Genomic DNA, 288,358 nt, shown 5'->3' on the forward strand with positions numbered 1-288,358 from the left:
TAAACCAATAATCCATCAACTTACTCTATAATCTTATTCTTCCTCTAACCCCCCATCCTTTCCTCCCACCCCTCTTTTTTCTTTTTCTTTTTATATTCGTCGCCCCTATTTATTTCATTGTTCTTACTTTTAATCATGATTTATTTATTTATTTTTATTTTCCCCCCACCTTTTTTTCCCTTAATTTTTTTTCACATACTATTAATTCATTTAATATAAAATATAACATATCACAATATACAATCTTATATAACATACCAAATATATATGTAATAAATAATACAATATACCAAATATATGCATTATATCCATGTATAATTTAAGTTTCTTTATTTATCTAACAAAGGAAAACCCTTCTCCCCTTCCACCCCAAAACCTTTCTTCTCTTATTAATTTCCCGCCTCCTTTTTTTTATCATTATTATTATATTTTTTGATAGTCTAATTCAATTAGTAATTTAATAATCCTTTTGACCGCCTACTAATTCAACTAATAATTTAATAACCTTTTGAATTTCACCATTTATTTTATTTTAAGAATTTTATTTTTTGAATGTTACTCTAATGCCATGACCAACCTCTCTATTTAAGTCCTGGTCAACACTCACTCTTATTATTTGTTTGTTTTCTAGTCCCTGATGATATGTAAAGCATCAACCTCAAACGTCGGACAAGATAAACATCTACACAATTTTCTCCAAAATTTTTTGACAACTTTAAAGTTCATTTTCAAAAAATTAATAACTAATTGAATTCAACTTAGTTTGACTTGCAATCAATTGCAATATAACTTGCCTTCAACAGGTATAATAAAAATTTACATTACTTTAATATTACTTATTAAACACATTAACTTAACTTATTGACATATTGATATTAATAATTGCAATCCATAATAACAATAATTATGTTATATAACCCCCCTTATTGGATATAATTTATTATTAGTTATTATTATTGTAAAACTAACAAATCAAACTTATAATTTTCAAATAGGTTGACTTGTTTATCTTGATAAATTCCAAAAATCCCTCTTTGAATTTATTATTTTTCCGTTAAATCATTATTTAAAAATATTTTAACCCTGATCTATTTACCCTTTGGTTAAATTTTACTTTTCTCTTGAATCTTTTAGATCTAATTGTTCCCCCTCTCACGAGACTTCTATTTAACCTGGTCAGGCTCTCTTTACTCTATTGTATAAGCTTCATTTTGACCCTGGTGATAAGTGGAGTGTCCACTTGAAACGTTGGATGATTCACCCGCATTCCATAGTTTTTTTAGAAGCAACAACACAAGAGAAATTGCGGTTTATGAGTTGAGTTGGGCTCTTCATCAAACCCTCATTTCTAAGTATCGATCTAGCTAACATGTGTATTACTACCACCCTAAAAAAAGTACAGATGATATAAATTAACTAGAAATTTTATGGAAAAACTTTTCAAGGCTAACTTCAACTACATCCATGGTTTACATGAAACACTGGATCTATATCATTGTGTCATAAGGTATGCATATCCTTATATTTAATATAATATTCATTGCCCTTGGTGTGCTCATGTATCATAGGAGCACCAAAGCTCCCAAAAAGAGGGTGCATTGTTGAGGGAGGGTTATTTTCAAATATTGTATCATTTTGTATTATAATGTGCGTGATGTTTCAATTCATTCATTGTAATTGATACTCTACATATCTTGATAAGCATTAGTTCTAACTTAAGGATTTGAAATTAATATTGGAACATACATTGATGTGTCTTATTTTGTACTTATCATTATGTGGCACACTTTGTACTTAAAAAAAATTTGTTGACCCATCTAGGGATCCCATGCATGGTGCTTGATGTTTCAAATGATGCACCATTAAACATCACACACCATACATGATGTTCCACATTTATTAACGTGTAATGGTTCAAGAATCCACAATGATGTGGAATTGATTGTAACAGTCCAAAATAAATATAAAATTAATTTCCTAATTAAAATCAGAATCAACAAATAAGTACATACCTATATTATCTGTGATCAATGTCTGCCAGATGACAACAAGGTTTTGGGGACGACCCTCCACCCAACCGTAGGCTCAATTGTGCAAGGATTTGCTACAACTGGCCACCCCCGAGCTCTCAATCAACGTGCTACTGCTAGTGACTCCTAAGTCTTAGAACTCCATTCTCCCAAGAGAATGCAAGATAGAATCTCGGAATGATGGAATGCAGGAATGCCTCTCATCTTCCTCACCATCTATTAAATAGAACAACATTGGAAGGGGAACCACATGCACACACTCCATGTGTCTACATGCTACTTTCTTTTGATTTTTAGCTTTCTTGTTTTATTTCTTTACTTTTCTTTTGATTTTTAGCTTTTCTTGTTTTATTTCCTTCTTTTGATAGTTTTCTTGTTTTATTTCTATTTATTCTTATTTAGAGTTTTAGTATGGTTATTACTATTTTTATTTTTATTATTTTTATTTATTTTCTTTGTATATATTTTTAATATAATTTATTATTTAACATTTATGATTTATTATTTTTATTATTTATTATTAAGTGATTTATTTATTATTATTTATTATTTCTATTATTAATTATTAATTATTAATTATTATTATATTATTATTTATTATTTATTATTAAGGGGAGGGATATTACATACTCTCCCCCTTTAAGGAACTTCGTCCCGAAGTTATGTTGAATTATGTATTATGCATTATTTTTATTATTTATTATTTATTATTTTATTTACTTCCTGTTGCCAACACCCTCTGCTGAACTAGTATAACCAGTAGGCATCGAAAGTCCCCAACACCCCGGGAAATCTCAAGGAATCTCTGTCATTTTTCCCACTTTCGGCACCAGGCTAAGCCTGACCCGGTCTGTATCCTAGTCCAAGGTTGGCCCCAAGGCTCGCGCCTGACTCAAACCTCATCTGCCCCAAGGCAGGCATCCGGTCCGGTACTCAATGACCCCGGGCATCTCGCAAGGCTGGCCCACTCCCTCCACAACTACTAAGGCGCACAGCCCCAGGCATCGAAGTCCTTTACATCCCTTCCAGACTTCGGCATCCCAATCCAATAACAGGCACCTAGCCTAGAACATCAGGCACTTGGCCTCCTCAAGATGGTCCCATAGCTCTTCTAGAGCTATCCATCAAGAGCTATACACAAGACAAAGGAACCACTGGCATATGTAGTGTTGATTGAGTTTTGTCCCCAGCCCATATGGTGTTACTTATTCTCCCTCGTGCGTATGGGCTCGCACGAGATCATCAAATAAACTGGCCCTCTCGGCCCATTTGTGGAGTCCTGTGAATCATATGCATCTAATGCATTAACCATACCATCATAGTATCATAGGAAATAATCCACATGCCAACTCTTGCATGTCATCATAAGAACGCTCATCTTTGTTAATTGCAACATTATGAATAATAAGGAATTGCATGCTCATGCATGTCATAGATTTGTACGGAACTATCGCATGCTTCAGTTATACCATCAACATAATTATATTAAAGACATATCATGACTTCTCATAAATGAACCACATGTCAATAATCCTCATATTATAGCATCATAATTCCTATGCCACGTTATGCATATCATATCCATCATGAGTATTGAACATTAAATACCTATCATCACTTAGTAAATGAATATGTCAATATATCTTGACATAACATCATAATACCTCTGCATATCGCTACTATCGTATGGATACCTTATCACTATAAGAACCATATGTACATCATTATCTTCCTACCATGATAGTATGAAACATCATCAATATGTTTTCATCAAGTTGTCAATTACTTTTCAATAATCAATTCGACTTCTTTCTACTAGGTAGTTGATTATTTACACCAATGGTATAATCATCTAAGTACATCGTTAAATTTCACATGAGCCTCATCATCTTGAGTCTTAATCTCTCGTCATATATTCTTCCTAGTGATAGCATCATTATTTAAATCATCTATCTCAAAATTAAAATCCTTTGATTTTACATCCATTTACCCTTTGGCTTACTGATTCTAATACTGTTATATGCAATTGCATATAAACATTTTTTCATCATGATTTAATTTTATATCGTGGTTAATTTACTTGCAAGGATTTGTTAATCCATGTTGACTTATTTAACAATCAGCACTTCATCCACAGAAATATTTTCTGATCTCGTCAAGTTCATAAAGTTCGTATCTCAATACCACTTGATTGCTTTCTCATAAATTCAGTTTCATCAAGTTGGGCAAAAGACTCTTTCTTATTAAATAGTATCATTATTTTAGATTTTGAAACAGTTGGAAACACTACTACCATCATTGTCCATGAGAAACTTAAATGTGGAAACGACCTCTTTTAACGTTATGGAAAGTCCTACTCATGAAACAATGAGTCAAGTACAATCTCTATTAATTGACTTTCACTTCTTTTGTCACTATGTACACAATCCTTCTCAAGGTATCCGTCTAAAATTTCTAGCAACATTCCTTCCTATATCTTCCTCGTTTATTATCATTTGGTCATCATGCAACTTCACACCTTCACATTTTTAAAATATGTAGATCATCATTATGACCATTACCTATGGTGTTTCTAGCTCTACTCATTAATACCTTTAAAAGAACTTTCTTCTTGATAGAACATCCCTTCATTTTCTCCTATCCGATATTCATAGATATATTTTTCTTTTTCTCCTTGTCTTGATTTCCTACTATTCCATGTCTATTGGCTTCAAAAATGGAAGTTTCTTCACTTCATTCTATTTTATTAAATTGACTTGAATTTCTCACCTCTAATCATTGTGGTTTTTCCTCCTCTCCTATAGCACTGATATACCTTGGAAATGTTGTTGCTATTTCCAACTTGGGTAAGACCTGATAAATAAATTCATTAAGATAGCTACCAAGTGTAATCCACTTATCTTTTCCTGTTTTAAGACATCAACATAATAAAATCTCCTTATCATACGTCTTGTTATCCATAATTCATTCATATAGTTAGTCACCTATGAAAAACTTTACAATGTGGCTCTCCCATTGTTATATATGTTGTTATGCACACAACTTATCTTCTCCAATCATTCTATTTATCATACCTTACAGGTTCCTTAAAATAACCTTCATTATTACCCTGATTTTTCAAGTTCATTAGTTGATTGCCAATATTTTCTTCTTTATGTGCATCATCCTTAGATAGACCTTATAGTGATACCTTTAGAGTACCAAGTCATGATTATACCAACTCTTCCATTATGTTCTAAAATCGGTTGTTTCTTCTTATTGATTTCTTACCCCTGTTGTGATACTTCTTCTCTACGATCCAAGTTGGCCATAATCACATGAACTATCATTAGCAAGTTTCTCCTTTCCATTTCTCTTTCGACATCTTTATCCACTATATGTAATTAAACTTGAATCACGAAACCTCATGTAACATTATACTCAACATCTAAACTGAAATCCAAGTCTGTACGATTTGCCATTGAGAATATAGTAGTAAATGAGCAGATACATGTAATCTGAATGGCAATGGCAGTGTAAAATTAAATTTATTAGAAGATCATATTGAGAGAGTTGTGTTCTTGCAATAATAGACCAGAGAAATGCCAAGCAACTGCTATTGCTAAAGGACAATGAGAAAAACAATCCAACCCAAATAATTAGTGAATAGTATGATCAACATTCAAGGAATGTTATCTCTGTGTTTTTAGATCAGATTGAACAATGAAATAATGAACAGATGCTAGTGAACAATGATCATCTAAAGGTAATAAGATATCAGAGTTTATCCATTGTCAATTGGAACAGATTTCACTATTTTAGAGCACTTTAATTGGTGACAAATTTTAACTTCAATTATCCAAATACTTCAAAAACTATGTTGTAAAATGAACTAGTGGTGAGTGGTTACACCAGCATTAGAGATTTGTTACAAAAAACATGCTAGCAATTAGACATCGTTAATTATGGGTAGATTATCACCATCCAAGATTACAAGATTTTTTTCCAATGAATCAATGAGTCATAACCAAACTATATACCTTTAATTAGGTGACTCATTTAGAATTTCACTTTTTTATGTGGTTGTAATGGAGAGAATCATTGTAGCACTTTTCTTTTTATGAAATAGTGTTTAGAAAATGATAAGAGAATGCAAGCACAAACAACTCAAGAAAATGAGATAGTGGTTTTACCATGTAATGAGATTCTAATGAGAGCAGAGAACCAAAGAATCTGCTGTCTATAATGATGCATGGGAAAACCAATGAGGAACTAATGAGTGCACCAAACTTATACCAGTCAAACATTTTTAGTTGATCTTCCAAAATAAATGGTGGTACCCCTAGAATTTTAGGTCTCACTTACATAATTTAATATCCTACTTTTGTAATGATTTTAGAGAAATAAGTTGGTTGTAGCTAAAGTTATTATCAGAGTTTATGAATTTAATAAGATATATTTTATCATAAATTATCAATAATCACAATACTTAAACCATAAATTATCAACAATCACAAATTTGTAGTATAAAACCATGGAAAACATGAGTTATAAGGTCATAATGATTTCAGAATAAATCTTAGAGAATTGTCTCAATGTATAATCCAAATTCGAATGACTAAAGCTTAAGAATATTGGTGGCATTATTGTGCTAAGAAGGTACTTTGATCTTCGAAAGAAATTTATTCATCATTATATATCACACCAATATTAATTCCACAGATTCATGATTTTTAAGGATCGAAATTTTGTGCTGTAGAGTGAAAAATTTAAGTATCTGTTTAAGCAATCATAACTTATGTTAGAAGAACTAAATGGACTGCTTTTAACAAAATAAAATTTTAAATAAATTTATTGAATGTATCTTGATATTTTTATGGCTATTAAATAATTACTCCCAGGAAATTTAAGAAATCAAACCATCAAAGAAATATTCCACACCATAATAAGAAGAGACACTGTCACCCGACCCAGAACCAGATCGGATGACTGGGAAGGTTATTCCTCCCCAACACGAAAATAAAATCATTATATTAATTATATGGCCTTCTTGCAAGCGCACCCGCGAAGGCAACACCATATCGAATACCTAAATTACAATACATTTAGCCATATTAATTGCCCGGATAAGACATAAATTGCCTGCATAAGACATAAGATTGTAAGCTTGCGGCCATGGATATGCGTGTTCCTGCAAATTCCATTGTTCCTTTCGACAACAATGTCGAGAAATATGCACACACAATAAGATCAACAATACGATTTCCTCATCATAGCCCGATCACATAATCTCCACCCACTCAAATAGCCAACTGCATACTTGGTGGCTCTCCAGCTCACAAATGCAAAAGTTGTTGGCGCTTGGACCACGGTGTTTAACAACTAGCAGCAATCATTGTAGAAGGGCAAGCAATTGTTTTCGTTCATATCAGAAGGAATGCAAATAGATTAGCGGACCTCCTTGCCAATAAAGGGGTGGAAGATAATCTGGCTTTGTGTTAGCTCACACAGAGTTCTCTCTCAATTGTCACCAGGTTCTCTCAATGTCAAACCCTCATCTCTCAAAACAAGATGCTTCAAAAAAAGAAATACCAATTCACTTGTAATCAAGATTTATGACAAGATTATTAGCTTACAACAATGATTCAATGAAGCATGTAAGGATTAATCAATAAAGCAAGTAAAGGAAATGACAATTAGATGAAAATGTTAGAACAATAACTCAAATGCCTTAATAGAAAGTGCTCTTAAAAATATTCACTTATAATATGTTATGACAAATGGAGCAAGTGAGAATTATGCAAATGAAAGCACAAGTAAATGATCGTAGATGAGATTACTAATTAGGAAATTAAAGATATACTACTTCAATCTAAAACACAAGTGAGATAAAGACGAATTACTCAATGTAATTTAGACCAAATAGCCAATGAGATCAAACAATTAGCAATGAAGTCTAGATTTATTAATGACCAAGTGAAGCAATCCAATAAATTAGATATAAATACAATGAAATGAGAATTAAATTAAAGAGTTAGTCACTTCCGCAAGAAATCCTCCCTTTTAAATAAGGAGATGGGATACAATAGAAATAAATCTGAAACTCACTCAAGAAAATGTATTTTTATTATGAGATTATGAAGGAATAATCCCTTAAATAGTAAAAGAGAATTTTCAAATGAACGTTTAAATACCCCTCCTGAAAATATTAATGAGAGAAAATACAAGGACTAATATAAACTTTAAGAAAATGAATTTCCAGCATATATTCCACTGGCAAGGAATGAAAAGAGGAATAACGCACGTCGCATTCCCGCATCGTGATTAGTAAAACTAATAATCCCACTTTGAAGATTAAAAAAAATGGGGTATAATAATTGAAAGCGTTGAGTAACTCCAAAATTTAATACCAAAATAGCTTCAGCAAAATAATAGTCAAAATTCACTTGTATTTGGGTTCGGTAAAGTCAAAATAATCTGACTCGACGACAGCTGGACAATCGAGTTAACTCAGCGACAACTCGAGTTATTAAATAATAAAGAAAAATAGACTTCGTCGTTTATGACAAAGCTTGATAACCAAAACTGCTAAGTAGACTGATTGTATTAATTTTAACCATGAGTGAACTAGGCCATGGTGGGCACAGGAAACTATATTCGAAGTAACAATTTAAAACAACATGAGCTTTCTCGAAATTTAACTTCCTTCGCAATTGCATCAATTGAGGGGTGGATCACATAAGGATAGAAAACTTGAAAATTAAATTATTTGAATATCTTTTGAAGGACCCATAATTTAATAATCCATAACTCCGTTCCCTCTGTGTGGAGGCACCCAAAAAAATTTATTGACAGTACCGAAACTTACCATTAAATAAATCTTATTGCATTTCATTCTTTCACGGAAGAGAATCGAGTATTGTAAATTCGTTTTCATTAAAATTCACATAATATATTAGGAGGAAACTCCCTAAGGTAAATGGAATAATTTATGGGTTATCACGCAAGGGTTTTAATAATCAAGGAAAGGGGGGCTTTACAAGAATAGAGAAAATCTGGGGTTATGGACAACTACTACTTGCATGCATTCCTTTTTTTTTCTATTTAAATTAAATTATTTCACTTCATAAAAAAAATATGGATTAATTTAATTAAGGTAAAATAAAAAATTTCTCTTTTAAAACCCCACGTTGTGTACAATTACAAAGCTTTCCATGCCTCCATGGGATCTACTTGAGAATCCCCAACAATTCCCAAGAAATTTGATTATAAATAATTGAGTGGTCTCTGGATTAAGAAAATTGGAATAAACAACCAGTAAAGATGCAGGGGACAACAAGAAGGAGCCCGGATATGAAAATATGTACATGATAAGATTAGCTGTGGAGATTACTCATAGGAATGACTTTAAAAATGAACACCATCAAAATATAACTATGCAGTAAGTATGCACTGAATAAAAAATTTACGTGTATAGCGAGGGTTTGTAGAAAAATATGCGGCCTCCTGGAAGTAACCATCCTGTAACTTCAAAACAAGTCAAGTTAAAAATTCCAACAAAATAATTTTTTTTCTAAGATGCCCATAGGCCCTAAGGGTTGAGCCAAAGCTCTGATACCATATGTAACAGTCCAAAATAAATATAAAATTAATTTCCTAATTAAAATCAGAATCAACAAATAAGTACATACCTATATTATCTGTGATCAATGTCTGCCGGATGACAACAAGGTTTTGGGGACGACCCTCCACCCAACCGTAGGCTCAATTGTGCAAGGATTTGCTACAACTGGCCACCCCCGAGCTCTCAATCAACATGCTACTGCCAGTGACTCCTAAGTCTTAGAACTCCATTCTCCCAAGAGAATGCAAGATAGAATCTTGGAATGATGGAATGCAGGAATGCCTCTCATCTTCCTCACCATCTATTAAATAGAACAACATTGGAAGGGGAACCACATGCACACACTCCATGTGTCTACATGCAACTTTCTTTTGATTTTTAGCTTTCTTGTTTTATTTCTTTACTTTTCTTTTGATTTTTAGCTTTTCTTGTTTTATTTCCTTCTTTTGATAGTTTTCTTGTTTTATTTCTATTTATTCTTATTTAGAGTTTTAGTATGGTTATTACTATTTTTATTTTTATTATTTTTATTTATTTTCTTTGTATATATTTTTAATATCATTTATTATTTAACATTTATGATTTATTATTTTTATTATTTATTATTAAGTGATTTATTTATTATTATTTATTATTTCTATTATTAATTATTAATTATTATTATATTATTATTTATTATTCTTATTATTTATTATTTATTATTAAGGGGAGGGATATTACATAGATCATTATATTATTTTTCATCCTTTTTGATACTTCAAGAGTGGAAAAATATGAAGAATTAGCTCACAAGACCATTTTTACCAATGGGTCCCTGTTTGGCGAATTGGGGTTTGAAACCTTTTGAAAGCATTTTGAGGAATTAAATAATGATATTTCACTCAATTAACTCACTCCCTAGATATATTCTACACTTATATACCTTTCCAATGTCACAAGAAACACCTTAAACATGGTCTATATATAAAATTCATGTCACTTGGAAGTTGACCTTCCTATTTTGACCACCATGATTTAAGAGGATGCCACTTTAGGCCTCGTTATTCATGGAAAAGGGGCTAGCCATGTGATCATGATGAATAAGACTCTATAAGAGTCAATATCGTAACTCTAGTTAAGAGTTGAAGGAGTCAAACTTAACCATTAGTAGGATATCGGGTTAAGTGATAATAGGGCCACTAGGAGCAAGAGGGGTTCCATTCTATTCAAGTGCATTTTGTTCCATATATGTGCAAAGTAGCCAAGAGTGGATAGAAATAGAAAATAGAGAGGGTTTGTATTATGTAGTGGCCCTGGGCCATAGGTCTCACTCCTTTGCACTTGCATCCATTTCCATTCAAAGAAAGGGAGAGCAGAGCAACCTCACCTTCTAGTTGGGTTTTCTCCTATGAGAGTTTCCCAGATCATATATTCTATTATTATGGTTCTGAGTGATTATATATTTGTTTGTTCTCTATTTTCTGCATTTTGTATATTACATGCATGGAAATAGTAACTTAATTAATCCACAAGTCTAAGGAAAATAACCCTCATAACTTAGATTTTGGATTTTAAGTATAATTTTATCATATATGTTGTGATGAATTTCCCACTGGAATATCCACAATATTTTATGGACCATATTGGTATTAGAGAATGTGTCTATTTTTTGTGACTTTGCAAGTGATCAAATTTAGTTTAAGCAAAAATTTGTAAAACCCCAACCATGGCTGATTAATTTATTGATAGCCCTCAAGACATGACAAAGGAGACATTTTCAAGGCTGGGAGAACATTTTAGAAATATTAGCTGCAACATGAATCTCCTTATAGAAACTCTAGTAAACTTGTTGGGAATCAAAGAAAATTGAGTTTCCAACTCATAAGTTAGACTAGAGGGGAAATCGCTCAGGAAGAACCATAGCAGGAATCTAAGAAATAACCTGAAAAGGAACAACCCAGTCTAAGCATCATGAACCATTCACATTCCTTGTTCAAGATGGAAGCGAAGTTCAATATTAAACCATATCAAGGTGAGATTGATGCTTTGAAGTTAAATCATTGGTTGCAATAGTTAGAGGTTTATTTTAATGTTCATGACATAGAGGAAGAATATAAAATTTAATTTACACATCTAAAATTAGAGTGCCATGCCCTTACTTGGTGTGAAAGGCACATAGAAAACCTCAAGCTGGAGCGAAATCCTCCAATGACTAAGTGGGAGGACTTAAAAACTCTCATAAATTCAAAATTCTACCTTATTGGGTATGTAGAGGACCAGTGGATCCACATTGCTTTAGGTAGAGATAGGGGCATGGTGTACATGAGGACACCACAAATTTCGGAAGATGGCAACAATGTTGGGTATCTTCCCAAAGAACCCATGCATACTCCTTAGTATTTTGGGGAGTCTACAAAACCACATGCAGAAGAAAGTGATGATTTCCAAACCCAAAATGGTGGATGGTGCTTGTGTACAAACATAATACCTAGAGAACATAGGCCAGAAGAAAGGGCAATTAAGCGGTTCAAAGAAAAAGGAGCACTAGGAAGCTTACAAGGAGGGGAAGAAGAAGTGGAAAAGGGGAAAAGACAAAAGGACAATAGCCACAACACACCAATGCAAAGATCCCAACAACCATTGTAACATTAATGGTCATACAAAGGGGAAGTTTCAAAAGTTGCATCCAGAGCTCAACCTAAAGAATTAAAAGAAAGATGCCAAGAACAAAAATCTCATGGCCACAAACTCAAGTAATTAGGTGGAAAGAAACTCTATGGATGAGAACATTGTCTGTTCATCAATGAAAATGGGAGTGAAATTGAGTAGCCTTCAGCAACACAAAGAATAGGAAATTACCAAACTCTGCCATATGAACATATAGGTCAAGAAGATAAAAATCAATGCTCTATTCGACTCAAGATAACAAGTGAATCTCATAGCAATAGATTTGGTCAAGGAATTGGGATTTGTTCACCTATCATCATTGTTCCAAGGAAGGATGGGATTTGACAGATGTGTATTGAATAGAGGGTGTTAAATAATAGTATGCTCAAGAACAAGTAACCCTTGCCCAGATAAATGATCTGTTGGATCAATTGTAGCAAAACAAATACTTCGCCATGCTGGAATTAAAGTCAAGGTATCACCAATTTCAAGTAAGAGAAGAGGATATTTGGAAGGTCACCTTCAAAACCAAATAAGCTTTGCATGAGTGGTTAGTTAGGTCGTTTGGCCAATACAATGCATTGGCTATGTTCACGAGGTTAATGAATGATATACTGCACCATTTTATAGATTCATTTATTATTATTTATTTGGATGATATAATGGTATACAATGCTACCTAGGAGGAGCACATCTCACATTTGATGTAGGTGCTAGAGATATTGAAGAAGCACCAACTACTGGAAAATCTCAAGATGTAATATTCACAATTTTGTGAGTGCAAAAATTGCTAAGGCGTTTTCCCAATTTTGGTTAAAAGTGGGGGAGGGGGGCAAATATTATTTCTATTACGAAGTGTGGAAAAATAGTATTTTATTGGAGAATGGTGGAAAAATAATATTTTATTGGCAAAGGGAGGCAAATTATTATTTTATGAAAATGGCAGCAAAATTCACTAAGTGGAAAATGAACCTCACCAATAAAGTAAAATTAAAATAGGGTCTAGAAGGATGGAGAGAAAATATAAAAGGAGAATGGACTCTTTTTGTGGATCATCTTTGACTATTAAACTTCACATTTCATCTGATCTTGGAGTTGTTTAGCACAAGGGCCAAAGTGTTGTTTAACACCAGGAATTCCAAGTATAATTCCACCCTCATTTTGGAGAACTTTGAGTGTCTCCTTAGTGAGGAATTTGGGGAGCCCAGTTCAAGATTTCCACAAAGCTTATTGCAGGTGTTCACCTAGTTCTGCGCACTCCTTAGGCACAAAGGCGGTTAGATTTTACTTTTTTAAACATTGGATGATCAACTATTGTGGGTTGGAGCTTTGACTATTTTGTAACTGGTTTTCTCTTTGATGCAAGTGACTTTTTAGTGGATTAGTAGGGTTGGAGATTAGCATTATTTTTGTGGCTAAATTCATTATTTCTGGCAATGTGTAGAGCTCACTAGTGAAAGATTACACAGGGACAAAGGGAGGCTAGTTTTCAGAGGAGATTGGATTGGAGAAAAATGTAATTTCCAGAGGAGATTTTGTGTGGGATTTCCATGGCACTTCAATAGAGGATTTGGGTACAACCTAGAAGAGATTTTCATATACAGCACATAACAAGCCTGGGCAGATAATTCACACTATTTGGGGCTCCTGGGTCAGCTGCAATCAACCCAATATTTTTTTGGGTTTTGGTGGGTATTTGGAGGGGAGGCCATAACTGAAACGTCATAATTTTTTGAGCAATATACAAGGTATAATTCTAGTAGGGTGTATAGCTAGCTCGAGAGGCAATGCACCCTTTTGGAGGGCTTCTTCATCATTTGGATTCAACCCAAACCATATATGGGTTTTTGTGGGTTTGGTGAGACTCAGAGTTTGTGGCTAAAATTTCAAAGCATTCCGAGGAGTATTCAACTTTGAGATAAGATTTCCAGCCAACAACCAACAATAGATTATTTTTGGGTGGTGAACGTATCACTCAGGGGACATTTCCACACTTGGGTTCAAACTATCTTTTCTGGGTTTTGTTCAGCTTTCCTAACAAGCCCAAGTTTTATCATTTTATCTCATTACATGTACTCTTTCATGTAAATTTAATAAAATGGCTCAATTTAGTATGATGGTTTCATTGTGTGTTTAATTTGTGTTCGTGACTTGGATTCATTTTGTTGTTCCTAGTTCATTGCTTGGTATTTGCTATTAATTTCCATTAGGAATATTACAATGATATTAGAGCATGATCTTGGCCAACTATGGGGGAGCTAGAAAGGTCACGGAGGTGTAGACATGCATGTAGAGTGATTAGTGAAACTATGGACATTCCAATGATGCAAGAAAGATGGAGTACACAGAGGATCTGGGAGGAAATCAACTCAAACAATGAGAAACTAAAAGAATTATGCGCCCAATTGAGTAGCATTAAGGGGATAAACCAGAGCCATCTTCAATTCTATGATAGAGACCCTAGAGATATGCATGTCATGGGGGGTGAAACCATTCACATCATTCATGGGAGATTGAAAAAATCAGGGCATACTAAAAATGATGGCAATGTGTAAATATAGAACCAGCAAGGTCAAATCAACAATGGAGAAGGTGGTTCCTAGACAAGAGAAGGGAGCCATGTACATGCTCACACATTTCAGCCAAAAAACACCCACACGTGTAACCAGACTAGCCATCCTACCATGCCTCATTTTCTGGATGAACCGAAGAGGGAGAGAGAGTTGGACACTTTTGTAGATTTGATGAGGTGTTTCATAGATGGGATTAATGAGTAGGATGTGTTGGATCCCAAGATTAGGAGGGTTTTATCATTTGGATATTTTTTCATTGAAGGAGAAGCACAGATCAGGATGGGGACAGTTAGATGATGAGACCAGGAGGAACTTTTGTTTCATAGGTAAGGAGTCATGGACCTTAGGGCACAGGTGCACTAAGGGCAAGGCCCACTACATGGAAGTGCTTTATTAGAGCGAGTCTGAGGAGGAGGTTGCACAAGAGGCATATGAAACTGGTGGTTATGAGTAGGAAATAGATCAGCTGAGTGTGACTCCACAGTTACCTCTATTAGAGAGAAAATTGATGGCACGAGTTTAGACAATGGATGAGAGAGTGGAGCACACTCCCATTAGATCATCCACTAACGAGATGCTAGAAGGCACAAAGGCATCGAGATCCATGACAAAGCTTCTAGATGAAAACCACCTATAGTTGAATGGTGAGGATTTTTTGCATGATGGGTTTTCTATGAAGGAGCAGTTGAAGGCTTAAGTTGAGCCCTTGCTGGAGGAGGATGAGCAACCATCTTTTGGGCCAACCATTGTTAAGGGCCAGTGAAGAGAGAACATGTTGGGATTTCAACACAGTTCATTTTAGAGGCACACTGACGGGCCTACAAAATTATTAGTCCACTTCTATGCATTGGACAAAAAGAGGCAGAGTTATCTAGATGGACCATAGGGGATGACTAGGTCAACAAGATTGAGCGAAATGAGTTGAGTATAGCACATCATTGGCATGGAGGGCTTGTTCCATACACATGGTATTTAACATCCAATCCCTCCTTTGGGATTGGACGGCGAAAGGTATTGAGTTAGTACCCAATGGAGTGGCTAGGTAGTTGGATACATCCATGGTCGCAGTTTAGCAAAGGCCATGGGTTATTAGAGAGGCTCTAGGGTCATACTATTGTCGGGATACATGTGGGATTCCCCATCACATCATGAAGTTGGTCAGTGATAGTGTTAACGGTGTGATGGATCCGATGACTAATCACACGCACACTTTCAGGTCTTCATCAAATGGTTGGACAATACTGGTGATAGGTTGGATTGACAGGGGGCAGGTAGACCTTGTGAGATGTCTTGGCATGTTGACTGTGCATGGGGTTGCAGGATGGTTAGAATAATTTCGCAAGAGCTAGTAGGAGGAGGTGGCATTGGCTGGCCATTAGATACGACATTTTATGGAGATGGTGCTCTCCCATGGGTGTATTGGAAACAAGAGTTATTAAGGATTGACACAATAGTGTTATTCCAATTAACATGCGTGAAGTTAGGTTGCTAAGGTATAACAATGCAGAAGAGGAGGTGTATCTCACATCATGGTGGATTCGCTAGCAGAGTGGTGGATGCATTTGCACATGTGGGATACTAGATGATACTGGGTGGTACAATAATGGGCGTTGGTGTCCAACAGTGCACGAAGTTGTGCCACAAAGTTTAGTGTTATGTAGGGGTGTGTGAGGGTACATGTTTGTGTAAAACAAATTATGATGATGCACAACAGGTTGTTGGAGTGTTTCCTTCAAAGAGATCTCTTGTTGAGGACTACCGACATACCATTGGGTTTGGCTTACCCAGGATCAATGAGGGCACTAATGAGCATATTTTGGTAATATTCCATGAGACTCACATGCCCATTCCTACCTCATGTTGCGCACAGTCTCTAAGGATTTAATTGTTGTCCTTTAACACTCTTAGCGCAACCAACAACATGTAGATAAATCACTTGAGATAATTGGATGTGACTTAGTGCGCAAAGGGAGAGACTTCCAAGTAGTGGCATATGGTGAGGGCACAAGTTGGTAGATGCAGGCTTGGGTTTGACCCGACCTGCCACAGAGGTAGCACGTGCTCCACCCTTGAGCTCACACTTAGGGAGATGCATGACACATTTTGGGCGAGGCGATCCGAGGTGTCATAGGAGCATGTACAATGGGTGGTGGACCTTTCTTATAGGCAGATGTTTAGACTTCAGGTAATATTAGGGTGTGCCTTCAGGAGATAGGAAAACACATCTCACTATGTAGTATGCCAGGTGTAGGGTGGTTTTGCATTCACCAGATTGATTCATGACATATGGAGTCTATATATTGATTGCATGCAAGGAGAAAAGATGTGGAATATGTGGATTCTAGTAGTCATCAGAACTATGTTGCAACATATCTGGTTATGGGATCCATGGATTCATTTGGTTGACAGGTCACTCCATTTCGTGATGAGTAGGAGCATGTAAAAGGTTGATCTAGCTCACTTTGGGGTTGACACATGGGGGATCGTTGAGACCTCCATTGTATGGCAAGGCATATTTTCCCTATTGCTGCTTAGGATCAAGATTAGCAACGGATGGGCAGATGTTGACATCATGGAGATGCCTAGGCAGGATGAGCTTAGCCTTCACCGATATTTCCCCATTAGTTTCCATGAGAGGAGGATACAAGATGCGCAAGATGGGCAGTCTCTCATAGTTAGAGTGGCACAACGACAACATGGTGGCACCATTTTCAGACTAGTATGGTATCATGACATCACAAGACTTGGAAATTCAACTACCCTTAGGGATGAGTTGGTTTCTACAGGGGGAGATCATTCAGATCTTCCATTGGGTTTTAGTGATTCGCTGATGACATGGGGGACTTCACTAGTATGGCAGGGAGAGATCAGGGGGAGCACATGCGGGTGAGGATTCATCTCCACAGGGGTTGGACTATATATTCGAGAGTCTACTCTTGAAGTGTATGAGACTAGTTACTCATTAAGGCAAGTTCTCAAGGAATTAATTAGGATTTTACTTTACCAAGGTGCTCTACTTACTGGCGATATGCAGAGGGGTTTTAGTGACTCTATCTTGTTGGATGGCGAGTGGAGCAAAGGGGGATTCACATGGACTAGGATGGTTTGGGATCCTGGTGTCATAGGATTTGATCATGTGATGGTGGTGCAACAACAAGGAGTGGTTTAGTGGCACATTTGGGACCTTGGCATTAGTTAGGCTAGCTTTTGGAGCAACAACATGTGGTGATATTGCCTGAGGACAAGCAGATTTTGGGGGGAAGGACTATAATATTCCCAATTTTGTGAGTGCAAAATTTGTTAAGGGGTTTACCTAATTTTGGTAAAAGGGGGAGGGGGAATATTATTTTTATTAGAAAGTGTGGTGAAATAGTATTTAATGGAGAGTGACAACAAAATAATATTTTATTGGAAAAGGGAGGCAAATTATTATTTTATTAAAATGGCGATAAAAGTCACTAAGTGGAAAATTACTCCGACCAATAAAATAATATTAAAAAAGAGTATAGAAGGATGGAGAGAAAATATAAAAGGAGAATGGACTCATTTTGTGGATCATATTTGACTATTACACTTCACCTTTCACCTTCTCTTGGAGCTATTTAGAATAAGGGCTAGAGTGTTGTTTAGCACTAGGAATTCCTAGCGGAATTCCACCCTCATTGAACATCAAGTGTCTTCCTAGTGAGGAATTTAGGGATTCCAATCCAGGATTTCCACAAATCTTATTGTAGGTGTTCACCTAGTTCTGAGCACTCTTTGGGCATAAAGGCAGTTTGATTTTACACATTGGAGGATTAACTTTTGTGGGTTGGAGCTTCGACTATCTTGTAGGTGGTTGGCTCTTTTGATGCGGGTGACTTTGTAGTGGATTAGCAGGGCTAGAGATTAGCATTATTTTTGTGGCCGAATTCCTATTTTTGGAAGTGTGCAAAGATCACTAATGAAAGCTCGCGTAGGGACAAAGGGAGGCTAGTTTCTGGAGGAGATTGGACTGGAGAACAAGGTAGTTTCCAGAGGGGATTTTGTGTGGGATTTTTGTGGTGCTTTAGCAAAGGATTTGGGTATAACATAACAAATATTTTCCTGTAGAGTGCACAACCAACCTGGGTAGATAATTCGGACTATTTGGGGCTTCTAGGTCAGTTGAAATCAACCCAATATTTTTTTGGATTTTTGTGGGTATTTGGAGGAGATACTAGAGCTAAAGTTTTAGAATTTTTTGAGCAATATACAACGTAGAGTTCTAGTAGGGCGTACATCCAGCCTGAGAGCCACTTGCACCCTTTTGGATGGATTCTTCATCATATGTATTTAGCCCAAACAATTTGTGTGTTTTTATGGGTTTGGTGAGAGGATTCCATGGCTAAAATTTTAGAGCATTTCGAGGAGTATTCGACTCCGATATAAGCTTTCCAACCAGTAACCAACATGAGATTATTTTTGGGTAATGTGTAGATCACTCAGGGGTACTTCCACACTTGGGTTTGAGTTATATTTTATGGGTTTTGCTCAGCTTGCCTAGCAAGCCCAAGTTCTATCATTTTAGCTCATTATATGTACTCTTTCTCGACAATTTAATAAAATGTCTTAGTTTAGTCTCATGGTTTCATTGTATGTTTAATTTGTGTTTGTGGCTTGGATTCATTTTGCTATTCCTAGTTCATTGCTTGGTATTTGCTATTCATTTCCATTAGGAATATTACAGAAGAAGTGTGAGTTTGCACGACAATCTTTGGTGTATCTAAGATATGTAATAGGTGGAGGAGAGCTGAAGATAAATCTTGCCAAGATGAAGGCCATCATGAAATTGTCAATGCCTGCTGATAACATGATAACCTATTGATGGTGTTGATAGGTTTAACAAGATGTGTTCTCTAATGCCCTATAAAAATACCATCAATGAGTAAGAAGCAATGAACTTGTTCTTTGCACATATATGGGTGCACTTTGGAATACCAAGGAGAATTGTTTCAGATAGGGACACAAGATTTCTTAGTGTCTTTTGGACTACATTGTGGGATAAGATGGAAATGAAGTTGAAGAGGTCCACAAAATTCCATCCACAAATAGATGAGAAAACGAAAGTAGTCAACAATACCTTGGTGTAGCTTTAGAGGGGTTATAATCAAAAGCATCTAAATACATGGGATGGAAATATGGCGTGTATGTGTGTGTGCATGTGCGTCACTCTTATAACAGAGCAATTTACACTTCTATTGTTATGTCCCCATTTGAAACTTGTTTTGGATTTTTGCCACCTTCACTTTTCGATATTTCACATGGAAAACAAGGAAGAGTGAGAGAGTATCTTATAGGGGATGCCCTAAGGGTAGAGATTTTTTTTGAGAATATTAGGCAAATCCATGTGTAAGTACAAGAGATGCTACATAAGTCGTAGGAAAGAATACTATTATGTAAAAAAAATTAGAAAATTAAAAAAAAATAGTGATTTTTTAACACATTTTTATGGGTAGATTACTATGTTGAGTAGCAAAATTACTTTTCTACATGTTATGTTAAATAGAATGAGAAGCAAATCAACTTTTATATTCATCTTATGTATAAAACATTTGTTATAAAGGTAGATGAAGTTGTTTGTAAATAAAAAGTTGAAATCTATAGGTTATAAATAAATTAAATTGAAGTAGTAAAACATTTTAAAATTAATTTTGTCACTATGGATATTATTATAAAGTTTATTTAAAGTATATTATAATTAATATTTTTTAAATATTTCGAATATAATTTTTATACTTAACATAAAGTAAAAGTTGACAATTCTAACTTACGAATTATTTTATTATGAAATTAAAATTTCAAGATACACAATTCATTTGAAGTATTAGAGTTTAAAATTTACAAAATGGAAAATAATGGTCATTATGATTTTTGTAAATGTAAAGATGTATATTAAAATACATAATTGAAATTTATTAATGAATTAATAATAAGTGGATGGAGGAATCAAAGTATGAGATTCTAAATTGGAACTTGATTAGACATCATTTTTCAAAATATATCAACCAATATCTATTGTTTAATAATTTTTTTTAAGGGATTATATTTTTAAGATGTAAATTTATTTTTTATATAAAAATTGAAGAAATATTTGCACCATGAGAGATTTGATCCCTCTCAACCCTTAATACATATGAAGTTAAAATAAATCTATGCTCATTCTGAATAATATTATTTATATAAATTTCATATGTTTATATTAAAATATATTATGTTTTTTAGTTTATTAAAAAGTTGAGAATACATATATGCTATTTTTATTTTTGGAAATGTTTTATATATAATTTTTATTTTAATTTTTAACGCATAACATGGATTATAATTAATTAATTATATAGAGTTTGTGGTATGTTTTTATTAGTTATATATTATGAAATATCATGGTTATTAATAACCCCTATGAGCATCACCCCATGCAATGAGTGTTAAGTGGACTATTCAAAAATCATGAGAAATTAGTGAGTTACAACTACCTCTCATGGAAATGGTCATAGATGAATGACTTACTTAACGCAGTTGAATCCCAAAAAACGATATCTTATATAATGCACTGTGGAAACCCCCAATACTTAAATGAATTATCATTTTTTAAATTTATTTTAATGTGACATGTATATCATTAATTTTCTATAAAAAATATTGTTTAAAATTTTATTAGTAAAAAACATTACAATATCACAAATTCAATTTATAAATTTAAATTGATCCAATATTATGTTTTATTATTTATTATTTATTTAACACGTAATTGTAATATTTATTCCATATTATCTTAATATTTCTTGAATTTAAATAAACAAATAAATAAATACATATTACCTTACAATTTTTTACTTTTACTTAAATAAAACAAATTGAAAAATACATTTTATAATTAGAATTTTATATCAAAATAAATAAAACAAACTTTAAAGAGTTTAAAAATTAGTAATAATGTATTTTTAATTAAAAAATATTTGAAAAAGATACGATTTAAACAAAAGTTATAAAAAATATTATATATTAATTAAAATAGAAATCAACAGAGCCTTGAGCCATATGCTAAGTTTTTTGGAAAGAACGTAACGCTCAGATTTAAAAAAAAATGCAGGTCATAAAGGCAATTCTCATTACTGGGGTGAAGATGATTATTCAAGGCTTTGTCTCGGTTACAAAGCTCTAGACTTGGACATGAGAATCCTTCATCTCCTATAGCTCGAGCAGAGCCCAAACTTTGCCCCGCAAACCCCTTTGACCACCCCCAACATTCTAGAGAAGTGGTCACCCCTGCCATAAATGTTTAAAAGCTCAACTTTGACGGAGCCTTGAGGGGTAATAATGGGCAAGCAGGGTTAGGAGGTGTTTTGAGAAGTCAATGCGAGGACATCCAATGGATCTATTTTGGCAAAATGGGGCACAACACGAACAATACTGCGAAACTGCAAACGTTGGAGCAGGGACTTGAAATAACTAGATCCCACAACCTTCTGCCATTGATCATGGAAGGGGACTTGACCGTGGCAATACACACTACCTAGAAACTCCAGGATGACACCTAGGTTAGCAAAGTCACCACGAACTTGAGACTCTCTAAGCTCCTCTAGTGCATCAAAGGCCACGTCAGAAGCCTTGTCGGGGTCCACTTTCAAGCAGTTAAGAGGATATCCAACTCACTAGTTGTCAGGTTGGAAAACACAAGAAAAAATGGACAAGAGGTCATGTATTCTAGTGCGTGGCATAAGAAACCAGCCAACACGTTATGTAATGATTGCAAGGACATATCAAATATTGCCCACTAGAAGCGGATCCAACAATGCTCCCTCCAACAAATTTTCTCATGATTTTTTAGGACAATGAAAACAAGGGAGGTGTTTTCAAATCTCTCACATGCTCCCTCCCATTCAAGAACCTTGATGTGATCTCGGACAAAGGAAGATGGGTTGTTCAAGAAGAGTTCAACACAATTGCCATTCCTCTCTAGACGAACGTAGCATGAAATGCTCTGATGCCTAGGAAAACTTCACCGTATGAGTGATGGGGATGCATCATTATGTTTCCATAAGAGATCGTGGCTTATTAAAGGAAAGGGAGCCCAACACAAGTTACAATATCATCTTGCATGGCCAACATATCCCTTCTCTACTCCTGCTCTTAGGAGTTTCTCTTTCATTCCGTCTTACCACCTGTTGTTCTCATTCACCCTATGTCTGTAAGATGACTCACATCGTTCATACCATTAGAGATTCCACATTTGGCCAAAGGGGAAGGGGTCGTCGCAGAGATATATGGAGGCAGGGCCACGTGCAACCTACAAACAAACCAGAAAGAGAAGATCGACAAACCGCTCTCAACTACCATCGCACAATTATGTCTAATACTAGGGAAGAAATTGAGAAGCTTGAGGAAAAGTCAGGGAAGTCAAGTGAAGCACCATCAACGAAGAGGTGGACACTCAAATTTGATCGATGACCTCGAGCTTACTAGAGCATGGGGAACTGTAACACCCTCCTCCCACACTTACCCAAGCTTACAGGTCCACTAGGGTAAATATGTGATGAAGAGTTACTATGATAGGACTCAACTCCCTAAGTACAGTTAAGGAAGTGGAATCGAAAAACCAAAACTTTACTGACCTCCCTCAAGTGCCCAACCCCTGAGTTAACTTAGTTTTCACTGACTTGGGCTCTTAGTTGCTCCCATGACAAGGCAAGCTAGCGGTTGAGACCCTCTAGTCACTCCCACAAGCATGCTTCCCAGTGACTGTAGAATAATTTACTCATTTCTGTGCCAGTGACCCTGCGATCTAAGCCACCTTTTTAGGGCTAGGATCTAGAACTTTGCCCAAAAATTAATGAAACTCTCAAAAAATGATAAATAACAGAGAGACAAGGTCTCTAATTCAAAACTTGAACAAGGACTTAACATGACCCATCCCAACCATGACAAACATTTTGTCAAACACATCATGAACATGTAACCTATTGGTCATAATTACATATTTGAACATAGGGGTCTCATACTTATCTGAGAATCGCCAAGAAGGTTTGATGCCCTCTCAAAATAGTTGCATTATCATCTATTAGGTCATACATTCATTAGCCATTCATTTACTAATCAAAACATGTTGAGAGCCATAACTAAAGTCTGTCATAAAACCATGCTTATAACCAACATATAACTAGAATATTAATAATGATAGAACAACCATCAAAGCCACATAATAACAAGTACATTTACTCATGAAATACAAGGGAAAAGAGCTCTTATTAACATATGCAAATCCAACCAAGTCAGGGACTTCCACGTACCACCTGACCATAGATTGGGTTGAACCAAATATTTCTTTCAACCAATCACCCCTGTGCCATATTCCAAGCATGAATGTGGGACTCACAACAAAATCAACCAGGGCTTCCTCAAGCTTTACAGTGTATCCCCATTACTGGTAAAGGGATTTCTAGGCTCTAAACCCTCATCTATACAACCAAGATTTACGTGTATCCCACCATTACCGCTCAAGGGATTCCTAGGCTCCAACAAGAAACATATACTACAAGGATTTATCGTAATCCCGCCAAAACCAGTCAAGGGATCACTAGGCCCTAAACAAAAATGGATGCTTATGGATTTCTTCACCAATACCTTGAGGAATTTTCCCATCTCCACCCTCAGGCTTTACTCTGTATCCCACTATTACCGGTCAAGGGATTCCAAGGCCCTTGGGAATCTTCATGAGACCACCTCACCCGGTTCCGAAACCATTTAGAAATCCATCTCAACCAAACAAAATAATCCCATCACACCATGGCTATCCGGAAATGGAAAGGCAAGGCTAAAACCACTGTCACACCTAGAAAAACCCATGCCAATGACAACAAGAGAACCAAATACACACATGCATGTACCATGCATGCCAAACTAGCAAGGAAATCATACATGCAACTCGATACCTGCAAGTAATTTCGTTGTAACCGCTTGATCCAACTCTTCCTTGCTTGATCTTTGCTTCCCTTTGCTTCCTTGTCCTTCCTTTTCCTTCCTTTCTCCAATTTTATAGTGCTCCAAGAATGCTCTAAATGTGGAAGAATATGAGAGAGAGAGAGAGAGAGCTCCCAAACTAAACTGGGAAAAGGTTATGAACTGATCCTTAGAAGCCTTTTTAATCACTGAGGCCTCTAGTTTCTTCAATTTTCATTATTTTCCTTCAATTTCCTCCTCACATGCAACCTGTGACTTTTCGCCTTCATTTTCTCCTATTTTCCTTTATTTTCGTTTTCAATGCCTTTGTCAATTTCCCTTTAGCCATAATAAACCAAATGAACATCCACTAGGATGTTTTGCCCAACATTCAACTTGGATACGTGTCCCATGACCTTGGTCTTATTTTTCCTTTATTAACTTTATTACATGAACTTTTAAGCCCATGGTTGTTACAAAAACCTTGTATAATCAAACTATAGACCATGCATGTCACATGAAAACCTTATTGGGGATAGCCATGTAGGAGAGCAAAAATGCTAAGAATGGTCCGGAGGAAAAAATAGATCTGTTGGATGCAAAATTCATAGCATACGTAGAGACGGTGCACCACCAAAGGTTTGTCACTTATGCCAAGGGGGAAGGGCCTTTTGAAACTTGGGTCTCTCCTTAGGTTGATTGGTCCAAATTGACAAAATTTCTTACTCAACAGACACTAGACTTCATGCCAATATCAGGGGAGAGAGGATCCCATAGCACACTCTAACCCATTTGCAGGAGGAAGGAGGTGAAGCAAGCGGGTCTTCGGCCGCCCCAATTCCTATCTTGGGAGATTAATAGAGAAGTGTCATGTCCATCTTTTTTTATCTCACTTTTGTAGGCTCTGCCCTATTGCTGCTCAAGCTTTTGGGTTTTTTGGTAAAGGGTTTAGTAGCAGCCAACTCAGGTCTTATATCTGGTAGAAGTAACAGGAGAAACTATGTTAATATCTGGTAGAAGTAACAGGAGAAACTATGTTAAAGAGTGTTTTTCCCATCACAATGTAAATATGTCAATAAATAGATTTAGTAGGATCATGGGGATATTTCCTTACAAACTTTCAAAGGTTGAACATTACTGCAAGTGGTTAGGATTTCAAACTAACCGACTTGTAGTAAATCTCATGTACCCTCATTTTGATATCAAGAAGTAATATATCTTGCTACTTAGAAAATAAATAAATAAAACTTATAAAACAATATGTTTAAAAAATAAAAATAAAGAAATAATAATAAAGCTGGTATCATGTTGTCATAAATAAAGATTTGATGGTACACATAATTAATGATTAGGACACTTGGCCTTAATTGAAATTATATTAGTATGTCCTATATAAAGATTTGATGGTACACATAATTAATAGTTAGGACACTTAATGATAATAGTTTTTCTTTTCTTTGACAATCCTATATAAAACCACATAAAAATAATCATTCTTGTACATCCCCCAATCAAAAAAATAAAAATATTTATTTTCTTCTCTTATTAATTTCCTCCCAAAATTGCTTTTGCTTGGCTAAGAGCTCATCTTTCTCGTATGTAAGGAAACAGGTTAACGACCCAAGACCCAGAGGCATCTAGCAAGAGTGAAAGCCTGCCCCTTTATGGACCATCGACGGGTTCTTCTAGGTGGCATTATTTTCTTTGAATAACGCTGATGAGTCATCCTACGTTCACGGATAGCAGCCAAAGATCGCTATCCTCACTGCTGGTTTGACAATTGAGTTATGATTGGTTTTCTCATCGTGTGAATTTTTTATCCTCTCTCATTTTTTTGATAATTTATTATTATCTTTTTTGACCGTTCTAATTCAATTAATAATTTAATAATCCTTTTGAATGCCTAATAATTTGTAATGAGATGTCTTTTGGATTAATCACATCATTAAGATTTGGTCAATCTTTCGAACCATCTAACGTGGTTCATCCTCAGGACAAAGGTGAAAAAATCAATCCATCCAAATGCTTAAATAACAGAGATGCATCTGGTTCCAGAGTTAGCCGTTGGGAATTAACCATTAAGAATTATGTGTTAGGAATTAACCATTAGGAAATTAGTTGTTAATTTTATTTATTTGTTTATTTATTTAATTATTATATAATTATAGAACAAGAAATTTTTATAAATGTATAGTGAACAATTAGATTTGAAAACATGATTAAAATTATTCAACAATTATATTAAAATATCGTAAAAGATTTTAATGGGAAAGTCAAAGAGAAAATAAAAAAGGAAAATAGTTAATAATGATAATATTTAGTAATGTTATTGAATAAATAAATAAATTTAGTTATTGAATTTATATATTTGTTTTTTTATTTTATAATATTAAATTGAATTGAATTAAATTAAAAAATATTTATACATGTATATGGAACAAATATGGAACAATTAGATTTGAAAACAAGATTAAAATTATTCAATAATTATATTAAAATATCGAAAAATATTTTAATAATAAAGTCAAAGAGAAAAGAGGAAAGAGGAAAGAGAAAAGAGAAATAAATTATATATATATATATGTATGTATGGATTTTTTTTTTTAATCAAGAAGAGAGGGCAGAGATCCAACTCTTACTTAATTTCTAACCATCGTCCCTGTTAAGATTAATTGCTATAGCAGACAACAAGGCCTCAGAGCCTTTCAAAGAGTTAGTAGAGATTCTAAGTTTAAACCTGCTTGTGATGATCAAATCTCCAATGTTCAACTTCCGTTTATCTAGGGGACCATTGATAAGATTGCTCATATTCTTAAAAATAATAAAATTTCCACTACCTTCAAGTCCCTTAATATCATTAGAAATTCTCTTAAATCTGTTAAAGTCCTTGTAAACCCTAAAGACACGAAAAGGGTCTATTCAATCCCTTGCTCTCGTGGGGTTCCCTACATTCGGAAACCAGTTGCTCCATTAACCAAAGAATCCAAGAGCATGTAGTAGACATTAAGCACAATCGTTCACGTTCCTCAGCTTTAGTTAAACATGCGGTGAAATCCAAACACCATGTCTGCATTGAGAATTCTCGAGTCATCACAAGGGTTGATCACTTCCATCATAAGAAGCTAAGAGAGACTATTGAGATTGAGAACATGCAATTAATCTTAACAAAGAGGATGGTTGGAAATCAAGTAGGAGTTAGATCCCTGGGCTTTCTTCTTGATTAATTTTTTTTTCCTTTTGATTATATATATATATATATATATATATATAGTTATGATTATTATTATTCCCTGTCACATCAGGGTAATAACGTATTCAAAAGTATTGATGTTGACATTAATTTTAAATTTATAAAAAATTAAATGATCTTATCTAATGTTTACCTTTGAAAATTTCTTTAATTTATTTTTTTAAATATATTTATTTCAATTTTGATTGGTTCACCTCTTATTTTACAATGATTACATTGTACCACAAAATCTGTAATTTGTTGTACCATAAAATCTTTTGTTGTATCAATGTAATTAATAAAAAACAATAATTACAGTACAGGCCACAATAAAAGTCCTGGTGTCAATTCATTCTATATACCAACTAAACAAATAATTTAATAAAAATGTCACATCATTTTATATACAACTAATCAACACAAACTCAAGCAATACTGAAAATTGACGAATCAACTCATACACGGAATATCAGGAAGTGCGTGATCTGTTTATTGATATTAATTGGAGCACCTGCACTACCAGGGACACTTGTTAAGGAAACCATATGTAGATGACAGATGTCGTTAGCAGAATATGAAAATGTATCGATTAAATAACATGTGCAACATTACATTGATGATCAATCAGGTGCGTTGAATAAGCCAGAGGACAGAGGTATGCCAAGATGCATTAATGATAACATTGATTTGTCAATATCACATTGTTTTCATGTATTGGAGTAGTGCTTGACTTGGGTGATATGCCATTACACATTGAGTTTCTATTGTATTTCCAACGATTGATTAATAAAACACTGAAGTATTACAGTGGTTACATGAATGTAGAATGTTAATGTCATATTATACAATGGACCAATGTTACATACGGGAGAAAAAATATGTTATAGTGTAATTAAAGATGCTAGATTGGATAAAGGCATATGACTATGTGGTTCGAAGGCTTGGTGGAGGAATTGAAGTGTAGAAATTTGGCTATAGGTGGATAGACACATCAGAAGCTAGTTGTTGGGTGATAGCTAATGCATGACAATTTCCAGAGGACAGATGGAGGGAGGGCTAGAGATATGCCAATGGTCCTGAATCTTCAACGATGACAATGGTGTGTTATCAAGCCAGGAACGAATTATTGTTATGCTTTATCAATCCTGAAACAAATTATTGAGTGTGTGTTAACACAATGTATATAGGTTTGGTTAATACAATGCATATATACGACGTTGATATATGGTGGCATGACGATGGTACAACGTTATTGCATTGAATTATGTCATTGTCGTATTAATGATCGTTGGAGTTTACAATGAGATATGTTATATTATGGTGCCTTGTTGCATTATATCATGGTGAATGAATTCATTATGGTGCATTAAATTATATATCATTAAAGAAGCATTATGTGCAACATTATTATTATTGTGTTATATTGAAATAAGCAAAAACATTATTAACAATTTTATATTGACAGAAGCAAAAACATTATTAACAATTTTATATTGACAGAAGAAAAAACATTATTTTGGAAGCGTTATTATTCCCTATCACAGCACGGTAATAACGTATTAAAAAAATATTGATGTTGACATTAATTTTAAATTCACCAAAAATTAAATGACCGTATCTAATGTTTACCTTTGATTTTTTTTTTTTAAATATATTTATTTCAATTTTGATTGGTTCACCTCTTATTTTACAATGATTACATTGTACCACAAAATCTGTAATTTGTTGTACCAATGTAATTAATAAAAAACAATAATTACAGTACAACCCACAATAAAAGTACTGGTGTCACTTCATTCTATATACCAACTCTACAATTAATTTAATAAAAATGTCACGTCATTCTATATACCAGCTAATCAACACAAACTCAAGCAATAATGAAAATTGACGAATCAACTCATATGGGGAATATCGGGAAGTGCGTGATCTGTTTATTGATATTAATTGGAGCACGTGTTGTATAATTGGTAAAAGAAAAAAAAATGAATGTATTTGTAACTATTCCTTTCCATCATTTTGCATAAAGTCAAAGATAATTTTTGAGTGTTGCAATTTTTTTCAAGCCTAAACTTTGAAAGTGACTGCGACCACAAAGAATACCGATTGTGCAAGTGTGAAGAGAGGCATCTAAATGGATGATGAAGATCACAACCATGTAGGAGAGCATTAAGTTTAAAAGTTTTGAAATTTATTTAACAAATAAAAAAGGGGCACAATGAATTTTATTTTTAGCAGACAACCCTATTCGTGGGAGCCACGAATTTGTGAATTTGTTTTCAAAATACTAAAAAGGTATTTACAAATTTGTCTGAATAACTTGCATTGACCAATTTATTAAAAAAAATGACATTTTAAATTAATATGTGCTAAAATTTAGAAGTATTTGTTAATACATTTATTTTTGTATCTATGATAAAGTATATAAAATATTTATTTGAGAAATGATTTACGTTACCTAACAGTTCAATATCATATGGTGCTTTTCTTAGTTTGGTATCTTGGTTTCATAAAGATAGATATTTCATATCTTTATAACATGAAATAGCTTAAATTTAAATATGACATTTCTAATTAATTTGCAATGTGAATTTCTAATTAATATGTAAATTTAAATATGACATTTCTAATTAATTTGCAAAGTGAATTTCTAATTAATATGTAAATTGAAGAGCCTTTGAATTTTTAGATAGTATAAAGATTATTAAAATAAGTTATTTATCATGTTACCTAATTAATATATTTATTATAATTTTTAATCTAAAATAATAAAATAAATTAAATTAAAGTATTAAGTGTATTATATTTTTCAATCTACATTATTACTGTTTTGATTTTTTAAAGTGAAAAAAATTAGAAGTATTTAAATAACTCACAAAAGTTTTTGTTTTTGTTTTTTTGTTTTTTAAATTTCCATCTATTATTCCCCTTTTAAGCTTTATCCACGATATTAAATTTGTGTCATTATGATTTTTTAAACAATTTTAATAACAAAATTATCAATATTTTAATTATATTTATTCTTATTTAAACTAAGCAATAGTACTCACTACTAATGATACAAATTTAATTATCCACGATATTAAATTTGTGTCATTATGATTTTTTAAACAATTTTAATAACAAAATTATTAATATTTTAATTATATTTATTCTTATTTAAACTAAGCAATAGTACTCACTACTAATGATACAAATTTAATATCCTATATAAAGCTTACAAAAATAATAATAGATGAAAATTTAAAACATTAAATTTTTTTATAATGATACAAATTTAATATCGTAGATAAAGCTTTAAAAAAAATAATAGATGAAAATTTAAAACATCAAAAAATAATTAGAATAACTTTGGTGAATTATTTAAATAATTTTAATTACTCTTACTTTAAATTGTACTGCAAGGCCAATTTTCCAAATAATATAGATTGGTGCCTTCAACTTTCTGACTCATTTATGAAAGCCTATCCAAATAGTTTACAATGCACCACGAATACCAAAGTGAAACGTTCTATGCCAATTTAATATTTCAATATCAAGCCTAAGAAATAGTCAATATAAATGTCTTGTAGATACAAGTTTGACATCAAATGAAACTAGCACAGGAATAGATTTTTACCTCTATCAATCAATCAATCAATCAAGATTGCCCTCATTTTCTCATTGATTTCAACCTGCCTTGTAATATGTAGGTATGCAACTAATGGTCTGGACATATGGACATATGGTGCTGCAAACTTTTATTGAAAAGAAAATAAAAAATTACCTTAGCATTCCCAAAAAGCTGCAATAATTGACAAGGAGACACACCTCAATCTTTTAGTAGAAGGTTATATATATCTTCAACATATTCAATAACTTCCAATTGTTTTTCAAGGTCTCCATCATCTATGATAGGAAGAGCATTGTCACAGTCCCTGCATGCATCCTGAAATTATGCTTATCGAGATTATTGAACTTTTTTTTATCCTACTTACATCATAAATATACACAAAGATATCCGAAGTCTATAACACCTGCTAGTAATTTGGTGTGGACGAGGGTACTTAAAATAAGCAAGAATATCTACAAAGTAGCCCTTGTTCAAATACAATAGTTAGTTCATACATTTCAAAATTCAATAATTGGACTAAGTGGGAGGGAAACGCTAGCTATGTGGCCATGTTTATTTTTCTTTTTTCTTTGACTTTACTATTAATATATTTTTCGACATTTTAATATAATTGTTGAATAATTTTATTCTGGTTTTCAAATCTAATTATTCATACACATGTATAAACATTTCTTATTCTATAATTATATAATAATTTAATTTAATTTAATATTATAAAATAAATAAACAAATATATAAATTCAATAACTAAATTTTATTTATTTATTTATTAACATTACTAGATATTATTATTATTAATATTTTTTATAGAAACGGTTAATGGATATTATTAGATACTTGGCCTTAATGCCAAAATTCAGATTACAAAAGGTGAGCCTAATTCCACGGGTGCCGCACAACCCTGAAAGGCCATGGCATTTATGCTTAGATCACATCTCTTTTTAGTTGCTACTATGTGGTCAATTTCAGTGATTTTCCCAAGCTTGTGGGTACATACATAATAATTTAACAATAGGCAGTAAAACATGACAACTCACTAAATTAAGGAATTGGATCCCATGTTTCATCTCCGCCTCTGAGCAAAGCTCCAGCCGTAAGAAGGGCTGCTTTGTTGGCTTCTATGTCCGCCTCCTTGTTATTAGCTCTCAACACGTGGTAGAAATTCAATTTCTGAAATGAGTCTCCAAGATCTGTTATTCTGAAGATCAGCCTTGCAAGCCTTAGGTCCGAAGGCTTAGAATGAGTCACTATAGTGTTAATGATAACTTGAGAATCCCTAAATACATTAGCCTCCTTGATGTTCAGCCCTTTCAAAAGCTTGAGACCTTGGAAAAGAGCCAAAGCCTCAACGTGAATGCTGGAAGCGATGCCCGAACCCTAGGCGAAATTGTGGGTCCTTATACCATCTGGGTTCAATATGGCACCTCCAGTGCCAACTCTTCTAGGGTTTCCCTTTGCAGCCCCATAAAAAAATAGAGAATGTCTCGGATGATTTGTAATCCATCCCTGGAACTCTTTTGCTGTAGCCCTTATTTGCCAATCTTTGGGGAGGGAGATACTATTTGCAACTTTTTGGAACTGAAGATCGAGAGAAGAGCCCCAATTTATATCTTGCTGGCTTAAACTTGAATCGTCTTTATGCTCTCTCAGACACTCTTTTAACTGGAATTTTATCTTAACTACCACAAGCTTGGCATCCTGTTCATAGTTTCTGAAGATCCTTTTATTTCGCTCAAGCTAAACCTGCCAACAGATTATTTTATGGAGAGTAGACTAAGCAACTTTGATAATCTTTTTTTTTGGTGGGGGACCGGGGTACCTTTGTAGCCAATTAGCGAATAGATCAGGAATGGAGGATGGCAGTGCGAAGTTGGAGCTCAAAGTTCCCAACAGCTTGGACCAAATTTGCATTGTGAAAGTGCATTCAAGCATAAGATGAATTACGCTTTCCTGATTTTCCTTACACAGGCTGCACCTTGAAGGGCCGTGGAAACCTCGCTTCTGAAGATTTTCATCAGTCAAAATTTTGGAGTGGCAAAGCAGCCAACTGAAGTAGTCGATTTTTGGCAAGGAAGGATAATGCCATATCCCCTTCCACAACGTTGGGTTCGTGGCCACGTGAGGGCGCTCACACAGCTTGGCATAGCCATGAGCTATGGTGTAGCCACCAGCCTGCACACCCCATCCTCTTGAGTCACGTTTTCGAGCCAACGTTGGAGCCGAACCATGGAGCTTGGATAACAGGACATCGCGCTCCATAAGCAGCTCTGGGGGCGTTTGAAGATTCCAACCAGCCTAACGAGGACCATGCCAGATGGAAATGTCCCACAAATAATGCAAACCAGCCTTGTTCATCCATCTGCGCAGCGCTTGAAGTGAGTAGCAGTCTCCCAACAGATCATTATTCATTATCCTATCTATCCATAGATTGATCCTTTTTCCATTCCCAGGAACCTAGTAGGCATGAGCATTGATGAGAGGGCAGGCTTTGATACAGAGCTTCAGAAAAGGCAAATTTGAATGTGACAGAGGATGATCTAGGCAGTGAGAGCGCTGGCCTTTGAAATATTTTCTCCATAGAGCTAATTGCACCCAACCTGGATTAGGTGCAATGATTCTCCAAATTAATTTAGCACCCATTGCAATATTATGATTGCAAAGATTTTTGAAATTCAAACCTCCTTCCAACAACGGTTTGGAGATGGATTCCCAATTGACTAGCGGTATATTTTTCTCATTCTGCTTGCCCCCCTTCCAAATTTTTTTTTGAATGGTCTCCTCCATTTTTATGAGTATACCAATGGGAGCAAGAAGGACAGAAAACTGAAATAAGGGAAGGCTGTTAAGAATAGATTTGATGAGAACAAACTTACCAGCAATGTTGAGCCAGGAAAAGCCCTAGGCAAGCAACTTATTCTTGAATTTCTCCAATTGGGGGAGCCAGTCTCTGTTGTAGGCTCTTTTGAGAAAAACAGGGAGACCCAAGTACTTGAAGGAAGTCCAAGTTGAGGAGGCAGCGAAACCAAAGCATCTGGAAATGGAGTTGAGAAAACTGGGCGATGTATTCCAACAATAGATGTGGCATTTGCCATTGTTTAGTATGCTTCCCAAGACCCTACAAAACTCATCCAGAGCTCCTTTAAATCTAGAAGCCATGAGCACAGAAGCAACTCCCAACAACAAGGTGTCATCAGAAAAGAGGGCATGATTGATGTTTTTAACGCCTCTTGCTATGCAGAGCCCAACTATTTCCTGATCCATCATTTTCTTGTCTATATAAAAACTGAGGACTAAGGCTTGAAGAACAAATAGTAGGGGTGAGAGAGGGAACCCTTCCTGAGGCCTCTCGTGGCTTTGAAAAAGTCAGCAGCTCTGCCATTTACTAACGGGGCAATCCAAGGCTCCGAGATGCAAGCCCGAATCCAGTTTATAAAGTTCACACCAAATCCAAGCTTATGTAAGACTTTCAGCAGAAAACTATGCCTAACTCGATCAAATGCATTTGCTAGATCAAGTTTGACAACGATACCTTTTTCATTGTGACTTAGACTTGAGCGGATTGCTTCTTGGACCATAATGAAATTGTCCACAATCTGTCTACCTTGAATGAAGCCCCCTTAACTTTCCGGAATGATTTTGGGGAGGATAAGCTTCAATCTATTAGCGATTACTTTGGTAATCAATTTGTATCCAATATTACAAAGCGAGATCGGGCGAAACCTGTTGAAGGAGTTGGCTCCTTTCTCTTTGGGGATGAGAGCAAGAAAAGTGGAGTTCGTGCTGCCACCGATTTTCTGGCAAGCTTGGGACTTTAGAACCATTTTGAAGAGATATTTTTCCGCAATCAACTAGTAGATTTGGAGGAATTTGGCTGAGAATCTGGTCCAGGGGCTTTGTCTGGGTTCATGGCAAAGAGGGCATCCTTGACTTCGTTCTTGGTGACTTTAGCTTCAAGGAGGTGGTTCATTTCAACAGTAATCAAGGAGGGGACCACGTCCATCATATTAGAGTTTTGGTCCAGATCTATATCTTCACTATACAGGCTTTTAAAGTGAAGGGAGGTTGCTTTTTTGATGTTTACAATATCCTTGTGAATGGTAGTACCATCTTTGATTTCGGAGATGGAATTGGTGCATTTCCTTACCTGAGCTTGCTTGTGAAAAAAGGAGGAATTCTTGTCCCTTGCTTTAAGCCAAAGACTGCATGACTTAAGCCTCCAGTATTCTTCCTTAGCTAGACAGGCCTTGTGATAGTTTTGTTGGAGTTGGGCTTCTTTATCTAGAATCTCTTTTGTGATGTCAGCTTTTTCAGCTTGGAGATGATGGTTATCTAGTGTGCATTGAATTTTTTTTCTTTCATTGGCTGGATTGGGCAGAGATTTGGCCCAGCTTTTCAAAGCCCTTTTCACTCTTCTGAGCTTCTCCTCCTAGACCAAAAAGGTGGAGCCTTTGACCGACTGCAACCAAATGTCCTTAACTATTTGCATGAAATCAGATTCCTTAGCCCATAACGGGCTAAATTTGAAGGGAATAGGCCCATGATCAAGCTGGGCCAAGAGCTCAAGCTTGATGGGTTTATGATCAAAAGTGTTGCATGGGAGAATATGGACTCTAGCCTCTAAACCAAGTAGAAGAAAAGAGCTTTGAAGAAAGAATCTGTTCAGCCTAACAGCGATGTGGCCAGGGCCAACTCTTTTATTAGTCCAAGTGTACTTACCAAAGATTGGCTTGATGTCTAGTAGGTCCTAGTCCTGCATAAGATCCTCCACCCATTCCCTTGCCGGATCGCGAACAATGTTGCCTCCTCTCTTATCTGCTAAAAGAAGAGTGAGATTTAGATCACCGGCAATGATGGTATTCTCCATGTTCACAAGGTCTACTTGGTTTCTTATGGATTCCCAAGTGTTCACAGGGACATACATGTTGAAGAGACTAAAAATCTCTTTTGAGTCTAAATGTTGCAGTTTTAAAAACAGCCAGTGAGAGTTGAGGGTCTTAGAAATGACTGAGAATTTGCTAACATTCCAGAGAGTGCTCAACCCACCGGAAGCCCCTTGGGATGAGATTGATTTCACCTCACATTTATTCCAGAGTTTCTTAATTGCATGAAGGAAGGCAGAGTCCTCCAGTTTGGTCTCCTGAATGAGAAGTATGTTAGGAGCTTCTATCCTTATTAAACTTCTGATAGCTTCTTCTTTGATTCTTCTCCCCATACCTCTACAATTCTAGGAGACGATATTCATCATTTGTGTTTCTGGTTGGCTCCCTTGGAGCCTTGGGGCTGGTTTCTCGCCATCTTTGGTTTTGACGCTAATAGCTTCTCAAGAGTTGGCTGGCTTCCTTGTATATTTTCTTTGAAAATTTCCTGCTCTCTTTTTTCTCGATTTGTTTTGCGGCCTCTTGTGGATCCCCTTATCGAAGCTTGGGATTCTCCTATTTTGCCTTCTTCCTACGAGCCTTCAGATTCTTGCTCCACTTCCTTGATTTATACAGTGTTTCCTTTGGAGCTCTCAGCAATACTTGCCCCCTTGGGAGAAGAGGGGGTAGCTTTTGCGAGTGGGGTTGATTTTTGGGTGTCTTCTTCCCGTGTTTCCTCTATTTGCGAACTTAAGGGGGCGAATTTATTTTCTTGCTCCATTATGGGAGGGGGTTGCTGAGCAGGGGCCTGTTGAAGGCCTTTTCCATTTGGACCATCGTGCTTGTGGGTTTTATGGGAAGTCTTGGCACGCTTGACCTGGTTCCATCCGTCTTCCTTACCCTTATCTGGCTTAGCATTGGATGGACATCCTCTGGCGAAGTGACCGTAGACATGAAATTTTCGGCATTTGAAGGGTAGCTGCTCATAATCTAGCTTCTGCATATGAGTCCAGCTTCCTACGTTGATTTTTATGGCTTCTGAGAGTCCCACCTCTAGGTCTACTTCTACGCAGATTCGGGCATAGTCATATTGGTCTTTGTTGTTTGCCCGATCTATAAATTTCCCAAGGGCGTTGCCAATGTGCTTCAACGATTCCCAGTTCCAACAATGAACTGGGAGGTTTGGAAGCCTAACCCACACCGGGACAACCATGGGAACGTCAACTGTAGGGTTGAAATTCAGCGTCCATTTGTTGAGATAAAGACCCTGGGGGCCCATGAAATAGGGGCCATTCTGGAAGATCAGATCCTTGTCATCCTTAGAGGTGAATTTGAAGAGGAAAAACCCTCGTCCCAAAAAATAAGATGTGACGCTATTCTTGATCAATGGTGCCAAGTTCTTATTGACCCAGATCTCAGTGGACAAGAGATGGCCATAGTTCGGTGAACTGGCCAACGAGGGCATGCTCAGCCAAGGACAAGGCGACTTGGATCGGGGTCTCTAGCAGCAGGGAGATTTCAAGAATATCCTCGAGCCTCTTAACAAACTTGGCTTCTTCACTCTTTTTCTTCTGTGGCAAACCAACCAAGAGCCGATTGAAGGTGTTGGCAAATGAAGGCAAAGGGGGGGGAGGGGGCTTGCTTGGGGCGAGCCCGGGACCTCCATGGGGGCAAACCCTAGCTTACGGGCCACCTCCCAGCCGCAAATGCACCACACAATGTACACAGTGCAGGCTCAGCACGCTCATAAAATGTGCGCAGGGACAAAGGGTGCAGAGGAGGCAAGGTAGAGGGCCCAGGGCCACAGGGCCGCAGGACAAAAGCTCCCAGGGCGCAGAACACAGAGGCGCCGTAGCGCGGGCAGAAGACTAGGTCTTCATGAGCTGCTCCATCGCTCCAAGTCATGAAAAAACCATTCTCTAGGCGTCTGCTGTGTTGTTGATGGCATCATTTTTGGTTGTTTATGGTCTTACTAGATATTATTATTATTATTAACTAATTTTTTTTTTTTTTTTGACTTTCCCATTAAAATATTTTTCCATATTTTAATATAATTGTTGAATAATTTTAATCTAGTTTTCAAATCTAATTGTTCACTATACATTTATAAAAATTTATTATTCTATAATTATATAATAAATAAATAGATTAAACAACTAATTCCTAACGGCTAATTTCTAACAACTAATTCTTAACGGCTAATTCCCAATGGCTACTTCTACAACCATATGCATCTTTGCTATTTAATCATTTGGATAGATTGATTTTTTCACTTTTGTCGTGAGGATGAACCACGTTAGATGGTTTGAAACGTCGACCAAATCTTAATGATGTGATTAATGCGAAAAACATCTCATTATCATTATGAATCACAAAAGTCTAAGATCTGCCTACTAATTTAATTAATAATTTATTAATCTTTTGAATGTTACTATTTATCTGATTTTAATAATGATACGTTTTGGATGTTACTCTAATGCCTTGAGTCACCTCTCTATTTACGGCCTGAGCAACACTCACTCTTATATTTGTTTGCTTTCTAGTCCTTGATGATGGTGGAATGTCCATCGGAAAATTCAGATAGGGTAAACATCTCCACAATTTTCTCCAATTTTTTTTCGAGAATATGAACAACTATGAAAATCTCCACTCTCATATTTCTAGCCTTTGTGGAAAAGATAAGCTTAAAAATATAAGGTTATTTGAAAAGCTACGCTCAAAACTGCAAAATCCTGTTGTTGATCTGACCTTCCTCAAACGTTGTCGAGACTCTAGCATTCTGCCTTATTTACCAGGCTCAAACTTCCTTGGAAGCGTAAAGAGATGAATCCTCAACAAAACTAGTGTGGCAATTATGTGTGTGGAGATTCATTTTTCCAGGTTTGAGCTAAATAAATTATCTCGTCATTGAGCCTTGCTCTGGGGCCACTTTCAATTTATCTCTCGATTTGATATCAAACCATCCCCATTCTCCATGCCTCAATCTTGCGGCCAAATCACACCTTAAATTCGTTACATTACTCATCCATTCGATCCATCATTGAGTCAGCTTCCCAAGCCTACGCCAACCCTTTAGAAACCTCCTATGAAATTTGCCCTCAGTTCCCTTTTTCACATTCTTCTCATCTCTCTACCATCTACAACTGTTTTGAACTTATTTCCACCTAGCCTAACAACTACTCCAAACTTGTTTCTACCTTGCCCAACAATTGCTCCAAGCATGCATCTTCCTCGTCTACCTCACTTGATAGTTGCTATGAGCTTATTCCTACCACATCTACCTCGTTTCCCTTCCCTCACATTATGGATTTTGGAGAGAGTAATCAAACAACCTATGAAATGCCTAATTCTCCATGACTGTTGCTTCTTACTTGCGCCCATATTTTCAGCCCTAAATATAATTCTCATGTTAAATTATCTTCCACTTCATTACTTTACTCTGTGGATATACCCTATAACTATAATACATACAATACAAATAATATCCCTAGTATCGATAGCCCTAATATTAATATTTATGGTCCTAATAATATTAATAATTTTACTACTACTAATATCTTTAATTTAAATAATGTATTTCACAATAATAATAATATTTTTAACTCTTTCCTTAATATTTTTTTTTTTCAAGGAAAAAGTCGTAAATTTATTTATAAAAAACAAAATTTTTCAAAATCTAAAGAGCATTTAGTCATAATCAGTCAAAAGCTGGTGCCCAAAAAACCAACTATGAAAAATAAAAACAATTACAGACTCAGAATAAGTCTAAAGTCACTTAGCTACCCTTTCCTTCCTTTTTCTTTTCTATTTTTTGCTAGCCTCCTTGATTTGGAGTGGAAGTTATAATTGCTAACTGATCCTCTTCTACATTCATCAAGATTTCCTTATATGAGTCTGAGTTCTTAGATACATGGGATCGTTTTATACTTCCCACCTCCTTTTCAGGGGGTCTTCTCATTTGCTACGCTGGGACTGGAATTCCTATTGTTTCAAGAGCTCTTAAGCTTGGTACCATTGTTCCTCCTTGTTGACCTCCTCCTCTACTAATATGTCTTGTGAATCTGATTTGCTGCATCAATGGGAGTACCCATTTCCTATTTGTCCTCTTCTTATGAGAGGGACTGCTGTGGAAACTACCATCCCTTAAGCTTTTTTCTTTGTTTCTTTTTCCTTTTTTGACCCTTCTTTGCCAGAGGACACACATTTTGTAAGTGTCCTGTTTGAAGATAGATACAACATCTGAATGTTGTATTTTCAAAATCTAAAAACTATGTCAAACACAAACTGTTATAAATTAGGTCAATGCAATCAGATAAACCTTTCTTAAGGTCTACCTCAACACAAATTCTAGCAAAAGTGGAAATTCCTTTTGTAATTTTGTCTATACGTGTCTTTATGTACTTCCCTAGTTATTCCCAATTCCTTTTAATACTTTATGATGCCACAAATGGAGATGAAGATTATGAAATCTAACCCACACCAACATTTTGGAAATAACCATTGTGTTGGCATCGAAACCTGGGAACCATGGGATCATGAAAAACCCGCACTACCCCAAAACCATGGGCCCTTCTTTAAGGAAAAATCTCTATCATAAAATGTGTCAAAATTTATAATGAAAAATCACTTGGAACTGATCCGAATTGAATCCTCAAACACTCTTAAAAGTTTCCTGAACTTTGTAAAACTCATACCAAAGTTTCAAAGTGCTATGGATGTCGAGCTTATCAGAAATAACCTCTGAACAATGGAAATTTGTGGTCAACACGGAGCAACAAGGACCCTCGGTCAAAGCGCGCAGACCGTTGGCCCATGGTAACTGCGTGCTGGCATAAACTGGCAAAATGAGAAGTCAAATCCAAAAACAGAGGTAGTTTCTGATACACGATTAGCGCTAATCACGTATCGCAGGGCGTCTCCCTCAGCGAAGGAAAGCCCCAAGTGCTTGGTCACGGGGAAAAGCATAAAATCGTACGGAAATCGCCGATTCTGTCAGAAGGCAGGTCCCGCGCTAAAACCGACAGGATATCGGAAGGCCCTCAAGCGGTAAGCGGGTTAGATTGAGTCTCGCCCGATTCCATACAATGGGTGACATGCGTCCAGTGGATGAGAGAGAAAACTGCTCTCATCGCACGGGTAAAAGTCATGCTACTTACCCGCGTGATATGGACAGAGACCATAGGATCTGGAGGCCCCAGATCAACGACGGAGAAGCAATCCGATGGGTGACCAGATTTGACAGGGAAATAGGCTGAGGCAGATAAGATTTGAGATCTAGCATGACCAATGAGTTGGCAGAGGAATCAGTTTCGCGAGCAATCTTGGAGCAACAGAAATAACGATCGTTCAAAGAGAACTGACACTCAGTTCATGAGGAAACAAGTGGCCACCTCTCTGTGAAGCGTTACAGTGATGATGACATAGAGCAAGGGAATTCTAGCGGACAGAGGTAGGAGATCCAGAGAGCCGGGAAGCAGAAACGAACAGTTAGGGAGCATATTGGCTTTAAGCCACGAATAGACAGAGAAAGTGGAGGAGAAGGAGAAGCAGGAAAAGAGAGCAAAGAGAGAGAGAAGCAAAAATTGCAGAGAACAGAGAAGCCGAGCTGACTTGCAGAGCAAAGGTAGCATCGAGCAGACAGAGACAGAGAGAGTCCGAGAGTCTGTGAACTCCAGAGAAGGCTTGAGAGGTTCAAGCAACTCCTCTGTGTATACCTGTCAGGTATTGAGTACCAAATTGGACTCATACCACTGAGACCAGTTGAGGTTGAGATTCAGTAAGGGGAGTCTATGTACTCTAGAGACTTGGGGAATCCAAGTACAGTCCTACTGATCATTATCTATTAAGTGAGACTCAATTTTAGCTCACTGTTGTAAAACTCTACTTTTTAAGATATAATAGAAAGGCCACCACTGAAGGCTGGACCAAGAGATGTAGCCCAGGAGGATTGGGTGAACTCCTTATTAAATTTGTTGAGTTTATGTGTTTGCTTACTGTGTTCTCTTATTGTTTCAGTGTCTGTGTATTTCGCAATCTTATCGATCCGTTGCATAAGATAACATAGGCACACCCCAACACTTGAGTCTATAATACCTTCATTAATTAACTGAGATCATTCACAAGTGATTTCAGATCAAGTGGTATCAGAGCTCCTAGGTTGTTAAGGTTAGACAAGATTGTGCTGGATTTTGTTGTTGAATGCTAACTAGATCAAAGCTTAAATGAAGAGAAGGATATTTGGTCAAAACTAACTCGGAAATTGGAAGAGTCTGTCCTAAGAAGAAAATGTCAGAAGAAAGTCCCTTGGGACTAGACCCCCAATTCATAGATAGTTTCCTGGCCATGAGGTCCATGGTAGAGGAAATGTACAGGGAGTTTAAGAAAGGTAAAGATGAAGATTCATCACACTCAAAAGAAAAAGGAGAAGAAGAATCTCTCTTCCATGACCACTCAAAAGGCAAAGGGAAACAAGAAAACTTTCTCACACCTCCTAATAGCCCTGAACATAAAAAGAAGACATCTTTGATTAAATTAGATGTTAAATTTTATTTACCAATATATGATGGAGAGTTGAATGCAGAGAAGCTGGATAATTGGATCAGACAAATTGATGTTTATTGCAGAGTGTAGAGTATCGACTCAGACAAGAGTAAGATTTAGCTGGCCAGCCTATGCCTTAGAGGCATTGCCTTGGTATGGTGGGAAGGTAGGACACAAGCTGACATGAAGAAACATGGTAAGATTCTTTCTTTCTGGAGTGAATTTGTTTCTGCAATCAAAAATCAGTTCTATCCACTAGCTTACATGCAACAAGCCATGATGAGCTGGCAAACTCTTCGCCAATTGAAAGGGAAAAGTGTACAAGGTTACACCCAAGAATTTAGGAAAAGAGCTTTGATTCTAGGAATTTCATTAGACTCACCTGAGACTCTGTTGAAGTAAATAGGTGGTCTACACAGCTACATGAGGCACACTATCCTCATGTTTAATCCCACTAGTATAGATGAGGTATCTGTTCAAGCTACACATCTAGAAGCTAGAGGAAAGAATGGGAACCTAGAAGTTGGAGGATCATCCAAGCCCATTGCAAGCAAGAATAAGGAGAAAAGAAAATAGAAATGGAAAGAGAGGAAGGCCAACACTGCACAGAAAAGCAAGTCTTCATGCACTCACTGTAAGAAGGATGGGCATGATGATGAGCACTATTGGATTCTGCATCCGGAGCTGAGACCTAAGAAGTTCGAGGGCAAGAAGAAGACTGCTCCAGCTATTCAAAAAGATTTGGGGTCAGACTCAGGGGATGAAACGACCATTGCAGCCGCAGGTATAAAAGGTTATCCGCTTTAGAGAATGCAGAAATTAAGAAGTAGGTGCAGGAGTTGCTTGAGAAGGGATTCATCAGACCTAGCACATAACCATGTGTGTCTCCAATCTTTTGGGTGAAGAAGAAAGATGGCTTGTGGAGAATGTGCATTGATTACCGAGCACTGAATAAGATAACAATAAAAAATCATTATCCCCTTCCTCGCATAGATGATCTATTAGATCAGTTAAAGGAAGTTGTTTATTTTTCCAAGTTAGACTTGCATAGTGGATTTCATCAGGTCAGAGTGGCAGAACAAGTTGCATGGAAGGCTGCTTTAAAAAAAAAGCAGGGATTGTATGAGTGGCTGGTTATGCCTTTTGGCTTAACTAATGCTCCTGCTACTTTCATGAGAATAATGAATGATGTACTCAGACCTTTTCTTGATGATTTTCTTATTGTATATCTGGATGACATTCTTATATTTAGCAAAACATGGGAATAACATTTAAAGCATGTTAAGCAGACAATGGATGTTTTAAAAAGAGAAAAAATTTATGTTAAACTCTCAAAATGTGAATTCGGCAAAACATCTTTGAATTATTTGGGACATATAGTAGGGGGTGGTGAATTGAAGATAGATCCCTCTAAGGTGGCAGTCACTGTAAACTGGCCTAAACCCAAATCTGCTACAGAAGTTAGAAGCTTCTTAGGAGCAACACAATATTAAAGAAAGTTCATTTCTAAATTTTCCTTAATTGTAGCTCCCTTACATGCTTTAACAGGATTGAACAAGGTGTTTTAGTGGGGAGGCAAAGAGCAGAAAGCTTTCGACACCTTGAAAGAAAAGATTAGTACAACACCAGTACTAGCACTGCCTGATCTTCAAATACCATTTGAGATCCAAACGGATGCCAGTGACTATGCCATGGAAGCAGTGTTGATACAGCACGGTAAACCCATATGTTATCATTCTGAGACATTTAATTCTGCAGTAGTTAACTATCCCACATATGATAAAGAATTGTATGCATTAGTATAGAGTGTGAAAAAGTGGAAACATTACTTAATGGGAAAAGAGATAGTTATACATACTGATCATCAACCACTTCAATATCTACACTCCCAAACTAAGTTGCAGCAATCAAGACACTATAGATGGATGGGTTTTCTACAACAATTTCATTTAGTCATCAGATATAAAAAGGGCATACACAATAAAGTTGCAGATATGTTATCTAGACCTATTATAAATGCATCCACTATACTTAAGCATAATTCAATACTGCATGAGAGCTACATTGAACAATATGCTCAAGATATAGATTTTAGAGATGTATATGCAACTTTAAGTCAAGGCAAATGAGTAGAAGAATTGGATTATCACATTAAGGACCAACTCTTGCATCATTGTGGGAAGCTATGCATTCCACAAACTGAAAGAGTAAAGATAATTTGGGAAGCACACACTTCTCTAATATCAGGTCACTTTGGTGTAAGTAAAACGGTTGCACAGCTGCAAAGATTTTGTTATTGGCCAAAAATGAATGAGATAGTTTCTAGATATGTAAGAGGGTGTACCATGTGTGCTAAAAGCAAGCCCAACAATAGAAAACAAAGCTTGTACACTCCACTACTAGTTCCTTCTCATCCTTGGGAAAGTGTTTCCATGGACTTTGTGGGAGTACTGCCTAAATCTAGGAAAGGTCATGACTATTTATATGTTGTTGTGGATAGGTTCAACAAAATGTGTATTTTGATACCTTGTAATAAACAAATTACAATTGAACAAACTGCAAAGTTGTTCTTTCAACATGTATGGGTTCATTTTGGATTACCCACTTCCATTGTATCTGATCGAGACACCCGATTTGTTAGGAAGTTTTGGTCGAGTCTGTGGGAATTGATGGACACCAAACTGAAGAAAAGCACAACCTTTCATCCACAGACAGATGGCTAGACATAAGTAGTCAATAGGACAGTGATCCAGTTGCTCAGAGGCTATTGCAGCAAGCATCCCAAACTTTGGGATGAACATTTGTGTTATGTGCAACATGCTTACAACTGAGCAAAACATTTTTCTACACAAAGATCTCCTTTTGAGACCTGCTTTGGTTTCACACCAAGGTCTCCCTTGGATTTTGTCTTTGGTAAAGACATAGTAGTTGATGGACACAGTGATGTGGACAAGGCAACCAAGTTTATTGAACAAATCCAAGAGATTCACCAGGCAGTATAGGAACATCTGGAAAAGATCCAAGCCAAATACAAGGCAAGGCATGACAAGCATCGGATGGAGCATAGTTTCCAAGTTGGTGATCAAGTCTAGTTGTATATCAACAAAGACAGAATGCAAGGTGAAGGTAAAAAGCTAAAGCCAATAAGGTATGGACCTTTCAAGATACTTGAGAGAATTGGTGAGAATGATTTTCAACTTGATTTACCAACTTACATGCACATCTACTCAATCGTTAATGCAGACAGCTTGAGAGTATTTGAACCTTCATTAATTGAAGATCTCGAAGAGCAGAATCAATTACTTTCTATTGATGATCTGTTACCTGAATATCTCAATGAATTGCAGGAAGATACAGTTCTGGATAGGAAGGTGAGGACGACACACAGTGGAGATGTTGAGTACCTCAAGATTGGACTTAAGGGTTCAAAGCCAAGCATTGAAAAATGGATAGAGATTGGACAAGTGAGACAGCTATACCCTCACTTAGTCGATGCTTGAAACCCAACTTTTGGTGGTCCAAAAGCTTTTTCAGTGGGAAGGTCGTGATTCGAATTGGATCCTCAAACACTCTTAAAAGTTTCCTGAACTCTATAAAACTCATACCAAAGTTTCAAAGTGCTATGGATGTCGAGCTTATAAAAAATAACCTCTGAACAATGGCAATTTTTGGTCAGCATGGAGCAACGAGGACCCTCGGTCAAAGTGCACAGACCGTTGGCCCATGGTAACTGCGTGCTGGCGCAAACTGGCAAAACGAGAAGTCAGATCCAAAAACAGAGGCAGTTTCTGATATGCTAATCACGTATCGCAGGGCGTCCCCCTCAGCGAAGGAAAGCCCCGTGCGCTTGGTCACGGGGAAAAGCATAAAACCATACGAAAATCGCCGATTCCGTCAAAAGGCGGCCCCACACTAAAACTGACAGGATATTGGAAGGCCCTCAAGCGGTAAGTAGGTTCGACCGAGTCTCGCCCTATTCCATACAACAGGTGATACACGTCCAGCGGATGAGAGAGAAAAACGCTCTCATCGCGTGGGTAAAGGTCATGTTACTTACCCGCGTGATATGGACGGAGACCATAGGATCTGGAGGCCCTAGATCAACGGCGGAGAAGCAATCTGATGGGTGACCAGATTTGACATGGAAATAGGCTGAGGCAGATAAGATTTGAGATCTGGCATGACCGATGATTTGGTGGAGGAATCAGTTTTGTGGGCAATCTTGGAGAAATGGAAATAACGACCGTTCAAAGAGAATTGCCACGCAGTTCATGAGGAAACAGGTGGTCACCTATCTATGAAGCGTTACTGTGATGATGACGTAGAGCAGGGGAATTCCAGTGGACAGAGGTAGGAGATCCAGAGAGCTAGGAAGTAGAAATGAACAGTCAGGGAGCAGATTGGCTTTAAGCCACGAATAGACAGAGAAAGCGGAGGAGAAGGAGAAGCAGGAAAAGAGAGAAAAGAGAGAGAGAAGCAAAAATTGCAGAGAACAGAGAAGCCGAGCTGACCTGTAGAGCAAAGGCAGCATCGAGCAGACAGAGACAGAGAGAGTTCGAGAGTCTGTGAACTCCAGAGAAGGCTTGAGAGGTTCAAGCAACTCCTTTGTGTATACCTGTCAGGTATTGAGTACCAAATTGGACTCGTACCACTAAGACCAGTTGAGGTCAGGATTTAGTAAGGGGAGTCTGTGTACTCTAGAGACTTGGGGAATCCAAGTACAGTCCTACTGATCATTATCTATTAAGTGAGACTCAATTTGAGCTCACTGTTGTAAAACTCTGCTTTTTAAGACACAATAGAAAGGCCACCACTGAAGGCTGGACCAAGAGACGTAGCCCAGGAGGATTGGGTGAACTCCTTATTAAATTTGTTGTGTTTATGTGTTTGCTTACTGTTTCAGTGTCTGTGTATTACACAGTCTTATCGATCTGTTGCATAAGATAACATAGGCACACCCCAACACTTGAGTCTGTAATACCTTCATTAATTAACTAAGATCATTCACGAGTGATTTCAGATCAAGAATATAAGTGAATATTGCAATCTGGCGTCCAAGTATAAAATATCCAGTGAAATATATTCATTGGTTTTGGCCAAAAGCCATTAAATCTACATATAACTGATTGGGCTTAGAAAAGTTTTACGAATTTCATTAACCTCTGAAAAGTCTACTTCAATTATTGGAGCTTGATTCATCTACTCCATAATATAGGGGCTTGAAACATTTTGGGTTTGATCATATTTGTTTTGTGTCTCATCTTTTATTTTGACAACTTCCCTAAATGAGACCGATCCCTTGGAAAAACTTGTTCTAGGTAATCCTCCTCGCAACCACAAGTTGATGATGATTGATAAGTTTCTATTGATGTTGTAGTCTTGCATAAGATAATCTTCCTGCATAGATCTACCTGGATAAATCAGGCTTTGAAACTCTACTGGGATACCTAATCTTTTTAAAATCTTCTTCTTTAGGTCAAGCACTAAAAGTTCCTCCTGGACCCCAATAAGGATTGATCTTCCATCTAGGGTTTTCATAAATATTTTAAGAGAATCCTTCTCACCCAATGAAACTACAGTACATATTTACTCATGACTCTTTATCAAATATGTGGAAATATATGGCAGATCTAAAGTGTGAGAGGGTGCTACAAATTTGTCCACAACCAAATATGCACTTAAATGTAATGGACTCCACTATGATGTTGTCCACATTGCATCGGAGTCCAAGCTTGGGAAAAAGATAAATCCCATTCCTCCAAAATATCCAGAAGTGTCCATCAACCTCCACTAGGTTTATTTATCCCCATCTTCATCCATATCTGTAGAAAACCATGATACACTTGGAAAATAGTTAGTATGATCCATAGATTGAATCCATATCCTGCACCACTTCCATTATGCAAAGATCCATTTGAAGGAATTGGATCAACTCACAGAAATTACAATAGAAACAATTGGCAATAAATCGTGAATATCCAGAAAATAAATCATATCCTCCTCTTTTAGAGAGATTTTTGCTATATCTAAGGGAAATGGACACAAATCTATACCATGGATATATTCATTGAGACAAAGACCACCAACATCATAAAAATCCTTGCAAATGAAGAAATTCTTCAGAAAACCCTCCATATTGACCATATCCCCTCCATACTTGATCATATCACAATGAAGTGAGATGCCATAATCATCAACAACTACAATGGTGTCGACTATAGCCTCCCAACGTCTACAAACCCTCACCATCTCTCAAAAAATTTATCGTACTCAAGATTAGATATTTTTATCGACCTTTCAACTCTTCCCTTAATAATACTAATACTAATAATTCTCTTAGGAAAAATTCTCCTAATATTTTAAATAATATCCCTAGTAACAATATTCCTAATACTAATATTTCTACTCCCAATAATATTAATATTCCTACTATTAATAATATTACTAATTTAATTAATAATTTTTTTCGTCATAAAATAAACTCGTAAACTTATTCATCCAAAAGAGGAACAAAGTTTCATTTTTCATATGCTAATTGCATTTGAGAGTTACAACCTCACTGTAAAGAAATAAGGTCGAAAGGCCAAGCAAGAAGCAAACACATAGACCTGCCAAGAATCCAAAAAAGGAGAAACCAAAAACCAAAAAGAAACCCTAAAGGGTGCATAAAAATACAATCTAGAAAGCCCAAGAAAAAATATTGGACAAGTAACTAGCCAAAAGCTAGGCATAGGCTGCCTTGTAATACCTAAGAAATATCCCAGAGCAGGTCTCCATAAAAAAAATAGTAGATGCGCAATGAAAACCCCATGGTAACCCAGACGGGTAACAACACCAAAGTAAACAACGATGAAACGAACACGACAACAAAACGTGGAAGAGGCATGAAACATGTATTAGTGATAGGGATGCCACCAAAACAAGTGTGCCCCTTCTACTACCCACATGAAACTAAGCAGCTTTGAAAAAGCCACAAAAACCCCAAAACATACCCATAGAAGAGAGAATAGGGTGAATGTTGAGTGACGACCCATCGACAACAACATCAAGCAAAAGGAAACGAAAACGCTTAGGGAAGCACCATCAAACGAGAGCGTTGACAACATAAACGAAGAGGGGGTCATCGCTGCTAGGGTTCCAACCACCATACCCCCTCATAGATGAAACCTAAAAAGAAAACCAGTTGGCAGTGGTTGTAGAAAATCACTAGAGCGTCAGTTCTAGAAGATTTAATTATTATTTTTCACAAGAGTAATAAGAATACCTTTTTTTGTGAATCTAAAATTTCTATTAATTCATGTCAAAGATACATCTTGTAGAGATGATAAGCAAAAAAATTCTTACCTCATTGCTACGGGAATTCTTAGCCAAAAGATAATAGAAAAAGAACATTGTCATCAATAGAAGCAAACTAAGAGACCACATACAGATAGCCCAAAAATACCAAAATATCCCAAGAACCCATTGACGGTGCTGGATGTCACCAACATGTAAGGGAATATCCTTAATGTGAAGTCCTAATTATACCTCACACCGTTTGGTTTAGAAGTCCCATTCGGGCATACGGTCCGACCATCGTTGAAAAGGTTTCGAAGATATGCCTTGGTTACACACATGCACAAGAGATCACAATTCCTCTTTTGGAAAAAGTATGTAGGCTTTGTGAGACACCTAATGTAAGTCACGCAAGGGAGCATCCACGACTGGTAAAAGGAAAATGAGGCTTTGGTTAGAAAAGTAGTAGTACTATCCTAAAGGGGGGACCTAGGAACGAAGAGAAAGACATGTTGGATACCTGCAGATTATTCCACTTAATAAACACCAATCATGATAACATACCAATGCTTATCCAATAATAACCATAGCTAAGCAATGCATTAGTTCAGTAACTTAGTATGTAACTAAAGCAATGTATATCATAAACATAACAATAATAGTCTTACTATATCTATGATACATTTATGAAGAAGTGTCAGATCATAGAGCTTCTTATTAAGAGTGAAAAATCCCAAGTACACTATTACATGAATGAAGCACTATATCCAATAGTGGAACATGAAGCCACAACTTGCTTCTCCAAAGAATGATCTATCTCCTATGCACTACTAGAGAAGCCAAGGCAAGACTCCAAGCCCTTAGCTTGAGTTATGAGGAGCTATTTATAACTAATGACAATGACCTTTGAGCTTCCTCATGACTCTTCAACTCCTATGATTTTTCATATTCTATACATGACTTATTACATTCCATATGTGGCTATTCACATTCCACATGTGTCTCTTGGACTTCATTACATAACATTTATTACAAAAGACAAATTACATATGAGATGGTGGCTATATAAGACAAAATGATAATGGGACAAAGTCTCATCAAATTGACAAATAATTTTCTTCCTCATGGAGCTCATTTGTGATGTATGTGTGCCATGCTTTGAACTCCATTGAGATGGCTTTGATCCGAATTGGAAATTCCCCCACATAAATCATCTTCATCTCTAGTGCCTCTACAAATATGGACTTGGAGCTTAACTTTACATTATTCCATAGCCATGAAATTTTCATATGATCTTTGACTAGTGTGATGGCGTATTATATAATAATGTCTTTGGTGACTTCCAAGCCTTCCTGTCCGGTTGCTTGCTTGATTTGTTCAATGTATTTCCTGTTCTCCTGGAAGATGACTTTTGTGACTTTGATTGCTTCAAGTGTTCCTATTGAAGGCATCCCATGTTTATGTGCTAGAGACTCAAAACCATTATGCAATTGATTATAAGCAACAATATTAATAATCAGTTGTTCCCCAAGATGCGTATAGTTCCAATGGTGGAGTCTCAGATGAACTTTATCTATCTCTGCGTCAATCCTATTTTTCTTTCCAAATGTTGCAGAGCATTCGAATATTTGGTAGGCCACTTCTGAAGATGATCGGCCACTCCGTTTGCTACTTTCATGAGTTTTACCACTTCTTGTGATTTATTCTGAATGCCAATGAGAGGAGCCACCACCTGTTGTAGAAGTATCATCTCATCATATAACCATGCCAAGGTGTCCTCCATTAGCCCCAGTTCCTCCTGCATGGTTGGTTGCCATTCTGCGGTGTTGAAATTCTATGAAGATAACTATTTATTTTCGACCGCAAGATGTTCCACTTATTGCTTCACTGCAACAAGTTATTTCCTCAATATAGAATTCTTACTCCATAGATATTCAGAGTTGTCCCACACTACTGTGGCAAAAGAAACATTTTCTGCCATGATTTCCCTGGGATTCCTTCTCATATTAGAAGTTATCACCTTTTCTGTAGAAATTCAGACTGGATTATGAGGATCATTTTGGAAGTATCTATACCTCTACTGCATGATCCTCTTCTTAATCTGATCAGACCTAACTCTATTTGCCGGTGAAGGAGTGATTCTAATTTATCTGAATGGAAGATGACCACATGTGAGAGGAGGTTCTTATGGAGAACCTATTGCACCATCCATGGGTTGGATGGTATCCTCTTCCTCCAACTCTTCCTCTTCTATCTCCTGAGTCAACTGTTCTTCTTCCAGTCTTTGTGTTGTTTCTTCCTCCTGGGACTTCCTTTGTTGTTCCTCTTATATTCTTCTCCTTTATTATTCTTCTTCTTGTTGCTTCTACAACAACTCATCTTTCTTCCTCTTCTCCTCTTCTTCTGATTCTATCCGCTATTGTTTTTCTCAAATAACTCTTGTGTTCAAAGGATCAACTTTCCATTTCCTGCTGCTCTCACTTGTTGAATCACACCTGATCCTCTTTTCAGGAGCTACTTTCCTAGTTTGAGGGGTTATATGTTCTTCCTCTTACATCTGCATGTCTTGACCTGGTGGATATTGACATGAACTGGTCTCCATTGCTAGATGTCTCTTTCTACCTGCATTATACCAATTCTTCACCTTCTCATCTTCTCCTATGGACATCGATGAAAACCCTGAATTGAAATCGATCCTTTCACAATGTTTTCTGCATATTCTTTTGGGGTCATATCCATGAAAGTCCTTAGTTGTGAAGTGTAAATGATCTAGATCATGTATTTGTGAAGCTTCCGCCTTGTGGATCTTTAACTCATATATTCTGATCCTCAAAGTAAAGGTGGGCCAAGGGGATTTCTTCCTCCTGTAAAGAACTCCTGACAGTCCCTTGTCCAATTTATTTTTTACTTCCTGGATTAACACCTTATTGGTCACATATCGTGGCATGAGATGAGGGGATATATGACAACCAAAACATCTAATGTATGTACCCTCAAGCATTGCAATCCAATCCACAATATCTCATAGTGACTCCTTCACCTGATTGATCATGCAAGGAGGATGAATCTCGAATATCATATGAAAAATAACTGCAAAGAAGTGCTCAACCAATATGTCATATGCTCCTCTGAAGTGAAAGTAAACCGACAATTTGTCTTGAGGGGTCTAGTTCCAATACATTCTTGAGAACGCATATTGTGCACAGATTCCATCTAGTAGAAATGCATACATGTAGAATTTTAGGGTCTGATTCACCCTCAAATATTCTTTTTCCTTCCCAACATGACGCTACAACTCAAATGATAATATATATGCCCAATTGAAAGCTTTACCACGGTTACCACCATATTGAGCATATATATCCAATTTTCGTCAGACACCTTAGTTTTCTTCTGCCCATGCAACTGACAACACATGGCAGTCAGATACTAATATACATCTCTGAGAATACTGGTCAGCTAAACTATGGATGGGTGGTGATGAAACTTAGCTAGCTCTCAACACCAAGATTTGATGATGTCGCTTGTGTCGAGGTCGTACCTTCTGATGTAGAAGTCATCATTTGCTTATTATGTGGGCCTAAGCATCTTGTAGTAGGTATGCATGTCTTCTCCATAATAGGTGGCGATATGATCGTCGCTTTCATTGCAAAGCACGAGATTAGAGTCATCCATATGTGTAATGATCCAGTTTATCACTTCTGCACAAGGGATGACCAAGAATTTGCATGTGATCTTGTTCATCCTTGACCATTTGATCTTGATATATACTTCAAAGTCCTCCAAGTTGTCAGGAAACCTTTTCTGCATGAATGTGTCTTTTATTCCACTCTAGGTGACCTCTGTAGACTTATCAACGAAGCATTGTGTGTTTGCATAAATGGGAATGGTTGGATTTATCACTTCAACAAATTCCTTAATGATCGCCTCTTAAACTTCTTTGGAGGTCACTTTGCATGGACTAGGCATGACTCTAATAGATGATGAAAGGGTGATAATACTCATGGCTCAAAAACCTGTTTGTGGAAGCACATTCATAATGACAATATTAGCTTTAAGAAACTATGCAACAATATTCAACAAATCACATTCAAAGAGCCATTAAATGTACTGAGAATTTAAATCTATGAACAACAACACATAATCACTTGCAGGTATGAGAAAATAAGAATGCAAACAAGGAGGGCGCACTTTCAAAGCACAAAGGGGGGTCAAGGGTCATTAAGGGCTTTGCAATGTGCTCATGCACTCAAGCAATAACCACCAAAGGCACATTGGCGCACTCCAAAGGGACGAAAGATGATGCTTCAGGCCTTCATGCACTAAAAGAGACATAGAGGGTGCATTGGTGCACTCTAATGGGATGAAGGAACATGTCTTCGGGTCTTCAGGCCTTGAGGTTGCGTTCATGCACTCAAGGGAAAGGAGGGTGCACTAGTGCATGCCGAAGGAAAATCACTCAATCCTTAAGGGTCTGCTCATGTGCTCAGGAAGGGTACAATTATTTGCAATGAAGGAGTGTGCTCAAGAGGGAAACTTGACTATTCTAGGTGCATTTTTCAAAGTTGATCAGGCTTCGGGTTCCAGAAGTGCGTTTTGCCTGAGGATGGCTCAAGAACAAGTCTAACAACAAGATTTCATGATGAAAATGAGAAGAAGAAGGATCTACAAGCTTTTATGGATGTTGTCGCAATCATGGTGAGAATGTGAAAAGATAAGGAACATGTAGAGTTTCAACATGCGACAACAAAATAACACTTATAGAAGCAAGATTAAATAGAAACACTAGTAAATAAATTGAAAACAAAGTAATGCTAGCAAGAAAAGAAAGATCAACGATGAAATCATGAGAGGCAATGAATGTATTCAACATGCAAAACTTACTTGTAACACAAATCAATGAAGAGTTTCTTGATTCACAGCTATGCACCCAACCCAGATGAGAATGATTATGAAAATGAATGATTAACTGGGTTGATTTAAAAGAAATTACATGCAAATCAATTTCATGCATGATCACCACTTGTTGAACAGTGAATGAGTTAATTAAGGGAAGTTATGTGGGCTCCTATTTTCTAGGAGTGCGCCCACGTGCAACAAGAAGCTCATGCATGCATTCAAGGAGGGCGCATGTCTTTGACACAAAAGAATGTGCTCAAGGGGGGCACATGTCTTCAACATGAAGAAGTTCACTCAAGGAGGGCGTAGTTCTTCGACCTGAAGGAGTGCGCTCAACACAAGAGCATGCCTTCATCAACTTGAAGTGCTTTTTTTCCTTAAAATGGGCTTTTATTACTTTTGTGGGTTTTTCAAGTGCTTTTATAGTGTGTGCATGGCAAAAAGGCTAGTTTCTAAGTCAAGGAAATTCATAAGTCCACCTAACCATGGGCTAGATAACATAAGCGCTTCTAATGGTTAGGTGATGACACTTAGGAAACATTAAATTAGGAGGACGTGCCACTAGGAGAAAACATAATAATCACAAAACAAACAATGCGATGACACTAAGGGGCTTGAAACGATGGTTCATGTAGGCTCCAAAATTAACTTAGGAAAAAAATTTAGAGGGTCGTTGTTGCAACAAAAACAGAATCATAATACACCCAATTTTCATCCTTGATCTAAGAGGTTACTCAAATTAGTATTTTCGGGGCCATTGCCAGGTGGCTGAGGGGAATGAAACATCTCGTGGACAATGCCCCTCCATATGTTCCATTCCGCCTTCTAGATGATCCAGACTCTCATGTATTGTTTTTTAGTCTCACTGCAAAGCTACCAATCTGTCCATCATGTGCCATTGGTTATGTTGGAGATTTTTAATGAAACCAATGATTTCATTCCTATCATCATGATGGTCTCTCACAAGTTGTTCCAACAACAAAGTCACCTATTGAAGCTAGTTCTCTAAGGAGTCAAACAGAGGAGGCAAATCTATTCTTCCCAGAGAATGGTTTGCCTGTTGATCTAATTTTTCACCTAAATCTCACATATTAGCCTGGTGTTATGCCCCACGACCCCATGTCCCAACAATCCTTCATGCACGACCACATTGTCATTATATAACCTCTGTGTCTTCAACCTGACTTTGCCAAGATTTGACCCAATACACAGTGTGCTGATGCCTCTGAATGCACCAAGCCTCATTGTTGTATCCCAATCCAACTCATAGGTATAGGTGCAATCTACAAGAAGGAAAATTGAGTGGGAGTCGCCTCTCCTCCACTAGCTTTCCAAAATTAAATGAACCACCTTTTGCTCAAAGTCTGAGAAGCAACAAGATACCACACATATTCCCCACCCCTCTAGTCACCCAAAAACAACAAAACCTAATGAAGGAAGTAAAAACGTAATGGATACCCACCCAATCCTCCCAATTTTCCACCAAGACAGTGCCCCTCTCGTAGAAGAAGGTACTAGATGATATAGAATTGAAAGAAACTTAGATAATGCTTTCACAAAGAATACAAAATCTTATAGGAGAAGAGACCCCAAGATGGTCACTGCCCTAATGAGAAGACTGGACCACTAACACAGACCACAATGTGATGACGAGGTTTAGCCCATTATTCTCTAGTCTCCCATAGGGCCCAATGACAACTTTAAGCACAAAAGGTAGAGAACACAATGTTGCCTTGAAATAAATTGTAGTTAACCCACTAAAGGAGAAATTTTAAAATAAATTTATAGACTAGAGAATTAATATTACCCGAGATTTGGAGATTGTGAAGAGTTCCAACAATGATGCCTTATTTGGTTTGCCCAAGTGTTTCCTCTCCCATCCAAAATCACAAACCTGGCCTAATGGTTGTAAAAACATCCACGAACACGGGTCCCAAATCCATATGTTTTGCAACCCCATGATGGAAAATATAGTATCTTCAGAACCTAGAGAAAATCCACCCTCCCGATCTCAACTTGCAAGACCAAGGATGGAGAAGACAAAAAGCCACCCTGCTCATCCATAACACATTATTTTCGCTACTTTTCCTCCCATCACCATGCACACCAAATAGTAAATTGAAGGGTCGCGGGTTGATAATATAACTCTTGCGATATTCAAAACCATCCTCATTGTTTCACCTCGAGCGACTTCCTTGACATGCCAGATTAATTCCTATGATGCATGGGAAGGGGATTTAATGACCCAACCTATCCTCCATTCACCTCCGATATCACCCCCATTAGGGAGAGCCTATCTCACTCAATCATACTTGTCATTTGATCCATATACCCAAGATTCATAAGGGGAGGCCATGGAGAGGTAAATTATGAGTTACACTCCATATTACCTCAATTCGTTAGCTAACCCACCACCTAGTTCCACGACATTTGGGTATCGGAGGCTATTGCGTAAGGGAATGATAAAAGTAGGGTACATATTCGTGATGCCTATAACTCAAGATGCTGACTTTTAACCACTTTTGAGATAGGGGAACCATTTATGATCTTTTTCCAATTGGGAACATCTAATGATTTCGATATTAGAGATCCCCAACTGCTTAGCCATTAAAATACCTTTCTCTAGTGCTGTGAGCTTTGCTACATTATTAGTAGTTAACCCACAATATCCAACATACAAGCCAATAAAATTTCCATTACCATCTCGAAAAATTCCCCTAAACCTAAATGGCCCTGGATTTCCTTTAGAAGAGCCATCAAAGTCAAATTGAAAAAAACCGTTTGGAGGAAGAGAGAATCCAAACAGAGACTGGTCCTGAAATCCAATTTATGAATGCAAGGATGAGCTCATCATCTCCCAAGAAGATGTAGGATTAAGGCTTCCTCTCCTTCCTCCTTCCAATCACATGCACTCCATTTTCCTGCTGAATTGTTTCCCTTATATTTTCTATTGAAGTTTTCCTTACCGCCTGGACTAAGGTTCAATGATTTTTGAAGATAATTTTGTCTCTTTCCTTCCAAAGGTTCCAATGGAGAAATCCTAGGACCAGGATCCAAGCATGATTAACCACCATATTTTTGAAGAGGGCCCCTCTTTAAGATTCTAAAGTCTCCTAAATACTATTGGGTAAGCGATGTAAATATCCAAATATTTGCCTCACCCTATTCCACAGTTCCTTTGTCGCTACACATGTATTTGGTAAGTGTTCCATGCTCTCTTCATGTCGCTGACACAATGGACACCAAGATGGCTCGATGAAGCCTTTTCTCTGGAGATCATCCCTAGTTAGGAGTTTCCCACAACATATGAGCTAAATGAAACACAATTTTTTTGGCCATAGATTAGTTGTCTATATATTTGTCCACAATGGTTCTTGAGGAATATTCACATACTCTGCCTTTAATCCACATGCATCCTTAATTATGAACATTCCCAAAGGCTTATATCCCCACCACAATTTGTTGTTGTCATCTACTCTTTGGATACACCTTTCCTACAAGGAGTGTTGAAGGAGTAACCAGTTCTGAATGTTTCCTCCTTCTAGTTAGTTGTTTGTTGATTTGCATTCCTGCCATAGAGATTGAGTGTTAGGGGCTCTCCAAAAATCCGCAACCTGAATAATTCCATGTGCCATCATAAATTCCTTGACTTGCTAGAGTTCCTCCCCCCTATCTAGTCATGGAATCTATTGCCACAAATCCTCCCAAAATCTAACAGTGTTGTCATTCCAAATCCCCCAAAAGAAAATATCTTGAAATATATACCTATTGCTTCTTGCCATGTTCCAAATATGTTAGCTTATGGGAAATTCATTTGCTCTGACCTTCTCCTCCCGAGAATGGCCCTGACAATATTCTATGTCCCATATGATTTTCCAAGTAATAACAATATTACTAGCTCTTTCCTCAATAATACTAATACCAATAATTCCATCAATAATTTGATTAACATTAATATTAATCCCCCCCCCAATGATAATAACTGTAATATGTCTCAAAATATCACCCCCCTAATAATATTAATTCCTCCTTTAATATTTATTCTACTGCTAATAGTATTAATATTCCTACTATTAATAATATTACTAATTTAATATTTATGTTTCACAAGAGTCATAACAATATTAGTATCGCTTCCCTTAATAATACTAATATCGACAATTCCATCAATAATTTGATTTATATTAATTACCCCTTTCCCCCAAATGATAATAATTCTAATATGTTTAATAATATCACCCCACCTAATAATATTAATTCCTTCTCTACTACTTGTTCTGAACCCTTAGCTACACCCCCCTCCTTTTATCGGCCCTCATCCATTGTCAATATCTCATCTCTTGAACTTGATTCCTAAACTCTTCACCTCCTAGAAAAATGATTCAATTTTTCCCTTGCCCCTCATCGGATCCCTAAGGAAGTCATCCTTTGCTCTATTTAATTAGTCTCTCAAAGCCTCCCTTCCACATTGCTGAAGAAATTATGCAAGATTGTAGAAGGAATCTCTGTTGCACCAAGCCCATAAGCCTAATTTATCCAAAGAAGAAACCCTGGCCATAAAACACGTTAATTGTAAATGCCACATCCTTATCCTTAAGGTAGATAAAGGAAATGCTACTGTTGTAATGAACACTGAAGATTATGAATCCAAATTACTTGATCTTCTTTCCTCCTCCTATAAAATCCTTCCCAAGAATCCCATTAACTCCATTACTCAACGTGTCACTAAGGCTATAAAATCCTCTTCTATTGATTCTAATATTCAACAATATCTCATCCCTCATACCCCCAAACCCATAAAATCTATGGTTAACCCAAAATTCACAAACCATGGGTTCCCCTTAGGCCTATTGTGAGTGTCATTGGAGCCCCAACCCACGCGCTTGGTCAATATTTAGCGACAAACCTTCAACAATTTGTGGGCTCCACCCCCTCTTATATCAAAGATTCTACTGATTTCATTTCTAAATAAAACACATCCATGTTGATGAACATGACATTTTGGTTAGTTTTTATGTGGTCTCCCTATTCACAAAAATTTCAGTCCTTAAAGCTTTAAATATTATCTCTAAGCTAGTTGATTATGAAACCCTCAACCTAATAAATATTTACCTCTCCTCTACTTGCTTTTCTTTTAAAGGTATCATCTATGAGGACACCAAAGGGACAACCATGGGTTCTTCCCTAACTTTGGTCGTGGCTAATATCTTCATGGAATTTTTTGAAGCCAAAGCCCTTAACTTGTGGTATCACAAGCCTAAGTGTTGGTATATATTTGTTGATGACACTTTTTTTGGGTGGTAACATGGCTTGTCAGCCCTTAATTCCTTTCTCACCCATCTAAATAACATTTTGTCCCATATTCAATTCACAATGGAAATCAAATATATTAATTCCCTTCCTTTCCTTGATGTCCTTGTTACCCGACTTCTCGATGGATCTCTTTCCCAACAAGTTTACAAAAAAAATACCCACATGTTATAAACATTTTTGGGCCCTACAACCCCAAGCATGAAATGTCCATAAACCAAGGGCTCCTAAGTCCCTAAAAGTTTTGTTCTAACCCCTAAAGGAACAAGGTCAACAGATTACAGCTTCTCCCAGAAGTTCTCCATGAAAAACTGCTCAGAATTGGTCAAAGCAGGATCATTTCAGCTGCTCCACTGGCTAAGTGCGTTGCATCTCACCTAAATACACCGTGTGGGTGCATTGCATTTCAAAAATCTCTTCTGTGGGGTGCGATGGGCGAGAAATGACAAATGGCAGTGTCATTCCACGAGGTGGAGAGGCAATGGAAGCTTCCAGAATCTTCTCCTGTGACACTTGCCTCATTGAATTCGACCAAGGATGAGTAAGAGACCATCAATCTCCAAGTGGAAGCAAGAACTATCAGAGGGAAGACACTAATCAAATCATGAGCTGACTCATCTCCATTACAAACATCTATATACGGATCCCTCATCCCAGAGATCCAGAGGCTGGAATTTTGCATATTGTAAGGAATTGTTGTTGGTTTCTTGAGACAAACATCAGATTGTTGGGTGATATAAGCTTTGTTTGAGGTGAAGAGGGGCTTCTTTGCTGGGAGGTTGATGTTGGGTCAGAACAACTGGTTGTAACTCCTCTTGGCTCTTTTCTTGTTTATCAATAAAAGCTATTCAAGTTTTCCTCCATGCTTTTGTGTCATTGATGCTTGCTACATTTGTATGGTCAATTTACATCTGATCCTAGATTGTTTATGATTATAGATCCATGTCTTTGTATAGTGCTATGCTTCTGTGATCTTACAGGTACTTTGTGAAGCTGGGCGTGCAAGGGAGCAGGTAGCTGAAGACTATCAAAGAAGAGAGGAATCAAATCAGGAGATTAGCGCAAGACAGAGGTTGGTCTTTCTGTTCCTCTCTATCTATAATTCATAAAGGAAAAACGAAAGTAGCTTTTCTCTGTTTGTTTCTAAGGCAGCTGTCACACCTTAGTGGGATAGAGTAGTTCTATATAGACACTTTTCCCTGTAACAAAATGGCGACTCCACTGGGGATCTAATTAGTTTGTTTGTTTATCATTCTTTGTTGTTTGTTTCATAAACTTACAAGTAGCATTCGAACTGCATTTGCCATAACAAATGCAAAGTAGATAACTGCTACTTCAATCCATCTACTGGATCTGTTTATGATTTAAACAACTGATTCACAAACTATCTGATTGCCCTTGTGATAGCTCTTATATCCTCCTTAGATCTACCCCTGATTGTTGCATTACTGATTGCTTTTTGGTCGGCCAAAACCCAAGAACTGAAATGAAAACTGTGACCCGGAACCCGAACAGAGTCTCGTTTCTGGCCCAGCGCAGGTACTGTTCAGAGAATCTGAATTTCAGCGCACTTCCCGAGTGGACAAGCTGCGCTGCATTTCAAATTCTCTGTGTTACAGGTGCGCTGATCAGACTAGGCCCTGTGCAGTTTTGGTTTCTGTGATTCATTCTTTCCAGTTCTATTCCTGAATTTTGCTGCCTGTGATCAGTATATGTCTGTTTGAAACCCCTTTTCCTTGCTATTATTCCGCCTCCTTTGTACAAAAGAACTGTAGATGTTTTTGTGTGTTTGTTGAGTCATTTACAGTTCTCCTTCGCAAAAGTAACATAATCGTACTGTCGTCCTTTGATTTGAAACTGTCACAAGTGTCGATTTCAATCGTAGGAAAGAGTTTGATCGCTGTTGATGGTCGATTATCCTGTTACTATTGCTTTTGGTCTGAATTTGTAATTTTCTAGTGTCGAGAACAAGTATTCATTTCAAAATCGTAAGGTGTTGTGATCGTCTCCATTTTTGATTTTGAAAAGAAACTTGTTGATATTTGTCGCTTGAAAAGAAATTCAGATTTGTGCATCAACTTTCTTTTTAGCATTCATATACTAAGAAAGTCGAAAACAAATACATGCATGTGCATTTGCATATAGACAATTTGATTGGCTTGATTTAGGAAAGTGCATTTAGAGTGTGCTCTTTGCTCTTTGTGAAAAGATTCTGTCTTTCTTTTCCTTAGTAGCTAGGATTTTCATTGCACAAAGAAGATAAAAATCTTGTTTATCATCTTAGATTGCATTTTAGGAATTACATCTACATCTCGCGGTGAACCTGAAAGGAAAACTTCATAAACAAGATCAACTTAAAATAAATTCAATGAATCTAACAACGCTTTGGAACTTAACGTACAACATTTAGAAGTCTAGGCTAGAGACGTATTCCGGCGTCATAAAGCCTGGTAACTATTGTTCTCACCGATGGTTGGGTGATTCCTCCACTTTGAGACGATAAGTGCTAGTACGGACTTGTGCTCCCACGTACCGTCGAGTATATTTTGGGAGACCCCAATAGGCTTAATCCTTTATCCATAGGAAGCCGTGTCTGCCGCCCTATCGATCGCAATGCACTGAACACAGCATTCGGGAAGATTGACTGCCGTACCGTAAAAAGTATTCTGCAGTTTTGCGATTGGTTTGGTAATCCCTCTACCTAGATTTCCAGAGTAGTCCCTTTCGTTCCTTTTCAGACTCCTTAACAGAAAAGGTCCATCTGAGCACTTGTCACTTCAGGCTCATTAAAAATCGAAGGAGACTAGAGTCATCTTTTGTTTTTTCTCGACTCTTAAAAACTGAAAAAAAAGTTGTGTCAAAGCGTCTAAAATTCATTTAATTCGGAAACATACTTCCCCTTTATTTTAGTTGATCGAGTAATCCACAATCGTGGAAGAAAGTCAATTGAAACCCCATCGTTCGCGGAGGCTTACGAGTCAGCCGTCTTTGTCTCTGGAATCGAAGCTAGTACGGACAAAGAGAACTCGTTTAACCGGTTCCAAATCTCCTGTTAAAGTTAGAACAAGTGTTCCAACAACATCAGAGACTTCGGTTACTCCAAATATTTCTGGAATCCCTGCCTCTACAGAAGAAGTTCAGCAGCCACAGAAGGACAGTGATACTGATCCTAGTCTGAGAGTAAACACTTGTGTTACCGAACCAGTTCCATTTTCAACCGGTTCGGAGAGTCTTGCTCTTCAAACATCTGTCGCTGCCGATTCCATACCTTCTTCGGCACCAGAAATATTCTACGGACCTGACGGTCTTCCCCTTCCACCTGGTCTGATTTCCATAGAAGAGATTGTGGAAGATCCTCCAACGAGTACTCCATCGCAATTTGGAGTCGGGATCACTCTATATCCTTCTTCATCAGAAGTTAGTCTACCGCCAGCGGAAGCTCCTGTAGAATCGCTAGGTAATCTTTTGGATAGACTAGAAATGTCTGAACAACCGTCAACATCTAGGACTGTGTCGTCTGACACAATGACGACAGAACTCCCTGCTATCACTCCAACAATGTTCGCCGATATACCATCTGTCCCGACTAGCTCTCAACCGCTAGAAGGAGCCCACTCAGGGGCCATTTCGACAGTATGGTCTGTTCCTGTTTGTTCATCCGGAATAATATCCGGAAACTCTTATGTTGAGTCTCAACAAATTGATCCATTTGGAGGTCAATTTGGGCAGTCCGGCCCCCAAAGGCAAACCATTCCCTTGAGTTCTGGATTACCACCGTATGGGGGGCAGTATACCCTTTCATTATCCCCTCCGGGAGGATATCCATACGGGAGTTCACAACAACATTCGGGTTATACTGGAATTACCTCAAGCGGTTGGGTACCAATACTACCTCAACAACCAAGAGTTGCATATTCAATGCAACAATTCTTACCTATGTCAAATATACCAACTACGCCAGCTATTGTGACAGTGTCGCAAGTTCAAGCGCTTCCTGTTGTATGCCAACCTCAGGTTTCTCAGGTTGTAATGCAACAACCCCTTGACCCTGCGACTCAACCACAATCGCCGACTGGTGGAATGACACAGGTTCATACGGGTACAATTACCCCTCATCTTGGTCAAACTGTTAGTATCGGGCAACAGCACATGGCTTCACAACCATGGCTAGTACAATACCAACAACCGCAATTCCAACAAGTACACCAAGGTTCTGAGCAACAAATCTTTGCAAATAGTGGACAGCCGTATATTCAAAACGGTCAAAATCAACCATTTTACAATGGTCATGCCCACCAACCTTACCAAAGTTACCAGCATCAAATGCATTATGCCAGTATGCAAAGACCAACTGCTCAGGCAATCCCATCTTATCCTGGGTATGCTTCACCTAACCTGAATCAGCAGTTACCCTTTGTGGCAACTTTAGAGTTACTTGATTTAAATCGGTTAACAAACGATCCAATCGCTTACGCCCCTTGGTGGCCAGCGATTTCGCATAAACTTCCATCAGATATTCCTAAATTTAATGGAAATCCGGGTGAAGATCCATCGAATCATGTGATGACCTTTCATTTATGGTGTTCATCAAACACCCTAAATGATGATTCGATAAGACTTCGCCTCTTTCAGAGGACGTTAACGGGTCCAGCGGCAAAATGGTACATCGAATTGCCTAGAGCTTCGTTCGACAACTTCAGTACCTTAGCCACAACCTTTTTAACCCATTTTCAGTTACCAATAAGGTACGAAACAAGAACAAAACTTCTTACCAACTTCAAACAGACAACGGCCACTCACATATCTGATCATATACATGAGTGGCGACGTCGTCATAGAATGGTGAAAACGTATGTCCCCGATCAGCTCTTAGCTGAATGGTTTATCAAGTCATTACTACCTTCCATCATGGAAGATGTGGCAAAGGGGGGAGTCGTAACAGAAGAGCAAGTTATCGCTCGTGCGCAATATTTGGACTTGATTTACACTTAGTCCGACATGCTCTACGATAAAATACCTGACGCCCCTAGACCGGAATTCTCAATTCCTCCTCCTCCTAAATCAAACAATGACTCTCATGCCAGAGATGGCGTGATTGGCACAACAAACACGAAATCGACAAAGGCTACATCCAAAAGGGCCCGTAAGATTTCAGGTCAAAATGCAAAAGATGAACTTCTTGCCTCGGAAGTAAATGCCGTATCGACAGATAAAGGCAAAGAAACCAAACAACCAAGGAGCAAGAAGAAAGGCAAAGGGAAGAAGAAGAAACAGGAGGAATCATCACCTGAAAAATCTTCTTCAAACCCTCCTGGAGATAGGAAACCAAAAAATCCATGCTTTATATGCGATGAGGATCATTGGACCGCAAATTGTCCACACAGAGTTGAGCTTAAGAAATTCTTCAAGAATTCAAAAACCTCTGCAGTGTTAACTGATCCGTTTCCAAATCCAGGAACAAATCTGGTTGAAAGTGGAAATGCTTCCCCGTCTCAAGTGCTAATGTTTTCGGTTTCAAAACAGCAAAATGATGCTTTGATATCAACAAGGAACAAAGATTATGGGAATCCACAGCTGTCGAACAACAAGGATAAAGATCAACCTAGTAGTTCGACAACAACTTCGATAGAAGTTGTGCCACCCATCATTCCTGAATCGACAATAAACCGCCAAAGGGAGTAGTACACAAGTCAACATTTAATCCCCGCGCTAGAACGGCACAACATTATAATATAGTGGAAGATTTGGCCCAATCGCCATCCGCTATGTCGACTCTTGAAGTACTACAGAATTGCCCATCCCAAAGGTAGGCTTTATTATCAGCCATTGGTGGGATAGACCCAAAGGATTCCAATCTTGTATCCTTCGATCATAAAGGATACGATCCTCATTTACCATCTCAACTAGCTTTCCTTGTTCAAGTGAAAGCCCTCAACAAAACTGTTCATCGAACAATTATTGATGAGGGGGCATCTACATGCATTATGTCGATGAGTTGTTGGAAAACTTTAGGATCTCCAACCTTGTCGCGATCTTCGACGACATTAAAAGCATTCGACAGAAGGACATATACCCCATATGGTATTCTAAGTAACTTGAAAGTTGAACTAGGAGGGAAAACAGTAGAAATAGATGTTGAAGTAATCGACGGAAATCTCGATTACAACATCCTGCTGGGAAGACCATGGATATATGCTATGGCTGCTGTTGTGTCGACCTATTTTAGGAAGATTGCATTTCCCTTTCAAGGAGGGATTACAATCGTCGATCAACAAAACTTCCTACCCAATGGTTCTCAAGTTACAGGAAGCATCCCTATGATCCATGGAAGCCCTCATTCGCTTCAAAATATCGGAGTAGGCCTACTAAAAGATCCTATATTAATGGGAACTTTCGCACTTCCACCCCCAATCAATCTGGTGGAAGTAGCGTCGATAGGAACCTGCAATATGATATCTTCTAAAAATATCTCAGAAAACGATATCGACATGGATCATGCGATGGTTTTGCCTCCCAACCCAACAGAAATATTATAGCAATCAATGTTCCTAGCATGGGAGGCAAACCCAAATCAACGCTCAACAATCGTTTGGATAGATAGGTCTAAAGAATATGGCACCCCTTCAGATCCTTGGTCGCGAGTGCATGTCACCGATGAAGGAATTGTCCAATCAATGGTAATTGAAGGGGCACCATGGAATGATTCCCACCATCGTTCCCTTCTTCCAAATTGTGGAGAAGACACTCCAGATGACCTTATCATCCTTCAGTTTTTGATTTTCTATCAAATACTGTAAACACGGTGGATTCCAAGCGAAACTTGTCCAACATTGAAGAGACTATCGCCATAAATATCTCGACCAAAACAGATGTTGTAGAGAATATTTATGTTGGCAAATGTTGTTCTCCTTCAGAACTGGAAATATATAATGCTCTTTTTCGCGAATTCAGAGATGTCTTTGCTTGGTCATATAGTAAAATGCCAGGCATTGACTCGAGTATCATTGAACACGAAATTAAGATGTATCCAGATGTCAAACCAGTACGACAACGACTACGATAGGTGCACCCCAAGAAAGCCGTTGCCATTAAGGCAGAAGTTGAAAAAATTCTCCATGCTGGTTTCATTTACCCGGTTCCTCTAACCGATTGGGTATCAAATATTGTCCCTGTTATGAAAAAACAAGCAACAATTAGAGTGTGCGTCGATTATAGGGATGTAAATCAAGCTTGTCCAAAAGACAACTACCCTACACCCTTCATCGACCAGATAATTGATGAATGCGCCGGACGCGAAATCTTTTCATTCATGGATGGATTCTCCGGGTATAATCAAACAAATATCCGCCCACAGGACCAGTCAAAGACTGCATTTATTTGTCCGTGGGGCACATTCGCATATCGAAAATTACCCTTTGGTTTAAAGAACGCAGGGGCGACGTTTAAGAGGGCAATGAATTATGCCTTCCATGACATCAAAAACATCGTTCAACCATACCTCGACGACCTTTCGGCTCATTCGCGAAAGCGGACTGATCACCCGCAACATTTAAGAGCGATATTTCTACGTTGCCGACACTACAAGATACGACTCAATCCACACAAATGTGTATTTTGCGTCAGTTCTGGTTGTTTGCTTGGCTTTGTAGTCTCAAAGGATGGGATTCGTCTCGACCCATGTAAGGTCCAGGCAATCATAAATTTGCCTCCACCTTCGAATTTGCTTCAGATTCAGAAACTCCAAGGGAAAGCGAACTTTCTGAGGAGGTTCATTCCAAATTACGCCGAACTTGCTAAAGGTTATACACGTCTTTTGAAAAAGGAAGTACCCTTTGTCTGGGATCAGGTTGCACAAGCTTCCTTTGATGCTTTAAAAGAATCCCTAATGAAAGCATCATTAATGTACGCTCCTGATTATCAAAAAGATTTTAACTTGTATCTGGCTGCAGCGGATACGACCATCGCAATGGTTTTAGTTCAAGAAGTCAATGGGATTGAACATCCTATATATTATTTAAGTAAAAACTTAAATGATACAGAAAGCAAATATTCTTACGTTGAAAAGCTAGCACTCGCAGCTGTTCAAGCGATACAGAGATTTCGACACTATGTCCTCTTTCGAAAAACTACCATTCTGTCAGATTGCAACCCCATGACTTATATATTGTCACGACAGTTGCTGGGGGGCAAATATTCAAAATGGATAGCAATCCTGCAAGAGTTTGATTTGGAATTTGTAAAATCCAAGTCAAAGAAAGCTCTAGTTTTCGCAGAATTATTGTGCGATCTCCCATCGTCGTCCAACGATGAAACATCCGATGAAACAATCATGGACGAAAGTTTGTTTCTGATATCTTCAAGCAATGAGTGGTATGGGGATATAATCATTTATCTCCAAACCCAAAAATATAGGCCAAACACCTCCCGCTCCGAACAAAAACGTATTCGATACCAAGCAAAAGACTACATGATCGTCGGTGATACACTTTACCGTTGCGGTATCGATACAATTCTGAGAAGGTGCCTCACCCATGAGGAGGCCGAAAAAGTCCTGAATGATTGTCATTCAGGCGCGTGTGGAGGGCATCAATCCGGATATGCTACAACGCAAAAAAATCTTATGGGCAGGATACTTCTGGCCAACAATGTTCAAAGATTGCATAACCGCAGTCAGAAGTTGCCATGCTTGTCAAATTTTCGATAGCAAAACCAGAAGACCACCCGCACCTCTGCAGCCAATAGTTGCTGTTGGGCCATTCATCAAATGGGACATCGATTTCATGACATGTAACCCCACCTCGACCGGGGGGCATGGGTATATCATAGTCGCAGTTGACTATTTTACCAAATGGGCCGAGGCGATGCCTACATTAGATAATACTGGTGAAACAGCTGCCCTCTTCTTTTTCAATCATGTAGTCGCCAGATTCGACGTACCACAGGCTATAGTCACAGATCATGGATCGCATTTTCGCAATCACATGATGGTCGAATTAGCTGCCAAACTAGGGTTGTCTCATGACAGCTCTACTCCATATTATCCGCAAGCCAATGGACAAGTTGAAGCAATCAACAAGGTCCTGAAACGCATGCTGCAAAGGATGATTGGAGTTCACAAGAGAAGATGGCACCTAATCCTGTACTCAGCTTTGTGGGCTTACTGAACATCGGTAAGGAATGCAACCGGGATTACACCTTTCCAACTGGTATATGGCCTGGAAGCAGTCTTACCAATCCAGTGCGAAATTTCGTCTCTCAAACTCGCAATTGATCTCCTCCCCGGAACTTCAGAAGAAGAAGCTCGTTTCTTGGAATTAATCCAATTGGATGAAACTCGTCGTGATGCCGCTTTGGCTAATGAAGCCCATAAGAAACGAGTCAAGGCGCAGTTCAACAAAAATGTCAAACCCCGTGTCTTCTGAGAAGGTGACTTGGTCTTGCTTTACGACCAAGAATCCGATAAATTGGGAGCAGGTAAATTTAAGTCTTTATGGATGGGCCCCTATATTGTTAAATGGGTGTTAGCAAAAGGAGCCTACGAGTTAATGGATTATGACGGAATTCCACTGGCGCAACATCGTAACGGGTTGTACCTCAAGCGTTACTATGCGTAATGGTAACCTGTATGCTTTTGTTATGTTTTTGTTTTCGCTAAAGTGTTTATTTTGGTCAAGTAATCCACTTTTTACATTTGTTTCAGATGTCAAACCTATTGGATTCATGTGTTGGATATGCCACGGAGCGAGTCGTAGTTCGTGGAACCTATCTTCTGCAGCCTAGGCTATTTTTGATCCAAGCGGCGAGTTAGTAAGTTTCAGAGGGGTATGTATTGGTCGATCAACAAATAACATCGATGAATATAGCGCGTTGATAGAACTTCTCTCTGATGCCATCACACATGGTATACGCCGACTAATTGTCAGGCTAGACTCACAACTCGTAATACTACAACTCACTGGTATCTATTTCGTCCGAAATCCAACTATTTATCGCATGTTCCTAAGGGTTAAGATTTTGGAAAGACAATTTGATTTTATTCAATATCAACATATTTCCAGAAACTTAAACACATTAACTGACTCATTGGCAAATTATGTGTTAGATAGACATTTGCAACATTTATAAAAAGAAACATACCATCAATGTTTGCATTTGGATCATGTAACTTAACCAAAATAAAACTCCGAAAATCAAAAATATATATAACTGTTTATGGTTTGCACATAATGTTCTGTAACCAAGACAAAATCGGTCAAGTGACCAAAAAACTCAAAATGCTAGGGGGCACCCTAGTCTAATGATGCTCGTGATAGCAAGTCACAGCCTATGCGATCATGCGTAAGAGACGAGTCCATCGTCTTGGCACACCAGTAGTATGCCGCTGTAACCTCAAAGGTAGCTCGTCAGTCCTCACATCTGGAATACCAAGAGTGAGGCCCTCAACCTACTCCTGTAATGCTGTGAGAGTCTCGGCCACATCGAGGTCACGAAGGATAGCCCTTCCGACAACCTCTCTTGCTAGGGCGGCAGCTGGTACTCTCAGGCGAGCTACTGGACGAATAGGACCAACATCTGCATGTACACATGAGTTTGATTAAAGTCTTGATAGAATAAAGCACAAGGACATTATAAATGAAAAACGATAAACAAGAATATGGTCAAAGATTTTACCAATGGCGCCCCACTGTTCGCCATCCGGTAGTACTAAATCTGGATCACCCCGGAAGTCCATGCCAACATATGGATACTCGGAATAAACCATCTCCTGACGATCAAACCACCTGAAGAAGGTATCAGAAAATGAAATCTGAGACTGACCAGCATGCCTAGACATATGGTCAACCCATCTCTGCATACGTGGTTCAGTAGGTGAAGGTAAATCGAGTGCAATATACTGCGGCTGCATCAGTGGTATCTTCTCCAAGGCAAAGGCGGTCAAAATAGAACCATACCCAAAGTTCTTCAACCTCCCGCTCTTTATCTTGGTCAATTGTTCTTTCATCACAAGAAGTACTGCGTCGCACCAGTTGAACACCTTCGGTTGGAGGCATTCCAAGGCATACTGCATATAAGATCGGTTGGCTACATGAAGAGCCGCACCACCGGCCATCCTACCAAAAGTAAACAGAATAGTCCTGAGGGACCTGTCAGTGACATCACGGATGATGATCTTTCCGTCTTTACTCGGCTGAGATCCTTCTCTGCAGTACCGGCGAACATAATCTCTCACAGAGTTGCCTCCTCGGGCCGAACCTGATAAAGAGATGGGGGCACCCCGCCTCGACAAGCCAGTCAAGAAATAGATGTCTACTACAGTCAAGGGGATAGATTTGCCCCTGATCTGGAAAACCTGGTTGGTAGGATCCCAAGCATCGAGCAAATACTGCAGTAAGTTGATTTGTTGTCTCATGCTAGAAATGCGGAAAAACTTCAGCAAGCCACAGTTCCGTAGTGCGTTTACTGTAACCGGATCATGTAGGGCAAGCATGTCCTCTTATTCATGCTCGCGTTCTCACCATGTAATGGTCATCTTACTCCAAAGATCTCTGAAAAACAAACAAGAGAAGAGTTAGATCCTGATTTTGGTAAGAAACAGGCAAAATTTCCATAAAAAATTGTGCATAGAATTCCTTCTCTGCGCCCATCGCACCTACAGTAGTGCTCTGGGTGCGTTGCATGTCAGATGCCCTTTAGACAGGACAACATTCAACGCACCTTTCGATACACAGAGGGTGCGCTGAAGGCAGAACAAGTTTTTCAAACCCCAGAGGCTCAGAAAAACTAGGAATCAAGCTCAGAATGTAAAATGGAAACCATGAAATAAAAGAGCTCAGGTTTAGCTCCTACCTGGTCCAGACGGCGCCGAGAATCGTCCACAGAATCTCCCGAAATCAGCTGATGAAAATCAAAGGGGGAAAGCACCTCCAAAGCTCCAACAAACCAAAGTTCAAATGAAATGGTAAAATGAGAGGTAAAAACACTTTTTCATTACTTTTTACGTAGTTCAAAGTAAAATATTAGTGTTCTAACTCGTTTTCAAACATATATTGTTCATTTCTGACTAGTTTGATGAAGCATTTGAAAATACAGTACAATCTTTGAAAGAACAAAGCTATTTATGGTAAAATAAAAAAGGGACCATTCAATCGAGCAGTTTTAGCACATAGTTCAAGCTCGTTAAAAAATAAACATAAGCCATGAGCAAATGTTTCCCCTCGCGTTTAAGCTCGTTAAAAAATGAACTATTCACCGGTAAATAACCATCATGAATGTAGTACTTCAGCCATTAAAGCCTTGGTCGTGTTTGCACCGTCACCTCCACTTTTGCATTGGCCGATCATTCACCCCCATTTGATTGTTTACCCATTTTGAGGAACAGCTGCGAAGAGTGATCTCACTAGCCATCCTTGTGACACTGCCGTGATTGGAAAATTCCAAACCTTACCTGGAATCAGCTGCTACCCATTTTATCACTCGTTCCTCAAAAGACGAGTCTCCTTTAAGCTCTTTTCAACTGACTCGTAAAATATGAAAAGATTGCCGAGCCATTGGCCTCTCCAGCTCGTTAGAGGGACACGAAGTGCTATCCCTTCTCTAGATTTTAATCTTTTTGGACCTGAGGGATTATTACACAAAAATATCGAGCGCTTGTTTTGTTCGGCTCGTTAAAAGTATCGAAAATTCATCCCTTCTGTATTGTTTTATACTTTTTCGGACTTAAGGGATTAGATGACGAAAAAGGAATTTTGGAGTTACCTTTACGTTCCTTTTCAAACTCTCTAAAATTGAAAAGGACCGAGTTATCTTTGTCGTTAAACTCGTTAAAAGTGTAATAGCGACAAACTTGTCTATAGACGAGAACGAGTTTCACTATCGCTAGGCTCGTTAAAACATAGCGATGGGTTTGCCCGAAGGGAAAATTATAGAACAAGCATATGTTATCCTCCTCAAGCTTGACAAAAATAAAGAGGTACTGGTCAGCAATGACTGGGGAAAATTGGGAAGAAAACTTGAAGAAACTTTGTTGGTAGCAAGTCGCTCTTGAACATGACACTTCCACTCCGCGTCCGAGTCGGGTTGGGTTGTTTCATTCACCGGTCACATCACCATGGTCCCATCATACCATCCATATTTGGGGTTAATGCTACCAATCCATCACATTAGTGTCGCCGATATGTTCAAGAGAAGTCATTTAGAGAATTCACCTGTGTCTCACCCACTACCATACATTTATACTACATTCTTTCATGACCGCCACCCTGAACCTTATATCACCAGATCGTTTTCACCTCCATTAAAATCATTTGCTCCGTTCCGTGTCATTGATGTGGGATTCATTAAGGCCCTCTTGTGACGGATCACTTCTTGTCGACATCAGCTCATTATCCAAGAAGTTGATCTAGGAACACCCCATTCAGTACTTTGAAACTTGCATGCCTCAATGGCAAGTTTCTCACTTCCGGCGACAGGTTTACATCAATGGCCTTCGACCGAAAGATTTTGCGTGGTGTTTGATGCCAAGTCCTTTATTCACACCACGTGAATTGTACTGCAGTATCTTGAGGGTCATTATCATTATCGGTGATTCCTCTCACGCTTGTTAACAATTTACATCATTGGTTGGTAATCAAGCGATGTCTCTCCATGTTCTACTTCAGAACATTTCTCACATGGATCGACTTGTACTCCGAGTGAAGATCGAACGAGATTGAAGACCATGGATCTAGTTTCATCCATCCGGGCTGCGATATATATTCAGGGAAAATAAAGACATCAAATGTACATCATTGCTGCACAGATAATCATCCAATCAAAAGGATGATGGCTCTATCAGAATCATCAGTCTACACTCAGACGATTGTCTGTCCTATGTACATAAAAATGAATTTATAAAGCTGAGCATGGGAATGCCTGCCTCAGCTAGATCATGAAAATATTATGAAGATAATGTATTGTATTGTATCTTATTACAGGTCTCCTCCCAGCATTGAAAGAACTTCAGATCCTCATAATAAAGCATTTCACCCGACATCAAAAGATTAACGACCTCATGCTTTAGGGGGCAACTGTTATAGACATCTTTGGGCCCTACAACCCCAAGCATGAAATGTCCATAAACCAAGGGCTCCTAAGTCCCTAAAAGTGTTGTTCTAACCCCTAAAGGAACAAGGTCAATAGATTACAGCTTCTCCTAGAAGTTCTCCATGAAAAACTGCTCAGAATTGGTCAAAGTAGGATCATTTCAGCTGCTCCACTGGCTAAGTGCGTTGCATCTCACCTAAATACACTGTGTGGGTGCGTTGCATTTCAAAAATCCCTTCTGTGGGGTGTGATGGGTGAGAAATGACAAATGGCAGTGTCATTCCGCGAGGTGGAGAGGCAATGGAAACTTCCAGAATCTTTTCCTGTGACACTTGCCTCACTGAATTCGACCAAGGATGAGTAAGAGACCATCAATCTCCAAGTGGAAGCAAGAACTATCAGAGGGAAGACACTAATCAAATCATGAGCTGACTCATCTCCATTACAAACATCTATATATGGATCCCTCATCCCAGAGATCCAGAGGCTGGAATTTTGCATATTGTAAGGAATTGCTGTTGGTTTCTTGAGACAAACATCAGATTGTTGGGTGATCTAAGCTTTGTTTGAGGTGAAGAGGGGCTTCTTTGCTAGGAGGTTGATGCTGGGTCAGAACAACTGGTTGTAACTCCTCTTGGCTCTTTTCTTGTTTATCAATAAAAGCTATTCAAGTTTTCCTCCATGCTTTTGTGTCATTGATGCTTGCTACATTTGTATGGTCAATTTACATCTGATCCTAGATTGTTTATGATTATAGATCCATGTCTTTGTATAGTGCTATGCTTCTGTGATTTTACAGGTACTTTGTGAAGTTGGGCGTGCAAGGGAGCAGGTAGCTCAAGACTATCAAAGAAGAGAGGAATCATATCAGGAGATTAGCGCAAGACAGAGGTTGGTCTTTCTGTTCCTCTCTATCTATAATTCATAAAGGAAAAACGAAAGTAGCTTTTCTCTGTTTGTTTCTAAGGCAGCTGTCACACCTTAGTGGGATAGAGCAGTTCTATATAGACACTTTTCCCTGTAACACCACACTAACCATTATATTCATTCCCATTCTCAACACCACCCTTTCCAAAAATCTAGTGTCCAAAAAACTCTCATATCCCGTGCCCTTAAAATATTTTCTCCCCAGTCCCTTTCCTCAAAAAAGTCGCACCTGATCCAAGCATTCAAAGCCAATGGCTACTCTGCCTCTGAAATTCATAAAGCATTCCATACAACCTCTCTAATCCATTCTCTCCCTCTGGAAATATCTCTCTCCCTTACATAAAAGGAACCACCGATATCATTGCCAAGATCTTGTCTAAGAACAACATCAAGATCATATTCAAACTCCATAAAACCCTCAGACATTTATTCTAGTTAGCTAAAGATAAGTCTGGTCCCATCCAAGGATCAAGTGTCTACCCAATTCCTTGTTCATGCAGAAAGTCTTAGATTGGCCAAATAGGTCGACTGGTCACAACCCACCTCAAGGAGTACATTGCAAATAAAAAACATCACAAAGTGACTAAATATGCAATTATTGAGCACTCCTACAACACCAAGCACCTTATCGGTTTTGACCAAGCCTGAATCCTTGCTTGCATCCCATTTCATACTACTTGAACAATTAGGGAAGCTTTAGAGATTGAAAAGCACCATAATAACTTCAACAGGGAAGATGGTTATAAACTTTGCCACTCGTGGAAACCACTTGTTCTTCTTCTAACCCCAACCCCTCCTTTTTCTTTTACTTTTATTTTTATATCCCTCCACCCTCCTTGTTTCGTTATTCTTATTTTTAATCATCATTCTTTTTGTTTCATTTCATTTGTCCTCCCCAACCACCGTTTTTCCCTTAATTTTTTTTCCACATATTATTAATTCATTTAATTTAATATATTAAAATACCAAAATTATAGATGATACATTATAAATTATGTTTGATTAATTCATTTAATATAAAATATAATATATCACAATATACAATCTTATATATCATACCAAATATATATGTAATAAATAATATAATATACCATATATATATATGATTATATCCATATATATTTTAATTTCTTTTTTAATCTAACAAAGGAAAATCCGACTCCCTTTCGACCCCCCAAACCTCTCTTTTCTTATTAATTTCCTCCCTTCTTTTTTTATTTATTTTATCGTTATTATTATACTTTTTTATTGTCTAATGTAATTAATAATTTAATAATCCTTTTGAATTCCTATTAATTCAATTAATAATTTAATAATCTTTTGATATTGATCATTTATTTTATTTTAATAATTATATTTTTTGAATGTTACTCTAATGCCTTGACCAACCTCTCTATTTAAGATTTGATCAACTCTCACTCTTATTGCTTGTTTTCTTTCTATTCCCTAATGATGGGTGAAGTATCCACTCGAAACATCTAAGAGGGTAAACATCTACACAAATTTCTCCAATTTTTTTTGAGAGATTTAAAATTTCTTTAAAAAAAATTAATAACTAATTGAATTCAACTAGTTTGACTTGCAATCAATTGCAATATAACCTGCGTTTGACAAGTATAATAAACATTTACATTACTTTAACATTACTTATTAATCATATTAGCTTAACTTATTAACATATTGATATTAATAATTACAATCCATAGTAACAATAATTATATTATATAACCCCCTTGATTGGATATAATTTAATATTAATAATAATAATTATTATAAAAATAACAATTCAAACTTATAATCTTTGAATAGGTTGAGTTGTTTATCTTGATAAATTCCAAAAATTCCTTGTTGAATTTATTTATTTATTTTTCCATTAAATCATTATTTAAAAATATTTTAACCCTAATCTATTTACCCTCCGATTAAATTTTCACTTTCTCTTGAATCTTTTGGATCTAATTGTCCCCCCTCTCCCTTGAATCCTATTTAACATGGTCATACTCTCTGTACTCTATTATGTAAGCATCATTTTCTCCCCGATGATGAGTGGAGTGTCCACTAGAACATCGTGTGATTCACACACATTCCGTAATTTTTCTAGAAGCAAGAACACAAGAGCAATTGTGGTTTATGGGTTGAGTTGAGCTCTTCATAAAACCCTCATTTATAAATATCAATCTAGCTAACATGTTTATTACTACCACCTATTGAAGTCTTGAATTGTTTCTTTTTTACTATTCGTTTTGCCATCTCATTTCACCTTTTTATCACCATTTTATAGAAATATCAATCAAGGTCAAGTTCAACTCTTAAAAAGGTATTCATCCTCCATAATTAGAATCTCTATTTCTTAATGAATTATAATGAAAATATCCTTACAATGAAAAAATCATAAACATTCTACAACTAATATTAGTTTCCCCATATTCATTGTTAGACAGGTTGCAACACTTCAATAAAAGGATGAAAACTACAGGGAGATGAAAAATTCCCACGATATAGATAACCACCTAAATCTACGAGGATTGAGAGATCTAGAAGTCAAATTCAGAGTCAAACTATGAAAACGATGTGTAGTGATCAGGTAAAAGCAACAAAGGAATAAAACAACATCAAGCAAACGAGATCTAAGATCTATTCAGTTGTTAGATTTTGGATCGAGATGAATTTCCTACTACTTTCTCTTTCAATAGAAAATCATAAAGAGATTGAGTTTCAAATTGAATCTATCTCATAGATGTCAAAATAGCTCATGTCGTGTCGGCTTAAAACTCTTAAAACTATTTTGTGAAGTTTGTATAAAGGCTGTAAGCGGAGACCTGAGACATAAGGTTTTCTTGAATATCAGAGTTTTAAACTATTTTGTGAAATTTGTATAAAGGCTATAAGCGGAGACCTGAGACATAAGGTTTTCTTGAATATTAAGTTGTTTATTATTATTCTACTGTGAACACCGAAGATACTCCATTCCAGCTTAATATAAGTTACTTTGTTCTCAATGTGTGCGTGAAGATCTTGTGATTACTAGCTGACCTGCACTCATGGGAGGGCCCCCTTGGAGCTGTGAGATTTTGTTTATAGTTTGTTTTGCATTACTTGTTTTTTGCATTACTTGTTTCTTTCAGTGATTCGTTTCCATCGTAATTACATTTATGATTATTCTCATTTTGATTGCATAGTACTCATAAATAGAAAAAACACTAAAAATATTTCAATTATTGAATGTATATTTTTTCCACCACTTAATTATTACGTAGCTTAATTCCATTTCTTAAACGCTGATGAAACACTCTTTAGAGGCTAAATACGCATACATTTAATCATTCTCAAGTTGTACATATTCATTTCATTTTTTGCAAGTAGGAATTAGATCTTTTTTATTGCAATTTCTCTTTCATACAATTAGTATAGAATTTCCTTACTGCAATTTAGTATAGAAGTTTATTTTTGTAAGTTAGTGTAGAATGTTTTTAATTATCCAAAATAGAACTAGATTGTTTCTTTCTTGAAATTTGGTTTCTAATTATTTTCCTTTCATATAATTAGAAGAAAGTTTGAATTCTCCAATTTAGATAGATTTTCAATTTCTACAAAGTAGTGAATTTCAATTAGAATTTAATGTAACTTTGGATTGAAAGAATATGTGCGTAATTATTCTCCAAATTGTGTGAAAAAAATATTCCATACTTAGAATTAGTTTCATTTCTAAAATCAATCAATTCACAGAATCCTAACATATATAGTGCACATACATTTCATAAGTACACTCTGGTTGACAATTAATGAAGTAAATTAAGAACAATTAATTTACCACACACCACCCTTAAATAAATGTAAATGTTAAATCTTATCCTCTATAAGAAGGTTCTTCTTGTTATACAACTAACTAGAAATGATCTTGAAAAACTTTTGAAGGCCACCATCAACTATGTCCATGGTTTACATGGAATACTTGATCTACATCATGTTATCAAGGTATGCCTATTATTATATTTTTTATAACATGTATCACAGGAGCAACAAAGCTCCCAAAAAGAGGGTACGTTGTCGAGGGAGTGTTATTTTCATATATTGTATCATTTTGTATTATAACGTGAATGATGTTCCAATTGATTCATTGTGATTGGTGCTTTACATATCTCGATAAGCATTAATTTTAACTTAAGGATTTGAAATTAATATTAGAACATACATTGATGTGTTTTATTTTGTACCTAACATTATGTGGTGCACTTTGTAATTTTAAAAATCTAATTAATATTGGAACATACATTGATGTGTCTTATTTTGTACCTAACATTATGTGGCGCACTTTGTAATTTTACAAATTTTGTGTTGACCTATCTAGTGCTCCCTGCATGGTGTTTGATGTTTCAAATGATGCAACATTAAACATCACACACCATACATGATGTTCCACATTTCTTAATGTGTAATAGTTCACGAATACACATTGATGTGGTGTGATTCATTATATCATTTTTCATCCTTTTCAATACTTCAAGAGTGGACACATTGGAGGAACCAACTCACAGGACCATTTTTACCAATGGGTCCTTGTTTGGCAAATTGGGGTTTGAAACATTTTGAAAGCAATTTGAAGCATTAAATAGTGATTTTTTTTGGGGTAACACTTTTTCACTTAAGTGACACACCCCCTAGTGTTATTCTACATATGCCTTTCCAATGATGCAAGAAAGACCTTAAACAAGGTTTGTATGTAAAAGTTATGCCACTCAGAAGTTGATCTTCCTGTTTTGACCACCATGATTCGAGAAGATGCACATAAGCCCCGTTATTAATAAAAAATGGGCTATCCACATGATTATGATGAATAAGACTCTAGAAGAGTCAATATTGTAACTCCAGATAAGAGTTGAAGGAGTCAAACTTAACCACTAGTAGGCTATCGGGTTGTGTTATAACCGGGTCACTAGGAGAAAAATGGGTTCCATTCTATTCAAGTGCATTTTGTTTCATAGATGAACATAGTAGCTAAGATTGGATAGAGATATAAAATAGAGAGGGTTTTTATTATGTAGTGGCCTATGCGCCATAGGTCTCACTCCTTTGTACTTGCATCCATTTCCATTCAAATAAAGAGAGAGCAAAGCAACCCACCTTCTAGTTCTGTTTTCTCCTATAAGAGTTTTCCAGATCATACCTTCTATTGTTATGGTTGTGAGTGATTGTATTTTTGTTTGTTCTATATTTTTTTCATTTTATGTATCGCATGCATGAAAATAGTAACTTAATTAATCCAAAAGTCTAACCCTCATGACATAGATTTTGGATTTTAAGTATAACTTTATCAGATATGTTGTGATGAAATGTCCAATGGAATATCCAAGGTATTTTATGGAACATATTGGTGTTAGAGCAAGTGTCTTTTGGTATTTTTTGAGAAATTGTAGGTGATACAAATTAGTTTAAGCAAAAAAAAATTAAAACCCTAGCCATGGTCGATTAATTTATTGATAACCCTCAAGACACGACAAAGGAGAGGTTCTCAAGGTTGGAAGAACATGTTAAAGATATCAGTCGCAACATGAATCTCCTTATAAGAACTCTAGAAAATAGGTTGGGAATCATAGCAAATGGATTTTCCAACTCATAGATTAGATTAGAGGGGAAATTGATTAGGAAGAACCAAATATGAAATATAAGAAAGAACCTAAAAAGGAACAAACCAAATTGAGCATCATGAACCATTTATGTTCCTTGTTCAAGATGCAAGCGAAGTTCAACATTGAGCCATATCAAGGTGAGATTGACACTTTGAAGTTAAATTATTGGTTATAGTAGTTAGAGGTTTATTTTAATGTTCACAATGTAACAACCCCGGGTTAAAAATCCATGTAATAAAGTTAATAAAGGAAAAATAATAACCAAGATCATGGGACACGTATTCAAGGCTGAATGTTGGGAAAAAACATAGTGATGGGGATCACTTGTGATTAACTAATGGCTTTGGAAAGGAAAAGATGCATTAATTGGAAAAATAGGAGAAAAGGAAGGTGAAAGGTGATAGGTTACATGTGAGGAGGAAAATGAAGGAAAAATGATGGACAATGAAGAAAATGGAGGCCTCAATGATAAAAAGGCTTTTGAGGATCAGTTCACAACTTTTGTCAATTATGTATTTGGCACTCTCATTCTATTCTCTCTCTCTCATACTCTTGGACACTTAGAGTTTTCTAAGAGCACTCTTGGAGAATTGTGTCATACTTGGGATTTGAAGCAAGAAGGCAAAGGAAAAGTAGGAAAGTGCAAGAGGACAACGGGCTCATAAGATACAATGCATTTTGCTTGCAGGTATCGAGTTGCATGTATGATTTCCTTGCTATTTTTACATGCATGGAATATGCATGTGGTTATTTGGTTACGATCTATCATTGGCATGGATGATTGATTGGATTGACAATGGTTTTTCCTAGCCTTGCCATTTCTTGGATAACCATGATGTTGTGGGTTTTACCCTTTTTTTTGGTTAGTGCTCATGTTCCTTATGGTTGTGGGTTGAGTTATTAGTTCCTGGAGCCTTGGTTGGACAAACATTCTAGAAGCCCTGTAACAACTTGGGTTGAGTTACTAGTCTTGGAAACCTTGGTTGGACAAACGCTCTAGATCTCGACGACAACTGTGGGTTGAGTTACTAGTCTCTGAAGCCGGTTTGGAACAAACACTCTGGAGCCCTGGACAACTTCGGTAGAGACCGATTTGGTGATGGCTAGTGATGTCTGACCGTGAGATGGAATCATTGGTTAAGGGTTGAGGTGGTTTGGCCTTTTGAATCCTTGGTTTGGTTTTCTTTGTTTATTCCATGATATCCCACATTCATGCTTGGAATATGGTGGGCGAGTGATTGATTGAAAGAAAGATTTGGTTTAGACCAATCTATGGTTGGGTGGTACATGGAAGTCCCTGACTTGGTTATATTTGCATATGTTAATAAGATCTCCTTTCCTCCTATGCTTTATGTGTAAATGTACTTGTTATTACGTGGCTATGATGATTGTTCTATTGTTGTTATGTATTTGGTTATATGCTGGTTACAAGTATGGGTTTATGACAATCTTGAGTTATGGTTGTCATCATGTTTTGGTTAGTAGATGAAATGTTAATGAATGATTAACCTAATAGATGATAATGCAACTAATGTGAGAGGGCATCAAACCTTCTTGATGAATTTCAAATAGGTATGAGACCTATGTTCAGATGTGTTTTTATGACCCTTACATTACATGTTCATGACATGTTTGACGAAATGCCTATCATGGTTAGGATGAGTCAGGTTAGGTCCTTGTTCAAGTTTTGCATTAGAGGTATTGTCTTCTTGTTACTTATCATTTCTGAGAATTTCATCAAGTTCTGGGCAAAGGCCTAAGTCCTCGCTTGAAAAAGTGGCTCAGAATTCTTGGTCACTGGCACAAAACTGCTTGGAAAAGTCTGCAGTCGCATGGAGGCCTTGTTGTGGTAGTGACTGGAGGGTTATTAATCCAGGTGAATATTGGTGGCCATCCACCTAGACCTCTAGTTGGTTTCATTAGTTTCCTTCTTTATAACAACATTCACTATTTTTAGTAGTTTTTCGGGTCCTGAACTTCCGGAGCAGTTTTGACCCCCTAAACAATGTTTTTTGAGGTCCACAATAGTTTTATGACAGATCGTGTAGTACTCAGAGAGATCTTTCCAATGAGGTATCATACGTTCCAAACAGATATAATATGACCAAGTTACGACCCTGGACAAACTCTTGGCGTTCCATCTATTGGGGTTATGGTTTTGGTTGTTTAGGGTTTCCCCTTGTTGTTCATGTTAGTGTCCTATAATTTTTATAGGATTTCTTGATTATAGCTGATCATTATTATGTTTGAAATGTTGGAAATAATATTTCCTCCTGCAAATTATTTCTAAAGCAACACCAAGTACTAAGAGTTAGGGAGATTTTTCATATAAATGTTTGGATCAGATCAGACCTTAGAAATAGCTTTCCAACAGTATATTATTCACTCAAATCCAATTCCCTGGTCGAAAAAAAGAGCAAGTTGAAGTCTGCACCAGAAAGCACATAAGAAAACATAAGTGAGAAATAATTTATTTTGAAGGATTAAAATAAATTAAAAAATAAACGAATAATAAAAACTTTAAAAATACATGAAAAATTCGTTTATTCCAAAGTCCCAAAGTCAAAGTAGTGAAATTCCCCCATACTAATGCATTAATGCAGTCAAATTCCCCCACACTAATGCATTAATTCCCCATCGTTAAAAGCATAGGGATATGTGAATATTATAAATCCAGGGTTATGAATAGGTTTCGGATCCCCCAGCCCCTCTGACATTTAACAAAGGGGGTTCGAAAAGTGGTTTTCACTTCTACTTTCATTTACAGATGTCACCCTCACTTGATTTCGACCCCCTTCCATTAAACTTCTTAGAGCCTACCCCGCTCCGAAATCCATTAGCTGTTTTGGTTTGAATTTTATAAATATGGCGAGAATGGATTTCATGCGACTATGAAACACCATGTGGATGGGAGGCTAAGTAAATAATGTATGGATCGCAAGCCTAAGTAAATTGTATGTGGGTGAGAGGCTAACTTAAAGAGACATGTAAGGCTAAGTAAATTTTGTGGATGGGAGGCTAACTTAAAGAGATGCGAGACTAGGATGGAAGGTTATTAAGTGGGTAAAATAATTTTACAGGTAAAGGAGTTAAACAATTTTACAGGCACAAGGAGTAAAATAATTTTACAGCTTTAGGAAAAAGAAATTCATGGGTGCAGGAAAATGAATTCATGAGAGACAATAAGAGGGAAATTTTGCAATCATATGTTCATGAAAGTAATGCACATGTGAGAAAAATAGGGAGCTTCATGTAAATGAGTTTTACACATAAGAGGACAAGTAAAAATGAGTTTTTACAGAGAAGCAAGATATTTTTGTTTTCACACGGAAAAAACGCAAAACAAATGTTTTATCAACCATGGATTTACAAAAAACAACATATGGTTTTGCAAATCCATCCAAAGATTTACAGGAGTAAAATGAAATTTACAGGGGAAGGTAAAAGGAGAAACAAGACATGGTTTTTGAAAACAACACATGGGTTTCAAAATCCATGGGAAGAGAAACAATACATGGATTTAGAAAACAACCCAAGGATTTTTGAAACAATATATGAATTCATAAATCATTCTAATAAATACTTTGAATTATGAATTTCGTTTAAATATTTGGAAATGTTAATTTAAATATATTATTTAAATCCAAATATTTTGTGACAAAACAAAGTATTTAAAAGAGGGTGGATAAAACAATGCACATGACAACAACAAGATAAACAGGGACAACAATGCATATTCAACCCAACATTTCAGAACAAAATGCAGTAGAAAGAGGGAAAACACAAACACAAACAACATTGCTCATTCAAAGGCCCAGTCACCACCAGAATGCCCAGAAACAACAGATTTCAAGTAGTTAGTAATTAACCAATTCCAGATTTGAATGCACAATACTTACCAGCAGTGCAGAGTTTCTAGCAGGAAAATTAGAGATATTATCTTATCTTTAGTTTATTATGCAGGATTTCTCAAGAAATAGCTACAGTCACCAACAATTCACTTTAAAGGCTAAACATAAGATCATAAATAATATAGACTTCCTATTACTTAGTTGTATTTTGGGAAATATCTACATGTTTTTGGTAGATATTGTTTGTAATAATTTTTATTCAGATTTTTCTTGAGATTATTAGAGAATATTTTGTAAATCAAATCATTTTTTGGGATTTGATATTAGTTTAGTAGAAGATCTCAAGAGATTTTGTAAATTAATTTATAAATACTTCATCTTCAAAAGTATTACAGGTTGATTTCCGAATGTAATTTCTTCTACATATTGTATTATTCAAAGTACTGGAGCATTAATTATACAAGGACCTTTCACAAGATTCATGTGTTGTACCAAATGGTGATGTGTTCCTTCTTTTTATTTGTCTAAACATTGTTTTTGTTTAATTTATAGACTCCATAGCCCAATGGAATTATAACACTCAAATCGATGAAACCAATCAAATCAAAACAATCAGTACATTCATAACTAGCCTAAAATTTACATAAAACATAGCTAAATTTTACAGAGAGATCCCTCTGTGAAGCTGGCAGGGCTAGATCCCGATTCCAAAGTGGTTTTGATGATGTCCTATGTGTTTACTCCCTCAACCTAAAAAATACAGAACGACAACATAGTGTCGACTCCACTGGGGAAATCCCAGAAGATAGTGATCATACACAAGAAGGTTGTATCATTCACCTGGCGACTCCATGTTTCAAGAATCCAGAGCTCAAAGTTTGCATGGCGACTCCCTTATAAAAGAATCTAGAATTGTAAAGCACTTATGGTGACTCCATTCCATTGTGGATTGTTATAAAAATGAGTTCAAGCATATAACGCAGGTATGCTCCTATGGACAGATCAAGAATTCCAGGTTTTCCAAATCCCATGCGCAACATTGATTGGTTAATTTATCTTCCATTGTTTAAAGGTAAAAAAGGAGATGATGCCGTTGTACATTTATTAAGGTTTCATATGCACACCCGTAACCTTAAAATCAAATTTCATGAAGATTGTCTTATGAAATTTTTGATGTCAATTGTGGAGGAAAAGGCTAGATCTTGGTATGAAAATCTTCCTGTTGCTAGTATATGTTCATTAAAGAATTTTCATACTATTTTTTGTGAGAAATACAAAGAGGATTATCCATCTTTGTTGCTGATTCAAAACGACTATGATCATTTTGAAAGTTTTATTCAATATCTAGAAGATTACTATGATGATGATCAATTCACAAACGATGAAATACTAGAGACTTTAGAGGGAAATCCTTTTCAACATTATGAACAAAAAGTAGAAGTCTTTCTTGAATTTTCTTCCCCTCAGGAAGAAATAGAGGATGTATGTTGTCTATATGTTCATGAAGATTCTCAACAGGAAATAATTCTTGCAGCACCACAACAAACTGATCAGCCAGAGGTTAAGGAAGAAATTCAGCAAACTGAACCCAATCAAGAAGAGGACAACAATGAAAATCAACAGGATATTTCAGATACCATGGATGAACACATTAACATTGTGGTTGTCTCAATTGTAGAAGATCAAATTAAAGAACAAATTCCTTGTACTAATCAGCAAGTAAAGGTAATTGAGCATATTGTTGAACATTCATTTGTTGATTACAACAGTCTTGTGATATGAAAGATAATTGAGCATATTGTTGAACATTCATTTGTTGATTTACAACAGTCTTGTGATCTGAAAGAAGAACCAACAGAGCTTAATCCTCTTGATCCACAAGAACATTTTCAACCAGTAGTGTTTTCTTCAGTAATTAAAGACCAACCAAAATTGCATGATGAAGATCTTATCTCCAATTATCTTTCATGTTATATCTTGTCTCAAGGGAAGAAGATAATGAAAGTTCTCAATCATTAGTTTCTTCCTTGGATGTTAATGAAGAAAGGCAAAATATTGATACAAGTCATATTCCTTCACTTGAAATTAATAAGCGTTTGCAACTACCTTATAAGATTTTTTGTGACCAACCGAATGATAAGGATTTTCCTGTTGCATATGATATTGCTGTCATATTGGAGGAGATTCAAGAGCATTTAGAACACTTGACTACAGTGGATAATAACAAGGAAAAATAATTTTCTCCCATTCTGTTTGAAGAGAATCAGTTTCAACACATAAGCAAAACAACAATTTGGAATGAGGTTTGTTTTCCTGTTTTAAATCATCTCGAAGATCTTATGTTGCATGTTTTCCATGATCCTTTGGTCAGTTTATTGCATTCATTGGTGAAGGGAGAATTTTCTAGGTTCATCAATGCAACTATTGGATCCAATGGAAAAGTTGAGTTGCCATTTTTTGAATTTATTTTTCCACCTAAAGAAGTAGAATGCAAACTTCAATTAAGTATCCATTTTCTTGAATGGTTGCACTGGATGTTTGTTATCACTTGATATGGCAGTCATTTTATCATATTAGAGTAGGTAGCAGAGTGAAAATAAGCTCAGTGCCTTGAACATTTTTGTTTTTCAAAGCATTCTTTCCAGTTTTAGTTTCAGATTGCAGTACAGATTTCAGTTCAAGTGTGTATCTCATGTTTTCAGTGTGCATAATGGTTTTGATTCCAGTTTGAAGATTTTCAGTCATAGAGGTTTTTATGACAGAGTAGGTTGCAGATTTGGGATCGACCCAATGGATCAGGCTACTAGTCTACGATGTTCTTGACACTTCACTAGGAAGTGCCATCCCTAGCTGGAGCCACTGTTAGGTTCAGATAATTTTTATAGGATTGCTTGATTATAGCTGATCATTATTATGTTTGAGATGTTGGAAATAATATTTCCTCCTGCAAATTATTTCCAAAGCAACACCAAGTACTAAGAGTTAGGGATATTTTTCCATATAAATGTTTGGATGAGATCAGACTGCAAGTATTTTAATCAGAAAGAGCTCAAAAGCAACTTTCCAACTATATATTCACTCAAATCCAATTCACGTATCGAAGTAAAGAGCAAGTTGAAGTCTGCACCAGAAAGCACATAAGAAGGCATAAGTGAGAAATAATTTATTTTGAAGTATTAAAATAAATTCAAAAATAAACTAATAATCAAAACTTTAAAAATACATGAAAAATTCGTTTATTCCAAAGTCCCTGCACTCATGCGATATGTGCATATTATAAATTATGAATAGGTTTTGGATGTCCCGAACCCTTGACATTTAACCAAATGGGGGTCGAAAAGTCTGCCTACCCCCTTCCGAAATCCATTAATTGTTTTGGTTTGAATTTTATAAATATGGCGGGAATGGATTTCATGTGATTATGAAGCAAATAAGTGTGGATGGGAGGCTAAGTAAATGTTGTATGGATGGAAAGGCAAGGAGTAAAATAATTTTACAGAGGAAAAAGAAATTCATGGATGCAGGAAAATAAATTCATGGGAGACAATAAGAGGGAAATTTTTCAATCATATGTTCATAAAAGTAATGCACAGGTGAGAAAAATAAGAAGCTTTACACATAAGAGGACAAGTAAAAATAATTTTTTTACAGAGAAGCAATATATTTTTGTTTTTGCAGAGATAAAAGGCAAAACATATGTTTTACCAACCATAGATTTACAAAAAACAACACATGGTTTTGCAAATCCATCCAAAGATTTACAGGAGAAGGTAAAAGGAGAAACAAGACAAGGTTTTTGAAAACAACACATGGTTTTAAAACCCATGGGAAGAGAAACAATACATGGATTTAGAAAACAACCCAAAGATTTTTGAAACAATATATGAATTCATAAATCATTCTAATAAATACTTTGAATTATGAATTTCATTTAAATATTTGGAAATATTAATTTAAATATATTATTTAAATCCAAATATTTTGTGACAAAACAAAGTATTTAAAAGAGGGTGGATAAGACAATGCACATGACAACAACAAGATAAACAAGGACAACAATGCATATTCAACCCAACATTTCAGAACAAAATGCAGTAGAAAGAGGGACAACACAAACATCTTCCAGCAAGACAAACAACATTGCTCATTCAAAGGCCCAATCACCACCAGAATGCCCAGAAACAACAGATTTCCAGCAGTCAGTAAACCAATTCCAGATTTGAATGCACAATACTTGCAGGCAGTTCAGAGTTTCTAGCAGGAAAATTAGAGATATTATCTTATCTTTAGTTTATTATGCAAGATTTCTCCAGAAATAGCCACAGTTAGCAACAATTCACTTTAAAGGCTAAACATAAGATCATAAATAGTATAGACTTCCTATTACTTAGTTGTATTTTGGGAAATATCTACATGTTTTTGGTAGATATTGTTTGTAATAATTTTTATTCAGATTTTTCCTGAGATTATTAGAGAATATTTTGTAAATCAAGTAGTTTTTTTGGATTTGATATTAGTTTAGTAGGAGATCTCACGATAGTTTGTAAATTAATTTATAAATACTTCATCTTCAGAAGTATTACAGGTTGATTTCCGAATGTAATTTCTTCTGCATATTGTATTATTCAAAGTGCTGGAGCATCAATTATACAAGGACCTTTCACATCATGTGGTGTACCAAATGGTGATGTGTTCCTTCTGTTTATTTGTATAAACATTGTTTTTATTTCTCTGTTATCCTAAATATCTGAATTATTCAATAGAAACTGTGATAAATAGGATTTGTTACTTAGAGCACTCTATTTTGGCTATTGGTAATTTTAATGTTTTCCACTGAAGTCAAAACAAGGAATTCTTAATTTCTCCTTGATTTCTACTGAACCTTACACTTATGCTATTTCACCATCCATTTAATTTATGGAAAGATCAACTGTGATAAATAAGATTTGTTACTTAGGGCACCGTATTTTGGCTGTTGGTAATTTTAATGTTTTCCGCTGAAGTCAAATCAAGGAATTCTTAATTGCTCCTTGATTTCTACTGAACCTTACACTTATGCTATTTCACCATCCATTTAATTTATGAAAAGATCCAAATAGTGCAACCTAATTTTCCCTATGAGAGCTCCTCTAAAAATTGATGCAAAAATCCAGTTTAATTTATAGACTCCATAGCCCAATGGAATTATAACACTCAAATCAACCAAACCAATCAAATCAAAACAATCAGTACATTCATAACTAGCCTAAAATTTACATAGCTAAATTTTAGAGAGAGATCCCTCTCTAAAGCTGGCAGGGCTAGATTACAACTTCCAAAGTGGTTTTGATGCTAGCCTATGTGTTTACTCCCTCAACCTCAAAAATACAAAACGACAATAGTTCAATAATAAAAAAGGCCCTTGAACCTCATTGTAACACAATTCAAAGGCATGTAGCCGCCACATCTCTTCTTAGAGATAAAGTACCATCGCCTGAGCTAGTTTATTTCCATTTCACTATGTAAACATATTTTAGTTCTTTGATATTAATGAATTGAAGTTTTATTTCTACTGCATCTTTGTGTTTATGTGCTTATCTGTATTTTGTTGCGTTCCTACATAAGATTGGATCAATGGTTTCAGAGCGATCTACTCTTTCTCTGTTTTTATTTGCATGTCCCCAATGAGGTCAGGGTATAAGGAGTTGGGGCTCGAACTAGTTGAACCTTTGCAAGACCAGCCTCGCAAACCTCGACGACCTCCCATGGCGGAAGAAAAGAAAGATGAGGGGGCAAGAGATCATTTCAAAATATTGCTCGAAGAAGCCCTCAAGTGACAAATGAGACCGGTGATGGATAACTTTGCCCAGATCCTTTGGCGACTACCCATAGATGACGCATCTTCATCCAACAACCACTCTGGAGGCGCAACTTCTTTTAAGATACAAATTAACTTTGACATTCCCATATTTGAAGGCTAGATAGATGCAGACGCCATAGATAAATGGTTAAATTTGTTGGAAGGATATTTTTAGTTCATGACTTTTCCAATTGGGAAAATACTACTTTTTCACTCCTCAAAGGATCCTCACATGTCAAGGACTGGTGGGAAACCTATTGTGAACAAAAGGACGAGAGGGAATCCTCACTGTTTTCAGCCACACCCACTTGGAATTATTTCCGAGACGTCATCAAGGAAGAATATTACCCTCTCGAGAGCTATGAAGATAAATACATAAAGCGGAGCTCGCTACGGCAGGGAAGGGACCAAGATGTGTCAGAGTTCATTAATGTTTTCCATCCCCTTTGCACGAAGATGGGTATCAAGGATTCAAAGTGGCATTTGGTACTAAAGTACATCAATTGTCAACATAAGTACATCTAGGATGAGATGGAGTTCGTGGACATCTCCTCGCTTGGCGCCGCCTATTGATATGTTGTCAAGATCGAGCATAAATTTAAATAGAAGAAGCGAGACTTTGGATCTGCAAATCCAAAGCAAAGGAAAGGCACCCCCAAACCATAGAACAAAGGACAAAGCCAAGGTTAGGTGACCTTGGAAAATCCGTCGAAGCTGCAAACAAAAAAAACAACACGAAGACAAAGAAGGGCACAGGGAAATGGTGTGAGTTCCATAAGAGCCCCACTCAGAACATAAGTGAGTGTCGAACCAAGCAATCATTGGTGGCCAAGATGAAGGATTCTAAATCAAATGCATGTTCCGACTCTGATTCAGAAATTGACAAGGGGAATGACAAAGGGAAGTATATTATTGATGCAGAGCCTAGTGCCACCGTTTCCACCACCAAGATCCATAAGGATGAGCCTGAATATCTAGAAGAGGGGGAGCGATTCCTCCACTCACAAATGTGGGTGAAGGGTTCTTTGTTGTAGTTGATTCTTGACATCGGGAGCCAAAATAACCTCATTTTAGCAGAGGTCATGAAGCGGTTGGTCCTATCGACCACACCACACCCGCAGTTGTACACCATCAGGTGGCTTCACCAAGGGCAAGATCTCCGCGTCAGCCAATAGTGCCGCCTTCCCTATAACATCAAGCCTGTTAGGCCCCTATACTACTAGTGTAACCCCTTATTGTTATTAGTATAACCCACTTATTATATTGATGTACCCATGTACTACCCATATTGTTACTATTGTGCCACATAGAAGCCCACTATTGTTATTATTGTGCCCTTACATTATTATTGTTATGTCGGCTTTGATTATGTTATGACCCCTTAGACTCCTATATATAGAAAGGAGGTCTTTTCATTTGTATCATCCAAGAATTGTTCATTTATGTAATGTAAAGGAGGTTTCCCCCTCGAAGAGGCTGAATTCTAAGGCGTTGATCTATCTTTTCTATCTTTTCTTGAGTTGGTTTCATAACATTTGGTATCAGAGCTTTGGATTCTAGGGTTTCGCTGCTCCAAATAGGTCATCGTGGCATTTGTGCTATAACTTTTTTTCTATGACGTTTCAGAAGTCGAAAAAAAAACCCATTTGAGAAAAAATCGCGCTGAACCTTGGGTCCGAATTTGAGATCTTTTCGCGTGATATTTATGGAGATATGATCTGAGGAAGTTTGTCTTTTTCCAGACTCCTGAATTACATTCAAAACAGGTGACCTGGGGAAAATCGTCATAACTTTCTCTCTAGGGATCAGATTGAAATTTCGTAAGAAGGTACAGAAAGAGGACGGATTGTAGTTTCTTGTATGAATTTTTCAGATCCAAAGGTTGAAACAGTGACTCGTGGCACGTCGTACAAGTTCGCTCTACTAAACTAGTCTATAATCAGGTCATCTTGGGAGATTGTGCATAACTCTTTCTTGGAGAATCCAATTTGGATCAGACTGGTGGCATTGGAAAGAGGACACAGAGGAATACTACAGGTCACAATTTCAGAACTTAAAGATCCAAAAGTACAGAGTTACAGTCGTTTCAAGGTAGAGCTCCTAAAATCAAGAAAAAGCAAGATGAGGAAGTTTGATGGCAAGGATCCGGTAAATTGGATACTTTAGATGGAGCAATATTTTGATATACATGGTGTACAAATGTTACAAAAGGTATGTATTGCATCTTCATATTTAGAACCAGATCAATTTTTATGGTACAAAGGGCTTTGTTCTCGTAAACAACTTGTTACGTGGTCAATTTTCACGGAGGAAATGATAGCACATTATGAGGATACAAAGAGCAACACCTTCTTTAGAGCAACACCACAACAATTGGAAAGAGTAAAAGGGCTTTGTGACATAGTGGAAAGCAAAATTATGGAAACCAGGAAGTGTACCCCTCACAACTATAAAGATGGAAGTGTTGTTTCTCCTAGCCTTCCACAACCTACAAGGGTTACACCACAACAATTGGAAGAAAAAAGAGAAAAAGGGCTTTGTTACAATTGTGATAGCAGATGCACTAAAGGTCATAAGTGTGTTGAGAAGAAATTATTTTACATATAATATGAAGAGGAGGAAGAAAAGGATCAAGAAACAACAAAAGAAGAAGATATATGCCAGGACCCCACCCCAGAGAAAGAAGAAATGAATCAAACCATATCTTGTAAAGCATTGGCAAGAATTACCACTCCTCAAACTCTCAAGATAGAAGGACATATCAAGAAGAAAAAGGTGCAAGAAGTGAAAGATCACATCGAGAAAGAAGAAATGAATCCAACCATATCTTGTAATTCATTGTTCGAAATTACCACTCCTCAAACTATCAAGATAGAAGGACATATAAAGAAGAAAAATGTTCCAGAAGTGAAAGATCACATCGAGCATCAAGAAATAAATCCGACCATATCTTGTAAAGGATTGGAAGAAATTACCACTCCTCAAACTCTAGAGATAGAAGGACATATCAAGAAGAAAAAGGTTCAAGCAGTGAAAGATCACATCGAGCATCAACAACAAGTTCTCCAACTTTTAAAGGATAACGCCACTTCGGTGCAAAATCAAACGAAACAACAAGCACTTAAAAAATGGCGACCTTACCGAATGGGAAGACTCTTCAAGGATGAGGATGTGGAAGCATTGTGTTGTGCTATTAATATTATCCAACCAAATTGGATAAACGAAGCAAGGGATGAATGGAAGAAGGATGAAGAAGTATGGCCACTTATTCAAAAGTTGCAAAAGATCCCAATTCAAACAATATTGCCAGAAATTAAAGAGGAAGGAAAAATCATATTGAAACCTGGAGCAATCACAGAAACAAGAACCCGACAGCTACGAAATCGATCAATTTCAGAGTATCTCATCAAGTGGAAGAACTTACCTGCTGAATATTCCACATGGGAGGACAAGAATTTTATACAGAAGCATCAAGAACTACTCAAGCGTTGAGGACAATGTTTTTTGAAGGAGAGGGGCATGTTAGGTCCCTATACTACTAGTGTAACCCCTTATTGTTATTAGTATAACCCACTTATTATATTGATGTACCCATGTACTACCCATATTGTTACTATTGTGCCACATAGAAGCCCACTATTGTTATTATTGTGCCCTTACATTATTATTGTTATGTCGGCTCTGATTATGTTATGACCCCTTAGACTCCTATATATAGAAAGGAGGTCTTTTCATTTGTATCATCCAAGAATTGTTCATTTATGTAATGTAAAGGAGGTTGCCCCCTCGAAGAGGTTGAATTCTAAGGCGTTGATCTATCTTTTCTATCTTTTCTTGAGCTGGTTTCATAACAAAGCCCTTCACAAATGAGGTATCATGTGACGTTAATCCTATTTAAGTTTGTGATGTATTATTAGGCTAACCACACTTGTGGAAGCGACATGTTGTGTATGAGTCTAGGCCTCACACTGTTATTATCACTTTGGGCAATAAGTTGTACATGATGATGGGAAGTACATCAGACCTTGCACTGCCTGCACCATTGCCAAACTGACCATCAAGAAGCAAGGCCTATATACTCCTATGCCTACTTGTATTCGACCTTGGGAATCCATATCCATGGATTACATGTTGGGTCTTCCTTCTACTAAGCATGGAAACGACTGCGTTTTCATGGTCATCGACAAATTCTCTAAGATGGCCATTCTAGCGGCTTGCAAGAAGAGTATCACAACATAAGCTACTACTAAGCTCTTCTTTGAATGAGTGTGGGTACACTTTGGGATCCCACAGTCCATTATCTTAGATTGAGTTAGAAGGATCCTAAGTGCATTTTGGTCAAGTATCTAGTTGATGTTGGATACCAAGATCACTAAGTCCACGACTTTCCACCCCCAAAATGATGGCCAAACAAAGGTCATCAACAGGAAGATCATACACATTTTGCACATGTATAACTTGAAGCATTCATGCACATGGGATGAAATACTTACCTATGTCTAGCATAACTAAAACAAATCTCTCCATATATCAATTGGCCACAACCCCTTTCAGGTGGGATTGGGATTCCAACCACTAGGTCCCATTGATGTGGCCATATCATTTGCAGCTACTCAGGCATATTCAAACCATGTCAAGTCTGAAGATGATAGGGCTAACAACTTCATTGAGCACATTCAACACATCCACCAGCAGGTCCATGACATATTGGACAGAGCCAATGATAAGTATAAGCAGCGACAATATAAGCATCGAGTGCCACACAAGTTCTAGGTGGGCGACAAAGTATGGCTACATCTGTAGAAGGAACGTCTCGTTGGGCCCCACTACAAGCTTTGACCGCTCTAATATGGGCCATACACCATCACCAAGCCTATAGGGGATAATGTCTTTGAGCTCAACATTCCACTGTTCCCTAGCTTGCACCGAGTGTTTAATGTGGACCGCCTTCGGCCATACTTTCCACCATTGCTGGACACATTCAACATTGCAGAACAACTCACACCAACGAAGCTAAACCCATACTGCATGGAACAAGTAACAAATGATCGGATCATGGAAACATAGATCAAGAAAAATTGCCAATAGAGGATCCAACTATATCGAGTTGTCAAAGCGGGCCAACTCCTTCACTAAGGCAAGTGGTTCACCAGGGACTAGGTTCAACAAAACTTTCCTCACCTCATGGAGGCTCTACACGCAATGAAGACCATTGCTTCCTAAGGAGAGAGGACTGGTCCAGGTGGATATTGATGGCCAATCGCCTATTCCACCTAGACCTCCATTTGGTTTCATCATTTTCCTTGTTTATAGGAACATTTACTATTTTTAGTATTTTTTTTGGGTCCTGAAATTCTGAAGCAATTTTGACCCCGCTAAATGACATTTTTTGAGGCCCGTAATAGATTTAAGAAAAATCCTGTAGTACTTGGAGAGATCTTTCCAACGAGGTATTGTACACGCCAAACAGAGATAATATGGCCAAGTTGCAACCTTGGGAAGTTGGCTACCCAACTAGTGCCAACGGGGCCCACAAACTCTTGGTGTTCCATCTCCTGTGGTTAGGGTTTCCCCTTGTTCTTCAATAACAAGAAAGGACCTTGAGCTTCATTGTAACACAGTTAATAGGCCTATAGCCGCCACATCTCTTCTCAGAGATAAGCTACCATCACCCGAGCTAGTTTATTTCCATTTCAGTATGTAAGCATATTTCAGTTCTTTGATATTAATGAAATGAAGTTTTATTTCTACTACATCTCTATGTTTATGTGTATATATGTATTTTTTGCATTCTTGCATAAGTACAGATCAGTTATAAGTGCATGGAGGGATTGTCATGGGAGCGAATGGGGGTCTAGTTCAGTTAAAAGGCAAGTTGAATTAGGGGTTGGGCGCCTGGAGTGGTTGGTTAGCCCTTGGGGATCTTGTAGCTCCTGAGGAAGGTCAGTTTGGTTTTGGTTTGTTGATTCCACTTCCTTAGTTGTACTTGGGGAGTTGAATCATATCATAGTAACTCTTCATCACATATTTTCTCCAGTGGACTGGTTAGCTTGGGTAAGTGTGACAGGAGGGTGTTACAAGGTGGTATCAGAGCAGGGTTCGTTCTCTTTGGGTGGTGTCTAGTTTCTGTTCTCTTTGGGTGATATCTAACACCACAGAGTGGTATCAGAGCGGGTTTCATTTTCTTTTGGTGGTGTTTGGTTTCCATTCTCTTTGGGTGATATCTAATACCACAAAGTGGTATCAGAGTGGGTTTTGTTCCCTTTGTGTGATGTCTGGTTTCCATTCTCTTTTCATGACATCTGATACCACAAAGTGGTATCAGACCATGGTTCAACCCTTGGAATGGATGGGCGTAATGTGTTTGTTATGCATACATGTCGGTTGAATATGTGTTCATTATGCTTGAAGTCTATGTGTTTGTTATGTATACATGGTATTGGTCATTGTTACGTTTGCGTTGCCACGTAGAAGTTGATGATGTTGTTGTTGGGATGTGTTTGTCATGAATGCATGTTGGTTTTATATGCATTGGTTATGCATGTCAGCGTCTATATGTTGTTGTGCAGGCATTGTGTCTAGTTGGTGTTATATTTGTGACATTATGCATGGTAACTAGGATGATGATTGAGATGGCCTATATACTACTATGATTTTGATTATACATGTATTGTGTTAATTTGGTTGATCTTGCAGACGAGATATCCTCCCCTGAACTACACCGAGGTATGTTGGTTATGAATTATGTTTTGGTTTAGCTGACATGATATACTAGTAGGAAGAATAAGATCAAAGATGAATAACAAAATGGTGGATTATAGTTCACAAGATTCTCCCTATAGATAAGATGAGAAGCATGGTGATGAATATTCTCATGACATATCAGACACTTTGAGAAGTTTGAAAGTAGAAATAAGGAGTTTCAAAGTAGATAATGTCAGAAACATTCAGTCATAAGAGAGACTTGCTAGGGAACATGAAAAACAAGCAGAGGTTAATGCAATAATGCTTTAGAGCTCGTCAGACTTGCAGAGGCAGGGATAGTCATAGATCAGTTATGGGCTGGAGGGCAGGACTAATGGAGCATATGGTAGCAAGCCTCGTCGTGGGCACATGTCAGATAAAGATGATACCATTAGAGATGGAATATTCTTGGATTCACCTGATAGATGAGGTAGTGGGCATGGGATTTACTCTAGTTCTGGTTCAAACATGTACCATGGTCATCATCGCTATCATCCTTACAGGAGGAGTGATAGGGGATATTTTCCGGATGAGTTCAAGAAAGAAAAGATACCTACATTTGATGGAGAAACGAAGAAGTCAGAAGATGCAAAATCGTGGTTGCTAGGGATGAATAAGTTCTTTTGGTTGCATGATTACTCAGAGAACACGAAGGCCATACTAACTACGTTTAGTATTAAAGGTAAAGCAAACATTTGGTGGGAATATGTAAATAATGTCAGGGGAATTCAGGAAGAGGATTTGACTTGGTGTGAGTTAGAGATACTTTTAAGGAAGAGGTATCTATCAGAGAGATACTATGATGTCAGGGAAAAAGAATTCTATGAGCTGAAGATTGGATCCATGACTGATGAGGAGTACACTAGCAGATTCTGGGAGTTATTGAGGTATGTGTGCCATCTTAAGGAGGAGAAAGGTAACATTGGTTCGTCAGTGGGTTGATGGTAGCATTCAAAGATGAAATCAAGTTTGATGAGCCTAGATCGATGGAGGAAGCCATCAGAAAATTGAAGCACTGTTATTAGTAATTGAAGCACAGATCTGAGACTAGGAAGGATTGGAAAGGTAATGAGAAGAATAAAGGAAAATGGGATAAGAAGCAAACAAGACCTCAGGACACATGTAACAAAGAGACCACAACACCACATAAGAAGTTCAATGCATATGAAAAAGGACAAGGATTTCAGTTTGAGCAGTATAACAAGGGTGATGGCAGGAAGCCTTTACACTGCTGGACTTGTGGCAAGGATCATTTCCAGAGAGTTTGTCTACAACATCAGGGTGGAAGACCATAGATATAGTGCTTAGGAGGTACAAACAATGGGGGATGTTGGACAAATTATTCCTCAGATTTATGCAACATTGGACAATAGGCAAACAAATCACCAGAAATCTATTATCAAGATGGACGATAAGCTTTGTGATCAAGTTATTTCTATTTTGATTGACCCTGGATCCAATTATAGTTATGTTAATCCTAACCTGCTAGATAAGTGCGGTTTGAATAAAGAAGTACATGAAGAATCTTGGTTAGTGCAGTTGGCTACATGTACTAAGAAAATATTTCATCACTGGGTAAGAGCTTGTGCATTTGAGTTGAATGGTATGCCTACATCAACACATTTGAATGTGCTTCCGTTGGGATCATACAGTATGTTGTTGGGTATGGACTGGTTGTATCTTCATATGACCAAGGTGGATTGTTATGAAAAGGATATTGAGTGCTTGGATGACAATGGAGAACAAAGGATCTTGCAGGGTAAGAAGAAGGCAACATCAGTTAGAATGGTGACAACTATGCAGGAAAAGCGTAGTTGCAGGAAAGGGTGTGTGTTATTTGCAATACATATTTCTAGTGATAAAGGTAAGGATGTTGAGGATGTAAAAGTATTTAAGAGGTACCCAATTCTACAATAGTTTCAGGAGGCATTTCCCCCAGATATTCCAGAGTTACCGCCTCACAAGGAAGTGGAATTTTCTATTGAGTTGGTACCGGGGGCAACACCAACATCAAAGGCACCATATAGGATGAGCACACCAGATTTAGTGGAATTGAAGTTGCAGTTGAAGGGATACATCAGACCAAGTGTGTCGCCTTGGGGTGCACCAATGTTGTTTACAAAGAAGAAGGATGGTACTCTCGGGTTATGCATTGATTACAAGTAGTTGAACAAGGTAACCATTAAGAACATGTATCCATTGCCAAGGATTGTGACTTTTTTGACCATTTGAAGGGAGCAACAGTATTCTCGAAGATTTATTTGAGATCAAGGTACCATGAAGTACACATTAAAGAAGAGTATTTATACAAGATTACTTTCTGGACCAGGTATGGGCATTATGAATTTGTTGTAGTTCCTTTCGGTTTGACTAATGCTCCATCTACTTTTATGTGCTTGATGAATATTATACTACGTCCTTATCTGGACAAGTTTGATATTTTATTTATTGATGATATATTGATATATTCTAAGAATGAGGAAGAGCATGCCGAACACTTAGAAGCAGTATTAAGATTTCTAAGAGAGCATTAGGCCAATTTAGTAATTGTAGTTTCTTTCAGACAAAGATACATTACTTTGGGCATGTTGTCTCCAAGAAGGCATAGCAGTGGACCCAGAAAAGATAAAAGCTATCATGGAATGGGCAACTCCCAGGAATGTGGATGAGATTAGATAATTCACGGGGTTAGTAGGTTATTATAGGAGGTTCATCAGGAACTTCTCACATATTTCTTATCCTATTACATCATTGCAAAGGAAAGGTAAGAAATTTGAATGGACAGAAGGATGTGTAGCTAGTTTCGAGCAATTGAAGCAGTTGTTGACAAATGCTTCAGTTCTAAAAATTGCAGATCTAGACAAAGAGTTCGTGGTGTGTACAGATGCTTGCAAGAGAGGACTTGGCAGAATTCTGATGCGGGAAGGACATGTAGTGTGTTATGAATTAAGGAAAATGAATGAGCATAAGCATAAGTATGTTACACATGACCTTGAGTTGGAAGTAATCATCCATGCTTTGAATACGTGGAGAGATTATATTCTTGGCCGGCGGTTCATATTGATGAGTGAAAAAAATGGATTGAGATACCTATTTGACCAACCAAATCTGAATTCCAAGCAAGTAAGATGGTTGGCCACGATCAGTGAGTTCGACTTTGAGATCAAGTACATTAAAGGGAAACAGAACAGGGTTGCAGATGCTCTTAATAGAAGACTACATGTAAATCACGTAGCAGTTATGAGCTCATATGGGACATATTTACAAGATTAGATCTTGTAGGCAGCTCAGCAGGATGACATGTATAGGGAGCTTAGACATAAGTTATAGTAGGATATAGGTGATTAGGATGTGGACTATCATCTCATAATGAATTGTTTGGTCAGATTTAGGGACATGATCTATGTGTCAGACAATAGTGAGCTAAAGAAGCTTATCTTGAGGGAATTTCATGATAAGTCATATTTAGGTCGAAGAATAAGTTCTATTATAGACCGAATTTGAAGAGGGAAGTGGTAGAGTTCATGGCTAGATTCTTGGATTGTAAACAGGTAAAAGCAAAGTGTAAGCATCCAGGTGGTCTACTGTAGCTGATTCCGATTCTAGATTGGAGGTAATTTCCATGGATTTCATTACAAGTTTTTCGAATACACCTAGACATCATGATTCTATTATGGTTATGGTTGACAGGTTGATAAATGTAGTGCACTTCATTCTAGAGAAGTATACTTATTCAGATAATGATGTAGCACAAGTCTTCATCAAACATGTGGCGAGGTTTCATGGTATATCGAAGAGGATTGTGTCGAAAAGAGGTCCCAAGTACACTTCTATATTTTGTTAGGAATTATTTGCAAGTTTGGGGATAGAGTTGGCCTTCATTACAACTTATCATCCATAGATAAATGGAAAGACAGAGAGGGTCAACAGGATTTTGGAGGACATGTTGAGAATTTATGTTATGAATCAACAACAAAAGTGGGAAGAGTACCTTCCACTGGTCGAGTTTGTGTACAAAAATGATTACCAAGAGTCACTGAGGATGAGTCCATTTGAAGCACTCTATGGGTAGAGTTGTAATACTCGTATTAGTTGGAGTGATCCAATGAACAGGGTATTGATAGGACCAAACATGTTGGTAGAGATGGAATAGGAAATATAAGTTATCAAGAAGAATCTAAAGGTAGCACAAGACAGGCATAAAATTTATCCAGATCAACAGAAGGAATTTAAGGAGTTTTAGGTTGGCGAACATTTGTATTTGTGCATCAAGCCCAAGAAGAGCTCCTTGAGGATTGGGTCTTGTGTGAAGATATCACCTTGGTATTGTGGGCCTTTCGAGATCATTGAGAGGATTGGACTAGTGACCTATAGACTTCCACTACCTCGGATAGTGAAAGTCCATGATGTTTTCCATGTCTAATTACTTAAGAAGTATGTTAAGGATGTTGATCATGTGATTGCCTATTCTATATTGCAGGTGGAACCAAAAGGAGAATTCCAGCTGGAACCTTAGTGCATTTTGCAGAGAAATATGCTCATGCTTCGGAACCGAGCAATCGAGTAGGTTAAAGTGCAGTGGAAGCTCTTTGGGCCCGATGAAGCTACCCGGGAGATGACTGAACAGATTCGGGCTATGTATCCTTCATTGTTTTCCAGTTGAGGCAAAGCAGTTTTGGTATATGTATATGGATGTAAATACCTCCATGAGCTGTGTTATAAAGCTTCAATAACCAGTATGGGTGTCATGTTGGTTTTCTTTTCAGCAGGTTGATCACTGTAATTACTGTAACGAGATAAATTATAAAGATCCATGTGTAGTTTGTTTGGTTTTCAATGGCCTTGTTGGTTATAGGTGTTATTGAACATCGAGGATGGTGTTCCCCTAAGTGGGAGGGGTTTGTAAAAACCCTTGGTTAAAAATCCATGTAATAAAGTTAATAAAGGCAAAATAATAACCAAGGTCATGGGACACATATTCCAAGCAAAATGTGTGGGCAAAACATAGTGATGAGGATCACTTTTGATTAATTAATGGCTATGGAAATTGGCAAAGGAAATGACAAAGGATTTGGAAATTCAAAGAGGCATTAATTGACATTTTATTTATGAAAATAATAGAAAATAGGATAAAGGGAAGGTGAAAGGTCACAAGTTGCATGTGAGGAGGAAAATGATGGAAAATAATGGAAGATGAATAAAATAGAGGCCTCAATGATGACAAGGCTTCTGAGGATTAGTTCACAACTTTTTTCAGTTCAGTCTTTAGCACTCTCATTCTATTTTCTCTCTCTCATCCTCTTGGACACAAAGTTTTATTAGAGCACTCTTGGAGAATTGTGGTATACTTGGGATTTGGAGAAAGAAGGCAAAGGAAAAGCAAGAAAGTGCAAGACGACAGTGGGATCAAAAACTACAACGGGTTTTATTTGCAGGCACTAAGTTGCATGTATGATTTCCTTGCTAGTTTTGAAATGCATGACATATGCATGCGATTATTTTGTTATGATTTGTCATTGGCATAGAGGATTTCCTGGATTGACAGTGGTTTTGCCTAACCTTTCCATTTCTTGGATAACCATGGTGTTGTGGGTTTTACCCTATTTTTTTTCCTGGTTGGTGCTCATGTTCCTTATGGCTGTGGGTTGAGTTATTAGTTCCTGGAGCCTTGGTTGGACAAATGCTCTAGAAGCCCTGTAACAGATTGGGTTGAGTTACTAATCCTGGAGTCCTTGGTTGGACAAATGCTATGGAGCCCTTGGTGGGTTTAGTTACTAGTCCTGGAAGCCTTGGTTGGAAAAACACTCTGGAGACCGACGGTAGATGTGGGTTGAGTTGCTAGTCTTAGAAGCCAGGTTGGAGCAAGCACTCTAGAGCCTTGGACAACTTGGATAGAGACCGATCTGGTGATGGTTAGTGATGTCCAACTGTAAGGTGGAATCACTGGTTGAGGGTTGAGGTGGTTTGGCCTCTGGAAGCCCTAGTTTTATTTTCTTGGTTTATTCCATGAAGTCCCACATTCATGCTTGGAATATGGTGCGAGGATGATTGGCTGAAAGAAATATTTGGTTCAACCCAATCTATGGTTGGGTGGTACGTGAAAGTCCCTGAATTGGTTGGATTTACATATGTTAATAAGACCTCCTTTTATCTTATGCTCTCTGTGTAACTGTACTTGCTATTATGTGGCTATGATGGTTTTTCTATTGTTGTTATTTATCTGGTTATATGTTGGTTACAAGTATGGTTTCATGATAGTCTTGAGTTATGGCGGTCATAATGTTTTTGTTAATAGATGAAATGTTAATGAATGAATGAGCTAATAGATGATAATGTAGCTAATGTGGGAGGGCATCAAACCTTTTTGACGAATCTCAGATAATTATGAGGTCCGTATGTTCAAATGTGTTTTTATGACTTGTACATTACATGTTTATGATGTGTTTGATGAAATTCCTGCCATGGTTAGGATGAGTCAGGTTAGGTCCTTGTTAAATTTTTGAATTAGAGGTCTTGTCTTCTTGTTACTTATCATTTCTGAGAATTTCATCAAGTTTTGGGCAGAGGCCTGAGTCCTAACCTGAAAAAGTGGCTCAAAATTTGGGGTCATTGGCACATAATTGCCTAGAAAAGACTACAGTCGCATGGAGGCCTTGTTGTGGAAGAGACTGGATGGTTATAGTCACATTAAGGGCTTTTCATGGGAGTGATTGGGGGTCTAGTTCAGTTAAAAGGAAAGTTAAATTAGGGGTTAGGCACCTGGAGTGGTTGGTTAGCCCCTAGGGGTCTTGTAGCTCCTAAGGAAGGTCAGTTTGGTTTTGGTTTGTCGATTCCACTTCCTTAACTGTACTTGGGGAGTTGAATCATATCAATGTAACTATTCATCACATATTTACTCCAGTGGATTGGTTAGCTTGGGTAATGTGGGAGGAGGGTGTTACACATGCCATAGAGGAAGAATAGAAAATTTCATTTGGACGTCTAAAATTAGAATGCCATGCCCTAACCTGGTGGGAAAGGAAAATAAAAACCCTCAAGCTAGAGGGAAACCCTCCAATGGCTAAGTGGGATTATTTCAAAACTCTCATAAATTTAAAATTATACCCTATTGGGTATGTAGAGGACTAGTGGATCCAATGGAATTTCTTTGTATAGAGACATGGGTAGAGTGTACACGAGGACAGTACAAATTTAGGAATATGGTAACAATGTTGGGTATCTTCCCAAATAACCCATACATACTCCTTAGTATTTGGTGGGTCTACACAACCACCTGTAGAAGCAAGTGATGATGTTAAAACCAAGAAAGATTTATGGGGCTCGTGTACAAACATAGTACCTAGAGAATATAGGATAGAAGAAAGAGAAATTAAGTGGGTCAAAGTAGAAGGAGCACTAGGAAGCTTCCAAGGAGGGGACGAAGAAGTGGAAACAGGGGAAGACAAAAAAAACAATAGCCACAACACACCAATGCAAATATCCCAGCAACCATTGTAACATTGGTGGTCATAAAAAGGGGAAGTGTTAGAAGTTGAATCCAGAGCTCTCAACCCGAAGAATCAAAAGAAAGATTCCAAGAAAAAATATTTCATTGCCACAAATTCAAGTAATTAAGTGGAAAACAACTCAGATGTTGATAATAATATTGTCTGTGCATCAATGGAAAAGGGAGTGAGTTTGAGTAGCCTTCAACAACAGGAAGAAAATGAAATGACTATACTCTTCCATATAAACATATAGGTCAAGAAGATGAAAATTAATGCTATATTCGACTTAGGATAACAGGTGAATCTCATCATAATAGATTTGGCCAATGAATTAGGATTAGAGACTCATGACTATCCTATCCCATATCCATTGGGACCTATCAACAAGGAGGCAAAGATAAAAATAAACAAATAGTGAAAAGTACAATTTGTTATTAGTGTTGATTTTATTAATGAAGTAGAGTCAGATGTAGTTCCACTTCATGTATGTAGTGTTGTATTTGGGAGTCACTATATGTACATGAGGAATTCAATTTTTATGTGAAGAAGCAACCAATATTGCTTCATCAAGGACTGGAAATACTTCATAGTCAATGCGCATAAGGGTAATCAAATATCTCACCAATAAGCAACAACCAAGCCAACAAGTTGATCAATTATAGCAGGAAGTAAGTTTTGTTATTTTCAAGAGAAAATTAGATTATAGAAGGGTCCATGAAAGCTAATTCTTCCCTGGAGGGGTACATTAAGGAAAAATAAACAACAACTAGAAGAGTTACTACAACCATACAATAGAGTTTTCTTAGAGCGTAAAGGACTACCAACCAAGAGGGAAATGGAGCACCAGATCCATATTCAGGATGAGAACTTCAAGAAGGTGTTTCAATAGTTGCAAATCCAAAATCATGTGCACAATGGTGACAACACAATTGAATACCATCTCCAAAATGGATTACTCTATGGGTTAGATAAGTTATGTGTCCCCAAAGGTTCGCGACTATATCAAATCAAGAAGCTCATGTTGAAAATGCAACAAGAAAGTCTCAATTTTGATTTTGCCTTAATCAAATTGAGGAAATTCAAAATTCCACATCAACAAACAACTTGGAGGAGTTAACTGAGGTGACATGGCTCTTGTCACTCAGTTAAGAACACTCAATTCGAGTTAATGAGTTGAAGTTCAGTTTGCTTGAGTTGATTCCTAAAAAATAGGAGTCTAGCTTAGTTAATTTGAGTTAAGGGCATGAAGTTCAGTTGTATGTAGTGATTCCTAAATTTTAGGAGCCTAGGTTGAGTTAATTTCAGTTGTAATCAGTTAAACTAGTTCTAACTGTTAATAGAACTAGTTGGTGGTTAGTTAAGTAGTGGGACATCAGTCTAACTCAGAGATCATCTAGTTAACTGATCAATCAACTAATAATTAGCTCATGCATGCAAAGAATACGAGTTGCCCAGTTTTGGTGGAGTTTCCAAGGCATTTAACGAACAGTTGTAAACTAGTTGAGTGTATAACTGTTGCATGAGGTCAGGTGATCAACCTTGAGGAGTTGCACAAGCATTTAGGAGGAAAACCCTAATTAATAGGGGCTTATTTCCTTAGAAATTATGCAAGAAAATAAGGGCTCAAGTAGACACATAAATTGACTAAGTCTAGGTTAGAGGCCTTCATTGAGCAGAGAGATAGGTTATTCACTTGCAGTTTGTGCTCAAAGTGAGCAAGAAATTATAATACATCTCTATTCATCATATTAATGCAAGCAGGATTTAAGGGGTTTCTGGCAGTTACTTTCCCATGGAAAAGTACTGTGCATATGTGTTGTTTCTTATTGCATGTTTTTGATTGTTGTTCTAAATTATGAATTGAATTCCACATAGCAGTAGAGTAGGATTGTGTCTCTTGATTTAGACAAAATTTCATGAGTAGTTGCAATTCTACATCATAATTTCTACATGGTATCAGAGCTGGATTCACATTAGAGCAGGAAATTTGAAGTTTTTTCTTAGAGGTTCGAATTTGAATATCAGTGTAGCAATATTTCTTCAGAGCTGAGAAGATGGCCTTCAATGGACTAAGGCTAGAGTATGCCTTGTAAGACACCCCTAATTTTGTTGCGTGGAAGGATCATATGGATGCAATATTGGATGAAAATGGATTGCTTGAATATGTCAAGACAAATATTCCAAGACCACCATCAACTGATGTCCAGGACCTTGCACAGTGGAAGAAATATGTCACCAAGGTGAGGAGAATAATATTGGAGGGAGTACGGGACCATATTGTCTCGAATCTCCATGGAAAATAAACTTTGTTCGCGATGTGGAAAGCACTAATAGAATTGTTCAAGAATAGTGATCACATGAAACTGGAACTCAAGGACAAACTTCGAAATATCAAGATGCAGAAGAATGACACTATTTCGCAGTATCTAAGCAGATTTACACAAGTTCGTGATGATCTTGGAGGGGTTGGTGCTAATGTTGTAGAAGACGACTTCGTAAGCTTCGTGTTATGCAACCAACTCACAAAATAGAAGAAAATATAGATCAACGACTTCAAAATCATCCTCTTCGAGGGGGTAACCTCCTTTACATTACACAAATGAAAAATTCTTGGATGATACAATTGACAAAACCTCCTTTATATATATAGGAGTCAAAGGGGCCACAATAGAATCAAAACCGACATAACAATAATAATATAAGGGCACAACAATAACAATAGTGGGCTTCTATGGGGCACAATAATAACAATATGGGGACAATAGGGGCACAACAATAACAATAAGGGCTACAATGACAATAGTAATGGGGGAATCACTAGTATTATAGGGACCTAACATGCCCCTCTCCTTCAAAAAAGTGTTTTCCTCAACGCTTGAGTAGTTATGGATGCTTTTGTATAAAATTCTCATCCTCCCATGTGGAATCTTCAGCGGGTAAGTTCTTCCACTTGATGAGATACTCTGAAATTGATCGATTTCGTAGCTGTCGAGTTCTTGTTTCTGTGACTGCTTCAGGTTCCAATATGATTTTTCCTTATTAAGTTCTGGTAATATTATTTGAACTGGGAGATTGTCACCTATAAATTTCTTTAAGCATGAAACATGGAAAACTAGGTGCACTCGGGAAGCTACAGGAAGCTCCAATTTGTATGCCATAGTACCAATCTTTTGCAACACCTTGTACATACCATAATAGTTTGGTGATAATTTATTATCCTTCTTAGCTTGCCTGAGGGACATTTGTTTATATGGTTATAGCCGTAGAAATACCCAGTCACCTACATCAAAAATTCTTTCATTGCAATGTTGATCTACCTGTTGTTTCATTCTATTCTTTGCCAAAGTGAGGTTATCCTTTAAGAGTTGGAGAACTTGTTGTTGATGCTTGATGTGATGGACGGTGGATGATATCCTGAAAGCTCCATAAGTGGGGTCATTTTTACTGCAATATGGAAGGAAGTGTTATACCACCATTCAGCAAGAGGCAACCATTTGACCCATTGTGTCTATTTATCAGATAAAACGAAATGGAGATATCCTTCCAAACATTTGTTTACTATGTCAGTTTTCCCATCAGATTGAGGATGATAAGACGAGCTATGAGCTAATTGAGTACCAAGACAAGAAAGTAATTATGTCCAAGAATTTCTAGTGAAAATGGGATCTCTGTCGCTTACAATAATCTTTGGGTTTCCATGTAGCTTTTGAATTATTTCCATAAATGCAGTTTCCATGAGTTTCCTTTACTACCCTTTCACCATTATTAAGCATTTATTGTAGTAACTTTGTCAAATCTATCTTCAAATCTTCCATATTGCCTTTAAGTTTTTCTTCTATACCTTCCATCTTAGCTTCCACGCCTTTCTTTAAGCCATCCATCTTAGCTTCCACACCATCCATCTTAGCTTCCACGTTGTCCATCTTAGCTTCCATGCCTTTCTTTAAACCATCCATCTTAGCTTCCACGCCATCCATCTTAACTTCCACGTCATCCATCTTAGCTTCCATGCTTTTCTATAAACCATCCATCTTCGCTTCTGTTACTTTTTGTGAGAGTGAATTTTGTTGCACTTGGTCTTGTAATTTTGATATATCATGTTGCATTTCTTCCTCTTCTTCACGAGTCACGCTAGATCTTTCAGGTTGCTTACTAGATGTTTCCATTTTCTTTAGTCATGGCATCAATTAATGATAATTATGCTTCATTATGCCCTTTGAATTCCTTTAAACTAATTTTTTAAACCAAATTTATGAAAAAAGAAAAAAACTACACACGTTTTTTCACTTTGTAGGAGTTCGATATTGAATCTATTTTATCTATGTAATTTCAGATCTCCAAGGTCTAAAATTGTGTCCTACGGTATCCCTTTGAGTCCTCTTTCCAACCCCACAAGTCTGATCAATATTGGATTCTCTAAGAAAGAGTTATGCCAAATCTCCCACGATGACCTGATTATAGACTGGTTCAGTAGAGTGAACTTGTACGAAGTGCCACGTGTCACTGTTTCGACCTTCGGACCTAAAACTGATACACAGAAAATTACAGTCTATCCTCTTTCTGTAATGTTTTACGAAATTTCAATCTGATGCTCAGAGATAAAGTTATGATGATTTTCCCCAGGTCACCTATTTGAGATATAATTCGGGAGCCTGCAAAAACCCTAACTTCCTTGGATCATATCTCTGAAAATATAGTGATACAATATCTGAAATTTGTACGTGAGGTTCACCATGATTTTGGCTCAAATGGGTTTTAATTTTAGCTTCTGAAACGTCGTATAAAAAACTTCATAGCAAAAATTCCATGATGGTCTATTTGAAGCAGTGAAACCCTAGAATCCAAAGCTCTGATACCAATTGTTATGCAACTAGCTCACAAAATAAAAGAAAAGATAGATCAACGACTTCAAAACTAGTCTCTTCGAGGGGATAACCTCCTTTACATTACACAAATGAATAATTCTTGGATGATACAAATGACAAAACCTCCTTTCTATATATAGGAGTCTAAGGGGTCACAATATAATCAAAGTCGACATAAGAATAATAATATAAGGGCACAACAATAACAATAGTGGGCTTATATGGGGTACAATAATAACAATATGGGGACAATAGGGACAAAAAAATAATAGTAAGGGCTACAATGACATAGTAATAGGGGAATCACTAGTATTATTGGGACCTAACACTTAGCTCTTCTAAGCCTTCCCAAAAGCTAACACAACTACCAAGACTCGGTGAATGAGAGGGAGAAATTACCGAATTGGGAATGCTTATGGTCTGATTTGGTATAATAGGAGGTAAGGCGGAACACCGGAGATGGAAGTTCATCCACAAAAGTGGAAGAGGAATTTTATCTAGTTGGAAAAGGAGTGAAGGACAAGGGAAAAAAGTCCCAAGGTGAGGTTGAATCCAGCCAAAGGGGTAAGAAGAAATACTTGTCCAAAATAAAATGCTTCAATTTTCATGAATTCAGGCACTATGCTATGAAGTGTCCACACTAAAAGTATAGCAAGGAGGAGTCTGCAGTAGGAGCAATAGGTGAAGCCTTGGATTCAAAGTTCAAGCTTGACTTCACCCTTATCGCATGCATGCCTAGCACAATGATGGAGAGCTTGTGGTAATTGGAATTAGGTGCATCGTTCCACATGACATGGTGTAGAGATTTTTTCAGTGACCTGGAGGAGAAAGATATCTAGATGTATATTGAGTTTGGTGATGGCAGAAGGTAAAGTGTGACCGATATTGGTATAGTCACCTTTTAAAGGGAGTCGAGATCCCCTCTCCAACTCAAGGATGTCATGTTCATTCCAGGCCTAAATAAGAAGCTCATGTCTGTAGCAGTGTTGAAAGACTGCAATTATGATATGATATTCAACAAAGGGAAAAGCATTCTTGAGAGACATAGCCATTGGATAGGTGAACCAAATCAAGGTTCGAGTCAAGAACCTATATAAATTGAGGTAAAAAATGCATGTTTAACCTTGAGGATCAAGGTAGAATTAGAGATACGATGGTTGACAGGGATCAGGAGAGACCTCTCAAAATGGAGCATTAGGAAGTTGTGGAGAAATCACAAATGGAGGGGTACAGAGGAGGCAAAGTGGAGACATCCACTCAAGCAAAGACCTCCAGTAGTGGGAGAGTTCGAGCCAGGTAGGAAGAGGGAGAAATTGCATCTATACCTCTAGGAAGGAGGTGGAGTGATGTAGATCCCTAGCCTCATAATTGCAGAAATTTGGGTAGGGTCCATTGAGGCATTCTCCTCATGGATCACTACCTTGGTATAGGGGCCCACAATATTCAGTAGAAGGAGGATCAATGTCAGTCAGATACCAAGGAGTGAAGAGGAGTGTTGACAACAGAGCAGAGGCTTAGTAACAGAGTCAACAACAACACAATTTTCCCAGTAGACAATTGCAGACACAATTGATTCAGTTTGTTTTTTTTGGATGCTTCTTAGTTGTAGATGTTGTAGTAGCAACAACAACAGTGAGAGGTGTTTCATGCAGTACATTCCATAGGTGCAGGATAGGGGTGGTTGATAATCCATTTCTTGCTAAGAGGGAGTGTTGAAAATGCAACAAGAAAGTCTCAATTTTGATTTTTCCTTAATCAAATTGAGGAAATTCAAAATTCCACATCAATAGACAACTTGGAGGAGTTAACTGAGGTGACATGGCTCTTGTCACTCAGTTAAGAATACCCAATTTTATTTAATGAGTTGAATTTCATTTTGCTTGAGTTGATTCCTAAAAAATAAGAGTCTAGCTCAGTTAATTCGAGCTAAGGGCATGGGATTCAGTTGTATGTAGCGATTCCTAAATTTTAGGAGACTAAGTTGAGTTAATTTCAATTGTAATCAGTTAAACTAGTTCGATTGTTACTAGAACTAGTTGGTGGTCAATTAAGTAGTGGGACATCAATCTAACTCAGAGATCATCTAGTTAACTAATCAATAAGTAATAATTATCTCATGTGTAGAAATTAGATTGTAGATTTTCAACTGCTCATGAAGTTTTAATCAAAATCACAAGAGACAAACCTACACTACTACTCTATAGACATTAATTCACAATTTAGAACAAAAATCTCAGACATGCAGGAATAAATAACACACATGCAACAAGTATTTTTCCCGGGGAAAGCAAATTGTTAAAAACCCCAATGCTTGCTTGCATTAATACGATGAATAAATATGTATTACAATTTCTTTACTATAATGAGCACAACTTACAAGTGCATAACCTATCTCTCTATTCACTGAAGGCATATGAACTAGACTTAGTCAAATTTTGCCTTGACTTGAGCTCCTATTTCCTTGCAATGTTCCTTGAGGAATTGGCCCCTATTATTTAGGAAATTCCCTCAATTGAATTGTGGAATTCCTTTAGGTTGATCATCTTACTGCATGCAACACCTATATACTCAAGACTGGTCTACAAATGTTCTTACATTGCCTTGGAATGTCCACCTCAACTGGGTAACTCAAATTCTCTGCATGCACTAGCTATTTTGTGCTGATTGATTAGTTAACTGGATGATCATTGAGTTTGACTGAAGTCCCACTGCTTAACTGACCTTCCACTAGTTCCTCCAAAAGTTAGAACTAGTTTAACTAAAAACAACTTGTGATAACTAGCCTTGATTGCTACAAATTATAAATCACACATGGCAAACTGAAATCTAACTCCTCCAACTCAAATTTATTGAATAAACTGGGTGAAACATGCCATGTCACACGAGTTAACATCATCCAAGTTGTTTGCCAATGTGGAAATTCGAATTTTCTCAATTCAATCAAGGAAAAATCAAATTGAGAATTTCTTGCTGCATTTTTCAACACTCCCTCTCAGCAAGAAAGGGATTATCAAACACCCCTATCCTGCACCTGTGTAACTCAAACTTCCCTCTTGAAAATGCCTTTGTCAAAATGTCAGCATCTTGTTCCTCTGTAGGAATGTACTGCAACAATATTATCTGCCTCTATACACAATCCCGTAAATCGTGATATCAAATATCTATATGCTTGGATCGATTGTGAATATCACAGTTGGATCCATCATCTGACAAAACAATCCAATAAGCCTCTTTCTCATCCATGCCACCTCACATGTTGCTTGACTGGCAGCCATGTATTCTGCTTCTGCTGAGTTGAGTGCCACAAATATTTGCTTTATGTTGTACCAAGAAACAATTGCGGACCCAACACTGAAAACTCCACGTGATGTACTCTTTCAGTCTCATGGACTGCCAACCCAATCTACATTTGTGAAGTCATACAACTTCACTCCCTCTATCCATCTGTACCATAGTTCAAACAGGGTTGTGCCTCTAAGGTACTGTAGAACATTCTTAGCTACCCTCCAAAATAATTTGGTTAGCCTTACCATAGCTTGGCTTAGCTGGTTGACAAGATAGCACATATATGGGCATGTGTTCACAAGATACATTGGTGGACCCATCAACTGCTGGTAAACAGTAGTATCCACTACCTCACCTGAAGTGGCATCCTGTTTCCTCTAGTTGGTCGCTAGAGGTGTCTCCATGGGTTTGCAACTATCCATGCAGAACCTCTGAAGTATCTCATTGGCATACATTCCTTGAGAGACAAACAATTCCCCATCACCTTGCTATATATTTGAGGAAATAGTGCATGAGACCCATGTCCTTCATTTCCAACTCTTTTGCAAGGTCCTCCTTGCAAGATCTAATCAACTTCTCATCACCAGTTAAAATCAAGTCATCAACATATAAGACAATAATCAACAATTTACCTTCTACCAAAATACGATAGAGGTTTGCATCCACTTCACTTTTGTGAAGCCCAAATCGGTGAGATAGATATCGATCATGGTGTACCAAGTATGGGGTGCTTACTTGAGACTGTACATCGATTGCTTGAGTCTGCACACATGAGACTCCCGATCAAAAGTCTCAAAGCCTTTTGGTTGCTTGATATACACCTCCTCCTCAATAACTCCATTAAGGAATGTTGTTTTCACATCCATCTGGTGGATCTTCCACACATCTGTGGAGCCAAAGAAAGAATTGATCTAATGGATGAGTACTTTGATAAGGGAGCAAAGGTATCCTCATAATAAATCCCTTCAACTTGAGAGTACCCCTTGGCCACAAATATTTCCTTTACTTTTCTATGCTTTCCTCTTCTTCATACTTTACCTTGAAGATCCATCTTGAACACACAAATAATTTATTTGTTGGTCTTGGGACCACTTCCCAAACACTGTTCTTTACAATGGATTTGTATTCCTACATTGATTTGAAGGAGCACCCACATTCTCCCTTGCATCCTGCACAAGTCTCTCAGCTTCCCTGGACCTTTTCTTGCCTTCTCTAGATGGTTATGCTTGAGTGGCTGTATCCACTCTTTTCTCCTCAACTTGTGGTTGCTCCATAACTTCTTGACGTTCCTCTTTTGGAGGTAAAATCTCCTCTTCTAGTAGGATTTGAAGCTCCCTCTCAAGAGATCATCACATGGCTTTGTCTTCATCAATTTTACATCCCTTCACAAAACTATCATTTTGAGGGATGAAAAGTACACACGGTAGTTGTGTAACTCAAAAATACTCCCAATTATGTTGTCGGCTCTAGCTTCTTCCTTGATTCTTTGGAGACACGGCAGTAAACATAGGCTCCAAAAATCCTAAAGTGTGACACATCTGACTTTATCCCTGAGAAAGCCTCCTATGGTGTAATCATGCCAAGAATCCGATTAGGACTCAAATTATGCAAATAGACTGTTGTGTTCCATGCCTCAGCCCACAAATGTAGAGGTAGGACTTGATCATTGAAAAATCGCCCTCACTACTCCCATAATGCTACAGTTCTTTCTCTCAGCTACCCCATTTTGCTGTGGGTTACAGGGTGCTGTCAACTCTTGTTAGATGCCTTCTTTTGCACATTTAAAAAAAAAATTCATTCGACAAATACTCACCTCCATTATCATTCCTAAGATCCTTCACCTTCTTGCCCATTTCTTTCTCAACTAGTGCCTTGAATTCTATGAACTTGTAGAATGTCTCATCCTTCTTCCGCATGAAGAAGATCAACACTGCCATGAGAAGTCATCAATAAAAGTGACAAAATATTTGTGCCTGACAGTGGAGGTTGTCGAGAAAGGTCCATAGAAATCAGAGTTGATCCTTTCAAGGGCTGCATGTGCTTCGTTGTCTTGATCATGGAATGTGTCTTTTGTGTACTTCCCCAAGGTACATCCTTTGCATACATCTTGCTACTCAAGTTCTCCTTTGGGGAAGATTATGGTTGTCTATTGCATGATCTTCAAAGCGCCATGATGCAAATGGCTAAGAATTCTATTCCAAATTTCACCGACATCGCGACTCTACACCTTCTCCACCTTTGTGCTCAATGCAACACAATCCTTCACATCTAGCTTGTATAAGTTCATCACACGAACCTTGAACTGCTTCACTTGTCTTGTGGCTATGTGTCTCAGGAATGCCTTTCCTTTATTGAAGATCACACCATAACCACGTATTCCAAAACTACAACAAAGACAAGATTTTTCTTTAGGCCCAGAACAAACATGGCATCCTTGAGTTCGAGGGGGGAACTCGATTCCCTCCGAAAGGTGACTATACCAATCCTGGTTGAGCTATACCTTCCTTCATCCCCCATCTTGATGTTCATCTACAAATCTTTTTCTTTCGGGTCACTCAAAAAAATCTATTTCCCATCATATGGAATGATGCACCTAAGTCCAAGTACCACATGGTCCCCATCACTGTGTTGGCCATGCCTGCAATGAGGGTAAAGTCAAGCTTGAACTGTGAAGCCAAAGCTTCCCCTGCTTCTCTTCCTGATGTTTTCTTTATTTCCTTCTTGTGTGGACACTTTGTGGCATAGTGCCCAAATTCATTATAGTGGAAGCATTTAATTTTTGACAAATATTTCTTCTTGACTGCTTAAATAGATTTTGGTTTAGATTGGGATTTCTTCCCTTTTCCCTTCCTTGCCTCTCCAGCCAATGTAAATTTTTCTTTATCCTCACCCTTGGATGAAGTCCCATCTCTACTATTCCCCTTATTTCCTCCTGCACCAAATCATACCATAAGTGCTCCTAAATTGGTAGTTTCTTCCTCCCATTCACCGAATCTTGATAGTTATGCTAGCTCTTGGGAAGGCCCAGAAGGGATAAGGTTACCAAGTATTATTCAAGAAAATTAAAACCGACCCCGCCAAGTTCATCACGACACTGTGTAAACTTGCTCAGATACTGCGGAATTGTGTCATTCTTCTGCATCTTGATACTTCAAAGTTTATCCTTGAGCGCTAGCTTCCCGTGGTCACTACTATTCTCGAACAATTCTGTCAGTGCTTTCCACATTGTGAACAAAGTTTCTTTTATATGGAGATTTGGGACAATATGATACTGTACTCCCTCCAATATGATTCTCCTCTCTTTGGCTACATCTTTCTTCCACTGAGGAAGGTTCTGGGCATTAGATGCTTGAGATTTTGCAACATCTGTCTTGATGTATTCTAGCAATCCATTGTCATCCAATGGTCCCTCCATGCAGTCCTTCCATGCAACAAAATTAGAGGTGCCTTCCAAGGAATACTCTAACCTTAGTCCATTGAAGGCCATATTCTCAGCTCTGAAGAAATCCTGTTACATTGATCTTCAAATTTGAACCTCTAAGAAAAAAATTCAAATTTCCTACTCTAATGTGAATCCAACTCTGATACCATGTAGAAATTAGGTTGTAGATTTGCAACTGCTCATGAAGTTTTAATCAAAATCACAAGACACAAACCTACACTACTGCTCTACGGACATTAATTCACAATTTAGAACAAAAATCTCAGACATGCAAGAAGAAATAACACACATGCAACAAGTATTTTTCCCGAGGAAAGAAAACTGCTAAAAACCCTAATGTCTGCTTGCATTAATATGATGATTAGAGATGTATTACAGTTACTTTGCTCAATTGAGCACAAACTTCAAGTGCATAACCTATCTCTCTACTCACTGAAGGCTTCTGACCCAAACTTAATCAAATTTTGGCTCGGCTTGGGCTCCTATTTCTTTGCATTGTTCCTTGAGGAATTATCCCCTATTATTTAGGAAATTCTCTCAATTGAATTGCGCAATTCCTTTAGGCTGATCATCTGACTGCATGCAACACCTATACACTCAAGACTAGTCTACAACTGATGTTACACTGCCTTAGAATCTCCACCTCAACTGGGTAACTCGAATTCTCTGCATGCATTAGTTATTTTGGGTTGATTGATCAATTAACTGGATGATCACTGAGTTTGACTGAAGTCCCACTTCTTAACTGACCTTCCACTTGATCCGAAATTAAACAGGAATGCGACAACCTCCAGATATAATCATAAACACAGAGATGCAACACAAAAACACTTCATTTCATTAATAGAAAAATATTGAACTATGCTTACAAACATAATGGAAATAACATAGCTCAGGCGATGGTAGCTTATCTCTAAGAAGAGATGTGGCGGCTATATGCCTCTAAACTGTGTTACAATGAGGTTCAAGGGCCTATTTATTATTGGAAAACATGATAAAACCCTAAACAACCAAAACCCTAATCCTAGGAGATGTAACACCAAGAGTTTGTGGGCCTCGTTGGGGTTAGTTGGGCAGCCAACTTCCTAGGGACGTAGCTTGGTCATATTATCTCCATTTGGTGCGTACAATACCTTGTTGGAAAGGTATATATGAGTACTATAGGTTTCGCCACAGGTACAAGATTTTCGTGGACCCCAAAAAAATGTTGTTTAGGGGGTCAAAATTGATCTTGAAATTCAAGAACCGAAAAACTGCTAAAAATAGTAAATGCTGAAATGAACAAGGAAACATATGAAATTGATTGGAGGGTCTAGGTGGAATAGGCGGGTGGCCACCAATATCCACCCGGATCATTCCTCCCCCCTTAGAAAGTAATGGTCCCCATTGTGTATAGAGCCTCCATGAGGTGATGAAATTTCAGTTGAACCTGGTCCCTGGTGAACCACTTTCCTAGGTGAAGGAGTTGGCCTACTTATACAACTCGATATAGCTGTATCCTCTGTTGGCGAGTGTTCTTGATCTATGTGTCCATGCTCTGATCAGTTTTGGCTTGTTCCACACAGTTCGAGTTGAGCTATGTTGGTGTGAGCTATTATGCAATGTTAGATGTGTCCAACAATGGTGGAAAGTATGGCTGAAGGTGATCTACATTGAACAATAGCTGCAGACCAAGGAACGGTGGGATGCTGGGCTCAAAATAATTATCAACAACAACCTTGGTGATGGTGTATGCCCCATATTAGAGCGGGCGAAGCTTGTGGTGGGGTCTAGCAAGACGCTCCTTCTGCAAATGTAGCCAAACTTTATCGCCCACCTGGAACTTGTGTGACACTCAACGCTAATTGTTGTACCTTAAGAAACCAATTTCCTGGTTGTGGAGAAATTGTGCTTAAGACATTAATGATTATTGTTTGTTGTCACTTTATTGTTTGTTGTGTTCTCAAATGAAGGACTTGGAAAACTTGGTCTTTAACCCTTAATACATGTATGACAAGAACATCTCAAAATGCCATTTGTTGCTAGATATAAATGATGAATGAAGAAAGCTTGAAGCAGAAGTTAAAGATAATATGCTACTTAACACAGAACCTACTATCTGTCACTTGGAAGAATTATGAAAATGAGAATTGAATCATAGACAATATGCTGCTTAACACAGAAACTACTATCTGCGACCCTTGGAGAAGTTAAAGATAATATGCTGCCTTACAACAGAAACTATTATCTATAACTTAGAAAGGAAGGTGAAAACTTCAAGTATAGGAGCACTCTTTTAAGGAATTTTTACTTTATCTACATAAGCAAATAAAGACCTTCAGCTTCATTACTATACTTGAAATAAGAAAACATAAGATGACACATGACAGAGAAGGTTACAAAATTATACCCAACAATTCATGGAAACTCCTGATTCTTTCATTAATCAACAATTATATCAGGAATACAGTGGCCTAGTCTCCGGGTTCTCCAAAATTCCAACCCCTTTCTCTGTAAATTTTCCTCTTCTTATACATTGTGAAATAGTCGCTGATCTTTGAAACTATCAAACTACTAGATCACTTCCCTAACTATCTAAAGAAAAAAATATTATGAAAAATTACACAGAGGGTAAAAGACACCTCATAGAACATGAAATAACATGAAATAACTGAACTTAGAAGATGACAATGACTATTGACTTTTTGGCTCTGTTAATCGGCCCTTGAGTTCCTCTGTGGATGCTTTAATAATGCTTAATCCACTTTATCCATAACGAACTATGTTTGACTTGTGTAAACCTGGGCTTACGCATGTATCAGGCGCATTTCAATTGGCCAAAACACCAAGAAACTCGACGAATTGCCTTTTCTACACTGATTTTTTCCTTTACACGGAAAAATCAACGAAAAGCATGCAGAAGTGGAACTGAAAAAGAATTAACCCAGTTTAATAACTCCATCGAATCCGCTCGTTCAGCGTTGCATTAACTTCCCATCGCAAATCGCAATCGACGAATGAACTAATCACATATATATAATACGTTATGCGATATGACGGATCCACCGAAATTATAAAACACGATATATATATTTTCAGGTCCGGCCATCGCATATCGCAATCGGCAGAACCCAACGCATATGCATAAAGCATTATGCAATATTGCGGACCCGCCGGGCTTATAAAATGCAACATATATGTTTTCGGATCCGCTTATCGCAAATCACAATCAACGGAACCAACATCCATTGCTATGCAGACCCGCGGAAGTAATAAACGTGATATATAATATTTCAGGTCCGGCCAGGGGTGATATCATATAACTGCTCATCGCAATTGGGAATCAGTGATTTCTGTGGTAATAATATAACTGCCCGCTGCATCTTTGCGATTTCGATTAACCGCATCGCTTAACACACACACACACACATATATTTTGGTTATGGCTCAATATAACCATTTATAATATGATTTAACTTGGTTGCATGGGTATACCGAGGTTGATTCTTTTATACTTGTTCTTTTAGCGATTCTGCTATGCCATTATCAATTCTTCATCTTGATTTTATCTTTTTTTTTGAAATATTTTCAAGTGATTCTTGAATGAAAAATGAATACTACAGGCAACAGAAATGCATGTTACAACATCTGGCTCCACTTGGGGCTAATGCTTTTGCCACAGAAGCACTAAGAACCGCATATTAGTTCCTTCACCTCGGGTATGGAGTCATATATTGCTTTGCATAAATTTAAATTCTATGGCATTTGTACACTGATTTTCACTTCGGTATTTACAATGAAAGACTGTTATTCTTTAGAACTAGAAGTAATGCTTGAGGTACTGCCCATTGACAGGCAACTGTAGAATTTCACCATCAATATTCTCAAGAATGAAAGTGTTATTGGATCTTGCTTCAACAATTCTAAAAGGGCCATACCAGAGAGGATCAAACTTCCCATGCTTACCCTTATCTTCTCTCCTGGTATCCCATCTTAACACTAAATATGCAACTTTAAAGTCAATTTCCTTGGCTTTTCTGTCAAAAATAATTTTCATCTTGGATTGATACATAATCAAGTTGTCTCTTACCTTGTCCTTGTTCTCACTTAGCTCCACCACTTTATTCATTCTTCTTATCAAAGCATTTGGTTCTTCTTTCGCCTCCTGAATCATTGCAATCACTGGCTTCACAAGTTGACTTGGAAATAGAGCCTGAGTCCCATATACTAATTCAAAAGGCGATTTCCCTGTAGATCTTCTTGTAGTTACTCTAATAGCCCATAGAGCAAACTTTAACTTAGAATCCCAGTCTCTTTGATTTTCTGCAATGGTTTTCTTAAGGATCTTCATCAAAGTTTTGTTAGTAGATTCAGCTAATCCATTTCCCTGCGGATGGTAAGCTATTGAATGGGACAAAATAACATTATACTTGTGACAAAAAGCAATGAACTTACTTGAATTAAAGACTTGAGCATTGTCTGTTATAATTTTGATGGGGCATCCAAATCTGTTGAAAATATTCTCCTCTAGGAACTTCATTACTATCTGATCAATTGCTTTCTTAGTAGGGATTGCCTCTACCCATTTGGTGAAGTAATCAGTTGTTGTGAGAACCCACTTGTGTTTTCCACTTGAAGGTGGATTAATCTCTCCTACAAAATCCAATCCCCATTGTCTGAATGGTTCCTCTATGAAAACTGGAATCAAAGGTAAAGGAGCCAATCTCTTTTTCTCAGCAAAAAGCTGACACTTCTGACAACTTCTAACAAACTTATATGTATCACCAAATAAAGTAGGCCAATAAAATCCTGCCTGAAGAATTTTATGTGCAGTCATCTTCCAACTGTAATGTCCTCCACATAACCCCTCATGATAATCTTTTATTGTTCTTATAAACTCATCCTCTATTAAACATAATAATAAAATTCCAACAGGATCCTTCCAGTATAAACTGCCTTCCACAATCATATATGGCTGCGCTTTGATCTTTAGTGCTCTATACTTTGTTCTATCTAGAGATTGGGGGCAGGAAAGAAAGCACAAATAATGAATTATATGCTTATACCATTCTGAACACAAAAACTTATACCTGATCTTCATACCTGGGCCTTGCTTTCCTTCATTTTCTTTTGTTGCTCCTTCATTCACAAGTGTCAGCAGGTTGATTCCCAATGCATGAAAGTTTGATTCCATTAACATTTTTGCCAATCCTTGCCCTTTCACCAACTTTGTGGGTTTTATGTCCAAGTCATATTCTTGGATCTTGGCTATCCATTTTCCTCTTCTGCCTTCTACGTCAGCCTGTACTAATACATCTTTTATTGCAGTATTTGGCACGTAAGCAACGATTTGTGAATGCAACACATAAGTTCTAAAGGCTTTCAGGGCTTTTACCAAAGCATTATACCCTTTTCTCAAGAATATTATATTTAAGCACAACGTCCCTGAGAATCTTGTTGAAGAATGTGACTGGCTATTCTTTCTCTTCATCATTTTTCTGCAATAAGACAACGACTATTGAATTTGAGGACGCAAATGAAAAAACTTGGAAAGGCTTTTGATAATCAGGGTTGATTAGGACTAGAGCTGCCTGCAATGCCTCTTTAATCCTGGAAAATGATTCTTTAGCTTCCTTGGTCCAACGCACTTCATTCTCCTTCTTCAGCATATCAGTGATTTCTTTCATGATTTCTGCATAGTTGGACACAAATCGTCTTAGGAAGTTAATCTTTCCCAGAAATTTTTGGATATCCTTTTTACTTCTAGGCAGTGGTATTTTTTGCATGGCTTGTACTCTGGCCAGATCTATCTTTACTCCATCTTTGGAAACAATGTGCCCCAATAGTTTTCCTTCTTCCAGAGAAAAAATGGATTTCTTGGGATTCAGGGAAAGCCCAAATCTTCTACATTTATCAAAAGTCTTTTTCAAATGGTCCAAATGTTCTTCATCAGACTTTGAGAAAACAATAATATCATCCAAATATATTACTACAAATTTATCTCCCACAAAAGCAATGTCCATAGCCCTCTGAAACGTAGCACCTGCGTTCATCAATCCAAAAGGCATTCTGGCATACATAAAGGTTCCCCAAGGAGTTGTGAATGCCGTCTTTTTCTGATCCTCCTTATTCACAGCCACCTGGTTATACCCAGAAAATCCATCCAGCATTGACATTCTAAAAGATCCTGTCACCTTTTGCAGTACGTGATCCATTTTAGGCAATGGATAGTTATCTTTCAAAGAAGCCCTGTTGAGATTTCTGAAGTCCACGCATAACCTTATTTCTCCATTTTTCTTTCTCACAGGCACTAAATTAGCCACCCAATCAAAATACTTGAGTGGAACTATTATTTTGGCATCAAGCAATTTTTTGACCTCCTTTTCAATTGATGGTAGAAGCAAAGGATTTATCTATCTAAGCTTCTGTTTGAAGGGTTTAATTCCCTCCTTCAAGGGAATCTTGTGCTAAATAATATTTACATCATAGGTTTTGAGATCTTCATAGGACCATGCAAAGCCATCAACATAATTCTTGAAAAGTTTAATATCTCTCTCTTGAAAATTAGGTGAAACTCCACCGTACAATGTTACTAACCTGGGTTTCTCCTGAGTTCTAATGTTGTGATCCTGAATATGTTCATCTTGTGAAATTTTCCTTGAGTCAACAACTACATCATTGGAATTAAAAATCCTTTCAAGAGGAACAAGTCCCTTTGGTAGAATATTATCTTTCAATTGAAATATCTTCTGATTAGCTATGGAATCTTTTATATCACTGACTTCTGCAATTTCTGTTGTCTCTTCCTCATCCTGATCAATTTCTGTGCCCTCAAACTCTTCAATCATAGTCAAAAAATATTTAAGCTGCTGATAATCTTAAAAAATTGCCAATTTTTAACATTATCAGGAACAGAGGGTCTGCGCCTCATTTCTACCTCATATCTTAGTCTTGGATTAATAGGAGGCTTGAAAGTACTAGCAGCCACAACCAATGAATCTGCTAATCTATTCTCATCTCTTGGAATGAATTGAATGTTAAAAGCTTCAAAAAAGTTCTCAATCAAATCCCATACCTCATTTTTGTATGCCCTAAGCCTAGGGTGCTTTGTTTGGTAGTGATATTTTATTTGCTTAATAATCAACTCCGAATCTCCAAAAGCAGAAATTGACTTAACTCCCATCTTTTTAGCTATTTGTAGAGCAATAATCAAGGACTCATATTCTGCCACATTGTTTGTTCCCTTGAACTCTAATTTGAAAGAAAAAGGGAACATATTACTTCCAGGTGCAATTAGAAGAAAACCATCACCTGTTCCTTCCTTGGAATAAGCTCCATTAAAGAAGCATTTCCATACTCCTTCAATTTGTAGCTCTGTAATTACATTGGCTGAAGCAAGCTGCTTCTAATTATCTTTAGCTAGCTCTGCATTATCATGCAGTGTGAAACAAAAAAAATCATCCTTCTCCTGACTATATGCAGGTGAATTACTTGCTCCATTTATTGTAATTGTTTTTACAAATCTAGTTTCTCTGTACAATCTCCTCTCTTCCCCACCAAAAATCGATATAACAACATATGTAAAATCTAGTTTCAAAACACCACCCAATTTAGCCCCCCAGGACCTAGATAGAAGCATTCCAAATCTAGCAGGGATATCTGCTACTACTACATCCATGACCAAGCTTCTAGCTGGAATTTGGGCTAGTGACACTGCCAAATCCTTAATAACCCCCAGACACTTGACTTTGTTCAAATCAAAAGAATACAAGTCCCTATAAGGTTTGGTCACTTGTATATTTAGTTGATTCACCACTGATAAAGGCATAATATTATGTGAAGCTCCCGAATCAAACATACAATTATGTAGGAGGAAATCATGGACCAATAAGGAAATATAAAATGGAGGTATTGAAGAATTTACTTCCTCTACATGTGGACCAAAAACCACTACTAGTTTACCTTCTTGCAAATTTACAGTGTCATTTATACTCTCATTTTCTTTTAAATTAATAAACTTAGCGATCTCCTTTTGATAAATAGGTGTTTTTTCCAATTCTGTAAGGGGAACTTGTATTCTTACCTTTTCCAACTCCTTAGTAAGACTAAACAAGTGACCCTGTTTAGCAGTCCTTTCGTTCTCATCTTCATCTTTCTTTATGACTGGGATTACTTGAGGAATTGAAATAAGTTTCTCCAAAGGAATTCTTCTACTTTGATCTTGAGAAGACTCACCTTGAAGTATCTGTGTCTTGCCATTTGCATTCTGTTGCTGCTTTCCTTTATTCACTTGTTTTGCAGATTGAGTTCTTGTGGAGTTGCCTTTGGTGAGGAAGTTGAAACTTGCTGCTCACTTTCATTTTCTTGACTTCTTGATCTTTTTCTCGATCTCAAGTCATACTTCTTATGTAGTTCAGCCTACATAAAATCAAAAAATTGTTTCCAATATTCATCAATTTCATTTTCATCATGAATGACATCTGTTTCATCATATACATACTCTTCTCCTTCGATACCAAGTTCATCTTCATCTACTGCATATAATGTAGAAATTTGATCTTCAGGTTGTTCTTCACCAGGATCTGCTTCTATATATAATGGTGCTTGAATCTGATTTTGATCTTTTCTTTCCTTTTGCAAGATTTGCAAAGGTTGTCTTCTGTATTGGGGATTAAAGTTCTTATTATACTGTGTTTGTCTCTGAGAATTATTATTTTCTAACTCTAATTTATTTAACTTATCTGACAAAGTTTTAATCACATTACACATATCCTTCAATGCTCGACTTTGAGAGGATTTCATCTTTGCCTTTCCCTTGTCTTGGATAGGCTGTGTCTCTAGTGCTTTTCCTACAGCCACTAGATTTTCTTCTATCTCTAATGCATCTGTTTGGATTTGATCAAGGGTTGGAGATCTTCTTTCCCTTAATGTGAATCCAAAATTTGATTCAAAAGCCCTTGCAAAAGTTATTTTTTCACTAGCAGGAGGAGGCTTAATCTCCGCTGGGAGACTATTGTACAATTTGTTAAATCTTCTAACAAATTCGACCACAGTTTCATCATACTTCTTCTTTATGGCATTAAAATCTGTTAAGGAATACCCATGGTCTCTTTTTTCTCCCCATTTCTGAATGAATAACCGTTCCATCTCTTCCCAAGAAGGAATAGAATTATTGGGAAGTACTCTAAACCATTTCCTTGCTTCTCCATCCAAGGACTGAAAAAAAAATCTTAGAACAACATCTACATGTTCAACATTTTTGTTTTCTGCAAAATTGCAAAATACTGACACATGATTCTCTGTAGTTTGTTCATATTCCCCTGTAAAACGAGGAATAATCTTGAGGTATTCCTGTGGCATTTGATTTAACAGTTGTGGAAATTTGAGAGGTGCATACCTATTCATCAAGAATGCAGGTACTGCCATGTTTATTGAACCTTGATTACCAACAAATGCAGAACCTGAATTAGAAGTAAATGGAGTGTGCAGAGGTGGTAATGTGGATATTGGTTCAAGTTGAATAATTATAGCAGGTAAATGAAAAGTAACGAACTCTAAATATTTCTCTTAATAGTTAGGTTCCTGAAATGAAGATGATGAAAAGGATGACTCTTTATCAGATGAATGTTTGGATAAGTTGCTGCCTGATGCAGACAATGTAGGAATTGGTGTAATTGGGATCTTAGACTTTCCAACCCTCCTAGAAACTAGCCTTTCAGGATCTGAAAGAGCTTGAACCTTCTGTTGTGAGGTGTCTGATCTTGTATGGGGTCTTCTTGAAGCCAGAGTTATTGCTTTGATTCAAAACAGCCAAATATTTCCTCCTCACTGAACAACTAGAGGAAAATATTGAAAAACCCAGGGAAAAGTGTTCTTGTCTTCTCTCCCCAGCAACGGTGCCAATTAATGTTGTACCTTAAGAAACCAATTTCCTGGTTGTGGAGAAATTGTGCTTAAGACATTAATGATTATTGTTTGTTGTCACTTTATTGTTTGTTGTGTTCTCAAATGAAGGACCTGGAAAACTTGGTCTTTAACCCTTAATACATGTATAACAAGAACATCTCAGAATGCCATTTGCTGCTAGATATAAATGATGAATGAAGAAAGCTTGAAGGAGAAGTTAAAGATAATATGTTGCTTAACACAGAACGTACTATCCGTCACTTAGAATAATTATGAAAATGAGAATTGAATCATAGACAATATGTTGCTTAACACAAAAACTACTATCTGCGACCCTTGGAGAAGTTAAAGATAATATGCTGCCTTACACAAAAACTATTATCTATAACTTAGAAAGGAAGGTGAAAACTTCAAGTATAGGAGTGCTCTTTTAAGGAATTTTAACTTTATCTACATAAGCAAATAAAGACCTGCAGCGTCATTACTATACTTGAAAGAAGAAAACATAAGATGACACATGACAGAGAAGGTTACAAAATTATACCCAACAATTCATGGAAACTTTTGATTCTTTCATTAATCAACAATTATATTAGGTTTACAGTGGCCTAGTCTCCAGGTTCTCCAAAATTCCAACCCCTTTCTTTGTAAATTTTCTTCTTCTTATACATTGTGAAACAGTTGTTAATCTTTGAAACTGTCAAACTACTAACCACTTCCCTAACTATCTAAAATAAAAACTATTATGAAAAATTACATATAGGGTAAAAGACACCTCATAGAACATGAAATAACTGGAAATAACTGAACTTAGAAGATGATAATTACTATTGGATTTTTGGCTCTGTTAATCAGCTCTTGAGTTCCTCTGTGGATGCTTTAATAATGCTTAATAAGCTTTAGCCATAACAAACTGTGTTTGACTTGTGTAAACCTGGGCTTATGCATGTATCAGGCGCATTTCAATTAGCCAAAACACCAAGAAACTCAACCAACTGCCTTTTCTTCAAATTCAACTTTAACACTGATTTTTTCCTTTACACAGAAAAATTAACGCAAAGCACGCAGAAGCGAAACTGAAAAAGAATTAACCCAGTTTAATAACTCCATCGGATCTGCCCGTTCAGCGTTGCATTAAATTTCCATCGCAAATCGCAATCGATGAATGAACTAATCACATATATATAATATGTTATGCGATATGACGGACCCGCCGAAATTATAAAACACGATATATATATTTTCGGGTCCGGCCATCGCATATCGTAATCGTCGGAACCCAACGCATATGCATAAAGCATTATGTGATATTGCGGACCCGCCGGGCTTATAAAATGCAACATATATGTTTTCGGATCTGTCTATCGCAAATCGCAATCGACGAAACCAACATCCATTGCTCTACAGACCTGTGGAAGTAATAAACGCGATATATAATCTTTCGGGTCTGGCCAGGGGTGATATCATAAAACTGCTCATCGCAATTGGGAATCAGTGATTCTTGTGGTAATAATATAACTGCCCGCTGCATCTTTGCGATTGCGATTAACCGCATCGCTTAACACACACACACATATATGTATTTTGGTTATGGCTCCATACAACCGTTTATAATATGACTTAACTTGGTCGCATGGGTATACCAGGGCCGATTCTTTTATACTTGTTCTTTTAGTGATTCCGCTATGCCATTATCACTTTTCATCTTGCTTTTATATTTTTTTTGAAATATTTTCAAGTGATTCTTGAATGAAAAATAAATACTACAGGCAACAAAAATGCATGTTACAATACTTATCGTGGTGCTGCTTGTACTTAGCATTGGCTCTATCCAATATATCATGGACCTGCTAGCAATTGTGTTGAATGCGCTCAATGAAGCTGTTAGCCCTTTCAACTTCAGACTGAACGTGAGCCATATCTACCTAAGTGGTTGCAAATGGTATGGCTACATCAATGGGGCATAATGGCTGAAATCCCAACCCTACCTGAAAGGGGTTTTGGCTTGTTGAGTTGTGGAGAGCTCTGTTGTAGCTGTGTTGGACATAAGGGAGACTTTCATCCCATGTGCGTGGATGCTTCAAGTTGTACGTGCACTTAATGTGTATGATCATCTTGTTGACAACCTCTAGTTAGCCATCATTTCGGGGTAGAAAGTCATGGACTTAGTAAGTTTTGTGTCCAGCATCGACCAAAGACTCTTCTTGATACTCTTCTTGCAGGCTGCCATGATGGCCATCTTAGATAATCTGTCGATGACCATGAAAATGCAATCGTTTCCATGCTTAGTAGAAGGAAGGCCCAACATGTAATCCATGGAGACAGATTCCAAAGGTCGGATAGGAATAGGTAGAGGAGTATACAGGCCTTGCTTCTTGATGGTTGGTTTGGCAATGGCACAGTGATTGCAGGATCTAATGTACTTCCCAACGTCTTGACGAAGTTTAGGCCAATAAAAATACTTCTGCAATACTGCTACTATTTTCTCTACTCCGAAATGTCCAGTGACTCGACTATAGTGCGCCTCCCAAATCATCTTGGCACGCTCACTTCAAGGAACACAAATGTGTCCTATGTGGCATAACAATGTGCCATCTTGAAGGTGAAAATTTGGAACTTGCTTCCCTTCCAGGAGTGTTTGGTATAAGTTGTTGAATTCTGGATCGCTCTTGTAAATATGCGGCCACCCCGATGTCTCGTGCCCACAAGAGTCAAGCAAAGTGATTAGCACCGTGACCGGTGGTCGGTTGAGGAAATAAACAACATTATTGGTGCTTCCCTTCTTATACTTAATGTTCAAATATAACTATTGCAAATAGGTGGACCATTTCTAATGGCGATCATTCTATAACTTCCCTTGTATTTGTATGAATTGTGGAGGTCGGTGGTCTGTGTGGATGACCGTTTCCTTTCCCAGAATGTAATGCTTCCATTGACGACATGCCTACACAATGGAATACATTTCTTTGTCGTAAGTGGGGTACTTTCAGAATGTGTCTGAAAGTGTCTCATTGTTGTAAGCCACTGGATGCCCATGCTGAGTAAGAAACACACCAATAACATAGTCGAAGGCATCTATCTCAATCTCAAATTTTTGTTGCAGGTCTGGTAATGTGAGCACTGGTGCAGAACATAGGTGATTCTTCAACTTGGAGAACGCTTGTTGTTGGGTTTCCGACCAAAAAAACTTTTCTTTTGCTTAGCCCTTGGTGGCTTGACTTAAAGGCCAAGTGATATGAGAGAACCCCGACACAAACCTACGGTAGAAATTGGAAAGACCCAAAAAGATGCGAAGCTCTGTTAGAGTGGTTGCAGGTGGCTAATCCTGAATGACTTGTATCTTGGATGGGCCCACATGTACACCCTGCTCATCAATGATGTACCCCAGATATTGAACCCGGGTCAAGACAAAGGTGCATTTCTCCAAATTAGTACACAACTTGTGTTGGCATAGGGTTTGAAGGACTTGTCGAATATGGAGGTTCTCTTCCCAACTCTGGCTGAAGATCAAGATGTCATCTAAATACACCACCACGAATGCATTGGTGAAGGGTTGAAAGATGTCGTCCATCAGTCTCATGAAGGTTGCAGGAACGTTCATCAATCCGAACGGCATGACCAACCATTCGAAAAGGCCCTCCTTGGATTTGAAGGCAGTCTTCCACACATCAGAGGGTTCGAGAGGCACCTAGAGATAACCCGACTTCAAGTCAATCTTGTTGAAATATTTAGCTCCCTTGAGTTGGTCCAGAAGGTCCTCAATTTGCGGGATTCGATATCTATTCCCGACAATGATCTTGTTCAGCGCCCGATAGTCAATATAGAGCCTCCAGGTCCCATCCTTCTTTTGTACCAATACAATCAGGCTACGATATGGTGATGATATTGGCCCAATGTGCAATTTCTGCAATAGTTCATGAATCTGCCTCTTGATCTCATTGTTCTCCAGAACAGAGCATCGATAGATCGGTCCATTGGGTAGCGGCGCACCTGGGGTCAGATCAATGGAGTGCTTGACCTGATAGTGCAGATGTACTCCTGTGGGTGAGGCAAAAATATCCCTGTACTCCTCCATGACCTTGTCCATCTGCTGCTGTTGTGCAGAGGAACCCTTTTTGGAAGTCGTGGCCACAACCTTCTTCTTGCCCTAGGGTGAATCATAAGGAAAACAAATTTCCTGGTCTGGGAAATGATCGTACTAAATTGATTTACAATGATCAAAGAGATGGTGGTAGGCGGGCTACCTTTGGTATCCTGTACAACTTATTAGCCAAAGTAATGATCACAGAGCGAGGTCTAGACTCATATACAACATGTCGATTCCACAAGTATGGTTGTCCTAACAATACATCACAAACTTCAAGAGGAGCAACATCACACAGTACCTCATCTGTGAAGGGCTTGATGTTTTGGGGAAGGCGACACTACTAGCTGACACAAAGATCTCATCCTCGGTGAAGCCACCCGATGGTGTACAACTGTGGATGTGCTATTGTCTTTAGGCCTAGTCACTTCATGACCTCTGCTAAAATGAGGTTCTTTTGGCTCCTGTTGTCGACAATGAACTGCAGTGGATAAACCTTCACCCACATCTGGATCTTCAGGCTCAATATTCTAGATCTTGGTGGTTTCCACGGTGGCACTGGGATCTGCATCAATGATCTTATTCCCTTTATTAGTTCCCTTATCGGGTTTTGATTTTGAGTCAGAACCTGCATATGATTCAAAAGCCTTCATCTCTGCCACTAGTGACTGCTTGGCCTGACACTCACTTTTATTATGAGTGGAGCTCTTATGGAACTCACACCATTTTCCCGTGTGCTTCTTTGTCTTCATGGTGTTTCTCTTTGCTTACGGCTTCGATGGGCTATCCTGAGTAGCGCTGCCTTGGCTTGGTCCTTTGTTCTATGGTTTGGGGGCGCCTTTTCCTTGCTTTGGATTCGCAGATCCAAAGTCCCGCTTCTTCTGTTTAAACTTTTGCTTAATCTTGACAGTGTACCGATACACTGTGCTAAGCAAGGAAATGTCCAGGAACTCCATCTCATCTTGGATGTACTTGTGTAGACAACCATGATACTTGAGCACCAAATTCTACTCAGTATCCTTGATACCCAGCTTCGTGCGAAGGGTATGGAAAGTATTTGTGAACTTTGGCACATCTTGGTCCCTTCCCTGCCGTAGCGTGGTCCACTTTATGTATTTGTCTTCATAGCTCCTGACAAGGTAATATTGTTCCTTGATGGCGTCTCGGAAAGAATCCCAAGTTGGTGTGGCTGAAAAAATCAAGGGTTCACTCTCGTACTTTTATTCACAGTAGGTTTCCCACTAATCCTTGACGTGTGGGGCAAATTTAAGAAGTACAAAAGTAATCTTTTCCCGATTGGAAAAGTCATGAACTGAAAAATATCCTTCCAATAGATTTAACCATTTATCTACGACGTCTGCATCTATCAGGCCTTCAAATATGGGAATATCGAAGTTAACTTGTACCTTAAAAGGAGTGGCACCTCCAGAGTGGTTGCTGGATGAAGATGCATCGCCTATGGGTAGCCGTTGAAGGGTTTGGGCAAAGTTATCCATCATCGCATCCCTCAGTTGCTCAAGGGCTTCCTCGAGCAACATTTTGAAAGGATCTCTAGCCTCCTTGTATTTCTTTTCTTTTGCCATGGGAGGTCATCGGGTTTTGCGAGGCTGATCTTACAATGGTTCAACCAAATGAAGCCCTAACTCCTTCTACCTTAACCTCGTTGGGGACATGCAAAGAAAAATAGAGGAAGAGTAGACCGCTCTAATACCACTGACCCAAACTTAAATAGGAACCGCAGAACCTATAGATATAATCATAAACACAGAGATGCATCAGAAAAACACTTCATTTCATTAATAGAAAAATATTGAACTATGCTTACAAACATAATGGAAATAGGATAACTCGGGCAATGGTAGCTTATCTCTAAGAAGAGATGTGGCAGCTACATGCCTCTAAATTGCGTTAGAGTGAGGCTCAAGGGCCTATTTATTATTGGAAAATATGATAAAACCCTAAACAACCAAAACCCTAACCCGAGGAGATGTAACACCAAGAGGTTGTGTGCCCTGTTGGGGTTAGTTGGGCAGCCAACTTCCCAGGGTCGTAACTTGGTCATATTATCTCCGTTTGGTGCGTACGATACCTTGTTGGAAAGGTCTCTCTGAGTACTATAGGTTTTGCTGCAGGCCCATGCCTATGGGCCTATCGCGAACCCAAAAACACACCATTTAGGGGGTCAAAACTGCTCTAGAAGCTCAGGACCCAAAAACTGCTAAAAATAGTAAATGATGAAATGAATAGGGAAACAAATGAAACTGAATAGGGGATCTAGGTGGAATAGGTGGGTGGCCCACCAATATCCACTTGGATCACCACTAGTTCCTCCAAAATTTGGAACTAGTTTAACTGAAAACAACTTGAGATATCTGACCTTGATTGCTACAAATAACAATAACACATGGAGAACCGAACTCTAACTCCTCCAACTTGAATTTACGTAGTAAAATGGGTGACACAAGCCATTCCACACAATTTAACATCATCCAAGTTATCTGTTGATGTGGAAATTTGAATTTTTTTAATTTAATCAAGGCAAGATCAAATTGAGAATTTCTTGCTACATTTTTCAACGTCATGCATGTAAAGAATATGAGTTGCCCACTTGTGGTGGAGTTTCCTAGGTAGAACCAATAGTTGTGACCTAGTTGAGTGTACAAGTGTTGCATGAGATCAGGTGATCAACCTTGAGGAATTGCGCAAGCATTTTGGAGGAAAATCCTAATTAATAGGGGCCTATTTCCTTAGGAATTGTGCAAGCAAATAAGGGCTCAATCAAAGGAAAAATTGACTAAGTCTGGGTCAAAGGCCTTCATTAAGTAGAGAGATAAGTTATTCACTTATAGGTTATTCTCAGAGAAAGCAAGCAATTGTAATAATCTATTTATCATATTAATGCAAGCAAGTTTTAAGGGGTTTTTAGTAGTTGCTTTCCCTAGGAAAAATATTGTGCATGTGTGTTGTTTCTTATTGCATGTTTCCGATTGTTGTTCTAAATTGTGAATTGAATTCCACAGAGCAGTAGAGTAGGATTGCGTCTCTTGATTTAGATTAAAATTTCATGAGAATTTTCAATTATACATCATAATTTATACAACTCACACCTCCAAGATTGTATAGCATTTTCATGTACAAAAGATAATGAGAAACCTGTAAAGGTATGTGTACTGGCTTAGGATGCAAGAAGATGTAGCTAGGTTAAGAGAATGAATTATTTTTTGTACTATCAAGCCTAGTAATATAAAACATGGTTTATACCATCCCTTTCCTATACCCATTCATCCTTGGGGAATAATTTCCATAGACTTTGTTTGAGGTTTACCAACAACCATGAAGGGACATGACAACCTGTTCATGGTGTTAATATGTTTAGAAAGATGTGTGTTCTAATGCCCTATAAAAATATCATCAATGGGTAAGAAGCAATGAACTTGTTCTCTGGACAAGTATGGGTGCACTTTGGGATACCAAGGAGCATTGTTTCAAATAGGGACACAAGATTTCTTAGTGTATTTTGGACTACATTGTGGGATAAGATGGACATGAAATTCAAGAGGGCTACGACATTCCATCTGCGGATAGATGAGAAAACAAAAGTAGTCAACAATATCTTGCTATAGCTTTTGAGGGGTTATAATCAAAGGCATCTTAAGAAATGGGATGAAAATTTGGTGTGTGTGTATCACTCTTATAACATAACAATACACACTTCTATTGTTAAGTCCCCATTTGAAACTTGTTTTGGATTTTTGTCCACCATTTTTCAATATTTCATGTGGAAAAAAAGTAAGAGTGAGGGAGTATATTATAGGGGATACCTAAAGGCAGGTAAATTTTGAGAATGTAAGTACAAGAGATGCTACATAAGTCATAGGAAAAATACAAGGATATGCATGATCAACATAGAACATAGAAGTCATTGAAAGTGGGATACAAGTTACAATTTAACAAGGAGAGGATACAAGGTCTTGGTAGGGAAATCAAGGCTCTGCAATATGGTCCCTTTGAGAAACTATATAAGTTTGGAGAGAATTCCAATAGGCTCATTTCACCCCCATAAATGCACATTTACTCAGTGGTGAATATATGAAATTTGAAACTCTATTAGCTTTCCATATTGGATCAACAAGAGGAGCTAGTCCTCCATTTATGGAGGATTTAGAACCAGATGCTCAAGAAGAGTTGATAGAGGTGTTGAAAATAGCAACAAGAAATGTTAAAAATAGAAATGCTAAAGATAGCATTCAATATATTCCAATTTTAATTTGTCCTTGAATTAAAATTCGAACTTAGTCTCACCAGCTACTTGAAAAAATAATTAATTAATTCATCTTCAGTTAATTAGTTGGAGAAATTCAAGCTAGAAGTCTTTCTGAAGTCGTGCAATAGTTATCCCTTAATTAAGGAGATGAGGATGAGTTGTATTTGAGTTGTAATTAGTTAGCTCAATTAACTGAGTTAAGTCCAGTTAAATTAGTTCCAAATAGTTTGAGGAACTAATTGTGAGTTCAGTCAGTTAATGCATGCATGCATCAAACTAGTGTACTCCAGATAACTGAAGATTCTCTCATAAATAACTCATGCATGTCTATTCAGAGAAAGACCTAGTTGAGATTAAAGATAGGGACATTGTACTATTAGTTGCATGATTTTTCCTATAAAGGAAACTCATCCATGTAGAAGGAATAAGGTTCCTTGAGGATTGCATAATTTTATAGGGTGTGAGATCAGTGTGAGTGATCAGTGTTAGACATGGTAATAGTAGGATCACCCAGGAGAAACAGCGCAAGGAAATATGAGGCTTGGAGGGCAGAGAAGAAGGTTTGTGAGAAGCCTTGTTTGCCTGTGAGCATTCAGGAGGATTTTACTGATAGCTGGTTAGCTGTGGGAGCTAAAGCTTTGTGTAATCTTGATGTATTTCTACCTTGTATGATAATATAGATAGTGAGGTTTTTAGCTGAGGCTTTCCCTAGAGTATTTTTCTGTGTTTCATGTGAATTGATTCTGCTTCTCTATTATATGTGTTCTGCTTGATCTTGCTCAAATCTATTAAGCTTCCGCAAGTTTGATAGTAGAATTAGATTATAGTATTTTTCTTTGGTATATTGCATTATCGAGTTAATCTACAGTCAGATTTTCTACATAGATCTTAGAGGTATATTTGTAGATAATTTGCAGGGAATTCTACATAGTATTAGAGCGAGGTTTTGTAGAAAAAGTTCTACATGGTATCAGAGCTATGAACAATATAGGAAGAAGAGAATTCAAAGAAAAAAAATTGGGCAGCGATTTTGTAGAGCAGATCTGAAAATTTTTGTGCAAAATTTTCAGAAAAAAATACCAGATATAGATTCCTTGCGAAAAAATACCCAAATTAAAAAAAAAAAATTGGCTGAATTGGAGTTCAGATGAGGGAGATATCGCTGATTTAAAATCAGCTCTTTTTCTAGAAAATTTCGTGACAGTGGGAAAGATGAAACATATTGATGTGCTAGCCAAGAACCTATATGCTCTTGAGGTTCAAGATGCATGCAAAGCCTTCAGGAGCAAGGAAAATGTTAGAGACTTGGTGGTTGAGAGGGAGAGTACATTACCTCTGAACATGCAGTCCCAGAAGAAATCTCAGACAATTGTGGATGAGCCTCAATTGGAGATGCTAAGAGGAGATCGAGTAGAGGCATACACTCATATAGAGACCTCCAGTAGGGGGAAATTTCGAGCCAAGTGGGCAGAGGGATCACATGTAGCCATACCTCCAGGTGTGAGGTGGGGCGATGTGAAGTGATAGTTTCAAGAAGGCTGAAATTGGGTAGGGTTCATTGAAAGGTTTTATCTCATGGATCATACCTTGCTACGGGAGCCAAAAGTACGTAGTAGCGGGAGGAATCAGTGAGATTGATGTAGTCAGAGATCAAAGTGACAGAGGCTACAACAGTCAGATGCTGAAGAGCGCAGAGAAGGATTGAAAATAGTGCATAGAGGTAGAGTCAGCAAAAGCGTAGAGTTTTCAGTCGACATAGGCAATAGTAGTAAAAGACTTTGATGACAGATCCATCATACTGATTTAGGTTGTATGTTTTTTTTGTTTTTGTTTCTGGAGTTGCTGGAGCAACAACACTAGAGAGAAGTGTTATATGCAGAACATTCCAAAGGTTCAGGATCGGGATCGAGTTGAACTCTTTTCTTATTGAGAAGGAATGTTGAAAATAGCAACAAGAAATGCTAAAAATATCATTCAGTATATTCCAATTTAATTTGTCCTTGAATTAAAATTCGAATTTATTCTCACTAGCTGCTTGAAAAAATAATTAATTAATTCATCTTAAGTTAACTAGTTGGAGAAATTCAAGCTAGAAGTCTTTGTGAAGTCATGCAATAGTTATCCCTTAAATTAAGGAAGTTATCCCTTAATTAACGAGATAAGGATGAGTTGTAATTAGTTAGCTCAGTTAACTAAGTTAAGTCTAGTTAAATTAGTTCCAAACAGTTTGAGGAACTAATTATGAGTTCAGTCAGTTAATGCATGCATGCATCAAACTAGTGTACTCCAGATAACTGAAGATTCTCTCATAAATAACTCATGCACGTCTATTCAGAGAAAGACTCAGTTGAGATTAAAGACAGGGACATTATATTATCAGTTGCATGAGTTTTCCTATAAAGGAAACTCAACCATGCAGAAGGAATAAGGTTCCTTGAGGATTGCGCAGTTTTACAGGGTGTGAGATCAGTGTTACACTTGGTAACAGTACGGTCACCCAAGAGAAACAACGCAAGGAAATAGGAGGCTTGGAGGGCAGAGGAGAAGGTTTGTGAGAAGCCTTGCTTGCTTGTGAGCATCCAGGAGGATTGTACTGAGAGCTGGTTAGATGTGGGAGCTAAAGCTTTGTGTAATCTTGATGTATTTCCACCTTGTATGATAATATAGATAGTGGGGTTTTTAGCTAAGGCTTTCCCCAGAGCATTTTTTGTGTTTCATGTGCATTGATTCTGCTTCTCTGTTATATGTGTTCCACTTGATCTTGCTCAAATCTATTAAGCTTCCGCAAGTTTGATAGTAGAAGTAGATTATAGTATTTTGGTTTGGTATATTGCATTATTGAGTTAATCTAAAGTCAGATTTTCTACATAGATCTCAGAGGTAGATTTGTAGAGAATTTGCAGGAAATTCTACATGTTATCAGAGTGAGGTTTGTAGAAAAATTTCTACATGGTATCAGAGCTGTGAATAGTATACGAAGAAGAGAATTCGAAGAAAAAAATTGGGTCGCGAGTTTGTAGATCAGATATGAAAATTTTTGTGCAAAATTTTCAGAAACAAATAGCATATCTGGATTCCTTGGGAAAAATACCCAAATTCAAAAAAAAAAATTGGTTGAATCGGAGTTCGGATGAGGGAGATATCGCTGATCTAAAATCAGCGCTTTTTCGAGTAAATATCGTACCGACGGGAAAGATCAAACAGACTGGTGTGCTAGCCAAGAACCTGTATGATCTTGAGGTTCAAGATGCATGCAAAGCCTTGAGGAGCAAGGAAAATTTGAGAGACTTGGTGGTTGAGAGGGAGAGTACATTACCTCTCAATATGCAGTCCCAAAAGAAATCTCAGACAATTGTGGAGGAGCCTCAATTGGAGATGCTGAGAGAAGACGAGTGGAGGCATCCACTCATGCAGAGACCTCCAGTAAGGGGAAATTTCGAGCCAAGTGGGCAGAGGGATCACATGTAGCCATACCTCTAGGTGTGAGGTGGGGCGATGTGAAGTGATAGTCTCAAGAAGGTTAAAATTGGGCAAGGTTCATTGAGAGGTTTATCTCATGGATCGTACCTTGCTACAGGAGCCCAAAGTACATAGTAACGAGAGGAATCAGTGAGACTGATGCAGTTAGAGATCAAAGTGATAGAGGCTAGAGCAGTCAGATACTGAAGAGCATAGAGAAGGATTGACAACAGTGCAAAAAGGCAGAGTCAGAAAAAGCGCAGAGTTTTCAGTTGACAGAGGCAAAAGTAGTCAGAGAATTTGATGGCAGATGCATCATACTGATTCAGGTTGGATATTTTTTTGTTTCTGGAGTTGTTGGAGCAACAACACTAGAGAGAAGTGTTGCATGCAGAACATTCCAAAGGTTCAGGATCAGGATCGAGTTGAATTCATTTCTTGCTGAGAGGGAGTGTTGAAAATAGCAACAAGAAATGCTTAAAATAACATTCAGTATATTTCAATTTTAATTTGTCCTTGAATTAAATTTAGAATTTAGTCTCACCAGTTGCTTGAAAAAATAATTAATTAATTCATCTTGAGTTAATTAGTTGGAGAAATTCAAGTTAGAAGTCTTTGTGAAGTCATGCAACAGTTATCCCTTAAATTAAAGAAGTTATCCCTTAATTAAGGAGATAATGATGAGTTGTATTTGAGTTGTAATTAGTTAGCTCAGTTAACTGAGTTAAGTCCAGTTAAATTAGTTCCAAAGAGTTTGAGGAACTAATTGTGAGTTCAGTCAATTAATGCATGCATGCATCAAACTATTATACTCCATATAATTGAAGATTCTCTCATAAATAACTCATGCATGTCTCTTCAGAGAAAGTCCCAGTTGAGATTAAAGATAAAGGCATTGTACTATCAGTTGCATGAGTTTTTCTATAAAGGAAACTCATCCATGCAGAAGGAATAAGGTTCCTTGAGGATTGCGCAGTTTTAGAGGGTGTGAGATCAATGTGAGTGATCAATGTTACACTTGGTAATAGTAGGATCACCCAGGAGAAACAACACAAGGAAACAGGAGGCTTGGAGGGCAGAGGAGAAGGTTTGTGAGGAGCCTTGTTTGCCTGTGAACATCCAGGAGGATTGTACTGAGAGCTGGTTAGCTGTGGGAGCTAAAGCTTTGTGTAATCTTGATGTATTTCCACCTTGTATGATAATACAGATAATGGGGTTTTTAGCTGAGGCTTTCCCTAGAGTATTTTTCTGTGTTTCATGTGAATTGATTCTACTTCTCTGTTATATGTGTTCTACTTGATCTTAAATCTATTAAGCTTCCGCAAGTTTGATGGTAGAAGTAGATTATAGTATTTCGCTTTGGTATATTACATTATCGAGTTAATCTACAATTAGATTTTCTACATAGATCTCAGAGGTAGATTTGTAGAGAATTTGCAGGAAATTCTACATGGTATCAGAGTGAGGTTTTGTAGAAAAAGTTCTACATGGTATCGGAGCTGAGGTTATCAGAGCCCTGAACTGTATACGAAGAAGAGAATTCACAAAAAAAATAAATTGGGCCGTGAGTTTGTAGAGCAGATATGAAAACTTTTGTGCAAAATTTTTAGAAACAAATAGCAGATCTAGATTCCTTGCGGAAAAATACCCAAATTCAAAAAAAAATTGGCTGAATCGGAGTTTGGATGAGGGAGATATCGCTGATTTAAAATCAGCTCTTTTTCTAGAAAATTTCGTGACGGTGGGAAAGATGAAACCGATTGGTGTGTTAGCCAAGAACTTGTATGTTCTTAAGGTTCAAGATGCATGCAAAGCCTTGATGAGCAAGGAAAATGTTAGAGACTTGGTGGTTGAGAGGGAGAGTACATTACCTCTCAACATGCAGTCCCAGAAGAAATCTCAGACAATTGTGGAGGAGCCTCAATTGGAGATGCTAAGAGGAGACCGAGTGGAGGCATCCACTCATGCAGAGACCTCCAGTAGGGGGAAATTTTGAGCCAAGTGGGCAAAGGGATCACATGCAGCGATATCTCAAGGTGTGAGGTGGGGCGATGTGAAGTGATAGTCTCAAGAAGACTGAAATTGGGCAGGGTTCATTGAGAGGTTTTTCCTCATGGATCGTACCTTGATACGGGATCCCAAAGTACATAGTAGCAGGAGGAATCAGTGAGATTGATGCAGTAAGAGATCAAAGTGACAGAGGCTAGAGCAGTCAGATACTGAAGAGCACAAAGAAGGATTGACAACAGTGCAGAAAGGTAGAATCAGCAGAAGTGCAGAGTTTTCAGTCGACAGAGGCAATAGTTGTTAGAGACTTTGATGACAGATGCATCATACTGATTCAGGTTGGATGTTTTTTTTGTTTTTGGAGTTGTTGGAGCAACAACACTAGAGAGAAGTGTTGCATGCAGAACATTCCAAAAGTTCAGGATCGGGATTGAGTTGAATTCCTTTCTTGTTGAGAGGGAGTGTTGAAAATAGAAACAAGAAATGCTAAAAATAACATTCAGTATATTCCAATTTTAATTTGTCCTTGAATTAAAATTGAGAATTAAAATTCAAATTTAGTCTCACCAGCTGCGTGAAAAAATAATTAATTAATTCATCTTGAGTTAATTAGTTGGAGAAATTCAAGCTAGAAGTCTTTGTGAAGTCATGCAATAGTTATCCCTTAAATTAAGGAAGTTATCCCTTAATTAAGGAGATAAGGATGAGTTGTATTTGAGTTGTAATTAGTTAGCTCAGTTAACTAAGTTAAGTCCAGTTAAATTAGTTCCAAACAATTTGAGGAACTAATTGTGAGTTCAGTCAGTTAATGCATGCATGCATCAAACTAGTGTACTCCAGATAACTGAAGATTCTCTCATAAATAACTCATGCATGTCTATTCAGAGAAAGACGTAGTTGAGATTAAAGAAAGGGACATTGTACTATCAGTTGCATGAGTTTTCCTATAAAGGAAACTCATCGATGTAGAAAGAATAAGGTTCCTTGAGGATTGCGCAGTTTTAGAGGGTGTGAGATCAGTGTGAGTGATCAGTGTTACACTTGGTAACAGTAGGATCACCTAGGAGAAACAACGCAAGGAAATAGGAGGCTTGGAGGGCGGAGGAGAAGGTTTGTGAGAAGCCTTGTTTGCTTGTGAGCATCCAGGAGGATTGTATTGAGAGCTGGTTAGTTGTGGGAACTAAAGCTTTGTGTAATCTTGATGTATTTCCACCTTGTATGATAATACAGATAGTGGGGTTTTTAGCTAAGGCTTTCCCCATAGTATTTTTCTGTGTTTCATGTGCATTGATTATGCTTCTCTATTATGTGTTCCGCTTGATCTTGCTCAAATCTATTAAGCTTTCGCAAGTTTGATAGTAGAAGTAGATTATAGTATTTTGCTTTGTTATGTTGCATTATCGAGTTAATCTACAGTCATATTTTCTACATAGATCTCAGAAGTAGATTTGTAGAGAATTTGCAGGAAATTCTACATGATATCAGAGCGAGGTTTTGTAGAAAAAGTTCTACATGGTATTAGAGCGAGGTTTTGTAGAAAAAATTCTACATGGTATCGGAGCTGTGAATAGTATACGAAGAAGAGAATTTGAAGAAAAAAATTGGGCCGTGCGTTTGTAGAGAAGATTTGAATTTTTTTGTGCAAAATTTTTAGAAAAAAATAGTAGAACTGGATTCCTTTCGGAAAAAATACCCAAATTCAAAAAAAAATTGACTGAATCAAAGTTCGGATGAGGGAGATATCGCTGATTTAAAATCAGCTCTTTTTCCAGAAAATTTCATGACGGCGGGAAAGATGAAACAGATTAGTGTGCTAGCCAAGAACTTGTATGCTCTTGGGGTTCAAGATGCATGCAAAGCCTTGAGGAGCAAGGAAAATGTTAGAGAATTGGTGGTTAAGAGGGAGAGTACATTACCTCTCAACATGCAGTTCGAGAAGAAATCTCAGACAATTGTGGAGGAGCCTCAATTGGAGATGTTGAGAGGAGATTGAGTGGAGGCATCCACTCATTCAAAGACCTCCAGTAGGGAGAAATTTCAAGCCAAGTGGGCAGAGGGATCACATGTAGCCATACCTCCAGGTTTGGGGTGGGGCGATGTGGAGTGATAGTCTCAAGAAGGCTGAAATTGCACAGGGTTCATTGAGAGGTTTTATCTCATGGATCATACCTTGCTACGGGAGCCCAAAGTACATAGTAGCAGGAAGAATCAGTGAGATTGATGCATTCAGAGATCAAAGTGACAAAGGCTAGAGCAGTCAGATACTGAAGAGCGCAAAGAAGGATTGACAACAGTGCAGAAAGGTAGAGTCAACATAAGCGTAGAGTTTTCAGTCGACAAAGGCAATAATAGTCAGAGACTTTGATGACAGATGCATCATACTGATTCAGGTTGGATGTTTTCTTTGTTTCTGGAGTTACTGGAGCAACAACACTAGAGAGAAGTGTTGCATGCAAAACATTCCAAAGGTTTAGGATTAGGATCGAGTTGAATTCCTTTCTTGTTGAGAGGGAGTGTTGAAAATAGCAACAAGAAATGCTAAAAATAGCATTCAGTATATTCCAATTTAATTTTTCTTTGAATTAAAATTAAAATTTAGTCTCACCAGCTGCTTGAAAAAATAATTAATTAATTTACCTTGAGTTAATTAGTTGCAGAAATTCAAGCTAGAAGTCTTTGTGAAGTCATGCAACAGTTATCCCTTAATTAAGGAGATAAGGATGAGTTGTATTTGAGTTGTAATTAGTTAGCTCAGTTAACTGAGTTAAGTTAAGTTAAATTAGTTTCAAACAGTTTGAGGAATTAATTGTGAGTTCAGTCAATTAATGCATGCATGCATCAAACTAGTGTACTCCAGATAACTGAAGATTCTCTCATAAATAACTCATGCATGTTTATTCAGAGAAAGACCTAGTTGAGATTAAAGATAGGGACATTGTACTATCAGTTGCATGAGTTTTCCTATAAAGGAAACTCATCCATGCAGAAAGAATAAGGTTCCTTGAGGATTGCGCAGTTTTACAGGGTGTGATATCAGTGTGAGCGATCAATGTTACACTTGGTAATAGTAGGATCAACCAGAAGAAACAACGCAAGGAAATAGGAGGCTTGGATGGTAGAGGAGAAGGTTTGTGAGAAGCCTTGTTTTCCTGTGAGCATCCAAAAGGATTGTATTGAGAGTTGGTTAGTTGTGGGAGCTAAGGGTTTGTGTAATCTTGATGTATTTCCACCTTGTATTATAATACATATAGTGGGGTTTTTAGCTGAGGCTTTCCCTAGAGTATTTTTTAGTGTTTCATGTGCATTGATTCTGCTTCTCTATTATATGTGTTCCACTTGATTTTGCTCAAGTCTATTAAGTTTCCGCAAGTTTGATAGTAGAAGTAGATTATAGTGTTTTGCTTTGGTATATTGCATTATCGAGTTAATCTACAGTCATATTTTCTACATAGATATCAGAGGTAGATTTGTAGAGAATCTGTAGGAAATTATACATGGTATCAGAGCGTGGTTTTGTAGAAAAAGTTCTGCATGGTATCGGAGCTGAGGTTATCAAAGCAGTGAACAGTATATGAAGAAAAAAAATTGGGCTGCGAGTTTGTAGAGAAGATCTGAAAATTTTTGTGCAAAATTTTCAGAAACAAATAGTAGATCTGGATTCCTTGCAAAAAAATACCCAAATTCAAAAAAAAAATCGCTGAATCGGAGTTCGGATGAGGGAGATATCGCTGATTTAAAATCAGCTCTTTTTCCAGAAAATTTCGTGATGGCAGGAAAGATGAAACAGATTGGTGTGCTAGCCAAGAACCTGTATGCTCTTGAGGTTCAAGATGCATGCAAAGCCTTGAGGATCAAGGCAAATGTTAGAAACTTGGTGGTTGAGAGGGAGAGTACATTACCTCTCAACATGAAGTCCCAGAAGAAATCTCAGACAATTGTGGAGGAGCCTCAATTGGAGATGCTGAGACGAGACTGAGTGGAGGCATCCACTTATGCAAAGACCTCTAGTAGTGGGAAATTTTGAGCCAAGTGGGCAGAGGGATCACATACAGCCATACCTCCAGGTGTGAGGTGGGGCAATGTGAAGTGATAGTCTCAAGAAGGCTGAAATTGGGAAGGGTTCATTGAGAGATTTTATCTCATGGATCATACCTTGATACGGGAGCCCAAAGTACATAGTAGCGGGAGATATCAGTGAGATTGATGCAGTCAGAGATCAAAGTGATAGAGGCTAGAGCAGTCAGATACTAAAGAGCATAGAGAAGGATTGACAATAGTGTAGAAAGGTAGAGTCTACAAAAGCGCAGAGTTTTCAGTCGATAGAGGAAATAGTAGTAAAAGACTTTGATGACAGATCCATCATACTGATTCAGGTTGTATGTTTTTTTTTTTTGTTTCTGGAGTTGTTGGAGCAACAACACTAGAGAGAAGTGTTGTATGCAGAACATTCCAAAGGTTCAGGATCAGGATCAAGTTGAATTCCTTTCTTGTTGAGAGGGAGTGTTGAAAATAGCAACAAGAAATGCTATAAATAGCATTCAGTATATTCCAATTTTAATTTGTCTTTCAATTAACATTGGGAATTAAAATTCGAATTTAGTCTCACCAGCTGCTTGAAAAAATAATTAATTAATTCATCTTGAGTAATTTAGTTGGAGAAATTCAAGCTAGAAGTCTTTGTGAAGTGATGCAACAGTTATCCCTTAAATTAAGGAAGTTATCCCTTAATTAAGGAGATAAGGATGAGTTGTATTTGAGTTGTAATTAGTTAGCTTAGTTAACTAAGTTAAGTCCAGTTAAATTAGTTCCAAACAATTTGATGAACTAATTGTGAGTTCAGTCAGTTAATGCTTGCATGCATCAAACTTGTGTACTCCAGATAACTAAAGATTCTCTCATAAATAACTCATGTATGTCTATTCAGAGAAAGACCCAGTTGAGATTAAATATAGGGATGTTGTACTATCAGTTGCATGAGTTTTCCAATAAATAAAACTCATCCATGTAGAAGGAATAAGGTTCCTTGATGATTGCACAGTTTTAGAGGGTGTGAGATCAGTGTTAGTGATTAGTGTTACATTTGGTAACAGTAGGATCACCTAGGAGAAACAACACAAGGAAATAGGATGCTTGGAGGGCAGAGGAGAAGGTTTGTGAGAAGCCTTGTTTGCCTGTGAGCATCCAGGAGGATTGTATTGAGAGTTGGTTAGCTGTGGGTGCTAAAGCTTTGTGTAATCTTGATGCATTTCCACCTTGTTTGATAATACAGATAGTGGGGTTTTTAGCTGAGGCTTTCCCCAGAGTATTTTTCTGTGTTTCATGTGCATTGATTTTGCTTCTCTGTTATATGTGTTCCGCTTGATCTTGCTCAAATCTATTAAGCTTCCACAAGTTTGATAGTAGAAGTAGATTATAATATTTTGGTTTGGTATATTGCATTATCGAGTTAATTTACAGTCAGATTTTCTACATAGATCTCAGAGGTAGATTTGTAGAGAATTTGCAGGAAATTCTACATGGTATTGTAGAGCCTCTATTCTACACCTACTTGTCTACCATTTTCCTCAGTTTTTCCTTATCTTTCCTTCACTTTTGCCTCATTTTCACCATAAAACCACCCAGATCATTACATTAGGTGTCATTAAGCATGATCAAGCAAGTTTTGCTAATGAATGACTATTTGTTTAGATTTTGACTTACTTGCAGGAATCCCGCAGCTATCTGACGATCCTGCAGCTATCTGAAGATCTTGCAGCCTTTTTGTTAAACGCAATGTTCCACGTGTCAGTTTGCCAGATGAGCCACATGGGCACTTAGGTATCAACGTGCTCGAGGTTCCTGTTCCATTTTTCCAGCCATCCACGTCATCTTTACCCATGGTCAAAGCTGGTCAAGTTACGGTCAACTCAAGGCTGTTTAACGGTGATTGTGAGCTGCTTGGTCACGTCATCTTAAACGGTGACTTGTCCACGTTCTACAAGTGGCAGGGGACATGATCCAACATGGGATTCATTACCCATGACGACAGAAGCATTAAACTCATCCACGCAGCCGTATGATGTGTCCAGGAACCATAAATACGCATGACTGTTTGTTGTTTTTCAGTTAATTAGCTGTACGAGTGGGCTATCTTAGAAACCTCTATAAATAGCTGCGTCTGCGTACGCTCATCAGACTTTTGTTGGTTGTAATTTCTGAACTTGTGTTAAATTTAAGAGCGTTGTGAACTCTGTTTTTTTAGTGCTATCCTAGCACTCTGTTTTGTACACTTTTTGCAAATGGAGGAATAAACATAGCACTGTTTTGAAGTTTCCAGATCTTTGAGTTTTCTTGTGGCTGAATGAATAGAGGGCCCCTGCTCATCTCAGCCTCTGTAAAGTATTTTATGTGCAGTATTTCTTTATTTTCTTATTCATTTCCTTAAGCATGTATAGTTTCATTTACTTGTTTTCCTTTCTTTCAAGCTGATCAGTGTTATTTCTTTGCAGGTTTCTTTTAGCCCGGGATTTATTTTTATGTGTGTGTGTTTGCTTTACAAACTAATGGTATTTGAAGTTGACAAATTCAAGTGCTGCTTTTGTTTTTATAGCTGATTTTTAATCTTATTTCTCAAAGAGTTGCTAACACATGAATGATCTTCATCATAAACTGTTATCTTTTAAGATCAGAATATCACTAACCTGCAGTCAGTTTTGAGTGCTTTTTGGACTATTCTTTCACTACTTTCTAACCATACTTTGCATAGTACATATGGCTGAAGTAGAGAGTTAGAAAGAGCAAAATATTACTACTAGTCTTTAAAGTAGAGTTTTGATTTTAAAGTGCTTCTTAGACTATTCTTTCACTACTTTCTAATCATACTTTGCATAGTACATATGGCTGAAGTAGAGAATTAGAAAGAGCAAACCATTATCATTAGTCTTTCAAGCAGATTTTTCTCACTTTTCTAATTCAACTTAAGCTACTTTCTATCCGCGCTTTACACAGTACATGTGCTTTGAAGCATCGAGTTAGAGAGAGATAATCTTTATTTTTGGGTTTTAAAAGTGACTTTCTTTTCTTTTATTAGCAGCAGCTTGAACGGTGTCTAGTGCCATTGGAAGTGGTCATTTGCTTTCAATTTTATTTCAAGTCATTTCAGTTCACTTATTCCTTTCAAGCATTTCCTTTCAAGCAAGTAGTTAGAAATCACTAAATCACACACTTTCACTCATTTAGGATTCACTCTACACACACACCATCACTCACTTGTTTATAAATTATCACTTCATCTTAGGAACATAATTAACCACAACAACACCCCCAACGATAAGAAAAACTCTAAGAGGTTGCTTAAGTACATATAGTACACCTTCGCTTCATCAGCTTACGAGCCCCGGGTTGACAATAAATACTAGCAATTTAGATAACACTAAATTGACTAAACATTTTGGCGCCGTTGCCGGGGAAGTGAAATTAAGTAGCCATATTCTTAGAAAAAAAATATAAAGTTTCAAGGAAAGAAGTTAATAGCCTATCTAAGTATGCTCTCCTCTTGCACTTTGAAGTGATCTGGAGGATCAGAAAGGAGAAAGTTATTGATTTAATAGTTTCTTGAGTATGCTCTCTTCTTGCACCTAGAGTGAACTGGAAGATCAGAAAAAGAACTATTTAACTTGACTTGAAGATAAAATAAAAAATGACATGCATAGAGCTAGAGATTCTAGGGGAAGGTTTTTAGCTAGAGCTCGAAGTTCAATTTTTACAAGTCCATCTGCTTCAAGAGATAGACAAGAGACACCTCCCTTATCTCCAACCGAAACTCCTAGTCCTGAAATTCAAGAGCCAAGAGTTGACTCTCCTATACCTTCTATTGAGTTTGAACTAGGAAGAGACTCTTCTCTTTCTCCTACAAGAAAACCAATTGTAATTGAGGAAATAGACTCACCTAAGGAGGAAGGAGAAATCTCTTCTCATTCACCCTTTGTAGAAGAACCAGAAGATTTTGAAATCCCTAAGAGAATCATCATGGCAGAGGAAGAAGGAGGTGGTAGAGGTAGAGGTAGAGGAGGAGGAGGAAATAATAATAACAATGGAGGAGGTAGAGGTCCCATTGGAGGAAATAGAGATGGGGATAATTCATTTGGGTTTCCCATTGTTGATGAGGACTCCCGAGCCACCATGAAAAATATATCACCATCCGTCCTCCCAAATTTTCATGGATTAAGAACTGAGGACCCTGAAACATTCTTGTTTGAATTTGAAGTTGTGTGTCGAACCTATGACTATCTGGATGATACTCAGAAACTCAAACTGTTCCCATCAACATTAAAAGATCAAGCTTTGAAATGGTTCATGGGGTTAGTTACTCAATCCATTAGGACCTGGGATGAAATGAAACAAACCTTTTTGGATAGGTATTTGGACTATTGTATGCCTACTAATCATAAGGATGAGGTTTTTAAAATGGTGCAAAAAGAAGATGAGAGCTTAGAAGATTTACTTGAGAGATTTCAATATAATTTAAAAAGAGCAAAAATGAGTACCTTGGATGAAGAGACCTTAAAAGCCCTCTTATTAAAAGCCATTAGGGATGAATGGATAGATATCTTAAACATGATGGGAAAGGGGGATATTTCTCAACTTTCTCTCAATGATATAGCAGAACTTTGTATCCATCTCTCAAGGGGCAAATCAAAAACTCAAAAAGGGCCTAGAGATCCTTCTCTCCTTAGGGCAAATAAATCTGCAACAGGATCAGTGAGTAGGGCTGAAATCGGTAATATGCTAGATGAATTTAAAACTGACATCTTAGGGAGTCTTAGTGAACAAATTGATACCCTTAAGATTCAAAATAAACAAAAAGCAGAAGCCGAGGCTATGACTATCTTTTGCCCGAAGTGTAGAAAGAAGCATGCTTTAAGGGAATGTCCCTTGGAAGCACAAGTTGTGGAAACCTGTGTAATTTGCTCAGAAACCCATGAGACCAAGGAATGTCCTTCAATCCCTGGCCTCAAAGCAGTCTTTCAAGAAGATCCAAGAACGCTTGAATCTCTTTGTTTTGTTGCAAGAAAACCTTGGCAGGGGCAGCAAAATCAAGGGTTTAATAACTCTATGAATTTCCAACCCCCACCAAATTGGAATCCTTGGCAACAACCTTGGTCACAACCACAAAATCCTTTTCAAGCATGGTTGCAAAGCATGCAAATGCAAAATCCTTATGGGAGATTTGCCCAATTCTATCAATATCCTCAATCCTTTCAAAATCAGCAAGCTCCCCAACTTCCAAATCAAGGTCAACAATTGTCATTACCATTCCCTCAACAACAACAACCTCCTCCACAAAATCAAAATTCTCAACTCTTGTTACAATCTCAACAGAGGCCAAATCAACTTCCCTCTCAACCTCAACCAAACCCCAATAATAGGAATCCTCAAAGTGCTTATGTGATGGAAGGTCAACCACTCATGGAAGGTCAACCATTCCCTACCTATATGGTTGTTCCTCTCAATGAGGTCCAACTCAGATCAGGTAGAATCCTAGACCAACCTTCTACAAGTGCTCAACAACCAAGCATTTCTGAGGAAGAATCTCTCAAAGCCAATAAGGGTTCTGAAGTATCCCTTCCAAACCCAAGCATTAAAGAAAAAGAAAAAGCATCAACTCCCTTAGTAGAGCAACCCACATCTTCAGCTATTCCTCCTTTTCCTGAAAGATTGCAAATTGATAAAGGAGTGGAGAAGCAGATTTGGTTGCCTGACTATAGCTTTCTAGATGAATTGAAAAATGTCTGTATCAAGATTCCCTTGTTAACAGCCATTAAGGAGATTCCCATTCTAGCAAAGACAATAAAGGAGATGAGTTTGAAAAAAACAATAAAAAGAACCAGAGATACCAAAAGGATACATCTAGTTGGAAAAATTGCAGACATTATGATGGGTAAAATTACCATGCAAAAATATGTAGATCCCGGTAGCCCTATTGTTAAAACTCATATTAATGGGGTTGAAATCCCAAACACCTTGATTGACTTAGGAGCCGCTATCAACATTATGAGTAGACAGACCATGGATCAGTTAAAACTTCCTAACCTTCTCTTTACACCTACTTTGTTGCAACTTGCAGATAGATCAATCATTAAACCTGATGGTGTATTGGAAGATATTCCAGTCTCACTAGACTCTTGGGAATATCCAGTTGATTTTATGATTTTAACTCCCAAGAACAATCTAGGAGGACATCCTCTTATTCTAGGAAGACCTTGGCTGGCCACAGCTGATGCTTTCATAAGTTGTAGGTCGGGAGACATGTATATATCAGATGGTAGTTCTACCAAGAAATTCAACTTGTATCCTCCCGCAAAGGCAATAACAGAAATAGGAGAAGATGAGTGGATTGATGATGAGGATACTCTTCAACCTGTTCTAACCATCTCTGAGATCAGTGAGGACAGTCAAATTCTAAATACATTAGAAAATTTTGAGCTACCTTTAGAATATGACTCTTCACAGTTTCAGTTAGATGCAGATATTGAATATCTCTCCTCTAGACAGATGTCTCTCTTCTCAATGGAAGAGTTTGGTAGTTCTACAGTTGAAATCTTTCCAGGAAAAACATTAAACATTAACAAGAACTTGGAAAGATTACAACAAGAAGAATTAACTAAACTGTTGCAAAAACATTCCACTGCCTTTGCATGGGAATATACTGACATGAAAGGAATCGACCCTAAGACTTGTATTCATCACATTTATATTGAAGAAAACAGCAGACCCATTAGGCAGCCACAAAGACGGATGAATCCAAATCTTAGGGAAATTGTGAAAGAAGAACTTCAGAAATTGCTCAAGGTAAACTTCATTTACCCCATTTCAGATAGCCAATGGGTTTCTCCCTTGGTTATAGTGCCCAAAAAGAATGGTAAATGGAGAGTTTGCATTGACTATCGAGAATTGAACAAGGCAACCTTAAAGGATCATTTTCCTCTACCTTTTATTGATCAGGTACTAGACACTTTAGCAGGTAAAAAATATTTCTCATTCTTGGATGGTTTTAGTGGTTACAATCAGATTCAGGTAGCACCTGAAGATCAAGACAAAACCACCTTTACTTGTCCTTGGGGAACTTTTGCCTATAGAGTACTCCCTTTTGGATTGTGCAATGCACCCGCTACATTTCAAAGGGCTGTACTAGGAATCTTCTCAAATCTGATTCATGATTGTGTAGAGGTATACATGGACGATTTCATAGTCTATGGTAATACATTTGAAGAAGCTTTGACAAATTTGGAAAAAGTACTGGTAAGATGTAAGGAAACAAATCTTTCTTTAAGTCATGAAAAGTGTTTTATGATGTTTACTGAAGGAATTGTTTTAGGACATCATATCTCAGGAGATGGAATCAAAGTTGATAGATCTAAAGTAGAAGTCATCTCTAAGTTACCTGTTCCAAATTGCCAAAGAGATGTTAGAAGTTTTCTTGGGTTTACTGGTTATTACAGAAGATTTATTGAAAACTTCACTAAGATAGCATCCCCTCTTTTCAAACTACTTACTAAAGATTGTGAATTTAAGTGGGATCCTGAATGTCAATCTGCCTTTGAAGCTTTAAAGACTAGAATATCTGAAGCACCCATTTTAAGGGGTCCAAATTGGAAACTCCCTTTCCACATTTCTACTGATGCTTCAGATACAGCTTTAGGAGCTGTTTTGGGACAAAAGGATTTGATCCCTTATGCCATTTATTACACAGGTAAGAATTTGACTCCTACTGAGTTAAATTATACTGTTACTGAAAAGGAATTTCTAGCCGTTGTTCATGCTATAAACAAGTTTAGACACTATATAACCGGCTATGAAACCTTTGTCCACACTGATCACTCTGCCATTAGATACCTCATGAACAAACCAGTCACTAATGGTAGAGTTACAAGATGGCTTTTGCTTTTACAAGAATTCAACATAACTGTGTTAGATCGACCAGGTAAACAGAACACGGTAGTTGACTTCTTGTCTAGAATCCAAAACACTAATGAGGACTCTCCTGTAGAGGATAAATTTCCAGATGAGTATTTGTTTGCAGTAACTACCAAAACCCCTTGGTATGCTGATATTGCTAATTATTTAGTTACTGGAAAGTTACCTTTACATTTATTTCCTAATGAGAAAAGGAAAATCATTCAGGATAGTTCACATTATTCTTGGATTTCTAATGAATTGTTCAGAATAGGGCCAGATTTGATGATCAGAAGATGTGTACGGGAGGATGAGATGCCTGACATCCTTAAGGCATGTCATGACGAACCTTGTGGCGGACATTTTTGTGATAAGAGGACTGCCTATAAAATCCTTTCATCAGGATATTATTGGCCTTCTCTCTTTAAGGATGCAAAGCAATATGTTAAAAGGTGTGACAGACCAACTCTTTCAAATGAAATGCCACTACAGCCACAGGTATGCATCGAACCTTTCGAGAAATGGGCTCTAGATTTTGTTGGACCAATTAATCCGCCATCCAAGCAAAATAGATATATACTGGTTTGTACTGATTATGTTACCAAGTGGGTAGAAGCTATAGCATTAACTTCTGCTACTGAAAATTCAGTTGTTCAATTTCTTTTCAAGGATATTTTCACTCGTTTTGGTGTCCCAAGAGAAATTGTAACAGATCAGGGAAGCCAATTTACATCAAGGATGATAGAGAAGCTGATGGAGGAATATAAGATCAAGCATAGAACGTCTACTCCATACCATCCGCAAGCGAATGGTCAAGTAGAATCTACAAATAAAGTTCTTGAAAGCATCATCACAAAGACTGTTCATCTTCATAGAAGAGATTGGGCAGAAAGGCTTCCTGAAGCCTTATGGGCCTATAGAACTACATGGAGGAACACCACAGGACATTCTCCCTATGAACTTGTTTATGGGAAGGAAGTCCTGTTCCCCATTGAGTTCCAAATCAAGACCTTCAAGACAGCAGTTCAATTGGGGATGAGCTTATCAGAAGCCCAGAAGCACAGAATGGACCAGTTAAATGAACTAGATGAAATGAGACAAGATGCAATTCTAAGAACCGATCTAGTTCAGCACCAAAGAAGCAAATGGCATGATCGACATATCAAAGAAAAGAAGTTTCAAAAGGGTGATTGGGCACTCTTGTTTGATTCAAAATTTAAGGACTTCAAAGGAAAATTTCAAACTCATTGGCTTGGGCCATATGAGATTGATGAAGTCTTTAATAATGGAGCAGTTAGAGTGAAGACTATTGATGAACTTCAAACTCCCTTTATTGTGAATGGCCACCGGTTGAAAGTCTACCACAAGCCACTCTCAAAAGAGGAGTTTGTTAAGTTATTCCAAGGCGATTCTGAAATGAGGCTGGTTGAGAAGAATTCTTCTCCTCCATCAGCCTAATCTCTGTTTCTTTCAATTTCAATAAAAAAAAAAAAAAGAAAAAAAAAAAAGAAAAAAAAAAAGAGGAAAAATAAATAAATGTATGAGCCTGAAAACCAATCTTTGATTGGCAGTCTCATGCAGAAAACATGAGGTGAAAATCAGGGTCACCTGACACCTCATGTTTTCCAAAAAAATTTCTCTCTCTCTTTCATCTCATTTCATTTATTCCATCTCACCATTTCCTTCCATCTCACCATCCTCACTTCACCTCAGTGCTTTCCACCCATTCATTCATTCATTCATTCCATTTCATTTCATTAATAATTTTTTTTTTTTTCAGGCAACTAAAGTATTTTATGCAGCTGGAAGACACCATTACAGTTCCTGCAACTATTTGGCAATTCTGCAGCCGTTTAGCCTTTCTGCAGCCTTCTGCACCTGCACAAGAAACACAGTCTGTCTGAAGAAAATATGTACAGTTCAAAATCATCAAAGACAAAGAGGAAAGAATCATGTGCTAGCAATAAAGTTAACAAAAGGTTAGTAGCAAATTATCAGAAGCCAAATCAAATGCGGATCTGAGGTATGTTTAAAATTTTAAACCTATAGTTATTTCATTACGCGGAATTTTCTGGATTATGTCTTGTTGGCCACTAATCATAATGATTACCCATTTCCTTTTCCCATGCGACCACAAATCCACGAATCCTCCACGTCTACCAGCTCATAAATACCCATGATTTTTGAAATCACATATGGCTGTTTCTGTCATTAAGGTCTCATACCCTAATAACGTAACCTACCGTATTACGTCTCTCAGTTCTCATCCCGCAGCCATGTGTCAATCCACAGCCGAAATCGGAGAATATAGCCGTTCCATTCATTATTTTGAAACCCTCTGCGCTCATAACACTCCATTCCTCGCTATCATCTCCCTTATTCCGTTTCACTCACTACGATTACCTCCATAAACCATACTCTGTTTTTCCCTCTGCTGTATAGCCAGTAAACGTGTGATACAGTTGTATTACGACTGCTAGTCACCGTTTTACTGTGTTCACGCTGTTATCCACCACTTAACTCTGATTCAAGCCGTGAATTCTCGGTGTCTGAGGCTGTTGATGCACCCATATATCCTCTGTTCCACAAAGTCTGAACAGGAACCGAGGAATTACTGTGTAAAGTCACGGAATTACTGTGTAAAGTCACCATCAAAGTCATGTTTGCCAGATGAGCCACATGGGCACTTAGGTATCAACGTGCTCGAGGTTCCTGTTCCATTTTTCCAGCCATCCACGTCATCTTTACCCATGGTCAAAGCTAGTCAAGTTACGGTCAACTCAAGGCTGTTTAACGGTGATTGTGAGCTGCTTGGTCACGTCATCTTAAACGGTGACTTGTCCACGTTCTACAAGTGGCAGGGGACATGATCCAACATGGGATTCATTACCCATGACGACAGAAGCATTAAACTCATCCACGCAGCCGTATGATGTGTCCAGGAACCATAAATACGCATGACTGTTTGTTGTTTTTTAGTTAATTAGCTGTACGAGTAGGCTATCTTAGAAACCTCTATAAATAGCTGCGTCTGCGTACGCTCATCAGACTTTTGTTGGTTGTAATTTCTGAACTTGTGTTAAATTTAAGAGCGTTGTGAACTCTGTTTTTTTAGTGCTATCCTAGCACTCTGTTTTGTACACTTTTTGCAAATGGAGGAATAAACATAGCACTGTTTTGAAGTTTCCAGATCTTTGAGTTTTCTTGTGGCTGAATGAATAGAGGGCCCCTGCTCATCTCAGCCTCTGTAAAGTATTTTATGTGCAGTATTTCTTTATTTTCTTATTCATTTCCTTAAGCATGTATAGTTTCATTTACTTGTTTTCCTTTCTTTCAAGCTGATCAGTGTTATTTCTTTGCAGGTTTCTTTTAGCCCGGGATTTATTTTTATGTGTGTGTGTTTGCTTTACAAACTAATGGTATTTGAAGTTGACAAATTCAAGTGCTGCTTTTGTTTTTATAGCTGATTTTTAATCTTATTTCTCAAAGAGCTGCTAACACATGAATGATCTTCATCATAAACTGTTATCTTTTAAGATCAGAATATCACTAACCTGCAGTCAGTTTTGAGTGCTTTTTGGACTATTCTTTCACTACTTTCTAACCATACTTTGCATAGTACATATGGCTGAAGTAGAGAGTTAGAAAGAGCAAAATATTACTACTAGTCTTTAAAGTAGAGTTTTGATTTTAAAGTGCTTCTTAGACTATTCTTTCACTACTTTCTAATCATACTTTGCATAGTACATATGGCTGAAGTAGAGAATTAGAAAGAGCAAACCATTATCATTAGTCTTTCAAGCAGATTTTTCTCACTTTTCTAATTCAACTTAAGCTACTTTCTATCCGTGCTTTACACAGTACATGTGCTTTGAAGCATCGAGTTAGAGAGAGATAATCTTTATTTTTGGGTTTTAAAAGTGACTTTCTTTTCTTTTATTAGCAGCAGCTTGAACGGTGTCTAGTGCCATTGGAAGTGGTCATTTGCTTTCAATTTTATTTCAAGTCATTTCAGTTCACTTATTCCTTTCAAGCATTTCCTTTCAAGCAAGTAGTTAGAAATCACTAAATCACACACTTTCACTCATTTAGGATTCACTCTACACACACACCATCACTCACTTGTTTATAAATTATCACTTCATCTTAGGAACATAATTAACCACAACAACACCCCCAACGATAAGAAAAACTCTAAGAGGTTGCTTAAGTACATATAGTACACCTTCGCTTCATCAACTTACGAGCCCCGGGTTGACAATAAATACTAGCAATTTAGATAACACTAAATTGACTAAACAGGTATCAGAGCGAGGTTTTGTAGAAAAAGTTCTACATGGTATCGGAGTTGAGGTTATCGGATCTGTGAACAGTATACGAAGAACAAAAATTGCGCCGCGAGTTTGTAGAGCATATCTAAACATTTTTGTGCAAAATTTCCAAAAACAAATAGCAGATCTGGATTCCTTGTGAAAAATACCCAAATTCAAAAGAAATGGCTGAATTGAAGTTCAGATGAGGGAGATATCGCTGATTTAAAATCAACTCTTTTTCTAGAAAATTTTGTGACGGCGGGAGAGATGAAACAGATTGGTGTGCTAGCCAAGAACCTGTGTGCTCTTGAGGTTCAAGATGCATGCAAAGCCTTGAGGAGCAAGGCAAATGTTAGAGACTTGGTGGTTAATAGGGAGAGTACATTACCTCTCAACATGCAGTGCCAGAAGAAATCTCAGACAATTGTGGAGGAGCCTCAATTGGAGATGCTAAGAGGAGATTGAGTGGAGGCATCCACTCATTTAGAGACCTCCAGTAGGGGGAAATTTCAAGCCAAGTGGCCAGAGGGATCACATGTAGCCATACCTCCAGGTTTGAGGTGGGGCGATGTGGAGTGATAGTCTCAAGAAGGCTGAAATTGGGCAGGGTTCATTGAGAGGTTTTATCTCATGGATCGTACCTTGCTACGGGAGCCCAAAGTACATAGTAGCAGGAGGAATTAGTGAGATTGATGCAGTCAGAGATCAAAGTGACAGAGGCTAGAGTAGTCAGATACTAAAGAGCACAGAGAAGGATTGACAATAGTGCAGAAAGGCAAAGTCAACAGAAGCGTAGAGTTTTCAGTAGACAGAGCAATAATAGTCAGAGTCAGCAGAAGCGCAGAGTTTTTATTTGATAGAGGCAATAGTAGTCAGAGAATTTGATGACAGATGCATCATACTGATTCATGTTGGATGTTTTTTTTTTTTTTTTTTTTAATGGAGTTGCTGGAGCAACAACATTAGAGAGAAGTGTTGCATGCAGAACATTCCAAAGGCTCAGGATCGGGATCAAGTTGAACTCCTTTCTTGTTGAGAGGGAGTGTTGAAAATAGCAATAAGAAATGCTAAAAATAACATTCTGTATATTCCAATTTTAATTTGTCGTTGAATTAAAATTCAAATTTAGTCTCACCAGCCACTTGAAAAAATAATAAATTAATTCATCTTGAGTTAATTAGTTGGAGAAATTCAAGCTAGAAGTCTTTTTGAAGTCATGCAACAGTTATCCCTTAAATTAAGGAAGTTATCCCTTAATTAAGAAGATAAGGATGAGTTGTAATTAGTTAGCTCAGTTAACTAAGTTAAATCCAATTAAATTAGTTCCAAATAATTTGAGGAACTAATTGTGAGTTCAGTGAGTTAATGCATGCATGCATCAAACTAGTGTACTCTAGATAACTGAAGATTCTCTCATAAATAACTCATGCATGTCTATTCATAGAAACACCTAGTTGAGATTAAAGACAGGGACATCGTACTATCAGTTGCATGAGTTTTCCTATAAAGGAAACTCGTCCATGCAGAAGGAATAAGGTTCCTTGAAGATTGCACAGTTTTACAGGGTGTGAGATCAGTGTGAGTGATCAGTGTTACACTTGGTAATAGTAGGATCACCCAGGAGAAATAACACAAGGAAATAGGAGGCTTGGAGGGCAGAGAAGAAGGTTTGTGAGAAGCCTTGTTTGCTTGTGAGCATCCAGGAGGATTGTATTGAGAGCTAATTAGCTGTGGGAGCTAAAGCTTTGTGTAATCTTCATGTATTTCCACCTTGTATGATAATATAGATAGTGGGGTTTTTAGCTGAGGCTTTCCCCAGAGTATTTTTTTTGTGTTTCATGTGCATTGATTATGCTTCTCTATTATATGTGTTCCGCTTGATCTTGCTCAAATCTATTAAGCTTCCGCAAGTTTGATAATAGAAGTAGATTATAGTATTTTACTTTGGTATGTTGGATTATCGAATTAATCTACAGTTAGATTATCTACATAGATCTCAGAGGTAGATTTGTAGAGAATTTTTAGGAAATTGTACATGGTATAAAAATGAGGTTTTGTAGAAAAATTTCTACATGGTATCGAAGCTGAGGTTATCGAAGCTGTGAACAATATACAAAGAATAGAATGTGAAGAAAAAAAATTAGGCTGCAAGTTTGTAGAGCAGATCTGAAAATTTTTGTGCAAAATTTTCAGAAAAAATAGCAGATCTAGATTCCTTGCGAAAAAATACCCAAATAAAAAAAAAGAGGCTGAATCAGAGTTCGGATGAGGGAGATATCGCTAATTTAAAATCAACTCTTTTTCCAAAAAAATTCTTGATGGTGGGAAAGATGAAACAGATTGGTGTGCTAGCTAAGAACCTGTAAGCTCTTAAGGTTCAAGATGCATGCAAAGACTTGAGGAGCAAAGTAATGTTTAGAGACTTGGTGGTTGATAGGGAGAGTACATTACCTCTCAACATGCAGTCCCAGAAGAAATCTCAGATAATTGTGGAGGAGCCTCAATTGGAGATGCTGAGAGGAGACCGAGTGGAGGCATCCACTCATGCAAAGATCTCCAGTAAGGGGAAATTTCAAGCCAAGTGGGCAGAGGGATCACATGCAGCCATACTTCCAGGTGTGAGGTGGGGCAATGTGAAGTGATAGACTCAAGAAGGCTAAAATTGGGCAGGGTTCACTGAGAGGTTTTATCTCATGGATTGTACCTTGCTACGGGAGCCAAAAGTACATAGTAGCGGGAGGAATTAGTGAGATTGATGCAGTGAGAGATCAAAGTGACAGAGGCTAGAGCAGTGAAAAATTGAAGAGTGCATAGAAGGATTGACAATAGTGCAAAAAGGTAGAGTCAACAGAAGCGCAAAGTTTTCAGTCGACAGAGGCAATAGTAGTCAGAGACTTTGATGACAAATGCATCATACTGATTCAGGTTGGATGTTCTTTTTGTTTCTAGAGTTGTTGGAGCAACAACACTAGAGAGAAGTGTTGCATGTAGAACATTCCAAAGGTTCAGGATTGGGATCGAGTTGAATTCCTTTCTTGTTGAGAGGAAGTGTTGAAAATAGCAACAAGAAATGCTAAAAATAGTGTTCAGTATATTCCAATTTTAATTTGTTATTGAATTAAAATTCGAATTTAGTCTTACCAAATGCTTGAAAAAATAATTAATTAATTCATCTTGAGTTAATTAGTTGGAGAAATTCAAGCTAGAAGTATTTGTGAAGTGATGCAACAGTTATCCCTTAAATTAAGGAAGTTATCCCTTAATTAAGGAGATAAGGATGAGTTGTATTTGAGTTGTAATTAGTTAGCTCAGTTAACTGAGTTAAGTCCATTTAAATTAGTTCCAAATAGTTTGAGGAACTAATTGTGAGTTCAGTCAGTTAATGCATGCATGCATCAAACTAGCGTACTCTAGATAACTGAAGATTCTCTCATAAATAATTCATGTGTGTCTATTCAGAGAAAGACCTAGTTGAGATTAAAGACAGGGACATCGTACTATCAGTTGCATGAGTTTTCCTATAAATGAAACTCATCCATGCAGAAGGAATAATGTTCCTTGAGGATTACGCAGTTTTACAGGGTGTGAGATCAGTGTGAGTGATCAGTGTTACACTTGGTAATAGTAGGATCACCCAGGAGAAACAACACAAGGAAATAGGAGGCTTGGAGGGCAAAGGAGAAGGTTTGTGAGAAGCCTTGTTTGCCTGTGAGCATCCAGGAGGATTGTATTGAGAGCTGGTTAGCTGTGGGAGCTAAAGCTTTGTGTAATCTTGATGTATTTCCACCTTGTATGATAATACAGATAGTGGGGTTTTTAGCTGAGGCTTTCCCCTGAAAATTTTTCTGTGTTTCATGTGCATTGATTCTACTTCTCTGTTATATGTGTTCCGCTTAATCTTGCTCAAAGCTATTAAGCTTCCACAAGTTTGATAGTAGAAGTAGATTATAATATTTTTCTTTGGTATATTGCATTATCGAGTTAATCTATAGTCAGATTTTCTACATAGATCTAAGAGGTAGATTTGTAGAGAATTTGCAAGAAATTCTACATGGTATCAGAGCGAGGTTTTGTAGAAAAAGTTCTACATGGTATCGGAGCTGAGGTTATCGGAGCTGTGAACAATATATGAAGAAGAGAATTCGAAGAAAAAAAATTGGGCCGCGATTTTGTAGAGCAGATCTGAAATTTTTTGAGCAAAATTTTCAGAAACAAATAGTAAATCTAGATTCCTTGCAAAAAAATACCCAAATTCAAAAAAAAATGGCTGAAGCGGAGTTCGGATGAGGGAGATATCGTTGATTTAAAATAAGCTCTTTTTCCAAAAAAATTCGTGACGGTGGGAAAGATGAAACATATTGGTGTGCTAGCCAAGAACTTGTATGCTCTTGAGGTTCAAGATGCATGCAAAGCCTTGAGGATCAAGGCAAATTTTAGAGACTTGGTGGTTGAGAGGAAGAGAACATTACCTCTCAACATGCAGTCCCAGAAGAAATCTCAGACAATTATGGAGGAACCTCAATTGGAGATGCTGAGAGGAGTCTGAGTGAAGGCATCCACTCATGCAAAGACCTCCAGTAGGGGGAAATTTCGAGCCAAGTGGGCAGAGGGATCACATGCAACCATACCTCCAAGTGTGAGGTGGGGAGATGTGAATTGATAGTCTCAAGAAGGCTGAAATTTGGCAGGGTTCATTGAGAGGTTTTATCTCATGGATTGTACCTTGCTACAGGAACCCAAAGTACATAGTAGTGGGAGGAATCAATGAGATTGATGCAGTTAGAGATCAAAGTGACGGAGGCTAGAGCAGTCAGATACTGAAGAATGCAGAGAAGGATTGACAACAGTGCAAAAAGGTAGAGTCATCAGAAGCACAAAGTTTTCAGTTGACAGAGGCAATAGTAGTTAGAGACTTTGATGACAGATGCATCATACTGATTCAGGTTGGATGTTTTTTTTTTTTTGTTTGTTTCTGGAGTTGCCGGAGAAACAACACTAGAGAGAAGTGTTGCATGCAGAACATTCCAAAGGTTCAAGATCGAGATCGAGTTGAATTCCTTTCTTATTGAGAGGGAGTATTGAAAATAGCAACAAGAAATGCTAAAAATAGAAATGCTAAAATAGCATTTAGTATATTCCAATTTTAATTTGTCCTTGAATTAAAATTCAAATTTAGTCTCACCAAATGCTTGAAAAAATAATTAATTAATTCATCTTGAGTTAATTAGTTGGTGAAATTCAAGCTAGAAGTCTTTGTGAAGTCATGCAATAGTTATCCCTTAAATTAAGGAAGTTATCTCTTAATTAAGGAGATAAGGATGAGTTGTATTTGAGTTGTAATTAGTTAGCTCATTTAACTGAGTTAATTCCAGTTAAATTAGTTCCAAATAGTTTGAGGAACTAATTGTGAGTTCAATCAGTTAATGCATGCATGCATCAAACTAGTGTACTCCAGATAACTGAAGATTCTCTCATAAATAACTCATGCATGTCTATTCAGAGAAAGACCGAGTTGCGATTAAAGATAGAGACATCGTACTATTAGTTGCATGAGTTTTGCTATAAAGGAAACTCATCCATGTAGAAGGAATAAGGTTCCTTGAGGATTGCGCTGTTTTACAGGGTGTGAGATCAGTGTTACACTTGGTAACAGTAAGATCACCCAGGGGAAACAACGCAAAGAAATAGGAGGCTTGGAGGGCAGAGGAGAAGGTTTGTGAGAAGCCTTGTTTTCCTATGAGCATCCAGGAGGATTGTACTGAGAGCTGGTTAGCTGTGGGAGCTAAAGATTTGTGTAATCTTGATGTATTTCCACCTTGTATGATAATACAGATAGTGGGGTTTTTAGCTGAGGCTTTCCCCAAAGCATTTTTCTATGTTTCATTTGCATTGATTCTACTTCTCTGTTATATGTGTTCCACTTGATCTTGCTCAAATCTATTAAGCTTCTGCCAGTTTGATAGTAGAAGTAGATTATAGTATTTTGCTTTGGTATATTGCATTATTGAGTTAATCTACAATCAAAGTTTCTACATAGATCTCAGAGGTAGATTTGTAGAGAATTTGCAGGAAATTCTACAAGAGGATACCATTTTTCAAAATAGGCCTAGAACTACAAGACAAGGGCAACATGACCTTTGGAGGATTGAGATAAAAGGAAAACTTCCAAGTAAGGTTAAATGGTACTCCAAGGGGAAGTTAAAGGAAAAATATCTCACCTCATTCAGTAAAATATTTTGGGTACCAAAATCCTACCAAAATGGGGAGGTGTGATATGGATTGGATAATTATATTATTTTTCATCCATCTTGATGTTTCTAGAGTGGAAAAATTAAAGGAGTCAGCTCATAGGTACATTTTTACTAGCAGGTCCCAATTTGGCGATTTGGGATTTTGTTGTTGCTGCGACAAACAGCCTCCAAAATTTTGCATACACTGAAATTTTGGAGCCTTCTGTGGATTTTACGATCGGTCATTCCATAGACACTTCTTCATCTGTTGATTCTTTTGAGCTCCCTTCTTGGATTGGAAGTGTTGAAGTCACTTGTTCACACATGCTAGTCTGTAACAAGTGCATGAATGCATTCTTTTACACAAGCTTGGACAAGCATAACAATCTCCTATCAAGACTATGCTTATGGAATGTCCAATCCATGTCGACAGTTAGTGTGCACTGACCACGGCAATTTGTCACATTATAATTGCGTTTGTACTTCTATTCCAGTGAGTTTCACAAACTGTTGCTCCCATGCACCTTTGTTTTCTCGGGTGTCTCTTTTATGTTTTCGATTGTCTCTTTCAATTTCTTGCACTATAACTAGTGTCATTTTCATGTTATCTTTCTCTGGCATGTGTTTTTTTCATAATCATTCGTGTATCGCAAGTGTCATTCACATTCTTATCTTCATATAGCAAATGTCGTCTTTTGGCATGGTAATTGCCACTTATCATGCAAAGTGAAGTTTTGGTTTGTTTCAAGGGGAAATATTTGTGATAATGAGTTGTTCTTATCATGTAGGCATGTTTCACACTCATTTCCAAAGATTCACGCACTGTCACACAAGTGTCGTCATTATCATCACAAAGTCTATCTTCAATGTTGCACTTGTCGTAAGTTGCCACAAAGGTTGTCGCACTAAGGGAAGTATGTGTTCATGTGTTATGGATGAGCTATGTTGTGTTGCCAAGTGTATAAGTGTGTGATGAAAGTCAAGTTCTATCATTGTTCACATTGGTTTCATCGATCCCACACTTAGAAAAATTTCAAAAAAATTCCCAGCAGCCTACCCTCATCCAACCCTCCTGAACTGCACATTATGCAGTCTTAGCCCTTAAGCAACAATCTTGTGTCTTGGCACTGCGCAATGCACAATATGTGCCTTCCAGAACTATGCATTGTGCAACCTCAGTGCCCAAGCCCAAGCTCTAACTCCCAAAACTGCGAACACCTAGTCCCCTATGTCTTCCAAAATTGCACAATCACCTAGTCCCCTTTGTCTTCCAAAACTGCACAGTTGGCTGAGCTAGTGCCCAACCTCTCAGCTTAGCTCAATGATCTCTCAAACTCCGCAATATTCTTCCTCAGCCAAGCCTTAACTATGCATTGTGCAGTCTCAGAGCCCAACCTTCACCCCTTACTTCCTGAACTACAAAATTACGCAGTCACTGGGCCTTTCCCTTGGCCCACCACTGGTTCTGGCTCAGTCAGTGGATCATCATGCAACATCTTAGATAGGGTTTATCATACTGATGTCATCTTGTCATGAGTTTATTGCAGACAGAAGAAATCTACCATGCTACGTAAATATGATAAATAAGGATATGGATAAGGAAGACATGTTAGATGACACCTAAGGAGATGAGGACAAAGGATGATCATCAGGCAAGAAGATGAAGGAACACTAGAATATGATCAGGACCACATGAAGACTCCATTTGATTTACAACCTTTTGGAGGATAGATATGAAAAACAAAGCATATCTCTCATGAAGTTGAATATGAAGGACAACTTATCATTTCCACATCATTATGTCTTCAATGTCATGTATTGTTGCAAACATTGAAACTCATTTCATGTATTTTATTTAAGTGCTTTGGTCCCTGTTAGCCCTGAGGTGCAGTACTGACTTTTTGAAGGTTAACGGGAAAATTCGGTCTACTTTGTTGTTCATAAAAGGGGTCCCACACAGGCCATTTCCTACTCCTTACCTTAATCCACTCCCACTTTACCCTTTCTCTTTCCTAACTTAACCTTTGCGCCTCGAAAAATTCCTCTTTGGCCTTAGCCCCAAGTACAATAGCCAAAATCCCCATAAAACCTCACCCATATGCCTTATGCGCCTATAGCACATTTCCCGAAGACATCTCGTACCTTCACCGCATCTTCGCCGTTGATCTTTCCCCGCCAATCCAACAGTCCATGTCCCATCCGATACACCAACTTGTCCGACACTCCTCCGTCGTTAGATCACCCCCACCAGAGCTAATGACTATTGCCCATATCGCATAGACAACAAGCCTGATGAGGGTGGTTTTTCTCCCTCCTCCACCGTTACGTGTCATCCACTGAATGGCATCAGGCGAGTTCTGACACTTCCCACTTACTGCCTGAGACCCTTCCAATAAAAACCATAACCACTCAAATCAAACCACCCTGCACGTTACCGACCGCGCATCTCCGCCGCCCGATAATCGTCCGATCCACCTGCCTTCATGTATTTTCTTTAAGTGCTTTGGTCCTTGTTAGCCCTGAGGTGCAGTGCTGACTTTTTGAAGGTCAACGAGAAAATTCGGTCTGCTTTGCTGTTCATAAAAGGGGTCCCACATGGGCCATTTCCTACTCCTTACCTTAATCCGCTCCCACTTTACCCTTTCTCTTTCCTAACTTAACCTTCGCGCCCCGACAAATTCCTCTTTGGCCTTAGCCCCAAGCACAATAGCCAAAATCCCCATAAAACCTCACCCATATGCCTTACGCGCCTATAGCACATTTCCCGAAGACATCTCGTACCTTCACCGCATCTTCGCCGTTGATCTTTCCCCGCCAATCCAACAGTCCATGTCCCATCTGATACACCAACTTGTCCGACACTCCTCCACTGTTAGATCACCCCCACCAGATCTAATGACTATTGCCCATATCGCATAGACAACAAGCGCGATAAGTACCCGCCCGATGAGGGCGGTTTTTCTCCCTCTTCCGCTGCTACATGTCATCCACTGAATGGCATCAGGCGGGTTCTGACACTTCCCACTTATCGTCCGAGACCCTTCCGATAAAAACCATAACCATTCAAATCAAACCACCCCGCACGTTACCGATCACGCATCTCCGCCGCCCGATAACCGTATGATCTGCCTGCCTAAAGATCCAACGGCCTGGACATATTCCGCTCACATTATGACCGCTAGCCTCCACAAACGATCTCCACCGCACACCTCCCTAGATCCGACCATTCGCGATCATTCACAACCATTCACCTGCCCATGCACTCCATACCCCACGTCCTGTCTGTTACGTGAAGAAGAAGATGGCCAACTCTGTTAGTCTGGCGATAGTCTAACCATGAAACTAAATTAAAAGAAGAGCATGGCCGGAGGAGAAAAGGACACAGCACGACTCAACAACTGAATTAAACAGTCATGGAACTCCACTGCCATGATCAATCCGACCACTTGGAGGACAGCACGGTACTAGAACTGATCAGGTTTTCGTAGTGGAGAAAGCAACTACGTTCAAAGACGCTATCAGACTGTTATTGGTAGTTAATTAAGACCCCTCCATCCCTAAATGGCTAAGGGCCATTGTAATGATAGATTATAAATAGTTGGAAGAAAGATGTAATCAGGGTTGGCAATTGTGTTTTGGTTCAACTTCTAGAGACTGTAGATATTCTGTAACTTGCAGTGTCTCATCTTCATTTTCAGCAATGCAAGCTTCTTTTGTTGTTAATTGCTCAATGCCCATTTCTCCTCTATTCTAAGCTTGTGCCTGCAGTGTTGTATTCATGATTTCTTCTACGTCTAATTCTAGATAACTGTCATCTTATATTTGGATTGGACAATTGAATGTATAAGTGAGTAGGTCACTCAGGTTTCTTCTGTATCTAATGCAAGATAATTGTCATCTTATCTCTACATTGATAGATTAGATTTGCAAGTTTCTTTACTAGTTGCAGCTGGCCATCATACATTCTATATGCATCTACTGGTGTGGTTAGTATTCTTCGTCTATTCACCCAATTCCCAAATTTTGAGCATTGGTGGTATAAAACCTTGTAGTCTGAGGGTGTTCATGCATGTCTAGAGTGAAAACAGAGTAGAAGTGGTCATCTAGCTTGAACCAAACCATCACCCATCCCAATAAGTTCCTAGAACCATATTAAAGATTATATGTTACTAGGCATCTTCGAGCTACAACCTAGGAGAGTTTCCTGGAGCCCTAACATAATTGGTACCATTTCCAGGGAGAGGAGATTGAAGCTCATCTTCCCTGAGAGACGACATAGATCCAACTTTGATGATAGACAAAGTCTGGACACATTTTTGGTTGTAATCATCTATCTGGCGACTCTACTGGAGGCCGAAAATCTTGGCGACTCCACATCATAGTTCTGGCTCAGTTTGTGAGGCACACTCGGAGAAATCCTTAGAAATCACGAGCTGACCCAGTACCTAACCCTGAGAAGATAATAAAAGAAAGAAAGACATCACAAAAGGGAGCATCAGGATCAGGTAAACCTAAACAAGCTTATGCATCTCTTTGAGAAAGGCTTGTAACAGAGCACATACATGTTGAGAATATAGCCTTTAGCACTAGCAGTGAAGAAAAATTTTCAGAGATTCATAAAGCTCCTTATTCTTTAGGTCCTCCTTTGGATTTCTGCCCAAAGGAAACCTCCCCTCCTGTCCATCATATTCCTTTAGCCCTGTCAGTCATTTCTCAACTCCCTACCTTTCAGACTTTCAACACTCTTTCATCTACCCCAGTCATGGCAGGCCCACAAGCACCCACCAAAATGGAAAGAATCATAGCTGCTAGGTATGGGCCCTTGGTATTGCCTACTCCTTTGAATGCCATGCCTGTAGGAGAATATCAGAAGTACATGCCTAAGTTCACTGGGACATAAGGAGTCACAACAGAAGAGCATCTTTAGTCATTCTATAGCTATGCTGATAACCTGGATATTAGTGAAGATGATGTATGGATGAGAGTATTCGTCCAAAGCCTAGATGTAGAGGCTAGAAAATAGTTCAGAGAATTAACCCCTAGGTCTATGACAGACATTGAGGCCTTAGATGATGTGTTCCTAAAGCATTGGGGGGATAAGAAAGATCTGCTCTATTATCATACTGAGTTTGGCAACCTAAAAAGGGAAAATGGGGAGTCATTGTCCGATTTCAATAAGAGGTTCAACTGCATGTACAACAAGATACCAGTTGAAGTGAAACCTACTCCCACCTCTGCCAAGCTCACCTATGCCAATGCCTTTGATTCTGATTTCTGCTTGCTATTGAGAGAAAGAAGATGTGCTTCTATGTATGAGATGCAGGATGCAGCCTTGGAGGTAGAATCTAATATTATGGCTACAAAGAAACTCAAAGGACATGCTTATCGAAGGAGACAGAGGGGTGAATCTTCTTCATCCTCAGACCCCAAGATAGACAAAATGACCGAGATGATAGAGTCATTGGCCTCTGAAATCTCCAAGCTGAAGGTTGAGCAGCATTCACGGAAAGGAAGGGGTCATAATACATTTGCCCCTAGAAACCAAAATCCATATAGGAGAGCAAATGAACAATTGCAGATCATGCAAAGGGGCAAAGAGGCTAGTGAAGAACAGAAGGTGAAGACTCCTTTCTAGAATGTAGTCATGGAAGAAGAGCAATTTTAAGAAGATGATGAGATTCATTGCATGGAAGACAAAGGAAGTGCTCCCTTTCTTACCTTGGCTGCCTATGAAGAGTCATTACTCAGGGACCAGACCAGCCAAGAGTGGGACGGTGAGGCTGTTCTACAAACTAAAGATCAGCGAAGATATAATTTGAGGTCAAAGATGAACAGTGCCAAGGAGACCCCTGTCCAAAAGACTGTTGTTCCTGCAGAGTAGCAAGTTAATAAGAAAAAATGACCAGCAGCTGATCCCATCATTCTCAAAACTCCAGCTCAAGAGGTGAGAGGCCCTGACAAGTTCCCTTCTCCTTTTAGTTTTGAATCAGAAATCCAGAAGCTGAAAATATTTGTACCTCTAATGGAACTGGTAAAGAACGAATCCTTTAAGAGACCCATCCTTGAAGCCCTTGAGCTTAAGGCCACACAAGCATCAAACGACTATGTGAATTTACAAGATGACAAACCTGCAATTGTGCTTAGCCCAATGACTGAACCTCCTGATGAAAATTCCCCATCATTCTATGTCTCCTTGACTATTCATGACAAAACCCTTCACAACTATCTGTTGGACACAGGTTCCAGCTATAATCTAATGCCAAAGGCTGTCACAGATGAGTTAGGCCTTGACATCACCAGGGCTTATCACGACTTGTTTTCCTTTGATTCCAGAAAGGTGAATGTCTGGGGTTGATCAAAGACTTGGCCATCACCTTATCTTAGCTGCCCATGAAGAGCATGATGATGGATAGTGTAGTAGCAGATGTCCCCCCTAAGTTTGGCATGCTACTTTCCAAAGGGTGGATTAAGAGGTTGGGCGGGACATTGCAAAATGACTTGTCTTATGCCACTGTCTTGGTTTTTGGGGGAGAAAGCAGAAGGTTATACAGGGAAGCCCAGCTGGCATATATCATCAGTGATGAAAAGAGTCCCACTAATAATCCCATTTATGCTGTGGAAATTTATTTTGGAGCATGTATTCTCCAAATTGAAGAATCCTAGTTGGCCTTAGTGCAGCTCAAGAAACCAGTATGCCAGGTCATGGAGAAGGAAGGGCCACAAATTTGGGATATGTTCTTTGATGGAGCTTGCTCTAGGGAAGCTGCAGGAGCAGGTGTAGTGATGGTATCCCCAACACAGGAATGCATACATCTGTCTTTCAAACTAACTTTTTAGGTCACCAACAATATAGCAGAGTATGAGGCTTTGATATTGGGCTTAAATGCTGCTAAAGAAATGGGAATCAAAGACATAAAGGTGTTTGGAGATGCCGATCTCATCATTCAACAAGTAAACAAAACGTTCCAAGCAAAGCACCCCAGGCTGAAAGCATACAGAGATGAGGTATGGAGGCTCAAAGATTATTTTAGTAGATTTTGTATCTCGTATATTTCTAGAGTCAAAAATTAGCTTGATGAATCCCTCGTTGTGTCTGCTAGCATGTTCATCCCTCCCATGCCCCCAAATTGGCTTATGAAGTTTAGGTAAAATACAGACCATCTCTGCCCGATAATGTCAAATATTGGAAAGTTTTTGAGGATGATAATGAAGTCAATAGGTTTCAGCAAGTCATTGATGAATTCTCTAAAATACAAATTGATTAAGAGAATAAAGCCATGGAGGAAGGTCACCAGTCTCAGCTAAGAAACAAAATTGGTCAAGACAACATTGTACAATTGCCTAGTAACCATATACCTAAAGGGTTGGTGCCTCTAGAGAAGATGTTTTACCATACCTAAAGGGTTGGTGCCTCTAGAGAAGATGTTTTACCATAATTATGTACTCTATAAGACTTCCCAAGAAGAAAATAAGTTTGCAGTCCATAGGCATAACATAGGGAGCCCAGATCATCCAAAGTATATAAATCTGTCCACCCACTTATCTACTGCCCAAAGTTCTGAATACTGCACCCTAATGAAGCAATTTGCCGATGTCTTTGCCTGGGAATACAGTGACCTTAGGAATTATGACAAAAACATCATTCAACATAAGATCCCACTGGAGAAAGACACCATCCCTTTCAAGCAGAAGCTGAGACCCATAAACCCTCTGCTACTCCCTTTGATTGAAAAGGAAATTAAGAAATTGTTGGCTGCCAAGATCATAGTTCCCCTGAGGTATTTGAAGTGGGTAGCCAACCTGGTAGTGGTAAGGAAGAAAAGTTGGGAAATCAGGTTGTTTGTTGACTTCAGGAACCTGAAAAAATTCTCTAAGAAAGACAACTATCCCTTGCCCAAGATGGAACATTTGCTGCAAAAAGTTTCAGGGGCTAAAGTTATGTCTTTTTTAGATGGATTTTCAGGTTACAATCAAGTTGCTGTACATCTAGAGGACCAAGAAAAGATTGCCTTCACTACTCCTTGAGGCACTTTCATGTACTCCAAGATGCCTTTTGGACTGATGAATGCCAGGGCTACCTTTCAGAGGGCCATGGATATAGCTTTTGTGGTAGAAAAGGACAAGTTTGTCCTGATTTACCTTGATGATATAACAATTTTTTCCAACAGTCACCAGGATTATTTGCAGCATTTGAGGAAAGTGTTTATGAAGTGCAGAAGGTTTGGGATTTCAGTAAATCCTAAGAAGTCACAATTCGCTTTAAAAGAAGGTAAGCTTTTAGGACATGTTTCTACTATAGGTGTCAGGATTGACCCAGAAAGAGTTAAAGCAATACAGACATTATCTGTCCCAAGGTCGAAAAAGGACATTCAATCCTTTTTGGGCAAGATCAACTTCATAAGGAGGTTTATTCCCAATTTTGAAGAACTAGTGAAACATATCACCTCCACGCTAAAAAAGGGATCAGAGATTAAATGGACCGAGGCAGAAAGAAAATCCTTTGAAGCTGTCAAAAGAACTATTATGGAAGCTCCCACTCTGATCAGCCCAGATTATAACAAGGAGTTCCATATCTTCTCTTTTGCTTCATGTGACACCTTTGCAGCAGTCTTGTTGCAGAGAGATGATGAAGGTACAAAGCACCCAGTGGCCTTTTTCAGCAAAAATTTAAGGGACGTTAAATTAAGATATGACATTATTGAAAAACATGCTTATGCTCTCATTAAGTCTTTAAAGGCATTCTGAATCTACATTCTGCATTCCAAGGTGATTACCTATGTACCCTCTACCTTAGTAAAGGATGTCCTAACACAACCAGATGTTGATGGAAGAAGGCTAAATAGATTGCAAAGCTCATTGAGTTCAACATAGAATTGAAGCCCACCAAGCTTTTCAAAGGCCGGGGCCTTGCTCCGCTGATGGCTGAAGAAAATTGCAGAGTGCTGGACATAAATTGCATGGGTGCAGATTCAGAAGTTGAACAAGCAGAGGAGGCAATAGTAGAACAAGGGCAGAACCATTCTTTGGCTGAAAATATGGCTTCTTGCGAATGGTATTCTAGAATAGCTCACTTCCTGTTGAAGCTAGAAGTCCCTCCAGGGCTTAGCTCAAGTCAAGCCAGAACCATCAAGCTCAGAGCAGCCAAGTTTTGTATTATTAAGAACTTGCTTTATTGGAGGGACCCATCTAGAATCCTCTTGAGATGTCTAGACAAAGAGCAATCTGTGGAAGTCATGCACCAGTTCCATTCTAGCATCTATGGAGGACATCATTATTGGAAAACCACAGCCCACAAGATCCTGAGAGCTGGATATTATTGGCCCACTCTATTCTCTGATGTGTTTTTGTTTGTGAAATCTTGTGACAAGTGCCAGAGATTTGCAAGAAGGCAACAACTGAAATCTTTGCCCTTGAATCCAATACACACCAATGGCCCTTTCCAACAGTGGGGTTTGGATTTCATAGGGGAAATTAATCCCCATTCTAGTGGAAAACATAGATGGATTTTAGTAGCCACTGATTATTTTACCAAATGGATCATGGCTATCCCCACTAAGAAATTTGATCACCAGGTTGTCATGAAATTCTTGACAGAAAACATTTTCACCAGGTTTGGTTGCCCATCCAAATTGGTTACAGACAATGCAGCATCTTTCAGGGCAAAAGAGTTGGTGGACATGTGTGAGTCAATGGGCATTAAATTAGTGCATTCCACCTCATATTATCCTCAGGGTAATGGCCTAGCAGAGTCATCCAATAAAATCCTAGTAAGGATAATCAAAAAGTTGTTGGAAGACAACAAGCGGAGCTGGGATTCCAAACTAAAGTTTGGATTGTGGGCTGATAGGGTTACCACCAAGAAGTCCACAGGTAATTCTCCATTCAATCTGGTTTATGGCACTGAGGTTGTTTTTCCAATCCAATTGATCCTCCCTGTGGCCAAATTCTTGCAAGAAGAGCAGAACGAGGAAAGTGACATGGCAAGGAGGATGAGTGACTTGGCTAAAGTTCATCAGATCAGAGATCAACTAATTGAGAGGTCTGCAATACATCAAAGGAAAATCAAGGAAGCTTTTGACAGAAAGGCAAAGATGGATAATCTTCAGGTTGGTGACTGGGTCCTCAAATGGGATGCACTGAAGGAAAAGAAAGGCAATCATGGTAAATTTGATGCTCTATGGACAGGACCATTTGTCATCTCTCAGGTCCAGGGAAACAATACTTTCATGTTGCAAAGTTTGGAGGGAGAAACTGTTTTTGATGGCCCAGTCAATGGGTGGTTTTTGAAAGTTTATTTTTTTTAAGGCTTTCAGGCCTCAGTATTGTAAATATGCTATTGTTAAAGTTTTAGTGTAGGCTTAGATAAGCTCCATGCCCAATGGAACACTAGGTAATATTCCTGATCTTGTTGCTTTTATAAAAGGTAGTGGTCTACTATTCTTGAAACCTCACAAGGAGGATTTCATCCCCAGAAGGAGCTAGTGTTAGCCCTGAGGTGCAGTGCTGAATTTTTGAAGGTCAATGGGAAAATTCAGTTTGCTTTGCTATTCGTAAAAGGGGTCCCACATGGGCCATTTCCTACTCCTTACCTTAATCCGCTCCCACTTTATCCTTTCTCTTTCCTAACTTAACCTTCACACCCCGACAAATTCCTCTTTGGCCTTAGCCCTAAGCGCAATAGGCAAAATCCCCATAAAACCTCACCCATATGCCTTATGCGCCTATAGCACATTTCCTGAAGACATCTCGTACCTTCACCACATCTTTTCCGTTGATCTTTCCTCGCCAATCCAACGGTCCACATCCCATCCGATACACCAACTTGTCTGACACTTCTCCTCCGTTAGATCACCCCCACCAGATCTAACAACTATTGCCCATATCGCATAGACAACAAGCGCGATAAGTATCATCGGCAGTTTTTCTCCCTCCTATGCCGCTATGTGTCATCCACTGAACAGCATCAGGCGAGTTCTGACACTTCCCACTTACCGCCTGAGACCCTTCCGATAAAAAACATAACCACTCAAATCAAACCACCCCGCATGTTACCGACCACGCATCTCCATCGCCTGATAACCGTCCGATCCGCCTGCCTGAAGATCCAACGGCCCGGTGTTGGCCGGATAAATCGATCTTGCGGACAAGACCGATCTCCCTAGTATCAGAAGATAGTCTAGCAACAAACAGACAAACAAACCTATCTTTCTCTAGACATATGCGATTTATAAGTAAATACTACAAAGGTGTTAAGATCCTACCTTAGATCCAGTGCTTGTTCGTAGTAGTCATCCTCTAGTCATTTGAAAGAGTTACCTTTGAAGACCTGCAATCACAAACAAGCAAACATTAAATAGCACCTGCATAGCAAATATTATAAATCATGTCTATTATGGTGATCAAGGAATCCATAAAATAAACCATGAATTAACAACTTATTGAGAAAAACAAATTTATTTGTATTAACTTTGAATAGTAGAAGAACCTTACAACCTTTTCAGCCTTGATGTTGAACAAGCTCTTCCTGGGGTCCGAAACAGGAATTTCCTTTACTTTGACAAGTCTTGCACTCTTCCAAATGAGATCTTAGAGGTATGTAATCTCTCCTCATAAAAACTCAACTAAAGAAGACTAAGTTCCAACAGCATTTTACCTCAAAAGCTTCTAACTCCTAAGTAACCAGCTCAATGCTTCTTTTTATAGTGCATAAGAGGAGGTTACTGGTCCACCTATGAAGGGATAGAATCCTCCTTCAAAGGGATAAGCTCCTCACATCAAGGGATTAGCTCCTTAAGGTATGGGATACATGAACCTTAAAAGAGCGAACTTGCCACCTCAAGATTCCTTCCAGAAGCCTCTAGAAATTACTGAAAGTGAGTTTTTTCAGAGTATACTCTTGCCTTTTTAACTTTTGCAGGGGTCTGCACCTTTAACACAGAGACAGTGTGGTCAGGTGCATAGAAGACATGACTATTAGGTGCGGGACTGCAGGTAAGACAAAGAGAAAGTGTGGAACTAGAGTTTTAAAGACTTTGAAGAGATTTTCTCTTATTTTCCAAACTTGATATGAGGAACTGATGTTTTAGACTTACAGAGGAGGAAAGTATGAGTGGTAATGAACTCACACAAATGGCAGAATGTCAAGGTGACAATTTTTAGTGCAACATGGGTAGATTACTTGCTAAGTGAATTGTTAGCCTAAAGCGATTTGGTTGGGTATTTTGAGGAGGGCATGTTGTGCCCTGTGTGCTACAACAAGTAGATAAGGTTTTGGTGGAGAAGGAAAACCACTTGTGAAGATAGATGAGAGATAGAAGGACTCAAGCTCAACCTAGGTGCATTGTATAATCACTTTGTATTGTATTTTGACATTATACATGGATTGTAAAGGACCACTTTCCTTGTTACAAGATCCCTAAGGATTTTCTTATTGGTGAACTAATAAGAGATAAATTTTGGGTCATAACTCTTGTTTATTGTACATTGATATGATTTCTAGTGTAATTTCAATTGTGTAAGGTGTTTAAAATTTAGGCATTTTAAATGTGTTTATGTTTCCTATCTAAGGCGTAGGCTAGACTTGGGTTGTGTGGATTTCTAACATATTTGAAGTGGCTTCAAATTTTGGTTGTTTGCAGTAATTTTTCAATGCCTACATATTGGTATTGGTTGTCTCTAATAATTATTTAATGTATATTTGGGCATTGGTTGTCTCCAGTAATTAGTTTGGACTACTATTTTGGTGGCTTGTTGTAGACATGGGTAGTTTCCAAACTCAACGTTGATCATCAAACACATTGCTAAGGCAACTAACTAGGTCTCGTAGTGGTGGATATGGAAGGAGACTGCACAGACGTGTGCATGCAAGGGCTAGATTTTAGTCCTCCACTCAACTCTTTTGCATGCAAACACCTCTCAAAATTTAGTAGGAATTAAGGTAGATGAAGGAGGAAATTACCACAAACTGTGACTATCACTCTGACTTTGAGGAAATTCCAACTGTGGCTAACTAGGTGCATGATGTTGGTCAAAGTATAGGTTGTCTAAACCAATATCTACACATAATGGACCTCTATTGGTAGCTTAAGTCACTCTTGGGTAAATTCATCTTGGAAATGAATGATGCAAAAGATGAAATTTTACTAATGATGGATGGTCTCCAATAATAAATGAAAGAAATGGACAAGCACTTGGTGATGATAATGACAATTATCATGTGTGGTAAAGGATTTTCCCTTCTTAGCAGTCCTTGGGTTCAATGCTTATTGTGGTAAATGTCTTGAACTCCTCTTAATTCTTTCAATTATTGGGTTTTTTGTATATCTAGTTTCTTAGCTGGTCTCCTATTATGAAGGTTATTGCTCTTTGTTTTGTTGTTAGTTTCTAGTATTTAGATATTATTTTATTATTAGTTCTTGTTGTAAACATATGGGCTAATAAGCCATGGTCTTGCTTCATTTTTTAGAATGTATGATATGTGTGTGTGTGTGTGTGTGCATGCGTGCTTGCATGTGCACATGTGTGTGTGTATGTGTTAGAAAAGAGCCCTCCTATTTCAATAATGGTCTTATTTTGCATTTATGTTGGACAAGAGTCCTCCTGTTTTGAGAATGGTCAGGTTTCTCCAATGAAAAACCAAGGTATACAAGAGGTTAGAGAGAATGCAACTATTTCTAGCTAATATAAATATTTAATTTACAAAAAAAAAAGACATTACAACTCTTACGATAAAAGTGGCAAGTGATCCTATAATATTTAATAGTGTTGTGATTGCTACCAATGAACACAATATGTTTGAGTGATCTCTTTTGAGTGTATAAGGAATTGATCTCTCTCTCTCTCTAACACACTATGTTTTATTGATCTCTTTTGAGTGTATAATAAATTGATCTCTCTCTCTCTCTCTCTCTATAACACAATATCTCTCTCTCTCTATAACACAACTCTATGTAATAAAATATCTTTGAGTGATCCATTTCGCTCTCTCTCTCTCTCTCTCTCTCTCTCTCTCTGTAACACAATATCTTTTAGTGATCTCTCTCTCTCTCTCTCTCTCTCTCTCTCTCTCTCTGTAACACAATATCTTTGAGTGATCTTTCTCTCTTTCTCTCTAAAACACAATATCTTTGAGTGATCTCTCTCTCTCTCTCTCTCTCTCTCTCTCTCTCTCTCTTTCTCTCTCTCTGTAACACAATATCTTTGAGTGATATCTCTCTCTCTCTGTAACACAATATCTTTGAGTGATCTCTCTCTCTCTCTCTCTTTGTGTAACACAATATCCTTGAGTGATGTCTCTCTCTCTCTCTCTCACAGTTGTGTTCCATTCCATCAAACATGCACCCGCAAAAAAATGGTTTGTCATTGGGAATATGGTGAGTTGAAAGATGAAAGGTGCACTAGAGTGGTGCTTTGTTTCTCTCTCTCTCTCTCTCTCTCTCTCGATTCCATCAAACATGCACCCATAAAAAAATGTCAAACATGTACTCACAAAAAAATGGTTTGTCATTGGGAATATGGTGAGTTGAAAGATGAAAGGTGCACTAGAGTGGTGCTCTATTCCATTATTGGGACATTATGGAACCAATGCATTGAGTAGAGAATGGAGTGATGCTCTGTTCCATTATTGGGACATTATGAAACCAATGCATTGAGTAGAGAATACATGTATAGGGCGTACAATACACCAATAAAACCTTAGAACAATGCACATGTTGTGGGAAATATGTAAAAAAATAGGCATTAGTGTAGATAAAAGGAGAAGAAAAAGTATAGATGTTTGAAATGAATAACTGAAGGGATTACTAACAATGTAATAATGTAACAAGGAGCATTAGTACATGGAGGTTCCTTATTACTACAAAGATAAAATGGAACATGAGAGTGAATTACACTTGTTAAAGTAAAAAATATTTTAATTTCCTTTCATACACCATTATGTGCTCTAATCCACTCAACACACCAATAGATCTCAATTATCAAAGCATTAGTGCTCCCTAGTATTTTAGGTGCACTAGTCCCTTTAATTCTAGTGAAACAAATACTTTGTGATGCATTACTAATGATGCACCTATAAAACGATGAAACATAGTCAAGATCGAACTCTCATTTTAAAAATTAATACATTTTACAATATTGGGTATATTATACAACACATTTATGCACGTTTGGGATCAAATGTAAATTGTTTGGTTCATAATCTTCCTATAGATATTCCATTAGACATTCTTCCACAACATATCCAATAAAATTATACTTAATATATGAAATCTATGCTATTAGGGTTATTTTCCTTAGAATTTTGGATTGATTAAGTTATTGTTTTCATGCATGTAATATATAAAATATGGAAAATAGAAAACAGACAAAAATTCAATCATTCACAAGCATAATAACAAAATAAATTATATGGGAAACCCTTACGGGAGAAAACACAACTCGAAGGTGAGGCTACTCTATGCTCTTCCTTTGAATGGAAATGGATGCAAGCAAAAGGAGTGAGACCTGTGGCTGATGGGCTACTATAAAATACAAACCCTCTTTGTTCTCTCTCTCTCTCTCTATCCAATCTCTGTATATTTTTCTGTAGATTCAACAACTCCTGTAATTTTCTAAAACATAAGACAAGGATTTACTCTACTATCAACAACGAAAACCAATAATGATCGATGAAAACAATAATTAGCAAGAGGAAGAATATCAATCGCACATAACACAATATTTATTTGGGGAAAGAAACTGCTCAAAACCCCGACTATCTATATTACATTAATCAGAAATATAAGAAGAAAATGCAATGCTTGTTCTCACTAGAACAATCCCTGCACAAGTATGATCAACTCTCTACCTCACAAGCCTGCTCTAGCCAACACTTAGCCAATTCTACTACCTGCCAAGCCCCTATTTCCTTGCGCAATTCCTAAGAGGATCAACCCATATTTAATTGGGAAATCCTTCTTCCAAAACTGCGCAATCCAAACTTAGGTCCATAACTGATTGCATGCATGATCTGTACAACTCGGAAAATCATACAACAAATAGTGCATTGTCCCTGCACTCTTGTCTCAAATGGGCCTTCCTCTGAACTGACATGCATGAATTATTTGTTAGAGAATCTTCATTTAACTGGTATGGCACTGAGGATGCACTGGTACACTGACTCACTACTAAAACTCTACTAGTTCCTCCAATAGTTAGAACTAGTTTAACTAACTATAACTCAGTTAGATTGAGTTATCTAATTACAACTTTTGAGACTCAACCTAGACCCCCAAAATTTAGGGATCACACTTACATGACTCCAGATAGACTTCCAACTTGAAATTTCTAAGTCAATTAAGTTAATTAAACTCAATTAACTATTTACAAGTTTCTATGAGAATAGAATTCGATTTTAATTCACAATTTAATTCAAGGACAAATTAAATTGGATTTTTTTGTTGCCATTTTTAACACTCCCTCTCAACAAGAAAGGGATTATCAGCTACCCTGATCCTGTCTCTATGAAACTCAAATTTACATCTTGACAATGCCTTTGTCAAAATGTCAGCATCCTGCTCCTCTGTGGGAATGTACTCCAACAACATAATCTGCCTCTGTACACAATCTTGAAGATGATGATATCGGATATCAATATGCTTGGACCGATCATGAAAAACTGGATTTTCAGAGAGTTTGATACAACTCTGATTATCACAATAAATCACAGTTGGATCCATCTGTTGACCAAACAAAACAACCATAATCTTCCTCATCTAGATGGCCTCACATGTTGCTTGACTAGTAGCCATATACTCTGCCTCTGCTAAATTGAGTGCAACTAATCTTTGTTTCCTGTTGTACCAAGAAACAATCGTTGAACCAATACTGAAGATCCCTTCTGATGTGGTATTTCTGTCGGATGGACTCCCTACCCAATATGCATCGGTGAAGCCTTGAAGCTTCACTCCCTCTGTTATTTTGTACAACAATCCATATTGAGTAGTGCCTCTGAGGTATGAGGTATCTCAACACATGCTTGGTCGCCTTCCAATACATCTTGGTAGGTCAAACCATCGCTTGACTAAGTTGGTTAACTTCATAGCACATGTCTAGTCATTTGTTCACGAAATACATGAGTGAACCCACAAGATGCCTGTTATAGTAGCTTCCACTGCTTCACCCGAAGTAGCATCCTCCTTCCTCCAGTTACCTGCTAGAGGAGTCTCCATGGGTTTGCTTCTCTCTATGTGGAACCTTTTAAATATCTCATTGGCATACTTTCCCTGAGAGACAAAAAGTTCTCCGTCACCTTGTCATACTTCCATGCCCAGAAAGTAGTGCATGAGCCCCAAGTCCTTCATTTCAAACTCTCTTGCAAGATCCTCCTTGCAAGACTTGATTAGCTTATCATCACCTATCATAATCAAATCGTCGACATATAAAACAATAATCAATAATTTACCTTCCACCACAATATGGTATAGGTTTGCATCTGCTTCACTTTTGGTGAAGCCCAACTCGGTGAAGTAGCTATTGATCCTGGTGTACCAAGCACGGGGTGCTTGCTTCAACCCATACAACGCTTGCTTGAGTCAACACACATGCAACTCACGATCAAAGGTCTCAAAACCTTCAGGTTGCTCAATATACACCTCTTCCTCAATCATGCCATTAAGGAAGGTTGTCTTTACATCCATCTGATGTATCTTCCAACCCATCTGCACTGATAGTGCCAAAATGGATCTGATTGATGAGTACCTTGCAACAGGAGCAAAGGTATCATCATAGTCAATCCCCTCTACCTGAGAAAAGCCTCGGGCCACAAACCTGGCCTTATGTTTCTCCACACTACCATCTACTGCTTGCTTTACCTTGTAAAGCCATCGAGAACTCACCACTGACTTGTCTATCAGTCTTGGGACCACATCCCAAACACTATTACGAACAATGGAGTCATACTCCTCCACCATGGAATCAACCCAAACTGGTTGTTTCACTGCCTCCTCAAAGGAAGATGGCTCTGTCTCAACACATCCGCTCATAAGAGCCATGTATCCAGTGTACCTCTTAGGTGACCTCCTCTACCTGCGTTGTGATGTGGGTGCTCCCACATTATCTCTCGCATCCTACAATAACATGTTAGCCTCTTTGGTGCACTTTCTCCCATATGTGGGAGACTTTTCCTGAGTGGATGTCTCCACTCCTGGATCCTCTGCATGTGGCTACTCCACATCAAACTGAGGCTCCTCCTTAGGAGCTAAAATCTCCTCAACTGCATGTATCTAAATCTCCCTCTCAAGGGAACTTCACATGGCCTTCTCTTCCTTGAATTTGACATTCCAAAGAACCACTTCCATCATGCTGGTCGGTAGATACACCCAATATTTGTGATGTGAATCATTGTACCCCACAAATATTCCCAACTCTGTTGTCAGCTCAACCTTCTTCCATGCATCTTTGGTCACAAGGAAATACACCCGATGACCCAAAAATCCTGAAGTGACCCACATCTAATCTCTTCCCTGAGAAAGCCTCCTCTAGTGTACTCATCCCAAGAATCCAATCAGGGATTTTGTTCTGCAAAAAAACAATTGTGTTGCATGCCTCGGCCCACAAGTGGAGTGGTAGGCCCTGATCATGAAACATTGCTCGTGTTGCCCCTACAATGCTTATGTTCTTCCTTTCAACCACCCCATTATGCCATGGGATTTGGGGTGTTGTCAACTCCCGTTTAATCCCTTCTTTCGCACAGAAGTTTTTAAACTCATTTAACAAATACTCTCCACCGTTATCACTCCTAAGAGATTTAACCTTCCTATCAGTATCTTTCTTGACCAATTCTTTAAATTCAAAAAACTTTGCAAAAGTTTCATCTTTCTTCTACATGAAAAAGATCCAACATTTACGATAAAAATCGTCAACGAATATAACATAATACTTGTTCTTGGCCATGGATGTTTTCAAGATCATCCCACACACATCTGAATGGACTCGATCGAGGATCGCCTGTGCTAGACTGTCTTTATTGTGAAAGGAAGTTTTGGTAAATTTTCCCAAAGTACACCCTTTGTATGTGTCAAATTGCTCTAGTGTTCCTTTGGGAAGACCGGTAGAAATTTGCTGCATGATTTTTAAAGCGCCATGATGCAAGTGACCCAACCTCCTGTGCCACAACTCACTAATGCCTCTGCTCTACAACTTCTTAGCTTTCATGTCAAGGCAACACAATCTTCTATCTCCAACTTGTAGATGTTCTTCACCCAAATCCCTATCCTCTTTACTTGTCCTATGGCTATGTGATGAAGGAACGTCTTTCCCTTACTAAATATCACATAATAGCCTCTATCCTCTAACATGGCAACAAATACCAAGTTCTTCTTCAAACCAAGAATATACATAACATCTCGCAAAGTGAGGGGAGCACCCAACTCCCCCTGAAAGGTAACTGTACCCAACCCAATAGATTTATACCTCCCATCGTCACCCATCTTGATATGAATCTAGAGATCCTTCTCCTTGAAGTCACTAAAGAGCTCCTTATTACCAGTCACGTGGAAAGAAACTCCACTGTCTAGGTACTATACACTACCCATCATTGATGACACCATGCATGCAATGAGGGTAAAGTCCAATTTGAATTGTGAGGCAAGAGCCTCACCTACCGCTCCTCCTGAGGACTTCTTCTTGGACTTATTGAGCGGACAATTTGTAGCAAAATGTCCCAGCTCATGACAATGAAAGCACTTGACTTTCGACATGTCCTTCTTCTTGCCTCCATGACAAGAATCTGATTTGGAATGGGATGCCTTCCCCTTCCCTTTCTTTTCCTTACTCACTAAGGCACAATTTTCCTCATCATCAGTTTTTAATGATGATCCATCCTTAGTGCTCCTCTGAATCTCTTCCTCTACCAAATCCGACCACAGTTGTTCCCAATCTTGAAGCTTCTCCCTTCTATTGACAAAATCCTGATAACTATTCCAACTCTTGGAGAGTCCTATAAGAGCTAGGCTCACCATATCATGCATGGAAATAGTAATCCCAACACTTCCAAGCTCATCTCGACAAGGAGTAAACTTGGTCAAGTATTTCGGAATTAGGTCACCCTTCTCCGTCTTGATCTTTCTAAGTTTTTTCTTTAGTGCCAACTTCCTATGGTCACTGTTATTCTGAAACAAGTTCGTCAATTCCTTCCACATAGCATACAGAGTTTCCTTTCTATGGAGACTCAAGACAATGTGGTCTCGAACTCCCTCAAGAATAATCTGCCTCGCCTTTGCCACACACTTTCTCCATTTGGCCAGATCATTAGCATCCGATGTTGGAGGCTTAGGAATGTCTTGATCAATGAATTCCTTGAGGCCATTGTTTTCCATCACTACTTCCATATTGTCCTTCTAGGCTATGTAATTTGAGTTGCCTTCCAAGGCATACACAAGTCTCAAACCGTAGAAATACATTTGCTGACTCTGAAGTATGAATTGAAAATTCGAATTTCACCTACACAACAAACTCAAAATCTCCTCTTTTATATTGTATTTAGCTCCGATACCATGTAGATTTTTCTGTAGATTCAACGACTCATGTAATTTTCTAAAACACAAGACAAGAATCAACAAGAAGAAGAATATCAATCACACATAACACAATATTTCTTTTGGGAAAGAAATTTCTCAAAACCTCGACTATATATACTACATTAATAAAAAATCTGAGAAGAAAATACAATGCTTGTTCTCACTGTTGAGATTGCAACAAGATGATGGAGCTTAGTGAAAAGAGTCACCTTCACTAAGTGGGCCCGCAGGAAAATTATGGCGCAAGTTCTATTTTTGGATCACAGCAGGGATGATCACAGTAGGAGTGATCAAAGTCTATTTTTAGACTAGCTGCCAAAAATAGAAAAGTCAAATATTATTGTCTCATAATAATATTTAGACTATAAACTTGATCTTATTCTCTTGGAGCACTTCATTTTGAGCTACAGATGTGGCACATGCAGCTGTCAGAAGGAAGTACGCTTTCTTTGTGGGTCATTTGAGTTGTTGCATACATGACTTCAGTTAGAACTCAATCAGTTGAGTTTGGTGGAGTTGATTGTGGAGTTGATGGAGTTGTGTTCAGTTTGACTTGGTTAAACTAGTTGTAATTAGTCTAACTGCAAATAGAATAATGATGAGTTGTTAAACTAATTATTAACTCATAATACAACTATAGAATACATCAGTTAACTCAGTTGCATGTCAATGCATGTTCAGTTCAGCAGGGACAGGTTTTAGAGGATCAGATTGATATCAGTTGTGACTATATTTGTGCATGAGGATTTGCACAATCAAGGGATTGAGTATGCCAATGAGTTTGCCCAAGTATTTTCCCAGTATTATAGCCTATGCTCACGTCTTTCACAGTGTGATTGATTCTTTGGAGGTAAATACGAGTTTGGTTAATCCATTCTCATTCATTCTTGAGCAGGTATTGAGCAGTGGAGGCAGGCAAGCAGTGGAATAGATTTGGAGATCAGATCTGAGCTGTATTGTGTGTAACAGGTGGATCTAGTACTGGATTGCTTATCATAAGCATTGTACTTTGTAATTTTACATGTTCTCAATCATTAATATACAGATAGTGTGGGGTTTTCAGCTGTAAGCTTTCCCCGGGTTACATCCTGTGTTAATGTGTAAATGCTTTTGATGTTTTATTGTTATTGATGCTGCTAAATTGATGATCAACGTAGAGGAGCTTACGTATTGTGTATGTATTCCGCAATAGTACATGATCAGGATAATATCCATTGAATATGTGTTAAATTATTCAAAATTTCTATATGGTATCGGAGCTGTTGATCATCAGATCTACTATTCAGGAAGTGTTTACATTCTATTTCTTCAGGCAGAGTCTGTAATCGGGCCAAGTAGCCTCTGGATTCATCCTTCTTTTGGAAGGTGAGATATCCGGTGAATGCCCATACAGTCAATATCTGTACGAGAAATATTGTGTTCTCACGAATTTTAGATCGGAAGCAGTTGAGTTTGAGCTGGTGGAAATTGAATTTGTAGCTGTGTTGTTGAAATGTCTTTCAACAGATTGCAAATGTTATTCCAAAGCAAGAGCGACCTGGTGCTCAAGGATAAACTCAGAAACAATAAGTGTGAGAATGGATCTTCATCAAAGGTATCTGATGAAGAGAATTGTGCTTTGGTTGCCAAAGCAAAGAAAGGGAAGAGCAAGAAAGCTTCTCAGTCTGGTGCGAAAGGCAAGAAGCAGGATATGTCCAAGGTGAAGTGTTTTCACTGTCACCAGCATGGACACTATGCCACTAATTGTCTGCAGAAAAAGAAGAACAAGCAGGCTGTTGGATCTGCAGCAGGAGAGGCTCTAGCCTCGCAGTTTGAGCTTGATTTTTCATTGATCACATGCTTGGTTTCAAGTGTGATGGGATCGGTGTGGTTCTTGGATAGTGGTGCGTCTTTTCACATGACGGGAGATAGATATTTGTTTTCTGATCTGGAGGACAAAGATCTTGGAGTGCACATCTAGATGGGCGATGATGGTAGATACAGTGCGACTGATATCGGTACCATTTCCTTTGAGAGGGAGTCTGGTAAACCCTTCGTATTGAAGGAAGTCATGCATGTTCCAAGATTGAAGAAGAATCTTATCTTTGTGGCGATGTTAGAAGACAAGGGGTATGTTGTTGTTTTCAGCGAGGGAAAGGCTTTCCTGCGTAGCAAGACAACTGGTGAGACTCGGAAGATAGGGGTTCGAGTGAGGAAACTTTATCAGTTGCATGTAGATGGATGCGTAGCAATGGCAGGCAAGGCAAAAGGATTGGTGAGCCGAGATGATGGCGAGTTGTGGCACAGGAGATTGGGTCACCTTCACCATGGAGCCTTGAAGATACTGCAGCAGATCACTACAGGGCTTCCTAAAGGCACTCTTGCGCAGTCAGATCAATGCAAGGGGTGTACTTTGGGGAAGTTTGTGAAAGCCACCTTTCATGAGAAGGATAGTTGCGCCATGACGATCCTTGAGGGAATTCACACAGACGTGTGTGGACCTTTCTCAGTTGCTTCGACAGAAAAACACAGGTATTATGTGATTTTTGTTGATGATTTCTCTTGTAAGTGCTGGATCTTCTTCATGCAGAAGAAGAGGGAGACATATTCAAAGTTCTGTGAATTCAAAGCACTGGTCGAGAAGGAGTCGGGGAAGAAGGTGAAGGCTCTTAGGAGCGATAACAGTGGTGAATACATCTCAGATGAGTTCAAGGATTTCTGCAAGGCAGAAGGGATTCGAAGAGAGCTCATAGCTCCCCATAACCCACAGCAGAACAGGGTAGCTGAGCGGAAGAACAGAACGATTGTGGATGACGCACGAGAAATGTTGCATGATCAGGGCCTACCCCTTCACTCGTGGGCGGAAGCATGCAATACAACAGTTTATGTGCAGAATCGTTATCCTCATAGGATACTTGGCATGAGTACACCCGAGGAGGCTTATTCTGGTAAGAAGCCTGATCTTTCTCATTTGATGATTTTTGGTGCTAACGTTTACATGCATGTGACGAAGGATGCCAGGAAGAAGTTGGAGCCGACCACTGAGGTTGGGATATTTGTGGGGTACACTGATACGCCCCACAACTATCGTGTGTATTTTCCAGACAGTGGTAAAATTGTTGTGCGACGGCATATAAAATTTCAGGAGGAGAAAGCCATGAAGTGTTCGCTTGAGAGGGAGCTACACTTGCATGTAGATGAGGAGCTATTAGTTCCTAATGATGAGCTTCAGGACGTGGATCAGACACAGGACGAGGTTCATGGAGTGGAAGAGACCACTCATGCAGCGCCAACCATCAGAGGGCGAAAGCGCTTGACAGAAGCTGAGCGACTGGCTCAAGATGCAGAGAAAGTTGTAGGACCACCTACAGCCCAACGCAGGCAGAGAAAGTCACATGATCGGTACACTGGATACATGGTTCTTATGAGCAAGTGTGTTGTGACTGAGCCATCCTCTTTCGAGGAAGTTGTGGAAGATCCCGCATGGGTAGACGCCATGGTGGAAGAGTATGATTCTATTGTTAGAAACAATGCATGGGAGATTGTTCCTAGACCGGAAGGGAAATCAGTGGTGGGTTCGAGATGGATCTACAAAGTTAAGCAGGCAGCTAATGGGAGTGTGGAGAAGTACAAGGCAAGATTTGTTGCCCGAGGCTTTTCACAGATAGAGGGGATCGATTATGAGGAGACCTTTGCACCTTTCGCAAGGTATTCTTCCATATGGACGATTCTTTCTCTCTTAGCACAGATGATGTGGCACATTCATCAAATGGATGTGAAGACTGTGTTCCTCAACGGAGTCATTGAAGAGGAGGTGTACATTGAGCAGCCTGAAGGCTTTGAGGTCTTCAGTAGTGAGTTTCATGTGTGCAGGCTCAAGAGAGCGTTGTATGGGTTGAAGCAAGCACCATGTGCTTGGTACACACGGATAGACAGCTATTTCACAGGACTTGGATTCTCCAAGAGCGAGGTGGATCCTAACCTATACCAGATTGTGGTGGAGGGTAAGTTGCTTATCATTGTACTGTATGTTGATGATTTGATTCTAACGGGTGATGAGATGTTGATACATTCATGCAAGGATGATCTTGCTAAGGAGTTTGAGATGAAGGACTTGGGCCTCCTTCACTATTTCCTAGGATTGGAAATATGGCAGCGCAGTGGTGGACTGTTTGTTTCTTAGGGCAAGTATGCTCGGGAGATACTGGAGAAATTCAACATGCATGGCTGCAAGCCTGTTGATACTCCTCTTCTTGGAGGTTGGAGGAAGGAGGATGCCACTTCAGGAAAATAAGTGGATGCCACTATTTATTGACAGTTGGTGGGGTCACTGATGTATTTGGTCAATACATGACCCGATATATGCTATGCAGTTAACCAGCTTTCACAAGCTATGGTTAAGCCTACCAAGCTCTTCTAGAAGGCGGGAAAGCATGTATTGCGTTATTTAACAGGCACATCAGGATATGGATTGTGGTACAGACAGGAGGATGAGGTGAAGCTATGTGGCTTCATGGATGCAGATTGGGCAGGGAGCCCAACGGACAGAAAGAGCACATCAGGAGGGGTCTTCAGTATTGGATCGACAACAGTTTCTTGGTACAGTAGGAAGCAGAGATTCGTGGCACTCAGTTCAGCGGAGGCCGAGTATATGGCAGCAAATTTGGCTGCATGTGAGGCTATATGGATGAGGAAGATCCTGGTTGGTTTGTTCAGTTCTCATTTGGATCCTACTATGATTTACTGTGATAACCAGAGTTGCATTAAACTCTCGGCTAATCCTGTATTTCATGATATATCTAAGCATATTGACATAAGGTACCATCATATCAGAGATTGTGTGCAGCGGAAGATCATGTTGCTTTCATACATTCCAACGGAGGATCAGGATGCTGATATTCTGACAAAGGCTCTCACCAAGAGCAAATTCGAATACCACCGAGGCAGGATAGGGGTTGCTGATAATCCATATCTTGTCGAGAAGGAGTGTTGAGATTGCAACAAGATGATGGAGCTTAGTGAAAAGATTCGCCTTCACTAAGTGGGCCCGCAGGCAAATTATGGCACAAGTTCTATTTTTGGATCACAGCAGGGATGATCACAGCAGGAGTGACCACAATAGGGATGATCATAGCAGGAGTGATCAAAGTCTATTTTTAGATTGGCTGTCAAAAATAGAAAATTCAAATATTATTGTCTCATAATAATATTTGGACTATAAACTTGATCTTATTCTCTTGGAGCACTTCAGTTTGAGCTACAGATGTGGCACATGCAGCTGTCAAAAGGAAGTACGCTTTCTTTGTGGGTCAGTTGAGTTGTTGCATGCATGACTTCAGTTAGAACTCAATCAGTTGAGTTTGGTGGAGTTGATTGTGGAGTTGATGGAGTTGTGTTCAATTTGACTTGGTTAAACTAGTTGTAATTAGTCTAACTGCAAATAGACTAATGATGAGTTGTTAAACTAATTATTAACTCATAATAAAACTATAGAATACATCAGTTAACTCAGTTGCATGTCAATGCATGTTCAGTTCAGCAGGGACAGGTGTTAGAGGATCATATTGCTATCAGTTGTGACTATAGTTGTGCATGAGGATTTGCACAATCAAGGGATTGAGTATGCCAATGAGTTTGCCCAAGTATTTTCCCAGTATTATAGCCTCTGCTCACGTCTTTCACAGTGTGAGTGATTCTTTGGAGGTAAATACGAGTTTGGTTAATCCATTCTCATTCATTCTTGAGCAGGTATTGAGTAGTGGAGGCAGGCAAGCAGTGGAATAGATTTGGAGATCAGATCTGAGCTGTATTGTGTGTAACAGGTGGAGCTGGTACTGGATTGCTTGTGATAAGCATTGTACTTTGTAATGTTACATGTTCTCAATCATTAATATACAGATAGTGTGGGGTTTTCAGCTGTAAGCTTTCCCCGGGTTACATCCTGTGTTAATGTGTGAATGCTCTTGATGTTTTATTGTTATTGATGCTGCTAAATTGATGATCAACGTAGAGGAGCTTATGTATTGTGTATGTATTCTGCAATAGTACATGATCAGGATAATCTCCATTGAATATGTGTTAAATTATTCAAAATTTCTACACTCGCTAGAACAATTCCTGCACAAGTATGATCAACTCTCAGCCTCACAAACTCGCTCTAGCCAACACTTAGCCAATTATGTTGTCTGCCAAGCCCCTATTTCCTTACGTAAGTCCTAAGAGGATCATCCCATATTTAATTGGGAAATCCTTCTTCCAAAATTGTGCAATCCAAACTTAGGTCCATAACTGGTTGCATACATGATCTATACAACTCAGAAAATCATACAATTGATAGTACATTGTCCCTGCACTCTTGTCTGAACTAGATTTTCCTCTAAACTGACATGCATGAATTATTTGTGAGTGAATCTTCAATTAACCAGTGTGGCACCAAGGATTCACTGGTGCATTGACTCACTACTACATCTACTAGTTCCTTCAACAGTTAGAACTAGTTTAACTGACTATGACTCAGTTAGACTGAGTTATCTAATTACAACTCCAGAGAGCTCAACCTCGACCCCTAAAATTTAGGGATCACACTTACATGAAACGAGATATACTTCCAACTTGAAATTCCTAAGTCAATTAAGTTAATTAAACTTAATTAACCATTTGCAAGTTTCTATGAGAATAGAATTTGATTTTAATTCTCAATTGAATTCAACAAATTAAATTGGAATTTCTTGTTGCTATTTTTAACAATCTCATCTAATTTTCTCAATGTGTGAAGCAAAATGCACTCAAATAGAATGGAACCTCATTTTCCTCCTAGTTACCATGTTATAATAGCCCTGTAGCCTACTAGTTGTTAAGTTTGTTTCCATTTCTTAAGTAGAGTTACAATATTCACTCCTCTATATTCTTCTTCATCATTATCACATGGTTAGCCCCTTTTCCATGAATAATGGTGGTTGATGTGGCATCTTCTCAAATCACGGTGGTAAAAATAGGAAAGTCAACTTCTAAGTGGCATAATTTCTGCATACGAACTCTATTTGAGGTACTTTTAAGGAATTGGAAAGGTACCTGAGTGTAGAATATTGCTAGGGGATGGTGATCTAGCAATAAATTTCCACTCCTAGCAAATATCATTTAATGCCTAAAATTTCTTCCATAAGGTTTAAAAATTGTTGACATTGTTGGAAACTCGTCAAGCAAGGGGTCTCCCCTATATGAAGTCCCAATTAGACCTCACATTTTTTGGAGTAGGAACCCCATCTGGATTATCATCCTGGTTGCCATATATCTTTATAGATATTCCTTGGCTCTAACTGTCACCAAGAGAAAGGAGTGCACATGTACCTTTGAAAAGCAAGGGGGTGTGCCTTGTGAGTGTTCGATCATATGTGTGTCAAAGTTCTTTCATTGCGAAAGGGAGGAGAAGTGAACCTCTAAGAGATAGGTAGTTGTTACACCCTAGTAGAGACACACATGAACAAGAAGGGATTGTCCAACATCAAGTGGAATAGTCCACAGATATGCAACGATCATTGAAACCAATATGACGAGGAATGTTTCTCTAATATCCAACGCAATATTCCATGAGGATGTGACAACAATAATAGCAATTACATCACATTCTTAATATGATAAGTACCAAAATAACCGAAATAGTTCAACTACTTTAGCATAGATGAAAGAAAACATGATTACAAACATTCACATAATAGTCTTACAAATATCCATAATCCATGCATGAAGAATGTGCTATCCCATAGGACTTATGTTTTTAAGTAAAACATCCAAGACACATGTATACAATGAACATCACTAGCTCCAATAGTGGAGTGTTGGAGCAACTCCTTACTCCTCAAAAGAACTGATCTATCTCTCTAATGCCTTGCGGGAGGAGCCAAGATGAAAATCCTTTTCTCATACAATGAGGGTGTATATATAACCAAGGGGTGATGCTTCACCCTCCTTGTGACCCTTTGACTACCCTCATGACTGTTTGACTTCCTATGACCTTTCAACTTACATGACTCTTCATATTCCATGTGTGTCCCTTGGACTTCCACTTTACAATACATTTTGAATATACATGATCCACAATGATGATGTGGCCTATGACAACTCATGACATGACATTGTTGACATGGATTGCTTGATGATGTGGAAGTGTCATGCCACTGTTTTTGTTGTGTCTCTTACATCTGATTTAAAATACTCTTATCTTTCACCTCCTCATGGCTTGGTGATAAGGAGTCTTCAATGATCTCAAGTCTTGGGTTGTGGTCGCAAATTGGTGTCCCTTTTCTTTGCCTCGATTGATCAACTTTCATGTCCAACTGCAAATATGTCTTTTAGCATGCTTCCCTTCTACATATCCTTCTTCATCATCCTGTCATGGTGTGAGAGAGTACCTGCATCTGCAATTCACTCATGGTGAGACGACATCAGTCTGAAAACCCCCTAGTCTAAGATAGTGCATTTGGATCCATTAACTGAGTCGAGACCGGGTGACAGGTCGGGAGAGAGGGATCAGTGACTACACAATTGTGTAATTTAAGTGCCACGGGTGAGGCTTGAACGCTGAGGCTACACAGTGAACAATTTAGGCCAGACTGAGGGAAAAAATTCACAGTCCTGGGTGACAATGAGGCAGGTTAAGGGGATGGACACTGGGAGGACATAAGGCATAGTTCAGGAGGCAAGGGAGATGAATATACTATGTAATTTCACAGTTTAGAGGCTTAAGGAAAGAGCTTGAGGCTTTTTCTTGCATAGTGCACAGTCAGGACCAGGATGGGAGGAATGATTGCACAATCTTGGAGGCCAAGGCTCGGCCATGGGCACAAAAATTATGCAGTGCAACAGGTATGGGAGGAAAAAAATGTGCATTGTGCAGTTCCAAGGGGGAAGGTCACACCTTGAGGTCTGGAACTACGTAGTGCATAGTCGAGGTAGGCCGAGTGGAGCCAAGGTTCTTGGGTGAGAAGCCTCTTTAGAAATGGTTGAGTGTGAGACCGGTGAGACTAATGTGTATAGTGATAAGACACTAGCTATGATCTCACACTTAGAATAATTGAAAACAAAACAATATAGATCACCCATGACACATGAACAATAAATTTCCTTTTGTGTGACCACTTTATGACCAGTTATGACAAGTACGACACTTAAGATACACTTTACGACGACCGTGATGACCCTTGAAACCATCAGAATAGGATTTTACACATTGTGTGATAGCTAGTATGTGAAAATATGACACTTTTCCTATGTTGAAAATGGGACCAAAACACTTAAAGAAAATACATGAAATGAGTTTCAATGTTTGCGACAATACATGACATTGAAGACATAATGATGTGGCAATGATAATTTGTCCTTCTTACTTCAACTTCATGAGATATGTGCTTTGTTTTTCATATATATTCTCCAAAAGGTTGTCAATTATATGAGGTATTCATGCGGTCCTGATCCTATTCTAGTGTTCCTTTGTCTTCTTGCCTGATGATCATCCTTTGTCCTCAGCTCCTTAGGTGTCATCTAACATGTCTTCCTTCTCCATCTCCTTATTTATCATATTTCCATAGCATGGTAGAGTTCCTATGTCTACAATCAACTCATGACAAGATGACATCAGTCTGATAAACCCCTATCTAAGATGTTGCATGATGATCTGTTGACTAAGCCAGAACCAGTGGTGGGCCAAGGGAAAGGCCTAGTGACTATGCAGTTTTGTAGTTCAGGTAGTTAAGGGCAGAGCTTGGGCTCTGAGACTGTGCAATATGTAGTTCAAGCTTGGCTGAAAAATAAGATTGCGTAGTTTGAGAGCTCAATGAGCTAGGCTGAGAGGTTGGGCACTGGTTCAGCAAACTATGCATTTCTAGTAAACAAAGGGGAATGGGTGATTGCGCAGTTCTGGGAGTCAGGGCTTGGGCTTGAGCACTAAGGTTTTGAAATACGTAGTTCTAGGAGGCATGGACTAGCATTACACAGTGCCAAGAGACAAGATTGTTGCTTAAGGGCTGAGACTACGCAATGAGAAGTTCAGGAGGGTTGGATGAGGCTAGGTTACTGGAAACTTTTCTGAAATTTGGTTAAGTGTAGGATGATTGAAACCGACGTGAACATTGATATAACTTGACTATGATCGTGCACTTAGACACTTGGAAACACAATGTAGATAATCAACAACATATGAACACATACTTCCCTTAGTGTGACAACCTTTGCAACAACTTACAACAAGTGTGACATTGAAGATAGACTTTGTGATGATAATGACGATACTTGTGCGACAGTGTGCGAATATTTGGAAATTAGTGAAAAACATGCCTACATGATAAGAATAAATAATTATTACAAATATTTCCCCTTGAAACAAACCAAAACTCCACTTTGCATGATAAGCGACAATTCCCATGCCAAAAGACGACATTTGCTATATGAAGATAAGAATGTGAATGAAACTTACAATACATGAAAAATGGTGAAAAAAATACATGCCAAAGCAAAGATAACATGAAAATGGCACTAGTTAGAGTGCAAGAAAGCAAAAGCGACAACCGAAAACATAAAAGTGACACTCGCAAAAACAAAGGTGTGTGGGAGCGATGGTTTGCGAAACTTGTCAAAACAGAAATACAAACGCAGTTATAATGTGAGAAACTATCATTGTCATTGTGCATTAATTGTCTACATGGATTGGACATCGTACAATGATAGTCTTGAGAGGAGAGTGCTATTCTTTTCCAAGCTTACGTAAAATAATGCATTCATGCACTTGTTACAAACTGAGCATGTGTGAGCAAGTGAATTCAACACTTCCAATCCAAGAAAGTAGATCAAAAGCACTAGCTGACTAAGAAGTGGCTATGGAATGACCAATCGTAAGATCCACAGAAGACTCCAAAATTTGAGTGTATGCAAAATTTTGGAGGGTGTTTGTCGTAGCGACAATACTTAGCAACACATTGGTATAACTCTAACTTCTCTACCTTGGCCAATTCTTTTGTGCGGGTTCTAGTTCTTAAGGAAGTATGGATTCATCATTGAGATTATCGTGGCTTCCCCACTTATCCCATGCATAAACATAGTCCCCTTCATTCCTTTACTCGGTTTAACTCAAACATGGGATCAATGATCACACAATTATGTTTCGAATCAGGATAGGGTAATGAAGTGTGCGAGCCTTAGATTTTCTAATTATATTTTTCATCTATGGTGTTGCTCTGCTGCCATCAGGCCTGGACAGTACCCTGACAGAGTCACTTTAGGAACAAAAACATTGCTCTACTGCCAGCAAGCCTAGATAGTACCCCGTCAGAGTTTCTTGCTTCACCTTTGTGCGTAGGAATCCTTTTTCTTATTTCACATTTATTTATTTATTTAAAGAGGATTGTGCATCGACACTTATTTATTTATGGAAATAAGAGGGATCCCAACTTATTGAGAGTTGGAGAGGTTGTCCCTTTAGAGAAGCATATATAAGACCTATGATATTGATCTGCTCATTTAGATTTTCCCCTTGTCCTTCTCTACTTGATTGGATCACCTTAAAAACGCTGAAACATAAAAAATTGAGTGCAGGCATAAGGTTTCCATAATAGACATGGAGGTCATGGTTTGACACAAGACTTTCTTAACGCAAGGATCATATTTTCCGTCAAAACATCATTGACCAAAAGATGTAACCCAAACAAGGAGTTAGGACAAAGAATAGCCAAATGTTGTGGTGTCACAAAGTCTTTTTCTATTTTTCCACTTTCCCTTCTAAGCCAATAGAGCATCTTCATGCAAGGTATTATTAATGAAGAAAAGGAAAAGACACAACACAATAAGAAAGCACAAGAAAAAGAAGCTAAACCAAAGCATAATGCAAGAGAAAAGTAAGAGAAGAGAAGAGATACTAAAGAGAACAAGCACATGATGAGTGCAAGAAAGGGGAAAAATAAGATGCAACTAATCCTAATCATAATAGCTAATAGGTCGGGGTCACATATAATGAAATTTCCAATATATCCACTGTAATCATTTCAGGCTTGCAATGAAAAAGATACGATCGATTAAAATAGGTCTTGCCTTTGGACAGAAAGATGTGTCACAACTATTAATTTCATCCAATTCACATTCTTATCTTTTCGATAGAAACTATAATTAGAAAAACCTCAAAGACTTCTTGTGAATGCACCTTCTTCTGTGTCATCCAGCTTAGAAAGCATTATAAAAGGTCGATACCTATTTATTTTAATGGAGCTTTCTGAGTAAGATTCCTCCAACTATTTAGTGACTGGATCATAAAATTCATAATGATCCTCTTGAAAACCCTAAAATAGGATTTTCAGTTAGAAGCACGGGATTATAATGATAATCTTGTGAGGGAAAATAGATCTGATCATATTCAACAGTCATGTCGAGATAGCCAGGTCCTGACATAACCATCAGCAAAGGCTGACGTGCCTCAACTGCTCGGAAAAAATATGAATAGTAAGATGTTGAACGATGAAGATCAAAGGATGTAAAACAATTGTCATTGGATCTACTGGTGAAATAATGATAAAACGAATGACAATCATCAAAGACAGAATAATGATCAGATGAGTTTATTAAAGAATCATAATCCCATATTGTAATTCACAAAGATAAATAATTGGGACAATTTTAGAAATGCTCTGCATAGTATAATCGTCTTCCTCACGTGACAAGTGTAACAAACCATTTTATCACAACTCGTTACATGTTGTACTAGCATTGTAATCATCGAGTGGAGTGAAAAGGAATGCTAGTATGACAAACACATGAAACTAGTAAGGGTCAAAAAAGTGAAAAAGAATTTGATTCATCAAATAATCCATGCATTCATTGATTCTCAAGAGAATTTCAAGTGCGATGAAGAAAAGGATTAGCATTAGAATATTTGCAAGAAGGATGTGGAGCTCACTGTTTTCAAAAGAGTGTGATAGGTATGACTCCTTTCACCGAAGATAATATTTAGGATAATAAACTTCACAATTGGATGATTTTATGAGAGATACATATTCCAAACCCAAGTTTGATACAATATACTTGCATGAAGATAAAACATCTTGAGTCCGATGAGAAATTGGATCATGAAAATTCAAGAGATCATATTCGCAATGCCAAATATATTTCAAGACATAATTTACATTGAGTGAAATCGTGTGGAAAGAAGATTTTTGTGAAGAAAACTAGATCTGACTTAAGTTGGGGATCTTACCAGAGCTGCGAGATCCTGACATAACCATCAACGGAATTTGAAGTTCCCTGACTCCATGGAAAGTCCCAGAACTTTCCAAAATTGTAAAATCGCATCCTGAAGATTGAACTAGATCACGCATAGTGTGAGGATAATTTCTTTCACTGATCTTGATGAGATCACTATTAACTAGGTGGCAACCATATTTGTCACTGATTTGATCATATTTTTCAACTTCAACAACTAGATTACTCAAGTTAAAAGATTCATATGATCACAAATCTGAAGATGTATGAAACAGGAAAATGTCATGAGAAATTTGGTTTGGAGAGTTGTCTTCATGCAAGAGAAAAGATGATGAGGGATGGAAAGAGTACTCAATGATTTGATTGTGTTCATTTTCATCATGGATAATCTCACCACCTTGTGTCAATTGAGAAGTTAACTCATCAGATGAAGAACTTGAAGAGCATGGAGTATCTCTGTCGCAAGTAAGTGCATCACAAACAGTAGAGCACAAGGGATTATGAGATGAAGAGGAAGTTTCGATACAGACATTTTCTTTGGCTAGATCAGATTCCATATCTAATTTGGTTAGATCAACATGTTCTGGAGGATCTGAAAAATCAAATGATGTACCCGGGCATTCACGATCACATACATGAATACAATCACCATCATCGGAATGATTGTTTCCCAATGCTACAGATTGATCAAAAGAGTTTATTGAATTTGATTCATTACTGAGATTAGTAGATTGATAATCATCCAAGAATGGAAGCACATCATCTTGACATGGAGGATCTTGAAAAAAATAAGAAATATTGAGAGCATCTTCACCTTCCTGCTCCTCTGCCTGTGTAAAGTGACTGCCTTGTACCTGGTCACAATTTGAACCAGCAACGCGAAAATTAAGAGAGTGTGAAAGAATAGCTAGTGGAGCATATTGATTGGGTGGATCACTGTACAAAGAGTCATGGCATGCATATGATAGAGGATCACATAAATCTAGATTAGATTGGAGGCTAGAGTTATGAATGATAGCATCATGTTGCGGAGTGGGGAAGTTAGTCTTCCCAATGGGCTTCATGAACCATTATGGGATTTCCTCCATTGAATAAGTGTCATGAGAAACGAAAGAAGAATTAGAAGATGTATTATCAATTTGATTTTCATATTTTTCAACTTTATTATCATCGCACAGAGGCACCCTCATCGAAACTGGAAAAGGAGGAGGACAAAGAACAAAAGGAGCAGTAAATTCCTCCTATGAAATTAGTGTTAGGATATTCCGACACATAGGATATAGTTAATTTCAACTTCGTCTAGTATAGAGTTAGGTAAAGTGTCTTTCTTTACCGTTGTACATTTTGTAACTTACAATCTGACGGTCACGATATGTAGTGATCCGACGGTTCACTCTCACCTCGGTATTACCGACACTTGATCCGTGGCTTGACACCCTATTGGTCCATGAGTTCTATTTAAAGCGCATGGAGGGTCATTGTTCGGGAAATCCATGCATGAGAGAAGCTTATGTAAATTTTCATTCTTTGATTAATAAATTGCCTGTAGTACCCACGTTGGGACAGGCCGTGGACTGTTTCCCTCTTTGAGGGTTTTAACCACGTCAAAAATATTGGTGTATTGATCTGTGATCTGGTTGTGAGCGGTGTCCTTTTGGTATTCTTTCTGAGGAACTTACCCTGTAAATTCCTACATGGTATCAGAGCTATTTGAGGGCCGCGTCCGTTGGTGATCCAAAGTTGAAGCCGGTAGAACTGCATGCGGCTGTCGTTTCCTAGATCTGCTGTTTCTGACTGCTTTCGGGCTGAGAGGACTGCTCTGTTGCGTTCGGAGCATCTGTTCCAGTGAGGAACCCCTTTCGTTTCACGCGAAAAGGTTTCGGGTAGCCCTAGCTGCGTCATTTTTCAGATCGGGAGGTATACAGTGTTTTTTGCAGTTTACTGTTATTTTCTCTCTGCTTATTTCGGTTTCGGTTTATTTAGCCTTTTTTTTAACCGGATCTATACCTTTCATTTCTGCGTATGCTCTTTGCCCTGCGACTCTGTGCGATCTGGGCAAATCAGAAACAGAAAGGAAGGATTTTTCTCATGCGTATGCTCTTTTCCCTGCACCTTAGTGTGATCTCGGAAAATCAGAAACATTGAGAAAAATATTTAGTTTTTCGGCTAAAGCTAACTTTGAGATTTTTTTTTTTTAAATTTCTAGTTTTTTGGCTAAAGCTAACTTTGAGCCGCAAGGTTCATTTTTCTTTGCATATTCGTGTTGGGTTTTGTGTTTTGTGTTTTGTAGGGAAAAAGAGCTTTCTCAAGGCAAGCACGCAAACCAAGACCCCCCCCCCTCTCTCTCTCTCTCTCTCAAATTTTTTGTATAGATCAATTGGTTAAAAGCTATTTTAAGAGAGTAGAGGTCTTGGGTTCAAGTCTCCATTTTGTGGGGGCGGATTTTTTCATTCCCGCACATTCGCACACTTTGCCGGCAACGTCAACAATTTTTTTCAAAAAGCCATAACTTCTTCATCCGGAAGCTTTTTTCAGAGCCGTTTTTTTTAAACCCGCCTATTTTTTCGAGATCTATCCATTGGAACACTTACTTTCAGCATCTTCAGCTTCAGTTTTTTTTAAAAAAATGGAAAGTCCATGCCAAGTCATTCTTGACAGCACTAACTACTTCCAATGGGTAGCCTACATGGAAGATTTACTTAGAAGTAAAGGTCTCTTCAGAATAGCCACAGACCAAGAGAAGAAACCAAAAGATGAAGACAAGGCTGCAAAATGGGAAAATAGACAAGATCAAGCTCGTGGTTTGATAGGGATGTCTATTTCTCCTTATCTTAGATTCCACATTGCAGAACTTGAGACTCCTCATGAAGCATTAGAAAAACTCGCTAAAGTTTTTGGGATTAAAAATGAAATTAGAGCCCATCAACTTGAAAATGAGTTGCTTACTTTGGATCCTAATAATTTTTCTTGCATTGAAGATTTCTTGTCCAAATTCAAGACCCTTAGATATCTCTTGGAAGGTGTTAAAGTTAAGAAAGAAGATGGTAACCTTATTTATTCCATCCTTACTAAGTTGGGACCAGCCTACTCTGTATTTGTTTCCACTTTCCATTCTACAAGGGAAGCTTTCATTTGTCAAGGAAAAGACTACAAGGCCCCTTCCTTTGACTCCTTTTGTGATTCCTTAATAAGAGAACAAGAAAAACTCTTACACCTTGGTCTTCTTAATCTAGGAAACTCTTCCACGAAAGCGTTAGCCGCCCAGCAGCAACCAAATTCAAAGAATCCTAAGAAGTCATATCCTCAAAAGAATGGTCCTAAACCAACTCAGCCTCAAAATGAAAGATCATTTCAGCAAAATGATAAGACCAATAAAAACAAATGGAAGAAGACTGATAGACATTGTAACTTTTGTAATCGAGATGGCCACTTAGAATCTAAATTCTTTAAGAAGATGGAAGCCTTGGAAGCCGCAATGAAGAAACATAACATCCATGTGGAGCCTACTTCAACTTCAACTTCCGGAATGGCACTTTCTGCATGTCGTTGTCAATCATCTCAGTCTGGTTATGCATTAAATGTATCTTCTTCTTCTTCTCATTCTCATGAGTGGCTCATTGATTCTGGAGCCTCTTATCACATGGCCAAAAACCAAGCCATGTTTTCTTCTTTAAATGATTGTAACACCAAAAATATATATGTTGGTGATGATAGATCTCTTAATGTTGTAGGGACTGGAACTGTTCATCTAGACAATGGTCAGTTTAATGATGTATTATGTGTTCCAACCTTATCCTGCAACCTTCTATCTGTCTATCAGATAACTCATTCAGGTGAAGGTAAAATTGTTGAATTTTCACCTCATGATGTTGTAATCAAGGATCTAAAAGATCCTAAACAGATTCTAGCTACTGGTCTTGCTGATGATTCCACAAGGTTGTATAAGTTTCACAACTTTGGGTCATCCAATCTTCCCTCAGTATTTGTTGCTCATAATGATGAAGTGAGCAAACTTTGGCATGAGCGATTTGGTCACTTAAACTATCGCTCCCTTCAGCATCTATGTAAAGAAAATATGGTGACAGGTCTTCCTATGGTATCTTGCAAAGATGGTGTTTGTTCCGGATGTGTACTCGGAAAACATCATCGGGACAGTTTTGACAAACGTGCCTCTTGGCATGCCTCAGCCCCTTTACAGCTTGTGCACAGTGATTTATGTGGTCCTCTTCCTGTTGCTTCATTCTCTGGCTACAAGTACTTCTTAACTTTCATTGATGATTTCTCCAGACGCACTTGGGTATACTTCTTAAAACTCAAGAGCGAAGTATTTAACACATTTTTGGCCTTCAAAGCCTTTGTTGAAAAACAATCTGGACATCAAATTCTTAAGCTAAGAACTGATAATGGTGGAGAATATGTTAAAAACACATTCATCAACTTTTGCACCGAAAATGGAATTCAAATGCAACATACTGTTCCATACACTCCACAACAAAATGGTGTAGCTGAAAGGAAAAATCGCACCTTAAAGGAAATGGCTAATTGTATGCTGCAATCTAAAGGACTCAGTCTTAGTTTTTGGGCCAAAGCAATTAATTGTGCAAATTATATAATCAATCGCACTCCTACTAAGGTTCTAGAGAATATCACTCCAGAAGAAGCTTGGAGTTCCATTAAACCAGATGTAAGTCACTTTCGTGTGTTTGGAAGTGAAGCATGGGCCCATATTCCAGATGAAAAGCATAAAGCTTTAGAACCTAAGAGTGAGAAATGTACTTTTGTTGGATATTCTGAAGATGTAAAAGGTTATAGACTTATTCCATTTAAGTCCAAAAATGTTATCATTAGAAGAGATGTAAAATTTGATGAAAATAAATCGGCCTGCAAGCCTAGTCCGGCGGATGTGCCACCTCTTCCTATCTCTTCTACTTTTGAAAACATTTCTTCTTCAGATGATGAAAGCGAGGATGATAATCCTCCCCCACCTTCTCAGGATCCTCAACTTCCAAGATGGGTCCGTGCTACTCAGGATGCAGCAGGTGATCTTGCCGGTGATCCTACAGATCAGCGACGTACACGTTCTCAGTTTGAAAGAGCCTCTTCTTTACTGGCTCAAGCTCCAGTAAATCATGATCCTGACACTTTTGCAGAAGCTTCAGGCCATCCACATTGGGAAGCAGCTATGAATGAATAATATCATTCATTGATGACAAATGATACATGGCATCTTGTTCCTCTACCAAATGGACGCAAACTTGTTAGATGTAAATGGGTTTACAGAACCAAGTATGGACCAGATGGGAAAGTTGATAAACATAAAGCTCGTCTCGTTGCTAAGGGATTTTCACAGGTTGAAGGCATTGACTACACTGAAACCTTCTCCCCTGTTGCCAAAATGAACTCTATCCGCCTTGTTCTTTCCCTTGCTGCCTCTTTAAAATGGGAAGTCCATCAGATGGATGTTAAATCTGCCTTCTTGCATGGGGACTTGCAGGAAGAAATCTATATGGAACAACCCATTGGCTTCATACAAACAGACTCCAGCCTTGTTTGTCGACTTAAGAAATCCCTTTATGGCCTCAAGCAAGCTCCTCGGGCTTGGTATGCCAAAATGGATAGCTTTCTTTTAGAATCTGGCTTTTCTAGGTGTCATTCTGACAATACTGTCTACACCAAGAAAGTGGGCAACTCTCTTATCATCCTTGTTCTTTATGTTGATGATCTTATTCTTACTGGTAGTGATCCCAACCTTATAAACCATGTGAAGTCCAGCCTTAAAAATAAATTTGAAATGACAGACTTAGGACACTTACACTATTTTCTCGGTCTTCAAGTCTTGCAATCCAAGGAGGGTATTTTCCTTTCCCAGTCCAAGTATGCTTGTGATATTCTTCGTCATTTTCACATGGAAGACTGTAATCCAGCCCCTTCTCCCTTTCAGTCTAGAGTCAAACTTTCAGTCTCTTGTACTTCTCCTGAAGTTGATGCTACCTTATACCATCAACTTGTAGGAAAACTCTTGTATTTAACCCATACTCGTCCTGATCTTTCCTTTGTTGTTGGCCTTGTTGCTCGTTTTATGCAAAACCCCCGTGAAAGTCATTGGAAAGCAGCCAAAAGAATACTTCGTTATGTTCGAGGTACAGTACAATTTGGGATTCATTACAATGCCAAAGCAGCTCCTCTATTAGTTGGTTTCACTGATTCTGATTGGGCTGGTGACCCTGATGATCGGAAGTCTACTGCCGGTTATGTCTTCACTCTTGGTTCAGGACCTATTACATGGGCTTGTAAGAAACAGGCTGCCATTTCTCTTTCGTCAGCAGAAGCAGAGTATCGTGGTGCCATGGAAGCTAGTAAGGAAGCCGTGTGGCTTCGTCAGATCCTATCAGAGTTTGGCTTTGAGCAGCAGCATCCAACCACACTTTGGTGTGATAATCAAAGTGCCATTCAGCTATGCAAAGATCCAGTCCAGCATCAGCGCAGCAAACACATTGAACTACACATGCACTTCATCAGAAAGCTCATTCATGACCATGTTCTTGAAGTGCAATATTGTTCAACAGATGATCAGGTTGCAGACATCTTCACAAAGGCTCTCACAGAGGCGAAGTTCACTAAACTTCGATATATGCTTGGAGTTCAGGAAGTTGTCACTAAGGGGGGATAGGCTCTAGTGCCTCCTTCCTTCTCCTATTGTGTCATATTTGTAAATCCTTCAATCTTATCCCAAGTTGTTCTTAAGGGGGGATGTTAGGATATTTCGACACATAGGATATAGTTAAGTTCAACTTGGTCTAGTATAGAGTTAGGTATAGAGTTAGGTAAAGTGTCTTTCTTTACCGTTGTACATTTTGTAACTTACAATCCGACGGTCACGATATGTAGTGATCCGACGGTTCACTCTCACCTCGGTATTACCGACACTTGATCCGTGGCTTGACACCCGATTGGTCCATGAGTTCTATTTAAAGCGCATGGAGGGTCATTGTTCGGGAAATCCGTGCATGAGAGAAGCTTATGTAAATTTTCATTCTTTGATTAATAAATTGCCTGTAGTACCCACGTTGGGACAGGCCGTGGACTGTTTCCCTCTTTGAGGGTTTTAACCACGTCAAAAATACTGGTGTATTGATCTGTGATCTGGTTGTGAGCAGTGTCCTTTTGGTATTCTTTCTGAGGAACTTACCCTGTAAATTCCTACAATTAGAGGTGTCTCATGATCCACAAGAGTTGGGGGAGTATGAAAATCAAGGGGTTGAGGTTCACCGTGTAAATATATAAGAACCAAGCGCTCAAACTCTTGTTTCAAGAAATCCTGATTCATGTCTCCTTCCGAAATTTCACAAAAAAGTGAAGGAATTGATCAGAAAATTCCTCAAGTAATTAATTAGGCTTCATTCTTAAGAGATTGATTCTTTTGCAAACATCTCGGTAATTATACCTGTCAAAGGCTTGATGAAGCTCCCTGAGGAAATAATGAAGGGAATGGATGGAAGCAGGCAACAAGGTATAGAACCATCAATTAGCATGGCCTTCAAGGGTGAGGAAGAAAAGCACACAAGCAAACTCTTCATCATTGATTTCATAAGATTCACAAAATTTAAGAAAATTAGAAATGTGCTTCGTAATGGATGTTCCATCCTCACCATCAAACTTTAACTGGGACAAGTGATAGAGAGGTTCATCGGGGATTGAAAATTGATAAAGGGAAAAATTAGAAAAACATCCCGGGAGTAAGATTTGATTATGATCCATTTTAGATATGAGGTTCAAAGTATATTCAATGGGCTCAGCTTGTCATCTAGCCCTCCTTCTAGTGCCACTATTGACGGTGTTGGAAACTCGTCAACCAATGGGTCTCCCAAATGTGAGGTCCCAATTAGACCTCACATCATCTGAAGTAGGAGCCCCATCTGGAATATCGACCTAGTTTCCATATATTCTTATAGATATGCCTTGGCTCTAACTATCAGCAAGAGAGAGGAGTGCACATGCACCTTCAAAAAGAAAGGGAGTGTGCCTAGTGAGTGTTTGATCATATGTGTGTCAAAGTTCTTCCACTGCGGAGGGGAGGATAAGTGAGCCTCTAAGAGACAACTAGTAGTACCACCCTAGTAGAGATACACATGAACAAGAAGGATATGTGTAACATCAAGCGGAATAGTCCATAGAGATGTGACGGTCATTGAAACCAATATGACGAGGAAGATCAGTCTAATATCCAGTGGAATAGTCCATGAGGATGTGACAACTATAATAGCAATTACAACACATTATCAATATTATAATTACCAAAATAACTAAAATAGTCCAACCACTTTAGCAAAAATGAATTACAAACATTCACAAAATAGTCTTACAAATATCCATAATCCATGTATGAAGAACAAGCTAGCCCTTAGGGCTTTTGTTCTTAAGTAAAATTTCCAAGACACATGTATACAATGAACATCACTAGCTCCAATAGTGGAACGTTGGATCCACTCCTTGCTACTAAAAAGAATTGATTTGTCTCTCTAGTGCCTTGTGGGAGGAGCCAAGGTGAAAGTCCTTTGCTCATACAATGAGGGTGTATATATAACCAAGGGGCGATGCTTCACCCTCCTTGTGACTTTTTTCCTACCCTTAGGATTGTTTGACTTCTTATGACATTTCAACTTACATGACTCTTCATATTCCATGTGTGTCCCTTGGACTTCCACTTTACAATACATTTTGAATATACATGATCCATAATGATGATGTTGCCTATGATAACTCATGACATGACATGACATGACACTACTGACATGGACTGCTTGATGATGTGGCAGTGTAATGACACTGTTGTTGTTGTGTCTCTAACATCTACTTGAGAATGATATTTTCTTTCACCTCCTCATGGCTCAGTGATAAGGACTCTTCAAGGATCTCAAGTCTTGGGTTGTGGTCGCAAATTGGTGTCCCTTTTCTTTACCTCGATTGATCAGCTTACATGTCCAGCTAAAAATATGTCATTCAACATGCTTCCCTTATGCATCTCTTTATTCATCATCCTATCATGGTTTGAGAGAGTACCTGCATCTGCAATTCACTCATGATGAGACAACATCAGTCTGAAAACCCCATAGTCTAAGATAGTGAATTTGAATCCATTAAATGTGTTAGGATCGAGTGACAGTTCGTGAGAGAGGCCTTAGTGACTACGTAGTTCAAGCAGCCAAGGGTGAGGCTTGATCACTAAGACTACATAGTGTGTAGTTCAGTCCATACTGAGGGAAAAAATGTGCTGTCTTGGGTGACAGTGAAGCAGGTTGAGGGGATGGACTCTGGGAGGACATACTACGATGTTTAAGGAGGTAAGGGAGACTGAGTTCCTATGAAATTACGTGTTTTAGAGGCTCAAAGAAAGAGATTGAGGCTTTTGCTTGCGTTGTGTGCAGTTAGGGCCAAGTTTGGAGGAATGATTACGCAATCCTAAAGGTCAAGGTTGGGCCTTGGGCACAAAAACTTCACAGTGCAACAGTCCTAGGAGGCAGGAATTGTGCATTGTGTAGTGCCAAGGGGTAAGGTCACACATTGAGGTCTTGAACTATGTAGTGCACAATCCAGGGAGGTTGGGTGGAGCAAAGTTTCTTGGTCAGGAAGCCTCTTTGGAAATGGTTGAGTGTGAGACCAGTGAGATTGATGTGTATAGTGATAAGACTTCAATTGTGATCTCACACTTAGAATACTTGATGATGCAACAACATAGATCACCCATGACACATGAACAACACATTTCCCTCCATGTGACCACTTTATGACCAGTTATAACAAGTGCGACACTTAAGATACACTTTGCAACAACTGTGACGACACTTGTGCAACAATGCTCAAAACTTTGTCAATGAGTGCGATTGGCGTTTACATGGTTAGAAAAATTCATATACACAAAGGTAGACCCTTGAAACAATCAGAAGAGGCTTTTATACATTGTTCGATGGCTAGTATGTGAAGAGATGACACTTTGCCTATGTTGCAAACGGGACTGTTAGGGCTCCAAGAAACTCTCCTAGGTTGTAGCTCGGAGATGCCTGGTAACATATAATCTTCAATATGGTTCTTGGAACTTATTGGGATGGGTGATGGTTTGGTTCAAGCCAGATGACCACTTCTACTCTGTTTTCACTCCAGACATGCATGAACACCCTCAGACTACAAGGCTTTAGACCACCAATGCTCAAAATTTGGAAATTGGGTGAATAGATGAAGAATACTAACCACACCAGTAGATGCATACAAAATGTATGATGGCCAGCTACAACTAGTAAAGAAACTTGCAAATCTAATCTATCAATGCAGAGATAAGATGACAGTTATCTTGAATTAGATATAGAAGAAACCTAAGTGACCTAGTCACTGATACATTCAATTGTCCAATCCAGAGATAAGATGACAATTATCTAGCATTAGACGTAGAAGAAATCACAAATACAACACTTCAGGAACAAGCTTAGAACAGAGGAGAAATGGGCATTGAGCAATTAACAGCAAAAGAAGCTTGCATTACTGAAAATGAAGATGAGATGCTGCAAGTTACAGAATATCTACAGTCTCCAGAAGTTGAACCGAAACACAATTTCCAACCCTGATTACATCTTTCTTCTGGTTATTTATAATCTATCATTACAATGGCCCTTAGCTGTTTAGGGTTGGAGGGGTCTTAATTAACTACCATTAACTATCTGATAGCGTCTTTGAACGTAGTTTCTTTCTCCACTACGAAAACCTGATCAGTTCTGGTACCGTGTTGTCCTCCAGGTGGTTGGATTGATCATGGTAGTGGAGTTCCATGACTGTTTAATTCAGTTGTTGAGTCATGATGTGTCCTTTTCTCCTTCGGCCATGCTCTTCTTTTAATTCAGTTTCATGGTCAGACTGTCGCCAGACTGACAGAGTTGGCCATCCTCTACTTCGTGTAACAGACAGGACATGGGGTATGGAGTGCATGGGCAGATGAATGGTTGTGAATGATCGCGAATGGTGGTCATCGGATCAAGGGAGGTGTACAGTGCAGATCATTTGTGGAGGCTAGCAGTCATAATGTGAGCGGAATATGTCTGGGTGTTTCACTAAAAATTGTCACCTTGACATTCTGCTATCTGATTAAGTTCATTACCACTCATACTTTCCTCCTCTGCAAGTCTAAAACATCAGTTCCTCATATCAAGTCTGGAAAATAAGAGAAAAGTTCTTCAAAGTCTTTAAAACTCTGGTTCCGCACATTCTCTTTGTCTTACCTACGGTCCCGCACTTAATGGTCATGTCTCCTGTGCACCTGACCGCATTGTCTCTGTGTTAAAGGTGCGGACCCCTGTAAAAGTTAAAAAGGCGCGAGTATACTCTGAAAAAACTCACTTTCAGTTATTTCTAGAGGCTTCTGGAAGGAATATTGAGGTGGCAAGTTCGCTCTTTTAAGGTTCATGTATCCCATACCTTAAGGAGCTAATCCCTTGATGTGAGGAGCTTATCCCTTTGAAGGAGGATTCTATCCCTTCATAGGTGGACCAGTAACCTCCTCTTCTGCACTATAAAAAGAAGCATTGAGCTGGTTACTTGGGAGTTAGAAGCTTAGTATTTTTGAGGTAAAACGCTACTGGAACTTAGTCTTCTCTAGTTGAGTTTTTATGAGGAGAGATTACATACCTCTAAGATCTCATTTGGAAGAGTGAACGACTTGTCAAAGTAAAGGAAATTCCTGTTTTGGACCCTAGGAAGAGCTTGTTCAACATCAAGGCTAAACAGGTTGTAAGGTTCTTATACTATTAAAAGTTAATACAAATAAATTTGTTTTTCTCAATAAGCTGTTAATTCATGGTTTATTTTATGGATTCCTTGATCACCATAATAGACATGATTTATAATATTTGCTATGTAGGTGCTATTTAATGTTTGCTTGTTTGTGATTGTAGATCTTCAAAGGTAACTCTTTCGAACGACTAGAGGATGACTACTACGAACAAGCACTAGATCTAAGGTAGGATCTTAACACTTTTCTATTATTTACTTATAAATCGCATATGTCTAGAGAAAGATAGGTTTGTTTGTCTATTTGTTGCTAGACTATCTTCTGATACTAGGGAGATCGGTCTTGTCCACAAGATCGATTTATCCGGCCAACAGCCCACTTGGTAGCCTTGTTGTCCCTTCACTTCAACTAATTGCCTCCTTTAACCTACCCTTCTCTTTCTTCTTTAGATTCCTGGTGACTTGGAATCCCTCTTAGAATGGCCTGCTCATCTTCATCCTTCTTCAAGACCTCCTCTAGCCATTATTATTCACCATTGTAGCCTTATACAACCCTTAGCTCAACCTTCCTAGTTGCAGTCTACTGTTGAAACTTACAACAATCTTAGAACATGCTTAGGATCTCCTCAACCTTCTCTTTTCCTTACTATGGATCACCTATAACAAGCATACCAAGGATCAACTTCCACTTCTTGCACTCAACCTCCTCTACTACCCTTACATAGTCTTGCCCTCCCTATAGTCTGTAACCCTCTTCTAACTCTCAAACCAGAGTTGTTCCCTTGCGACCTCTTGTTGACAGTTGCGACCTATCTTATAATTATCTAAACAACACTACTTGGCCTAAGAAATACTATGCTCCTCTCCTCATTATTGTTGCAACTATACTATTCTCTAAGGATTGTTGCCTATGACTAGGTCCTTTAGCCTCCTCACACACAAGAAGAATTTCATTATCCTTCTTCCTTGACTAGCCTCTCCTTTTGACTGATTTATAGTTATCCATGGGGTGTGAAACCCCAAGAAATGTGTCCCTTGACCTTAGTAGCTGACCTGAATTGACTTTACACTTTAGCCAAATCATAATTAAATTATAATTATACATGTTTTTTTCCTTGGGTTACAAGCCCACTACTTTGGGTGAACCCTAAACTCAAAACCATAAATCCCCAAGGGATTTTCCAAGGTGAAATACCTTCCAAGCTACCCAATTTCAACGTTCCCTCTTTGTGAGGAAAGTACTTCCATCACCATGAGGAAGTGGCCCTGGCTTTGAATCTAATTTGCAACCACATTTTTCTGGAAGATCTAGATCTTCAAATACACCATGCTCCTAAACACCTCCCGCTTTAAAGAATCCAACATGGTTGTCCAAACCATGACTTTCCTTGTTCATAGGAATATCTAGCTCCATGAATTTCCTTGCATGTGCCATGATTTTTCCTTCCATGGCCATGACTTCCTTGCATGTTCCATGAATTTTCTTACATGATCATGACTTTCCTTGCATGGTCCATGACTTCCTTGCATGTACCATGACTTTTCCTTGCATGCACCATGACTTCCTTGCATGGTTTATGAATTCCATTACACACACCACGACTTCCCTTACACACACCATGACTTTCCTTGCATGGCCTAGAGGACACCACTCTCTCGCTTAAACCTGAAGGTTATAATTCCACTAAGCGACCAAATTTCCCTCTAAGCTTGTGGTCTCCTTCTTAAACTAGAATCCCTTTGAGCCCACACAACCTTCCCTTAGCTCACTCTGCTCTCCGTCCTAAAAAGTGTTGCAAATGAATTTGTGTCCTTTCAAAGTTAGTCTCAAGTTGTGGTTGAACACTTAGCCTAGTCCACTCTAAACCACCACAACTCAACTCTATAAGTGTCCTCATCCTCCTGGGTTAAACACCTCATATGAAAATGGCTCCACTATTATATGTGCAACTATGAAACCTAATGAGCATACTATCTCATGAAACTCATCAAACTATAATCCATATGAAGCTACCTTGTCAATGCTAAAGCACTCCCTTCCAAGGCACCCGAGTTGTCATAACTTACTTTGACAAGTCAACAAAAGTCCGTCAATGGTATTGAAAACCCACCATTTAGCATACCACTATGCACTGTCTTCTCCTCCAATCCACCAAAACTCCCATTATTCCACCCCAAGTTGTGATAATCCATAGCTCCTTACCTGAACATTCTGCTCCATGTCTCGCAAACTCACTTGGAAACATTGTTTCTTCTTGCAACAATCCCATGTCTCCCCCTAAGAGATGAAACTTGTGCACATATTAGATCCAAATTCTCTTCAAAGTAGCTTTGATACCATGTTAGAAATCCACACAGGTCAGGTTTGGTCTATGCCTTAGCTAGGAAACATAAACACACTCAACATGCCTAACTTTTAACCAACTTGCACAACACAAATTACAACAACAATCAGGGAAATGTATAGTACACAAGAGTTATTTCCCAAACTAATCTTTTAGTAGTCCTTCAATAAGAAAATCCTCAGATCTCCCTTACGAGGAAAAGTGGCTCCTTACAATCCTTGTATAATGTTCAGATATAATACAAAGTAATTATACAATGTACCAAGGGTGAGCCTCAGTCCTTCAAACTCTTATCTACCTTTAAAAGTGGCTATCCTTTGTAGCACACATGGCACTTATTTCCCTCTTCAAACTGCCAAAACAACTCCCTTTAGGCTAACAATTCACTCAACAAGTTCTCTGCCCACTTGATAACCTTGTTGTCCCTTCACTTCCATTAGTTGTCTCCTTTCAATTGCCCTTCTCTTTCTTCTACAACTCCTTGGTGACTTGGTAGCCCTTCTAACATGTATGTCTCACCTTTAGCCTTGTTCCAAACCTTATGTAGCCCTTATTCTTCATTATTGTAGCCTTCTACAACCCTTAACTTTCCCACCCTAGTTGTGTTATGTTGTTGTAACCTACAACAATCCTATAATAGGATCAACAACTTGACATTCTCTTTTCATTGATGCGAATCACCTACAACAAGCCTAATAGGAAGTGATTTTGACTTCCTACACTCAACCTCCTCTCTTGCCCTTACATAGACATGTAGCCTCCTTATGGCCCAAAACCCTCTTATAGCCCCCAAACTAGAGATGTTTCCCTTGTGGCCTCCTCTTGGAAACTACAATCCATCGTTTAGTTTTCCAAACAACCCAACTCAACCTCGAAAAGAAGAAACTCCTCTCCTCGCTTTGTTGTAGTTATAATCTTCTCCAATTCTTGTTGCTTGCAGCAAGGTCCTTTAGCCTCCTCACTCACAAAAAGAATGTACTTATCCTTCCTTTTCAACTAGCCTCTCCTTTGGCCTTATGTATACTTTTCTAAGGGGTGTTAAACCCTAAGCGATGTGTCCCTTGGCCTTGCTAGCTGACCTGAGCCAACTTGACACTTTAGCCAACTCATAATTAAATTATAATTATAAATGTTTTTTCTTGGGTTCCAAGCCCACTATTTTGGGTCAAACACCCAAACTCAAAACCAGAAGTCCCCAAGGGATTTTCCAAGGGGAAAGACCTTCTGAGCTACCCAATTTCAACAAAATCTCCCCGACATGCAATGAAATTTGTCTCTGACTTGACTTGGGCCTTCTAACTGCAATATGAGAAGAAGTAAACCAAAATTGAAACCAACGAAGGGTGTAACAACATAATCTAGGATGGCCTGGTCCTTCCCCCATAATGGTGCTAAGGAAAGTATGACTATAGTAGACGACTAACTCACCAACAAAGAGGTAAACTTCCAAAGCTACACCCAAGGAAATCGAGGGGAGAAAATGAATTACCAATGTTGAAAGCCTACTACCATTACCAAACTGAAATGAATTGAGTGCCATCATGAATGGACATAGAAGAATGTTGAGAAACTCTTTGAATACAAAATGCAATCCGCCAAATTCAATGTTTCATGTGAGAAATGACTTGCCTACTTGTGAATTATTTGTTGTTTGAATAATTTTTATGTCAAACTTCATGTCACAACCATGGGGGAGGGTGGTGGCCACCTTGCTGTCAATTAATACTTGAAGTGATGTTGGCTATGCCACCCTAAAACTTACTACATCCTTGATCACCCCATATGGGGTGTAAGAGTTGTAATGCCACTCTTCTTATGTTATATATATTATTTGAATGTACTTAAACTTGCACTAAGAAGTGTTATTTGGTAATAAATCTTAATGACAATTAAAATTTGACGTTCAATGCTTGGATACTATGAGGAAAACACTAATTAATGGAATATTTTCGAAACCACTTCTCCCTTCTCTATTTTTAGGGAAGATATTTATTTTCTAAATTCGGGCTTATGTGATCCATAATGAATTGAAAAGAGTCTTTCTGTAGAAATCACATAGTAGAATTTATGCTGACGTGTTTCGAACCAAACAATGTGGTTCATCATCAAGACCATATGAAGAGGCAAATCGTAGCCAAGGCTTAAATAGAGAGCAATGTAGAGACCCTAATATCATGTAACAACTCTATTAAACATCTAGTTATTGAGAAAATAATATTTAATCTATGAAATTAATTTATTAAAAAAATATTATTAAAAAAATTCTATTAATAGTTAATAATAATAAAAATATATAACTAAAAACAATCAAAGTCAAACTCTAAACAAGAAGCGAAGTCAAAAATGTAAAAAGGAGTCAAGAACCTAATTAGTAAATAATTAAGTCAATATCATTTAATAAATAAAAATAAAAATAATTAATGGAAAATAAATAAAGTAAAATAAAAATAATAATTAATGAAAATAAAATAAAAATATTCATAAGTGAGATAAATATAACTAAATTCACGAAAAGAAATCTAAATAAGAGGGATAAATGAATCAAGGTCAACCATAAAATACGGGGTTGTGGCCCATTAAACAAGGAATACACAAAGCACTAAAAGGAGAAAAGAACGAACATGATTATAAAGTACTTAAGAAGACAAGAAAGATCAAGAATATAAACTCTAAAGAGAAAGGACACGAATACATGCAAAGATAAATAAGAAAATAAAATAATTTAGAAAGAAACTAACAAAACTAGGAGGACACAACAGGGACCCAACTTCTGCTAATATTCCAGCCATTATCTCTATTCAAATTATTGGGCCTTTTTTCGATTTCTAGGGCCTCCCTTAATGAACGATGATGGAAATGACTAACCTTAGCAATGACTTGGGCCTCCTCAATGCAGATGTGATGCTTAAATTTATCTGCATGCTTTGCCAAAGTATAGGAGTAGGTCCTACCGTGCTTGATGTCAGTGGCATGCTCACGAATCCTTTGGTTAATCGAGCGACCAATATCACCAATGTAGGGATTCCCACATGAGCATGGGATAACGTACACACCCTTCGTATTCTTGGGGTCCACTAGGTCTTTGACAAATCTAAGGGAGCTTTGGATGGTATTTAAAGGTCTAAAGGTGGAAGGCACCTTATGCTTCCTTAGGATCCTCGCAATATTGTCAGTGGTCCCTTGGATTAAACAAAGATGAACACCCGAAAATCAATCCTTGGTTTCTTCCTTAGCCCCAGGACCTTTTTCAGCTATGTGGAAAGCCTTAGTACGTTGGAGTCTATTATACCCATTATTAAAGAAAACACTTAGGAGATGTGCTTTCTCTTCATTGAGATGGATTTCATTAGAAACTCTTAAAGCTCTAGTCGCTAAGGTGTTGAGAACACCAAGCTTTTGAGCTGGGAAATGATGAGAATTTGCATGAAGATATTGATCCGTGTGAGTTTTCTTACGAAAAAATCGATGAGAAAAAGAGCCATCATCATTCCTTGAGAGGAGAACATCAAGGAAGGGCAGACTACCATTACTTTCAAATTCCATGGTAAACTTTATGGAACTAGATTGATCGTTAAGATGAAGGAAAAAAAGTTCCAACTCTTCCTTACCATGGGACCAGATGACACAAGTGTCATCCACAAACCTCTTCCACATCTTAGGTAGAAGACGAGAAGAAGCTAAGGCCTTAGATTCAAAATCCTCCATGAATATATTAGATACCATAGGGGAGAGGTGAGAACCCATGGTGACACCACAAGTTTTCTCATAGAATACCCCATCGAAAGGAAAGAAAGTGGAGGTGAGACAAATACCAACTAAATTAGTCGTATCAGGATCTGTAATGTTCTTGATGATTTTAATGGCCTCGTTGATAGGGAAATTAGTGTAGATGGAGATCACATCGAAGCTCACAAGCTTTTCATTAGGATCAAGCTTGAAAAGGCTTTAACTCATTGACAAATGATGCATAGTCCTTGATGAAGGATTATGTATGGTCAACAAGGGGCTTAAGCTTCATGGCTAAATATTTAGCAAGAAGATAAGTCGTCCCTCCTATCGTGTTGACAATGGGTCTCAGAGGAGCCCCTTCCTTATGAATCTTTGGTAGTCCATTTATTATGGGGGTAAGAGGGCAACTTTCAATAAGATTATGACTAAACAAGTTGACTGAGCTACTGGCCTTTATAGAAAGAGCCACACTTTTTAAAACCTTCTTTAAGGGATCCTTTTTGAGTTTCCTATAGCTACCACTATTATGGAGGTGGTCCAACATCTTCCTATAGCAATCATCTTTATCAAGAATAACCACAACACCACCTTTGGCGGCTTTGAGAACAACAATTCCTTATTATCGTTTAAGGATTTGAGTGAGTCAAACTCAGGTTTATTGATGTTGTTCATGGGGGGCTTTTCCTTTCTAAGGACAACTGCACAATCCTGACGGATGATATCTTTAGTGACTTATTAGGTTGGTGGTCATTGAGAGAAGCGTTGAGGACTTAGGCTCTATGAGTGATTACTCTAGTTCGTTTTCCGTTCGTTTCGATAATAGAGTGGGTCATACTATTAATAATTTTTTTATAATATTCTATGGAATAATAATCATACTACTACTACTAATAATAATAATGAGGTTAGTAATGGTAATAAAGCTCTAGGTGTGAATAATAATGTTTGTTCTAATTTTCTTTCCTTGTCTAGTAATAGGGTTGTCAATCTCTCCAGCTTTTCTTTTGTTCCCCCTATCTTTGGTCTTTTGGAGAAAGTTTTAAATTTTTCTCTTTCTCCTACAAAGATCATGGTCGATGATATCATCTGTGACATTGAATATGGTATTAGAGACTTACTGGAAGTCACTAAATATATCATACATCAGGACTGTGCGATTATCCTTATAAAGGAAATTTAGCCCCCCAAGAAAAACATCAACAAACCTGAGTTTGACGTGCTCAAATCCTTAAACGATAATAAGGATATTTTTGTTCTCAAATCTGACAAAGGTGGCGCTGTGGTTATTCTTGATAAAGATTATTACCATAGGAAGGTGTTGGAACACCTCCATAATAGTGGGAGCTACAAGAAACTCAACAAGGATCCCTTGAAGAAGGTTTCCAAAAGTGTGGCTCTTTCTATAAAGGACAATATCTCGATCAGCTCCTTCAGTCATAAGCTTATATAAATTTTCTCTCTTACCCCCAGAATCTATGGCTTGCCAAAGATTCATAAGGAAGGAGATCCTTTGAGACCCATTTTCAACACGATAGGAGGGCCAACTTATCTTCTTGCTAAATATTTAGCCCTGAAGCTTAAGCCCCTTGTTGGCCATACAAAATCCTTCATCAAGGACTTTGCATCATTTTTCAATGAGTTAAAGGGTTTCAAGCTTGATCCTGATGACAATCTTGTAAGCTTCGATGTGGTCTCCCTCTACACTAATATCCCTATCAACAAGGCCATTAAAGTCATCAAGTGGATTATAGATCCTGATACGGCTAATTTAATTGGTATTTGTATCACCTCCACTTTATTTCCTTTCAATAGGGAATTCTATGAGCAAACTTGTGGTGTCACCATGGGTTCTCCCCTCTCCCTTGTGGTAGCTAATCTATTCATGGAGTATTTTGAATCTAGGGCCTTATCTTCTTCTCGTCTTCTACCTAAGATGTGGAAGAGGTTTGTGGATGACACTTGTGTCATCTGGTAGGGAAGAGTTGGAAGCTTTTTTCCTTCATCTTAACGGTCAATATAGATGCCAATGTACTAAGGCTTTTCTTAGAGCTGAAACAGGTCCTAGGTATAAGAAAGAAACCAAGGATCGATTTTTGGGTGTTCATCTCCATTTTATCCAAGGAACACTGACAAGGTTGCGAGGATCATAAGGAAGCATAAGGTGCCTTCCACCTTTAGAACTTTAAATACCATTTGAAGCTCCCTTAGATTTTTCAAAGACCCAGTGGAACCCAAGAATACGAAGGGTGTATACGTTATCCCGTGCTCATGTGGGACTCCCTACATTGGTGAGACTAGTCGCTCGATTAACCAAAGGATTCGTGAGCATGCCACTGACATCAAGCACGACAGGACGCATACCTCTGCTTTGGCAGAGCATGTAGATAAACAAGCATCACATTTGCATTGAGGAGGCCCAAGTCATTGCTAGGGTTAGTCATTTCCATCATTGTGAATTGAGGGATGCCCTAGAAATCGAAAAAAGGCCCAATAATTTGAATAGAGACGATGGTTGGACTATTAACAGAAGTTGGGTCCCTATCCTGTCCTCTTATTTTTGTTAGTTTCTTTCTGAATTATTTTGTTTGCTTATTTATATTTGCAGGTATTGGTGTCCTTTCTCTTTAGAGTTTATATTCTTGATCTTTCTTATCTTCTTAAGTGTTTTATAATCCTATTCGTTCTTTGCTCCTTTTAGTGCTTTGCGTATTCCTTATTTAGTGGGCCTTAACCCCGTATTTTATGGTTGACCCTAATTCATTTATCCCTCTTATTTTGATTTCTTTCTGTGAATTTAATTATATTTATCCGACTTATGAATATTTTTATTTTGTTTTATTTTATTTTATTTTCATTAATTATTATTTTTATTTTACTTTATTGATTTTCCATTAATTATTTTTATTTTTATTTATTAAATGATCTCCACTTAATTATTTACTAATTAGGCTCTTGACTCCTTTTTACATTTTTTGACTTCGCTCCTTGTTTAGAGTTTTACTCTTGTTGTTTTTAGTTATATATTTTTTTATTATTAACTATTAATAGAATTTATTTAATAATATTTGTTTTTAATAAATTAATATCATAAATTAAATATTATTTTTTCAATAACTAGTTGTTTAATATAGTTGTTACATGATATTAGGGTCTCTACATTTCTCTCTATTTAAGCCTTGGCCACCATCTGCCTCTTCATATGGTCCTGATGATGAACCACACTATTTGGTTTGAAACGTGTCGTCAAAAATTCTACTATGTGATTTCTACTTAAAGACTCTTCTCAAGATATATATTAATGCACTCACTTAACACTCACACCAATGCATAATCCTACCACAAGCACCAAGGTAGGTATTTGTACTAATGCATAAATAACCAGTACTCACCTCTCTCTCTCTCTCTCTCTCTCTCTATATATATATATATAGAGCACCCGATACCTATACATTCATTGGTGCATTGAGATATAAGGTGCACCAAGATAAGGTAAAAACAAAACAATTACTGGACTAAAATTTCATTTCAAACTTTCATCATTGGTGTTCACTATCCCCCATACAACCACCCTATTGTATAATGCCACCAAATTACTAGATTTCTTGATTTGTTTTCTTCCATGGTGGATTTTAATTTATTTTGAATTTTACAATGGTACCAAATATTAGTTTTTTATCTGCATAACAATCATGCCTTATCAATGGAGAGTATACCAGGTAAATTGATTTTATCTCTTAATTTACACTTTCAATGATTTAAAATTTAAAATTAGGCTTTAATTAGATTGTTTATCCTTTTTCTTTTTTTAAATTTAGCACAATGTGTCCCTAACTGTTGGCTTGCACTATCATGTAATATCTTTACAAGTTGCATGGGGAAAAATCCTCCAAGACATTAAAAGTGCACTAGAGAATGAAATTTAACAACCATAATTTTCCTATGTTATTTGGTGCGCTAATAAATGCACAAATGCAATGCTCAATTATGCTTTTACCAATCATCCCTAGTTTGAGGGAGGTGTGTAGGCTTTAGGCGTAAGGTAAGAAAGATTGTATGTCAATTTTTTTTTAATATTTTATTTTATTTTATGTTAATTTATAATATTTTTTAAATTAAATCTAAAAGAAAAAAAGTACAAGGGAGATGTAATGGTGTAAAATAATGATTCCGTAAAAAATATTTAAATTTACTTAATAAGCACATAAAAACTTAATACTTACCATAAACTTACACATATTCTTAACCATGTATATTCACCCCATTTTACCATGTATATTATTATTAATTTGTCCTGAAAACATTTTGAATTGGTCAAAATAAAATAAAAATAAGAAGTAAAAATAAAATTAAAAAATGAATAATTATAATTATCAATAAAACATGTTGACTTGGTCAAATTACATATAAAAAAAAATAATAAATTAATTAATTAATTAATTAATAATTATAATCAATAATGAAACAAGCCTAGATCAATCTTAACTCTAGATCTACCAAGCACTGAGAGAGATCTTAACTCTGGATCTACCAAGCACTGAGAGGGATCAAATCTCTTGAGATGCAAACCTATTTTAAAATGAAAAGAGATTTGTTCTCTTTTTGCGCTTGTTACATCAGAAATTATGAATTATCTAAGCTAGTTACACTTGCACACCAGTAATAAATTCAACAAATGGATTTTTCTCCCGTTCTTTGCTACACTAATAACTGTAGAGATGCACCATGCATAGTTTTCAATGTAAGCTTACTGTCATTAATCATTCCTAACATTGTATGCATGAATTTCCAATGCATTTCGTTGTTCAAATGAATAATATGCGACACACCATTCACCCTTGATAAATGACGATGCTATTTTCCATTTTCAACACACTATGTTTGTTGATGCACTGAAAAATATTATGGTACATTGCATAAAGCAAGTTTATATAAACAAGGTACATTGAGAGTTAAATCACACTGATAGTTGATATTCATAAAACTTATGAGACCAAATAGCAAGGATAATTTTAGGGGCGAATGTTCCCCCTTTGGCGAAATTAAGGGGTTTTAAATTTTTAGTGGGCGAATATTTTGTATCATAGTACATTTTTACAAATCACCTCAAATAGCCCACCTTATTTTAAGGGAGAGGGTAAAAAAGGTAAATTTAGCCCTTGAAATTAGGACTTACAACCTTCCATTCGCCCATTTTCAAGAATAGGTTTTATTTAAGTGAATCCATTCGCCCATTTTCAAGAATAGGTTTTATTTAAGTGAATCCTATGGGCCAAATACCATATTTATAAAAGAGGTATGGTAAATTAATAAAAATATAAATAAATGAGAGGTATGGTAAATAAATAAAACATTTTTTATATTTACTCCATAAGTCACCTTATATACATGTAACGGTGTAAACAAATAAAAATATAAGTAAAGTGGAGGTATGGTAAATAAATAAAACGTCTTTTTATACTTACTCAAACAGTATGGTAAATAAATATAAATATAAATAAACTAGACGTATGGTAAATAAATAAAACCTCTTTTTATATTTAGTCCATAACCCTCGTTCTATTTATGAAGGCTCAAGAAAGAGGTTTTATTTAAGTGAATCCTATGGGCCAAATACCATATTTGTAAAAGAGGTATGGTAAATTAATAAAAATATAAATAAACGAGAGGTATGGTAAACAAATAAAACATTTTTTTATATTTACTCCATAAGTCACCTTATATTTACGAACACTCAAAAAAAGGGTTATATTTAGGTGAAACCTATGGCCAAAATACTATGGGACAAATACCATGGACTAAATTGTTATTAATACCATGCAAAAAACCATTATTAACCCTAATATTAGAATTAATAAAAATAAAAATGGCACATGGTATTGACCCATGGTATTCACCAAAATGGCACATGGTATTGACCCATGGAATTCACCTGGAATGTAGCCTATTTAAATGGGGGGATTAAACCAGCATGTAGCCTATGTTAAGATTCACTAGGACTTTACAAAGTTTTATTATTTAGTGAAAAACTCGCCAAGATCTTACAAGATTTTATAATTGAGTAAAATATTCGCCATGCCTAGTGAGAGATTCGCCAAAAAATTATATATACATATTATATTATTGATAGAATCGCCTTCCATTTTTCCTATATACCATGGAGATTCGCCCATTTATTATATTTATAAATTTAGGGGGGTTCTTAAAATTTTCCCTGCCAAATAATATATGAACATTTAAGTAAGAGCACTATGAAAAATGCATTCCCATAATGAATCACATTGTATTCTCAATATATTAATAAAATTTGTAGCACATTGTGATTAATTCCTTTACTCGGTGCAATTATAACTAAATCACATCGATTGTTGATAATATTTATAAAACTTATCAGACCAATTAGTGCATGAACACTTAAGTAAGAGCCACTAACCAATGCATTCCCATAATGCATCACATTATATTCTCGATGCATTGATGAAATTGTAGTACATCGTCCATGTTTCTTTTACTTAAACTTTGGTGCATTGATGAGTTTTACACATTTTTTTATGCAAAAAGTGTTAAAGTCCAATATTTTATAAATATTACAAATGGTAATTTAATATTGGATTGTTTACTTTATAGATAGATATACCTAATGATATTTATATGTGAATTGGACATCACCATAATAGGACCAAGTCAATCCATATACCTTCATACGTGGGTGGGAGGCTCATGATGAAGAGAGGGATTTCTTTTCTTGCCGTATCAAGCTAAAACTCATATCTTTTTGAGGTATGTTGGCCCCCTCTAGATGACTACATCCTCTAAGGCTTGATTATCTAAAAGGTATGTAATATGGAGTGTATTGATATAAAGTCTCAAGGCCTCTTTTGATAATAAATTTGTTGGGCTATTCAGTTCCCTAAAAATGTGTTTCACTTCAAACCATTCTAGTTTTGTAATTCATTCTTTATTTCATCAATGATAACTTCATGGTGTGGGGTTTCCACCTCTAATTTCCCATTTAGCTAGTTAATAACTAGTTTTGAGTCTCCAAATACTTGTAAACATTCTATCCATAAATAAATAATTACACAAACAAAATCAGCTCATATCCCAACTCTGGATGACTACATCCTCTCAGGCTTGATTATCTAAAAGTTATGTAATATGGAGTGTATTGATGTGAAGTCTCAAGGCCTCTTTTGATAATAGATTTGCTAGGCTATTCATTTCCCTAAAAATGTGTTTCACTTCAAACCATTCTAGTTTTGTAGATTCATTCTTGATTTCATCAATGATAACTTCAAGGTGTGGGGTTGCCACCTCTAATTTCCCATTTAGCCAATTAATAACTGGTTTTGAGTCTCCAAATACTTGCAATTTCTTAATGCTATAGAAACTTGTAACATGAAAAAGGGCCCATAAAGCTGTGAATTCTGCTCTTGAATTTGTATCTTTTCCTGGAGTGAGTTGAATATGATAAATTGATGATGGTTTGCATAAAGCACAACTCCAACTCCACATATGGTTGGTTGGTCCTAAATGTCCACATCGAAAAAAGCCCCGAGGCAAATCAACAAGTAGTGGAGGCATAATAGGGATCCTTTTCTTTTTGGCCTTCAGATTTATCTTAAAGTGTTTAACCGACGATTCAATAACTCCAACAACCACTTCGGTTGGAACAATATAATCTTGAAAGATAGCACAATTATGTGCCCACCAAATGAAGTTAACAAAGCAAGCAGGGAAAGATGAGTATGTCTTAATTGAGTTGTCGCTTTCCCATTCCTATACATATTCCAACGTTGATAATTTTTTCTAGCTGGACATTTGGGGGTTGAAAGGTTGAAGAGCCAAGGACCAAACTTGTCGAGAGAAGGCACAACCAATTGAATCATGGGAGATAGTTTATTTAACCTATTTACACAACACACATCAACTTGGACTGTTCCATCCATGTTTGATTCCAACTTCCCACATGAGGATTTTATTTGAAATAGCTAACCATAGTTCTATCTTATGTTTTATGGGGGCTGAGTATTTCATTAAAAATCCCCATCAACATTCTTCTTGAATGTTGTATGTGGCCTCAATTTCCAATTGATAACCCAAATTTGTCGTGAAGACCCTCGATGTTTGGTTTTTGGACCAAATTAAAGCATCCTTAGAATCATATTTCAACTTGATCATCGTTGAAACTAACAAATCAACTTATGTTTTCCATTCAGTTTCCTTTGGTTTGTTAAGACCAAGAGCTTGAGATGAACACCAACTTTTGTATCACCAGTTTGGATCATTGTGAATATAAGTGTCTGTTAGTTGAAATATACTTGCTTGATTTAAAGAGTTTAATAAATTGTTAGAGAGGTTGTACTCATCATCGACATTGGCCCATGGATCCAAACCAATCCTTATTCTTTTACCATCTTCAATCTTCCACACTATCCATTCTCAGATGATGGGAAAGGCCTTAGTAAGATCTTTCTAGACAATAAACACCCTTGGAACTACCTTCCTGGGACATCTGACCCACTCTATCACTGATTTTCCACCAAAATATTTTCCCCTCATCACCTTCCCCTAAAGGGATTGATTATTTAATAAACACCAAAGACTTTTAGCAGCCAAGGGTCGGGTAAAAAGAAGAATATTTTTGAGTCCCCATCCACCTAGCATTTTTTTCGTGGCAACAGTGGACCACTTTACTAGAGGAACCTTGTCTAACAATCAACTTCCCTACCGTAAGTATCTAAAGTATAATTTCCTAATTGTAGACAAAGTGCTCTTTGGAATGGAAACAATAAAGGCCCAATACACTGGAATCACCTCCAGAACAAATTGATTAGTATTAGGCATCTTCCCCTTTATATCAATCTATTTTCCTAGACCGATAGTTTGGCTTCAATCTTTTTGATTATCCACTTCAAAACTGCAACATTGTATGAGTTAGGTTTCAAAATAGAACCTAAATATTTAAAGTCCTCCTCCATATCCTTTACTTGGTAAGAGAGTGTCCCTACCAAATAATTTTTTACTACTGTCAAAAGGTTGGTCACTGTTATTTGTGTTTTTTCCATGTTTATACACATATCAATAATTAATTCAAACCTTTCAATGATACGTTCAAATCTAAGATGTATGGAATCGGTCCAAAAATAAAAAGAAGGATGTCGCTGACAAATAAGAGATGAGTAATGCATATCTGATTATATATCTTGATTCCTTTGATATCTCTAGTTGATATTCCTTTGTGTATTAGTTTTCTTAAATTTTCTGCTACAAGGAGGAACAAAATGGGAAATAGGGGGCATTCCTGTTGAAGTCCCTGAGATGCTCCAAAAAAGCAACAAGGACTACCATTAATCATCACCGCAAAATTAACAATAGTAATACACATCATGATCTAATTGAAAACCTTTGTATCCATTCCCAATTGTAAAAGACATAGCCTAAAAATGGTCCAATTGATGCAATCATAAGCCTTTGATAGATCAATATTCAAAGAAAGGGTAGGAGTTTTTTGAATCTTTACCGAGTAGAAAGTCTCTTGTGCAAGTACAACTGCATCATGTATTAGTTTATTTCGTAGGATGTCGAACTATTATTCTGATATCATGTTGTTGAATATGGGTTTCGACCTAATAGATATAGTTTTAGTGATTAACTTATAAATTGCATTGCAACATGAGATGGATTTGTAGTCTTTTAAAGGCGTCAACTTCCATTTCTTTGGAATCATACATATGAATGTTGAGCTTATTTTCCCATCCATGAAACTTTTGGTTCGGGATTCCCTCACCACCTTTAGAATGTCAGATTTCAAAAGGTCATATAATCCTACATAAAACTCCACCGTAAAACCATTTGGTCCAGGAAATTTGTCTTTCTGCATGGAGGACGGAGCACCTAAAATCTTTGATTCAGATACCTCCTTAGTCAACACTTAATTTGTTTCTTGCATACAAAGTTTCCAAGATTGGATAGCTTTGTGGTTTTGAGAATAATCCTTAAAATGTAGTAGACCTGCCTTAGCTTTGTATTGAAATATCTTACTATGTTATATCACCATCTGCAATCTCTCACATCATGTTGATATTTTTTTCTAAAAATCACAAACTAGTGAAAGAATTTTGTGTTTGTGTCTCCTTCTTGTATCCAAATCACTTGACTTTTCTGTCGCATAGTTCTTTCTCTCTAGACAGGAGGTATTTCTTTTGGATTTCCAAGGACCTTCGCTGATCTAGGATCTCTAATGAAAAAACACCCGACTCTTTGGAAGAGAAAATTTCATCAATCTTGGATTCAATACCTTTCATAGTTGCTTCTTGTTTCTCTCTCAATTTTTTTTCCAATGGTTTTGTTAGTGTCAGTATCTTCATCCCTCCATCAGTGATCAAAATTCTCTTGTTGCATTGCATTTTAGGTGTCTCATTTGATCATCTGCATTCCATTAGGGTCATGGATCATCTGATGGCAGTGGCATATTATCAATTTTCCTTCATGGTCTTTACCTGTTGGCCCATTTTCATACATTCAGGTCATTTACAGTCATTTTCTGCCATTACATTTGCAAAATCCATTTTTAGGGTTTTAAGTCTCATTAGGTCTAGGATTTTGTGAATAAAGTCTTGTAAAAGCTCAATAATGGTTAGCAGGCACATGAGGAGGCAAAATAAAGTCTCAGCAACAAAAATTTCAATAATCACATGCTCAGTGATTGATTTTTCCTCAAAACCCTGTTTTGAGGAAAAACAAAGTTTTCTATGTTTTATGTACAAAATTTCATGTAATTTCATTTTTCCTATATGTAATAATTCCAAGATGCAGCCCTGGTCACCTTGCCAAGCTCCTGCACTCCAACTCCTGCAAAAAAGTCAAAAATTCAAAGCATTTAGTCCATCAAAGGCAAAAAGCAAGTCAAACTGCCAAAACAGAGTTTTAAAAAGCAAGTGAAAAGCAAACTTTAGAAAAGTGGGTTTTTGTAAATAAAAATTAAATTCCAAGGATATATAAAGTGTTTCTTATGTTCAAGAGTTCATTTGTGTGCCAAAGAAGAGAAAAACAAGAGCTAAATCGTGTTTGAGGCCGAAGGAGTGAATTTGCAGCAAAACTGTGAAAGTTCTTGAGGCGCGACGCACCTGGGTTGAGGTGTGGCACACTTGGTCGGCACGGCGCACAGGAGCTCAAAAATTACAAAGAAACCCCAACTATTGCAGCACACCAGTGTGGCGCGGTGCACCGATCTTCTGAGCCCAAACTTCACTCAAATCACCTCCTCCAAGCTCCAAATTGTGCCAACCTCATTTCACAAGAGGGTCTTCACATTAGCAAGAGGTACATGAGACTCAAACCACCAGTGTGCCAGTGTTTGTCACTTACCAAAAGGGCACAAGAAGATTGTTTGCAACAGCAAAACGAGTACTATCTCCACCCGGGGTGGAAGGGGTCTCATTTCCTTCAACAGCAGAGCAGGTACAGAACAAAGGTAAGCAGCCATTGCATGATGAGGGGCCTTTAGAAGGTCAAGAGAGAGATTTCATTCTCATTCAGGATGATGACTCTGATTTGGGCTCCCAAAGCTCAAAGCTCAAGGAGATCATCAAGGAACAGCAAGCTGACATTCATGACTTGTCTCTCAACCTGGAAAGAGCCAAGTGGGTAATAAACTATCTTGATCAAAGGAAGAAACAGCTAGAGGACCAACATACTATCATGGAGCTCCAACATATAAGAGAAAACCAGCAAGTAGCCAAGAGGAGGAAAATCAAGTTGACACCACTAGAGCAAGAGATTGAAGCTGATCGTGAATCTTGGCTTGAGAGGGAAAACATGCACTTGGAGAAGATGCTGGAGAAGGCCAACAAAGAGAAAAATATGTTGAGGCACATGGCCTATCACTATTTGGCAAGAAACAAAGTTTGCAAAGCAAGAATAAGGACCTTGAAGGCCAAGTTGAGGAAAACTTTGAGGAGGAAGAAAGAGCAAGACAAGCTCAAGATTTTGGCTGAGGCTTCCTTAGCCCAACATAGCACTTTATGCAAGTCACTTAGCCCAAATTTCAAGAAATTTGGCACACTTTTTGTCAATTTTGAATTTTTGAAGCAAAACACAAATTTTTCTGCCTGGTGCGTAGCGCCACCTGGCGCTCGCTTTTGCTAGGGACCTCCTCTGGAGGAAAACTCTACATTTTTGGATTCCTCATGCAAAATTATGAATGCCAGAAATGGCTAGAAATTTTTTTCAAGTTTTGAGCTTCCAAAAGGGTCAAAAACACCTCAAAAATTCCCTTTCTGCCCCTTTTTGGCCACATAGGAAGCAGTGTTGGGAGAACTCACTTTTGGATGGAAAATGGACACCAAATTCAGAAATTCCACCTGTTCTGGAAAGTAGACAGATAGACCTTTCCAATAAACCCACTTGGAGAAATTTTGGTGCATGGGAAGGCCTCCAAAATCAGCTTCAAAAAGGCGCTATGCACAGGGACAATGGCGCGACACACAGGATGGAAAATTGTCATTTTTGCAATAAACTTTGTTTTTCACCTAGTTTTTTCTCAGTTTGACTTTTCTCTCTCTCATGGTCAAACTCATGATGTAAATTGATGTAACTTGATATATTTCGATGTAAAAATGTTAAAAATTCACTTACGAAGGTAGATACATCATGAAAAAGTAGTTTTGAACTAAATGAATCAGTTTCCTAGGTTTTAGAGGCAAGTTGTTCCACTGCCTACTTTTCAGTTCTTAGTTTAGATCTTGTTGAAACAGCTCCTAAACTCATGAATTCGACCCCTAAAGCCTAGCATGAGTTGTTTGTTGCATATATCTAGTAGTTTTTCAGTCATTTGTAAAGGTTGGACTCTTGTGAATGCTTTGAGCATTATTATACATTCATCTCTACAGTTTGGCAAAGGAATAGACCAGGGTTTGCAGCATTTTGTGGAATTCTTGTGGCAAGTTGATTCAACTTAACTAAATGAATCAAGGATAAAGGTAGAATTCATTGATGTTGCAGTGCTCTACCTAGCGTTTGTTTAGTTATTTATGTTTTCAACTGTTTGAAGACGATACCTGAGACTTTCATGCCCTTTCCAACTCCTCACCAGTCTTAAGACTCTCCATCTCATTCAATTTAAAATACTAAACCATTTTCCTACCTCGCCTCACAGAAACCTCTACAAGACTGTGTCCATTCCCCGGACCCAACTCTGCCTTTCACATTTGAGCCAGCAAACCAACATTAAATTCAATCAAACTCCTTTGAGCATATACCTAGCCTAAAATTAGTCTTTACATCAGTCATCTCAAGCTTTGTTTGTCATATTTTCCTGAGATTGACAAGGAGAGAGCCCTCTCCTAACCTGGTAGGGCTAGCTACCAGGTTAAGTGTGGTTTGATGTTACTCTAGATCCTGCCTTTCTTAGCTTGAGGTAGATTTAGGCCATAATAGGTTTAATATTTTCTTTTAAAAGCTTCAAATTATCACAAAATATTTTAACATATGAATAATTTTGAACATCATACAAGTGTGTTCAATTTTCTTCAATTAGCTTTTGAAAATCCATATTTGCCATCCATGATTTGTTGAATATAAGGGTGTTGGAGGAGAGGAAAATTGATCATAAATTTTGAGGTAGATAGGATTGTGATAGAAAATATCACCCACTTCCATACAATATTTGATAATTCTTCTAGACATCCATATGTTTTCCAAGAGTAGGAAATTATCTAGTCATGTCAACATAGTGGAAGTGTTGGGTCTCTTGTTTTTCCCAATAGGAGAAATTTTGTCAGGGGAAACATCCACCAATTTTTTTGAATAAAGCTTCTAATGAATATGAATAGAGGTTAAACCCCCATATTTATGAAAATGAGACAATGAAGTTGAGATCCCCATTGAGGATAGGATGGCTCTTGGTGAGAATTCCATATTCACGCATCTTATCCAAAAAATTCCTAGCATCATATGGACCATAAAAATTGAGAAATTCCATGTATTTCCAAAAGTTTTAATCTCTGGATCAATCAAGATGTCCATAGGGAAGGATGAGGATGAAACTAGCGAGAAAGAAGGGCTCCAAGTTATAATCAGTCCCCCAGAAAGACCATTTGCATCTACATAATTGAACAACTATCCTTTTAAAAATGTATGAGCATTTGGACCTGGAGTCATAATCTCATATGACATGATAATATCAGGATTTGTGTGTCACAGGATCCTTTTGAGGGCTAGTCTCTTCTTGGTGCACCCAAAACCTCAAATATTTAAGGATAAAAGAATTGTTTAGAAACCCCCCCGGGGGTAGCCTTTGCTCTAAGAACTCTATAAATGGTATTTTTTTACCTAATATTATTTCATCCCTTGCCTTTTATTAAGATTTTGGGATATTATATTCTTGTCCAACATGTAATGTATGTGGAGTGTCCTCTACTGGTCCCTTGGGGATGGAATTTAATCCTACTCCACAAATCATGTTTCTTCCTTCCTTCCGTGGGGTTGGAGGGAGATTAGGATGCACTAATACATTGAGGGGAAATTCTAGACATTGAGTTTGAGTAGGGAAATAAGGATGTAGCTGAAGGATTATCAGGAGTGATAGTTAATGAGGAAACCAAGTTAGAACCCGTTGACAAGGTTGGAAACCACTAACATACAAGGGGTCTCCCCTATATGAAGTCCCAATTAGAACTCACACCGTTTGGAGTAGGAACCCCATTCGAGAAATGGGCGTAGCTTCCATATTCTTAATGATTTTCCTTGGATGCAATAAACGACACAAGAGAAAACACATATACTTTCGAGATAAAAAAGTAAGTTAGCCTTGTGATGTATTCAATTGCAAAGTGTATAATGGTTCTTTCACGGAAGGGAAGAGAAAGTGAGTCTTTAAAAGAAAATTAATAATATTATCCTAGTAAATACACACACATATATCTAAAAGAATCGTTAGTTATCTTGCGAAATAGTTCACAAATAAATAACGATCATGAAAGAAAGAGATACACAATTCAAATATGCATACTAAAACCAACGAAATAGTTCATTTTAATTAGTATGCAAAAGCATAAACATACATCGAAAACAATGAAAGAATAGTCCTACAATCATCTATGACATATGCATTAAAGTGTGTCATATCTAAGAGCTTCAAATCATTAAGTGAAAGTCCCAAGACACACATTACAATGATACAACACTAATTCCAATAGTGGAATGTTAAGCCACCACTTTCTCCTCAAAATACTAATCTTCTCTTCTATGCCTAGTTTGAGAAGCCAAGGTGAAAAGTCTTTTTTCTTAGCTAAGAGGGTGTATATATAACAAATGAAGTGAATCTCCACCTCCCTTGTGACTCTTGACCTTCCCTCATGGCTCTTGAGCTTCCAAGTGACTTTTCAAATTCCTATATGACCTTTGAGCTTCTACATGAATTTAGAACTTTCTAGTGACTTTTCACATTCCATGTGGGACCCTTGGACTTCCACATATTTTATATTTTCTCATTTTTCAAAAATACAATATTACATTCCACAATTGTGGAAAAATATAATTATGAAAACATATGAATTTAGTGGTGACACTTTGAGAAGCCATGACTTGGCGATGGTAACATAAAACTTCACCGCAGTGTATCAATGCTAGGCTCTTCTCTTTGGTGTTGTCTTCACATCTTTGTCATAGATTTGCTTGTACTTCATCTTCATCCTCTAAAGGACTAGTTATGGTATAGATTATTCCATATCATCTTGAGCTTCATCCATTTGTCGCAATTCAATGTCCCTTTGTCTCTTTGTATATCACATCCACAAGTGTATTCTTGTAGTATCTTCTTGATGTCCTCCTTGAGAATCATCCTTACATGTTAGGATCATAACACCTCCAAGTGAAATTCACCAATGACAAGACAATATCAGTCCTAAAATCACCTAATCTACCTTTTTCCATGCAACATATTGATTGTGATGGTATAGTGCGCAAAATTGAGGAGAGGGGTCTTCTTGAGGATAGTGTGTAGGAGCAAGAGGTTGAGAGTAAAGGGTTAGGAAATGTAACTACAAAATGTATAATGGTTGAGAGAGTGGCATGTCAGGGATTGCACAATGGGAAATTTTGAGAGGTAGGGAAACTTGAATGGGAAATGTAAGTTCACAGTGTGTAGTGGTAGAAGAGGAGGCTCAAGGAACTATGCAGTTGAGCATTGGAAGGGTCCAAGAGAAGCTCCATTGTCCACTACGATTATGCAATGCGCGGGGCAAGGCTAGGTTGATCAAAGACTGCACATCGGGCAAATGCAATTGAGAGAACTAATTGACTGAGCACTAGGATTATGCAATTCACAGTTGAGGGAGACTATTATCTACGACTACAGAGTGTGCAGTTCCAGGAGGTAGAGGATGCTTCAATGTGGCTTTGGACTGTGCAATGCACAATTCCTAAGGGTTGAAGGTTGGTCGAAGATTGAAAAAGTTGCAAAGACAATGAGAACTCTTAAAATGACTAAGTGTGGGATTAGTGTAACAGAAGAGTAAGAATGAGAGCATAACAAGAATTGAGCATGGTCACACACTCACAAATAATCACCCACATGTCAAGGAAACCCTTAGTACCCAAAATCAATGTGCATTCTGTTGTAGCATTTTTTGGTTTTGATAAGATAGAATATTTAAAAAAAAATGTTAAGTTAGGATATGGACATAACAATATTGAATAGAATGTTTTTGAAAAAATATCTTGATGATAATGTCCATATCAAACAAAATGTTAGGTTAGATGTCCTAAAAAATCAAGACAAAAAGAAAATGTTAGGTTAGAAAGAAAAGAAAACAAATAAACTCTGAAAGTGAGCAAGTCTAAATGCCACTACTATTGTTTCTACAAAATAATGGTTGTGTGCAGCTTGTCATAAATGCCACAACCCATGACAGTCAAATAGTTTAATCTTGACTGCTTCATGCTTTAAATTTGATGTTATAATTAGAGAATAAAGATCTGGCCAAACTGTTTAATCTTGGCAGATCAGTAGTTAGGTAGAGAATAATAAGGTGCTCATCAGTTTAATCTGAGCCCTTGGATGTTATAAGGTTAGAATTAGATAGTTTGCTTTTGTAAAATAAAAAGAAAGGAAAAGGGTTTGCTAGCTTAAATGCACCCATTAAGTGAAGAAAAAATGATAGGATAAGCAAAGGGTAAGTAGAAGAAAGGTTGCAGAAGTTTGATGATTGATTGGACAAAATGTACATTTATCATGTTTTACCATATGTTTCTATGTCCATGAGGCAATTACACAAAGCAAATGAAGGTCTACAAGATCAATTAATTAACTTCCCTCATCCCCATTCATTCCTATATTTACTAGTTTCCCCTTTTCCACCTTCATACAGTTCATATTCATTCATTTTCCACAAAATCCCCTTTTCCTAAGGTTAAAATCCTTTTTGCCTAGGAAAAGTGAAAAATCCATGCTAAATCCCATTTTACCCAAAAAACCCACAAAAATTTGTTTAGCCTAAGTATTGATGCATATATGTGAAAGCAAATAACTCATAAAAAGCATTATACTTATTTTATTTCCCCTTTCTACTCATATTTCATATTAACTCTAACTTATAGTATTAAACCCCTAAAAGTTCCCTTTCCCGTATATATTAAACTCCCTTTATTAAAATACCCCAAAGCCTTTAGTTTATTATAAAACTATGTATTAAATAAAACATCGCATATCGCGGATCGCAAGCCTTTCAACATGAATACACTCTCCTCCGCATTGCAAATATGCAATGCACGATAGACCTGGACCCGACACAAATATATATTATAATTTATTGCCATTTCGCATCCGCCTCCATTACAAGTCCCAGCTGTGACATATACCGTCTGCATTGTGAATATGCGATGCGCGATGGATCTGACGCAATATATATCATAATTCAATGCCATTTCGCATTTGCCTCCATCACAAGTCCCGACTAAAGCATTACCCTCCGCCATTGCGATCTCCGAAATGCAATGGGAACCCAGACCTGACACAGTATTAACCATGATATGTTTTCCACATCGCGTCCAGCCCCTATCACATTCCTTTGCGATGGACCTTTCCTTCGCTAAACTACAATTGCGATATGCGATAAACCCAGACCCGATATTATTTATCTGCTTGAATTCGTACTTTTTCAAGTCCACAATACCGTGTTTTGCGAGGGATTTCTTTGTTAAATTATTTTTATGATTTAAACGAAGAACCCCGCTAATCTCAGTCTTAACCCATAATAAAGCCCATAACCGTCATTATTAATTGTTGGGCCCCTCCGCGCTGCTCTTTCACTCCAACATCGTCCAATCCAATACATTCAAATCTATTGATCCTTAGTGATTTCAGGTTGGCTCTCTGTCCGGGCATTACCCGCCCAAAAAGTGGTATTCCACTAACCTCCCCTTGGTACGTGTCAGGCTCAGATTATTTCGGGTTACCCCTCCCAAAACCGCCTGTGCCTCATAAGTAGTGCGAAGAAAACCAAAACCACCTCCCGCATAATGACAAAATGACCACTGTTCACTTTGTGCCATATTTCAAAAAGAAAGTTATTTTTCGTTTAAACGAAAAAAATCACCATTTTCCTTTGTTTTTCCTGTTTTCAGAGTAAACCCACCATAAGCCTCTACGACCAATAAAGCCATTGTTTCACCTTCCGATACATTCTGGACTCCTTCCAATATCCTTTCAAGCTCAATAAAGCCATTGTTGTCCTCCTCTGTCACCTATGTTTTCTTAATAATTTATTTGTTTTGCAGGGAAAAACTTTTGTTCCAAGCTTACAAAGAAAAAGTTTGCATACAGTTTGAAGACCAATACGAAGATCTTATTGTTGAAAAACACAGTAAGAAAAAACCTGAAATGCACAGTAAAGGTGAAAAGGAACACAGTAAAGGTTACTCAGTAGGGTCAAAGGATATTCACAGAGTTTAAAGAGTATCAGATGAAAGATCAAATGAAGGAATTAACCAGCATAAAGGATACAAACAATCAAGCAGCTTAAAGGGGGAAAATATCAAACAACAAAGCCAGCACAACTTGAATAAAAGGGATAGCAAGAAGCAGTTCAATAGCTGCCCCTATCTTCTTGCATGAAAATCTTTCCTTTCCTAGAATAAATCTTAATCAGTTTTAGGATATTTCCTTAGTTTCGTTATTGTATAAATAACTCTCTTCTCGAGTTATTATTGGTTTGAAGTTAAAGATTTATTATTCATTACTTGTTAAGTAGTGACTGTTCATTCTACTTTGAACCTGGTTGCACCTTTCAAGGAAGCTTTTCTGGACACTTGATGTACTCAATGATTCTGGAACCTTAATACAAAGCAGAGGATTTTGAATTTGGTTTTACACAGTTTGTGTTATCCTGTAAGTTTTTCCAGTTATCGATCATTACATTTTTCTTCATATGTTTATGACTTATAGAGATATCTAGGTAGAATAATTGTGCCTCAATCTATTCCTATAAGCTCCTGAAGTGATCATCTATTAAGAGAATGGATTAATGAACTGTCTGTTTAGCTAATCCCCTCTAATCAATAAATCATCAACATATTTTGTAAGCTTAAGTATATTGCCTTGAATCTTTGGAACGTAGTTTAGAAGGTTTTCACACTTATGATTATTCTGTTTTACAGTTTGGAAACTGTGATAATCATATTATTTTATGTCTTCTTCTCACCACTATTTGATTTATATCACTGTGTAAAGCCTTATAGCAGCCCTTTGATGAGATATTAATATTATCCAAAGGATTAAGTATTTCAATTCTAAATATGTCTTCATTCATTAGTCTTCCAAAACTAAAACCAAAAACCCCAAAACAATTATTTTGGATGCTCTGGCATTGGTAGCTGACCTGCTACTATCTCAGAGGTACAACATCAGACTGGCGTCGTTGCCAGGGATTCGAATTTCTTTCAAGTTTCCCTTGGGACAATGATATTCATTCATTCTTTTCCTTTAAAGGTGATTAAAGGGTTTAGAAAGGTCAAAATCATTCACCTAGGCGACTCCACGCTCCCAAGATGGAACCTTTTAAACATACTAGATCTCGTTCAGAAGCTGACATAGTAAGTCCTCCGTCAGATCCTGAAAAGATTCTGAGAAAAGCCGGTTCTAAAAGGGGACACCATCCATCTTCTTCTTCCTCTTCAGTCCTACAGTCTGAAGAATTAGAATCATTTGACCCCTATAGTAATATCCCATCTGATCTTGATTACTCCCATTTATCACCTAGGGTTGCTAAACTTCTAAACAGAGGAGTTGATTTCAAGTCAGCCAACCTTATTCATTCATTAGAATCTCATCCAATACACAAACTACCACCAATATCACCTAAAACTGAATATGATATGGGTGTTAATATACGAGAATACAAACCCACAGATTTCATATCCCCTACCACCTATCATTTTCCTTCCATTTTTGACCGACCTAAAGCTTCTTCTTCTAAACAATCCAAGGAGGCCTTCTCTATATATTCCAATCCTCTCTTTGAAACAAAAGAAGGTATTCCTTTACAGGTCCTAAAGTTATTTCTTAAGACTCCTTTAAATTCTTTACGGGGATCTCCTCCTCCTTCACCTCCAACTAGTTCACCAACTCCTGAATCGCCATCTTCTTCCTCTACTTCTTCTTCATCCTCTACATCCACACAAACACCTCATACTCCACATGGACAACCTCATACACCTCAAGCACCTCATACACCACCTGCTGTCATGGCTTTCCAACCTATTGTACAGGCTAGATATGTTGTCTTAGTCTTACCTAATAACCTTGATGCATTCCAAAATACCTTCCCAAGTACAATGGAGAAACTGGTACCTCAGCTGAGGACCATCTTCAAGCTTTCCTAGACTTTGTAGACAACATGAATATTGAACAAGAAAACGTTTATATGAGATTGTTTGTACAGTCACTTGAAGGAAATGTGAGGATTTGGTTTAGACAGTTACAAGCAGCTTCCATTAGAAATTGGGAAGAGCTTACAACCATATCTAAAAATAAATGGGGTGTGAAAAAGGATCCTCTTTATTTCCTCACAGAATTTGAAGAGCTTAAAAGGAACTTCGGTGAACCAATATCAGATTTTATCAAAAGATTCAACAAACTCTATCACAAAATGCCTACTAATTGTAAGCCCCCTGTAGCAGTAGCTAAGTCTAGATTTTCTAAAGCTTTTGTTGATGACTTTGTTGTTATGCTACGAGAGAGAACTTCAAGAACTCTTGAATATATGCAAACAAACGCTATAGAAGTAGAAGCAAATAGGGCAACCTCAACTTCTTTAAAACTTAAGGAAGAAAAGGCTCAAAGAAAACTCAAATCTGTTCAAGAAGCCTCTAGTTCCTCTAAGACTAAATTAGAAGACTCAAAAATAGATGAAATAACATCTCTTCTTAGAAACCTATCAAATAGGATTTCAAATATTGAGACCTAACCTAGGAAAATACAACAAACAGTCACTAGACCCCAAAACCAAAATCAAGGTCAGTATAAAAGAAATCCACCACTACAAATTCTTTAGAGACGTAGCAATGATCAACGGGTTCCTACTCCTCTATTGATAGATGACCAACAACCTGATGATAATACTATGACAATTACTAAAGCTATTAATAGTATGGATTCTTCTTCCAATCAAACAGCCACCATTCCTCTCTCACAACAAAATCAGGTTCAAGAAGATCAGGAAGCTTCACAGGTCTCTAAATATCATGCTTTCTCTAAATTTTTAATTGTAGAATTAAACAAGAGATATGATCTTAGGCCTAGGCCTAGTCCTAGGAGACCTCCAAAGGAAACTCCAATAATTGAACCACGTACCAAAACTGTTGAAGCTCAAACAACTCTTATTCAGCCCTTAGATCAGTCAATTGATACTACCCAAACTGGTAAAAACATTTTAACTACATTTAATGTTGAAAAATAATTAGAGAGGGTTAAGATCCTAATTCCACTATTAGAACTTTCTAAAAACCCTGGTTACAAAATCCAAGTCACAAAATGGATACAAAATACCTCGGTTGATGTTGAAGGTGATGTCATAAGTCTGCAAGATGAAAAACTAGCAATAGTTTTTGGCCCTAGTTCAGACATGATAGATGAGATAGTGCCTCCTTTCTATGTAACTCTTAAAACAAATGACTCCATGTTGTATAAGTGTATGCTTGATTCAGGAGCATCACACAACCTTATGCCAAAATCTATCATGACCATTTGAAACTCAACATAACTAAATACTACCATGACCTGTACACCTTTAATTCTAAAAGGGTGCCCTGTTTGGGATTGGTCAAGGATCTAGTGGTTACCCTTGCCCAAATTCCAGTGAAAAGTGTAGTACTTGATATTGTTGTCACAGATATCCCTCCCAAGTTTGGAATGCTCCTTTCTAGATCTTGTTGTGCCAAATTAGGGGGAATTCTACAGATGGATATGTCATATGCTACTATTCATGTTTATTGAGGAGAGAAATTATGATTATATAGAGAGGTAATATTTGTACATACTGTTTGTAAGACTGACCAGCCAAGGAACCATCCAATTTATGCAATAGATCAAGACTTTGGTTGTTTTCAGCTTACCTCAAACCAACATAAAACTCAAGTCAAAATTGAAGAGGTAGTTGAAAGTCATGAACCTAGCCAAACTGATATTTGGAAATTGTTCTTTGATGGCTCTTGCACGAAAGATGGGGCAAGAGCTGGAGTAGTTTTAATTTCACTTGAAAAAGGAAATATAACCCAATCATGTAAATTAGACTTCAAAGTTACAAATAATGTGGCTGAATACAAAGCGTTCCTTTTAGGATTGCAATTAGCCAAAAGCTTAAAAGTTCAAAACTAAATGTTTTTATTGATTCAGAACTTATTGTTAAGCAAGTAAGAAATGTTTGCCAGACCAAGCACCCTAGACTTAGGTCCTAACAAAATGAAGTATGGGATTCAGTTGAAAACTTCTTTGATTCTTTTAATTTGACTCATATTCCAGAAATCAGAATATTCATGTAGATGCCTTAGCTGTCTCTGCTAGCTCTTTAAAATTCCTAATCATACTGATGTACTCTATCAGATACAAGTCAAATATAGGCCATCTATCCCAGATAATCTGAAACATTGGCAAATATTCGAAGATGATGAACATTTGAAATCATTTCTGCAGGTAATAGATGATTTTTCATTTCTACAGATTTATGAAGATAGAACTGAAATAAATGAAAATGCAGATGGAAATGATACTTCATATTTTAAAACCCAAATTTCTAATCATGACATTATTCAATTATCTAATAATTTTATTCCAAAAGGACTCATTCCTTTAGAAAAATTGTTTGATCAAAATGATGTCTTCCAAAACCCTCAGTCCATTTCCTCAGAAGATGACATAGAAGAGATTAACATTGGAACTAATGAAGATATCAAAAACATCAAAATATGTGCATCTCTAGACCCTGAGACCAAAGCTCAATATCTTAAGTTACTGAAAAATTATAAGGATGTTTTTGCTTGGATTTATGCTAAAATAAAGACCTATGATACTTCATTAATACAACATAAGGTTCCCTTGAAGCCAGAAGCAAAACCTTATCAACAGAAGCTTAGAAGGATAAATCCATCCCTTCTACCAACTGTAGAAATGGATATTAAGAAAATTCTAGATGCTCAAATCATCCTCCCTCCTAGATATTCTAATTGGGTTGCAAATCTAGTTCCTGTTAGAAAGAAAAATGGAGAAATAAGACTCTGTGTGGATTTTAGAAATTTGAACAAAGCATCATTAAAAGATAATTATCCTTTGCCCAAAATGGATTAGTTATTTCAAATGGTTTCAGAAGCACAAATACTTTCTATGCATGATGGTTTTTTAGGTTACAGTCAGGTGAATGTTGATACAGCAGACAGAGAGAAGACAACCTTTACTACACCCTGGGGTACATTCATGTACACTAGGATGCCATTTGGCTTAACCAATGTTGGAGCAACATTTTAGAGAGCTATGGACATAGCTTTTATGGGTCATGTAAATAAATTTGCGGTTATTTATCTTGATGACATAACTGTTTTTTCTAAATCTGATCAGAAACATCTAAAGCACTTGATGAAGGTTTTTGACAGGTGTAGAAAATTTGGAATATCATTGAACCCTAAGAAGTCCTTGTTTGTTGTCAAAGAAGGAAAACTGTTGGACCATATAATTTCAAAGGAGGGAGTAGTAATTGACCCCAAACAAATATATGTCATTGAAGCATTGACCTTACCTAGAAACAAGAAGGAGATTCAAGCTTTTCTAGGCAAGATTAATTTTCTAAGGAGGTTTATTCCAAATTATGCAGAGATTGTAAAAGATATAACTGACATGCTCTGAAAGGACCATGAAATCAAATGGACTGCCTCTTCTAGGCATGCATTTGAACAAATAAAAGGGAAATCTTTGAAGCTCCCACCTTAGCCACACCTGCTTATACTAAGCCATTTAGTATTTTCTCTTTTGCCTCTGAAACAACCCTTGCTGCCATTCTATTACAGAAAAATGAAGATTCCCATGACCAACCCATAGCCTTTTTCAGCAAGGTTATGAGAGATGTTGAGCTTAAGTATGACATCATTGAGAAGCAAGCCTATGCCCTCATTCAAGCCCTGAAATCATTCAGAATGTATGTCTTACATTCACCTATTACTTCTTATGTCCCTAATAGTGCTGTGAAAATTTTCCTAACCCAACCAGACATTGATGGGAAAAGAGGTAGATGGATCACTCAAATTCTGGAGTTTGATCTAACTATCAAGACTACCAAGTTAGTAAAAGGTCAAGGATTATCCAAGCTTCTAGATGAATCCAACTGCAAAGTACTTGGAATCAATTTTGTTTTAGAAATACAAGGGAATAATACACAAGAATCTTATGTCCTTGCAGAAGGGGAGAATCCACAAGAACATTCCCTTCATCCTAAAGGGGAGAATCCACAAGAACCTTCCTTTTATCCTAAAGGGGAGAATCCACAAGAACCTCTACCTTCAGCACAGATCAGTCCTATACACATTGATGAAAAATTCTTGTGGTCAAACTGGTATCAAGATATTGTAAATTTCTTGATCCATTTTGAGTGTCCAGCATCATTCCCCAAAACCCAGTATAAAACCCTTAAGTTAAAATCAGTCAAGTACTACATTATAAATGAAAATTTATACTGGAAATATCCACTGAATATTTTGTTATTATGTTTAATAGAATCAGAAATTAAAGGAATCATTGATCAGTTTCATAGAGGATTTTGTGGGGGACATTATGCTTGGAGAGCAACAGTATACAAGATTCTGAGGGGAGGATTTTATTGACCCACATTGTTCTTACAAGTAGGGGCAAAGGTCAAAGGTTGTGTTCCTTGTCAAATGTTTGTTGGTAAACAAAAATTAGTAGCTCTTCCACTTGTTCCATCAATAGTTTCAGCACCTTTTTCTCAATGGGGATTATAATTTGTTGGAGAGATTCATCCCACTTCAAATAATCAGCATAGATGGATCCTCACTACAACAGACTACTTTACTAAATGGGTGGAATCAATTCCAATCAGAAATGCTAGTGATTCAGTAGTAATTAAGTTTATTGAGGAGAATATCTTATCTAGATTTGGTTGCCCAACTCAAATTGTCACTGATAATGCAACAACTTTTTCTAGCGTTAAAATGATTGACTTTTGCCAGAAACATCAAATTTTTTTACATCATTCAACTCCATACTACCCTCAAGGTAATGGCCTTGGAGAGTCATCAAACAAAAGTCTAGTAAAGGTAATAAAAAAGACTCTATTTGATCATAAGAAGAGCTGGGATTCACATTTGATTTATGCAGTATGGGCAAACAGAATTACTCCAAAAAGATCAACTGGAAAATCTCCATTTCAATTAGTCTATGGGAAAGATGCAATCTTCCCTACCAATTTGGCCTTCCCTATTTTAAAATTCTTGTAGGATTCTACAGATGAACCTGATGATTTTTCAAGAAGAATAAATCAGATTATTGAACTTAATGAAAACAAAGATGAAGTTCAATACAAATTGAATAAATATCAGAATAAGATGAAGGCCCTGTTTGACAGAAGAGCTAGGGAAAGGGACTTTAAGGAAGGTGATCTAGTTCTAAGATGGGATGCCAGGATAGAAGAGAAAAGAAAGCATGGCAAATTTGACAATCTATGGTTTGGACCTTTAGCAATTGCTGAAGTGAAGGGTAACAACACTTTTGTGTTGCAGAATCTTGAGGGGCTATATTCCACTTATCCTGTAAATGGAAGGTTTCTCAAACATTACATTTAGTACTAAGAAGTTGAAATAGTTTTCATTGTAAATACTCTGGTTTTCTTTTACTTTTCAAGATGTCACTATGATCTTTCTTACAGCAAGGACTTCATAGCCCAAGGAGAAGGCACGTGGATCTGAAAGTTCTCTGCATTCTACAGGAGAAAGCAGTCCCTAGATGGAGCCAATGTTGTAGCATTTTTTGGTTTTCATAAGATAGAATATTTAAAAAAAATGTTAAGTTAGGATATGGACATAACAATATTGAATAGAATGTTTTTGAAAAAATATCTTGATGATGATGTCCATATCAAAGAAAATGTTAGGTTAGATGTCCTAAAAAATCAAGACAAAAAGAAAATGTTAGGTTAGAAAGAAAAGAAAGCGATTAAACTCTGAAAGTGAGCAAGTCTAAATGCCACTACTATTGTTTCTACAAAAAAATGGTTGTGTGCAGAATGTCATAAATGCCACAACCCATGACAGTAAAATAGTTTAATATTGACTGCTTCATGATTTAAATTTGATGTTATAATTATAGAATAAAGATCTGGCCAAACTATTTAATCTTGGCAGATTAGTAGTTAGGTAGAGAATAATAAGGTGCTCATCAGTTTAATCTGAGCCCTTGGATGTTATAAGGTTAGAATTAGATAGTTTGCTTTTGTAAAATAAAAAGAAAGGAAAAGGGTTTGCTAGCTTAAATGCACCCATTAAGTGAAGAAAAAAATGATAGGATAAGCAAAGGGCAAGTAGAAGAAAGGTTGCAGAAGTTTGATGATTGATTGGATAAAATGTACATTTATCATGTTTTACCATATGTTTCTATGTCCATGAGGAAATTACACAAAGCAAATGAAGGTCTACAAGATCAATTAATTAACTTCCCTCATCCCCATTCATTCCTATATTTACTAATTTCCCCCTTTCCACCTTCATACAGTTCATATTCATTCATTTTCCACAAAAGCCCCTTTTCCTAAGGTTAAAATCCTTTTTGCCTAGGAAAAGTGAAAAATCCATGCTAAATCCCCTTTTACCCAAAAAAACCACAAAAAGTTGTTTAGCCTAAGTATTGATGCATATATGTAAAAGAAAATAACTCATAAAAAGCATTATACTTAGTCTATTTCTCCTTTCCGCTCATATTTCATATTAACTCTAACTTATAGTATTAAACCCCTAAAAGTTCCCTTTCCCTTATATATTAAACTCCCTTTATTAAAATACCCCAAAGCCTTTAGTTTATTATAAAACTATGTATTAAATAAAACATCGCATATCACGGATCACAAGCCTTTCAACATGAATACACTCTCCTCCGCATTGCGAATATGCGATCTGCGACAGACTCGGCCCGACGCAAATATATATTATAATTTATTGCCATTTCGCATTCGCCTCCATCGCAACCAGCTGTAACATATACCCTCCGCATTGCGAATATGCGATGCGCGATGGACCTGATGCAATATATATCATAATTCAATGCCATTTCGCATCCGCCTCCATCGCAAGTCCTGGCTAAAGCATTACCCTTCGCCATTGTGATCTCCGATATGCGATGGGAACCTGGACCCGACACAGTATTAACCATGATATATTTTCCACATCGCGTCCGACCCCTATCGCATTCCTTTGCGATGGGCCTTTCCTTCGCTAAACTGCGATTGCGATATGCGATGAACCTGGACCCAATATCATTTATCTGCCCGAATTCATACTTTTTCAAGTTCACAATACCGCGTTTTGTGAAGGATTTCTTTGTTAAATAGTTTTTATGATTTAAACGAAGAACCCTGCTAATATCAGTCTTAACCCATAATAAAGCCCATAACTGTGATTATTAATAGTTTGGCCCTCCACGCTGCTCTTTCACTCCACCACAGTCCAATCCAATACATTCAAATCTATTGATCCTCAATGATTTTGGGTTGGCTCTCTGTCTGAGCATTACCCTCCCGAAAAGTGGTATTCCATTGACCTCCCCTTGCTACGTGTCAGGCTCAGATTATTTCGGGTGACCCCTCCCAAAACTGCCCGCACCTCATAAGTGGTAAGAAGAAAACCAAAACCACCTCATGCATAATGATAAAATGACCACTGTTCACTTTGTGCCATATTTCAAAAGGAAAGCTATTTTTCATTTAAATGAAAAAAGATCACCATTTTCCTTTGTTTCGCCTGTTTTCACAATAAACCCACCATAAGCCTCTGCGACCAATAAAGCCATTGTTTTACCTTCTGATACGTTCTGGACTCCTTCCAATATCCTTTCAAGCTCAATAAAGCCATTGTTGTCCTCCTCTGTCACCTATGTTTTCTTAATAATTTCTGTGTTTTGCAAGGAAAAACTTTTGTTCCAGGCTTACAAAGAAAAAGTCTGCATATAGTTTGAAGACCAATACGAAGATCTTATTGTTGAAAAACACAATAAGAAAAAACCTGAAATGCACAGTAAAGGTAAAAAGGAACACAATAAAGGTTACTCAGCAGGGTCAAAGGATATTCACAGAGTTTAAAGAGTATCAAATGAAAGATCAAATGAAGGAATTAACCAGTGTAAAGGATACAAACAATTAAGCAGCTTAAAGGGGCAAAATATCAAATAGCAAAGCTAGCACAACCTGAATAAAAGGGACAGCAAGAAGTAGTTCAATAGCTGCCCCTATCTTCTTGCATGAAGATCTTTCCTTTCCTAGAATAAATCTTAATCAGTTTTAGGATATTTCCTTAGTTTCATTATTGTATAAATAACTCTCTTCTCAAGTTATTATTGGTTCGAAGTTCAAGATTTATTATTCATTACTTGTTAAGTAGTGACTGTTCATTCTACTTTGAACCTGGTTGCACCTTTGAAGGAAGCTTTTCTAGACACTTGATGTACTCAGTCTTTCTGGAACCTTAATACAAAGCAGAGGATTTTGAATTTGGTTTTACACAGTTTTTGTTATCCTGTAAGTTTTTCCAATTATCAATCATTATGTTTTTCTTCATATGCTTATGACTTATAGAGATATCTAGGTAGGAATAATTGTGTCTCAATCTATTCCTATAAGCTCCTAAAGTGATCATCTATTAAGAGAATGGATTAATGAACTGTCTGTTTAGCTAATCCCCTCTAATCAATAAATCATCAGCATCTTTTGTAAGCTTAAGTATATTGCCTTGAATCTTTGGAACGTAGTTTAGAAGGTTTTCACACTTATGATTGTTTTGTTTTATAGTATAGAAATTGTGATAATCATATTATTTCCTATCTTATTCTCACCACTATTTGATCTATATCACTGTGTAAAGCCTTATAGCAGCCCTTTGCTAAGATATTAATATTATCCAAAGAATTAAGTATTTCAATTCTAAGTCTTTCTTCATTCATTGGTCTTCCAAAACTAAAACCAAAAACCCCAAAACAATTATTTTAGATGCTCTGGCATTGGTAGCTAACCTACTACTATCTCATAGGTACAACACATTCTCTTAAACGAAAACAAAATGACACTTACCTTCAAGTGCATCACTTAAGATATGCTTCAAGACACAAGTGTCATCTACAAATAAAAAGTGTGCAAGACCTTAGAAATGAGTTTGATGCATATCCTCATGATAGATAGGAACCATTAATACAAGAGAATGCGCCAAAATTTCCTCCTAAATATGTGCCAAAACTATCTTCCACAAAGAACAATACTTCCCTTAACAAAATATGACACTTAGGATTCCTTTAGAAAGAGACTCAAAAACTTTGAAATTAGGTATTAGATCATTCTAATAACCTAAAAAGTCAACTCACATGATTAAAAAGCAGGCTCAAAAATTTGAATGTAAGCTAAAATTTGGAGGGTGTAGTAGCAACGACAATAGAACCAGTCTAAGGAGCAACATGATGTGTGTTCAAAGGAAATGGTCATCCATAAATGTGTTCTAAGGAGGGAGAGATTCAGGAATAACACCATTTCAATCAAAATTATTAAGAGGAGATGAAACTGATAACATACCAGGAGGTGACACTTCCTTTTTGTCCACAAGTAGTTTGTCTTTAACAAAGGGTTCTTCCTCGAGCTTTATATCCTAAACCATAGAGTTTTTGGCAAGGACCTACATCTTATTCAAAGATTTTTTCATCAAAATATTATTTGCGGCATGGTTCCTCCAACTGAATTCCTACACTATGCAATGGAGTGACCCATCTGTTTGCATTAAAATGCCATAATGGCCCTTTCTAGTAATCCACCTTTTGTACCCAAATGCGTCCTTGGAATTGAATTTTGAATTCATCTACCAATCCTTTCTAAATGGCCACTTCAGCCATAATCTAGGCACATCTCCGATCTTGTTTTGATCACAAGGGATTCACTTAGTGAACCTCTGACATATCACGTGTGTTCATGGCATATTACACAATACCCTTAATTTGAATACATATTGGAAAATCACTCTAAAAATAACATTATTTAACCCCCTACTAATATGAACCAAATACAAATTCCCAATTACAAAAAACCCTACTTTCACTAGATATTGTAGGTATCCATTTTTTCATTAACATTTTTTATACTCCCTTATATTTTTTTCATTAACTTTAAGCTCCATTTTTTATATTTTCCAATATAAAAAACCCTTTACCCCTATTTATCCCCCAATATATTATGTCCTTTTTTCCTCAATATATATCACCTAATATGAAGCCATGTGGTATTATATTTCTCCCCTAGTGAAGACCATGTGGTTTTGATAGTATCCTTCCTTCATACGTACAAAACGACCAAATAAATTCCCAATCCTTGATAATCGTTCATGGTTCCATAACTATAGTGAGAGACATAGAAGAATCACCCAAATATTTTGGGACACCATTGGAGATTTTTTGGGTCAAAATATATATTTCATCACTAGATAAATAGTCCCAAGCGACCCCAAGTCCAATCTGAGTCCAAAATCTTCGATACATCATCCTTATCTTTCAGTACTGCGATGAACTTGATCTGGATTTAAACAGAAACGCAACAAATTACAAATATATACATATACACAGAGATGCAACGGAAATAATACTTCATTTCATTAATGTAAAATATTGAAATATGCTTACAAACATAAATGGAAATAAACTAGCTCGGGCGATGGTAGCTTATCTCTAAGGAGAGATGTGGCGGCTACATGCCTCTAAACTGTGTTACAATGAGGCTCAAAGGCCTATTTATTATTGAGAAACAATGGAAAACCCTAAACATCCAAAAACCTAATCCTAGGAGATGAAGCGCCAAAACTATGGGCCCCGTTTGGGTAAATTGGTACATCAACTTCCCGGGGTCGTAACTTTCGCATACAATCTTTGTTTGATGTGCACAATACCTCGTTAGAAATATCTATCCGGGGGTTAGACCCATGTTGGTCCCAGTTTTCCCAAAAAATGTCGTTTAGGGCCTCAAAACGGCTTCGGAAGTTCAGGACCCGAAAAACTTCCAAAAATAGTAAATTGTGCTACAATTAAGGAAACTGAAAAACTAAGAGAGACAATTGTGGGGGTCTAAGTGGGATAGGTGGGTGCCCACCAACATCCACCTAGATCAGAACTAGCCCTTAATGAGGATACGAAAAACCAAGAAATAGCTTATAGTAGGCACCCAATGTTTTTACATCCATGACTGTAGTGAGCTCAAACCAACTGTCTTTCTTGTAAATATTCCCACCATATCTCTTTCAATCATCATAAGGATCTTGTTAAGAGAAATTTACTCCAAAACTACCATTCTCAGGGCTCTTCTAGCCTTGACACCACTGTATTTTTTCAAAGCTAGGATCTAAGTTGAGGTGGGAAGAGTCTTAACAATTTTTGAACCATCATAGGGATTATTAGTAGTTATATTGCTCTGGAGAGTTCCTTAATTAATGTTTATCATATTCACATTTTTTTTGGTGGAGGACACATCATTCAAAGGAGGATCTAACGACTTTGATTGCTTGCAAATAAATTCCATACTTGATGTGAAAACTCCATTTGGGAACTAAGGTTTTTAGGATTATAATCAACCTTATCTAGCTCCATCGGAGAGACCATGTGAGGGGTGTTGGTTGGAAAACTGAATGTTAGTTCATCAGGAGATATTACCTAGAGAAATGAGGGGCGAGAAACCCAGGATCGAATTTTGGCGATATTTTCCATTCACACTTCCAGCCTTACACCGATCCTAGACCATAATAAACCCTGATTAATTGGTGCATGGTCGTAAAAAATGAAAAATATTTCGCAAGCCACAATCAGGAGATCTCTTTTACATGGAAAGAAAAACATCAAAACTTCAACCAGATAGTGCTCACCTAACCCCAAAAAGACATAAGTCTTAGAAAGAAAGTGATAGGTGGATTTCCATGGAGCAATAGATGATCACAAAAACCCTAGTGAAGCTCGATTTGAAACCTTCATCCACTGCCATGTATATGTGTGTGTGTGTGTGTGTGTGTGCGTTTGTTTGTGTGTGTGTGTGACTTGAGATTTATGGAGTAATTTAATAAGTGGACAAAATCAATTGTTTTCATTGAAATTATTCCCCAAATCTTGTAAGAATTTTGTCAAAGTTTATAGTTACACTTGATTGATGAGACCTTTGACCACGAAACTTTACCATAAAGGTTTTATTCCATTTTCAGAAGACCCAAATCGTCAAATATTAAAGAATTGAGTGGATCAAGATGGAGCTTTTCCTAACAAAAAATTAATGGACTCATTAGAAAGGTCAAGTTTTCTCAATATTAAATCACTTTGATAGTTCATTTCACAAACTGATATTGATAATTGGTGTGCCATTATTTGACAACAAATTTGGTTTTTCTCATATTGTTCTCATAGAATGTTTGAGAGGATATGTTTCTTGTCCTTTAATTTTAAGTGATTTACTTTATTTTTTAATGGGTTTCCAATCACTTAGTTGAAATTTGTTCGTCTCCCTCTAGGCCAATGATTGATGATGTATGCACATGTGGTGGAAAATGTTTCCCAAGAGGGGACAAGTACAATACCCATGAAGGCTAGTAAGTTCAAATGTTTTGAGTTTGTTAGCTAAGAAGGAGAATCACATCCTCAATTTTGTACAATATCCATATGTAAGGATGGACAAGTGAGGATTGTTGAAAAATGTAGCAAGAAAGTCTCAATTTGATTTTGCCTTGGTCAAACTAAGAAAATTAAAATTTCCACTTCAGCAGACAACTTGAATGTAGTTAACTTGTGTGACATGGCTTATGTCACCCAATTTACTCAGTAAATTCAAGTTAGAGGGCTTGGAATTTAGTTAAGCATGTGTGATTTCTAATTTGTAGCAATCAAGGTCACTTATTTCAAGATGTTTTAAGTTAAACTAGTTCTAACTTTTGGAGGAACTAGTGGAAGGTTAGTTTTGCAGTGAGACTTCAGTATAACTCAATGATCATCTAGTTAACTAGTCAATCATCCCAAAATAGCTAGTGCATGAAGATAATTTGAGTTCCCCGGTTGTGGTGGAGATTCCAAGGCAGTGTCACATCAGTTGTAGACTAGTATTAAGTGTACATGTGTTGCATGTAGTTCTATGATCAACCTTGTGAATTATGCAATCATTTTGGAGGAAATTCCTAAATAATAGGGGCCTAATTTCCTTACAAACTTCACAAGGAAATAGGGGCTCAAGCAAAAGAAGGAATTGACTAAGTCTTTTTAGAGCCTCTCAGTGAGTAGAGGGATTGGTCATTCACTTGCAAGTTGAGCTCAGATTGAGCTAGCAATTGTAATACATCTCTATTCATCATACTAATGCAAGCAGGGAAAGGGGTTTTTAGCAGATTGCTTTCCCCTTGAAAAATAATGTGTGCATGTGTGTTGTTTCTCATTCCATGTTTGTGATTAATGTTCTAAATTATGAATTGAATTCTGTGGAGTAGTAGAGTAGGATTGCGTCTTGTGATTTATATTAAAATTTCATGAGTAGTTGCAATTATACACCATACCTTCTACATGGTATCATAGAAGGATTCACATTAGAACAAAAATTTCAAAGTTGTTTCTCAAGAGGTTCGATTTTGCAGTTTAGTGTAGCGAGATCTCTTCAGAGTTGGGAAGATGACCTATAATGGGTTGAGACTAGAGTATCCCTTGGAAAGTAGCTCTAATTTCATTGCATGGAAGGATCACATGGAGGTGGTATTGGATGACAATGGATTGCTAGAATATGTCAAGACAGATATTGGAAAACCACAAGCATCTAGGATTGTGAAACCTAAGGAAGAAAGATGTAGCTAAGGCAAGGAGAATAATATTGGAGGGAATGTGAGACAACATTATCTCAAATAACCATGGGAAAGAAACTCCTTACACAATGTGTCAGACACTAACATATCTATTCCAGAATAGTAGCGACCATATGAAACTTGCACTCAAAGACAAACTTTGAAATATCAAGATGCAGAAGAATAGCACTATTTTGTAGTATCTCAGCAGACTTACACAAGTTCATGATGAAATTGGTGGGGTTGGTGTTAATGTTGCAAAAGATGACTTGGTAAGCATAACCCTTATAGGCCTTCCCAAGAGGCCTTCCCAAGAGCTGGCATAGCTACCAAGATTTGGTGAAACAAAGGGAGAAACTACCAAATTGGGAATGCTTATGGTCTGATTTGGTACAAGGGGAAATAAGGTGGAATACCAGAGATGGGACTTCATCCAAGGGCAAGGATGAAGAAAAATTTACATTGGTTGGAAGGGGAAAGAATGGAAAAGGGAAGAAATATCAAGCCAAACCAAAATCTACCCAAGGGGGAAAGAAGAAATATTTTTCCAAAAGTAAATGCTTCAATTGTCATGAATTCACACACTATGCCTTGAAGTGTCCACACAAAAATTTGCGAAAGAAGAACTAAAAAGGAGCAACAGGTGAAGCCTTGGATTCACACTTCGTTCTTGACTTCACCCTTATCACATGCATGACCATCACTATGATGGGGAGCATGTGGTGCTTGGACTCAGGTGCATCATTGCATATGACAGGGTGTAGAGAGCTTTTCAGTGACCTGGAAGAGAAATATCTCTAGATGCACATCTAGCTGGGGGATGAAAAAAGGTACAACGTGACCAAGATTGGTACACTCACCTTTCAGAGGGGGTCAGAATCCCCTCTGAGACTTAAGGATGTCATGTTCATTCTAGGCCTAAAGAAAAATATCATATATGTTGTAGTTTTGGAAGATCATGGTTATGATGTGATCTTCAGCAAAGGGAAAGCATTCCTAGGACATATAACTACTGGACAAGTGAAGCAAATCGAGGTTCGTGTGAAGAACCTATATAAGCTAGATGTGGAAGATTATGCTGCATTAATAAATAAAGTGGAGAAAGTATACAGTCATGATGTCAGTGAACTTTGGCATAGAAGACTTGGTAATTTTCATTATAGCACCTTAAAGATTATGCATGAAATAACAACTGGACTCCCAAAACGATCACTTGAGCAGTAGGATGTATGTAAAGGATGTACCTTGGGGAAATATTCAAAATCCACATTCCATAATTGGGAAAGATAAGCACATGCAGTCTTGGAAAGGATCCACTATGATGTCTATGGACCTTTCTTAATAGCCTCCACTACTAGACACAAATATTTTGTCATTTTTATTAATGACTTCTCAAGGAAGTGTTAGACCTTCTTCATGTCGAAGAAGGATGAGACATTCTCCAAGTTCGTAGAATTCAAGGCACTGGTTGAGAAAGAAACCGAATAGAAGGTGAAGGCACTCATGAGCGATAATGGAGGTGACTACATTTTGAATGAATTCAAAAAAAATTGTGTGAAAGAAGGCATTCGAAGAGAGTTGAAAACACCCCACAACCCACAATAGAATGGGGTGGATGAGAGAAAGAACTGTAGCATTGTGGGAGCTATGAGGGCCATGTTTATGACCAAGGCCTACCACTGCATTTGTGGGCAAAGGCATGCAACATAATAGTATACTTGTATAACCAAAGTCCTCATCGAATTCTTGGTATGATTACACCGGAAGAGGCCTTCTCTGGGAGAAAGTCGGATGTGTCACACTTCGGGGATTTTGGAGCCTCTACTTACTGCCATGTCTCCAAAGAATCAAGGAATAATCTTGACTCGACAATAGAGTTGGGGGTATTTGTGGGTTACACAAAAACTCCTCACAATGACAATGTGTACTTACCTTCCCTTAGAAGGGAAATTATGCAAAGGGATGTAAAGTTTGATGAGGATAAAGCAATATGGTGCTCTATTGAGAGGGAACTTCAAATCCCACCAGAAGAGGAGCTTATAGCTCCAAAGGAGGAGCCTCAAGAATTTGCAGAGCAACCATAAATTTAGGAGAAAAGAGTGGAGACATCCACTCAAGAAGAACCATCTAGAGAAGGCAGAAAAAGAACTAGGGAAGTTGATAGACTTATGCAGGATGCAAGGGAGAATGTGGGAGATCCTTCAAATTTGCGTAGGAGAATGAGGTCACCTAAGACGCACACTAGCTACATGGATCTAATGAATGATATAATAGAGATTGATCCATCCTATTTTGAGAAATAAGTAGAGAAACCAGTATGGGTTGATGCAATGGTGGAGGAATACAAATCCATGGTAAAGAATAATGTTTTGGAAGTGGTCCCAAGACCGACAAATAAATCAGTTGTGGGTTCAAGATGGATCTTCAAGGTTAAGCATGCAGAAAATAGAATAATAAAGAAGTATAAGGATAGATTTATGGCCAGAGGGTTCTCTCAATTTGAGGGAATTGACTATGAGGAAACCTTTTCTCCTACAGCAAGGCATTCATCCATTAGATCGATTCTTGCACTGGTCGTGCAGATGGGATGGAATATCAACCAAATGGATGTAAAAACAACATTTCTCAATTGGGTTATTGAGGAGGAGGTGTACATCGAGAAACCAAAAGTTTTTGATACATTTAATCGAGAGTCTCATGTGTGTAGACTCAAGCAAGCATTGTACAACAACCCCGTGCTTGGTACACCACGATCAACAACTATCTCACTGGTTTGGGCTTCACAAAAAGTGAAGTGGATGAAAACCTCTATCACATCTTGGTAGAAGGTAAATTGCTTATTATTGTCTTATATGTTGATGATTTGATTTTAATTGGTGATGAGCAGTTGATCAGATCTTGCAAGGAGGACCTTGCAAGGGAATTTGAAATGAAGGACATGGGTCTCATGCACTACTTCCTCAAGTTGGAAGTATGGCAAGGTGATGGGGAATTGTTTGTGTCTCAAGGAAAGTATGCAAATGAGATACTACAAAGATTCTGCATGGAGAGTTGTAAACCCATGGAGACACCTCTAGCGACCAACTAGAGGGAGGATGCCACTTCAGGTGAAGAAGTGGATGATATCATTTATAGACAGTTAGTGGGCTCACTGATGTATCTTGTGAACACGTGATCAGATATGTGCTATGAAGTCAACCAACTGAGTCAAGCTATGGTTAGGTTGACCAAATTGTTTTGGAAGGAAACTAATCAGGTTTTACAATACCTCAAAGGCACTACCCAGTTTGGACTATGGTACAGATGGACAGAGGGAGTGAAGTTGTGTGGCTTCATAGATGCAGATTGGGTAGGGATTACATCCGACCAAAAGAGAATGTCAGGTGGAATTTTTAGTGTTGGTTCCGCAGTTGTTTCCTTGTACAACATGAAACAAATATCTGTGGCACTCAACTCGGAAAAAGTATAATACATGGTTTCAAGTCAAGTAGCATGTGAGGTGATCTGGATGAGAAAGATACTTGTGGGACTGTTTGGTCAAATGATCTATTGTGATAATTAGATTTTTGTCAATCTCTCTAAGAATCTTGTATTTCACAATCGATCCAAGCATATAAATATTTGGTATCAATAATTACTGGACTATTTCTACAATACAGTCTAATAGAGGAACAAGATGATGACATTTTGACAAAGGATTTATCAAGAGGGAAGTTTTAAATCCATAGGTGCAGGATAGGGGTGGTTGATTATCTATTTCTTACTGAGAGGGAGTGTTGAAAAATGCAGCAAGAAAGTCTCAATTTGATTTTTCCTTGCTCAAATTGAGAAAATTCGAACTTCCACATCATAAGACAACTTGGATGTAGTTAACTTATTTGACATGGCTTGTGCCACCTAGTTTACTCTGTAAATTCAAGTTAGAGGGCTTGGAGTTCAGTTAAGCATGTGTGATTGCTAATTTGTAGAAAAAAAGGTTAGTTATTTCAAGTTGTTTTTAGTTAAACCAGTTCTAACTATTGGAGGAACTAGTGGAAGGTCAATTGTGCAGTGAGACTTCAATCTAACTCAGTGATCATCTAGTTAACTGATCAATCAGCCCAAAATAGCTAGTTCATGAAAATAATTCGAGTTCCCCAACTATGGTGGATATTTCAAGGCTGTGTAACAAGAGTTGTAGACTAGTCTTGAGTGTACAGGTGTTGCATGCAGTCAGATGATCAACCTTGGGAATTGCACAATCATTTTGTAGTAAATTCATAAATAATAGGGGCCTAATTTCCTCAGGTATTGCGCAAGGAAATAAGGTCTCAAGATGAGGTAGAAATAAACTAATTCTGGGTCAGAGCCTCTCAGTGAGAAAAGAGATAAGTTATTCACTTACAAGTTGAGCTCAGATTGAGCTAGCTAGAAAGTAATACATCTCTATTCATCATATTAATGCAAGTAGGCAAAGGGGTTTTTAGCAGATTGATTTCCCCTGGAAAAATATTTTGTGCGTGTATGTTATTTCTCATTGCATGTTTGTGATTGATGTTTTAAATTGTGAATCGAATTCTGCAGAGCAATAGAGTAGGATTGTGTCTTGTGATTTAGATTAAAATTTCATGAGCAGTTGCAATTCTACACAATAATTTCTACAAGGATGTTTGAACGTCATATTTTATTTGGATAAACAAATAGACATGAGAGGTAATATTATCATTTTCTTTTGATTAGTTTATTCGAACAATTTTTTGTCTTATTTGATTCACATACAATTGATTGCAAGAATTAGTTTAAATTTTATAATTAATTTTGTCTACCATTTTGCAAGTATTAGTTTGTATTTTGTATGGGGCCTCCCCAACAGAAGGTAAAGATATTTGAGGTCGAGGAGTTATCTTAAACATGAATACCTAGTATGTCATGTAGACTAGATTAAAAATTTCATTGATAGGTAATAGATTCATTATGTACACTAATGGATCACTTCAAAGTGGTGACAATGTGAGCTCAAATGATTATACAATACCTTGGAGCTTGTAGAGATATATGTGACCTTCCCTATGATATGGCATTATTGATGTGTCCTATTATTGATGCCTTCAATCTACTGTAGAAGTTGAGAAATGCTTAGTACTCTTCATCCATGTAGTCTTTTGAGGATGCTTATCCTCCATATCATTCCCCTCTTCCACCATTTTCTCCCTCTCTTCCTCCACCTACACCACCAGTTGAACCACCAAGTTACTCAACCCACTTCTCCACTTGCACCTCTAGTTGCGCCACTTATTACACCATTCATTAATCCACCCATTTCTCCTCCTACTACAAGGGCTATTGACCTATCATTAACATGGCCTTATATATATATATATATATATATATATATATATATATATATATATATATATGAGTTTGTAGTTGATTGTTGGGATCTCTCTCTCTTATGTGTGTTTGTGTCTGTTGATTTTAATATTATCATTCATGTATATTATGAAATTTCATCTGTATTAATATTGACATTGTATGATTTAGAAAATGTATTTGTGTATGTTGATGCTTTCTTTCATTTTAAATTAATTCAATTCGACTTATAATGTTTTTCTTTTTCAAGGTGAATTCTATGTTGCCTGGGAAGATCCAATATGTTGATTAAACATGTTTAGTAATTTGAATAATTAAATTATCCAATCGATGATCGCATGATTTTTTTTAAGTTTTGAGTAATTTTATTTGAATACATCATATTTGTAAAATTTATTCTTGAATATGTTTCTTAAACTTATTGTTATTATTGATCAAACAAAAATTATGATAGTTAAATATAATAAAATAATTATTCCACTAATTTTATATAGTTATAATATATTGCATATTAAATCATGAAAACAATTCTAAATCATATTTGACACGTTTTTAAATCATTTTGTTTGATTAATTATTCTATTAAATTATGAAAATAATTTTAAAATTTGACACTAAATATGAAAAAGAGAGCAAAAGTACCTTTAACAAAAGTTACTTAGTTCACAATAGTTGTTAATAATAATTTTACAAATAGTGACAACATCTTCTATATTAAATCATGAAAACAATTCTAAGGTACATACTAAATGTATCATGACCTGGGAAGATGGGAGTGATGCTACAACATTTGTTAATAATAATTTTCAAAATAGTGACAACATCTTCTATATTAAACCATGAAAATAATTCCAAAGTACATACTATATGCATCATGACATGAAAAGATGGGAGTGATGAAGGTGTGATGCTACAGTTCATAGATCATTGGAGCTTGTAGGTTAAAACTATAAGTCCAACAATGGCAGAGGTGGTAGGGATACCTATACCCCCCTTATTTCAGAGATGTGGTGATACGTGAAACAAATAAGAATTCTATGATGTGAGAATTAGGAAAGGAATGGAAAAAAAAGGAAGGGGAACAAGTAATCTAGGGAGGAGAGAGAAAAAATCTAGTGGGGTCAATGGGAAGTTGGAACTAAGAGAAAGTATGTTGCAAAAAATGGGGCTAATTTAAGGTATAAAGTCTCATCTATCATGATAAATGAAAACATTTAATATATGAAGGATAAAATAGTAATATGGAAATTCATGGGCATTTATCAATTTGATAAAACCCTTATCTTTTGAATCAACTCATGTTAGAATCCCAAGGGGAAGATCAATTTAAAGATAGGTTCAAAATGGTTCTTTACAATGATTTTTGCAAGCATTGAATATTGAGATGAATTATTTGAGGATGAGATTTACTTGTTCAACTCATTAGGGTTACATGTCATATTTAAATGGAATACAATTCAACTTAGAGAAGGAATATTTCATTGTAGCACTAATATGGATTCAACTATACACCCTTCCTTAGGAATATTAGGACAAAGAAACCCTCGTAGGCATTAGTAACACTCTAGGAAGTTTTTTTAAGACATTGAAGGTAACCAGGGCGAGTGAATATACATCTTAGACTCATATACAAGTTTACATGAATATTTATAAACTCTTCCATATTGGATTTAGACTAGTTTTCAAGACATATAAGGGCTTCAAACTCTTGACTATGAACATGTCCCATTCAGGTCTTACAAATTCTAAGAATGCAATCATTTATTCAAATATTTTCTTCTCAATAAGTTGGTAATTCCAAGTAAATTTGAGAAAGTAATGGATTAATAAGGGTTCATCAAGGTCACAAGAAAATGTAAATAAGGAAAGAAGACACCCAAAACTTTGAAACATATCGGTAAGAAAGGAGGGAATAAGTGTCAGACACTTGTATTGGAAATGGGGGAGGTAGTAGAGCATAATCCCCATGAGGGTAGGAAGAAGCACTAAACAAATATTAATATGACATAAATGAACTCAAATACCCCATTAGAGGTACCATAGGTTGAACCAAAATTGACAAAGATTGAAAGCACGGGAGAAGGAACTATAGGGTAGAAGGATGATATAATCATATTAGGAGAACATAGATAATAAAAAAATGGGTGTAAGCATGAAAAATGTTGTTCCAAATGTATTTTTGGAAGAATATGGGGAAGACCACTTGGACAACCTTATGGAAGAAATGTTGAAACCAAAGGAGGAGAGAATAGGGAAAAACTTGGATGTAGACATGGAAACAATTATCTAAATATGTTGTTGGAAGAATATGGGAATGAAAACTTAGAAAAACTTATGTAAGTTCAATTTCAAAAGCTCCAAAGAGAGCTACCAAAGGAGAAAATGAAAATAGTGATGACCAACCAAAGCTAAGGAAACCTAGTAAGCTTGGGAATCAAAACAATAGCTCTAAAATCCATGAAACAACTATGAAGGGAAGATAAAAAAGTGATATTAATTGGATCATTATATTATTTTTCATCCATATCAATGCATTAAGAGTGGAAGAAGTGGAGGAATCAACTCACATGATCGTTTTTACTCGCAGGACGCAATTTGGCAAAACAGGGTCTAAAACCTTCCGAGAGCATTTTGAGGCATCAAACAATGTTTTTTGGGGGTAAAACTTTGTCACTTTAGTGTTTAACCTTTTCATGTTATTCTACACACAAATATTTCCAACAGTGTAAGAAGTGCATCAATCAAAGTGTTGTCACTTATTGAAAAATGTGTTTTTAGTTGTCCAAAGAGTAAATGAGCATAGAAGTTTGCAGTAATCTTCCAAGACTCAAAAGGAATAAAAACCTAAATTATACCCTCTCCATTGGAAAGTGCTTTGAACAAGCTTTCCAACAATATGTGGAAGTCCAAAAATGGACTCATATATCAAAAGTTATCGTCTTCTGAAGTTTCAAGGATTGAAGCCTTGTGAAGGTATATCAGAATATTGGAGGTCGCAATATCGCAACATCAGATATCAGCGATCGCATATAGGAGTTCGGGCATACTAGTGCATTGCAACATCAGAGCATCAAAATTTCGACGATTGCATGTCGGAGGACCAATGCATTGGAGCAGGCAGAATTGGAGCTCAGAAGAGATCGATGCATCGCAATATTGTAACATCGGAACTTTTGAACATGTGAACCTTAAAGTTGTGATATGGGAAAAGTTCTAATATCGTTAAAAACCATCGGGGAGTGTCGATAAGTATTAATAAAGGATTTCATCGCAAAAACAAATGTGTGCAGCCCCTTTTCTCTCTCCTCTAGTAGGACACATTACAGCATATGATTGGTTCTGATAAGCTACATGTGGCAGCATATGATTGGATCTAATAAAGACATGTGGCATCATATGATTGGTTTCAATAAAGCTATAGTGGCATCTTAAGTCAGCATGACATGGTGGTACGGCAGGACACGTGGCAGCGAGTTTTAGTGTTTTGAGGGGGCCCATGGGGAAAATCTAAGTGACACGTGCCACCACTCAGGAGGTTCCACATGGAAGAGATGACGTCATATTAGAGGTCGCATATTGAAAGTGCAGAATATCACAACTCCAATGTTAAATCCTCCAGTTATAAACTTACGATGTGAGGGGCTCCGATATTGGGTTGGCGCACAGTCATTAAGTTTTAAAAAACCAAGGGGCACAAAGCACTTTACAAATGAAGAATGGCCCCCAGTAGGAGTCTAAACGCTCTAGTGCCTCAATTCTAAGCGGTAGGTCATGACCCTCGTTCCCATGGAGGAAAATAAAAAAGGGGCTACACAATAGGGGTTGAGGACATTGGAACTTGTTGCTTTGTAATGCCTTTAAGAATAATAGTTCTAAGTCAAAACTCCGATATAGCATTATGGAAGTGTTACTGGACATATTGGGCTATGATACTGTAACGCATAAGTTTAAAGATATGGATGAGTCAGCAGTTGTGATTCCACGACACCACTCAGTCCACCACAGGTGATTACTCCCAACTCCAGAGAGTGGGGAAGTTCAAGCGGTTAAGAGGAAAGCAACAAGTGAATCGACCAAGTAGCTAAAGAAGAGCGTCGTGGTAGAGACGTGGTCAGATCAAAAGAAATCTATTATGAAACTAGCTCACAAAAAGATAGAAAAGATAGATCAACACCTTATAATTCAGCCTCTTCGAGGGGGAAACCTCCTTTACATTACACAAATGAACAATTCTTGGATGATACAAATGACAAGACCTCCTTTCTATATATAGGAGTCTAAGGGGTCAGAATATAATTAGAGCCGACATAACAATAATAATGTAAGGGCAGAATAATAATAATAGTGGGCTTCTATGGGGCACAATAGTAACAATATGGGGACTACATGGGTACAACAATATAATAATGGGGTTGTACTAATAACAACAAGGGGTTACACTAGTAGTATAGGGGCCTAACATGCCCCTCTCCTTCAAAAAGTGTTGTCCTCAATGCTTGAGTAGTTCTTAATGCTTCTGTATAAAATTCTTGTCCTCCCATGTGGAATATTCAGCGGGTAAGTCTTCCACTTAATGAGATACTCTGAAATTGATCGATTTTGTAGTTGTTGTGTTCTTGTTTCTGTGACTGCTCCAGGTTCCAATATTATTTTTCCTTCCTCTTCAAGTTCTGGCAATATTGTTTGAATTGGGATCTTCTGCAACTTTTGAATGAGTGGCCACACTTCTTCGTCCTTCTTCCATTCATACCTTGCTTCGTTTATCCAATCTGGATGGATAATAGAAATAGCACAAAACAATGCTTCCACATCCTCATCCTTTCTTGAGAGTGCATCTGCAACAAAATTTTGCTTCCCTTTTCTATTAATGATGTCAAAGTCATAACCCAACATATTTGTGACCCATTTTTTTGTTCTTCTAAAGATAACATTTGTTCTAAAAAGTATTTAAGACTATCATGATCCATTTTTACCTTGAAGTGTCTTCCCATTGGGTAAGGTCGCCATTTCTTCAGTGCATGTAGTATTGCCAACATTTCCTTCTCATAAATAGTTTGCTTGAGATGTAGCTGTAAAAATACCCAATCACCTACATCAAAACATTTTTCACTGTGATGTTGATCTACCTGTTGTTTCATTCGATTCTGCACCAAAGTGGCATTATCCTTTAAAAGTTTGAGAACTTGTTGTTGATGCTCGATGTGATCTTTCATTGCTTGAACCTTTTTCTTCTTGATATGTCCTTCTATCTTTAGAGTTTGAGGAGTGGTAATTTATTCCAATGCTTTACAAGATATGGTCGGATTCATTTCTTCTTTCTCTCGGGTTGGTTCCTGGTGTATATCCTCCTCTTTTGATGTTTCTTGATCCTTTTCTTCCTCCTCTTTATAATCTATGTAAAATAATTTCTTCTCAACACACTTTTGACCTTTAGTGCATTTGTTATCACAATTGTAACAAAACCCTTTTTCTCTTTTTTCTTCCAATTGTTGTGGTGTCACCCTTGTAGGTTGTGGAAGGCTAGGTGAAACAAAACTTCCATTTTTATAGTTGTGAGGGGTAGAATTCCTTATTTCCATAATTTTTCTTTCCACTTTTCTTGCCAACCTAAATTCCTTCTCCAATGAATTAGGTTCCCAAAGACGAACCTCATGTTGAATGTTATCCATTAAAGTCCCTATGGAGACATCAATCCTCTGCTTCTCTGGAATATCCTTTTCCCTTATATTCTATTTTTGAAATTCCTCAATGTGCTCTGCCATTGAACACTTTTGTTTGAGATTTATCAATTGGCTAAAGAAGGTGTTTCTCTTTGTATCCTCATAATGTGCTATCATTTCCTTCGTGAAAATTGACCACGTGACAAGTGGTTTACGAGAACAAAGCCCTTTATACCATAAAAATTGATTCGGTTCTAAATAATTAGATGCAATACATACCTTTTGTAACAGTGGTACACCATGTAGATCAAAATATTTCTCCATCTGTAGTATCCAATTTACCAGATCCTTGCCATCAAACTTCCTCATCTCGCTTTTTCTTGATTTTAGGAGCTCGATATTCAAACGACTGTAACTTTGTAATTTCGAATCTTCTAGTTCTAAAATCGTGACCTGAAGTAGTCCTCTGCGTCCTCTTTCTAATGGCACCAGTCTGATTGAAATTGGATTCTGAAAGAAAGAATTATGCACAATCTCCCAAGATGACCTGATTATACCCCTTTTTAGAATAGCAAACTTGTATGACGTGCCATGTGTCACTGTTTTGACCTTCGGATCTGAAAAATACACACAAGAAACTACATTATGTTCTATTTCTGTAACTTCTTATGAAATTTCAATCCGATTCTTAGAGAGAAAGTTATGACGATTTTCCCAAGGTCGCCTGTTTAAGATGTAATTCGGGAGTCTGCAAAAACCCTAACTTCCTCAGATCATATATCCGAAAATATAGTGATACAAGATCTGAAATTTGGACCCAAGGTTCAAACCAATTTCTTCTCAAATGGGTTTTTGTTTTAGCTTCTGAAACTTTGTATCAAAAACGTTATAGTGAAAATTCCACGATGACTTGTTTTAGATGAAATTCTAGAGCTTGCAAAAACTATAACTTCCTCAGATCATATCTCCGAAAATATAGCGAGACAAGCTCTGAAATTCAGACCCAAGGTTTAGCAAGATTCCATCTCAAATGGGTTTTCTTTTTAGCTTCTGAAACATCGCAAAAAAAAAATTATAGCGAAAATTCCACGATGACCTGTTTGGAGCAGCGAAAACCCTAGAATCCAAAGCTCTGATACCAAATGTTATGAAACCATCTCACAAAAAGATAGAAAAGATAGATCAATGCCTTATAATTCAGCCTCTTCGAGGGGGAAACCTCATTTACATTACACAAATGAACAATTCTTGGATGATACAAATGACAAGACCTCCTTTCTATATATAGGAGTCTAAGGGGTCATAATATAATCAGAGCCAACATAACAATAATAATGTAAGGGCACAATAATAACAATAGTGGGCTTCTATGGGGCACAATAGTAACAATATGGGGACTACATGGGTACAACAATATAATAAGGGGGTTGTACTAATAACAATAATGGGTTACACTAGTAGTATCGGGGCCTAACAAAATCATACAAATGGCAGGGAGATATTTTCCTCTATCATCATTTAGTTTTCCTTTTGTCTTTTATTATGTAATTTATTCAATTTCAAGAAAGGAATTGAATCCTTTATAATCATTTAGGCAGCATAGCCATCGCATGCCGAGACAGCTAGTCGATTAGACAGCTGGAGCTCAGGCTGAGATATTTTGTAATTGTTTTTCAAACTCTCCCTCTCTTTATAAAAGGAGGGAACAAACACTTAGCAGGGGTTCCCAAATTCTGCACCCAAGAGGCCTGAATTTCGTGGCTCTATTTTGGTTCAATGTACTTGTGCATGAGGGACTTGAGCTATACAATCACTAAATGTAATGGATTGGTGATTTGGAATCCATATTGAAGGTTAATGAAATTGTTTTGTTGATTCCTACCAGAGCAATGTGCAATATGTTTCCCCTTTGTTTATCACTTCATGTATGTCTTTCCTCCTCTAAAATAGTGTAATGAAGTTGTTGGTATCACTCTCATTCATGGTTGTATATTTGCTGCTAAGTAGTAATAGTACCTATGTTAACCATAGATTTACTTGTGCTATTTAATAGCCTACAGTACATGTAATGTGCACATATTTACTTAATGTTATTTGGTGACAAATATATTCTTGAGGCATAGATTTTGAGACCTTAATTCATGCTCCACTCTTTTTGCATTTTCATCTCCTCGTTCTTCCATACTTCTGTTGGAACTTGTTGCTTAGGATTCTATGTTGTATCGATCCCTTTGCATCGAATTCCCTCCTTTCTTTCCTCCTCTTCATTTTTAATGCAATGTCAATATTAATTTGCATTTGTTGTGTGTTGGCCACCAAAACCAAGACATTTCTCTTTGATATTAGCCATATTTACCCCCTGTGTATTTATATCTATGTGTTTGCTTGATTTTACCTTGATGAAGGACTATTGAACCAAGCCCCTAAAATATCTATTTTCAAACTACATGACATATGGAGTGTAGTGGAAATCCCTTAGACAATATTCAAAATCACTCCTCTTGGATGCCCTTGGCACTAGTCTCCTATCAACCCAGAGGTTGTCTCTAGAAGGCCTCTATATCTTCTAAAAGAAATTGTGGGACAGGAGATAGAAAAAGCTACAACATATTTCTAGCACTATTGTTGGGTAATGAATCAGGATATTTTTCCCTAGGTATGACAATTTTTATATTCCCTCTGTCGGGTGAGCAATGGAAGTGTGGGTTGAAAATCTCTCACCTTGATGACTCCATTGTTTGAATGTTATTGTAAAATCCCTGGCGAATCCACTGTTTATATCCTTATTTCTCCAACCTGGCTTTCAAGAGGCCTCTTACTCGCTCTGATGCTAAACAATAGAAAACTCCCCTTGCATTTGATCTTGAGATTACTCACCTAAAGCAGTTTTCAAAATGGTCATCCCTGCATTCTTGACCAAAAAAACTTCCCCACTGCATTTTTCTTCAGTTGTTAGTTATCCCCATCATGTCCCTTCAGTTCATGAATGGTATACCTATTTACCTAGTTTTAGTGGAAACACATATAGAAGTTCAGAACAACACCTAAGGATTTTCATGAATTCATGGAACAACAGGGTATTGTTTTTAAATATGTGAAAAAGAAATTGTTCAGGTGTTCTTTAGATGAAGATGCTAGAGTTTGGACGAGGAATTTTGGAGGCGCAGGGCGAACAACTAGGGTTTTAGGCTTTTGCAAAGGTTTTTCTCCATGGAAGGTCGCAAAGGAGGGAGCTCCACTCCCTCCTACAAGCAGGCTGTGGCCAGCAAGGGTAAGAAACCAATGGAATATGATAGAGGACCTTTAGAAGGAAGGAAAATAAATAATGAAGAGGAACAAGATGGTACTAAGTTAAGGGAGAAAAATAGCACTAAGGAAAACGAGGAAGAATACAAGGAACAGGGAACAAAAAACAAAGCACACATGGGACCAAGTAAACCAAAAGTTGCGGTCACACCCAGAGTCATTTTAAATGATCCTGCTCTGCAAGCACGCAGGGACCATATGCAGACATATGCTATCATTTGTAAACTCATGGGTATATGGCCCACTGAAAAAATTTTACAACTGTGGATCAAATACCATTGGAAACCAAAAGGAAGCATTGACCTACATCTTAGGTCAAAGGGTTTCTTCACTATGGTATTTGCAAACATTGAAGATAAGGACAGAGTGTTTGAAGGAGGCCTCTACTTTTATGCAGTAGCAGGCCTCTATATGCGACCATAGATTATGAATTTTTTGCCGAAGCATGAGAATTTTACTTCGGTCTCGGTTTGGGTAAGACTATATTCTCTACCTCTTGATTACTAGCAAATAGAATCCTTATCTTCCATAGGAAATAAGTTAGGACGTTTTGTCAGAGCTTCTGAGGCCACTAGAAGGGGAAAGTATACTTTCTTTGCTAGAATATGTGTGGAGATGGATCTCTTTGGAGCTCTACTGGATGAGGTAATCTTAGAAGTATTTGATGAAGAATGGGTGCAAATAGTAGATTATGAACATATTCCATTCAGATGTTGCAAATGCCACGAGCATGGGCACCTATTCAGAGAATGCCCTCTTAGTAAGATAGAGAATAAGAGTAAACCTAACACAATGAAAGACTCTGAAAGCTTTCACAAAGTAGCACATAGAGGAAAAGGAGGCAAAAGGGGGCCAAAGATACAAAAGTCAAAAGGGAAACAAGACAGTGAAAACAGGTACCAAGTTCTCGAAGAGGAAGAAGGGATAACAAATGCAGATCAGGCAAAGGGAGGAGGCCCAGAGGAGGAGGGGAAAGAAGAAGATAGGGCACAAGCACAAAATAATAATAAACAAAAAGAAACCACGTTGAGTGATACCGAATAGGAGATGGACCATGAAATGACCCAAAGTGAGATGGAAATGGACGACAATGAACTACAGGAGAATCTTGATAAAGAGAACCTAGATCTGGAAGGTTTCTTGAATCAAGGAACCCGGGAAGGGGTAGACTCGTTACCTCTAGAAGAGTTCAACAGAGTTCAGCAACTGTTACCAAAGGGCTGGAGAGGCAAAGAAATAATGAAAGGCAAGGCAGTGAAGGTGTGAAAACGATGAAAACCAGACCAGGATTATCACCCAGAAACCCAGGAAAGAAAAGAGGTAGGAAAAAGCAGAACGAATTATTGATGGAATGTGGAAAGCTAATGATAGACTCAAGTAAGATGAAAGACCCATCCAGCTACTCCTTCACGAGTCTTTAATAATGAAGTTCACTTCTTGGAATATTAGGGTCCTAGGCAACAAAAGAAAACAAAGAATAATTAGTAATAGAATGAAACAAGAAGCACCAGATTTGATCTTCATCCAGGAAACTAAATGTTCCATTCAAAAAATAAAAGAGATTCATAGCAAATGGCTCATTCGCTTTGAGTTTCTGGAAGTCAAAGTAGAGAATACAGCAGGAGGTATACTCATCCTTTGGAATCCTAAAAAAATTGGTATTCTAGATGCTAAAGCATCTAGGGAATACCTATCTGTGGTCATGTAGCCTATGGGAGATAAGGAAACCTACCTAGTCATGAATGTATATGGACCCCAAAGAGTGGAGGGCAAACTCAAGTTTCTAGATTCTCTGGAGGATCTCATAGACAGACATTCAGGCATACCATGGACCTTATGGGGTCAACATGATCAAATCACTTTTGGAAAAAAAAGGGGGAACCAGAGTTCTAAGTAAATAATCTTGGACATTTCAAACTTTTATAGACAATATGAAGCTAGTGGACATTGTAACGAGTAATGATATCTTTACTTTGAACAACAAAAGAGGTGGAGAGTCTTAGGTGGCCTCAAAATTAGACAGATTCACAATCTCAGAAGACCTTATGCTCAATGGCAAAGAAATAGAAGCAAGAGTTCTCCCATTTGGAGGCTAAGATCACTGGCTGGTTCAACTGGAGGTTCAGGGCATTGGTACCCCCAGGAACAGACCTTTTCGATTTGAGAACATATGGCTTTCCCACCTAGATTTCATCAGCAACATTGCCAAATGGTGGTCAAAAGATTTGAACATTCAGGGCACAAGAATGTTCCTTCTTCAGAAAAGACTAAAACACATCAAGCTCAGGCTCAAATATTGGAACAAGAATGAATATGGCAATATTTTTGAAAAAAAGAAATATGTTGAAGGTAAAATGTAGGAACTCAACCAAGCCCTTATCACAGATGGCTTTGATGAAGTTAGAAGTGATCAAGCCACCAAATATCATCAAGACTGGGAGAATTTATGTAAACAAGAGGAAATATTTTGGAGACAAAAATCTAGAGTTCAATGGCTAAAAGAAGGAGAGCGTAATACTAGATTTTTCCACAGATCCACCATGGCAAACAGAGCTCATAACAGGATTTCTTCTATTAAGGATGGGGTAGGTAATCTTCTCAATTCTCATGAAGAAATAGAAGCAGTTCTAGCTCAGCACTTTTGTGGCACAGCAAAGGAAACCTGTTATGATAGAGAACACTCCATCAGGAACTTCACTAGACATATACCCAGGCTGGTGTCTAGAGAGGAAAATTTCAACCTTAATAGACCAGTGACTAAAGAGGAGGTTAGTGAGGTCCTCAAGGAAATGCAGAACGGTAAAGCACCAGGCCCAGATGGTTTTAATGTAGATTTCTTTAAAGCTTGTTGGAATATTGTCAAACAAGATATCCTAAATGTAGTTTAAGACTCCAGGATGAATAGAACTATTTTGAAAGTGTTGAACACCTCCTTCATAGCCCTGATCCCTAAACAGGAATCAGCTCTATCTCCTGACAATTTTAGACCTACAACTTTGAGCAATGTGGTTTACAAGATTATATCAAAAGTTGTGGCCAATAGACTCAAACCTCTTCTTCCTACCCTTGTTTCGGTGGAACAATCTGGATATGTGGAAGGAAGGAAAATTCTTAATAACATCATTCAAGCTCATGAGGTGGTGCACTCTCTGACTAGCAATAGGAAGGCTAGAATGATCATGCAATTAGACATAGCCAAGGCCTATGATAAGCTGAATTGGACCCACATCAGGAAAGTTGTTATTGCTTTTGGGTTTGATCACAACTGGGTGAGATGGGTCTTGGCCCTGGTTATTTCCTCCAGCTTTTCAATTCTGGTCAATGGTTCGCCCTCAGAGACTTTTACCCCTTCTAGAGGCCTCAGACAGGGTGACCCACTCTCACCCTTTCTTTTGATCCTCATGATGGAAGGACTGGGACGGTCTATCAAACATGCAAAAGAAGTTGGTAAGATCAAAGGTCTCCAACTTTCTGATAGTGGACAGGCTTTGACTCATCAACAATTTGTTGATGATACCATGTTGCAGGGCATCCCCACAGTCAAAGAAGCTCTTGCGTATAAACAAATCCTAAGTGACTTTTCCATGGCTTCAGGTATGGAAGTTAATCTCTCCAAATCTAAGATTTTTTCTTCAATACTAATATTGCTATTCAGAGGAATATATCTAGAATTCTAGGTTTTCAAAAGGAAACTCTCCCCTCAAAATATTTGGGAGATCCTCTAACAGCTAAACCATTTCACAAGAACATTTGGGAGCCTATGATAAATAAATTGCAAGATATAATCATGAAATGGACTATGAGATCCTTAAACTTGGCTGGTAGGTTGGTGCTTACAAAGGTTGTTCTTCAATCAATCCCAGTCTTCATGTTATCAACTCTCCCAGCTCCTAAATGAGTCTTGCATCAACTCAAAACCATACAAAGAGACTTTCTCTAGGGCAAGGGGGAAGAAAGGAAGAAATGGGCCTTGGTAGCCTGCAAAAAAATCTGTAAACCTAAAAACCATAGGGGTCTTGGATTAGATGATCCTGAGATTCTAAGCAAGGTTTTAGGGGCAAAATTATGGTGGCGCTGGGTAAAAGAACCAGAGGCTCAGTGGGCTATGATTTGGAAAGAAAAATACGCTAGCTCATGGAAAAATAATGATCATACAAGGATGGATTCAAATATTAAGGGTTCACACATTTGGAACAAGGCCTAGGAAAACAGGGGTTTAGTCCAAGATAACTGCTTGTGGGAAATTAAAGAGGGAGACTTAGCTTCATTCTGGGAGGATATATGGAATTACAAGAACCTATTTTGCTAAAGGAGGACTTGGAGGACCTCAAGGCAGAGGCAGATACTAAAGGGCTATCCAAGGTAAAAGACTTTTGGGATCAAACCAACAGTATAGGAAAATGGAGAACCTGGAGGAATTTTGATTTCAGGGATGACAATCCCCTGAAAGCTAAAGCTGAAACATTAATGAAAGAGTTAAATCAAAGGAAAATTCTAGTGTTTGGGGGGCATGACCAGCTGAGATGGGGCAGCAACAATGAGGGAAACTTTAATCTTAAGGAAGCAAAACTCATTCTCCTTGAATTGAATTCCCAAGCTCCGGATAGGGTTTGGCAGAATCTATGGAGGCATCAAGGTTGGATGAAAATTAAACTCTTCATGTGGCTGGTTCAGCATAGGAAAATTTTGACTTCGGATAACATTCGGAAGAGGGGTGTCCTGGGGCCTTCCAGATGCCATCTCTGTGAAGTTCAGGAGGAAACAATGGAACACCTTCTCAACAATTGCATTTTTACATCCATGTTGTGGGATTCCTTTGCCGTCATTTTCCAACAGACTGATAGAGACAAAGGGAGTATTATCAATACCCTAAACAACTGGAGAAGCAACTTCTCAGATTTGGAAGTCCTGGGATCAGCTTGGGCTCTTACGCCAAGCTTTATTATTTGGAATGTTTGGAAAGAAAGGAACAATAGAATTTTCAAGAATGTAAAGAAGCCTTCCCTCTGCCTTTTGGAACAGATATTAAAACAGCTTAAGGAGATAGTGGGTACCATTGTCAGAAATCTCCCTTCAAATCGACCCTCTGTTACAGAATTGAGGATTCTCAGTCAGCTGGGGTTGCAAGGACTTATCCCTCAGGGCCTGGATAGGAAGGTTCTAATTTTGGATTCTGACCTAGATGTCTGGCATCCTCCCCCTAAGGGTTTTTTGAAATTCAATATTGCTGGTGCTTCAAAAGGAAACCCGGGAACTGCTAGTCATGGTGGGGTTTTAAGGGATGACAATGGAAATATTCTTTTCATCTTCTATTGCCATTTAGGAAGAGCCGCCAACAATATGGCGGAATTAATGGCTTCGGATCAATGTTTAGAGTTGCTGGTTCAAGGTAATCACCATAACGTGATAGTTGAAGCTGATTCTGAGTTAATCATTAACTCGGTCAAGAGAATCAGCTGGGGTACGAATTCGGAAAAAGCCTCAAGAAATTGGAGACTGATCCAAGTCTTTCAATGGATTTACATTCATCTCCAAAGCATTCGAATAGTCAGTTTTAAACATGTGCGAAGAAAGGCCAATAAATTGGTGGATCTCCTGGCCAATCAAGGAGTGATCTGCAAAGATAATAGGGTTGCGATGAATTGGCCAGAGCTACCTCAGAACAAATTAAAAGCGATTTGTCACGACCAAGCAGATGAGGATAGGATGGTGTTTCAGCATAGAACCATGGAGGCGGGGTTCAGATGACTCAACAGCTTTATGATTGGAGGACGGTTCACAGTTGGGTCTCTAACGGGTTGCAAGCAATGGTCAGCCTTCGCAATCCGAGTCAATACTTTAAAAACGGCTCCAAGAGGTAGAAAATCAGGCATTTCAGTTTTTTGGATGACAGGCAGGATGGCGGGTGCTTCATCTCACAGAGAGTTGCGTAGAGAAGGTGCAGCAAAAAGCCGGAAAACGGGAACTCTTGGCGGCCACGAAACCATGAGGTTTTCCTCTATTTTCGTAATACCGCATCCAAGGCAGTTTTACGGTGATCGCACCCCTTGCAAGCGGGAAGTGGTTTTTTCTTTTTGGGAGCGATTCCATTCAGCTAACTCCACATGGCAGTGGGGTCAGATGGAATACAGCCCTCATCGCACGCTAATGTTCAGTGATGTAGACTGGTGCAATATGATCCTCAACTGTTGGATCTTTCAAGGTGGATCTACGGTTGGGATTGATCGAGCATGTAGGTGGGTCCATCTGCGTAAACGTCATGCTTCTAAACACAGCGATATCGTCCATAACCACAGGATCAGGCGAGAAAATTCGACGGTTAAGATTAAATATGCAAGTCAGGAAAATGGCGACAGGCATCAATGTTTAGTACTTTCAGCGGGCTGGAACTTGTTCTTAGCGGGAAGCGCCCATCCTTTTCGTTCCAAAGATTCGCGAGTTATGAATTAAGCAGACATGATTTCCTTTGAGAACGATAAATTGGTTCCTCTTCAAGTCCAAATCTTAATTCTTGCTTGCAAGTTTCTGTAGTGTATTTATTTTGAGAATTTTGAGGCGTGGTTGTAGAGTTCGGGGCTTCTGCCTCTGGCTCGTTTTTAGTTAGTGTGGAGTTTTTCTCCTTGGTCCACAGTTTACCGAGGATTATTGTACTTTATGTATTTTATTACTGATTAATGAAATAGAAGGTCTGACTCTTGCTTTAGCAAAAAGAAGAAGATGCTAGAGTCTGGTACAAAACAATGTCTCATGGCAGCATACCTTCCTTAAAGAGCTTTCACATAGCATTTAATCATTATTGCAAAAGATTAAATCCACCAGATGCTCTGTTTGAAGATTTTTGTGCACATTTTAACTTTGAAAATATTTCTGAGTTTAATGATCCTGCTGAAGATGTTTGTGGGGCTCAACTCCAAAAAAACATATACTCGCATCAAGAAGCATCACCCGGTGATCAAGAAAGAGAAGAAGGAGACATCATCGAGCTACAAACAAACCCTCCGAGATCTTATTTTGTCAGATTTCATGATTATCCTTCTTGTGATTCATATGACTCTGATGGGATGTTGAGCAATGCAGGAATACAACAGTCCTAGTCTTGGGAAGCGCCACAAAAAGAGGAGGCCCACTAAGAGGTTAATAAAGAGGCTCCAATTTACAATCCTCATCCTTCAAATGGAGAACAAGTTCAAGAAGTTGATATTAAAGTCGATAAAGATTTTCTCTAGTCTATGATTCAGATGATTCAGAGGAGGATGAGACTATTGAAGATGTTCAAAGTGAGTTGCTTACCAACAAGTGGGGAGAAGGCTTCTAGCAACAATTTTTTCAATAAGAGCCCAAAGTTGAAGGACTAAGTTATTCTTTCAACTATTATGGATCATAGAAGCCCCAATTCAACTAGAAAGATTCATTCTTTGAAATCGTTCAATAAAATAAGGCAACTGCAATTTTCTCTCTTCAATTCTATGACCCAGTAGCTGACTACATGACAACATTCTTTGGTCAGCGGTAGATGTTGTTTCTGGGCTATGTATCAAGTTTTTTGTTGGAATATTTTTCACGTTGCATGCTTGATTTGATTTTTAAATTTTAGCAGCATGGAGGCATTAGGTCCAACACCCAAATGCTGACCTAATACCATTGGAAGGTTGACCTCACTTGGCTTAATTGAGCCCTATGCATAAGTATGAGTTGTATATAAATAAGCTCACTAGCTGAGCATTTAATTTCCAGTTGTTAGAGTTTATATTTTTGCATTTAAGTATTGTGAGGAAAAGGACTCCCAACAAATAAATTTCCATGGAGATTTTCTGGTTTTATAGGTTCAATATATTTTTTGATTCCATGCCCGATGGTGAAGGTTACTAGTCTACAGGTTATCAACACCTTTCCAGAAACGAACCGTCCTCAGTTGGAGCCAATATTTTCACTTACTGCAAAATGTGTTTTCAGTTGTCTAAAGAGTAAATGAGCATAGAATTTTGCAGTCATCTTCCAAGCCTCAAAAGGACTTAAAGACCAAATCATACCTACTCCATTGGAAATTGATATGAACAAGATTTCCAACAATATGTGGAAGTCCAAAAATGGACTCTTGGATCAAAAGTTATGGTCTTCTGAAGTTTCAAGGATTGAAGCCTTGTGAAGGCATATCAAAATATCGGAGATCGCATATCACAACATCATAGATATTGGTGATCACATATCAAAGGTCAAGCATACCAGTGCTTCACAACATCAAAGCATCAGAATATATGTCATCACATGTCGGAGGACCAATGGATCGGAGCAGGCAGTATCAAAGCTCGGAAGAGATCAATGCATCGCAATAATATCGCAACATCGGAACTTCTGAACGTGTAAACCTTTAAAAAATTTTGATTGGGAAAAGTTCCAATAGCGTTAAAAACCGTCGAGGAGCACCGATAAGGATTAACAAAGGATTTCATCACAAAACCAAAGGTGGGCGGGCACTTTTCTCTCTCCTCTAGTAGGACACGTGGCAGCATATGATTGCTTCCAATAAGTTACACATGACATCATATGATTGGCTTAAATAAAGACATGTGATAGCATATGATTGGTTCGGATAAAGCTACAGTCGCATCTTACGTCAGCATGACGTGGTAGTACGACAGGACACATGGCAAGAAGTTTTGGTGTTTTGAGGGGCCCTACGGGGGAAAATATGCATGACACATGTCACCACTCAAGAGGTGCCACATGGAATAGATAACATCATATCGGAGGTCGCATATCGAAAGTTTCAAATATCGCAACTCCAATGTTATGTCCTTTGATTAGAAACTTTCGATGTGAGGGGCTTCGATATTGGGTTGGCACACGGTCGTTAAGATTTAAAGAACCAAGAGGAGAAAAGAACTTTACAAAGGAAGAATGGCCCTCGAAAGGAGTCTAAAAACTCTAGCACCTCAGTGCTAAGCGGCAGGTCACGACCCGCAGTCCCATGGAGGAAAATAGAAAGGGGATAAACAAAAAGGGCAGAGGACATCAGAACTCATTGTTTTGTAATATCTTTAAGAATAAAAGTTCTAGTAAGTCAAAACTTTGATATAACATTATAGCAATGTTACTAATCATATTGGGCTCTGATAGTGTAACGCAGAAGTTTAAAGAGATGGATGAGTTGGAAACTTTGATTCTGTGACACCACTTAGTCCACCATAGGTGATCAATCCCAGCTCCAGAGAGTGGGAAAGCTCAAGCGGTTAAGAAGAAAGTGACAGATGAATCAGCTAAGTAGCTGAAGAAGAGCGTCGTGGCAGAGACGTGGTCAGATCAGAGGAAATCATAGGAATGACATGGATATATTTTCCTCTATCATCATTTAGTTTTCCTTTTGTTCTTTATTCTATAATTTCTGAATTTCCAAGAAAGGAACAGAATCCTTTGTAATCATTTAGGCAGTAGAGCCATCTCATGCCGAGACAGCGAGTTGATCAGACAGGTGGAGCTCAGGCTAAGATATTTTGTAACTGTTTTCAAGCTCTACCTATCCTTATAAAAAGAGGGAAGAAACACTTAACAAGGTTTCCTAAATTCTACATCCAAGAGGCCTGAATTTTTTGGTTCCACTTTGGTTCAATCTGCTTGTTCATGAGGGGCTTGAGCTATACAATGGCAAAATGTAATGGATTGGTGATTTGGACTCCATCTTGAAGGTTAACGAAATTATTTTGTTGATTCCTACCAAAGAAATGTGCAGTATGTTTCCCCTTTGTTTATCACTTCATGTATGTCTTTCCTCCTCTAAAATAGTGTAATGAAGCTGCTGGTATCACTCTCATTCATGGTTGTATATTTTTTGCTATGTACTAATAGTACCTGTGTTAACCATAGACTTACTTGTGTTATTTAATAGCTTATAGTACCTATAATGTGCACAGATTTACTTAATGTTATTTGGTGAAAAATGTATTCATGAGGCATAGAGTTTGAGACCTTAATTCGCACTCCACTCTTTATGTATTTTCATCTCCTCACTCTTCCATACTTCTGTTGGAACTTGTTTCTTGGGATTATGTCTTGTATCCATCCCTCTGCATCGAATTCCCTTCTTTCTTTCCTCCACTTCATTTTTACTACAATGCCAACATTAAGTTGCCTATTGTTGTGTGTCGACCATTAGAACCAAGACATTTCTCTTTGAGATTAAACATCTCTACCCCTTGTGTATTTAGATCTATGTGTTTTCTTTATTTTACCTTGATGAAGGACTATTGAACCAAGCCCTTTAAATATCTCTTTTCAAACTACCTAATGTATGGAGTGCAACGGAAAGCCCTTAGACAATCTTCAAAAGCACTCTTCTCGGATGGCTTGGGTACTGGTCTCCTATCAACCCAGAGGTTGTCTCTAGGAGGCTTCTATATCTTCTGAAAGAAATTGTGGGACATGAGATAGAAAAAGCTACAACACAAAGTACGTATGCGAAAGTTATGCCACTCATAATTTGACCTTCTTGTTTTCACCGCCATGGTTCGAGGGGATGTCGCATTAGCCCCCATTATTCATAGAAAAAGCGTTTAGCCATGTGATTGTGATGTAAAATATTCTATAAGAGTCTATATTGTAATATTGGTTAAGAGTCAAGGTAGTCAAACTTAACCACTAGTAGGCTATCAGGTTCTGTTATAACCATGCCACTAGGAGGAAGAGGCATTTCATTCTTTCGAGTGCATTTGTTCCATAGCTAAGCAAAAATATCCAAGAGAGATAGGAGGTAGAGAACACAAAGAGGATTTGTGCACTGTAGCATCCCACGGGCCACAAGCCATACTTCTTTGTACCTGCAACCATATTTCCATACAGAGAAAGAGAGCAGAGCAACCTCACCTTCCAGCTGGGTTTTCTTCCAAAAGGGTTTCCCATGCCATATCTTGTGTCTTATGTGAGTGTCTATGTGTGTGTGAGATTTTATTTTTCATTCTCTATTTTCTTCATAATTTCCATTCACATGAATGCACTAATTATAGTAAAATCTACATATCTAGAAATTTAATAAAACTATAATAGTGTAGAATTTTAGATTTATAATATAATATTATCAAATCTATTGTGACAAACTTTCCAGTGGAATATCCACGACAGTTTACAAATTAAAAAGAGGGAGGAAAACCCAAAAATATAAAAATGAAGGAGGAAGGAGCATAGCCAATTGATTTAGGCAAGTGATAATTTATCCAAAGACATTCATTTCCACCCTACTTGAGGTTTGAAATGAAGGTAATATCACAAAAAATTATAGGAATAAACACTAAGGGAAAGAAAAGGATGTTAAAAAATAGGACCATGAAGGAAAACCTACTGTTGGTAATGATTCAAGAGATCAAATGTGGAAATATAAACTATCACTGACTGCAAAAATGATATGGAGGGCTTGTGAAGTAGTAGGAATAAAAATAAAAGGCTTCTCGAGGGGGTTGTTAATCCTATTGTTGTTGAGAATCCAATAGGCTAGCAATTTAGGATTGATTTTTCTTTTCATGATAATTGTTTGTGAACATATGTTGGCTTCTTATTACTTTTATTATGTTCTCTACATTAAACAATTACCAAAACATAAACCATGAAGATCACAAAAAGACAATGAACACAATATATAGGCTCCAAGACATGGAAAAACCCCATAAGGGGGAAAACCAACCAACTTCTCTTCTTATAGAATTAGATCAAAGTGAGAAATCAAAGACCCAAAGACCAAGACCAAGATCAAGACCTCCCATAAGACCCAGTTCATGCCTCCTTAAAACCTTCCTCAACCAATTCAATGATGGTCAAATATCTTCAAATATGGTCAAACTCTGATTTTCAACCCCTTCAATAGATCTACAATTTTTGGCCCCTATAACTGTCCGAAATTTTTGGACCTATGGTAGAATTAGGGAAGAATAGTGTGAGTTTCTCTCTCCTTTGACCATCTCTCCTTCTTCTTTGATTCCTATTCTCTCTTCTTTGACTTTCACTTTTTCTTCTTGCTCTTACTTGCATAGAGATTGAAGTTTCCTTGTGGTGCTACAATGAGGTTAAACTTGTCTCTATATACACATACAGGAGGTTGAATATTTCCCTTCTAGGCTGACTTGTTTAGGTAGGGCCAATTTGATCATGTGGGTGACAAAATGACTCTTTTGAATCAAATAATTTTTTTTTCATTTTTCTTCCAAAAGTCCAATTGGGACTTTGACTCAAGTACAATAAATTGACTCATGACAAATTTTCTTTTGACTCAATAAACCATAGAAGCATGAAGAAAATGCTTAGCCAATGAAATAATATTAATAAAAATAATTTGTTTTTCTTCTTTTGTTTTTTCATGAAATAAACAATGATATAAGTACATTGATAATTATGAATATTGAACCTAGTTACATTTTCCAACACTCCCTCTTAACTAGGGAGGTGTTCATAATTACATACTAGGATACAATGATACTCTCAAATTGAAATATTCTCATAATAAGAGTTTGGATTGATAAGAATCATTAATTATCATCATCTAACCAAAATTTTGAATTACAAAATAGAAAGGCCTTGGATTGACAAGCTCTAACTCTCCACTAGATTAGATCACAATGCTAGGAGGCATACATTTTTACACCACAACCACCACCTCTTAAGGCACATGCCCCATCAATATGTTCACTAGGTATGTCCTTACAAGATTATTCTTATCTTGGATTTCCAATCCTTAAAGAATATTGGTCCTCCTTAGGGCTACTCTTGTCTTGGATACACTATCCTATTCTCAAAGGGTATTAGCCCTCTGGACTACTCATATCTTGGATTCCTAATCCTCAAGAAGTATTGGTCCCAGATGCTTATCCAATCCTCCATCCTCCCTACTAATGCCTTAATTAGACTTATGATTGTTAATATTGGCCTAGTGTATGACACATGGATAATATGGTGTTCATCATCACTCCCTCTCAACCAAGGAGAAGATCCTTACTCCATCTCAATACGAGGGAGACATAATCACAAGCCTTAACTTGCCTCTTTCATCAACTACTTGTTTTTATATGGATATTAGTTGTAGCTGCAGGGATCCGATCTCACATCACATCATACCGAGCTTAGAACTTTCTAGATTTCAATATTTACATAGCTCTGTCATGTTATCAAGTCAAACATCTTATGAAGACAAAATCTTTCACAATATATCTTCATGACATGGTTTTTTCCTTCATCCTTTTAATAAATTACAACACTTTTCATTAACCATAAAAACTAGTATTATAGGGACCTAACATGCGCCTCTCCTTCCGAAAAGCGTTGTCCTCAATGCTTGAGTAGTTCTGGATGCTTCTATATAAAATTCTCATCCTTCTATATGGAATCTTCAGCGGATAAGTTCTTCCACTTGATGAGATACTCCGAAATTGATCGATTTCGTAGCTATCGAGTTCTTGTTTCTTTGACTGCTTCTGGTTCCAATATGATTTTTCCTTCCTCGTCAAGTTATGGAGATATTGTTTGAACTGGGAGCTTGTCACCTATAACCTTCTTTAAACATAAACATGGAAAACTGGGTGCATGCGAGAAGCTGCAGGAAGCTCCAATTTGTATGCCATACTATTAATCTTTTGCAACACCCTGTATGGACCATAATACTTTGGTGATAATTTATTATCCCTCTTAGCTTGCTTGAGAGACATTTGTTTATATGGTTGTAGCCGTAGGAATACCCAGTCACCTACATCAAAACTTCTTTCACTGCAATGTTGATCTGCCTATTGTTTCATTCTATTCTACACCAACGTGAGGTTATCCTTTAAGAGTTGGAGAACTTGTTGTTGATGCTCGATATGATGTTCCACTGCTTGAACCTTAGAATTTTCTCTTAAATATGATGTGATGGATGGTGGATGATATCCATAAAGTGACATAAATGGAGTGATTTTTGCTGCAGTATGGAAGTAAGTGTTATACCACCATTCAACCAGAGGCAACCATTTGACCCATTGTGTCTGTTTATCAGATACAAAGCAACGAAGATATCCTTCCAAACATTTGTTTACTATCTCAGTTTGCCCATCATATCGAGGATGATAAGAGGAGCTATGAGCTAACTGAGTACTGAGACAAGAAAATTATTATGTCCTGTTGTGTTGTCCAACAACCCCCCATTTCTAAAAAAATTTACACAAAATTTTGAATAAGAAATGCGTCCCTTTTTAAAAATAAACTTAGTAAGTTTTGTGAATTATAAATAAAATTGGTATTAACCTCATTATAAGAAAAACCTTTATCAAAAGGCCCGATGTAATTAATTCATATTATAAAGCTTTTTGAATAAAGTACAAAGTGTTCCTTTGAAAAATGTTATAAATAGTTCAACATTGCGATAAAGCGATCGGAGATCGCGTATCGTAATAACAAAGGGATACATCGAAAAAGGTTCTCCTCAAATCCTTCGATCTGATAAAGGTAATAGCAATCAGCAATCGTAGGTGTCGCATGACAAAGAGTTAAAGCGCAAGTCAAACCCCCAATTGCGATCAATAAATAAGATGTGCATCTCAAGAAGTAAACATTCACGAAATGGTTTGCATGCATAAGTCTTTTGAAGCAATAAATCAAACCAATTCAATAAAAACATACTCCGCCTTATTTTAATATCACTTTATTGGCAATCGGAGATATTCATTCCAAGAGCTGAAAGCCTTACCCTTTGAAACTCTCGATTGTGATTTGCGATTTATCGCTGATTGCCGATCGGGGAAATCCAAAGACACGCTTGAGGTAATCATGCGATATATGATCGATGAGACAGGTATTTATGATATTTATTCATCACGACTGGCGGCTCGAACGGCTATTAATTTCACAGTTAAGAGTAAAATCCTTTAAAGATTTCACTCGTGGTGGTTCTTAACTACATCCAACTTATCATATGTCAATCACCTTAATTATGTTCATTTTCATATTGGCTTTCAGCGGCATATCCCTGTGTTACGGTTTGTAATTGTCTGTGCAGAGTTTCTTTGAACTCATGAATATGGAGAAGATGGGAAAGAAATCTAAGAAGGCCCAGGCAACTTCTGTAGCTAAAGAACCAGAACCAAGCAAGAAGGGACTAATATCATATACAACATGCCTCGGTCTAGGAAATGTGAGCTGGGAAAGAATCTACAATTTGATAGAGGAAGAGGAGCCCAAAAAATTAGAAGAGGAAGCCACAGCCGATTCCACCAGCAAGTCAGAAGGAACTCTAAAAGAATTGGTTTGTTCATACCTTCACAGAATATAGCACGGGCCAAAATTTTGCCTTACACTCATGTGGTTAGATGGGTTTTCGAGAAAATCCCAACGTCAGACAAAACATTTTCCACGGCTGATGGAAAAATATTCGGGTCATTTAAACCTGAAGATCTCAGGAAAATGTACCATCTACCTCTGCCCGAGAAGCAGTACAACAAGGCATTCCTGGAAGCATTTGCAAAAGAAAATGACTTAGAGTCGGACCCGATCAGACACTGGAGGCATTTCCTAGAGAAACATAACCATGAGTCATCAGGTAATTATTCTGTTGACTCATTAGCTTCTCCTTATTGCTACGTTGGCGCTATGATGTGTAGACTGCGGGGACAACATGATTAAGCAAAATTTACTATAGATATGGTCCCATTAATGGAAGCTGCGATTAATGGTTATGTTATGGATTGGGCAAATATTCTATCTAATAGAATAGCCACTGAGATACTAGATTACAGAAGGAAAGCATATACAACTTTACGGATCATTCCTCCTTTTTACTACAGTGCATATATTCTTGATATTATTTGTTTTAATTCTGGATACCCTGTACTTGGATGGAAGTGGACTTTCCAAGATCCTTATCCTATTCATATCTATCACAAACAGTTGTGGAAGGCACACTATAAGAATCACTTGTACAGAATTTTCAATGGTTTTGTCCTACCTGTATATTATTCTATCTTCAATAAGCCTGCCCCTAGGATATCTCAGGAAGCAGCAGTTGACCTAACAGCAGTAGGTAGCTGGTTCGGAGAGGATAAATTCACTTATGTAAGGTTTTTCGGCAGTCTTACCAAACCCCATGTTCTTCCTCTATATGTTCTTGACAAACTATTAGCCCAAGAATTGGCATATCAGATAATAGTTGAAGGAACGTCAAAAACCCTGAGGGATTCCAAGAAGCATATGTGGCTTACATTCCCCCTACGGTGTGGCATTTTTACCTTACATGATTATAAACATGCAGAGAAAGAGGCAGAGAAGATTCAGATGCTAAATCTTGCCACCATTCCAAATAGGTAATTTGACCCAAGGAAGGTCACCTATAATGTTACCTCTCAAGCTAAACTTACTAGATTTGATCATGAAGCCAATGACTTTGATGATTTGTTTGTTTCAGCCGAAATATTTTATCGGGTTAAAGGGTTGGCTTGTATTAAATATGGAGAAGAAGGGTTAGAAAAATTTGATAGGCTCAGAGCCCAAAAGTTGCAAACTCTGCCTTTGGATCTATTAGCTACAACCCCAACAGTTTAGCCACAGAGTCAAAGTGAAAAGAAAGCTGCCGATAATACTCCTGTAGTGGAGAAGCTTCCCGAAAAGGAAAAGTTGCCAGAGCACAAGCAGAGACAAGAAACAAGTAGCGGACCCCTTGATTCAAGTATTTTTGTTGATCCTAAACTAATCAAGGAATGGCAGCAATTTGATTCCATCATTAGTAATACTGAAAGTATTCAAGGATTGAGTACACCTGAGGTGACCACTAGTCAGAAATCAGTCATCAACACAGTTCCAACTGAAGGAACAAGCGGCCCACCCATAATTCATAAGGATGTTGAAATAATCCCTGAAAATCCCTCCGATGAAATTGTTTTAAACATAGAAGAGATACCACTATTAGATGTCTTCTACAGCCCTAAGCATAGGGCTGTAGTCAAAAGACAAAGGAAGAAGATGAAAATTGATCACTCTCCTCTTTTGACTTCACAAATAGAGATAACGAATGTGGTATGGAGAGAGGAAGATAATCCTTCCGAAGACCTCACCAAACTTTCTCAGTATGCTGAATCATACACAACGGCCACAATGGATAAAGCATCGGAGGTCAGTAATTTGCTGAAAGAAAAGGACCAAGCAATTAGTTTGCTAGAAGCACAAGCACAAGACAAACAACAGAAGATAGAATAGCTGGAAAAACAATTAGCAGTCCAAAAAAAGTTAAATGATCAGTTGAATGAGAAATTGCTCAAAGAAAAAAAGAGGATTAATGACCAAGCAATTCATAAGCAGCAGGAGTTATCACAAGAATTGAGTAAATTGCAGTTATTAAATGAACAACTGAATAAATCGAAGGAATAACAAATCGTTCAACTAACAGTTCAGATAGAAAGATTCAAGGAATATCCTCAAGTGGGAGAATTCAGATCAGAAGCTCTACAAATTACCAGGACATTGTATAGTCAATTGAGCCTATTATGTCATAATATCTTATTAGTTCTTCCTCTATGTGAAATTTCATCATCCATGGTTGACAAATCAGTTGATGCGAGACTGGAATTAGAAAAGGCAGATGAAAGGTTAACAAATTTTCTCTCTTGGCAAGAATCCAAAGAGGGAAAAGTTGCTAATCTACCACAAATTCTGAAATTGCATAAAGAAATTCTATTTATAGAATGGCAATCTCAGCTAATGAAGGCAGAAAGAGCAACATCAAGATGCAGATCGGCAACAAGCAATGTGGTTGAATTAATTAATAACAGTCTTTATTTGTCAAATTTAATAACAGAGTGTTCTCTAGGGAAACTTCCACCAGTAAAAGCATTAGAACAGACATGGAAACAGGAGCTGGAGCAGAGGGAAAGATTGATCGCAGGTATTCAAAGTTTAACATGGGAAACATTTTGGTTTTTCCTTGTCAAACCATATAGTCAGCGAGCAGCAATGAAATGCCTCACCGATGCAATTGGCCATATGATTCCCGAACTTAATGATGCCACATACACTACTTAGTTACACTCACACATGATTCATCCACCAGAACTTCAGCCGATGCTCGCCATTTGTCAGCTCCAATCACAAGATGATCAACCAATACAGTGAACCATTTTTGACCGACTGCAGCATGCCTATTTCAAGAAGATTTTCACATTTTTGTGATTTGGTTATACTAGCGCATAGCATATTTATTTCATAGTTTGTTAGTTTAAGTAGTATTTATAGACCCTTTCATGTTTTTAGAAAAGGTCCTCAAATTTTTGTATTAAGACTTGGATCGGAAGTTGCACTATTGTACTTCCGATATATTTATTTTTATAAAAAATGGACCTGAATTCTAAGTTTTGATGAAGAATGTTTTTATGCGATATGCACTATTGCTTCTTGTGAAAGTATTTCCAAGTTAAAAGGTAGGATCTGAATGCAATTAATATCGGAGGAGACTAAAATGCATATGGTACTACTATCTGTGTTTTTGCTTCATGCTTTTATGTGAATCAACTTTTATTTAATTTTTCTATTATTGATATATGTATATGTTCCTACAACAATTCTTTGACTTATCACTATTGAATGTTTAAGAGTTGTTATTTTTTATATGTATGTGTATCAGTAATATATAAAGATTAGTGTGATAGCATTTTAATTATTACTTTGTTCAACTACTTGAACAAAGTAATTATCATATGAATGAATATTTTTATTTATGAGTAGAGTTATCTATATGCTTACTTATCAATAAGAACCATCAAAAGTTGCACTAGAAGAAAAGACTTCCCAGGATATATTAGTTACTTTTATATTGTTGCATTTTAGAATAGATCATCCATCATTCCCATTAGATATTAGAAAATCGATCACTTATCCATCCCACTTATAAATCATTGGGAAACTAGTCCCATTATATCCAGTCGGAGCCACCACACCAAACGGAAAAGGCGCTGCTTTAAGGTCTGGACCAGGTGGTTTTCCCCGATGTTGATGCAGCGATTTTCGAGGCATCAACATTTTTGGTGCTAGAAGGAGGGCCTGAACTGTGAATGGCAAGCAAATCCAAATCTAAAATCCATTCTTAGAGTAAATCTCCCTCCACCTCACCTCCAAATTCTCACTCGCATGCTAAAATCTCCATTTTCTAAGCAAGAAGTTGAGGAAACAACAACCACTGCTCAACCCCAAAACATCTTAGATAAATCAACTTTAGAATCTCTTAAAGTTCAATCTCAGATTCATAAACTTCAAATATTCTCAATATCACCACAGAAATCTAAGTTATCTCAAAGCAATGTGACTTCGTAATTCGTTCATTCTCGTCCCCTCACTAGACTTCAGAGTGAAAAGCTTGGTATTGAACCTACTGAATTACCTTTGCCTAAAAGAAAACGAGCAAGTAAGATGACTGAAGGGTCTGATAGTGAAACTCTTTCATCATCATCATCGATTTCATCTTCTCCATTGCAAAGTCAACCATCCACTCCCCCACTCCATATTGTCATTCAGCAGGGTACTGGAACTTCAACATCTGCTTCTCAACCAACTGGTACTTAATCTACGCTATCATCCATTAGTAGCTCAACAATGGCACAAAACCCGTGGAGTAGTTCTGGTGCAGTCACAATGCCTACACCTTTGAACCCATTGCCAGCTCATCCCGAGAAATGGTTGCCAAAATTCAATCCAGATGCAGGCGTACAGGCAGATGAACACATAAACAATTTTATGTTGTCAGTCAATTTAAAAGGAGTTACTGAAGAAGATGTGGTTGTTAGGCTTTTCCCATATACCCTTCAAGGATCATCCAGGTCTTGGTACTTTTCATTACCGTCAGGATCCATTACTAGTTGGAATATTTTCCAAGAGCAGTTCTTAACTAAATATGGTGATGATAGATCCGTAGCAACCTTAATCAACGATCTCTCAAATCTTAAAATGGAATTTAGAGAACCTATAAAAAAGTTTAATTCACGATTTAATAAACTCTTAAATAAGATTCCTACTGCCTCAAAACCTAGCGAACAGGTTAGAAGTGAATGGTACATATTAGCCTTACCTTCAAACATAGCTATCTTTGTAGATAGAGCTGCAAAACCTACCTTAGCAGAGAATATGAAAGAAGAAATTGTTGTGGAAAAACGTATCATCACCTTAGAAAAGAAATCTGCTCTTGAAGATAGAAAATCTAAAAAAGTCACCTTCAAAAATGATTCGAAGAAGAAAATGGCTAAAGACCCATACGATATGGAAGGTCTCCAAAAGGTTCTAAAAACTATGTCAAATGAAATGATAGAAATTAAGAAACAAGTAGCTGAGACCTCAACTAAGAAGCCATTTAGAAACTTTAAGAAACCAGAATCAAAACCCCCTAATGCTATATCCAACGCAGAGTCAGACCCCGAGAATGATGAAGAAGAAGATACAGTCTTATCATCTGAAGAAACCGAAGAAGAGGAAGCTGTAGAATGTCATGGGATGTGGGACTTCATTTTGCCCAATTCTGATACTGAAAATGAACAGGAAGCTTTTCCAGTAAGTACCAGGAGTAAAGGAACTCCTAAACTTGTTCAACCTGTTAGAGTCGGTCTAGTTATCCCTCTGTCAGAGATCAAATCTCTTTTTTGCATTTCATGTTTAGGTGTCCCATTAGTTTCGATTAGTTGCATTTCGTTAGGCATGCCATAACTCTGACGGAATGGTTTGTGTTACTCATTCCCCTCGTGCTTGGCACTGCTAGTTCAGGTCTATTCATAAAAACAAGTCTTCAAAGGTCATGTACAGTCCTGTTTCAAATTTTTGGGTCATAACAATGGTTCTTGGTCATTAGGTCTTGGGTTTGAGTCAGTCTTGTTTTGCAAAGTCTAAAAAAGACCAGCAGGCCAGAGGGATGTCCTCGATAGGTGGTTACTTCAATAATTTTCATCATTATACAGATAAATTAGGACTTCTCTTCAAAACTCTGTTTTGAAGATAAGTCGTCATATCATTTTTGTAAAAATCTTCAAAAATTTCAGCTCTTGAAACGTCCAAGCGTAGCCTTGGTCTCCTTTGCCAGACCATATCACAGCTATCCCTGCAAAGAATTGCAAAGAAAATCATCATTTCAATCAAATTTAAGGAGGAAACCAAAAAGGTCAGAAGTCTATTAATCCTGAAAAAGTGTCAACGACAAAACATTACAAAATGGGTCATGGACCAAGCAAAAATCAAAAGGGAGTCTTTATAAAGATATTTCATGACATTTTCAATTCATTTTGCATGCCAAGAGTGAAGAGCATCATTCCAAAGCGAAATCGTGAGTTTGTGAGGAAGTTGGAGCAGTTTCAGGGGCACGCGACGCATTGGACTAGGCACGCGACGCATCAGGGGCGCGCGGCGCATCAGGCAAGAAATTGCAGTGCAAAAATACAAGCGCGTGGCGCACTGGGGTTTAAGCCCAAAATTTGATTAGAAGCGCATGAACTCTCCTCCTCTTCGCACAAAATTGCAGGTAGGCTCACATCCACCACTTGTGCTTGGTTTTTGAAAGATAAATGTGATAGGTTCATGATATGTTTGCCTTTGAAATCCAAGTGGAAAGCCCTCCTTGTCAATAAAATTGCTGTAGGGTTTTAATGCAAAAATTGCTGTAAGGGTTTCAAAAACAGAGTGTAGCCAAGGTTGTCATTATTTCTCCCTTTCCCTTTGTTTCCCATTCCCAAATTCACCCTTATTCTCCCCATTAATTCCCTTCTTCATCCTACACTATAATCCCTCAAAATCCTAGTCCCTCACCTCTGTTACAAAACACATTATCCTTATCATTTCCCTTCCCTTCTCTAAGTCCCTTGTTTTTATTTCCAAATTCCTAATTCCATAATGCTTCCCCTGTCCTAATATTCCCTTGTGCATTTGTGTCCCCTTGTTCACAGCATTTTTAGAGCAAAAGAACAGTTTACAGGCAATTGTGCACGCAGTTTACACATCAGCATATATATTCCAGTTATCTTGTTTTCAAAGACATGTCAGAGACCGAGTCAGCCTATGAGCAGGATTATGATAGTGATTCTACACCGGAGGTAAATGTGCCAAGGAGGTATCACAAAGGTGGAAAAAGTGGTCAGCATGTCAGGGAGGAGCCTACTTCTTTGGCTCAATTGCAAGCTTGTCCACTTGCAATGGATTGTTTTCGGTATCAATCATGTTTTGAATACTGTGAGCTGATCTCACAAATCCAGCATCATCGAGAATTAGTCCATTTATTTGTTCTACATTTACAGGATGGTCATGTAAACCTTGCCGGAGTGAATTTCACTTTGTCACCCGAGGCTATTGCTCAGGCCATTGGGATACCAAATGTAGGGGAGGAATGGAGTAAACGCCAGCAGTTAGACAGATTCTACTATGAGCCATATATCAAGCCCGGGTATATGAGACACTTGAGTGCAGTTTTTCCTTTCAGATTCCTGAGGGATGAGTATGCACCATTGATGAAACTCATCATTCGATATTTCAGTTGCGAGGGCAGATTCTCACGTCTCTATGCGTACCATGTCCGTTTGTTGATGCATTTCACAAGGGTACGTATGATGAACATTCTGTTTTTCATGTGTCGCAACATAGAGAGGATGGTGCCTTTAGTACAAAGGAAGAGCCCAGCACATCAGCATAAGAGCATCTATCATTATGCGTTGATCAAAATCATAGTGATGCATCAGTTGGCACAGTAGGGCATTACTTGGGAAGATTTCATCTCCCGTGATTACTTTGCAGCATTACAGCCACCTCCCGAGATATTTCATGATGAGGGAGCACCTTCACACCAGCCAGGCATTCCCGAGACTGAGCATATAAGTGCTCCTCCATATGTGACATACCAGCGAGGCCACAGGGCCTTATTTGCATCTACACGACGAGTACTATCTCCACCCGGGGTGGAAGGGGTCTCGCTTTCGACAGCAGCACCGCAGGTACAGGATAAGGGCAAGAAGCCCAAGCATGAGGAGAGGCCTTCAGGTGAGCCATCAGGTTTTGTTACTATTCATGATGATGAGACAGCTTCAGAATCAGAGGAGACCCAATATATCAGGATTATCAAAGAGCAAGGAACGGACATTCGAGCTTTGCAAATTCAGCTGGAGATGGCAAAGTCAAATATCAGGTATCTAGAGCAGTGGAATAAGCAGCTTGAGGACCAGCACGTGATCATAGAGCTACAGAACATCCGTGAGAATCGCCAAGCTGCCCAACATAGAGAAATTGAGTTCACCTCTCTAGAGCAACAGGTAAATGAGGATCGAGAGGCTAATCTCGAGAGGGTCAACATCTACTTGGAGGAGTGGCTGAAAAAGGCCAATAGAGACAATGCATTATTAAAACACATGGCTATGCATTACAAGGCCCGGAACCTAGTTTGCAAGGTGTGAATTAGGAGTCTTAAGGCAAAATTGAAGAAAGCGGTCAAGAAGCAAAAAAGACAAAAGGAGCTTGATCGTCTTCGGATTTTGGCCGAAGCCTCTTTGGCTGAGCATGGTACTTGATTGGGGACCCCCAGCCCAAATTTCAACAAGTTTGGGGAAAATTTTGTCAATTTTGAAATTTTTGGTTAAAAAAACAGGTTTTTTGGCTCAACGCGTAGCGCACCGCGCGCGACCCATAAGATTGGGAGGTCCAAATCACAAATGGTTTGCATTTTTGGATTTTTCATGATGAAATATACATGCTCAGATATTTCCAAGGAATTTCATCAAGGTTTGGGTCCCCAAAAGGTCAAAAAACATGCAAAAAATGACCTCACTACCCCTTTTTGAACACACAGGAAGCAGTCTTGGGAGAATGCACTTTTGGAGGGGCAAATGGACACCAAATTGGAAAATTCCACTTGGTTTGGAAAGTAGACATCCAGGGCTTTCCAACAAGCCAACCTGAGCTCAATTTGGATGCTGGGAAGTGCCCCAAAAGTAGGTGGAAAGGCGCGCGGCGCATAGGGCTCAAGCGCGCGGCGCACAGGGTTTTTTGGCACAATTTTCATCTTCAGCTCAGGAAACGAAGCTAGTTTGACTAGTTTTGACTTGTGATGGATTTTTTCACTCCTCTTGATGTAATTAATGAAACATGATGTAATTTTGGCACTTTATTACTTTTTCTAGAAGATTCATTCACTAAAAAGTGAAAATTAAATGAATGAATCAGTTTCCTACCTTATAGAGGCAAGTTGTTTTGACTGCCTAGATTGTAGTGCTTTGTTTAGAATTGGTTGAAACAGCTCCTAAGATAATGAGCTCGACCCCTAGAGGCAAGGGAATGAGTTAGCTTGCCTATATTATGTATTTTCTTAGTCATTTTCAGGGTTGGACTCTTGGGGAAAAGGTTTTGAGACTCTATTGTACATTTTACTTCAGCATTTTGGCAAAGGAAAGACTAGGGTTTTGCAGCACTGTTTGGAATTCATGTGGCTTTATGTCTTGATGGTGTGCTTCTTTCAGTACTTGTAAGTTTTTTATGTGTATCATTTTCCTTCTCTCATCTTCTGCAATTGAACAAATGAAGTGTTAAGGTAGAATTCATAATCTGTAATGCTCTGCGTTTAAGTTTGTTTGATATCCTATGTTTTCATCTGTTTAAGGAGAATCCTTGAGGTTTTCTTGCTCTCCTTAGCTCCTCACCTGTCTGATCTACTCACCTCATTAGCTTTTAAGGCATAAAACAATTGCCTACCTTGATCCAATCAGACCTCTGCAGAAACTGTGTCTCATCCCCACACCCAAAATTGCCTTTCCCTTTGATTCAACAAAAAAATCCCAAAAAATCACCTTTAAACCTCTGCACTTAATACCTAGCCTAAGATTAGTTACAATTTCAGTCATCTCGAGCCTCATTGATTATATTTTTCCGAGATTGACCAGGAGAGAGCCCTCTCCTGTCCTCGTAGGGCTAGCTACGAGGCTGAGCGTGGTTTGATGTTGCCTTGAGTTTTGCCTTCCTCAGCCTGAGGCAGATTCGAACGCTAACACAACC

This window comes from Pinus tabuliformis, chromosome 4_2 (genome assembly GCF_031772625.1).
Source record: "Pinus tabuliformis cultivar Carrire ecotype Pingquan chromosome 4_2, CPIR1, whole genome shotgun sequence".
NCBI lineage: Eukaryota > Viridiplantae > Streptophyta > Pinopsida > Pinales > Pinaceae > Pinus > Pinus tabuliformis.